This window comes from Camarhynchus parvulus, chromosome 8, assembly GCF_901933205.1.
Source record: "Camarhynchus parvulus chromosome 8, STF_HiC, whole genome shotgun sequence".
In the NCBI taxonomy this organism is placed as follows: domain Eukaryota; kingdom Metazoa; phylum Chordata; class Aves; order Passeriformes; family Thraupidae; genus Camarhynchus; species Camarhynchus parvulus.
The window spans coordinates 16,566,129-16,835,182 of record NC_044578.1 but is presented as its reverse complement, the minus strand read 5'-3'; the positions used below and the strand labels follow the sequence as shown (position 1 = coordinate 16,835,182).

Here is a 269,054-nt window from a genome sequence, read left to right as displayed (position 1 = left end):
TTTTTCTTTGAGAATTACTGCAGGAAATGTTTTTCTTTTTAAAGAGCTCAAGTATATTAATGAGATAACTTGAAAAATGCAACTGATCATGAGCTAGAAGACATTCTTCTTTCTTTTTTTTTTATAGTTTACCTGATGTTTGAGGGGCGATTGGACTGACAACAGAACTCTGCTGAGATCCCTTCTCCTCCTGTGATGTGTTCCTGACACTGCTGAGGATTACATACGTGCCATAAAGCAGTACAGAGCTGACACTGTTTTTCCTCCACCCAGTCTTCATTACGTGAGATCTTTTCTTTAAGAGCTAAGGTAATTAAATACCAACAAAATCTAACAGGCTACAAAGGAACATTGCTTTTTCACTGCCATAAATTTCTATTAGACAGAAAGATTTGTGCTATATACTGTTTGAACACCTTCTGCTATCTCCAAGTTTAACCTTCTTGCACAGATCTATAACCATCAAAGCTACTGAAATATCAAATAATAAACTTCACCAAAAGAAAAGGCCTCTACTGGAAAGCCAGAAAGCTGATCAGAAAGCCCTAACAGGACATTATTCATTATTAGTGTAAATATGGGCAAATACAGAAACATACACTGCTTCAGCAGCTAACCCTGAGACTGGAGAATTAACGTTTGGGCCAGGTTAGACTTTCTGAATTTTTATGCTAAACAACCAGAAACAAAATTATTGCTTCTCCAAATAGGCTGGCATTTCTTTCAGTACATTTAATTTCCACATGCTCTGTAACCATACAGAATCATGAAAACATTTCCCAACATGAATAATTAATCAGATCGCAAATATAAAGAACATTTAAACCTAACCTTCTGTACCAGAAAGCGATCAGGCAGTGCTTCAGGCTGACAGAAGTTATGCAAATTGGTTCCCTCTACTAGCACAATACAGCTTGAAAATCTATTAGAAACACAATTCAATTTCCCAAGCTGACTGCAAAATTAGAATTTGTGGCTCACTGTTCCGTTTAACATGAGTTACAGAAGAAAAAAGCCACCCCCCTCAATTCTCCAGTACAGAAGGATTTTGGACAGAGTGTGGTGTTCCAGAAGTCTGCTCATCTTAAAAAAGAAAATACTCCCAAATCACAATCCTTCAGGATTTACCGGGTGTGTCTTCACTAGAATCAGCTGGTGTAAAACTGGAGTGCTGCCCTGATACTGTTTCATCCAAATGCAAACACAGCCAGAAGGGACAAGCATTTGGATGCTTCTTCTGGGCCTTTTAGCTCTGTGTCTGTCAATGACTACCTGTTACTGGAACGCATCGTGAGCACAATTCAGATGGTTCCTCTCATTTACTGAGCCAGCACAGCAGCCACAGCCCGGCGCGGCCGGGCTCGGGGGGTGTTACCGAACCCGGGCCGCTACTACCGGGCAGCGCCACGTGTGCCTTGGGTACTCCGTTGGGCGCGACGCCGAGTCCGGGTCCTGCGGCCGCTGGCCCTCGGGGCCGGACCGACACACGGACCCGGGACCGACACACGGACCCGGCCCTGCCGCGGCGCGACTCGCCCCGAGCCCGGCCCCGCCCCGCCCCCGGCGGCCTGGCCCCGCCCTCTGCCCGCCCCCGGAGGCCCCGCCCGGCGTGCTGCGGCCCGGCCGCCGCCAGGGGGCGCACACCCGCGACGGCCCCGCGCCGTGAGGCAGCGCGAGGCGGGGCGCGCTCCGCTCCGTGCCGCTCCCGCGCCGGGCCCGCCCCGCCGCCCATTGTCCCCGCGCCGCCCCTCGCCCCTGTGCCGGTGCTGAGTCACGGCCGGCACGGCGCTGCCCGGGGCCGGAGGTGTCGCGGAGAGCCCCCCGGCCACCACCTAAGCAGTGCCATGGGGACCGAGGGCGCCCGTGCCCTGCTGGAGCGCGCCGGCACGCTCACCCTGCAGACCGGCAACCTGCTCAACTGGGGCTGCCTCCGCAAGAAGTGCCCGGCCACCCCCGGCGAGGAGGTGAGGGGCGGGCCGGAGCTTCCCTTCGGGGCGCTCGGCGGAGGCCCGCCCTGGGGCGAGGGGCCCGGGCCGGGCCGCGGGCGGGCTGGCGGCTGAGGGAGCGCTGGGTGCCGCTCCTCGGCGGTCCGAGCGCGTCCGGAGCGGGACCCGTTCCGGCGGCGCAAGGCTGGCCCGGTGCCCGTCACGGCGAGGAGGGGCTCTGGCTCCCGAGCGATCCGCTTGCCGGTGCCCTCGGGAGGCGCGAGATGGGAATGGCAAAACAGAGTTTTGCTTGTTTGTTTTCGTGCGTTCGTTGTGTTCTGCCCTGTGGGGAGGCCGGGGCCCCCGGAAGCACTTTGCCCTGAGAAGGAGCGAGCCCAGCCTTCCGATCCCGAGAGTGAAGGATTAAAACACTTACAAATTTAAGTGCTGTCTGTAATGGCAAAGGGGATCCCTTATACTTCTCTAGTAAGATAAAAATATGCATAGGTACGAGCTTGCATTACAGATGATGAAAATTCTCTTTTCTAACCTGAAGTTAATTTAATTTCTTCATAGAGACAGATCTTCGGAAAAGTAGCAGTTATCTTCTTTGAAGCAGAGAGCTGTCATTCTTTGTTAAAAAGTTGAAAAGAGCTTTTTAATCATCACCTTAAAAGTATTGCCTTTAGCGGTGTGTGTCAATGCTTAGAATAGTTCTCATAAAATGTCTGGAGATGCTGTGGCCATGAACTTCAGAACCACCATATTTGCTGTTTAATCACGGCACAGTAATCTCAGAATGGTCACTTAAAAATGGGTTTGGCTGATTATTGCTATGTAGTCACACTAGTGATAACCTAGAAGTTGGTTGGTTGCATATTAATCATGCACAAGTGGAAGAAAGGTGGCAGGGAGGATGATGTAACAAGAAGGAAGAATTCATCATACTCTGTTGAGCTGTCATGTGGTCGTAACGTGACCACATAACGTTTTATTTGGCCTGGTTGCTTATTAAACGTTCTGTGATCTGTGTGAAATAGGGCTGGATTCTGTAACAAAGACATAGCTGTGTTATGATGGGTACCCTTTTGTGGGTAGTTTCTGGAGGGTTGTTAAGTAAAGAGTGGCCAATGTGCATAGCTAATAGTTAAGGTACTAAAATCCACCGGCTTTCCAGAGTTGGTGTACTTCCAAAAGCAAATAACTGGGATCATTTGTGATCAGCTTTTAACTCTTCTCTTTGGTGTAGTCTAAAATTTTGGAAACTGTGAATGCCAGCGTTAGGAGATGCAGCTGTGTTTGGAAAAGCTGATCAAAGCAGTGGAATACGCTGCTCTTTCCACATGGCCTGAGGGCAGGGGAGTGGTGTGCTTGGGAGTCAGAGGCGAGTGCAGAGGAACCGCAATAGAAATATGTCCAGTGGCAGTTGCAAAGCAGCAGCATATAAAAATTTAGTACTGTCTCACTTGTCTTCAGAAAGGAAAAGATAACAATATAAATTGTATCAAAATAGGATTAAGAGTTATTTTATTAAAGTTGTTGTGCTTAGCTATTTACTGGGGTGGTCAATTCTTGCCTTTTGGGTCCAGGGGTTTTTATACTGTTTTGAATGATGGAAGGAATGTATAGTATTTCTGTTCACAAAGTATTGTTCCTGTATTGTGTCTGATATCAGGCAGGGATGTTGACTTCTAGTTTGTGCATGGTATGCATGGTATTAGAGCTCTCTGAGTTGGTTGTCATAGGAAATGGCTGCTTACTGGTACACAAAGCAGGTATGCATACAGTTGTAAAATACACTGTGGAAAGTGAAGTAAAGCAGCAGCTGGTGGAAGTGCTCCTACCTGTGGCAGGTGGCAGTTGGACAGTACCTGTGCTTAACTCCTGGGATGGATCAGAGGGAAGCTACAGCACTGCTGCAGCTGCAGCACTAGTACTGTATAAAATTAATTAGCTGGTTTAATAGTTATGTCTTACTATGTTTAAGAAAATCCATTATCAGAATCTTAGCCGAGTTTATTTTGCATCTGTGGATGAAGGAAAAACGCAAGTGTGGGGTAGGATCTGTAGGTTCCCCCTAGAGTGATGGAGGACTTAAAAGCATTAGTGGTTTTGGTTAGTGGAGTAAGTAGGCAGTAAATGGGAAGGGTTGTATGCATCTGAAAAAGAGAAGTAATTAATACAATGAATATTTAGGGGTTGATTGTCAGGTCTCATTTCTACAGTGTCATGGCACTTATGCTCTCATCTGACTGCTTTGTAACTTAGGAATTTCTGTAAAAAAACCCCAAACCACCCCATGTCTTAGTTCTTGCTTGCCTAGCATTGTACTTTCCTTTTAAGATGGCATTGGTCTGAGAAGTAACTACAGTGCTTGTATTACTGCTAAAACTCTGTGGAAGACAAGATAAAAATATGTAAGTAAACCAGTTTGAGCAAGTTTCAGCTAGAAGCTATGATGGAAGAATCTTCTGTGGGGTGGTGTTGTTAGTTCAGCTTTGCAGTCTGTCCTGCCCATCTCTGTACTGTTGTGTTTGTGTGTGGCTGGAACATACCCACGCTTCAACATGAAAAATCTTTTGTAGGTGCGGGACTGCATCCAGAAAACACTGACTGAGTGGAGCTCAAAGATCAGCCAAGACCAAAATCAGGTAGGAGAGGTGTTATGCATCTTATCCATATTCCACATGAAATCAAAGACATAGAGAGTTGGTTACCCTTCTAAAACTTACTACTGAATCTTGTTCCAATAATTCTAAGCAGTAATTTGTATTTTCTATATTAGGGTCATATAGGGCCTTTCATATACGTTCATTATTTTAACGTCCCCTCAGTGATCAAGAAGCCTTGGGTTACTTGCTTTCTGTCTTTGCATTTTTCTACTATTTTTGTTTCCAACTGCAGTAAAAACATTCTTCAGGAGCTTACTGTCTCCTCTTAACATTGCTCCTAAGTCTCATGTACTTACTACAGGAAACACTGGAGGTTCTGGAATGTTCTGTAGCTCAAGCTATAGAAAAAATAAATCCTGAAGAAAGGGATGAGTTGAAAGTATCAGGTAAGAACACAGTCAAAAATCCAGTGTCATGGAAAAGTTTCATATGAACTCATTAATAGGATATTCATAGATGGGGTTTTTTTGCTCCCTTTTATAATTGCAGAATCAAATTACACTATTGCACACTGTTGTTCTTAAACATTGGCTAAGAAAGTCTTGAATTCGTATTTCAGATTTTAAAGCAGCTCAGCATTTTTCTAGCTTAACTTACATCACCTCAAGATATTTTAAATGTATTTTGTGAATCTTTGACATTTTTGAAGCAAAATATTACAGATAATACTGGAATTAAGAAATAGCATTGGAAGCACATTTATTTGCATAATTTTTCCAGGTTGAATATGATGAACTTGAAGGAAGCAGTCCAAACTAACACTAGTACATTTTGAGTCCCAGTAAGTTGTGAAGAAGTCTGTTTGTACTATTACATTTGGGGTTCTTACACAGGTTGTTACTGTTACTGCTTCGTGTCTTGATGCTTTACAGCTTACTACATCATCTAACTGGATGATTTCTTGTTCTGAGACTGCACAACATCGAAATTTAAGAGAACAGTGTCTTTACTGGGCAGTCACCTTTCAAAAAACTGGGTTTTTTTCCAACTTTTTAAGCAATTGGTGTGTATTTTAAAAATCGTTTACCCAAAAACTCATTAATAGTGAGTATAGCAAAAGTAAATGGCTGTATATTAGTAATACCTGGCTTGTTTAGTTATTGATTCCAGTTTGTTTGAAAATAGCAAAGCTTTTCATCGTTGGATCAAATTCTTCATCCATCAGAGACGCAGTTGACCTGGGTAAGTGTGGAACTCAAACTTAAGTTAGGATTTCTTTTTTACTCTAGAACTTAGATGGAAAAAGTTCTAAAAGGCGTATTTGGTCACTGTCACAAGTATATCCTGTTTTCCTGTTAAGATAGACTTAATCAAGTCTATTTGCACAGTAGCTCAATCAGTAAACTTATTAAATGGATCACTGTGACCTTGGATCCACAAACTCAAATCTGATTCCTTCCTACAAGCAGGAGCAAGTTTCTATTCTTTCACACAAAACTTGTGAAAAAGTAAATAGCATGTGATGTTTTAATAGCAGTGATACAGCCATTCTTGCCAGTTCTTGTTAGTTGCATTTAACATCATGAACTTTGCTACTGACTGCATAGTCTTTCAGAGATTATTTAGGAAATAAAATAATGCTGCAATTAGCTGGTGAAATAGTTAGGTTTTACTGAAAATGCCATACAATGTCTCTGCATAAAGTTGTGTTGGCCTTATGTAACAGTAATTGTGAGCAGCAATGAACTTTACTGTTTTGGAGGTTCGTTGGGCTTAAGGGGTGACCAAACAAGAAGGGGCCAGATACCATTATTCTCTATTGATACCCCAGTTAATAGCTTATTTATTGTAATTTTTACCACCATTTGTCAAACATACAATAATGGACTCCTCCTCTTGAAGAAATTAATTACTTTAGCTCAGTAGTTTTACTCTGTTTGCTGTGCTTAAGAGGCCTCATGACTTGCATTTTTCCTAAAGCTCAGTGACATTCCAAGACTTGCACTTTTCTAATGCCTCACACATATCAAGTAGTTTTCCTAACCCATGTCCTGTACTTAAGTTATAGTTCAGAGTGAAAGCTACAAATTTTAAAAGAAATTGAGGGTGAAAAAATAGAGACTTGTTTATCATCAGTGTCTTCAGAGAAAAATACAGTTTTAACATTAAAAAGGAGGGAAAAGCTTCATGCTTTTGTTCATTTTCTGTTGGTTTTGTTTTTTGCTTTCCCTAGACCTGAAACTGAATCGTGGTCTTCAGCTGTATTCTTGAATCTTTGCTAAAAAGGTTGTGTTATTATTCTTGACCTCAGATACATTCAGAGTTTCAAATGGTGAATGGAGAGCTAGCAGAGTGAAGCAGGAGGTGTGGTTTTTGCTAAATTTGAAGAGTCATGCTGTTTATGTTCATATCTGATAAAAGATTTTGCAATGTCTGTTCTTTTTACGCAGCGTGTTCTGCCCTTGGAGTTGCTCAGTTAGACTCAGTCATTATTTCCCCACCTCCTGTTGAAGATGGAACTAACCTCTCCTTGGAATATTTGCAACCTTATTGGAAAGAACTTGAAAATCTAGTTCAAAACAAAAAGATTGTTGCCATAGGTGCCTCTGACCTAGATAAAACACTGTTAGAGCAGCTGTATCTGTGGGCACAGGTGAGAACCAACTTCCTACTCATAGCATTTCTTAGGACAGAGTAACTGCTTCGTTTCTTGGCTGACAAATTGTTACAAACTTCTGTTTTAAATGGTTTTATATAAAATATTAATTAGCCCTGTTGTTTTCAACATTTTGTGTATGATCATAATGTTCAAGGTGGGGGTGGCTCAAATATGACTGTTGTTTGTTCAGTGTTCTTATGTACTGACCAGCAACAGCTGGAAATCACAGGTCTGTTCAGAAGCAGGTTCTTTGAAGTACTGAAAGTTTGAGGATTGAGGAACTGAAAGTGTATACTTAGGAAGGAGTACAAACAGGACTCTTAAACCTTCAGATTTATTCCAGTGACTCTGAAAACGTGGCTGGTTTTGCTTTAAGCTGTGTTACAAAGGGAAGGATTTCCCCTTGGAGAAATGATGTTTTAACGGTAAGCGTAAATGTAGAGAGGAAGACAGGCTCTAAATGAAATGGCACAAGACTTTGCTGTCCAGAGTGACGAGTTCATAGCACCATGAAATGGGCTTAAAGGTCATTTACTTCCAAGCCTCCTGTCATGGGCAGGGACACTTCCCAGTAGGTTACGTTGCTCAAAGCCCCGTCCAACCTGGCCTTGAACACTTCCAGGGATGGGGCAGTCATCTAGCACTTCTCTGTGCCTCAGCACTGTCACATTGAAGAACTTCTTCCTGATAGCTAAGCTAAGCCTGCCTTGTCAGTCTAAAGTTATTCCCCTTGTCTTATCACCGTATGCACTTGCAAAAAATCCCTCTCCAGCTCTTTGGTAGCCCCTTTAAGGTACTGGAAGGGACTCTTAGGTCTCTCTGGAGCCATCTTTTCTCCAGGCTGCACAATCCCAACTCTCTCAGCCTGTTCCTATAGGAGAGGTGTTCCAGTCATTTGATCATCTTTGTGACCCTCAGTGTTTTATGTACACTGAGAGAGGGCAATTGCAGGATTTAATGACCACCTGCATGGTGATCATGAATGCAGTTTGTGAGGAGAAAGTCAGTGGAAGAGCATCCCTTTTAACTTGATCTGTATCAAGCACTTGCCTGAAGGCATGGAAGATTGCAAATTAATATATCCCTAACAAAAATGGGTTTGGATTTTTAAATTTGAAGTATTTTTCAAACTAACATCCTTATAATGCTTTTACTAGAGGTGAGGAGGAAATAAAGCTGCTGCTGTTTTGGGAGCACAGCAGACAGAAAGCCAGAGTGCAGTGAGTTTGCACTCATCTTGATATGGAAGCACCTGAAGTTAGATCCTACTCCTGTTTTGGGCTATGTGCTGCAGGGAATTGCAGGTGTTGCAGCTGCCTACATTAATTAGTCATGCAGAATTAATTAGCCTTGCTCAGACTTCAAAACAATGGTCAAAGACAAATTGTTCAAAGCAAAATTTCTGTTGTAATAGAAGGCATGAGGGAAACAGCTAATATAAGTGCATTAGGATTTTTTCTTATAAAAATATTTTGTTACTCAGGTGAAACCAAGTAGTAATCAGGTGAACCTAGCTTCCTGTTGTGTGATGCCACCTGATCTCACAGCATTTGCAAAAGAATTTGACATACAGCTGCTAACTCACAATGACCCCAAAGGTAAGACTTTGCTGATTAAGTTAACAGAAGACTTCTGAAAGCATTTATTCAATAGAAAATCAGGAATAATCTTTTCCTGAACTTCAAAGTTTGTTATATTTGAGGCCTGAACCAAGGATTCTAAAAGTCTCTCCTTTATGAAATATTTCTGTTAAGTTACTGCTGTTGCTTCCTCCCCTCTCCTCCACCCCTTCCTGAAACAGTCTTGCAGCCTTGGATAATTTCTTTAAATACTTCTAATCAGGGAAAATAAAATAAATAGAAGAACAACCTACTGAGCAATTTGTACTATGTTTATTTCTGCAAAATATGGAATTAAATGTATTGCTGAAGGCCAGTAAATGACAAATGAAAGTGTATTTGCCTGGAACTTGTGAAATAATTACATAAAATGTTAATGGCCAGTTGATTTTTTGAGTAGTTGGGTACTACTAGATCTGTAAAATTATTATGCTTTAAGTGGGAGTCTCTCAAAGTCTTGACTTCTTAATATAACATCATTACAAAAAGAGTTGTAAATTCTTCACTTCTTAATGCAACGATTTATTTGCTAAATGAATTAAGAAATTGGAGGCATTCCTTTGAGCTGTATAACTGAGTTATCAGTTCTCTACAATACTCTGGAATATAACATTCATTTCTCTCAAATATCATCAGTCTTCTTCACTTAAGAACGCCTTAAGAGTGTTGGACACTTCAACACCTTGTTGGAATAATAAAAAGTCTTAAACAATATTTAGTTAAGTCCTTCCCTACATTCTTGGTCATGATTAATTATACATGATGATACTTTTCCTTCCTTCTCCTTTCTTTCCCCTTGATCCTAAAGAAAAAAGTATGTGAAGCGTTTCTTATGTACTTCATAGTACCACTGTTACAACTGATGAATTTCATCAGTGCCTGAGCTGGATTTATCACTGCTCTGGCAGCATGCAAGATGAATTTCCCATTCAATCTGACAATTTCCATTCAATTTCCATGTCCTCTGAAATCCAAATGCAACTTGCATTTTAATAAATAGTATCCACTGAAAGTCATGAAATTAAGGAGAAGAGGATTTGATAGAAAACAGCACAAGTTGTGATTCCTTTATGTGTTGTTTGCTCAGCCTAACTTTTCTGTAATAGTCAGCTGAAGAGTATCAAGACTATTTTTGCTGAGCAGTCCTCACCAAAGACATTGTTCTTTTGATGAACATTCCAGAGGAAACTAGGAGGATTTGTACTTGCCTTCTTTTCTTGTTTTGTGGCATTTAAGCCCATTTTTCTTAAAGCTTTCTGGGCTTATGGTTATTATGAGCCCCCTTATGGGAGCTACTATGAATGTTGACTTTCCAGTGACTGCAGAGGTAACTGAATGCTCAGTACTTTGCTGATTTCAGCCCTATGCTTTACTCACCTCTGGTTTGTCTAGCTAGCTTCTCAAATCTGATTTTCTTTTTCTCCCACTAATGACTCCAGAGTCTCAGTTAGTTTTGTGAGAAATACTCAATGTTGCAAAAAAGTGTCCTGGAGATTTATTTTGTAATATTCAGCTGCTTTTATTCTAAATGCATTCTGGAAGAGTGGATCTGAGGGGTATATGGTACCACTTAAGATCCTGACTGTAGGAAAAGGCTTTTCTTACTAAGTGTTGCTTTTTGCAGCGGTTTACATGATATTGTTTTAAGCAAAAATATCCCTTTTTAACTTCAGAATTACTTTGTGAAGCAAGTTTCCAAGAAGTTCTCCAGGAAAGCATCCAGAACATGAAAGCCAACAACTGGATTCCTTTATGGCTTCTGCGGTATTCAGTCATTGTTAAAAGCAGAGGAATTATCAAGTCCAAAGGCTATATCATACAAGCTAAAAGAAATGCATCTTAAAACACTGGTTTTTTGTTGGGTTTTTTGTTTGGTTTTTTTTTTGTAAAGGCTGTTTAAATTCCTTTGGGATGGGGGAACATTGCATTTTTCATACAAAGATTTTTACAGCATTTATAATGAACTACCAAAAGTTGTAATTATTCAGTGCGATGCCAGTAGGAGTGTTTGTAATGTTCTAACACTATTTTTCTTAACTATTGATGGGTTCATTCAAAATATGAAATATTTTGGGGCTTTTTTATTGAAGTTATCTATAGAGTAACAGTTTAAAATAATTTTCTTTTTATGACCAGTTCACTGTAAAAATTATCATTATATTTTAGCTGCCATTAGGTAGCATGGAGAAACATATATTTTTGGTTTTTTAAAAAACAAATTTCTCTTAAATCATACTTACCTGGTGAATACCTGGTGAATACATTTCAAGCATTCAAGGACTAGCTTTTATAGAAAATTGTCATTTTTTTAATGATTCAATACCCCCAAAAATTAAGCTGTTATCTCATTACTTGATATGTATATATAGGCAAGTCAGCTATTTAATTTGTGGGCATGGGAAAATTGGTTTATTTTTAATAGAGTGGAAAAGACCCCTATGATTTAGAAGAAAATGCATCTTCCAAATTACTTTCTGATTGTTACTTGAATTGCTTCTGGCTTCTTTGTGCCTCAATACGATTCATTTAGTGTTCGCACAAGTGTGATGGCATTTTTACTGTTTGAAATAGAAAATGTATTAATAGTGAATGTTTAAAATAAGATTTGAAAACAAGCTATGAAGAAATCTGTTCATCAAAAATTGTGCCTGTCTCCTTCTCAACTGTGGCTTTTTTTTGATACTTGTGAACTACGCAAGCAATTAGCCAAGTAGAATAGACAGTAAATGCTAATGCTGTTCACTAAAAATTAATTAGTTCTAGTGAGGTTGCCTGGGAAACCTGTTGCTTGAGTGCCACTCAGGAAAGATGAAGCAAGGCTTAGCCTGAAGATAGGTATCTTTCTGATTAGCAGCAGCTTAGCACATTGGCTTTTTAATCCCAGAGAGAGATTGCTGCAGCTAAGGCAAAGCTTTTGGTTTAATGTAGTCCTTCTGTCCAAAAGGCCTTTTCCTTTCCTTGGCCTGTAAATGAGAGTAGATACCTAAAGTTCAACTTGTAGTTTAGCAGAACTTTGATACCAAGTGTCTAAAACAATTAATTACATTTTGATTTCAGACAGGGGCATGGCCTCATACTGGTAGTATCATTAACTTTGTTGTACATATTTTGAGATTTGGACTGTAAGGGAATGAATTTTCACCGTCTTTCAAATTCTTCATATAGGCAGCAAGTGGAATTTGAATGCCTGTAGGTAGTGTCTGGAGTGTCAGCTTCCTATAATCCATTCCACTACATTTAATGATTAAGGTTCTTCAAGGTAGCTTAGTCCTCAGATATCGTTTTTGTAGTGGCAAATAGCAGGCAACTTTCTTGGCTTCTTCAGTTCTCTTGAAAAATGAGAGAAACAGGGAATTGAAACTAGTAATGCAACAATAAAAGTTTGGATGTTTTTCTCTTAATAAAAATGTTTTTTTTTAATGTTGGGCCAGTGTGCATCAGAGTTCAAAATTACATTCGTTTAATTTTAAACTTCCCTACTAGCTCTGTGCTGTGTGCTTATGATTTAACCACTACCTGTAAGCTCTGTCTGTATTTGGCTGGATCTGTACCTTACCAGACTTGCATGTGTGCTCAGCTTTTTATATTGAAATGCTACAAAACAGGAACTGTGCTAAACCGATGTAAAGGCTGCTCTAATGGGATGATTTATTTCCTTTCTGTAAATTGCTAATAGTTTGCTTGCTGTAGAAAAGTACCTTTTAAGACGTGGCATTTCTAGAGTCACCAATAGCATAACACTTTATCAAATTACCTCATTCGTTTGGTTTGCATCAAGATGGGTGAGAGGGGATCTTCTACTTCCAGGAGAAACCTGAAAGTTTAAGTAAAATTTGAAACCCCCGTAGGCATTTTAGTGCGGCGTTTTACACTTGATCAAGTGCCTGCACCCCGGGGCTCCACGAGGCGGCACGCGTCGCGGGGCCGCCCGGACCCTTCTGCCCGCCGCGGGGCCGGAAGGGCGGGCGGCAGGAAGGAAGGAGGGCAGGGAGGAAGGGGCGGGCGCAGCGGCGGCAGCGGCAGCAGCATGGTGAACACCCGGCGGGCGGCGGCGCGGCGCCGGGAGCCCGGGCCGCGAGCAGGCGGCAGCAGCCCCGGCGATGGTGATGGCGATGGCGATCCGGCCGGTGCTGCGGAGGTGAGCGGAGCCGGGAGCGGGGCGGCTAGCGGGTGCGGGGGCGGGCGGGCGGAGCAGCCTCCGCTCGGAGCGCGGCGGCGGTGCGGGGCCCGGAGGGGCGGTGGCGGTGTTGGTGTGCCCGCCGTGCCCGTGCCCTGCAGCCGCCGGAGGTCATTGGGCCATTTAGCTTTGGCAGTTAAAGGTAGGCTTATTTTACTTTGCATGATAGATGTTTTAGCGTTTTTTCTGTCACTTAAAATAATATTTCGCAGATCATACCTTTTTTTTGCGATTCCTGGGAGGCCAGTTTGTTCGTAGACCTAAAATTGGTTTTGGACCCATTTTGGGGCACATTTTGATAGTTGATAGTATTTAGTGTTTTATAGTTGAGGAAGTCTTTGAATATTTCTGAATGCTTTTTCTGGATTTCCTTCCCCTGACAACTTGACAGAACTTTTTTGAATTAGAAGATACTTGTTTATATTTATTAAAGGATATGTGTGTTTCTTCTCCTGCCCTGACCAAAATACAGTAGAGATAAGCAAGGGATGGTTTGTTAAGGCTTCTTCCACATAGATAGGGCTACACAGAGACGTGTGTTGTGAGTTTAAGTAGATTTGTTTAAAAAGATCGTTAGCGATCTTTATAGCATTCTCTTTATGTAGTTATTTTATCTCTCAATACCTTATAATTTTTTACTCCTTTTCTAGGTGGGATCTGAGGAAGTTAGTACTCCTGTGGCTAGGAGGATGACCAGAAGAACTAAATCAGCTCGTAAGCCAGAGGTGATTCAGGAATGTCAGTTTGAAGAGTTGGAACATGCAGAAATGAAATCAGATGTCAGTGATAGCTCAGAGATGCAGATCACTAGGAATGAGAACACAGCTGTCCCATCAGCACGATCAGTTGCTGAACCACAAGTTGATGGTGATGTGTCAGAAGCGGAATCAAACTGCTCTTCTGTGTCTGGTCTACAGACACCTTTGTTTGTAAGAGTAACACGGAGGCGACAGATTGTAATTCCTTATCAGCCAGATTCTGCTGACAAAAAAACATGACAGTACAGCTTTTGTAAATAAGTTAAGTAGGATTCAGGATGAAGACGATGTCTCTGAAGCTGAGTCTTGTTCCTCTGCTGTTTCTGGTGTCCAGATGCTTAATGTTCCCACAAGTACAAGGAGCAGACAAAGTAAAAAGAAATTGCAGCCACACAGAGTTCCTGAAACCCAGAGTGAAAATACTTCTGATGCAGAATCATGTTGCCCGAGTTCTCTTGTGGAACCATGTGCCACTCCAAAACGAATTACTCGGAGCATGCAAATGAAATCACAAGCAGAAAATACTAAGCAGACCGAGAAAAAAAATAGATTTGTTTCAGAAGATGAGAATTTAATTGAGGACACTGTTAAATCTGATCCCATCATAATTTCTGATTCTAGGCCTACTGCAGAACTTGTTGATGACATGGAAAATGCTTCCACCCTCATTGATGGTAATAAAGAACCCAGTTCACCTAAAAGCAAATGTGCTAATGCAACCTGGAGTGAAGATGCAAAAGAAGAGATTTTAAATGATGTGGCATCCAGTCCTAGAAAAACAAAACAAAGTGACACTAAATCACCTGTGAAAAAACCAAAAAAACATACACAGTCTGTTGAGACAGACCATTCAGATGCAATATCTGGCCAAATACAAGAAGATCGCTGTAAAATACTTGCAAGGAAGGGGAAATTAGAGCATGTGTCTGTTTCTTTGACTGACTGCATGAGTCCCAAACAATTCCTAGAATCCCAAGGACAAGTAACACCAAATGAAAATAAAAAAATTACAGAATGTGAAAGAGCAGATGCTGAGGCAGGTGCACAGCAGTCTTTCTCGTGTGATGATAAATTAAGGAAGAGTAAGCAAGCAAGTGTAGTGAGCAGCCCATCAGTGGACATGGCTGTTGCCCAGACAACTGAAAGCATTGGTAAGAGCAGGATGCTTAAAATTGGTGCAGACAGTGATGACAACCAAACAGAAGAATATGAGGTATCCCACAGCAGTGAAAAACCAAGCAGTGATAATAACTCTCTTGCATTGTTTCTCAGCAACAGTGAAAGTGATGACTCTGAAAATAGTGATGTGGCAGACATAGATACAGTTGATGAGAATCTGTGTTATAAAAAGTCAGATGAGAAAACTCCTTCCTTCAAAAAATCTTTAAAAAGTGGTTCACTCCACGTTGAAGGTCTTTTTGTAATTGATACTGAGCCTGGCATGAGTTCCAGCCAAAACTACTATCTGGATGATGTAGACAAAGACAGTGATGCTAAAAGTAAGCATGAAGTAGGTGAAAAAGATAAAGAATCAGACTTGGAAGAGGATGAAGAGGAGTTGATAGATGAAGATGAAAAAGATGAAGATGATGATCTGTTGAAAAATAAGGTTGATGTGTAAGTATCTTGCTAGGAATAGCTAAAGAATCTGCATTTCCTTTAAGAATATGCACATTAAGTACAGAATAAATAAGGGACTAGTCTTATCACCTATGTCATGTTGTTGCAAAAAAATGGTGTTGCACATATTATAAAATATTAATATGGTCCATAAATTTAGGTTTTGGGATTATTTTCAGTTTTGAATATAGTAGGAACAGAAATCTGAATTTTTTTTGGCATCTGGAGGCCTTGTATGTGTTCAGCTTAGAAAACAATGTGAAACTGATCATGCTGACTGAATTGGTTATTCAGGTCACAGTTTTGATTTTTGGTTTGTTTTTTTTTGCCAGTTGGAATGTAGATAATGAAAGGTCCAGCAAATTCTTTACACATTGCCTGATTAGATAATGCTTTTAAACAGTTGCATATAATTTTATATGTCAGTTGTTGCTGTACTGTGGATGGTGACTCTTCAGGTGAAACCTAGCATGGAATCAGAATAATTTAGGTGGAGTAATACTTCTTGAATTCTTGTGGTCCAGTTGCTGCTAAAATCCCTTCTTGTGTTTAAAGCAATGAATTCTGTTTTCTTCATACTTCTTATTAAGAGTTACAGTGTTTTTACTACCAATATGTTTGGTGTTTTTTTCTTTAGCTAGCAAGCTTGTCAGAATATAGAAGGATGCTAATCATGAGTTCTTCTGGCAAGGTTAAGCAAATTTAAGAATTCAGTTATACAGAAGATAATAATATCCAAGATGAGAGTCGAGCATTAGAGTTAATATGAAAAAATTGTGAGAATGATTCCACAGTTTTTTTTAATAATAAGTCTTATTTCAAATAATGGCATGAACTCCCCCGCATCTGTTATTTCAAAACTACATAATCTAGATAACAACACTTAAAATCATTGCAGAACTGAACCTAATTGGGAAGAATAAAAAAAATATTTTTTCTGTTCATCTTCCTTAGAGGACAGTAGAAGGTTTAGCTGCATGCATGTTACAATGTTCTAATAATTAACTATTTCTTCTTTAGTTTACATCTTTCCAGTAGTATAGACCCTGGCTTGAATATCAAGAAGCTTGGAGGTTTATATATCAGTTTTGATGCAAAAAATCAGAAGCCTAAATTGAGTGCAATTGAACCACAAAAGAAGAAGAAGGACCAGGTAACATGTTTACAGTTATTCAGTTATCTGTGACTATAGTAACACAAAGATACTAATCTAAGAAGGTTGATTTGTTTGATTTTAAAGAAGTATCCTTTTCATGGTTCATTGAGAACTTACATTCTCTTTGACCAGTGTGGTTTTACATTTGGTTTTAATGGTGAAAGTTTAAATATACCTGACTTACCAGAAACTGAAAAACAGTGCAAATTCTAGCATTACCTTGTAAAATAAACTGAAGCTGATTATACCTGGAGTTTTGCCTCATGATGCACAAGCTTAGGGTTTGCTGACGAGATATTTAGTCCATAGCCAGAATGAATTTCAGTAAATAAAAGTCTATACCCTAGTATGGACTTCGCAGTTTGTTTTTTTTTTTCAAAAGCACCCTTTGAAGTAAAAAGTATGTGTTATTGAGACTTTTCTTTGGCTCATCCATGATAGTCCTCTTTACTCCAGAGGATTTACTGTCTCATGTCCTCCAGGGCAAGTCAGCTGCTTTCTGTTGTTGTCCAGTGTTCTGTTTTGAAGATCCTTACTGCTCATGTATTGCATTAGAATGCTTGCTTAGATTCTGCATGATTCCTTCAGTAGGTCCTGTAAATACAGTTAAGCTGTAAAATTTGTATCAGTGAGGTGGCTCTCTAATGTTCAAAAAAATTCTTACAGCTCTTGCAGAAGAGTGTAATAACTCCAGACTTTGAAAGAAAGGAATGTGTCCCACCCTACAGGGAGTCACTTCACCAGCTAAAAAAACAGCGCAGGGTAAGTGAAGAGCTGATAATGCCTCAAATAATGAAACAAGCTGTGGTGGAAAGCTGCATGCTGGGACCCTGTGCATATCCAGGCCTCACTGGAAATGGAGTGAGGAACTGCAGTTCAGGGTTTTCTTTGAGCTGGCCTGTGAAAAGTCATCCTTTCAGTCACAAGCATAGTGAAGTGAATGGTTATATGCTCAGTACAAATCTGCCATTGATGCAGTGCTGATAACCTCCTTTATAGTAGTCATAAAATATGTGTTTTATGGGTACATATTTACATTCTAAATGCTTTATCTGTCTTTTGTAGGGAGGAGTTCCCTTCTCTGTCCTATCCTAGTTAGTGAATGCAAATTCATTGTTCTTGGTATTGCATCCTAGGCAGAGCGAGAGAAAACAACGGGTGATGGCTGGTTTGGTATGAAAGCCCCAGAAATCACAAGTGAACTGAAAAATGATCTGAAAGTTTTGAAGATGAGAGCTTCATTGGACCCTAAGCATTTCTATAAGAAGAATGACAGAGATGGTCTCCCCAAGTACTTCCAGGTAAGGAAGCAGCAGAAGGTGTCATTGTACTGCTGAAGTTTGGAACAGCTGTTTAAGGATACCTAATAATGCCTATTTTGTAGGTAGCTTCTATGTTAATTTAATTTCATATCTTGAAGTGTTTTGATTTCTTGGCTGGAGTTTGCAACTATTTAACTTTGTGTTACATATGTATATATGCTGTTGATGTTTTTAGCTTTGGCTGATCTCAGAATTGAGCAAGTATCTTACTGAATCCATATTTTGAACCCTCAGAGGACTAGATTTTCACTGCTCTTTTGGAGTACTGGCCTTTGAAACAAGTGTGTAGAAAATAATTGGCTTTTATTTTCTTACTAGCTAACACAGTTTAAATGGAGACAGCTACCTTTGTGATAAGCTGAATTTTTTGCTGCTTGTAGCTCTCAGCTTTGAAATTGTTTGTATCAATAAAGAAATTACTGGGTAAGCTGTAGGCCTCCAGAAACTTTGAATAGTTAGCATGCTTGAGGAAATGTTTTCATTTCTCAAAATATTACCACTTCACTCTGAAGCCTCCAGAGTGTTGTATATGGTGAAATTAGAGAAACTTAGACTGAAGTGTTCCACATAATTAGATCCAGGCAGGTTGATTTTCACTGCATGAAACATGTACTGTGTGTATCTTTACTGCTGACCTGAGCCATGAGAGCTGACTGACGTGCTGGTTGGGAAAATGTGATGTGTTTCAGGATGAGGCCCTTGTATTAGGGCTGTGGAGTCCTGATACAGCCCTGATACAGCTGCTGTGCAGTCATGCAGCAAAACCACCAGGAGGAGAGACTGGAAGAGGTTTAAGGTGGTCATAAAGGTTTCTCTCCCCTTATGTTTAAAATGTTTAAAAGTTAGGAACTTTAATGAATTAAAGTGTTGATACAGCAGTCCAGCATTGAAAACTGTACAGTCTTAAAGCTCAGGCCTTCCTCTCTGCACTATGCAAGGAGACCAAAAGGGACTCTGCATACAAAACATGACTTATTTATTTTGGTTTTTTGCACTTTTATTAAGCAGCTGTCATTCTCATCTGCTCTGTAGATGTCTTCACACTTGTTGCTGGGGATTTAAAAAAAAAAAGGCAAAATAATCAACATCTTGCTGTTCATGTACAGTAAGAATGTTTTCATTTTTGTTTCCTAGGTTGGAACTGTAGTTGATTCTCCCATAGACTTTTACCACAGTCGAATCCCTAAGAAACAGAGGAAGAGAACAATTGTGGAGGAGCTGCTTGCAGATTCAGAGTTCAGAAGGTATTTAAAAGTAGTTCTGTAATTCTAATATCCCATGTAAAAGAGGAGTATTTTTAACTCTGTAGCCTTTTCTTACTTTATTCAGCTTGTAGGGTGGTTTTTAATACTTCAAAGAAAAATTTTTAGTCTTTTAGCATTTCCATAGTACTGCAGTGTAGAAGGTCTAAAGAATCTAAGGGGATAATTAGAGATAATATATATTCATTAAAGGATTTTATCCAACTTCAGCCATCACTATTGGCAGCCACTCTTAAAGATTGGTTATTTTTTCTTGGCATAATTGACAGAAAAGAGCAGCCTGTAATTCTGTGAATGTTGATATTATTTCATTTTATAAATATGTCAGTCTGCCACCTGTCATGGGAATCAAAATTGTGCTAGAAGGCTTATTGGAACATTATGATTGGATTCATTAATGTCTGCATAGCTTACAGGTTTTGAAGTAGATTATTTCATGGTCCTTTTTTTTTATTACATGATGTTAATAGTTAATATTCACTCCTCCTTTCACATGTTTTCTTTGAAGTGGTGCATGATTTGGGATTATAGAGTTAATTTTGTCAGAGTTGTAAATGTAACTATAATGTTGGGAAGGCAAGTTACTGCATCTATATCTTAAGTAGCTTTCTGGTTTGACCTGATTTATTAGATATTTATTAGCAAGGAGTTTTAAAATGAATGTATTTTAAATTTGATCAATTAATTTATGTTGTGGCTAATTAAGGGCTTTAATCACTTCAGCATTAGTGCAATTATTTGTCAGATTTTGGTGTTGCATTTAAAGCCTCAGCACTACTCAGTGTGCAGTGTCTGTGGTACTCATCAGTGCAGGTACACAAGAGTCTGTTAGAGGAGCTGACATTCAGCAATTACCCTGCTCGTTGTTGAGTATTCGCCTCATCTCAGTTGTCCATCTGCAGTAGAGTAAGGTTTATTATCCTGAGTGTGGTGAGAAGGCACTATAAAAGTGGCTGTAGTTCCTTCATGGTATTGTGGAAATGGTTGAGTCTTCCCCTTGTGAGCAGTACCAGTGTTTCAGCCAAGTGTCCAAAATGTGACTGCATATATAATGAAGACCCACCACCCCCAACCAAAATTAATTACAAAATTCAACAGAATTTACTTCCAAAACAAATTTACCTGCATTTATCATTGATCCACCTGCTGCTTCCCCTTTACTTATGCATAAATGTATAAATCAAAGAAACTGATTCAGAAAAGAGGAGAAAATTCAGTTTGGCAAATAATGTGCATAGAGTACTGTCCATGTTATCTTTTCCTGAACTTTGGTTTGCCATGCTTAAAAATAAATTATCTATTTTGTTCAGATATAATAAAAAGAAGTATCAGGAGATCATGAGTGAAAAAGCAGCTTTTGCAGCAGGGAAGAGGAATCGGAAGAAGAAGAAATTTCACAATTAAGAATTGAAGAAAAATACCAAGCTGGAACAACTTGTTTGTTATAAAACTTTCTTACAGAATGCTTTGGTTGTGGTGTTTTGTTTGGTTTCTTTTAAGATTGCAGGTGATGTGCAAATTGAGGTTTAGGGAAATTTTTGCTGTGAGAATAAAGCTAGGAAACTTTAGCAAATTATCAGGTATCTCAATTTAAATTTATTTAGATTTTTAAATTGCTATTTATTTTAATTAATATTTATGTAAAGAGATAATGATATGAAAGCATATATTAAATCTGAGTAAAAAATTCAGCTTCATAGATTGTGGTCTTCTCAGACTTCAGACTTCACAACAATTAATTAGTAAATTCAGTTTAAAGTTATATGTGTAATTCATCTGGGCACATATTGTGTGCTAGATTATATTTTTCCCTGACTTGTCAGAGGTGCTGCTGGCCAAAACTGTAATGGAAAGTATTGAAAAATGGTTTGGTTGTGAAGGTTTTATTTCAACACTGACCATAATGGTATAGAGAATGTCCTGGAATTCAGTGCCTACACAAATACTTTTCTATTTATGTGTGTATACATTATAATATATATATATTATTTAGAAGAGACAAATTACATATTATTTAATAAATAAGTAATACATATAAGTCAGTTTTAACAATCATATTTTGCTTTTATTAATTTTTACTATTTAATTATTGTCTAATTATATTTTTGGAAATAACCTTGGCATCCATTATGGTAGGGTGTGTTGTGCAGATTGTCTGTTAGCTGACCTGGAATAGCTCAAGATGAACAAGTAGAGTGAGTCTGGAAGGCCTCTGCTGCCACTGCAGAGCCCCACGTCATTGGCTCAGTTCCCCTTCCGTGACAGTTCACAACCTTTTGTGATTGTCAGAATTGCTGCAGTGTTTGGTTGGTTTTTAATGACCTGCTCATTATTGCTGTTACAATTAGTGTTACTTGGTTACTGCCCTGAGGTAGCAGAAAAGATGGATAATAGAAGAAATTAAACTGGCACTACATTGTCTTAGGTGGATTGGGTGATTAGGATGTAGAAGTCACTGTCAGAGGAGCAGTGGTTGATTGTTTCCTTACCACAAGAACACCGAATCTTAAAGGTTGCAGATCTTAAGCAAGGAGTGCTTAACTATGTTCTTGACTAATGTTCAACTGTAAAGTTTTCTACTGAGAATTAGTTTTTTAAGGATTAGTTATTTATGATGAAATGAGCATTGTGGTATGTATTAACCACCAACTGATGCTTGAAAGAAATTTTCGTCAGATCCGTTGGGATGTTTTTTATCATTCCAACATTGTCCATAATGTTTTACTACCAGAAACAGACAGGAATCTAGAGTCCTTAAAAAGTCTTCACGGCCTGGAGATGAATGGTGTCAGAGTAAAGTGAATTCATTGGGAAATATTAAACAAGTACAAGTAGAACCACCTGTCCCCAGGTCTCAGTTAATATACACAGACTATTTTAATGCGATGATATTTATGCCAATATCTCGATTCCCAGTAAATGATAAAAAAGCCAATAAAACAACTATGGTGTCTTGTTCTCTGACTGAGACATGGAAGCACAAAAAAATGTAAACTGAACACTGAGAAGAAAACAAGGCACCACAGTAGATGTCATTCTGTTGCATCCTGGGGTGTTCCAAGTGCAACTTTGGAAAAGCAGCTTGCAAGTCTGAAAGACTTAAATAGAGAAATGCAAGCTGGGGTGTTACACAGCAAGCAAGAGCTCCGTGCCTGTTGCTTGGGCTGCTCAATAGCTACAGCAGTTACTTCATGTGCAGCACAGCTAGAAAGATACTTGGCTTGTGTTCTATATCCTTTCTTTTGGTTCTTCTAATCCCTTCTGTTTTGCCCCACCCTGTGCCCAGCTTGTTTTGAGGATGTGTGTCCCAGCCTGTGCCGCTGCAAGGGGTGGGATGGCTGTGTTCCGCTCAGAGGGGTGGGATGTGCTGTGTTCCCGGGCTGCAGAGGGGTGGGATGTGCTGTGTTCCCGGGCTGCAGAGGGGTGGGATGTGCTGTGTTCCCGGGCTGCAGAGGGGTGGGATGTGCTGTGTTCCCGGGCTGCAGAGGGGTGGGATGTGCTGTGTTCCCGGGCTGCAGGGGGTGGGATGTGCTGTGTTCCCGGGCTGCAGAGGGGTGGGATGTGCTGTGTTCCCGGGCTGCAGAGGGGTGGGATGTGCTGTGTTCCCGGGCTGCAGGCTGGCACTCGTAGGTTGTGTTGCTGGCTCGGCCTGAGCTGGTGCTTCAGTCTGCCAGATGTGGCACTGACCAGAGCACCTTTCCTTAACCTCCAGTTAAGGGCTTTGAAATTGGCATAAAGGTGAAGGTGCTGGAGAGATTAAAACCCATATGATTGCCTGTGGCTATTAGATTGCTCTGGAAACACATAAAAACTTTGATGAAGCTCTGCCTATCAATAAGTAGTATTTTCTTTTAATGGCAGAAACATTTGTGCTAATTTGTCATTCCACCTTTACTGACTGATGGTTAATGTGCCTGATGGTGTGGTTCCTTTTCCAAATTTCCTTTATTGCTTTTAAATAAGCAGAATTACAGTTGGAGAAGTCACACCTGCAGGATTAAAATAATTTATCAAGAAAACGCCACAAATTTAATAACTCAGGAATAACGAATCAGATTATTTTTTTCCATTCTGAGCAAAATCAAGGTGCTTTGTTTATTGCTGCTACTGTTTTGTTTTACCACCTAATTTGATTGCTGTAATTAAAGTGGCTCTTCATCTTCTATCTGTCGGTAAGTCAGAAAATACTGTGTTAATTCTGGTTTGCACAGTTTGTGGGCTTGTTTCGTTGTTTGAAACTAACCAGAAATGTATCACGGTGACCCATCGTAGCTGAAGTGCCTCCAGGAAAGAGGAAGTCTTGGTTTTTCAAGTAAAATGACTTTCGCAGACAGTCCTGGAAGCGTAGCGGCCCCAGGGGGCTGGTTGTCGGTTCTGACCGCTCTGGCGGAGCTCGGGCCAGCGGAGCAGGAGCAGAGCCCTTCTCCCGCAGCCTGAGGGCGGCAAAGGAAGGAGAGCAGAGCCCTTCTCCCGCAGCCTGAGGGCGGCAAAGAAGGAGAGCAGAGCCCTTCTCCCGGAGCCTGAGGGCGGCAAGAGAAGGAGAGCAGAGCCCTTCTCCCGGAGCCTGAGGGCGGCAGGGGAAGGAGAGCAGAGCCCTTCTCCCACAGCCTGAGGGCGGCAAGGGAAGGAGAGCAGAGCCCTTCTCCCGCAGCCTGAGGGCGGCAAGGGAAGGAAAGCAGAGCCCTTCTCCCGCAGCCTGAGGCCAGCAGGAGAGGGAGAGCAGAGCCCTTCTCCTGCTCCGCCTCTCTGGCGGGGAGGAAGGTTCGTGTCGCCGGGCCGAGCGGACACGGCAGGTCCGGTCGATGGCGGCTGTCGCCGCCCGCTTCCAGCGTTCCCCAGGTCGCCAGGCACGGCGGGAGGCGGGCCCAGAGAGCCTCGCTGACGGGAGAAGGGCCAGGTCGGCGTAGCGGATACCTGTGGCCGTGAGGTAAGGGACAGGGGAGCGCCGGGAAAGATTTCCGCCCAAAAGGCGTGGGGGGCGGGGGAAATTTATAAAAATAAAAAAAAAAAAAAAAAAAAAAAAAGAGAAGACTCGACTCCGCCGGGACTCGAACCCGGAACCTTTGAATCCCTTCAAACCCTCTAGAAGTCCAATGCGCTATCCATTGCGCCACGGAGCCACCTGTTGGAGTCTTTTAACCCTGTCCATAGAGCCTGCGCGCGCCGTCACGCGTTAGCCCCGAATATTTTGGCTTTTTTTGTCTTTCTTTTTTTTTCAATTTTATTTTCCTTAAGCAGCATGAATAGGGTTATTCGTACACGGTGCTGCGCAAACGAGTCTCGCGGCAGCCCCTACGTGCTGCCTGAGCGCTGCCCGCAGCCCGGGTGTGGCCCACAGGTTCCTGAGTAGCGCTCGCCACCGGGCTGCGTTCTCATTTCTTACGGAAGACCGACTTCATCAGTGATCACTATAAAATATTTGTTGGCATCTCACTCTGGCGTTTCCAGTAGTGATCCTTATGCTCGAGGGATATAATTATAATCCACAATTGGCCTTACATTGAGAAACTCTTCCTCCATTTGTCTGTAAATGCTCGGTAGCACCGCCCTCCCCCATGGATTCCGAAAGAGAAGATTTTTCCATAAAAGCTGTAATTCTAGCCCGAAACAAGTCCGTGATAGTATATTTTTAATAATGAATAGGCATAATAGAAACCCAAGAGACAAGAGTAGGAGGTATTCTTTCTTTAACCTTGCAAGTGGAGCCTGTGGCCTGCTGCTCGGGGAGGGACGCGGGGCTGCCGGCACCGGCCCCGGGAGGGCCCCGGGCAGCGAGGCCTATGCAGTGAAACTTTGACATACTCGTGCTGCACTTTATCGTGATTTAAAAGTACAGGTATCCGTAAGAGTGGCGAAAAACATGTAACTAAGCACGCCCTAAAATCTGAGGAACAAGGAAGCTAATCACACCGATGTAAAATAAACTGGCTCGGATCCACAATCACCGAGGTATTGCAGCCAGGGCTGAGATAGCGAGTGTAATGAATAACCGCGGTGACTCAGGCAGTGCCTCCTGTGCTTCCTAGGGAGCCGGCTGCTGCCGTGCCTGTGGCCAGCAGTGAGCCGCAGCTCATGAGCTGCCTGGTGACCGAATAGCTCCTGCAATGCTACCCAGAAAAGGAGGTTGCTGGAAGGGTTCAGCAGTTACAGCAAGTACCAAACTGGGGGTACAGCCCCCAAGCTAAGAGAGTGTTGTTGAGCCAGAACATTTGTAAACAAACCAAGAATCACTAAGCTGTACAAGATTCAGAGCAGGTCTGGTTGAATTTGCAAGCTCTGGGTCTTGCCACAATTGTTCTATTATGGACAGAACTCTTCATAGTTCTCCTGGTAAAGGAATGCAGATCTGGAAAATTTGACTCCTTAAAGCTCTGTATTGCAGAAAAGAAACAAAAGTCTTGTTTTTAAGAACTGAGCTGATCTTCAGAATAAGCTTAAATTTATGTTTGTGCAATTCAAATGAACCTCTTGTAAGTAACTAAGAATCACTGTAAACATCTTGTAGTTTGTGGACACCTGGGCATGTTCATTGTGGGGTGCAGTGAGTGCTGGTGCCTCACCAGTGTGATCTGGTATCGTGGCACCTTTGGACAGCATGGCACCGAGTGGCTGCAGGTGGTGAAGAACCATTTTTTGTCACAAGACTGGTTCTGAGACTCTCGTATGTTCGTTGTGGATAGTTGGTTTATAAAGGTAGATAAAGGCTGGTTCCATTCATGCGGGAGGACTGACGGGGGAAACGTTTGGAATTTTTCCAGAAATTTTTCAAAATATTCAAGTAATTTTGCTTTTTTATTCTGTAAATGTAGTGCCGGTGCAAAGTCCCCCTTTGCGTTTGGACAGCAGATGGAGCTACTGCATGAGAAACAGGGCAGCTCCCGGGTCATGAACCTACGGAACGTGCTCAGAGGCAAAAACCACCGATCTCATTATCCTTTGCTGCCGTGTGTACCCACATCAGTCCTTTGGACTTTCCCTCTTCTGGGACTGTCTGAAGTCTGCTTCTGTTGCAAGCTGGCTTTCATTTCAGCTCCTCTTCAATTTCATGTTCTTTATCAAGGAGCAGAAATTATTTGGAATAGAGTTGTGCTGGGTTTAGTTACCCGCACTCAGAGAAATTTTGCTGAGCTCTTTTGCTAATTTTCAAAGGGAGGAGAAACTGAGGTAGGAATACTTTGACACAAGACAGGAAATTAATCAATGGACGCAAAAATTATTATCATCATATAGCAGTCTTCTATTGATTAAAATAAATCTAGACATTATTTATGAAATTAAAGTGATCTGTGAGAAACTTTTTACAACATAGTTTTCAACATTAACTTCTGTTAATGTACTGTAGTGCTATGTACTGTATATCCAAGTACTTTTGGTAAGATGTGAGCTTTAAAATGAATTAAAATGGCAATTTCCAAATTTGTAGGGCTTCCACAGATATTTGTTGGGAGTACCACCACCTTTCTCTAAAAACAAGTGTGATTAATATACTTTTTGAAAGAGGTCAGAGAAGGCTGTAATGTATAGATTACCTAAATGGGACCCTTACACCATCTCTACATTTCAGGGAGGGTTATTACAACCCTACTGCTCTAATGATTCATCTGTGTAGTGCAGCAAGCGAAAGCACTCTTCAGACTGGCAGGAAAAAATACTGGGATGTACAAGGTCTGAGGATACTGGAAAGAATTCTTTCAGGGAGGGTTTCTTTTGGTAATTGACAATTTGATTAATTTTTTTTAAATTTATTTTCTTAACGTGAAGATAAGATAAATGCATTGTAGATGCTTCTGCATCTCTGCCTTTTCCTCAGGGAAGGCTGTAATTGCCATGTGACTGTCAGGGTATTGGAGAATTTGTTCATCAAGCTGCCAGTAGGAAGCTGTTAACCTCTTCCAATTCTCTTATTTATGGCTGTTGTTGGCCTAATGCATGTTCTGCCCTCTTGAATATGTTTAGGTAGACAGGAGAAATTCCCAAGAGCAATGCCTTTGAGAAGCTGGGGACACATGATCAGTTATGCCAAATCATCTCTACAGGGGGCTATAATGTTAATTCTGTGTAGTTCTATTAACAGATCAGGTGCTGCAAAGCCGTTTACTTCAAGAGTGCTCCATGGGAGTGCCAAACCTGAGCAGTCATACAGCATCTCTCAGAGAACTGCAACAGGACGTTTGGAGAAGTCCTAGCTAGTGCCTCTGGCCAAAAGTGGAGTACATCTGACTTACAGAGAGATGGGAGACTGTTTCAAGACAATTTCAATGTTTTCAGTGTTTTCTGTTGTTAATTTGATCTGTTTTCTTCATCTTGGCAGAATTCTCAAATTCTAACCCTGGGTTTGTCTTGGCCCTGAAGCATGGCAAGGCAAGCAATTCACATTTTCTTGTAGGGCGATATCCAGCTCCAGGATTTTAGCTCCATAATATTTCTATGGAATTGACAACTCTTCAATCAGTATCCCTAGCCTTTTAACTGTTTGAGCACATTCTTGACCTTTCTCACTCCTATTCTTTTACCCCAAGTGTGAAGGAAGTGTGACTGAGCAGCAGACCCTGCACAGGCACAGTTGTGCAGAGAAGATGCTCAGCAGCTCTTGGTTCACACACACAATGGACAAGGAAGATCATCAACCACCACTGCTACAAAGGAGTTACCTGTGGATTCTCTGTGTCCTTTGAACAAAATGATGTCACTAGAGGGACATCACTACTGTCTTACGCCTTTTGTACCCCTGCAAGCTATCTACCAAAAGGGAAACAAATCTCTTCCAATTTCACAAATTACAGAAAGATCAGAGTGACTTCTTGTGAAAATGAGCATTCTCTTGTACACAGGTAGAAATCTGAAATTATTTTTATAGTAAGAGAAGATCGCAGGGCTTTTTTCTGATATAATTGCTACTAGAGTGTAGATCAGGGATGCACAGGAGCTAAGGAGCTAACTGAGGAAAAGGAGCTGTGACAGGAGGTCAGCAGGCTTTGTACAATCAGGAAAAAAAGGAGCGCTCAACAGAAAAAGCAGAAGGAATTTGAAGTTTGTGCACAGTTGGAAAACTAAGATGTCATGGGAAATAGAATAGCAGTTACCTGAAATGTATACTTCAGTTATTACTTTGTTAGTAATTGCTAACCTTTTAAAATTCAATTTGATGGTATCAAATGGTTTTATAAAGGAAGATTGATTTCAGAATTCCAGTTGTAGGTAGACTGACTCGTGGTTAAATGATTTGATCAAATATGTCTGCCAGTCTCTAGCAGAGCCAGCTCAGCTCTGACTTAACTATCTGGAGTTCTACTCCAATCTTCTTTTTCTTATTTTCCATCCATAAAATTGTATAATGAGTGTGATTATGTAATGCAGTTACACTACTATTTTCAGAACTGTTGGTCTGCCAAATTTATTGCTAGTTGCAATAGATTATGTTCATTATTTGACCTAGATTTACCATCATACTGGCCAAGTTAAAGTCTGGCTAATTCGTATTACAGCTGGAAGACTTAATTTACCATGTGTTGAAGATAATAGTTGTATGAAAGGAAAGTGAAAAGCAAAGTTAGTTTCTACAACAAGTACATTAAAATTTGTTCTTGAGAATCTTTGTTGAAATGACTGTGTGAATAGGCAGCTGCATCTTATACTGGTATGCTCTAATATTAGTTTGATCAGTGCTTCAAGACTCACAAATGTAAAAAAAAAATATGCTTTGTGTCTGTAAGCACAGTAAATTTGTTTTGGAAGTCATTTAGATATTGTGTAAGTGAATGCCATGTTGCAATCCTGCACTAAGGCCAAAGCAGAGCACCAAGCTCAGACTCTGCACTTTTGTAATCTATCAGCAGAACTTTTTCCCTCTTTTAACAGCCATAGTGGAAGCACACTGAACTAGCAAGTGATTTTTATAGCTAATCCTTGCATAGTCTTTGCTCCATATTCTCCTTACAATTTTTGTATCATAAAACCAGTCATTGAAGTTAATGCAACTTATCACCCAGCAGAAGTTACAGTATGAAGAAACAAAAAGCTGCACATCAAAGAGTCTTCTGTGCAGACAGAGCAGACAAAAGGCTCCTTTGTGATGAATGTGCAGCATTAGCTCTGCCACTCTAAATCAGCAGTGAATTTTCTTCAATTCTAGCATTGAAGTAAAAGAATATCCTTTGTTCTTCTAGGGGTTTACTTTCATTTCCAAACTGCTGGCAGGCATTAAGCATTGACTTAACACACAAAATTAATTTCCTGTGTTCAGAATTGTGATATACTTTTATAGAGGTGTATCCTGGTTTATTCAAATTAGTAATAGGTACCAGTCATTCCTGCAGTGAAGTGAAACAGGCAGCTTCCACAGTCAGTGATGTCTGGAAACCATAGGAATCACTGCTAACAAGACCCCTGATTTTTTACCACACCCTCCACTGAGATAATGTATTGTTGTTGTTGTTTGTTGTTGTTATTACAATATATTACTGTAGTACCTGAGTTCGCAATCACTAGGGTTTGGAATCTAGGAAAATAGTATGAAAGAGCCAAAAGAAATACCATCACAGCTTCCATCCAAAATTACAGAGATTAGGGGAGACATTTACACCCAGCTGGAGGGTCAGGGACATTTCAATCAGATTTCAATACAAGTGGCCTTTTTTTCTATAAACTTGCTACAAAATTATCAAATGCTTTTGTTAGTGCTGTGATGACACAGTGCCTAAAAAGGGGAATATGGCTTCTTAATTTACCTTTAAGGACTAATCTTATTCACAGGTAGTTTGGAAGGGAAATAGGCCCTTTTTGTATTTGGTATTAATTGCTATGTAATTGGTATTTGTCAAATAGAGGCCTGGTGCTTTTTGACTGTGCTTTTTTTTTTGTTTGACAGCAAAGCAGTTATCTACTAGACATAGTTGTATGTTTTATGTTACCAATAAGAATGAGAAAGATTGAAATAGCACTTGGTGAAAATGTGAGAAATTGTATCTCTAGGCAGGCTGGACAAGTAACTTTAACACTGGGTTAAAATGGAATCATGGAATCTGGTAGAGAAGTTACTTTAGAATCCTTAGAAAATCTGAGAGTGTAAGTGAATAAAAGAAGGGGCAAAGGGGAAACATAAAGACCTGGATTATGGAGAATGAGGTCTCACATTAGCAACCAAAATGGTTGCTAATAAAATTTAGTTAAGGGGTTGGCTTTGGGTAGAGGTTGTTTTTTCAGGGTCTTCATTTCTGCAGTGCAGAATGGGTTTAGAGTGAGTGTGCAGTTAAAACATGATAGAACATGATGAAAACAGTTCCTCAGGTGCATTAATTTCCTTCTTCATAAAATCAGAAATTCAGATTGTTTTGCTGTCTCTGTGTTGGCAAAGCTTGTGTGACATACATCTGATGTGGGAATTCGCAAGTGCAAGCCATGTACAGTTTAATATACTTACTTTAATATATACTTTATATATACTTATATACTTTAACTTATATATGTATATATATATATACTTATATACTTTAACTTTAATATAGTTGTAAATGGCAGAATCATTGGTTTTCAGCTCATGAATTTTAACACTTCTTATGTGATACCTCTCTTCCTTGTGTTTCATGTAAAAGCAAATTAGTGACCTGTTGATTTGCATACTGAGATAGGGGTTTGTTAAGGTCTCAGTAAGGAAGACAGACTATAAAATATTGCTTAAAATGACATTTGTTGTGGCTAACACTGTAAAGGAAAAGGATAGCATAGGTAGTTTTATTTCCTTCCAGATGCTGAGTTGTGTAGTATTGAACAGGTCCCAAATCAGAGCTCAGCGCACTGGGTAGATCATGTCCAGGGAAAGGGCATCTGACACTTTGGTTTTTTGAGCTCTCACAGGATTTTCTTAAAACAATTCTATTTCTCATGTCTACTGTCAAACAGAAAGTCAATTCACTTAGGGGCTGTTTGTTGCACTTTTAGATGAAGACAAGGGCACACGGCCAGTGCAATGAGCGGTGTGGAGCGAGAGCCACCTGTGGGCCCTCTCCTCCAGCTGGCTGTGTCCTGCGGCCACGGGAGATGTCCCAGCAGAGCCTGAGCGCCAGCTCTGCATCAGCACAGCCCCGGCCTGCGCCTCCTGTGGCCGTCACTGATCCCTCACCCAGGCAGCTTCTGCCCAGCATCAGTGCTCTGGGAGCAAACGACCCCTGGGGAAAGAGCCGCACAGTGATGCAGTCACACGTCTAGGTTTTGAGAGCACCAGTGTTTCTAGGGCGGATATACAGCCTGGGTGGGTGGGCAGTGATCCTAACGGGAACTTTTAGTAACTTCCATATCATCATCATCATCAATACTAATACCACTAATAATAATATATTATAAAATATAGTGTGATGCTTGGAATAGATAAGTTTACCTCTCCCTATTAGTTTGTTGAACTCTGGACTGATGGAGGATGTTTTAGAGCTTGTGCATAGTTCTACATTGACATGAATTAATTAATTTTGTTGGGAGCAGGGGAGGTGGTGATATTTGGGTTTTCTTCTTTCTTCCGTTTTATAAATAACCTTTTTTACAATAATTTTTAATAAATATTTTTTTTAATAAGTAGCCTGCAAAACTCAGCTGAAAGTAGGAACTTCTGTATTTCATAATGGCTCATTGGCAAATAGATGGCACATTTTTCACCTAGTAGAAAAGTAAAAATAATAATTAAAATTAAAGTGTGAAAAAGTTTACTCAACGCAGTATTCAACTTCTTGATTTAGGGGGAAAAAAATCCAACCTCTCTGCTCAGTTATCGTCCCAGTGATTCATCAGCTGCTGTCTCCTGGGCAGGTCTGACTGCTGATTGGGCACAGAACTTCTCAAGGTGTGTCTTTTGTCAAGAAGCTTTTGCATTTTAAGAGCTCACAGTAGACCATGATAGCCTGCTGCTATGGTAAGAACTGTTGTATGTCTGTTTGTTAACCTGTACAGTCTTACTGTTAGAAACAGTGCTTGGTGTTAGTAACAAATGATTAAGTGTGTTAGCAGATGTTTCCAAATCAACTTTTTGTGGGTTTAAAACCTGGAAAGATTTTCATTTTGGATCTTAATTGTGACAGCTATTGCTCAGTATGCTAGTAGTGTTTTTTTAAATTCTGAATTAAAGTAACTGTGAATATATAACAGTGAGGGGTATTGTCAAATCGAAAGAGAATTAGATGAAAATATTTTTTGTAATGTTGTAATACTTTGAGAGAAAAACATTTATAATATTTTAGATTGTTTATATTTTTTTCAAAAATTGTATGTGTCAACTATTTTCAAGTTAAGTAATACAAGGAAACTTTCTTCTCATGTTGTATTATCTTCAGGGCAATTTTATTTTTTCAGAGTTATGAATTGGCTTTTTTTTTCTGGTGAATTTATCAATCTAAATTATTTGGAAGATAAAATTAATCTGATTTTCACATATCTTTTCAGCTGACTTTGAAAAAATAAGGGAGAATCCTGAGGGAAAATACAGGGATATATTAGAAACATTTTTACTTTGTAATTGATAGGTTTATGTCAGCTTAACTATCAAATAAAAAGATGCAATCACAGAGACTGAAAAAATTTGAAACGTGCTACATAGAGAAGTTTGCATGTAAATGTCTGTGATCCAATACTGCTGGAGGATGGCAGAAAAGGCTGGGGAAAACAGCAGCTGTAATACCCAGCAGGGTAATGTCTGCTCTCCTCCTTCACAGCAGCACTGCTCAGAGCTCAGAACACATGACTGTACTTGTTTCAGCTCTTGGAAAAATGTTGCAGTCATGGCACAAGCACCAACTTCTTTGTGAGGGATGATATCTAATAAAAGGAGAGTTTCATTTCAATATTACCTAAGTAAAAAATTAATTTTAGGATAATAATTAATTTTAGGATAATACATAACTGAAAACAAAGAACATTTAAGGATATATGATTTAAAGAGATATTTAAGTAACTCTCTCACCAAACTATTAAAACCACAAGGGTTTTGTAGATATTCAGACAGAAGTTTCTTGCTACTGAATTACATGGATTGGGTTCTAGTTCCTTGGCATATTTCTTGGTTTTAAAAGATTTTGTGCTTTACAATTTTGTGCTTTAGAATAGTAAGATTCTTTGTTTATGTACTTGAGGACTGTCTTCACAGTTAGTAAAGTTAGAGTGAATTTTTTCTCAGAATTTTAACTCTTGAGCACCAGTCAACACAAGAGGTGCCAAAATGCTGGTAAAATAGTGTTATATACATAATATACTTTTTCTAAACATGGTTGTTTTGATCTCTCCCAGCCTTTTCTTGTTTGCATATTCACCTCTGTGATACTGTAATATCAGAATACCCCTCTTTCTAGGTGTTCTTACAATGACACCAAACACATTCTTCTCACCAGCAGCTGGCACCATCAAAGAAAGATTTTTCAGTATGCAAATACACTTAGCTACAACAGCAATTTATGTAATTTATGTCATGTTCTTCTCTTGCTTGTGCAGGCTTTAGTTCTATGTGCAGGGGTCAGAGACAGGTTTCTATTTCTACGTGCCATGCTGTCAGCAAAGGAGCAAGATAGTAAGAACTTTGAAATGCATTAATCATTTATGAGCAAGACCCTCATGGTGCAATTAATTTAACCATTCCCTTATTTAGGTGATTTTTTTTGTCTGAGCTGAAGCTTTAAGGATCACCGTGTGTCCTATACTTCAAGCTCATTTCCTTTGTCTTGCAGCCATTGTGCTGCAACGCAAGAAGAACCAAAGTGCAAGTACTATTGATAGAGGCAGGTGTGCTTCATGAGGTTAGAAATTTGATTTCAAGAAATGAGATGTTGTGCCTTTGTTGCTTGGATGGTGAAATTATAAGATACTCTGAATTACATATTTTTAGGTGGGTTTTGCTTTCAAAAGATGAAGCGTGCCATACCTTAGAGTCCCTACTGCAGAATCACCACATTGTATTTCTAGAGTTGGGTGTAGTTCATCAACCAGCTAGAGAAAGATACATGTATCTGCTAAAGAATACTCTCAGACAGTGTTTGTCCAATTGGAGTCCAGGAAAATCACTCAGCAGTTCACAATCATTGTAATGGTGGATCACATCAGTGTCTGCTGTGTGCATGTGCATTCAGTCACGTGTTCGTAAAACAACAAATACTTATTTGTGTCCTCCTCTTTGGCCACATGCAGTAATAAACTGAGTTCAAACAGCAAACTGCTCATCTAAACTTCTTGAAAACAGCCATTGATTTCATGCCTATAACTTTTTCTATGTGTCCCAGCAGCTGATTGCAATCAGCAGTGCCAGTGTTTGGACACTCACACATCTGATTTGTTGCACTGAAGTTCTACATCTCAGTGCATTATTGGTTCCTGCAGTAAATGGCACTTACAAACTGTGCAAGGATTGCAGAATCCTTTGCAATGGATTACATGATTTGAATAATAATTAGATGCCAGGCTAAGTACTCTTTTTTGTCATATAAAAGGGTTTCTGAAAAAAAGGAAAATAATCTAGTCACTGTTGGAGTCCTTTCTGTATATTTTTAATGAAAGGCCTCTCACTCTATTTGATGGAGCAGTGTCTTCAGATTAGTGCTGCTTTCTTAACTGTGTCTAATCTCATTTGATTTAAGCATTATGGAATAATAAAAAAATCAATGTAGCATAGGTTTATTTTGAAGTCAAGCAGGGGGCTAGCAAATCAGTAAATATCAGTTGATCATGTTTAATTAGCTAACAGGAATTTTCTGAAACCATTAAACAGGATCTTAACAAACAAATTGGATGTAGGCTTATTTATTTATAGTGAAGCTCTGGTGGGAAAACCGAAAACTTTAAATCTGACTCTGTTTTCGTTTACACAGAAATTACAAAACAGTTTGTCTGTATATTTTTAGTAGTAGCTCCTTCAATAATGTGAAGCATTTCTTTTAGTCCCCTTCCACCAACGTATGAAGTTTAAAAGATTAATATTTTTCTTAATCTTTGGATCATTTACAGAACTAAAAGAACATAAACAACTCAGAAATTCCTTTACATATCAATATATCAAATGCAAATATGTGAACTGTGCAGTGTTAGAGCGGTGACCTTCAACCAGACTCTAAGTCAAGAATTTCTGTTTCCAAGGCTTCTCATTCTTGCTGAGTATTTTCCTGGCATAATGTATGGATCTTTTGTGATGTGTCGTTTGCTGGAGAATGAATGGAGGCCCTCTGGCTCATTTATCCTACTGTCTCACTTGAGATTTGAATTATTTTGCTCGAAAAGAATGTCTAGTGCTCTCACTTTCAACTCTAATCCCCCATCATCAAGCTTGCTGTAGCAGTTCCCTGCTGCACAACTGTTTTCTCAGCCATAGAGCCTAATGATGGTTTTGAAGAGTAACTAAGATTTACAGGACATTGTATGCTTCTGCTTCTGAAGCTCTTCATCATGAACATTATATCTTAGAGCAAGAAAAAATACCTCTATTTTGAGTAACTTTATTTCAATTCCTCCATACACTTTTTTCAGTTTGGTTTGTCTCTTGTTGTACTGTCCTTGTCTCAAACAGTTGAAATTAGGGCCAGCTGATACCTTGTCACAACACTGACATAAAAGCTGTAGTAGACTGAAAAGCACTGTGGATTGTTTTGGTTGGGTTTATTGGGGTGTGGGGATTTTGTTGTTTAGTTTGGTTTTTACAAAAACAAAAAATACTTTGTATGCAGGCAGATACCATTTAAGAAGAAAAATACTATTATTAAATATATCTGTCTTGATATCCAAGTTAAGGAAATTATTACTTACTGTAAGATCATTTGGGTTTTTTTTCATCACAATTCCCCAATATTAGTGGCTTTTTCTTACCCTACATCACAACTTCTCTGAATATTAACATTTTTTCAAATTGCATACCTCTGCTGTTAATTTTCCCTTAAGACTTGCCAAAATAAAGCTATTAAGAAAAAATGCCTTGAGGATGGCATTACTTAAAGGAATTCAGTCAGAAGACAACATACCAACTGATACAATTCAACTGTGGAATTTTTTTTTATTAATGGAGAGAAAAATTAGGTACTTAGAAAATAGAAACCTATTATCTAGGCAACTCTTGATCTACTTCTGGAGCTATTAACATGTTTACAGACTCTTCCACAAGTGAAACTGCACTATTGCTCATGTAACAGTAAGGAAAAAAAAACAAACAAGGAAAATTTTAGTCATTCTCACGAGTCAGCTTTTTCTCTAATCACGTTTTACTGCAGGCTTTCAGCTATTTATTTTGGTCTGTGTTAGATTCCTGTTCTCTTTACTCTCCCTACTTACTTCAACTTGAAATTTTCTTGATGTCTTTTCATCTGACTGGTTTTAGCCACTGCTTTTCTTCCTCTTTAATGCACCTCATGTTTATCTGTCTGTGCCTTTCTTATTAATACTGAGTTTATTTCCTACTTTTTGAAAATACTATTAGAAGGATTCTCTAGAAATTGAGTCCATGAAACTGTAAGAGGAAAAGTGAAAAGTTAAAGGACAAGATAACTTGAGGAGCAGAATAAAATAGAGTTGTTTAGTTACACCAAGAGAAAGAACAACTTCAAAAAAACTGCAATAAAATTTTAAAATATCAGCATTAGCAAAAATGGTCTAGGAAACTAATCATATTACTTTGCTCATTAAGTTTGGGGACCATCAATAAGTGCAGTGCCCTTGACAGGTGTTCCACTGTTTTCTGTGTGCAAGTCCTGTACATCCATGCCCAGCCATGTCATTAGAACTGAGATCAGAACATTTCCATATAATGTTAAATATCATATGGATCTTTCTTCATATTGTAGCTTAAAGTACTTGAGAGACTAACAAAGTTGTCTCAACTATACACTTTAGTACAATGACTACTGTGTTACAGATTGGTGCACTTCCTTCATCAAATGTCTAGATTTATCAGTGTGACTTTTAAAATTAACATAGGTACATGTGCTAATAAACTGCAGGTTTTACTGTACAGCGCTGTCAGTCTTGAAACTCGCTTACCCTCCTGTTCCAGCAGAGATCAGACTCTCTTCCTGCAGCAAGCCTAATGCAGGCTTGCTTGGAAAGCCTGCTATTGAGCAAGCCCTCCAGGACAGGAGATGAGCTGGTTCTGGTTTAGTTCCATTTTGTGGAATACAACTGCTGATGTAAAACACAAGTCTGTGATTTTTGCATGCAGATTTAGTTCTATGCTGTAAACGCTAAGAATATCTTTGAAATAGGTGGGGTATTAAATGAAGGGAAATATATCAAGGAAGAGCTGCTGTTACCACTGCAGAGTTGTAACTAAGCCATCTTTGTGTTTTGCTCTTCTAATGTGAATACATAAAGCTTCAGGCAGAGGAAACATTTAATAAGTTAAACTCCAACGCTTTAAAGCACTGAAGCTCTCCTTTCAAGCTGCACATGATACACTATGAAATTTGTGATGAGTTTATCTGGTAATTGCAGGATTACAGCCAACACAACCAAAGGCAAAGAATACCACAGGTAGGAGCCCAGCTTCAGCTGCAATGCATTAGGATTTTAACCCACACTAAGATACACCTGTGTTACTGACCAGGTGTTCAGATATTGCTGCAAATTAACGGCTTGGCTGAAGCAATCAGCTTTGCTCTGAACCTCAGCTGAGCTCCTCTAAGTTACACTTGAGAACCAAAGCTCTGCTGGAAGGTGTCCTACACTGCAGCAGGGTGGATTATCCTGTCTCTGCACTCATGCTGTTCTTGGAGCAGATTGTTACAGAATATGGTGAGGCAAGGCTGGAGAGCTTCTGAGGAAGAGTGCACAGCACAGTGTCAGTAGGAGCTTGTTGCGAGGAACTCTGCAGAACAGAAGTCAGCAGGTAAGGAAAGCTCAGTGGGGATGACTGAGAAATCAGTAGAATCCAGCCTCCATTTAAGGATACTTCATGGTTTGGATGCAGTAACACTGCATCACAGAGTAGGAGGGAAGCAGGAAGGGACTGGAAAGAAATCCTTTGTGCTGTCTGCAGAAATACCAATAAAACTGGTATGTAGACAGATTTGGTAAGGAATTAGGCTTGCTACCACAAAATTAATCAAAAATACTCTGAACAAATTTGAATTGGCATTGCAAGTTTAGACTGGCTCAGCATTTTTTTTATCCACCTGTGGTGCTTTTTATCTGTCTCTAGTACTCCTGGCACTGCCTATACCATATCTTCAAAGGGAAAGGAAGTAGTTCTTTGTTTATGAGACTTGCCCTGCATTTAAAAAAATATGACTAGTAGCATTTTTGCGTGTAAGCTCAGATGATTCGAAGAAATTCCTGACTTGCTGCTAGTGCTTTCTCCAATTGGAACTCAAGTATTTTAATATTTAAACTTGTTAACTGTTTGGATCCCAAGGTGTGCTACAAACCAAGTTATTGCTTTTTGCATATACAGTCACATGTAAGTAAAGGATCTGTCTGACTCTTACAGACAGATTGACTTACTGAGAAAGTTAATGAGGTTATGACCATCTTTTCCTTTATGGCTGAGCTCTCCATAAAGCAGCTTCCCATGTATTACCATTTTTAGCCCAAATTTTAGTGATATTCAGCCATTTTTTATTGCTAGTTGTCTCAGTGCAAGTTACATAGTATTGTGAATTCTAGCCCTAACTGCCATGTGTACAAGGACATTCAATTTAGAGAACACAGAAAATCTGAACATCAATCTGAAAAAATTATATTAAAACTTCATTTTTTAAGCTTTGTGTCCAATATCTTACAGAATAATTCTCATTGAATACAATAGTTTATTTTAATAAACCTGTTTATTTGATCTTGATTATCTTAAAGGTCTTCTCCAATCAAATGATTCTATGATTTCTATTTCTAAGATGATATTCTATATCATCTTCAGGGAATACACTACTTTTCCTTTTAAATTATGGGTTTATTAAAAAGAAACAAATCAGCAAATTATTTTACTTTCTGAGGGTGTTGAATTTAAAACTAAATTATTTTTAATTTCAAAGTTAATTTTTTTATTGCTTATCACGCAGCTTTTTGAACCTGGGGATTGCAACTAGCATGTTATGTTCTGCTCCTAACCCCTAACAGTTCTTATCACTTTGTTGTAAAATAAAAGTCAACAAAAATGAGTGCATAAATAGATAGGAAAATGTACCAGGCATGACTTTGTGCTTGGAGTACCAGACTAATGAGGAGGAGTGAGAGGCAAAGAGTAGGAAGAAGACAAATCCTGTTGTTAACTGCACAGTTCAGGAGTTTAGAGCAGCCAAGCAGGAAGAATATTTATATACAAGACCAAAGGCAGCTTGCAGAGTAAAAGGGCTCAGGACTACTAAACTTTTGCAGAAAAGGAGAAACCAAGCTGAGATAAACTAAACTCTTTGTTCTAATCAGTTTCAATGCAAAATCAGCTTGGCTTGCTCAAATCACATTTGCCAGTATCTTAAGCCAGGAAGATTGATTTAGCACTGGGGTATGTGAGAAGTGCCACCATAGTCCTTCCTTTTGTTACACTGCAAAAACTGCCATGTGGGTGCAGAATGAAGCACAACTTGAGAGCATATTTGTCTGCTGGTCATGATTTAGCAAACACACCTGTGATGTATTTTTTTTATTTCTGCTGCCAGTTTGATTCTTATCACAAATCAGTTTTGGTAGATTAGAAAGCACTCACATCCTAGAGTTAATTAGTTATGTGAATATCTTAGCCTTTAAAGAAAAATAAACTGTGTTATTTGTAGAACACAAATGTATAGAATTTCTTGAAAGATAGACCTAAGTTAACCATAAAGTTTCAAACAGCAGAAGGCAAATAAAAAGAATATTTTTAAAAAAATGTGGATTTTTTTAGAGGTTCTGTGTCTCTGAGCAGCCTTATTAAAAAAATATGGCAGTCCTACTATTTCCTTCCTATTCTGAAGGGTAGAAGAGCTGAAGAGGAAGGTATTAAATGACAAAACATTTCAGAAACCCATTGCAGTAACTAGGAGTTATAGAACTTGAGACAGGACATGGTCCTGGATCTGCACAAAAAAACATCCACTGTGCAGGGGCACAATTTTGTTCTTTCAGTAAAATAGGACCATTTCATGGATCCAGCTTAGCATCTGACCACACAAATGGTAGATTTGGTGCACTGGAGGTGAGGAACTTCTGGGTTGATATGGCTGAGGAATTGAAAGGAGCAGGACTAGAATGTTGAAGTTGGATCAGTCCACAGTAAAATTTTAGCATAGAATCACAGGTGTAAACTCCTTTTTTCTTCATCCCTTCTCCCCACAGAGAGCTGAGCATGCTAGTTTTAATCAGATTTCTGATTATATGGCATATGTATTTACAGTCTGCTACTGTTGAGTGCATTATAGGCTCTGGCTGTTCAAGCTGAGAAGCAGCTGTGGAGTCTTTTCAACAGTGAATACTGGCTCAGTTTCAGCACTGAACTGACACACTGCTTGTGCAGGTAGGATGAACTCCCATCTAGCTACAAAAGACCACACAGACACACAGAAAGAGGAAATATTTACTAGACAGTAGTGACCAATCTTTTCTATTTAAGTGTTTGATTATCTTAGTTCTGTTTATTCATTTGAGTCTGATCACATAAATACTGTTACAATTAGCTGTAGCCTTCAAAATATCTGCCAAGTTGCTTGTACTGAATGTATTTGGAGATTTGTACTAGTCTTGTCTGGTGATGTGCTGGGTTCATTAATACTTGATCACCTGATTGCTGTCATATCACCTGCATTAAGCACAAACATTTGCCATTTCTGGGAATTTATGTTTCAAAAGACATACACAGTAGATTCATTTTAACTTTAGACCAATGGCAGGAGAATGTACAATGACTAATCTGACTGTGGAGACATAGTTAGGAGTCTGCCCATGCACTGGGCCAAGTATTGTTAAAATCTGCAAGAGCAAAGTGACACTTGCAGAATTGTTTGAACTAACTTGTACTAGTGGAGCAGCTTTGTGCCACATTTGCATTCTGTGTGCAATGCAAGAACATTTGCATGAATGGACCAAAAGTCTCTTCCTAGGACAAACTTTTGCTCATAGAAGTGTTGTAAGAATGTAAGTATACAGGGATATTTGCTACCACAGCTGCTAGTAATTCATCCTGTAAGAATTTTCAGAGACCTTGATTGTGTCTGTCTTTGTTTTAAATATTTTTTATTTGTTGTTTTATCTGCACAGACCATCTTTTAAACTCATTTATCTTTTTGCTACCCAGGACATGAGTGACATCATGTTCCCAATTGAATAAGTTTGTGTGAAAAACTGCTGCTTCTGTTTTAGAACTTTGGCTTACTAATTAAGACTTCGTTGATGTTATGAAATGGAAAAAGTTATGCTCCTGTATGTTAGGAAAATAAACGAGGTGGTTAGTCTATACCTTCCATAAGCCGTACATAAAGAATGATGAACCACTGTCTGAGTTGTTTCTTGTGAGCTACTGGTGATAATATTGACATCCCACCAAGTAAAAATACCCGATTTGAAGTCTGACAAAAAGATAAATTAGCGTGATGTCTGTGGCATTTCTTGTGAGATGTCTGGCATGAAAATCTGCTGTGTGGTTGCCGAGTTGCTGAGTCAGTATGTATTTAACTCCTGATGGGTACTTTGTAGACTATTTATCTGTACAAAAACATTGGCCAGAACAGCATATACAAGTTGAGTAATGTTTTGTATTTGTTTCTCTGTAGTCTGCAACAGATTTGCTAAATGTTGGATTGGCATAAAAATCCATGTTAGAAGTATCGCTTCAGTGCCTAGACTGCCAACAGTATTTATGCTAATAGTTTCTTTTCAAAGAATTCAGTGTCTTTACATCCTTCAAAACAACTTCTCAAAATTTCACCAAAAATATATTGGACTTAAAACAATTTGAACAAGGAAACATGAAGCAAATCAGGGACTAAAATAAATGAATTAGAGTACTGATAGCTGTTCAGCATATTACGTGATACTGCACATTCCTAATAGCTCTGTCTGCTCTGAGCTATTCTGGTAAAACCACTCCTCTAGGTTCTGGCTGAACAGCATGTGTAATGTCTGTGACAGTCTGAGCCTTGGAGATGGAATTGGGTGAACAGAGCAGTCTATTCAGATAAGTGTAGGGAACTTATTCACATGGAAATCATTCCTGGCACTGTCGAAACAAAGTATGAGTGAAAGAGGCAACAAAAAGGAGCCACGGCGAGCTGCACTCCCAGCAGCAGTAAATCAGCAGAGCTTCATTGTTCACCATAAATGTAAGTTACTTTACATCACATCAGTCTCAGCCACAGTTTTAAGAGATGGTGGTGACACATAGTCCTGCAGTAAAAGATTGCTTTAGATTAATTTGAAATCTAATTCTCAGCTATGTGTAAAAACCATGTTATACCAGTGTAACAGCAAGCTTTAAAGTGAAATTATTTTCACCTTCCTTAAAAGGCCATAGATGTTTTTTTATTGTACTGAAAAGTTGGATGAGAATTCGTTTAAGGGTAGAAAAAGTGCAGAGCTAGCTAGTACCAGCAAAAACCTAGCACGATACTTAGGAAATCTGTATGTTTCTGAATTTTGTTGTGTCAGATGTGCTTCCACTAGGAGGAGTTGTCATCATATCCTTAGTCTACAAGATTATCAGACTTGTGCTTTAATTTAACTCATTTGATGAAAATGTGATAGTTACAATGTGACTATAAATAATCTATAAAGTTCACCCATATCTACCTAGCTTGTAGTACAAAAACTTCTAATTAGTGGCAATATAAATATGAAAAAAAGCTTGCAGCTTATGGTATCCTACAAGCAAACTTATGTTTGTCATTTACATTATGGCAAAAATTAAATGGATTTCTGAAAGATTACCATTCATTTTAAATTTTAAGTTTTCCATAGAACTTTGAGAATTTCAGAGTCTTAAATTATGTTTTAATAGTCACAGTTAGGGGAAAAGCTTGAAATGAAATTCCAAGAAAGAGGAAAGAAGAGTAAAAGTTATATCTTACATGTACACAGTCTTAGTTTTTTTTTTAATCTATTTTTTTGTTCAAAACGTATGTTGTAAATACTGATTATGACTTCGAAATGTGGTGGTTTAGAAGTTTTGGTGGGATGTTCTTTCATTTGTATTTTAAATTCAATGTAATAGAGCCACTGCTTGAATTTAAGTGCTTGTTTTGATCTGTTTGCAAATGAAGTGTTGCAAGGTAGTGATCTATTTGGTGGTGCAGTTTTGCCTTGTTTCTGTTACTTTTTCCTGTACTCATCTGTTTTCAACTAATCATGAAATATGATTCTAGTAAAATGTGTGTTTAGGTCCCTTTTCAGCAATACAGCTTCTGCATAGACTCCCATGGGGTAAAGAGATAGAGACCTTCATCAAGCCTGTCCTTTCATTAAGAGAAAGGAACTCTTAAACAAGAATACATTAACTTGGTATGCTTAAAAGACTTTCAGATTGTTCTAGAGGAAGAAAGAAAACCCTCCGATTTTAAACGTCTTGGGTGTTACAAAACAGAACTGAAATTTTCTATGCAGCTTTATCATTTCTCATGTTCAAGGGCCCTGAGTTTTGCAGTGAATCAAAAAGCTACAGTGACAGAGCTGCCATCCCTAGAGAATTACCAATCTTTTTACTGGAGTTGCTCCCAGAACACAGTTGGCCAAAGCAAGGAAGTCTCTGCCTCAGTTGCTTTATTTTGCAGTCCAGGATACATCAAAGGGTTTAGGTTTGCCTGCAGACTCTGTTCTAGATTGCAGAGGTGTCCATAACCTGTAGCAGGATTTGACTGGATGCTTAACGTCTCAAATTTTCACTTTTGCTGTATAAGCAACTCCTTGCCATTGCTTGTTTTGTGGATGTATAGTGAAGGAAAGAAGACACCTGAGTTGACTTGAAATAACAGCCCCTCTTCCTGGGCAATTTTCTCTACCAGGTCAAGTCTCTCTCACATCTTATTTTGTGATTTTCTTGTATATTTTCTACATGTTATAACAGGGATTTATCAGGGGTACCACTTTGATAATTTTATTTCTTTGCTTCATTTTGTCGCACCATCATCACTGTAAGAACATAAGCCTTTTTTTACATTATATTCTTATGCTTTCTTTTTCCCTCTTCACCCTTGATGCCCTGTACATAAAGTTTCTACATAGGTCACATTCCCATCTATGAAACTTTCTTAGTTAGGTAGTTCTTCACTTGTAAGATGTCTTTTCATATAAGTCTAGAGTTGGAATATGGTTGTACTTATTATTACATAATGAGTAATTGCTTTTCATGCAGAGTTAACCAAAACACCAAGGTTTTGCATATTGTTCCTATCTGAAAAAAGAATGGAGATCATTTACTTGTGATGTCATCCAGTTTATGTGCAATGTACCAAGCTCTGTTCCTGTGAATACAGAGAGGAAGGAATTTTTGGTCCTAGTTTCCAACTCCTTTTAGCCACAGTCTTTGGCCCAATAAGTGCTTTCTCTGGACTGACCAGTGCACAGCACCAGTATTTGTTTGATCAGTGTCTGACACTTTGATTCTACTGGCAGATTGCTTTTCAGGTATTTCTGCTGCTTTTGTCTCTTTCCCCATCTTGTAGGTGCCCTTCCCTTTTTGTTAGCAGAAAAGATGGACTTGCCTTTATTACAGGCTTTAGTAAGTGCATTACCAGCCTATAGCTCTATTAGGTTAGGAGAACCTTGTTCAATTCTTAACTTCAAAATTTATTTAAGGCAGTAGGCTAGAACAAGTGTCATTGAAATTATGGCAAATTACCATTACTGTAGGAACAAATCTCAGAGAAGAAGGTTACGTTTCTCAATAAAAGTTTTAAATTTCTGCGGAGATGAGGCAAGCTTTGGGGTCATTGACTGATACCTTCTGGCTTTCCCACTCTGCCTTTAGTATTCCTTTTGTAAAACAGTTATCTTTTGAGATTTTTCCAAAATACATAGATTTACTGTCTTAAATTGTAAATCTGTATTGTATTTTCAAAAATTAACTGTACTACTTACAGTATGTCTTACGCTTGGCAAATTGTTTAAAGAAGAGAGAGAAGAAATAGAATTATGACCTGATCTTCAAAAGAAAAGTTAGGGGTTTTTTATTATGGTGGTAAGATCTCTGAGATATGACATCACAAGATTCATGACCACTTCCAATTTTTATAATTTTTAAAATTTTTTAAATTTTTCATTCTACAACATTCAGAAACTGGCACACAAATGACAGAAATTTCCTGCCACTTGAACATGCATCACAATACAACATTCCTGAATTAATTGCTTAGTTAAGCACAAATAGTTGTGATCAGCAAAGGGGACAGACCTTTGCTCAGTGTTATTACTGAGTGCCACAACACAGGAACTGAGGTGTGCATGATGTTGCATGGAAAGGTCAGATTTATTGAGGCTGTAATTTAGAGGGTTTGTTGATTTCATTAATGACAGAGGAAGATAAAGGTACATCTGAAGTGGAAGTACATCAGAATCTATCTGAAAACAAAACTGATGGGCCTTTCATTCAAGTGAGGAAAGCATGCCAAGTTCAAGTGATTAAAAACCTTAAGCATACTTACTTGGGCAAGTGTCCAGTAAATCAATTTATACTAATAAATTATTTTGTCACAGCAGGAGGATAGTTTTAATTTGGAAATACAATCCAAGTCAATTTTGCTGAAAGAGAAAAGGCACAATAAGGGAAATTACTTTCCAGATGAGATGAAATTGCTGGCTCTGCTGACTCACATGAGTAATTTTACTGGGGACAGGATTATACCATGATATGTGGCTTGAGTCATAGTACTGCCTGAATCCCAAAGGGATACTGAAAAAGGAGCATGAATTACTGTGCCTGGAATACTTACTTATAATCACATTGTGATTTGGAGTTACTCAATTGTGGTACCTATGTCATACACACTTTTTAAAAATTAATGATGTTAATTTGACAAAACCATAGCTGAAGTAAGAAGTGAGAATCTGATATTACATATTACTTACCTTGTGTCTGCAGTATTACAAGGCAACATCAGTAGCAGCATCTTTTTAATGGGATAGTGTGATAGAGGAAAGAACCAATGACTTATCAGTCTAGTAAAGCATTGTAGTGTGAACAACTGGATCTAAAAGCTACATATAAAACACCTTTCTCTGAGGATTTGCATCATGTGTGCCCCAGTATGCATGACTGCACCTGTGAGAGAGAATGCAGGAAAGCACTCTGAAAGCAGAAGTTCAGCTCAGTAGATCAGAGAGCTGTGCTAGGAATATCCCATTATTGCTCATTTCATAACCTTTTAGCAGTAACTTGATTTCATAAAAGCCTCTGAACAGGTGGTGTTCAGAAATAGAATGATACAAACCTAGGTAAGATTTAAATTGTTTCTTTTTATGTGAAAACCCCAGAAATGATATAAATTATGTGGATAGTTCTGCAAGACCTTCCATATAAGGAGTCCAGAATAACTTCAGTCTTGAACAGAAGTCTAACTGATAAATAGAAGCAAGTCATGTAGCCTTAGTGGTTCTATCCCAAAAATCTGGTGACCTGACAAAACCTGTGATGATCTCTTTTTGCAGGTCCTTAGATGTACAGGAACTGACACTTTTTTTAGAACAGATAAATAGAAGAGAGATTTTGTATTTCTCTGCAATACATGCTGTCATTTTTATTTTTCTTCCCTTCTTTTCCCTGGAAAGGAAGGATATTAATTTCTTATTGGGGAAAAAATATGCACCCAAAATCTGCCACACACTTTGCCAGTGTGTTCATAATCATATTTTGCATCTTGAAAAATGTTGTCATTACCTGCCTTAAGGAAAAGTTAATCCTATTTTCAGAGATAAAAATAAATAATGTAAAAGTAGAGTAATAGGAAACTCCCTCTGCCTACAGCCACATCTCATAATGATATATTTAGTGGGTTTTACAATTTGTTTTGCAATTCCATTTTACTCTTAACCTTGATAAGGCTATGAATAGATCTTGAGTCCTGACCACTAGGCTGTACCCTGCATCCAATGAACTGTGTACTGTTGGTTAAATAAGAGTTATTTGAGTTTATTCACCAAAACTACCATTAGCAGAAAGACCAGAAAGGCAATTAGTTGCCTTTTGAGAGCAAGGGAACTTTTTTCTCCTTCAGCTGTAGGAACAAATTTTTCATTAAAACAAAAAGGATAAGTCTACCAAGGTGTTAGCAAAGACTTAATGGCATGTAAAAGCGTGCCATAATAATACAAAAATAATCCCATTCAAAGGTGTAATTGCAGTGTATTTGAAAGCAATGCATCTTGTATTTCTCAGTATCTTATCATACAAGGGTATGAATTTTGTTTTGTATGGGGGTTTGGACAACAGGGGTATTGGTATTTTGGTTTGCATTTATTTGTTGGTTTGGGGGTTGTTTTTTGGTATAAATTAATAACAGCAAATGCAGCTGGCCAAGTAAGATTAGATAGCCACAGTTTATCACTGTATTGTTAAAGAGAATGCTGCTCTGTGGAAATTCTAGGATTCCTTTCATGCTTAGTGCAAAATTTTTCTTTGTTCTGGGATGATAAGTGTGATGACTTCTACCAATTACTGTAGATTTAAAAATTGTTATGTACTTATATGGAATCCTAAGAGTCACAATTAAATATAAAATATGTAGTCTTAAAAATATATATTCTTACTGAAGTTGCTAAACAGTTTTGAAAAAGGGTCTTTTATGACAACAAATTTGAAGTATCTTACTTTAAAATGTATGAACCAGAAAAGAGGTATTTGTCCATGGTTTTATTTATGTTTTAGCCAACCAGCTGTGGTTTTCCTTTTATCTCTCTGAGAATCATATGCCCTTTGTGCAATCTGAAAGTACCTGTTTAAAGCAAGCCATAAATGAAAGATGTCAGTGGCTGAGCTTGTCCTCGCCTCACATAAGAATGTTCTCTGTGGCTTTCACATTCCTCAAGGAAATTCTTTTGTGGTGTGTCAATTAAATGTGTAGATCTTCTGGTCAATGTTACTCCAGAAAATACTCTTAGTTACTGGAATGCCACAGTTCTTTAGATTACCCATCACCCATAATCTTTAGATTAGACTCATTACCCATAGCCTACAATACTTTCACGATAATGAAAAATCTACAATAAAGCAAATAATATAACACAGTATTCCAATGGATGATTAAGGGATTTAATAATGTGACTTGCAAATTAGCATTTTTGTTCTTTAACGGTCTATGAAGTGACAAATTCCAGAATTACAGCTTCCACAGTGTAACTGTGTATGTGTCTCTGAAGCGCAACCACTTTGACTTTTTTCCAAAGTTGAGTACTGAGGTAAAATTCACAGACATCCAAAACATTTTGTATATTGCAAACTGTTGCTGTTCTAACTGAAATGCTTTTAAAACATTTCTAGGAATGTATTGTCCACTGATACAATTAATACTGCTACTGTGGCCTACCTTTCTGCAAAACAGTATTTTTACATTTGCAATTTTTATTTAAAAAAAGAAGAAAGACATCAAAGCTTTTCTAGTGTTCCAAGAATTATGAAAATGCTAAATGGCTTTCCCCATCTCACAGAAAGCAGCACTGGCTCTTTGCTGACCATAACATGTCAGCCTTTGGGGCAGCTTCTTGTGTGTTGAGAGTAAGCAGATATCTTAGAATGTGTGGTTTGTAGCTGAAAATCATAATTACAGACAGTTTATCCAGAGCTAATGAGCAACTACTTCTTCTCAAGTATAGATGAGAGAAAGATCTTCAACTAAAAATAAAATGAAATAACATAACAAAAATATACAATTCAACGCACTAGGTGTCTGAACATGAGCATTTCCTGCTTCTGGCATCAGTGTTTGGACAAAAAATGTTCAGCCCGCCAGTTACAGATTTAGAATTGGGCATTCTTGAATTGATTTAGGCTATGCTCAAACTTGCACAGACATGTCTTCAGAAATGCAGCAATTCTTGGAAGCTTAAGTATTTGTCTGTGCAGATCTTGCATAACTGCTTGCATGGAGCAGTGATAGCAAGAGAGTGTTTTATGTCTTTTATCTTCTGATGTCCATCATATGCCCGTCTTAATGTCTATCTTTTATTTCATCTTAGCAACTGGGGAAAAAAATAATGAAAAATACTTTAATTTACAGATAACTCAAATTCAAATGGCATAATGAGAACAAACTATAAAAGTCTTTCAGTTGCTTTTTTCCTTAGAAACATTCTGTAACAGGTTGACTTTAGCTATGTTCCTGCCTTGGACAAACACCCACCACAGAATCTTAGTCATTTTGACTGTCCTACAGAGAACGCACTTTCATTCACAACCTTCATATTCTTACAGAAAATATTGTTCCTTTTGCCATTCCTCTTCATTTAATGTCTTCTTCATGTGTCACACATGTAAGAAGAATGACATTATCACTGAATGAGTACTGAGAAACATTCTTTGAATACGAAGGCTGAGTGTATTTTAATTGATACTGCAGTATCAAGTGACTCTGTTGATTCATCTTCTAAAAGATTATTTCAGCTGCAAGAGCTAAACGAAATATAGTATTCAACATTCCCTGTTTGTATGAGGATTACAATGAAACAGTGAATTAAAGGTAAAAATCTTAATGCACAGATAATTACCTCTTACCATGCAGCTAAAAAAAGGTCGTAATAGTGGAACTTGCATTTGTGAAGTGCTTTCTGAGTTCAGTTTAACATTCCTAAGCAATGTTATTTGTAATTTAGTTTTGTTTTTCAGAGTCATAGGCATTGGGAAGGAATAGATAATGAAGTATCTACCCATTTCTAACTGGCTGGCCCAGCTTGGACTTGCAGAATATTGCACGCTCTTTGAACAATATGATGGTATAGAGGTGAGAATTGTCCTTTTTCAATAAAATTCTTGAGAAAATGTTAAGATCTTTAAAGCTACTAAAAAAAACCCCCAACCAAAATGTGCCTATAAAAGTTTCTATTGTGTTACCCTAAGCATCTGCTGTTTAGTACTGGAGTTCTCAACAATCTTAGTTGTGTTCCTTCTAACAAACTTTTTGCTGAAGTCTGAAGAGCAAGCATATTGCATTTGTAGTCCTTTGTTGTCTTTATTGGAGGATGATTTTGGGATTTGGAAGATATTGAGTCTTTGAGAAAAGCAGTGGGACCCTTTGTCACTGTTGCCAAAACTGAAAAATCATTTCTACTGACATGTGAATTCAACATTAGTACCAGCTTTTGCATTTGGGCAAACCTAGAAAGGAATAAATTAGAAGTAAGAATTATGCAACTCTCTACTTTCGTGTTATTAGTTACATATGAGTTATCATTTGAGAAAGAATATTACATTCTCAGGCATGACTGAAGGTCTCCAACAGTGAGAACTTTTTTTTTCTTTTAAAACAGTGTTAGCTAGTGGCCTAAGAGATTGAGGCATTCAGTAATTTGACCTTTACTCAGTCTAAAGCAAATAATGTCAGGCTTTTGAAGCAGTTTTAGTTTGAAAGAAAGATTTTTAAATTACAGTTTCAGAAATAGTGGTTCACGCTAGAAATTCTGTGTCAACTGTCTTATTATTTACACAGTGAATTAATCTCATTTTGTGTTTTGGGATTTGAATTGCAAATCTCCATTAGAAAAAGTCACTTCCAGTAACATGACTTGCTAGTAACAGAATACTGTACATTCTATCTACCTCTCTTTATCTGATTTGCAGTGAAAACACAGAACAGTAAAAATATAAAGAAATGTATTTTGATATATTTTTTATTTGCTCTGAAAGTTTTCATCATCGAGTTAAGTTTTGTACCCACTTATAAATCAACATCAAATTGAAATTCTGTACTGCCTTATAAATAATGTCTGGAGTTATTCAGCAGCTTATTTTGAAAGAAAAATAGTAATGAGTTTTAGGAGAGAAAGTAGATTAGAAAGAACAGTTCAGATTTGATTACTCAGATGCATTATATGGAAATTATTGTTCTTCAAAACAGTGTCACAACTTATGTTATCTATTATTACAATTAATATCCTCTCCATTATACAAAACCTTCCTTTCTAAAATCATTATTCCTATCAGTCCATGCTGAGATTTATCTTCCTTCATTAATTAATGCAACTGGAACACTAGCACTTTTGGGGATTTTTTTTTTTTTACTCAAAGGAATCATAATTTTCAGGAATTCTGCAGCTAAGCTGACCAGAGTTGTTTTGAGAAAAAACTGAGAGACAAAGAATTAATGTTTTAAAAGAAAAATGCCTTATTCCTACAATGATGCACTGTATCGTGACAAGGGGCCTTCATATAAAATATGAATACACTTACATTTGCTGTTAGGTAACTTACGATACCAGAAGCAGCAAATATACCTGAAAACACTCAAATTCTCCTGTATTAATAGTATAATATTTTCCTTACTCTGGTGTTTACTACAGGACTTACTCCATCTTACAGAAGTCGATCTTAGAAAACTGGGAATTGAAAATCAAGGCCACCGAACACACCTCATTTCCAATATCCTGCTGCTTCAGGAGGTAAAACAAAAGAGAGGTAAGAGTTCTATGCTGTCTCCTAAAGACTAAGGAATGAGCTAAGGCAACCCGTCCCAAAGGATGATAAACAAATACCCTGATTCAGCCTGGGATACTGCTCTGAATGCAGATCACTGGGGGTCTTTACACAGACAATAAGAAGAATTGTTAAGCATTAGTTTAACAAAAATCAAACATCCACATTTTGGCATGGATTTACAAAATAATATACTCTGTATTTTTTATATAAGTTGTCAGTTAGAAAAGGTTTCATTTTTACTTCCATTTCTATTGCTCTCACAATCTTCACCTTAACAAAACACAGTAATGGTAACATACCATAATTGACGGAAGTCTGTGTCACAGATATCTTCCTCATTTGGAAAGATCACATCAGAAGGTCTAAACCAAGCTAATTTGTGTACATCCCACCTCATCCCTGCTGAGGAGAGGATGAGTGCTTGCACAGTTCTGACCCTTCTTTTCCATTAGGGACTTTGCCATGAATTAAGACTTGATCACTGCATCATTTGTTGTTTTTATCAGCTGAGTGTCAAAATTCAACTCAAATTCATGAGAGTTGGAACAAGCCCTGTAAGACATTCTAGACTGAGTGGAAGGGTACAGTGAGAACTTATTCAGCTATGACTTGTTGTACTGGGTATTTTGAGAATTGTTCACAGGATAATGAGATACAAGTATGATGCATTCTGTCCAATAATTCTTCAGATCACTGCCAAAGGCTTTTGCAAATTTAATGTGAAGCACTTAGTTATTTGGCTAACAGTCCTGCTGTTACATTCTCTTGGTCAAGATAAGACTTTTGGACCGTGTGTAGTAATTTATTATTCATATAATGTCTTTAGCTACTGAAGTTCTCAGAAGGAACTAGAAATGATTGTGTACAAGTAGGTCACTGTATTTCCTCAATGTTTTCTGACAAGTTCAATATTGTTTTAACAGTTACACAACTTCTACAGCTCATAAGTTTGACTGTCTTAAAATATGGATGTAAATATGACATTTTTGTAACTGCTACTGTGAACAGATTAGGAAATTATTTCAGTTGATGATTGCAGTGAAACTGGATGTGTTTCAATTGGTATCTGGTTTTGTGTGCATTAGGACTGTGTTTCGTAATCTTTTCAGGTATTGAAATGTGGAATGTATTACAGTTGTCAATGTAGCACTGTTTTTCAGGGGGAAACTACACTTTTCAAACTGTCATTGACATGGTAAATTGATTTGTAGATAGTCATGCAACATTTCATTCAACTCACCAGAATGTTCCAACTCGTTATTGTTCAGCTTCAGATATGTTAAGCCTACATCAAATCTTGATGTATTGCTGATGACTTCAGTGAATATGAATTTGAGTCAAAAATTTTTGTTTGAAAACGATGTGTGTATATTTTTTTTCCCCTCCAGACACAGATTTTTCAAAGTGACAGCATGATGCCATTTTGGTTTTGGTGGTTTTTTTGGCAGTTAATTGCTAGAACTCTTTAAGCTAAATTCTAGGAAAATTAGTGCTGGTTCATATTTTTATGAGCATTTATCTTGAGCAATGTCTCCATTCACTGTTGGGTTTTGGCTAATGATAATTAAATTTATAATTGAATTACATGCTTGAAAAAAATACAGACACATTAATCTCCAAGTTCTGTTTACACTAGGATGTTTGCATCCTCAATTTCTTTGCCTATTGTATTAAGGATTTCTGGGAAGGTTGAAAACAGATCAGATCAGTCAGTCATACATGAGTGCAGACTGGTTTGTTTTCATAGTAGGGACTAATGGTTGTTGTCTGGTCTCCAGCCTATTATGACACGGTTTTGTTTTGTGTCTGTCTTTGACAGAATGCTGTGTCTAGGAGCAAAGTGTCTAATCAGTTACACTGAAATGCTTGTTTTCCAACACTGAACTTTGCTGTAGTCAGACATTAGAGAAAACTTCTAAAATTTTCAATTCTAGTAAATAAATGCTAATGTCCTACTGATGTACTTACTGGATCAGAGCAAAGGCTATCTTCTCTGTTTGCTGTTATTTTGAGCTCTAAACAACAACATTGTATTTGATGCTGGAAGTCAACAGTTTCCAGGGAGTGCTTCAAGTGGTAAGTCACTTTAATAAGGAAGCATTTTCACTGGGTTAAAAGTGACATTAAATTTTGGGAGTATTTGTGAAAACATTTTCTGTTTTTTAAAATATCTTGATTCTCAAACTACTTTGAACAGGACATGTCTCAGTACATTTGGATTCCATTTGGATTCATCCTGTCTAACTCTAGCTACTTGGGCTGTGTTTCCACAGTAATTAATACCAAGATCTGTGCATTGACATAATGCCCAGCAACACATTAGAGCTGGATGAAACATGTGCACATGATCACATATCTGTTGAATTAGGCAGAGTACACAATACAAAGTTCACTGGCTTGATGCTTTTATGCCATCTTTATGGCAGTCAGTGATAGGGAAGTGAGTGGGGCAACTGATTTTTGACTGGCATTAGCTAATCAGTAGGAAAATAAATATTCAAAATTGTTACAGCACTTCAGCCTAGCAGAATAAATTTTATAGTGGATAAGTGATTTGAATAATGGGGCTCTGATATTTTTGATCTGTACCAGAAAACTTAAATGCTGCTGTACTCTTGACTCTTGACTGTAATTGAAGCTACACATTCTGGTGCTTTTGCTCTTCAAAACATTACAAATGCAGCCAGAGTGCTTTGGGGCAGTGCTATGTAGTGTCAACCTGTCAGATTCCAACCTCATGCTAAAGCATGCTGGTAACTTTGCCAACAGAAGGAGAGGAAGCTTTGAACAGTTTCATCTGCGTGACAGAGGTGGCATTGCTACCTGTGTGGTCTGTTTTGCTCCTACTGAGAGACAAAAGGATTTGGAGTGTTTTGCTTTCTCTGTTTGAGAAAGTCAGCAATGTAAATGCTGTTACAGAGTTGTTAACAAACACCTCTGACAGTACCATTTCATCTACTGAAAGTTCCAAATTTGCTTACTGGTGCTTTCTCACACTCTGTTTATCCTTTCCTCTACATCAGTTATGCTTGAAATGAAAAACATCTGTCACAGGCAAAGAGAGGCTGGTAATTCCCCTGTATCTGAGACTTTTTACAGAAACATGGAGAAACAGAAACCTGCAGTAAGTCTTAGATCCCCAGTAAGAGTTCCACCACTGCTAAAAACAGAGGAAAACAGACCCTCTGGTGAAAAGGAACCCAAAAGATCTTGTCCAGCTTCTTTCCAGTTTAAGATATCATTTACCAAAACTAGTCAATAAAAGAAAACTGGATTTAGTGCCATTTTACCAGTGTATTTTGAACTGTTGAAACAGCTCTGTCTAATAAATGCCAGCACAAGTTGCTTCACATGATTTTCAATACCAAATTTAAAGAGGGGGAAAGGGACACAACATATTATTCCCACAGAATCTGCGTGGTTTGTTTTTAATAATTTTTAAAATTACTAATAATTTTTTGTTCAAGATGATAGTTTTATTGTATTATAACTGACAATGAGTTGATGTAACTCTTGAAACTCTCTTGCTGTACTACAACGTTGTTTGCAGAATGATCAACTATGGGGCATATCTGCTTGCAAGCTTTTCTGAGGCTGGGGATTGCAAGGTAACTGAACACCAGCTCCTAACAGGTAACTCCAAGTTACTGAAGGACCTTGTGTCTCCAGACCCAAGACAGATCAAATAGCAAGAGATCATGTTGGTAGATTTATTATGGAGGTCTGGATGGGTGCTGACTATACTTGCCTGTTTCAGCTGGCAGCCAGGGAGGACATTAGAAAGCATAGTTGCCATAGCTCTTAGTTTTCAAAATAAATATTGTCAGATTCCTAGTGCTGAAGCATTTTTCAATTCATATGGTCATTTGTATTTGCCCTGATGTCTTTGACTAACTTGAAAATTACCAGCAAATAAACTTAATTTCCTAGCCAACAGCTATGATCATTACTTTTGATATGTAGTATCTGTGGTAGTCAAGGCTTGAGTGTATTACTTTGTTTATTTGGGTCCTTTTTATTCTAGGACAAGTCTATAGTAGCAACTTGCTTTGACTTTTGTTTATCAGGGCATCTACATGAACTGCTGTGTGAGCAATCCACACATGCCATGTCCTCATTGTGTGTAGTTACTTCTGCATTTTATCACTGCAGCTGCAGAGCAGTGCTTTTGGAGTAAATGGGTTTTCTCCTGGCTATTTGAAGAAGACTGGAATTCTGATATTTAAGGACAAATTTAAATTTTCCAGTGAATCCACTTCTTGTGTCCCATTGTTTCCTTTGTTTCTGTAAGCCAAGCACATTTGAAAATGGTCTCAAGAACTGGCAAGTACTCTTATGCCAACTCTTGGCATAATTAAAGCATGCAAGCTATAGCAGCACTGGTCTTGGGACCTGTGTCCCAGTTGTGTTCCTCCTCACTTATCTGCTCAGTTAGCTGCTTTTTTGGGTGTCTTTGCAGGTGAAAAGATGCACCTGTACATACTCCGCTCCTTCAGAAAGCAGAAGTTAAGGGTAGCCATGGAAAGCCCCTGCAATGTGTGATGTGTGGCCAGCACTGGCCAGCACACTGCTGCTTTCTCAGCCTCCCCCAGGTTGGTGTCACCAAGGACAATGCTCCAGTGCTCCTGTCTGTGGCAAGGTGATTTACAGACAGCTATAGATAAACAGATGGCACAGGGTATGGCAGGTTAAAATGAATGCTGATGGGGAGGACTTGACAGAGGTGCTGTGCTCCTTTCAGGACATTGATGCTTCCAGACTTCATCCCACAGCTCAGTGAACTCATTTCCAAAGTAGATAGAAAGTATGAAAACAACAAAAGCCTTGCAATGAGGAATCTAATCTAGTTTAATCTGGAGTAACTCGCAACCAGTGGAGCTATTGTAGGCAGTCCTGTGAATTTTTCCCTCTTGCATCCTGTAGGCAAATTCTCTTTAACAGCTTTGCATCAAGTATGTGCAAGGATGGGTTGTGTAAATTGTTAAATGTGAAGACAAAGACCAATTTTCAATTTCACCTGAAGACAAAATAAAACTTTAGGAAAAGAATGTAATGACTCATGCAAGTAAGAGTAATCACAGTTTAGGCAGGGCTGCCCAGCTACAATCCCATTACTTAGCACGTAGTCATGCTCCAGAGGAAGTTACTGCCCCTTTTCTGGTTCTTAGTCATAAAAAAATGACAAGCATGACACTACTTCCTATGTAACTACAGTGCCTAAAAATTTCGTGAGTGATTAGAATCAGCCAGTAGGGACCATGTTATGTGCTAACAGATCAGAGGTTTTGGCATGGTTTGAAATGTCTTTCACCTGAACTGTGGAACATTTGGTTTAGATAGAGGAGCAAGACATTTTCCTTTATTCAATGAGGAAAATAATAGTTTGCACTTCTGTGCCATGTCCCACTTGATAAGCTGATAGAGTACTAAACAGTCTTCCCTGTGAAAAATAACTACCAGTGTGATGTATGTTACAAGAATGTTACTATATGTCATACAGGAAGTAGGTGGGTCAGAATACTAGAACTGAATGTGGAATCCACGTATCTCAACTCCTCTTTCTGTATTCTCACCCTAATGCCATTTTTCTTGCACTGGACATATTGGTGAGGCATTTTGGTGTCTAACATGAGATCACAGTCTGGTGTTCTTTGTTCCAAATTTTCCATTTGGGGAAAAACAATTGACAAAAGAACAGAGTGAGGTTTTGGTGTCCAGTTAAGCCTTGTTTTATATGAAATTAGTTTCAATTTAAGACCTTAACTTCAAGGCTCTGTTCAGTGTCAATAGGATGACATAATTTTTTGTAATTTGTGGAGAGAAAAATATAGAAGTCTGTCTGTCAGCATGCCACAAGTAGTGATTTATGTTCCAGCACCAGTGAATGGATCTTTTTGAAAGCTGTTGTGTTTCAGATTTACCTCAACTTTTCTGTTTTGGAAGTTGTTGTAAAAAGTGTGTGGCAACACCAGCACTGATAATGCTTCCCTAGTGCTCATGCCTGCCTTAAGGAACTGATGTTGCTTTGGGAAGGGGAACACCAGTCAGAAGTGCTACTGAGCCTCCTTTACCTTAGTGTACTCAATAAATTTAATTTTCTAATCTTCTATCTCTGTCCCTTACTGAATATTGGAGCACTACTTTCTGCCTTTATTTTCCTTTCTCTTATTTTACACTAAACTTCATTTTATTTGAGCTTTCTTATGCAAACATTCTACTCATATCTATGAAAATTCCTGGACTTTCACAAGAATTTTTATCTCCCAACACTGACTTCAGCAACTTATGTGATGGCTAAAGAATCCTGTCTTGATCAGCTAAATGTTTCTTAAACTCTAGCTATACTTCAAATGATGGTCCACTGTTTTTTCTGGTTTTAATTGCTTCATTAAAAATAAAGAAAACAGTTGCTGTGGGATATTTCAGATAGCTGAGATTGAAAAATTCAGTTTTATGGACAGTGCATAAAATGTCAAACTCTAGAGAGGTAGATGTCCTAATTCTACCCAGTACCCAGAGACATCACTGTGCTAAGACATCACGTGGAATTTTAATCCTGCTGCTGTCATTACTGGATGTTTAACTTATGTCAAAATGTCATTTGTTTTTGATTATTGGCTTGGTAATACTCAGAGGTCCTGGAACATAAATAATCTGATCCTTAATTGCATTTATCATTTAGATATCTTAGGAACACAACTTCAGCAACATTATGTAGTCAGGCTCTGAAGTAGATACATCAGAAGCAATTTATTAAAGCTAGTGCTGGTAAAAATGGAGAAAGAGAATGAAAGGATTGAACATTAGAGGGAAATGAATATAGTGCATGAAGAGGATCTCCCAAAACAGAATCACCATACAACAAGTAGGGATCAAATATTTAGTGTCAAAATCAATTTAATATTTGGTTAGGTGGAAATTCTATTTGCATTAGCTTTCCAGCGGCAAATGCTTAACAGTGAATATGCTTGAAAAATGAAATTTTATTAATTCCGATACACTGGAAATTGAAACTGAAAGAACTGGAACAACTGTGGTAAAACCAGAGAAGTGTTGGCCAGGCAGCCTGAAGGACTCTTTCCCAATGGGAAAAGAGGCAAATACTGTGTTAAACTGATCAAGACAGTGTTTTAAAAGTCAACTGAGTGTGGCTTGGTTTGTACTAAAGCAAAATCCCTGTGGCTGAGGCAATGGTACAGCTGACGGTGCTGGAGATAATTAGTTGAAAATGAAGGTTGTATCTATATCATTGTTTTGAAGGTATATTTTACAAAAGGAGGGTAGGTGACCATCTGTTCTGGCAGTAGCTCCAGAATCTGTACAGCTATTTGACCCTTTGTTGTAAAGATGCCGTTTTATCCCACCAACCTGTTGCACAAATAACTTCACGCGGCTTGGTAGGATGAGGGGGGCGCCTACCAACGTGTGTGTAAAGTACGTAATAGGCTCTGAATCGCCCGTGAGCAGGGTGGGTTTAGCGAACTGTTAATTTCTGCTGAAGTGCTAATTTGAGAGACGAAGTTGTGGAGGCCAAGTTGTTAAATCCATGGAAAAGGGCATGGGGAGGTCAGGGCCCGCGGGGGGCTGGCGCGCCGGGGGCTCAGCGCGAGCGGCCCGGAGGGTGTGGCCGGAGCCGAAACGCAGCGCCCGGGGCTGCGCAGCGCCCGGGGCCGCCGGAGCCGCCCCCGCCCCAGGTGAGGGGCGCGCCTGTGGGGCTCGTGGGGCGCGCGAGGCACGGAACCGGGCCCGGCCTGTCGCGGACCGGGCAGCGGGCGATAAAGCGCTCGGGAAGGCGCCGGTTGAGTCACTCTTAAGTAATCGCGAACTGCGCTTCTTTGGGGCGGGCTGGTGCTGGCTGCGCGCCGGCTCCTGCCGCGGCACGGCCAGACCTGGGGCTCTCCCACAACGTCCCGGCTCGTTTTCTGGCAGCTCCGCACCACTGTTGTGGCGGGTCCGGCCTCCGGCCGCCCCTGGCGGCTGCCCGGCTGCCCGCTCCGGTTCCGTGCCCCGAGGGAGGGGCCCAGGCGGGACTCGCTGCCCGCAGGGCGCTCGGCCGGGACGGACGCTCCCGCCGATCCGCAGGAAGCCTGGAGAGGAGCAGCCGTGATCAGAGCTGGTAACTGCGGGGACAGCGCTGAGCTGTCGGGCAGAGGATGCAGAGCTGGTTTGGTGTGTGAGTGTGTGCGGGTGTCCCCGCACTGCTGTCGGGGCAGGGGGCGCGGGAGCAGGGCAGGGCTGCCAGAAATGCCACAGCTGTGACAGTGATTACCGAGACGTTGGATCCAAGTGCTTAGGTTCTGTGGGCATTGATCCCATGGAAAGCTGTTAAATCAGTATAAAACACCGGTGTGTACTCGCGATACCGAGATACTTCTCTGAGTAGAGGGAAAAGAAACGCTGTGTCCTTTTTCCCCTCCTGTCTTTTGAAGAGGAGAGGGCGCAAAAGCACTTCTTTCCGTCCGAATTTGTGATTTCTGAAAGGCGGTGTTAGTTCGAAATAGTCATGCTGGAAAGGTTTTTCATTTAAAGGGTTTGGTTTTTTGGTTTTTTTTTTTTTTTTTTTTTTTGTTGTTAGAACAGAGAAGCAGTCAAAAAAAATTGCTTCCTTTCTTCCTTTACCAGAGAAGGAACAAAAGGTTGTATTTTTGAAGCATTGGCTAAAAAAACCCTTTGATTTGACTGTAACCTTGGTAAAGTTCTCTGTTTCTGCCAGCAAAATGGGGAGAGAAGGTTTATTTCAAGTCAAGGTTTCATATTGTTCAGGATTACTGAGCTAACTGATTGGACACTTGCATTTCAGAGATAATTTCATGGCCAAATGAAGAAAGCTGTACTTATTATTGAAAAATCTTCAATTCAACTTTTTCTTGGCATTTTTAATGGATATGAAGTCATTCTATATGTGAAAATTCACAAAGAGAAGTATGGGGTTGATCTGTTTCTCTCATCATGGAAAAAAAGACATTTCAAAAACAATTTATCCTGGGCTGTGTGTTTGCTGTTGCACGAGAATAATAGTTAAAAATAACATATTTATATTTAAATATACAGCTCAAGGATGTATGGGGGAGGGTGGAAATTGTGTGGCATATATAAAGAGAGAGAAGGATAGCATGAGCATTGTGGTAGCACTTCAAGACCCTTTGGAAGCAGTGACCTGACTAATCTTGTGGGGATGTTTGATGTTTGACAGACTCATGTTTTTTTCTGATAGTAGCTTAAAGCCTTTGAACTACTGCATGTGCTTTCTCAATTTATGCCTCTGTATCATAACAGGCTGTAGGTTCTTGGACCTTAATATTTTTCTCAAAGTCTTGTGACATGTTTGCTAGACAAGCTACTGAATCAGTTTATCTTTTTATCTTTTTCATTACAAAAGCAGAAAATACAGGTTGCAGAAAGCTGCTTCTAAGCCGTTTTGGGGAGCAGAAATCCTTTCTTTTTTGTTACAATAATGAAGAATGCTACATTGCTTCTAGGGAGACAACATGAAATCCATGTTCCATTTATAATGGCTACAGTTTTGATTGTATTTATTCCTATGGTATGTTAACTTTAAAGTCTTTTAAGTCATGCTTTTTCTTTTTCCCTTATTTTCTTATTGCACACACAAAATAAAAAAAATCTGGAGAAATTCATCTGCCTTTTTGTCCTGGCCTTGACCTTCTTCACCATTGAGAATATTCCCTTCCTTTTTTTTTTCTGTGCACATCTGCATAGTGCATGCAAATATGCCAAGTAACTTAGCAGGGAGAAAAGAGTAATGGGTCTTCCACTTGTTGAAATTTATTGTTGCTTATTTCAAGGGAGGAATGGGAGATGGGTGGGAGGAATTTGTGAGGAGATTTGATGTGGCAAAAGTACATAGAGTTTTCACAAAAGTTGACTCCATCTTTTAAATACCTGAGAACACACAGGTGAATATTTTAAACCATGTTCAAGCCCTCTTAGCTTCATAGCATTTATAATGGTAAAGATTGGTGATATGATAACACCAGGTATAAACTCCAGTGATTCTGATCTATGAAAGAGAATCACCCAAATGCCAGGTCAATAAGACTGTGAGGAAAATGTGAGTCTTTTAATGTCCAAAACTGATTTAGATCTTACTCTGAGTTTTGAAATAGCTTGAGAGTTTGATTTGGAATTCTGAACGTGTTTTTCTGTTTCCTTTTCTGAGGTTTCCACTAGCATGAGTATAGACAGCCTTGGAATGTTTATGATGCCATTCAAGCATCTCTAAGGCTGAACTGAAGATTTCCCTTTCCTTCTCTTCTCTTCCTCCAATATATTGAAACAGAAAAGTAGAAGCCACTGCCATTATGTACTATGTTGTGCTGTGGAAGGGGCACTTAATGCTATACCTGAGTCACTTTGAATGAGCCATCAGAACACTTCCTCAGACTGTGTGAACATCAGAAAGATTTCATGAGGACAAGCTGAGCCAGAAAATTTGGATTTGCATCCCAAAGATGGCACAGGCAGAAGGATATTTAGTGTGTTGTTTTAGGGAACTGAAAGTTATTTGTTTCATTGTTCATGTTTATTTTTGTTTTGAGTAATGATGTGAAGAAACCAAATCCCATCTGTTTGGACTTGTCCACCAGATATGTATTTTATTTTATGTCCAATCTCCTACTGTTATCCTAAATGCCATGTTGATTTGAGAGGCCTCTTCATTTGTATTTGCTCACCCTCATTCATAACAAAAAGCTAGAACCTGTCAGAAGTTACCTGGAAACCTTTCATGCTTTCAACTTCTTTGAATTCACAATGTGACTCCTAACAATTCTGTTCCCATATATTCTTCCAAATTACAAACTGAAGAAAGAAGTGCCACTTTATGTATAAATACAAATTCATTTGCTATTTTTAACATTATATTGGCACAAGTCCATCTTGTTTCCACCTAGTTAGGAGAAATTTACATGACTTCCAAAGTGTTCTGTTTTGTTAGTTGCTGCATTTTGACAAACAGGAATGTGTACAGTTAAATTTCAGTTCCTTTTGAACCATTTTTCTGTTACAATTTATACCACTTCTCTTGTTGATTGCATAGTGGCCAATGTTCAAGGCACACAGTCTCTTAGGGAGTAAAATTTTCAGGGTTTTTAGATCTGGTAAAGTCAAACATTCTTTGAATCATATACTGAAGTATTTAAGACATTCCAGAGTCTTCAGCTGAAGAGGCTTCCACTTTCTAGTGTTTATATTCAATACAAGAAAATTGGATGGATGGTTTGGCAGGAGCTTTTGTTGCCAAGATGATTGCTGTAGTTGTCTGTTAATATTTATGAAGAATATATAATACAGTAGCACATGGGCAAGCAGATAAATGTGTGGTAGAAGCTAGCAGACCTGTTGTTCTCAGTTTTGTTTGGGTTTTTTTGTTTGGGTTGTTTGTTTTTATTTGTTTGGGTTTTGTTTTATGAGGTTTTTTCTTTGTTTGGGATTTTTGAGGGGTTTTTAAAGAGGTTTTTGTAGGGAGGATTGTTAGAAATATCAAAGCTGCACACATACTTGTGGCTACATGTGTTGCAAGTTCTTGAATGTAGATATTTTTGTACTTACTGTAGAACTCTACCTTGATTCCTCAAAACAGTACTCAGGTATGAATTTGAGGATTAGATATTGAATTTGTAAGTCATGTGAGTACTACTGAAAAGAAGCAACTATTAGGTCAATTCTGGTTTTGGTTCTTAAGGGTTTCTTAGGAGTAGGGGTCAAATAGAAAATGCTATACATCAGGGGGTCCTTAATTTGTTGAAAACTCTCAGACTGTTGGGTTGAAACCTGGGTTGCTGTAAGAATTACCTTGTGACTGGGTTAGAAGAGTGAATTCTCAGCTTTCTTTGTGGATCCTCAAACATGAAGTGGTTGACAGTTTCATGTCACAGTAAGCCTATTGTGGACTCATCATTAAACCAAAGGTTTCTAGGCTTACATTAATTACAGCTTGGGTCTGACACCTGCTTGCAGGTAATGTGTTCCATTTCAGCATAGCCATGGGAACCTTGCAGGAAAGGCTAAGGAGAACTCTCTCACTGGATAACCTGAACTAAACCAGTTGGAATTCACAGGTTTGGGGGTGGTTTTTATATAAACCAATAAGAAAGTACAATAATTAAAAACAGACTCCCAGCAGGCCCTGAAAGGAGAACAAGATTTGTGCAGTATGAGCCAGCTGGCTTCCAGTTTTTCAGAGTCCATAAACAGGGTTTCTTGCTTTTCTACAGTGAATACACAAAGCTGAGTTTCCAATGATTGTGTGAATTGTAAGAAGCCTTTTTTCCCCCCCAATTGTTAGAGGTAATTTATATCATTCTGTTCTAATAATGAAGCTGAATTTACAAGAAACAAGCTCAGTGAGTTTGCTTTAGCTAGAGAAGGTTGCAGGTTTGTAGTAAGCATTTGCATTTTAGATCTTCATATCTTTATGCCAGTTTTTTTGTTTAGAACAGTTGTCATGCAAAACTAACTTTACTGCAATTATTGTGAAAATAATTATGTGATGTTTTTAGTACTTGCCAAAACTAGCAGAAGCTGTGTCCTTCAACCACATTATAAATGGAGAGATGATTTAGTCTTTCACATCACATCATTGTGATAATTTATGGCAGAATTTTTGTGAGAATGTATTTTGGTTTCTTTAGGATTTTGTGGATCTGCTTGACAAAAAATGTCAGTTCTTTGCCAGCACCTCAAATCTTTTCTACTCTTTTCATCAAGAAATGTGACCAGAGTCAAACAGATTCTCCCTAGGCAAAAGTGCTATTTCCAGAGACTTTTCTACTATAGTGCATAGTACCTGTGCTATGACAAAGGCTTGGCAAATTGAAGAGTAAAAAAAAAAAAAAAAAATTAATTACTAAGTATTTGTTGTAGAACTTTCAATACAGGAGAATTGGGAAGGGATTTGTTGTTGAAGTCTGAAACCTTGTCCAGCTGGTGAATCTTTGCACTGCAAGTGACAGGAAAAAGCAGAATTTTCACATACTTTGATATCAGCTTTAGCATTACTGTAAAAGTTAAGCCTGTTACTATAACCTCTGAGTAGAAGTAACAGTAGCTGCAGTGCAGAAACATTTTGGTGGTAGCTGGGATGCTAAGGCTGGAGCGGGAGGACTATAGAGGCACCTCTGTTTTCCTTGCAACACCTGTGCACTCCCCAAAGAGGAGGAATTCTTGTGCAGCTTTGAGCTGCTGACTTCCAGGCTGCTGGGCCTTCAGGGTGCTCATCTTATTTTTCAGTATGGAACTCGACTGAGGTCAAAACAGATTCCCCCTGTCCATAACTCTTATTTCCAGAAGCACTTCTGCTTTTTGAGTTCATATCAATCTCTGCAGCGTCTGTGGCTGTTCCAGGTTCTATGGGAAGCACCTGGCTGATGAACACCTAGGGTAAATAATACAGGGCTGGTTGCCCTTTAGGTTTGGTGGTGTGCTCCAGAGTGGCTTTTGCAGGCTAATACAACCACATAGGATAAGGCAGCAGTCTGTCTTCTGCGATACAACACTATAAACTGAGCACAGGGCAGCATTTTCTGAGGAACAGAACTGTAATTTGTTAATGAGCCTGGAGTGTTTGTCTCACAAAGCTTTTTGCTCACACTAACAGAAAAACCTGTACTATATGGCAGACTGCAATTGATTGTACCAGAGACTGACAGCTATGCAAATCTCTGTGTCAACAACCGTTTGAGCCAGCAGACTGGGCATGCTGAAGAAGAGAATTCCAGTAATCTGCTCCTGCCCTTATCTCTTGGGTAGAGCCGTTTAGTTTACAGCCTGTTAGAAATATGTGACCAGTTATCTGCTAGATTTATTACTTGAGCAAGACTCCTTAGCAACAGGTTTTTCCTCACAGTGTGCCAACTACCAGGTTAAAAACATATGCTTCCAAACCAAGCTGTAGTGTCCTTTATTTTTTGACAAATATTCTTAAAACTTTGCTTGTTGTCAGTGATTCAAGTTGATGTCTGAGTCTACAGAGGATGTGAAAAAACAAAAAAGAGGAACTTGGTGGATAAAAATGGGGAATTGTTCACGGTCTGCTCTTGCATGTTTGTCCAGACTGGTTGTTTTTGGTTGTGACTTTAAACATGTATAAAGTTACATACATGTGTGCTTGATGTGCATTGGCAGCAGCATGACTGGGTCTTGAGGTATCTGACTGCCTCAATGCAAAGCAAAAGTTCAGTTTCAGATACCTTTGTTAGTCATGCTACATAACTTTCTTTAAGGGCTTTGATGATTGATATACAGTAAGAAATCTTGGTTTTGTTTTTCCAGAACCAAAAATGATAGCTGCAGGAAAATTTTCAAGTCTTCCCAGAAATGGCCCAGTGAACCACCAGTTCTCATTAGCTTCTTCCATGGATCTTTTGACCACAAAACCTTCATCAATTGAGCATCGCTCAAACTCCTTCCAAGGGCATCTCTATCCATGGCACTCTGCCCAGGAAGAAGAGGGGAACAGTTCCCCCTAGGTCTTGTGATACATTCAGCCACGTGGGAATGTTGCCTTACACCAGAGCATGGCAGCAGCCACCTTTTGTGCAGGATGTTATAGAAGAGTACCCTCCAGAAAATGGAAAGAGCAGCAAACTCCATGCCAGGTATGTTGTAAAACCTTCATTTACATATGTTAGTTGTGGTGGGATTACTACATATTCTTCTAGGCCTCTAAAAGCCCAGTCATAGGTACAGCTGTTAACTATAACTAAGTTAGGTTTTCTCCCTAGTATTCAATTTCAGTCTCGATGGAAGACCTAAATAATTTTTAATGACTGTGTCTTGCCTTTGCATGTTTAAAAGATATAATATTGTGTGTACTATTCCCATGTAGGAAATTTTTTAAGTTACTGAATTGCTTTGATATGACCCTTTGCATTGTAACAGAGCAATTTTAAACAAGAAGTCATAACTGTTCAAATTTGGTTTTGATTTGTCTTCAGTGCAATGGATGGAGGGCTGAGGAAAAGGAGAGTGGTGTTCCAGGTGCCTCAAATCTTGAGTTACCTTTAGGCCTTTTTCATGAAAACTTAGTGGAACCCAATGTACACTGAGCTAATGACAAATTATCCCTGTTTATTATTCCTGCCTGACATTGTGGTTAACATATGCAAAGCTCTTGAGAAAGACCCATTCTCTTTTAGCTATCCTTTCTTTTGGGAACCTGTTATCACCATTGATATTTCATTGCTTACAAAAAGTAATTAATTTTGTAAATGTCCTTTTTGTTTTGTTTTGATATTGAGTTCTATAAAATGGGAAAAAATGACCTGCTAACACTGGAAAAATTCAGTGTAATGCAATGGATCAGTTAAAGACATAGAAATGAGAGAATGTTTGGTTGCTTGACTGGTGGAGTTAAAGGCTGAGAAAAGATACCCAAATGATAAGTTCTGAATTAGGATTTACAGCTTTGCTGTGTCCATCACTACAGTTTTTTCAGTTTTCAAGTCTTGTGAGTGAAGAAGAGTTCTAATTAGGTGAGGCTGTGTGTGTAGAGTGGTTTTCATACCCTTTTTCCTTGTGCTTTATGGGATCAAGCTTTCTTCTCACCTAAAAAGAAGTCTTTCTTCTCTATACCCTATTCATTTTAAAAGAAGAAAGTACCTAAGTGGGTGTAGTACTCCTCTGTCACTCTGTCGCTGATCTGTGAGCTTTTTTTTTTTAATGAACTAGCTTTTAAACATAATTTGCTTCTTTTATTTACAAAAAATAAGCCAAACTGGTGAGAATAGGGAAATAATAATGAACTGTGTCATACCCAATGGAATTCTTCTGATTCTGAAATTTTTCTGATAACTTGGAGAAATTATCTTGTCAATTTTCAATGCAATAAGAATATGTTCTCTTCTTCATTTGTGAATGTACATCTCTGCTAGTTAGTTCAAGGGGGAAAAAAGTTTCCTTTGTTGAGTAAGCTGACATCTGAGTTTTAGAGTCTCTTGGAAATAATTAAATGCCCAGAGTTAGAATCAGCTGAGCTCTTGAAAGGTAGTTTTGTTACTAAAGAAGAATTCACTCTTGAAAGTGAAAAATTTCACTTTTAAAAGAGAATTCTCATTTTAGCATGTAAAACAAAAGCTGCTTGTGTGTAATGTTCTTTATTATCTGACATTGATAATTAAACCTAAATAAAGCTTAATTGTAATTTCCCTTTGGCCTAGTCCATGGGTTATCTTTATTTAGCTCTGCCTTGTATTATGGTACCTTTAATTAAAGGAAAATTGTTCAAATTCCCATCTGTTGCTAGAACCAGTAGCTTTTTTTTGGCCTGCGTCATGTAGCTGCCATCAGAAAAAGACAAAATTTCCACTGCATTCAGGTGATTATGGTCCTTCATGAGTGACATTACAGTTTAGCAAACTTGTGGCATTTTCATGCTTTTTCATTAATGCAGCCAAATGTCCCTAAAATAAACAAGACCTAAAAGCAATGCAGAATTATCACAGTAAGTTTGAGTGTGGTGATAAAGCAGCTCTCAAAGGCCTGTTTTGACACTGTTTTGACAATGCCATTTCAGTTGGATGTCAACAGTACTCAGGTAGTCTTGGGTTAACCAGTAGTTATCTCTGTGGGTCTGGTACTGACTCTGATACAAACATACTTGAATGTTATCTCATTGTAGAGATGCAAGGAATTTCTGAGACATTATAAAGAAGATGGAATAGGGCAAAGACATGCAAACATCCCAGAGCAAAACTAGATTCCAGTATTGATACCATAGTGTCTGTTTCGTGAGGCAGTGTGATTGCAAGAGAGAACAGAACAAGGGATTGCTTCTTGGACTGTCTGTCAGCTGGCAGCTATAGTATTTTCTGTTCCTAAACTCATCACCTCCACATCACCACTAAGTGATGTTCTCAAGTGCCATATCCAAATGTTTTTTGAATGCTTTCAGGAATGGCAACTCTACCACTTCTCTGGGTAGTCTTTTCCAATGCTTTACAACCCTTTTGGTGGAAAAAAAAATTCCTAATAAATGTATTACTAATAATCTAAAGCTCTCTTGGTGCAACTTGAGGCCATCTCCTCTTGTCCTCTCATGCTGACAGTTGTTGCTTTCTTGATAAGCCAAACTACACACCAGGGAAAGAAGAGGAGAGAGGGGCACGAGGCAAATTCTGAAGATTTTTTTTTCTCCAGTTGAGGTTTGAGTTGAAGTTAGTACTGTTGCAAGATACAAGACTCACAGAATGCTGTGAGAAAGAAATGTATCTTTGATACCCCACTGTCAAACCGGTTCTAAGATTGTTTTGTGGGGAGAGAAGTAATGCAAGTGGTGTGATGGGTTCAACATTATGTTGTCAGTGAGTCAGGCTAATAAAGATGTGATCTTCACAATCAGTTAAAAGACAGTGAAGAAAAGATACTCCTTTCTCAGTACTGGTAATTCCTCTATTGCCTACCAATAGCCTGCATTCCTGTTGAAATAAACAGGGTTTGTGACAAAATTAAGTCACAAAAAATTAGTTTAGTCACAAGAAATTCAGTTTAGTAAGAGCTCCAGTGTGAAATTGTAAATTGTTAAGAGGTCAGAAATAGGATCTGAATTTGCACAAAGTTGGTGCTGTTGATGGCCATGATGCTTTGAAAGAATTTAATGTCAGTTTTAGGATGGACAGTTTAGCACGGCAATAAAATCAAAGCTAGACACAATATCTTAGAAATAAGTTTATTAATTTTTTTGTGCAGTTTGTAGAGTTACATGCGGTTTTTTAAAGCCCTTAGTATTTCAATAGCCATAGTGTCCACTTAGAAATTTAATATTTGAAAGAAAGAAAAATGAGTTAATTTTGACTTTGCCCTGTATGTGTAGTGTAGGACTCTTTAGAATAGAATTTTGGATATTTTGGGAGAAACTGTGTGGCCACACATTTGCATTTAATCACTATCTTCCCTCTGCTGAGCCTACTCCTAGGAAGTGTTGAAGCACACCATCTGCCAGAAATTATTCCTCTAAGTTTTCATGCTAATTAAAGCTTTAAAACAAAGTTGACATTAATTCACACTGGCTGTTTCACATTATAGAGGACATTTGTGAGTATGTGCTGATTTAATTTCTGTTTACTAGCTCTCTTTGCAGTAGCCATTTCATTTGCTGGGAATTGTAAAGACAATTTTTTGTTCAAATTCCATTCTTTGTCTATACAGACATTTAAAAAATTGAGTCACTGATAAACAGTAGGGTTGTATTGTTCAAACTAGCTTGGAATCAAAATACTTCATGCATTTCTCTAAATAATGTAAAATGCCCTGGGTGCTTTGTTTTATCACTATTCATGAGAGGGCCTGACCTACCAACTGGTGAGAATTCAATTTTTTCCCCTGTTTTTGAAGCTTTAGTTTTAACTGTGTATGATTTTGAAGTGTTGAGTTGTAACTACAGAGCTATAGTTTTAATATTTTCTTCCTTGCTTTTGTTTTAATTTTCTATTCTCAAGTCCAGTAAATTCCTGGCTATGCTGTAAGTCCTGATTGTGATTATACTTACAACACTACTGTTTTTATTGTTGTGGCTACAAACAGTACATTTTTGTAGATAGACAAGGCATGGCAGCTTTTTTTTTGTTTTGCAGCACCAAGATATCAAGCATAAATTGTCCATATCAGTTTTTTTGACATGGTTCAAGCATGTTAAAAAAGAAAAAGTTAAATCTGGCGGGTGTGAGGAGCCATGGAAAAAAAGATTTTTATTAGCTTGTTTCTTTCACTAAAGAAATGGGCAGACCAGTAGCTCTTAATGTCTTCCAATGCTCATTGAACCTTATTGCAAAAGATCAAAATGTGATAAATAGCCTGTAAGCTAAAGTGCATTTTATAGATTGGCCCTAATTATCTACACACAGGCGCGAAGAATACACTTATTTTCTGTAGTTCTGAAAGTATGGTAAGTGTGTGTGACTGCACATTTAGCTCGACTTCAGTCTCTTATTTTGAGTACTGGTCAGCAGACTTTTTTTCCTCTTGTTTTTCTACGTCAGCTGTTTCAGATGAAGTGCTCTCATCTAGCACTGGACTTTGTACTGCTGTAGCAGAGAGTAGAGTAGATTAGTTTATCTGGTTGTTTAGGATGTTCTGTTCTCTCCTGAATTTCTGATCTTCAAGGCTCTGCATGTTTGGCTGGATGATCCTCACATACTTGTCCCATCTAACTCTCAAGGAAAAAATAAAAATATGTTCAATTCTAACCTTGACTAGTACCACTGACATTTACAGGGTAACTTCATCAGCATAAAGCTAAGCAGGCTCACTGTTCTACAGTGCTTGCCCTTGTCCTTGGAGGGCAGAACATTTGGAAGTTGGCAAGGTGTTAGTCTTGTAGTATAAAGCTATGAATGACTGAATTCTGCATTCCCAAAACTGTTCCTGTTCTCTTAGTGGTATTACCACAATAGATCAGGCCTGCTGAAGCCCTTGAACTGACAGTTGAATTGTAAAGGAAAAGAGTTGGCAAGGCTGTGCTTGGTGAGGAGAACCCTATTCAGGAATTTGCTTTATCCTTGTCAGAATTTGCAGCCTGTTTTGCTTCCCCAGATGCTGCAAATTCTGCTTTTCTTTGGATTTGGAGAATGGGGTGGATCAGGCATTTGGACAGCATTTATTTTTTTTCTAACTAGTGATTTTGAAACATGATTTGTTGGAAACATGATTTGCTTTAACACACATTTTAATTTGAATTTGTGCTACTTTTTTATATTAATACTGTATGTACACTTGAATGATTCAGTGCACTTTGAAAATGAAAAATAATTTTTATCAATGTTTTAATATATCAAGTAAAATAAGTATTTTGTATGTTTCCTATGGGGAGTAAAGTGAGTAATACTGGTGTTCTTTTGTTTATAAAATGCAATGTAGTTCTTCAAGTATGAAAATATTTGCAAGATTACCAGGAAGAAGACCAGTATCTTGGTTCCCTTTTAAATTTTAGGATAAGAGGGAAAGGAATTTTTATAAATACACAGAATTTTGAAAGTAAAAATAGTTACGGTTTTGGTGTAATGCCTGAAACTACCTATTAGTATGAGTTTTGTTTGTAAAAAAACCTGAACTAAAATATTTGTATGTGGTTGTGTTTCTTTAATAAGAGTAACACAAGTGTGTTGAATTTGGGGCCAGTGAATATCTCATTGACTTCTTCCATGCACAGGTTTTTCCAATGGAAGAATTCCTTCTATGTTGCCAATACTTCATGCTTTTTTTCACAGATTTTCCCATTCTCTCTCTTGTTTGTCCTGTTCACATGAGCACCTGCAGATCTCTGCTGTCCCAGAGGTGGAGCAGAGCTACCCACTAAAGCTGGGAGATGTTTGTGGTAGAAGGAACGCTGTGTTGGATAAGCAGAGAATAGCTAATGTTATCTGCTTACATTCAGTATCAAATCCTCTTATCCTTTAACTCCAGGGCTTTGTTCTGTTTTGGCTTGTCTACCTTTTCTTTTTAGCCCTCCTGTCCATTGTTGGGTTCAGATTATTCTTTGTGAAGTTCTGCTTTGCCCCTTTGTTCCCATTTGATGCTCACATCCTCTTTCTTTGCTTGGTGGACACAGACCTGCAGAACCAAAGCTTCACTTCTAGATTTTTATGGGCATTTTGGAAATCTGCCCATGTGGGATCGTCAGAGAGGGAAATGAGGAAAACAGGATGAAATGTTTCAAAAAGAGAGACCATCTCTCCAGGATTAAAGATGAATTAAACCACAGTCCTTCAGCTTCTGAGCAGAGGAACTGAAGTTCCTTATGGGATGAACACAGTTGTATCATCATTTGAAATTAATTTGGGGACCATGACCTTATTGTTAATGAACAACTTGCCAGGTAAACTTGAGCCCAAATCCCTCAAAGCCCCTATCAAAACTGGTCAGTGTTGTTTTTCAAAAACTTCCTAAAAACTTTTATTTTTTCTGGCTGTTTCTTCTTTGAGCAGAGGACACTATATGTAGTAGAAAGTTTCTTCTGTCACACCCAAAGTTCCTTCCCTGGCTCTGCTGTTTTCTGGTCTCTCGTGTAAGTGTTATGGAATGCCCTATTCAGTTGTACCAAGTGCTATATTGCTTCCTCATCCTGCCTCCTGTTCATATGTGAGCATTTGGTTTCATTTCTGTCCCTTTTGTGCTCTAAATAGTAGTTAAATGTTACATAGGGAAGTGTATTCCTAATGCTTACTTGCCATATCCAATGCAGAAAGGCATCTGATGTGATGAGCTTTCTTAAGTGGGCTAAGGGAACAGACAGGGAGGACAATTCTTCCTCCCACTATTGTTTTCTTCAGTGCTAAAGCCTTGTATTAGCATTCCTGTGCTTCAGTCCAAAAACACATTCCTGAAAGATTTATTAGCCAGGTGAACAACCATACTTTGTGAAAAAGTGTACCTAGAATTAGATGCATTTCAGGTTAATTAATGGAGACTGATTCTACTGAACATTGGTCAGTGGGGGCTTTTCTTTTTTTTTTTTGAATATGCATATTTATTTTCTAAGGTTCTATTGATTTTGAACACTTAAAATTTTGTGGCACTGGATTCAGGATAACTGCACAGCAACTGAAACACTCACTGTAAAGAATTGCCAGCTGAAGATATAACTCAACAGGCAACAGCACATATATAAACCAATTTGTAGTTACAGTGTCTGTTTTGGATAAGCAATAGTCTTGCTGCCCAACCATTACTTTCCTAGAATAGGTCTTGGGATAAAAGATTTAAGAAGGGCTTTGAAGGACAGAGTTGTATCTTTGGTGGGCCTAAATGTTAAGGAAAATAGAGGAAAAAGAATGGAGGTGGCTAGTCTGAGCTTTTGACCAGGTTGTAGAGACTGGTACTGTGTGTGGTGCAGAAACAGAAATTCTTCTGGAAAAGGTAGAAAAAATGGTGTCGATTTTTCTGCTGCAATAGGTAAACTGGAGCAAGTTGGAGGGATCAGATTGAAGTGGTAAAAGTGAATTGCTACAACAGTATCACTGCTGGGGCATTCTGAACAAATAGGATTGAGATTTTATTTAATCCAAGGAAAAGTACATTGCATCTCTTCTAGAGTTTTAATTACTGGAGTCCCTTCCGTTCCTGTGTGAGCTGCAGGACATCACACAGTTAGTCATAGCAGTTTGCACTTGTTTCCACTGGTGTTGGAATGAGTCATGTCCATGGCGCTGTGCAGCTGGAGGCAGAAGGGCGGAATGCCCTCAGGAATGCAGCAGAGGTGCGTGTGTGAAGCAGAAGCTGCTGGGGGATAAAATCGGTGGATCTTTTGCTCTAGTTTGCAGTACAAATAAAATCAGTCTGTGCTACATATACTGAAACACGCCATGTCCAGCATGCTCTGACTTGCACCTTCATACTTAAGTAGTGTGTATTTCAAAAATCTACAGAGATGGAGAGATTTCAAAGACATAGACTGAAGAAGGCATGTGATCCATCTGGTCATTTTACAGCAATTCTGTCTCTGTTAGCAGCCATGCAACAGTTAGGTGTATTTTCAGGGTCTCAGGCTCCCTTTGAGCCTCTATTGTCTTCACTCAGATTTGGCATTATTGGTGTTGGAACTATTGAGAAGATAGTTCTCATGATTTCTCTTTCAATGGGGTAGAAAGAAAATGTCCCCAGGAAAAGTCCCTTTAAAATAAATGGACAAATATATTTTCATATATCAAATACTGGCAATGTGTCACAATGTTTTTCCCACAGGTACAGCTATAAAAATGTGAAGTAGCACAAAAACTGACTCAGGGCTAATCAGTTTCTAACACTGTAAGAATATTTATATGGGAGTTGAATGATAGAGAAGATTTGGGCAACTTGATGATACTGTTGTGTCTGCACTGACTGCGCTGCACTGAAATTCTGTTAAAGTTATCACAGCTAATTTATAATTGTAGCTGATTTTTCTGTGAGGATGCCAAGGGCCTGGAAAATGCCGATGCTTCATAGGGCTTAGTGTGTAAAGGTCTGCAGGATTTTTTATAGCATCAAGAATGAGAGGAGGTAATGTACGATGTTAGAAAGGTGGAGGTTTTCATAGAACCAAACAGCTAAAGATTACAGCATATCTGCTTAAAGATTTTTTTATTGAAGTAGTCCTATAGAGAACTATTGGACAAACTGCAGAGTGAAAAACAGATGATGTCTGAGTTACTGAGATTCTGGCTATTCTCTAGCACTCACTGTACTGAATAATGGATGTTGGGATTGAACACCAGGATTCAGCTTTTCAATTCCAGCATTGATTGTGAGTATGTAAGAATTTTATCAAATATTTCAGAGTGACTAGTTACCAGGATGTTAAGGTTTTCTTTACCCCATTTTCGTGTTTGGTTGCTCATTGTCTTCAAATCCATGCAGGATTTGAAACTGGCAGTATGACAGTGTTTAGTTTGCCATACCAGAAGTATGATTCAAGTTGCTTACAGTGATTTTTTTTCCTTCATTTTAGCTAGTGACTGTTCATGGTGACAACTTCAAAAGGGCTTTTTTTAAAATCTTTTAATTCTCCCCACACATTTGGCCATTGTTCAGATGTGTTGGGAAGTAGAGAAATAGCACAATAACATCTGAATTCTGTCCCCCTTTCTCATCTCAGTCAGCTCTAGTTATATTTTGAAGGGGTCCTCATACAATGATTATTCCTATTTTCTGGGAAGTTATGTTGTTTCTCATAGTGGTCAAATGTATCACTACTTGCTCATAGATAGTCAGTGCCAACTAGTATGACACCAGACTCTTCATTGTTGCAGCAAATGTTGCTATGGGGAGGAGAAGAGGGAAGCAAAAGAGCAACTTCATGTTTTTTGTTTTCTTGCCTTCATCTCTTTCTGGGCTTGCTGAAGCACCACACTTGTTTGCAAGCTCTGTGTATTTTCTTGGCCGTAACAGCAAGAAACCCATACATGAAAAAAAAGCACATAAGAATCTTGATAAGAATCTTGAAACTGGAGTGAAAAGAAATTGATATCATTTCCAAGGACAACCAGGGACAGATTAAAGGGTTGTATGTCTGCAAGATCAGCCAGCATTGAAAAAGGGGTTGTCAGGTGTCAGTCTCTAGAGAGAATGTGTTTCTGGGTAGGAAAAGCCTCAGAATCATGAGGGCTAAGATTCTGGTCAGATATTACTGGAGGAGTGTTTTTGCTTCCACAGATTCCACACAGACCTTGTGTGTGTGGAGGAGGCAACAGAGGATTTACACTACTCAGGAGAATGCTTTAATTGCATGTAGCAAGTCAGGTGCTTTTTTTCTTCTTTTTTGTTCCTATGATTAAAAATATGCTGGAAAGGGATTGTGTTTTGTCACGAAATGAGGTGATAGCAAGAGGTGGCAGCAATAGCAATACCCAAAATAGATGTGGCAGTCTGCTTGCATCCCTCTCTTAAATTCCTTTCTGTAGCAGAATGGGTAAAGAGCATGAAGCCAGTACTGTGTGTCCTACTGCATACTTACCTCAGCTTGAGGTCTTCTGAAGACTTCTCTGTTCCAGGGACATCATTCTGTTATAAATAGGCTTTTTATCTGAGTGGAAGTAGGTCTTATCTGATTATTAGAAAACCAAAATGCATAATAAAATCCTATAATAATAAAACTGTGAGCCCACAATTTACACAGGACTGATTGACTTATGTGCAGACTCTAATACATCATAAATGTTGTAGGTAAACAGGTGCAAATGAATACAGCTGTAAAGTCAAGTTTTTATGAAGACAAACATTAGGATTATTTGAAAGGTAATAAAATCTGATGAAAGATAAGAAAATATTATTGAAACCAACCTTCAGTTAAATCGATTCTAAGAGATGGCAGAACCTGCTACTCTCTTTCATCTGATCTGTTAGTCATCTGAAAGTATTATTTTTTTCTACAGATCTTCTAATATAATAAATGAGAATGTGGGTTCATAATTTTTTAAGATTCTTTGAGAGGGAAAATTAAAAGAAAAAACATACCTTGTATTTTTCTTACCTTCATGACAACATAGATGTCCTTCACTGGTAGCCCATGGCATAAAGAAACATCATTGCTAACAGAGAGCTCAGATTCAGGAGTTAGTTTTATTTGGCTACCTTCTAGTTATTTGGGCTAACTGCTTCATCTGGTTTTTTGTATGTAATGTGGTAGTATTGAGATGGAGTCAGATGACAGGAAAATGCAGTAGTTAATCTTTACTATTAGTTACTACACATCAATGAAAGTTACCATTCCTTGAAAATAACTTCAAAAAATTTGCACAAAGATGAACACGGGAAGATGGAGGAGAGAGAGTAGATCAGCTTGGAGACCGGTATCTGAGATGAACAGTGCTCCAACATCTTTCTGTATGACTCAGGATGAATGGCAGGGTTTTGTACATTTTGTTGTGGGTCTGCTTACCAGATAAATACTACAGTTCTTGTGCAGATACTTCTTACACCATCCTTTTCCAAAGCCAAACATTTTCAAAGCACTTCTGTCACATGGATGCTGAAAGGAATGCAGGTCACTGTTTTCTCTGCGCTCTTCTGGATGTCCTGCTTTATATACCAGTAAATAAACTGTTTCATCTTGGAGTTTTTCTACCTCTTTCCTTTTGCTTTGGCTTGATCTGTCCTAGAGAACATTTGCCTGGTAGCAGAAGGTGGAAGGGAACAGTGGAGGCAGTAGGAAAGCTGTTCTGCAGGAGTGCAGACCATAACAGGACAGGTTTGCTGCCAGAATAAGCGGGTTTGTTCTTTCAGAGTGTGTTGTATATGCTGTGCTGGTAGACCCTTTGTCCTGAAAGATTCCACAGGCAAGTGAAGAACTAAACTGAAAAGTGTTTCAGTAGCATTTGGTACTGGAACAACTTCCCACAGATCATTTGAATGTGAGAAGAAATCAGGCATGCTTAATGACTTTGCTGAACTGATTAAAAATGGGATTTTTTCCCCAGTCAAATTGAGAAGTTTTGAGATGGAAAACATCTATTTCAAAGCTTTGTTTTCTTTTTCCTCTGTGCTTCACCCTTGTGTTCTCTGCTATGCTTGTACATGCTTTATGCTCATACAGTTATCAAGCTGATCCTTCTTCGTATATAGCATAGGAAAAAGTTTCAAATGCTCCAAATTTTATTTCCATTGAGTCTAGCTTTTTATTCTTTAAAACATCAGTTGAGAATGCAATTTGATCCGTGATAAATATTGAGATAATATGAAACAGCAACACATGATACAGCCTGAACAGTTGAGCACCATCATTTTATGGGGAAGGCTCAGTATTCTGGTATTATTCTGGATTTAAAGCTGTTAGGCAACCAGACTAAAACTTGAGTATCAAATAATAACACAGTTTCAGATCGTATGCAGTTACATTCCAAACAACATGGGGAATTCAGAGACTGTTTTCTGGATTGATTCATTCCAGTGTAACCCGAATTCTACATTTTTGAAGCTGCTTATTGGGTTTCTAGTGTTACATCTTTGCAACAGCTACCACCAAAAAGGATCCTGTTTCTAAATTTATAGAGATCTGTTGTCCATGTGGCAAACTTGACTGCTGTAACAAGTGTCCGATCCCTCTCTAAGTTTGCACGGTTTTCATTGTGTCTGTTTCATGTTTGTAGTTAAGGGCAGTACCACGTGTGTCATCCCAGCTTCTTAGAAAATATCCAGTCATGTCCTGCAAACTCTGTTAATCTGCTAGTTCTCAAATAAAAACAAATATACAAAATGCTTTGAAATAGAAATAAAAATAAACATATATTTTATGGAAAGAGTTGTAACAGTGCAAGGTTCTTCAGTTAGGCTTCTGTGCTCTTTGCCATCTATCTGTGTAGAAAACCAATGATGAGATTTTTATTTTTAGATTAGGGCAATGACTTGATTATCTGGTGTTCAAATAATAGTGATGCTGAAATTATGATTATTTTGAGAACTTATTCTTTGTATGTATAGAAAGTGAATGTAGTACTTTCTACTTCCTCTAAGCAGTGCCCTCCCAGTGCTATCAGAGGCAGTAGCTTAAATGGGAAAACATAAAATTCAAAAGCCATTGGGAGAACACTCTTTTAAATTTATTTCAGATATTTTGGGTGGCAAGTAAGTATTCCAGCCATCTGTTGAAATGTCAAGATTTTTTTTTTCCTTAAAATGGTATAATTAACTTTATTTCTCAAATTAAGTACTATTGGCTCCACTACATGTCCTTCTAGAAGAAACCAGTGATTTATTTGTTATAAATGAGATAGTGTAGGATATAAAGCTTTAACACCCAAGTTTTAGCAAGGATTTTAATGTGACCTAGTAGCATATTACTCATACTAATGCATCTCTTCAGTATGACGTTATATTTGGACTTACCATTTTTTTGTTTGTTTTTCTGTCTGTCCTCCTCTCCTGGCACCATTTCCTTACAGAGATCAGAATATTCTGGATCCTACGTTGGAATATGTCAAGGTAAGGTACTGTTTCTTATCCCCAAAATATTTTATTTGGTCTATACCCAGCACTGATAGAGCATTTCCAGTTATTTGTAGGTAAATAGTGCAGCTTGTCTGTCTTTTGGTACAGAAAAGCTAAATATGAATGTCAGACTGTTTTCTTACAACTTCACTGAAATACTTGTGGGCATTGTACTTTGGGCGTAGGTTGCATTTTTATATGGAGCTTCTTTACAGTTACATGTGACTGACTAAATTCTTGCTTTGGTTAGCAGATTAAAAGAAGTTGTATTTTTTGCTTACAGATTTCTGGGGAAGTAAAGAAACACATCTGAATATATCATAAAAATGTCAATTTTACATTTTACAGTTTTAGCTCTATAGTTACTAAAATTACAGGTAAAAATTCGCTTCTGGTCCAAGAAGTGACTGCCACAGGAGACTCTCAGAACAGCTGCTGGATTTCTGCTCTGAACAGGTAGTTCAGTGTTGGGAGGTCCCTGACGTCAATCCCAGCCTGAAGTTGGGATATGGTAGGGAAGAGAAGGTCAAAAGCCTTCTCAAGAGCACTGTGGAAGAGGGGATGCCAGAGGCAATGAAGTGGTGGACGTGTTAATTGCTGTATTTAATTTGCTGTCTCGCACTGTGCTGTACTGAGTATGCTGTTACAGTTTTAATAATGTGACTGAGTGGAAGGCAGAGGTATCATGTGCCAGTTCATCAATATGTGTCTTGTCTTGTTTCAGCAAGTTCTGTATTATAAATGTGGTTTCTGGGCTTTTCAACTTTCCTGGTAAAGGCTTGTCTTGGACTCTTGTCAATAGCAGTGATGCTAAGCTTAGTTATTAAAACTTTGATGTTGAGGAGGAAAGCCTGGGGAAAAGAGACTTATAAGGGAGAACACAAGGGTTACCAATGCCTTCTCTTCCCCTTCCTTTTTCAGTTTTTCCTGGCTATATCCCTACCTTTAGTGAACTTTGAGTTTGGATCCTAGTTGAGTGTTTTTACAACAGGAATTCTAGACAAGAAATCTCAAACTACAACTTTGAAAAATATGCAGATATTGCTTTCTTATAACTCCCCAAAACATTTTTTGTCTGTAAAAATCTGGGTTGCTAATAAAACTGCTTCTTAAAATGTGTTCTTACACAGAAATCAGTCATTCTTAAATAAAGGAGGGCTTTCATCAGTTACCTCTAACTTCTTTTTATCAGTTAACCTTAACTGTAAAAATTGTGGGTGAATTCATACCAACAGGATTTTGGATTCCCTTTGCTGGCTTTGGTTTTAGCAAGTATGTGTTCACTGTTTTCTGTAAGTTACGGTATGGTAATGGTTATAAATTTTCCAGATCCTCAAATACATTATGGTGGCAGGTATAGACTTAAACTGCTGAGCCCTAACCTTCTCAAGCAAAAAAAACAGATTTCTGCAGCAATGTTTATACCACCATTACTATTTGCACAAGTCTCTTTGGTGTGTAATCCGTACTTACGTAGTTTGAGCTAGCAGGTAGGCTTTGACAGATGTTGCTTAAGTGGTAAAAAAATACCTTAAAATGAAAAAGAGATAGTAAGAGAAGAGGGAGAAAACAGAAAATTTGTATTTTCTAATGCATAAGAAAATATAGTTAGTGTTGTCTCTCAACAGAGAAGTGTTGATTTACTGAATGAAAACACATATAAACTTGAGTATGAAGCATGTGTGATGTATCGCTCATACAAAAAAACTCACACTGGAACTAATTGTACGTGGTAATTGTGACGTCTTGATACTGATTCTTGTTTCTGTCATGTTGCTATTCAGGCTGGAAAGAGAAGAGAGATTTTGGATTAATTTGCCTTGAAAGACTTACATTATCATGAAAGCAATTCGTGGCATAAATTTGTGTTAGGGTAGTTTGGCTGCTGGCACTTCTACCCAAGAGTTACAGTCCCAAGCAAATTGTACCGTGTCAGAGCCCTGAGGGCACTGATTGTTCTCAGGTGTCCTGGCCAGCCTCACTTGGGATTTCACACACACCCACTTTATCGGGCTGCACAGTCATACCTACTCTTCTTCAAGACAAACAGCTAGTTTTAAACTAGCTAGATTTAAAAAGCGGTTTTACAGAAAGACCTGGGCTCAGACCAGTGTGCTGGTTTTAGTTGTGTGCTGGTTCACAGTGAGAACATCATCATGTCTGTTGTGGCCATAGTGACTACAAGCAGATAGACTGATGGTAAACTTCAGAGCTGAGTGTAGCACTTTGCTTTTTAACAGACCTTTCCTTGCTGAAATCAGGTGACTGAAAGTAGAAGAAATAAATCCTTGTATTCAGAAATACTCTGAACAGAGGAAAGGCAAAATAAGTTGTTTTTTCCTGCTGTTTTATTCTGTTCAAGATGCAAGACAGAAAATACTGATCATATTTTTTTAAGAGAATGTTCTCTATAGATGAACTGTGGTTTCTAATTCTTTAAATTACATTGCTCACAAGGTGCAGTTTACTACGTCTTGAATATTGATGTATTAGTTCATTCAGTATATAAAGAGAGCTAATTATGCAAAAGCAGGTTGTAAGGGAGGATGAAAAATGTACTGATTTGCTGGAGTCTGAGTATACTGAAGTGTCCATATGGCTTCAACTCTTCCTTTGTATTCACAGTGCTGCTGAAACCATGGTCACAGTTAAATGGCTCTTTCAAAAAAACCCTTTTATGGTAGAAGTGAAAACAGGCCAGACTGCTTTGAGTCAGGCTGCTACCCAATTCATGAAAGAGATTCAGGGACACAATAGCACGTTGTACATTCTGTGAGATTTTTACAAGTTTTATGAACCAAATAATAGATCCATTGGTAGCCTCTGCAGGTTCTTCCCACACCCTGAGTCTACACATCCACAGAACAGATTCCTGCAGTAAGGGAGAAAGAATCAAGTGCTGGCAGATTAGAGTGTGTCAGAGAGCTTTTTGTGAGTCATTTTGATGAAATTCATGTGAACCAAAGATAGCTTTCTGTCCCATTCCTAATCACTAGAAATACTTCAGGATCTTTTTATAGAAATCTGTGCTGTAATCATTGAAGCTGTATCAGGGTGAAAAGAAAAAAAAAGAGAGATTTCTCTCATCCTATCAGGGAAACCTTTCAAGCATTTCCTCTGGAAATAGTGCTTGATAATTACAGAAATACATATCAGCAGTGAGTTGATAAATATTATTATGGCCTGAAGTACTGGAGTTATATTTTATTCCATTAGTGGAAAATGTGCAAAATTTATGTCTGCTCAGCATGGTCATGAGGGAAGTTTATATTTAGATTCAGACTGGAAAAAACTGTTGCTACTTTAAGGAAGTTCCAGCTGCAGAAAAAGAGTTTCTTGTGGAATTCCGTTGAAGGATTCCTATTTGTCTCAGCCCCACAGTATTAATTTTTTTCCCTATTTTTACTCTTCCTTGATTTTGTTAGAAAGCAAACTGTGATAGAAATTACTGTCATTCATCACGGATTTGGTTAGTGCAACTGAAAATAAAATTCTGATGACATTCCAGTGTGTTATCATTATCTCTAGCTTTGCAAAATAGGACAGTATTTTGTGGATTTAATTCAGCTTCAAGGGACTTAGATCAAGTTATGAGATATATTGATGCAGTTTGTATTGTTAACTGCACAAATTCATAATATTGTGGATGCCAATCCAATATAGGCATGGGTGTTTGACTCACAATTCTACTGCTGAAGATACTATGGTAAGAGGGTGGTCAAAAGAAAAGTTTATATGTGTGTATGTAAGTTTAGGGAAGTTTAGGAAAAAATGTGTGTCAGCATGACAAGTAGCCACAGTTTGGGAAATAATTTTTCCTGATGACAGTGAAATTTCCTTGCAAGCAGCCTTTTTTTAGACATGGAAATATATCAGAGAAATCCCCACCTCAGTGGAACCCTTGCCAAGTGCAGTTCATTGCTCTCTGCTGTGTGTCACATCCTGCAGAGACTTGCCTGCTGAGATACGAGCTGGGGCTTGTGAGCAGAGCGTTTGTTGGGTTTCTGCCTTGGCTGACAGCCTTAAGTAACAGAGCTGGAGGAATGCCTGCACGAAGGCACCACATGATCAGGAGGTTGTTTTTGAGTCTCTAGGGTGGTTTGAGGACTTCTTTTCCACACATTTTGCGACTTCAGCAAGGACAACAGTATCCCAGCAGGTGTAGCTATCGGATGGAATGTGGCTTTTTGAGAGAGAAGCAGTATGCCCATGTGGCCAACTTGGACTTTACACATCTCTGTCACTATGGATTTGTCATCTGACTCAGAGATCATCAGTGATGTCAGTAAGGCTTCAGACAGACACATTTCCTCTTTTTTTATGTTTCTCTGCATAGCAGGAACAGAAGCTTCACCAACACTCCATAGCAGTTGCTTCTTGTATGTAAGCTGCGTGATTAAGAAATAAAATATTGTCTTCAAGCCAACCCAATGTTAAATGCATGTAATTTTTGGTCTCAATGAAACCTTCAGTTTGGTTTTTGAAGGGTGGTCGCTGGTTGTGCACTGCCCTCTGCTGGAAAAGAAACACTTGACAGGATATTTTTAATCGAGTCATGGTTATTCAAATCACATTTTGTAATAATTTCTTGGTAACTCTCATAGGAACCTGACTGTTGGAAATTGGTTGCTTTTTCTCAAGAGGCACAGAATCGGAGGGGGGGTGTGGGGTTGTGTAGATTTTTCCCCTCCTCCCTGTCATTATGTAATAGAAGTAGGTCCTAGAGGGAAGTTGACAATCTTTTTTTTTTGTCAGAGTGTCCCTGAGATTGTCAGAATAGATGTTCTGAGGGCAGCTATTTCTTTAAGTATGTATGATAATTGTTCCTAAAACAATTTAATCAGCCCAGGAAAAAAAAAATTTAACTCCAAATGAACAGGAAATCTTGCCCTGTTCATTTGGAGTTAAAGAAAACGTATCTTATTTGATATAATGCAGTTATTCATTAATTGGTGGTGTAATATAACGCCCAAGTTTCAGTATTTTCTCATGTTGAATTTTGTTTGACCAACAGGCTGGTCTCTGAAAATAAGACTGAGTCAGCAGTTCTGTAATGTGTTGGCTGCAAAGTGATGAATAAAATGTAAGCTGTGCTTGCAGTAAATTATGCAGGAAGTATGATTCTGTAGCTCTGCAAGACAGTGTACTTTCAGTCTACTGTCCTAGTTCATGTTTCCCTAGAGCATGAAACCCCAAGTTAGCCTGTTCCTGTTAGGAGCTATTTGCTCTTTCCCAGCCCCCAATTCCTGAACGGCCTGGCTAGCTCTAAGAGCTGGGGTTTTCTGTGGTTGGTGGGGTTTGTGGGTTCTCTTGGTTGGTTGAGGTGTTGGGGTTTTGTGGATGAGGGGTGAGGGAAGTTAGTGTACTGTGAGAAGGAATATTTTCTTTCTGAATGATAATCCTTATATTAATTGAGTCAAGTGGATGGTGGCTTTCTAATTATTCTGGCCTTCATTATGAAATCTTTTAGCAGTACATTCCCCTCTTCTGATGCTGAAATGGAGTTTAAGGTATTTTGCTTATGGAAGCATCTTCTGTAATGCTGAGGGTGCTTTAGTAAATATAAAATGTTGATAATTCTTAGAGCAGCGAGCATCCTCTCTGTGTATGTTAATGGTTAATCTTACATGTTATCTTACCATGGATTTGACCCAGTTCATGTCTGTATTCTACTTCTGTTATTACTCATTAACTCTCAAGTGATGTCTGGTCTAGAGTCCTCAAAAACCACTACATGCACTGATATTTGAGCTGAAAACTATAAAATTACTTTGCTCTAATTTCCTTGGCACCAATAGTAACACTGGTGGGAGTAGCTACTTAGTTGAACTTGTCAATGCCTTTGTTAGAGGATCAGTGACTACTATCAGATCTTACTTACAGATGAGAAACATAAGCGGGAAAGTTCTGAATCTGAAACATGGGATAGAAGTCCTGGGGTACAAAAAATGGGTCTTATTTTATCTCTAGTGATCTTGGGAAACTTGTTTTTAAACTAATTACCTGTTTTCTCCACAATATTAATCCCAGTGGCTCTCAAATGCTGTTATCACAGAATGGTTTGGGTTAGCAGGGACCTCAGAAGAAATCTAGTTACAATCCCCTGCCTTGTGCAGGGGCACCTCTCACTAGACCAGATTTCTCAGGGCCCCATCCCCCCTGGCCTTTTGATAATATTCCCAACTCAAAATGTCCATGTCAGTGAAAGCAAATGTGGGTACGTGGTGATGTGCATTTATTTTCCAAAGAAATAGGGGATAAAAGTGGGCTGGTTTATAGCTTTCATCTTTTTGAAGATGGACTAATAGCAAAAGCTCTCAGCTGTTTATATTTAACTCCATGCAACACCTTACTGTTGATTTTTCAGTGTCTGTAAGCTCATGAGCCACAAGGGGGAGTGAGAATATAATGTGTGGAGAGCAGATGATGACGATGATGAATTTTTTTCATTAAGCCTTTTGGGTCTCTTAGTGATAAAGCCTAGAGAGGTAAAGCTCCTCATCTCTCAGAGCTGTGTTTACAGATAATAATTAGAATAAGACTGGTCCATTGTGTGTGTCTGTCTTGCCTGTTTTTGGAGATGCACTGAGATACAGTTTAGCCTGCAGAGAGGGCAGCAGGAGGAGCATTGTGGGGTTTCAGTTGGGATGTCATCTACTGCTGTGTGCTGGCAAAGGACCAGGCTGGCCTGACATTTTTGTATGTCGGATATTTGTAGAAAATAAACATCTGCACAAATAATGGAGCATAATGTTATGTTGCTTGTCTAGAATACCTAGAGGTCATTTGCCTCCATGTCCTCAAATCCTTTTGTTAGTAAAACACTGAAAGATTTTTGAAAAGCCAAGCTCTGACAGAGCCCAAGTGACTTGTAAGTTTTCTTTCTGAGTGCTGCACATCCAAAATATACATCCTCTGTATAAAAGGGCTATTTTAGGCTATTCAGGAGTTTTAGATAATTAGCTGATATTTTAAAGGTGTCTGCTTACCCTGGAGAAGTAACACATTTTTTTCATCTTTCCATTATACTTAGAATTGGTTTAAATCTCACACAAACAAGCACTTTACTCTGACAGGACTGGGGAGACTTTCAAATACAGAAGTCTGAAGTTAACAATTGTCTTAATGCCTTATTTTTATATGCAAGACAGCTCTGGTATGCTGGCCAGCAAAGCTAGTTAGACTAATGGCAGCTAAGTCAGCAGGAAAGAGAAGAAGGTATTACCCATATTAAACTGTGAACTAATTCTGAAAGAAAAGGAAATTCATGCCTTTTCATAATTTTTTTTTCCCAGTCCAAGGAACAAATTGAAGGAATAATAGGTGGGATGTTACAAAATTATTTCATGTTTGTACGTGGGTTGGCAGACAGTAGGTGGAGCTCAAGAATACTTATGCTAGTTTTTGGTAGGCTCAATTAAACCTGCTGGTGGATTCATAGGGAAGTGTCTAGCAGGAAAGACAGACTTACTGCCAGATTACTTTGAAAAAAATTTGATCTTTTATTACTAAAACATATGAATCTCAAAGGCATTTGGATGTCTTAAAGTGCAAATTAAGACCTAGTAGGAAGCTCATAAGCAGGTTGGGCATTTATTTCTTGTACCTGCAGACCTGAGTTTTTATACAAGGCAGATTTTCAAAGAGATTTATTCAAGCAGCAGTGTAAACTAAATAGATGCAAATTCTGTTTTCTCACTATTCCTGTACAACTGCAGCTTATTTCTGAGACTGCCTCACGGAACTGCAATAGAAAGGAGGAAGAAATTAAGCTGACCTCTCCCACACCACACCTCGCAATGCAAACAGGGGTAATTACAGCTGCAGCTCTATCTGTTGGTTTATGACCAGAAGCTGCACCAACAGCAGCATGCAGGAAGTGAGGTTATCTCAGAGAACATGGAAGAGTCAGTTTGGTTAAGAATTGAGACAGGAATGGTAGGACATGAGCTGGTAGATGGGACTTTATGTGCCTGTAGACCTTTGAGTTAGGAACAGATAAAAAGCCTTCTGACAGTGTTGTCATCCCCTTTCTTCCACTTATTCTACACTTTAATAAGTGTTCAGCTGTAAAGTTGGGCACTACCTGTATATGGAGGCATCTGCCCCCAGAGCTTTGTTAGAGGCAACATGCCATATCTGCAGGACTTACTGCTAAAACCAACTGGGAGTGGGCATTGTGAAGATGCTTGCATGGACAAATTATTTATCAGTTGTCCTGTTTCCTGACTTTTTCTTGCATTAAAAAGAACAACTAATTATGGCAAAAACTCTTACGTATTAAATGAAAAATGTTTCAACTGGGGATTTAAGTTACTTTATTTTCTTTGGTTTTTTCCTTTCAAATTTCTGTACAAATTGTGTACTCCTGTTGTACTTTCCTACAAGCCCAGAGCTGCCATTTTGTAGCCATAGGCACTCTGACCATAGGTCATGCCCTGTGTAATGGGGACGTGTCCGTGGGACGTCACTCATTCAGCAGCAGTGCTCAGGGCTGGATCTAATCAGATTTGTGCTCTTGACCCTTGTACAGTGCTTCTTTCATTTACAGCTGGCTTCCTGCCTGCATTGTTTACTTCCATTTAGTGCAGTGAAATGTAAAGCATTACATGTGTTTCACTGAATATTGTTAGGCTGATTTGAATGCTTAAATGAATAGAGCATTGCAAAGCAAAGTGGCTAGCCAACAATTCCCTCATCTAATTTAGTCTGAAATGATTTCTCTTTCTCTAATATGAAATCACAAATCATGATCATTCTGTGTGTGAATTCTAAGCACTCTCATGACCATGACTGATATTTGGTTCAAAATAACCTCTTGCAGCTCTGGAGATTGTTTTGGTAACTTTAGACTGCTTGTGAGTTTTCTAGCATTTATATTCTCAAGGAGTGTGGTTACTTTACTTGAACCACTTAAAATCTTGAAGCCACTTTGGTTTTTTTTCTTGTTTGACCAGTAGGATTAAAGCAGCTTAAGAAGGTTCCCCCTGAGCAGGTTCACACTATCCTGGGTGAGCACCTCAAACTCCTGCATATGCAATGTGCTGTGAGCAAGCTGGACACAGTTTAGGTGTGTCAAGGGAACACTGGGTAATTTAAACTAGACCATGAAACTATCCTAAATAACTTCAGAGGCTTTGTAATAACAGATGGGGTTAGCAGAGACTCCTTAATTTCTCTTCCTAATGGGCTATTAGGAGCTCAACACAGAATACATGTTCAAGTGTCCTTGAACTGGCCATGGATTTTCTGAACTTAAAAATCCTTTCTTTTTAAGCTTGGTTATCAAAGTTATGAAACATAATCTAACCAACCATCCACAGAAACGATGAAGGGATTATTAGATAATTTAAGAGTCTAGAAAGAATCTTTGAAAACTAAGAAATAAAGCTGATTGTTGACCTCTGACCATCAATAGATGACTTAGCAAAAGGATTGTATTTGATGTTTCTAAGGTACAATAAACAGGTTTGTTTCTCATGTGCAGAGTCCAAGAACCCAAAGTACCAGCAAAAAATTGAAGGCCAGGGGAGTGAATATATGACTAAGCCATTCTTTGTTTCTCTGAGTCAATATTTTAAAATGTAAATCCTTAGCTATGTATGAAGCATGATTGGAGCAGCCTGAAGACTATCCTCAGTCATGATAGCCATCAGTGCAGGACATACCATACTGTCACTCAGAGATTTCTCACATACTCTTTGAGATTCCTTCCTGTAATATTAATTTTCGTACTTCTGTATCACAGTGTCTTGCAAAGGTTGTCATCCATTCATTGAGCTATCTAGGCAGAAGTCATACTAACCTTAATAAATAGAAAAATCCCTTTAGTTTAATTTTTAAACCATTTAAAATTTACTGTTTAAATAAAGTATTCTTTTTCCTATCAGTTACACTGTTGATAAAAAGCATCAGCAGCTGCTGTATGGAATTGTACAGTATTTGCTTTTCATTATTTCTGGCATTCTCTCAACATACATAATTTTTGATTCTTTATTTCATTGCAGACAGGAAATAAGGAACTGGCAGTTCCAATCCTCCTTTTTTTGAAAAATTGGGGGCTTTTATTCTTGATGATGGATGAGAACCTTTGTTCAAATTTCAGTGTACGGTTTACACACTGATAGGACATAGTATTGCTGTCCTTTTTTTTCCCAACCCCATAGAGGATTTGTTTTTGGAACTTCTAATTCTTTTCAGAGCAGAAGTGATCCACCTTATTTGCACTGCTAAGTCAGCTGTTTCTGCTGCCATAATAGCTAAGTCATCCTCATAGCCCTTCTTGTCGCCTACTGTTCACATTGCTTGTCTTGATAATTTCTGTTCTTGGTCTTGCAAGTGAAACCTTAGTGTGTGATATTAATACTGTCTTGCCAGCATTGTGAAGCAAAAACACCTTGACTCATGCAGTCTTCAATTTAATTTACCTTTTTATCATCCCTCCCTCCTGCCCTTCCAGTTTTAAAATTGGATTAGGGTGTTACTATGAGAACACTTGATTAATATTTTTAAAAATACAGTCCTTTATGAGATGTCCTGCCACAGTACCAGAAGATTTCAGTCAAGAAACAGGCATCACAGTTGAGGCTTTTTTGTTTGAAGTTTTGCAGGGTATCTTTTAATCTTTTTTCTCTGGCTGCTTACTAAAGCAATCCTGTGGAGTTCCTCGAAGTGGAAAAATAACTCAAAGTAAATTAAAATACGCTGCAGCACAGTGCGAAAAGAAAAGGACGGTACTTTCACATTCCTGTTATATTATCTACTCATTCATTGTTTGAGTTGGTCATAAAGTACTCTTTAGCAGGATTTCATCTTCAAAGTCAGTATTTTCAGCTTCTTTTCTGGCCACTCTTTTTTCTTGCCAGCTTTATTACTTTGCAGTCCATTTAATGTTCTGTTCTTTTACTCCTACCTTGTTTTCCTTTTCTCAGAAGAGTCTCTGGCATAACATCTCCTACACGTGGCCAAGTAGTCTGGCTGCCTTTCTGAGCATTCTGGGCATGGTGCTGCACCTGGTGGTAGGTACCTGCAAACCTTCCATGATCAGATAGGTGAGAGAACTTTACACATCACACTTCCATTTCCTTGTTATCAACACTGAGGTTTCCTCTTCTTTTTAGATAGGCATTCCATCATATTTTCCTTGAAAGGCAGTGCACGTTTTATGTCTTTTCTCAGTGCTGCTGCTTGGTTTGTGCACCAGTTCCTGTTGCTGGATGCAGGCACTGAGGGCACTTCCCATTGTTCAGTCAGTGTGGGAAGGAAGTACTCTGTTATTAGGTGAGAGCTACCTTGCAAGTAATACCTGAGGCTATCAATAAGTATTTAATATGTGTCCTCCTAATTATGTCATATACTTGTTGCTGATGAAAAATACAAGTAACTATTCATTTTAACCACTCCTTGGGATTAATTTATTCCTAATCCAAGATCTAGAATATCTGTGACTTCCATAATTTTTGGTACCACCCCAGTAATAATTGGTTTATCTCTTCAAAGTTTCTAGTTCTTAAGTGTTACAGGCTGTCTTGTACTCCTCAATCCAGTCCATTGGTTTCCTTTCACCAGATCTGTTAACTAGGCTGCTATGGAGGTCATGTCTCGTCTCTTACAGTTGTAATTACCCGAGTTGTTTGCCTCTTTTTTGCCCTGGTGCTTGAGAGAGCCTTGAGGTATGTCAGGCAGATTCTTTGCTGATGAGTAGTTTGCTGACTGGTCAGTAGGCTATGGACTGTGCTGTCCAGGAGAATGGAATCACAGGCATAAATAAAACTGCTGCTTTTTATTTTGTTGTAGTGCTTACTTCTACTTTGCCACGTCAGACATGTTTGTGAATTCAGTTCTTTCTTTCTCAAGCAGTTTGCATAATGCCATGGGACTATCACCAAAATAAAGCTGTCCACTGAGAGTTTTAAATACTGAAGGTACCTTGGTTACCTGACAGTGATACTGACAATGTTTACAGGGTTGGTTTCTTGCAACGTTTTTCAAGGACTCTATGCCAGAAGCTTCCTAATTAAAAATAAACAGATTTACCATTTTCCCTGGTTACCGAGGCTCAGTTCTTACAGTTGTCAAACAGTAATCAACTGCTTTTCCTCTTTTTTTTTTTTTTCTTTTATATGTGTATAAATGATGATGCAGGCAGAAATGTTGCATGATTGAGCTGGAGCAACTGATTAAGCCTTTCTCAGCACTGGGAGACAGTCAGGTACTGTAACTCATCAAGAAGGGAAGTTTGGCTTGTCTGATGCCTTAAACGCATCTCTGAGGCAGGGGGTTGCCAAGCTAGAGGAGTAGGATTTCACTGGTGAGTGGAACAGATCACATGAGGATTCTGGCACTCTCTGTATGGCATGCTGGAAGCCAGCAGTCCCTGAATTGATGGGATCAGCTTCAGCTGTGGGAAGTGTCCCAGACTGATACCTGAGTAGGGGGTGTAGCAGCACCGGTAGGCAGTGGTGACACTGAAGAGCTGAACCTCAGAGCACTGCTAGTAGTGACTGTTTATCTTCAGTCTGGAGGAACCACAGGCAGCAGAACTGAAAATGCCAAAGGATTATAATGTTTTTCAAATGCTGATTGCAGCACTTTGCTGCTTTTATCATCGTAAGTCTATTATCAGAGTCAAGGTAGGTGCTCTTTTCCAACTGCAGTGTGCTAGTCAGTAACCTTTCCGTTTTTGTTTACAAGTGGTTTTTTTATACCACGGTTGGGTACAGAGTGTTTCTCTTTTAAGGAACACCTTTACAATTCACTGTTGTCTCAGAGAGAAGCTTGAACAACTTGCAGTTTTGTGAGTCTGAAGCTGGCTGTCTTTATGTTTAGGGACTAATTAAAAATGCCCTATAAGGAACTTGCTGGGGAGGATTTTAGCAAATTTTCAAGTTTTCAGAGTTTAACTGATCAGACCATTTGGTTCCCTAACTTTTTTCACCTATATAAGGAAAACACAGGCAATTGTGTTCAGGATTGCAGGTGTTTCTTAAATGCTTCAGACAATTTTAGATTTGTCCTTATATTTTTTAATTGCAAGATACACAAAGTCATAAACTCCTAGGAAGGTTTGGGTTGGAATGAGTCTTTGAAGGTCATCTAGTCCAATCCTCCTGCCATGGGCAGGGATATAATTTACTTTATGCAAAAATGCTCCATATGCGCTGTAAGTACAGAAAAGCCTTTATAATAATTTTGAGTCACAATAACAGAAGTGTCTAAGGGACTTGGGAATTGTTGTCATGTGGGGCATCTGACTACTTTTGATGACCTGTTACACTTTTAAATCTTTTAATTTAAGATTAACATGTGAATTATTCTTTAACACCATGGAGCACTTGCAGTGAGGAAGGATATGAAGGTTGCTGTCTTCTGGCCATGGCTTTCAGACTTTGATGGAAGCACTCAAAAGTTGGGAACAGCTGTCCCCTTCTCTTACCTTCAGTGATTTGGCCTTATAACTGTCCATTTCTGAAAGTGGGGTGTGGGGCTCAGTCTTTTGGGCATTCTGAAAAAATTATTCTGGTCAGATTGACTTCTTCTCACTGAGACAGATGTCAGCAATTATCATCACAATAGAATGCTAAAGATGCTCTATTGTGCTGTAATTGATTTTCATTCTTGTTTTAAGGCTTAATTCTCCAGTTCTAGAACTTCTAAAATGACGTTAGGGTTTATTGTTGGCTGTCACAGCAGTTAGAAAACTTGTTCTTGACCATGCAGATGCCCTTTATTTAACTTGGCATGAACTTCTAATACCTAAAATAACGGTGCTGTTGTCATGGCAACTTTCCATTTAGTCTAATCCATATAGTCTCTAGAGAAACTGAAATATTAATAGTGTTTGCTGTATGGAGGGTGAAAAATAAAACCTTTTATGTAGAAACAAATTACAGTTGGGATCTTTCAAAAATAATGTTCTATTTAAAGAGATTTGCAGCATTTAAAATAGATTTGAATGCATGTGTTCCAGTATGCAGATTTAGCAATAGTTAAATTCGATGAACTGCTATTTGAAGAAGTTTGGATGGTAGGGAACTGGGGTGCATTTGCTGAAGAGAAAGTGGCTGTAGGTATAGAAACAGCCGGTGGTCAAATCAAGTAAGGTCTAAAACTTGGGGCCCAGTGGTATGGATTCTGTGAAATGCTAAAGAGCCTAGGATGATGTGAACAATAAAATAGTAGAAAATAAAGTCATCAGTTTTTAAATTTTTTATTATTTTCTTTTAATCTTTTAAGAAATCAAGCAAAATCAGTTTGTGTAATTAGATGAAGTTAATACTTGGTTTTAATAGTAATTACAAGTGTCATGAAATACCAAATTGATCCATAAATAAACATGCTGAAGTTGTCAACTACCCCTGAGAGATTCAGACAATTTTCTGCATTGTGCTAAATTTATTGTGTTACCCAATTTAATTGAAAGCAGTATGTGGCCAATCTCAGAGATGCCTTGTTGTGTCCCACCAAAGCACAGGAAGCAGTACAGCACTTGAGCACTCAGTGTGTGAAACTGAGGTCTCAACAGCAGATATTTGGTTTATTTTCCCATGCATTAATAGAAAAGATAATGATCAGTACAGAACATCTGAACTTGGATCAACTCATTATTGAGTCATGACGTGCCAGTACCTTTAATGATCCCATTTGGTTTTTTATAGCTTCTACATTGAGGGAAAATAGAGAAACTTCAAGGCAAGGGGGCTCCTGTTTGTGTTTAAAAAAGAAGTGAAGAGAAAATACTAAATTGTGACTTGTGCCACTTTCATACCAAAATATTTTTCTTTAAATTTGGATTTTTTGGAAGAGGAGAAATAAATTAGGACTAAATCAGTGATAACTGGTGACTTAAAAATGTGGAGGTCTAAATGAAATCAACTTTGCCACAAGACAGGGTTTTTTTAGTACTAGTCAGTATGGTTGTCATGATCAGAGGGGGAAGGGCCTTGAAATTCAAGTCTTTTCATTCTTAATTCCCTGCTATGATTCACCCTCAGCTGAAGCTGCACAAAAGGGGAAAGCCACTCCAGTTCTCAGAACTGCCAAGTGCTAGAACTTGCAGCAGGCTGATGTAGCACATCAGTGAGTAATGCACTAAGGCTGTGAATGTGACATGAGTAAGAAGCCTTTTATAAGCAGCTCCTTACTCTAGTGCCATGTTTTATCTTGGGTGAATTGCAAACGTTTTTTATAGATAGTAGATCTTAATTAATATTTTTTCAGTGTGCAGTGATCTAAATCTGTTCACTGGCATCCTCAGGCTTCATATATCCAGTTTCAGCATGTGTGTGGAGGCAGTTGGGTTTGATAACACGTGAGTTACATGGAATCGCCACTCAGCATTATCAGTCTGCCTTTCAGTGTTAGATTTGTTATTGTTGGAGAGGGGCAGATGTGAAAAGACTGCTCAAAATTATGTGAAATTTTGTATAGCTCCCCAAGCTTTGATTTCCCATTGTCTTGTTGCTGAGTTTGAGTTTTGATGAATCTTACATTATAAAATTCTTTTCAATTTCCCATGGTAATTTTATAATTTCACTGCAGTAGAAGTTTGATTATCTTCTAGCATAAATATGTAGATAGCACAGGGTCCACTGGTGCTCTGTTAGTGACTTCTGTTTGATGGGAATGGGCATATTTTTCAGTAGATATTTATGCATTTAATTTCTTGGTGCTACCTATTATTTAGGTATGTCTATAATTTACATTTGGAAATGCAAATCTCAAGGGTCACTGAGTGGGGAATTGTGATTTGACTAACACCAAACTCAAGATTTCTCAGGGTCTGCATTCCAGAAATGAAGCTCTCCTAGCTCTGAATGTGGTTACATAGAAATGTGAAGATTTGTTATAAGTGTGGTGGTGTACTGGAAAATGGTTGTTGAATCCACTAGAATGAAGTTTTCCCATTACCTTCACTTAACATTAAACTGATCTTTGCACAAAAGGGCTTTTTTTAGTTCCCTCATTCTAAATAAGTATCTTCCTTATTAGTTGTCATGGTTTGAGCCCAGCTGGCAGCTGTGCACCAAGCAGCCAGTCACTTGCCCCACCCTGGCAGAATGGAGAGGAGAATCAAAACTAAACCTTCTAGGTTGACAAAAGAACAGTTTTTTAATCGAAATGAAGTAAAACATCATAATACTAGTAAATAATAATAATGAAAGAAGAAAAAGACCCAAATGATGCACAATACAGTTGTTCACCACCCGCTGACTGATGTCAGACCCTGTCCCTGGACTCCTATCAGCCCTGCTTCCAGGTAATTCCTCATTTTATATACTGGGCATGATGTTCTGTGGTGTGCAATATCCCTTCGGCCAGTCCAGGTCAGCTGTCATGTCTGTGCTCCCTCCCCTGTGCTCCCTCCCAGCTTTTTGTGCACCTCCTCACTGGCGCAGTGTGAGACACAAAGTCAGTCCTTAGCTTAGGATAAACATGACTTAGCAACAATCAAAACATCAGTGTGTTATCAACATTGTTCTCATACTGAATCCAAAACACTGCACTGTACCAGCTACTGAGGAGAAATTAACTCTGTAACAGCCAAAACCAGAAAAAATTAGCTGCCTTCCTGTGAACACAGGCAACTTCTGTTGCTCATAGCAGCAGAGTGACAGCATGCACATGATGGAGTTTATTTGATTTTTAAAGAGCCATTGCAGTCCTGGGGAAAGTTTTCATGATAATTTATCTTTTCATCAGTAACTCAGAAGCTGTCACCAGTTACCTGAAGAAGTATGCAGGAATCTGGTGGCTTCAAAATTGCTATTCTCCTGTATTAATTCATCTCTCTGAGTAAATCACGCATTCTGTACCTCGTCTTACTTAACACAGCACTTGCTGTAGTCCTGTGTAAACTTTGTGCCCCCTGGAAGGTTACAGAAAGCTGCCTCTGTGAAGAATGTTCCAGCAGCTATGGTTCAATTTCCAGTCAGAAAATGGATTCCTGTGTTTAGAAATTCCCTTTTTCCAGTTAGTTCTGTCTCAAACAAAAGCTATTCAGAAATCACTGTCTGTTTTTGTTTTGTGAGGCCTTGGCCAATGATGCTGCTTTTCTGTACAGGAGGAAATAAGACTGACAAGAATGTTTTTGAGCAATATTGGAGCATTTGGTTCTACATGTAAATGCTCAGTGCAAGTGTGTTGTGTTTGGTGGCCAGTTAGTAGAGTTATAAGTGAAATTATACACATTGTACTCATTATAAATTCGTGTAATTGTATATTTTTAAATGCTTGTATTTGTAGTGGCAGATAGGCAGTCTGGTTAGGATCACAAGGGCGCAGGATTAAAGACTGAAAGGATCTCTGCAGCCAGTGAATTATATATTGATCCAGAATTGGAACTTCGACAATAAAATATGAATTTTCTGTATTAACAAGCTGACAGCTCTCTAGTGGCTTGGAATTAGAGAAATTTCATTCTTTTTCACTTTTCCAGATGTTCTTGGTATCCAGTATATGTGTGTCCTCTCCTTTCCTGTTTCATATGTTTGTCTTCCCTCTTAGTGTTTCCTGTTCTTGCCCCAGCGTCCCCTTCATATTTTCTGTTGATTGGTCTTTCTGTTAAATCATCCACTTGGCTAAAAGCTATGTAAATCTCACAAAATTTAAGTTGTTCATTAATCACAAAAGTTTCTCCCATCTCCTCATTTGTTTGGAAGCTCTGTAGGACCTAGTGATTTTATCCAGTCAGAAAGTCACAGTTCAGCATTTAAGGTGTACTTAAGCAAACATAGCAGGCCTCCAGTGTTGGAGAAAAGAGGGATTGATGAGAAATTTTAAATATGTCTGGTTTAGATGGATTCAGTACATTTATTAAAACTTTAAACCAAGTACTACAATTTTGGGAAAGGCATGGACTTGACTTTCTTCGTCAGACCACACTTTAGTTTTCACAAAGCTGTTCTCATTTATCCCTAATAACCATTTCTTTTTCTTTTTTTCCTGAAACTTTCAAGGCAACAGGAAATCAGGTGGTTCCAAGGCTGCCTGTTGGGCTCATTTAACTGTCACCTGGCAGAGCTGTGTAAAGCACCAGGAAGTAATGGAGATTGGATGGGAATGTGGCCCCCTCTAGTCTTGTACCTGTAACAGACCTTGGCTGTGCTTTGCGTAAATAATGCTTTGCCAGAGGGATACAGAGAGAGATGATGTGAATTTTGGCTTCATCTGAGCTGAATGAGGGGCTCTAGCATGACAGATTTTGGACCACTTCCAAACAATGTCTAAAATTAAAAGCCTCTCCCTCATAATTCAAATTGGTTTAGGAAAAAAAAAAAAGAAGAAGAAGAAAAAGAAAAAAAATCCACAACTAAGCAAAAACCCTTAAACACGTAAATTATAAATAAATTAATTAACCAAATACATCATCACCTTAGAGAGGAATTAATTAATATCAATTAATATCAATACAGAAATAATTGTGGGACTACTCTTTGTTTACTACCAACCTCATACAGTAGATTATTCAGCACAATCTAATCTGAAAGATCCCACTGGGATGGTTCACACAGAAGCTTGGTATAGTGAGTTGCCTTCAAAGAGTGCCAAACACTCACAAGAAAGTAACCCCTTGGATGCATAAGCAGCAGATTATTGTGAGAAATTCCCATTAAAATACATTGACAAATTTCAGAGGCACAGCATATTGTGGTAAGTAAATAAAGTCCTCTTCAAATTTACCCTAAATGAGTTCATAGTTTGATGTTTTATTTCCTTAAACTTTGATATTTTCTAGGTTTTGGTATGCTAGATTAACATTTACCTGGGGAAAAAAAAGTGAAATAATATGTAACATTAAGGATAGCTTGTTACATCCATAAGCACAGTCTGCTATTAGATTAGTGGCTCTGAAGTAGAAATCCTTTGTGAAATATAATAAACTACCAAGGAGTTTCTTAGTTTATAACTTTTGACTGAAATTTTTTCCCTTTTTCTAACGTCTTGGCTCTCTATGTTTTCCACAGTGTATGTAAGTAGGCTTGAGGGCTTTAGCCAGAGCGTGATAATATTGTATTACTAGGTAGTTATGTATTTTTATTTCAAGGACCTGTTCACAAAACAGGTCTGGTCACAAAAGCTCAGCATGGCAGAAATATCTTAAAATAGCACCAGGACTGGAAACAATGCAACTAAAATGTGAACAAACAGTTCTGGAAAGCACACACGGGGTGTTCTTTGTAGGCCAGCAAAAGCATCTGTATTTGAAAACAGTGGCTGCTGACTTGATTTGCTTTTTTATTCCAGGGATATCTGACAGGGTTTTTACTATTAAAGATCTCAAAGTATTTAAACTGGAAGCTTCCCTGTGTTCTTCAACTATGTTTTGTTGCAAAATACATGGAAGTCTTTCGTTTTCCCCTAGATTATTTTTAGATTTCTTTTTACCATCCACTTCCCTACCTAGTTATAGATATAAATTCAGCTTTCTTTCTGTCATTGAATAGGAGCCAACCAAGTGTCTTAGGCAAGCAATTAAAACAAGGAGATAGTACTAAGTGAAGTTTGTCACTGTGAAGTTAGTGCAAATTTACAGCCTACCATTGCTGCCCATTAACTCTTGGGTGCTGTTGGGAAATGAGGCTGAAGCATCTGCATCATGCTGTGCAGAATAAGTCACCTTTTCTTTTGAAAGAAAGCCCACTGGCATAGCTAATAATTGCTGTAAGCCTACCCTCTTCTTTATTTCCAGGCTCACATGCTTGCACAGACTGTGCCTGGAGTGATTTTTGAGTCTTGCATGATGTGGAGTTCGGTGTCTGCAGAGATTCTTGCAGAGCAGAGGCCTTGGGTGTAGAGTGTAGCATAGGAAGGTGTTGGCTGCTGAGACTACAGGCAGTTCATCAGTCACCATTGTCCTTTAGTAGGTTCTGTAAGAAATCACTCTCAGTGAACAAAAAACTGTCCAGGAAGACATGCTGTTACTGAACTTGCTTACCTAGGCAGTTTTCCCCTTGTGTATGCTGGGATTTGTGCTAGCCACTGGAGTTCTGTCACTAAGTTCTGAGTTTCACAAAGATTATTTAATCATGTTTTCTTCATCTCAGGAGATGTCTGACCTCTCTGGCAATCAGAGTATATTCCATGTGGTAGGTGATGGTGGAGAGGGTTTTTAACGAACCAATAATTATGAATGTTAACAATTCAGTTCGTTTGGATTCCTTAAATGTTTTTCTTGATGTGTTGTTAGATGTAGTTCAAGTTCAATATATGTTTCATTAACTTCATTTGAGTAGTGAAAAATCCATTCAACCACCAGAAGAAACGTTAGGTTTCTGTGTTGTATTTGTAATTAATGTATATCTCTAAGTGGATCATCCTGATGTTTTCAAGATAGTTCATGTCAATACCATGGATGAAACTAGTCCATTTCATCCTATGTAGGTCTTTGGTTCTTCATCCTATAGGTCTTTTTGTTGGCTAACAGTATAACTCTCCTAAAGCTAATTCAGTTATTGCCTTTGTATCCCATAGTCTGTTCTATTTTCAGTAGCTCTGCCTACCACTGAGATACAGTGAGATGCTTTTGGAAAGATGGTAACAATTTCTGTAGTAACTTTGGGTTCTTTAACATCTCTATTGAGTCAAAAGCATCTTTTGAAACCTTAAATACAATTCACATTAAAGTAGTAGCTCCTGTCAGAAGATCAGCAAAATGCGCGGCTCTGACTTTAAGATCTTGTTACACCATTGCAGCTGGATGTTTTTGTTTACCCTGGAGGGGGTATTTTAAAACTTCCCCAGCCACTTCCTTGTGCAGTCAGGGGAAAAGGTGCTTTTGAAAAGCCTCAGCTCAGTTTGTGTGCTCTTCACTCTACCTACAGCTTGTGTAGATGCTACAGTACTTGCTATCATTCTCTAAGATGTGGTAGTGAAAGGGCTGTTAATTTTAGAATCATTGCCAGTCAGCTTTAAATGGGCTCCCAGCCATTTGAGTTGGGAAATACAAGTGATAGGTGTGTGCCAGAGGTCCTTCACCTGTGCTGGTCTGATAGGTCACAAGGGTTTGGAGTGGAGGAGGCATTTTTGGCCTTCCCTGGCTATGTTTTGACACTTGAATATGCTTTTGGACGTCAGTCCTCACCAAGCCTCTTCTGTGGCTCCTTGTACATCCAGTAACTTCACCTCTTCATGTTGTACATGGGTTTATGAATGAGCCCTTTCAGTGATGGTCTTCTTTCTCTAGTGGCATGGTTTCTTTCTGCACAGTCAGAAGCTTGGAAGAAGTTGATGCAAAACCTTAATGTACAAAAGCACAAAGAATTTGCTCCTTGATGAAAGTGCTTGTCCGTTTTGAACCAGATGTGTAGGGACAAATAACACCCTATTCTGGTTCACAGAAGGGAAGCTAAAGTGAAAAGTGATTCTTTACCAGCTTGTTTTTATCTTCTGCCTTTCTATGTTAGCTACTAGTGTTTGCCTTAGAGAAGCCTTAGTTTTCTCTGAGAAAAGTAGAGAGAAGAGGACAATTCATCTCAGAATTTCTCTGGGCTCCCAGCATGTTTAAATTATCTTGACAGCAGGATGCCTCCTCTGGCATTATTCCACTGAAAATCTGCTGTCTGGTAATCTGTTGTAATTCAGTCTGCCTGAAATTGCAGAGAAGGTCGTTGAAAGAAGTGTTAAATGTGTGCCACCTGCTCCCACAGTTAGGTGCTGTGAGTATTCACTGTGAAGAAGGAATTCGTGGGCAAGCCTTCCCAGCTCTTTTTTAAATAATGCATGTGTTCCTCATTTGAATCAGTGTGTCAGTTAAAGGAACCCATGAGCTTTGGCTCATATCCAGACCTAAGAAAAAAATCCATAATGCATGGGAGCAAAATGCTGCATTTTTCTGGAGGGCCTCTCTCTCTCTCTTTATCCCTCTCTCTTTTTTTTTAATGGTCTTTCTCTGAAGAGAGGGTATACTCTGATTCTTTGATCAGTGTTGAACATGTTCTCAGGCTTTTGAAATTTTCAGCACAACAAAGATGGGCTGGAGTCCCAGCCCTTGGAGAATGAAAGGAAGTTCAAAGTACTTCCCTCCTCTGAGTGCTTATGAAAGAGAATGTGGCTACTCCAGAGAAGATCCTGCACCTCACTGTTAGCAACACTGCATCCATAAGGATTAGCCAGCCAGAGTGGGCCAGCATGAAAGCTGCGCTCCAAAAAGAGAAGACAGAAATTTTCCAGAAAATGCATAGTAGCTGTATAGTGGTGATGTAGATACCTTCAAGCAAAACTCATGCCTTTTGTGCTAAGGGGCAACAAGAGCTTTTGTCCTTCAGGAAGGGAACATCTTGGATGTGCAGATTTAATGACCATTAGGAGTAAGCCTTTTAAGATTGAAATTTTACTTTGGCAAATTGGTTCTTTGGCAACAGAAATATTGAACAACTAAATGTGTCCAGCTTAGCCTGTCTTGATGCATTTGGAATGTTCTTAACTAGATGGGTTCAAAGGGGGGTGCTAGAAAAGAATCTGAATTTAAAATGGAAGTTTAGACAGGAGGAAGAATAGTGGAGCAGGGCATTTGGGTCCAGCTCCATTTTTTTGGAATTAGTTAGAGTTCTTATTGAAAAGAGGAAGTAAGAGAAGTGACTTTGTAGGTGTGTCACTATGAGTTTGGTGCACAGGCAGAACACTGTGCTCCGTTCCGCGCGGTGTAGAACAATCACACGTTATCTCACACAATGCTGGGCTTTGCAAACACAGCCTGGAGAGCCAAGCCAGCCTGCTGAAAAGCAGCACCTGCATTCCAGTGCAGGTCATATGATGGAAGTCATAACCCAGGTAAAATGTTAATCACTAAACTTGGCACAGTTGAAGCTTTTAATCTTTTATTGCAGTTTTCTAGGGAGAGGCAAGTTATGGACAACAGCCCGGAAAAGCTGAAGAAGGAGTTGGAGGAAGAGCTGCAGCTGAGCAGTGAAGACTTGCGCAGCCATGCCTGGTACCATGGACGCATTCCCCGGCAGGTACGTGCTCTTTGCTCTGCCAAGTGTGCTCTGAGCTTCTGCAGACTAGCAGAATCTCACTGATGTGCTCTACACATCCCTGAATTAATTTAGTAGGAACATAAAGCCTATTAGTATGAAAGCTATGGTATTTAACACAGCTTGGATAAAATGAGGCAGAGGAAGGATTTAGGGCGCAGAAATTGGTGGGAAATAGATACATATCAGGATTTTTGTGCACTGAATAAATCTGGAAATGGAATTTTAGCTTTGTATAAGAAAACTATGAGCACATATTGTTTAGAGAACACTGACATTAATTTGTTCCAGTATTCTTAATGAAAGGTAAAATGTTTATTTTCTTTCTTGTGCTTGGAACTTGGGGGAGAGGAAGAAAGAACTGCAGCAAAATCAGTTCAATCACTTACATTTTGATCCTTACAAACGCAGTTACAGACACGGTGAGGCTGAGGTTGGGTCGGAGCTTCCAGAGCCGCTGGAGCTCCCCCTGCGGGCCTCCCTCAGCACCGAGGCAGGGCCGGCTCGGCTGCCACACCTGCACTTGGCTCTTGGCGTCCTTTTTATCACATGAGAGGAATAACTCAGAAAAACAAGGTGTCTTTGACTCTTCCTGGTCAGTAGTATTTACATGCAGTGTTCACAAAGAATAAAAAAGAATTAAAGCTTCTGTCACATAAGGTAACAATGAAAGGGCAGAATCCAAGATCTTGTATTAATGGCTTCTAACTTTCAGTGTGACTATATTCAGATGCTTTAATCTTAAAATCCTGGGTCACTGCTTTCCCTCCATGCCTTATTTTCTATTACCAAACTAAAAGAAATACACATACAAAAGTGGATCAGCTTCTGTCTGCTGGCTCCCTCCAAGAAGCCCTTTCAGATCTCTGTTGTGGGGTGAGCTTTTAATTAAGAATTGGAGACATAGTTCTTCTACCACACTTCATGCTTTGCTTTGTATTTGTGACTTTATGTATTCTTGCAGAGTAGCCAAATTAATTCCTGTGTTTAAGAATATTTTGTTGTAATGTATTGTTTTCTGATTCTGGAAGTAATTTTTTATGTAATTCTTTTTCCTCAAAGGTGGCAGAAGGCCTAGTTCAGAGAGATGGAGATTTTCTGATTAGGGATTCTCTCTCCAGTCCTGGAAACTTTGTTCTTACCTGTCAGTGGAAAAATACCCCTCAGCATTTTAAAATCAACAAAACAGTTCTAAGGCTCAATGAAGCCTACTGTCGTGTTCAGTATCAGTTTGAACTGGAAAGTTTTGACACTCTCCCTGGCTTAGTCAGATACTATGTTGGGAACCGTACACCAATATCAAAGCAGAGTGGAGCAATTATTTTTCAGCCTATCAACAGGACTGTGCCTCTCAGGTGTCTTGAAGAAAAATATGGTGTAACTCCAGTCCAGCAAAAAGAGCCAAGCACCCCTGGAGGAAAAACGGAAAGTGCAAAAAGGCTGAGTCTTGGTATATCCAGCATGCAGTCCCCGGAGCAGAGCATACCCAGAGGAAATCTTCTGAGGTACCTTAATTTTGCTGTCCTTGTGGAAGGAAATGGAGTAAGTGCATCAGCTCCTGGTGGAGGTGATGTGAGTTTTCACTCTGACTTGAGATGGAATACTGGGCATGAGGGTTTGCTGATTTTTAGCAAAGGATTGGCAAATGTAGGCTCTGGAGGCACAACAGCACTGCAGTGACTTAGCAAATCCAGACCATGTAAGACAAAGGATTAAAATAACATCTTGCTGCTGCTCCAGAGCAGTCTGTTTTTCCATAGTTGACTCCTGAAATAAAAACTCCAAGTGTGGGATAATGGATCCTAATTTCAGTGTCTGAATCAAATGTTCCATTAGAAAGGAAATACCTTCATAAATGCTGCAGGGTGACACATAGTATAGCCCATTTCACTGCCACTACAACAGCAGTTTAGGAATAAATGAAGTACTTTTTATTATCATAAGCTGCCCAAGTGGAAAGCTAATGATCCTTGCACTGGTTATGATATATTCTGGCAGTTAGATATGTATTTTAAGTGCTGCATATATTGATATGTTTTTGTTTGCATTTTTGTTTACCCTAGAAACAAAGAAAAAAGTGGTAGCCAGCCAGCTAGTTTGGACCATGTTCTGGAGAAAAGATTCCCCTTAAAGGCTCACCAGTCAGAGAGCTATCTGCTAATAGGTACGTTTTGTAATTAGAAGTTTTGTACTTAGAATCGGTGTGTGTCCAGGTGGTCTGTTACTCTTCAGCCCAAAGTGAGACTGCTGAATGTTCTGAGTACTGTAAATACTTTATATTAATGGCCACTGTAAACTGTGTTAACACATTGCTTCGCTTCAAGTCACTGGAACAGGATTTTTATTTACTATGCACCAGGTAGTTGAGAACCTTAGCACCCAACTCAGCAGGCTTCCACACCAAAGAAATGACAGCTGTGGTTGGCATTAATACCTTTTTTAATGGTATTACCTTTCCTCACTTCTGCTTGACAAGAACTGACTTGTTTCACTCATGTCTTTCTGACAAAACATTTTTAAGTAGAAGTGGTGGTTCATGGAAATTCTGGTAACCACTTTTTCTCAGGGTAAGCTATGCAGATGAGGTAATGTTCCTCACTAGGAGAAAAACACTGCCATGGCTTTTGTACTCAGTTCTGTTCTTCCATCTCACTCAATCTCTCTATCCTCCATCCCTTTTGCTTTTTGTTCCTTTTGCTGCTGTCTGGTTCTGTGGCCACTGTCGTCCTAAGCAAGGGATCCAGGCTGTGATAACACCTGGGGCATTTCATTTCTCAGATTGTTCAAAGGTTTAAGCAGTTGTTTCCATACTAAAACACTTGTGTATAGAAGCTTGCAATAATGCATCTCTTCCCATGTGGACAAACTAGTATTGACTTCCAGGGCTGCTTGTTTTGAATGTGGTACTGTTAAAATTCTTCATGCCTACTGTAGGTAGTTCTCATGACAAAGAGAACATTAAGTATTTGTACAGTGAGACTGTATTTTGATAGAAAGAGTGTGCTCCTGTGTTTTAACAGTGGGATGGACATTTATTAGGCAAGTTTCTGTCCCTCTATTTGAATTGATTGTTCCAATCCATGGCTGCAGATACTTTTATTTTGGTACTACAACAGCCTGAAGAGTTCTGCTATGCATTTTGTCATAGGATCCTTTGAGCAGGTCCTGTTATCATATTGCTTAAGGGTGGTGACAGCCTGTGATTTGGAGTTTTTGTTTTCTATCTGTAATCAAGCAGCAACACCCACACAGTGCAACTGGCCACTTTGCTTAGATACCAGCAAATGCACCGAGAATTGCAGGTTGGGAATGTCTGACACAGGACTCAATCCTGTGTTGGATGCCAAGGGTACAAGATGAGGCATAAATACACAGAGGTACATGGATGCAGCTCTTCAAACTAGCTCTGTTTCACAAAAAGATTAACATTTCTGAAGTTCATTCCTTCCATACCTTAGTTCAGGTTCAGGCTTGACTTTGGGAAGTTTTGCTTTCATCTCAAACTTGTCATTCTCAGAAATGACTCATCTTGTATGTGATACAGCTGGAAGTTGCTGTTTTTATAGCATAGATCAGGTTACAAAGAAACCTCCTGTTCCAAGCCATGGAGGCCATCTAGCTCTGACAGGATAGCCTATGTATGCAGCAGGGACTGGAAGTGTTGTCAGCATTACCACAGAATAATACTATGGTGCAGCTGTTGCATGTATTTGGGATTTTGGGAGTATCAGCAAGTGAATGGAATTTGCTGGCTAGGTCATTCCCCAAAATACACAATTTTGCCAGCAAATAATTGACATGATCTGTCAATATTATCCTTAGAGGAGATAACCCTGGCACAGGCACCAGGAATTGTACATATTTTGGCTTCTAAAACACTGTTTTCCCCTGCAGGTTCAAGACATCCATCTCGATTACCTGAAGCAGATGCAAACTCCTGTCCAAGCTCACCTGCATTTAGAACAGGCAGCGAACCATCTCTAAGCCCCACAATTGTTCAGAAAGTCATCTCAGAGTCACAGCTAGGAGAAGCTCTTAGAGGATCAGACAGTCAGCTCTGTCCAAAGCCTCCCCCTAAACCCAGCAAAGCCCCCATGATGAAGCCCCCAGATTCTCCTTTGGCTTCCCACAGCTCTGAAGGACACTACTGTGAACTAAACATGCCAGATGCCAGACATCCTACAGCAGCAAAACAACCCCTGTGTCAGAAAAACAGCTATGTGGAACATCTGGCACAAAAGGAGAGGGCAACATTCAGGAACTCTGAAACAAGCTATTTGATCCTTGATGATGATCCTGCAATGAACCCTGCAGATCCTTCAGAAGCTCCAGCTGAGATGGCTGAAGAAGACAGCATCTTTTCTGCACCTGTTTATGAGACAGAGTCTAGTTTTAAACCAAATGATTTTGAATCCAAACTACTTCCTCCTGAAAACAAGCCATTGGAAACATCCATGTTAAGAAGAGTTAAGGAGCTCTTCACCAACAATAACCCAAAGATTATTGCACAGCACATTCTTAGAATGGACTGCAAGGTAAAAAAATCATGTGTTTTATTTTATACTGTGCCAGTTTAGACTTTTTAAAGAACTGATTTGAAAATAATAATGGGTAGATTGGCAGCTAATGTAATGTTTGTATTGTTTGCAGGAATATTTAGGGTGTTTGTTTTCCGTTTGAAGAATAAGAATATTCACAAACTCTTTGGACTAAAGCTCTCTCATCATGCTTGACTTAAGAACCAAGTTATTGAAGTTCCATATGTCTTTTAAATCTCCTATCAGTTGCTGCATACCTGTGATTCAGCCTTTCTCCTGTATTGGAGGAAGAGCTCTATATGCTGTAAAGCACTGTGGGGAGAACTGCTCACAACAGGAAATTGCTGGTTAGGGCAAAGAGCAGGCAGACATTACCTGGTTGCCACATGGTCATGATATACAATGTTCAGTGGAATCAAATATTTAAACTTCTAAAACCAGCTGCTCTTCTAATCTTCGTCTGAGTTCCTCTCTTACAGCTGGGTAGGTGATGTGGGAAAATAGCTATCAGGACTTGTGCTCTTCTCTCCTGTGAGAGAACTGTGCTAGTGGAATTGCTCAGAAAGATGTAAAAAGCCACAAAGATCTGTTTTTCACATTGTAGACTTTGGTCAGCTGCCAGGAGATGAGCTAATGGATCAGAATGACAGGAGAATCATCTCCTAATGAGATGATGATTTTGTGTAATTAAAGGAATGTAACTGCATTAAAATCTGCATTACTTTGCTGGCGTGACTGAGTGCTGTACGTGCTGCAGAGCAGCCACAGGAAACAAATGCTATGGTGGGTTTCTAACCTCCAAGCTTTGTTGGGCTTGGCCAGTTTTATTCTTTTTAAGAAGAGTTTGAGAAGCAGCAAAATATGTAGCTACTTACTGGGCATTGCAGACAGGAAGGGAAGTGGGAGTGGTGATGCTCCAGAAGCAGCCCATCAGTAGCACTCTGCTGGTGCTGCTGCACGGATGAAGGTCTGAGGAGGGGGCAGTTCCCTGGAGCAGCCGAGTGTGTGAGTCCTGCCAGCTGCTGGGGGCCTGCCAACAGCACACACAGCTTTTGCCTTCCTCAGTAGCACTGCTGGCTGCTGCTAAGTGAGGCTTCATGCAGACAAGGTGACTCAGAAAAACTCAGCTCCACAATGCCTAACTCTTGTCAGAAGTGGTAGATTGAGGTTTCTTTACTATGGTTCCAAGAGTATGAACAGCATTCTCTAACTTTTTCCTTCTGCCTTTCTGCCCTAATTTATCTTTAATATATGGTTAAAGAGTATGTTGCTTAAAGGCATAGGATGTGCATGCCTTAGAGAAGTAGTGAGTTTACATGTATGTATATAATATTCAATTAGCTCATTATTAGACTCCTTATTTTAAATACTGTAAACTTTGCAATGGAGGTAAGGCACCAAGTAGCCTGCTGGAATTAAGAGTCATTGGAGGGCTTTGCATAAACAGATTTTTGCATTTTGGAGCAGGAACAGTAACTAGCTGGGACAGGTAGAGAAGTCTGTTTGATGTTCACCTCCAAGTGCTGAGCCAATGCCTGTCATTTACTGGCAACTTGTTGCATAGACTGCTCTGATAAGAACTGCATGATGCAATGGGATTGGCCTGTGAATTGGGCCAGAATGAATGCTTTGTACTGAGATCCCAGGCTAAAGTTCATGTATCCTGTGTGTCATCAGTAGTTCAGTTTGCCTTTTAAATAATGACATTTCAAATAAAGAATCCCCCATATGGTAAGTGATGAGGTGAGTGTTTGCCACTTGCATACCTGTGATGGACTAGCAACCAGTGTCTTCAGGGGCTTCACATCACTCCTGCTTCTCTAGAAGTGAAACAGGTTTTTCTACAGGGCTGTTTTGTCCTGGTGAGGCTTGTTGTGCAGCCCAGATCACTTTCATAATTTCACAGCCAAAAAAGCCTGCTGGTGGGTGATAGCCAGAATATTGCAGGCAAATTGGTTAGTAAATATGTTAACATACAGGCCTTAAACCAGCAGATAACCCTACACCATCATGTGGTTTTGCTTATTATAAGCAGTTATAATTGCTATTGAGACAACCAGTAGCTAATACAATTTGTTTAAAAGGCAAAGACAAATTGGTAAGGGTGTCAGCTTTCACACACTGACTTCCTTAGCCACTCAACATTGTGTCCTCCTTAGTCCTTTTTCTAATTAATCTTTGCAAACCTTTGTGAACCTAATTCTTCTTTAGGACCCTGTGGTGTAACCAAAAATATTCTGAGCAGTAGTTTTTTTAGAAAGGAAAAAGGCAAAGCAAGCATGTATGTCCTTAAGGCAAAGAGTAGTGCCTCTCTGACAAGGATCAGGCTGAGATTGCATTGCCTTTCCTGGAACCTGCACAGTAATCCCTTTCTGGAAGCAGAGGATGGAGTTTGATAAAGCATTGTGGTTACACCTTCTATGTTTTCTGATGGCTGTATCATTTAAAAAAATATTTCCTTGGCTTTTTTGTGTAAGGCACTGAACATGCATAGGTTACAGCTTTTCTCTGATGCCTGCATTACACTGTTGCATGCTGTACTCTTAGCTCTGTATGCCATGCACTTACATGGAGAACTGCTCTATGGCTAGAGTTTTTTGGGTGTTTTTAAATGTTAGTTTTAAAATTCATGCAGAGTTTTTTGCACTTCACAGGTGGCAAGGATAGTAGAAGTTTCTGAAGAGATGAGGAGGAATATGGGAGGGAACTCTGGTCTTGAACTGATCACCTTGCCTTACGGACATCAGCTGCGCCTTGACCTGATTGAGAGGTAAATGTTCCTGTTCCTCATTGCCAGGGCAGGTGACCAGAAGCTCAAAGCATGGCTGCACTGTCCTCATTTCCTTCAAGAATGCTCTCCTGCATGTTTCCTGAATTCACATGTACAGATTATTTCTGGAATGGTATGTACATTTGCTTTGATTAGGAAAGGATTCCTTAAGGTCGTAAGGCAACTCTCCCATGTAGTACAGGGAAAGGGGAAAGGTGTTGAAAGCAGGAACAGCTGAATGCCATTAGCTCTCCTTTACAAGCTCAAGGAAACTAAAATTCAGGGGATCTATAATCTGAGCACGTAAGTGGTGTGTGGAGGAGACTGAAAGGTAGTATCCTTCTGCATGTGGCAAGAGGCTAGAGGATCTAATAAAGTAAAAAAGTATTAGCAAAGATTTCTGAAAAACCTCTGCACAAGTAAGGGGGAACATTTAGGGTGTTCTGATACACATTTTCTGCTTCATATTTTAGTAGTTTGATTGCTGAGATATTGGGGGGGGGTCACAGGATTGGAATGTGGAGGACAAAGGGAACTGGGGCAATTTTCTGAAGTGTTCATTCAGTGCTTGAGCAGAATTTCGTGTAGTTAGTAGCATCTCAGGAGATTTAATTAAAACATTAATTGAAAGCCTGTGTGTATTTATTCCGTAAGTCATTATTGGTTTTGGTGCAAATATGTTGGTAAGACTAAGTTGCTGGGCATGCCAAGATAAAAACTGATCTTTGAACACATGTAAATTTAATAATTTGTAACTGGTTGCATGAATTGTTTCACTTACAGGCACAATACCATGGCAATAGGAATAGCTGTTGACATCTTGGGTTGCACAGGAAATGTAGAAGATCGAGCAGCAACATTAAACAGGATAATCCAAGTTGCTGTGGAGTTGAAGGAGTCACTAGGGGATTTATATGGATTTTCTGCTATTATGAAAGCGCTGGAAATGCCACAGGTAAAAATCTGTTTTGCTTTATGTTCCAAAATGTGGAGTTGTTTGATGGCTTATTTAATTTAATTTGAGCAATTTCTTCAAGACTAGAAAGAACATCAGAATAGTCTTCATGACTATTCTGTGACTTTGTGGCTAGTAGTGTACTTTCCCTGCTGTGGACCCAGTAATAAGTATCCTCTATTTTGCATGAACAGGTCAGTAGATTAGAACAAACCTGGACGGCTCTAAGACACTGTTATACCCAGACTGCCATCATGTATGAAAAACAGCTGAAACCATCTTGCAAAGCTTTGCATGAAGGACAAGATGAGTGGACTAGTGAGTATGAGTGACATGGGTTTTATTTGGCATTTTAACCCTCTCCTTACTGATTTCCTGTGTGGGGAGATAAGGCAGCTGCTCTTTCCATTGCTGTGCATTGTACCTTAAAATTATGTAAACTTGTATAATGCCACATGATTATGAACAGAAGCAGCGTCTTCCAGCCAAACATCAGTATGTGTTTGTGTTGCCTGTACCTCTGCAGAATATAACATTTTTCCCACATCCCTACTTCCTCTGTGTTGAGCAGAAACTGACACATTGCGTCATCTTGCCAAAAAAACAGGGGAAAAAAGACTCTCTCCTCTCCTCTGGCAGATTTTGCTTCTTATTAGCTTTGTCTTTAGATCAGAGGATGAATCCTCAAACAAAAAGGATGGGTTAGGTAATTCTGGTCAGAGTAGGTGCCCCTGTGCCAGATTCACTGTAGCTCTAGTTTCTAGAGGGACAGAAGGCAGAGAAAATAATTTCTCAGACTATTTCTTCAAGAGAACAGGTAGACAGTGAAAACTTTTTAGCTGCTTGGATATCTTTTATTGGAATGACCAATTTTGAAAATGTTTAAAATCTGTGCCACTGTCTAGTAATTCAGCAGGACTTTCCCCTCTAGCAAATGCAGCTTTCCAACACCAATTGATGTTGGTCTTCTTCCCCAACCAGTTCACTGGAACTTGGTATGACAGGTATATTTAAGGTAAGGTTTTTGAAGGCTATCTGTCCTCCATTTGAAAGATGGAAGACAAATAGTAGTTTCCAACATAAAAAAGGACACTGCAGTTACAGTACCTTCTTCAATTAACAATAATGTCTGATGATATGAGATGTATTATTGTTACTGTATTCCAGAAACTCTCAGTGCTCCACAGAACATAACAGTGCCACTGCTGATGCCTCTTGTTACCCTGCTGGAGCGCCAAGCTGTTGTTTTTGAAGGCATGGAGCTGTGGGAAAGCAGTGACCAGAGTGGTGAAATAATGCTCAGGCACCTGGGCATGGCGCGCCTGATGGCACAGCACGCCGAGACCTTCCGGCTGAGGGCACAGCAGCTGCTGCAAGGTAGGAGAGAGAGACAGAGAGGCTGCTGCACTGCCACCCCAGCTGGGGCTGGGGCCTGCCCACGGGCCCCTGGAGGTCAGAGAAATTCTGCTCTTTGGCAGGAGCTGAGAGAGCAGTAAGTGTCCTGCAGGAAATTCAGTCTCAGGACAACGTTAATATTGTTTAAAAGCAGACAGTAAATTACTCATCACTACAGTAAGTCTTTTTGCTAAACATACTCAAAGTTCTCATGACTCAATACGCTGACCCTTCTGGCAACTGTGTGCAGACTAAGGATAACTTCCTGTCTTCTGTACAATATAAAATTCCTACTCTGATTATTACAGTTAAAACACCGCCCTAAGAGTCTTTGCAGCAGTGCAAGTTGCAGCACTGAGACTGTGACCACTTGTGGCCAGAAAGCAGCAGCATCATAACAATATGACTTTATTGTTCAAACTTGCAGTGGATAAGTTAAGGGAGTGGGGAGAAATACAGTAATTTCTGCAGGCAGCATGTATACATCAGTAATTATATTTAAGGTCTGACTACAATGACAGTTCTAGACATTAGAACTGAGCAAGGCTAGCCTATCCCAATGTCCTTAAAGCCATCAGTGTTACTAGAATGTCAAAGCTGGAAAGGTTTTTTCACTGTTTTATGAGCTAGTTAAAATCATTGTGCAAACAGAACCCAGTGCACTACAGCTTATCTGGAGAGAAGACAGTTTAAAAGCCATTTCTACAGAATAAAAAAATTTGCCTGTTGGTGATACTGTGGCATTCTTTTTACCTACTAGATTTCCAGCCAGATGAAGAGCTGAGTGAAATCTTCAAGACAGAATTTCAAATGAGATTGCTGTGGGGCAGCAAAGGAGCACAAGTTAATCAAAGTGAGAGATACGAGAAATTCAGCCGGATCTTAACTGCACTTTCCCGAAAACTGGAACCTCCTCCAGTGAAGCTGGTGGAACAATTAAGTATATAAGACTCTGGAAACACTATTTAAGTGATATACTTGAAATAACCTTAGCATTCTTACGGCAATTTGATACTGCACAAACTTCTTGCATTTCACAAGATGTTTAGAACTTTTAACTGCACAATGCACACTTGTTTTAAAACTACTGATTTCTAAACAAATTATTTATTTACTGTGTCACCAAGTCATTTACTGATTCCTCTAAACAGGAAATAAAGGTTATCCCTTTATTTCCCCAAAGTTGCAATGTTTTAATGATGCCAAGGAGTAATGGCATTGGCATCTTAGTATTAAGATGAAGCAAATAGTGTAAATAAAATGATAGATTAATTATCTGACATGACAGGAAATTTGTTGTATAATAGTCCTTTAATGAATATAAAACCACTGTAGATAGAATTGTGAAGTGTATCTTTATGGAAAATAATTTGCATATTTACAAATCACAAACACTGCAAGTTGCAGAAATGATCCTTTATCTGTGACCAGAAGGCTCAGACTTCACTGTGCCTATGAAAGCAGTCTGTGTCTGTGTTGGGACAACTTCCCCTTTTTTGAGAGCCTCTGTAGTACTTCAGCTTTTGCTGGGGCCTGAACAACAGCTACGCTGCCAGGAACGAATGATGAAATGGCAAGAACAAACAATGCAGATAATTAAAATGCTTTCAGACATGAGTAAATGTGGGTGTATGTATGCATTAAACTTGCTTCATTTACTGAGGTGAATCACTTTGGTAAGTACTTTTTCCTTGGATGAAGACAAAGCATAAGGTGTTACCACTTTTTAATAGGAAATCACCATGCACACAATTCGTTATACAAAAGAGTCTTAGCAGCAAATCCCACTTTGTTATATACAGAACTGGTGACAAAGGGTTGTCCTGAGATGTTGTACAAATATTTGTCAGGGCTGCATGTGCTTGTTGTCAGTAAGCCTATTTCTTACAGCACTGGAGTACTGGAGTAGGATGACAACAAAACCAACACCGGATCTGTTCCTCCTAGCTACAATCACAGCAGAGGCTTTACCTCCAGAACAAGACTTTACAGACCTCATAGTGAACATGTGCCTGTCAATCTTAACAGAAGACAAATGGGGAAGCTAATTACTTAGACCATGAAAAGATTTTTTTATTCCATGAAAATATTCTCAACAGAGAACACTATTTTTAAACAAAGCATTTAACATTTAGGAAATGAACATGTGCACAGAAAAGGATTAAAAAATTACTGGAAAATGTCTGATTCTTTAAGACAACTCACGTTCAGAATTTTAGAGTAAGTGATTTATAAGCTGTGCAAGTACAAATGCTTTTTCCTATGTTTAATAACCCTCATACAAGTTGCACTATCCCTCTTGAAAGCAACCTGCCTCCAAAGGAAGCAAATCCTGGTTTCAGAAAAACAAACAGTAGTGTGAAAAGAACATTTAATCTTTTACCAGGAAGTGTTATTACTGACCTCCGAGGCTGTTAGCCAAGCAGACCACAGGCCCTTAACCAGAAAATACACAGATCACATTTCTTCCTCTTCACAGAACTACAGAATCACAGAATATGCTGGGTTGGAAGGGACCCCACAAGGATCACTGAGTTTTCTCCAAAATAAAAAAGTACTAAATTTTAAAAAAGAAAAAAAAAAGAAAAAAAGAAAAAAAAAGGAAAAAACCCCAATCCCAACAACCCCCCCCCCAAGAAGCCCAAACCCAAAAACTACCTAAGTAGTTTTGTCAGTATTGAGTAATGTCACATTATATAAATAACCCTGTATACAAGATCCAAAAATCTAAACTTTAGAGTTTAATAGGCCCCATAATACACTAGGTCAAGCTGTGTAATAGTGGTATACATAACAAAATGAATAAACCTCTACACAAGTCACTCAAATTCAGTTTTACTGGTAGTACAGTTCCTAATAACACTGAAATGAAAAAGAATCCAGCACTGCTGCTTCCACATATTGCTTCAGACTCCAGAAAAACAGGATGTTTTAATCATTATTCCATAATACACTGCCAAACAGCAGGTGGCTGGGTTGACAAGCTTGTGTTGATGTAAGTGTCCCTCCCCCCAACATCTCTAGTCTAATTCTTATCACCCTAATCAATCATATATGATGTATTTTTTAATAGAACCACAAATGGGAGGCAAGACAACATAAGCAATAGGGGCACTGCAGACAACTATATTTACACGTATAAACATATCCAAATTTCAATTGTTTACAAGTAAAAGTGCACAAAGATCATTACGAAGTATCACTCAAATGTCACCTGGTCCATACAATGAAGCATCACCTGGAAATGGACTAGCACTGCAGTAATTGAAATTGGAACATCATAGTGAAAAACTAAAAGACAGTTTCCATAAAAATCTTTTAAAAAAATATTAAAGTCAAATGAAGAGATACACGTTTCAATGTATAAAATTCATGGATGCACCATGTATCCAGTAAAGTAGAGCTCTAGAAAACACCTACCGTGGCTACCTCAGCAGCTGCAGCACTGTGAAAGAGCTGAGACACAAAGCCCTTTGTGGGATACTGTAAGTGGTAGTGTTGGCAAACAACAGATTTAGGCACTCTAGTTTAAGGCAGCAGTTGAATGGCAAGTGGTTGACTTCTGAAAACAGTCATTAACTTGCAGTGGTGAATCCTCTGGTTGTGCTCCAGGCTGTCAGTGCTCACAACAGGTTACTGAAGGGCTGAAGGTGGACCACAGTTCTAGGAGTTTCTCTTGATTGCATTGTAGGCTAGAGCTGAGATGCATTATTCCCCCAAATTAACAAAATACCTTACAGTCGCTTATCAGTTATGCCAAACATCTGGAATGTAATGATGGTTGCAGTGGTATTGTTATAGCAGCATACATGGATACTGGGATGAAACTCTAGTGCTGAAGATATTTAAAGAAAATGATTTGTTACAAAACAAGATGAGCAATGATGGCAAAGTGTTACTCAGAACATGCCTGACTGTCCTAGGCATGCAGGAGGAGGTTAACGGCGAGCATGGAGGTGGCACAGGCAGACTGATAACTGACACAGGGCTCTAAATGACTGCCAATAAAAGTGAGTTGGAAATGAGCATCATTGAGAAAATTAAAATGTTGCACAAGCTAAAATATAGTTTGTGCACCTGGGACAACCTAGGACAATGAAAATAAAGCAATTTTAGGAGCAGTAGCCTTTTTGCTCTGGTTATGGAACTCTATTTTCCTGCACAAATTGAAGATTTTGTAGTACATCCTTACCTATATATGGAGATGCTAAGATGTTAGTGACTACTAAATGTATGTCTGCATGCATTCATGCAACTAGCTTGTCTCTTGGGCCTCCCAGTCTAGTACCCCTCCCCTCCCCACCCCCACCCCCCCAGCAGCTGCATGTAACCTCCTTCAAGATCTCGCCCATTTTCTCAGATACCCGCTTCAGGAACCTGCAGTCCAAGAGGAAAAAGAAAAGAACAAAGTTACTGAAGGCCTTTAGAAGACAGAGAAGCGTGCTCAGTTCTAACAGGCCATTCTCAGTGGCTAAACATTAGCCTTCTACTTAATGCCACAAATTCTCATTAGAAATACAAAATCAGCTTTTTTTTTCCCAGTAATCAAGTTGTGCAATGCAGCTTCCAATCCTCAGTGATTTAACAATGAGGATAACTACTGTACATTTAAGACACGTCTTCACACTAAACACAATACAATTCAAAGACTTAGTTTACAGGCACAGATTAAGACTATAAAATCATTCCCTCATCAGGAGCAGAGAGTTTCCAGTAAGACATCAAGCACTACATGTGATCTTTTTTTGTTTGTTCAAGGTATCTAGAGTTAAAACAATGACATCATGTCCAATACAGAACATTCTACATTACAAGTACTGAAAAGGAAGGAGATAGGTCAGTGGACTTTCTGTCCTTCTTAATCATAATGTTTTTTCCTGAGTATTTTTGTTGAACTTTCAGAATCAGAAAACATTTTCCTGTTTAAGAAGTGAAAGCTGCCAAGTATTTGCTAAGGAAGGAAATTAATAATTTTCAGTAACTGAGTTCAGTTAGTTATTAGAGGAAAAAGATCTCTTTTTTAAGAATAGAGTTTAAGTCATAAAAGTGGGAACAGTAAATCTTAGAGATCTTTAAAACTTAAGTATTTTTTCAGTTCTCTATAAAAACTAAGAATTCCACAGAACAAGCAGGAATCTTGGTCTTTTGCATTTCAATAGCTGAATTGGATTTAGTGCTTTGTAAAGCCGGAAAGCAGAAGACATTGGTCAAAATTACAGATGTAAGATGCATAATTTAATGTGGTCATCTCTGAAAGAACTACAGCTAACTCCCCATGGAAATAACAGATCATTGCTGACTTCTGATTCTGTAATTCTTTCCATGAGTCTGTATAACTTACAATTTTTCCACTATTTTCCCTGGGGAATGTACAACTGAGAGCTGTCAGTTTTACTGTTAGATATAGGTTACTGCACCTTTGCTGTTTTTCTCTAGCGTTACATCTATATATGATGTTGGCACATAGCCTTCCTCTCCATTATGTCTTCGAGCTCTTGTCCACCCATCTCCTTTGTCCTCCTCAATAATGTACAAAATTTCCCCTTCTTTCATTGCTAGGGTGCCTTCATTATGACCTGGAAGAACAAGAGGCAAGGAATTCTTACTGTTCAGACAGAATTTCACGTCATCTTTTTCCCAAGGCATAGTTTCCAAATTATATATAAACAGGAAGCATGAAAAATCTGTGCAAGAGAACATATGGCCAAACAGACTTAGAAAAAAACCCAGTCCCAATTTGTAAAGCTGAGTATTTTCCAATAGCTGTGCTAATATTTATCTTAAAACAGCACAAGTACTGCTCATGAATTATAGTCATTTATAAAGTATCTTCACTGATCTTTTCAGCAATTAGTTACTCACACATGTAATTTCCTTTAAATCATTTTACCTGTCTTCTTTATAACAAATCATCCATGCCTTACAGTCAAAGAATCTCAGTGCACGTGGTTAACCTTACCATCAAATGGATATATTGCCTTGCAATGTCCTATAGCTGGTAATGGATCATCATCTTCAAACTCATCATCAAACTCATTGGGATGAGCGTGCTGCTGTGGTGGGCCACGAACCTCCTGGTTGGCATCATCCGTGTAACTCCCTTCAGGGCTACAATGCAATGATGGGAGCATGAGGACTCTGAGCAGTTCTTACCTCCATCCAAAACTCACAACATCCATGCATCACAGAAAGGGCAGGTCATGGATATTGTACTGCAATTCCTGTTAGCAGCTGTTATATTACTGTCAGAGGTGATTTACTGAAAAAACTCTAGCAAAAGCTTAGACTGAATTCTGCTTGAGAAACAAACATAAATTTGACAAACCTGTCTCCACAGAACGTGGAAAACTAGTGAGCCTTATGCAATGGAATAACACAGGTTGAAAAGACACTGCTATTTTATGAGCAGGTGTTTCAATTAGATAATTTTATATGTTATCAGAATGGCAGGAAGAGACCTTTACAAGTCAGAACCAGTTAAGATTTTCCTTTAGAAGGAAAGGAAATTTATCCACTCGGGGAGGATAAGTAACCCATCACTCCTGTAATCTGCAGAGAGCTGCACAGACTCTAGCACAGGATCTAAAGCAGTGTAGACAGAATAGTGACCTCTCTCGGCCCTGGGTGACAAGGTGGTTGATGTCGCTGCTGTGCCGCCTGTCGCTTCTGGCTGCTACTTTACCTTCGACTTCAGAGAGCCAGGCCTTGGGGAAAAAAGGCAAATATTGGTGTCAAAGAAAAATTGATTCTAAACCAGCACATTGAACAAATGCATTGAATTGCAGACAGTTCACAGCCATACAGAGATTGTGGTCAGATGTCAAGTCTCATAATTACCTCACGCAAAGCATGAACCTATCATTTGTGCTTAGCCTATGCTCCACACTAACCTAAGGAAAAAATCTTTAATGACATGTGAATTTCAGAATAAGTGAATAATAATATATTCTTCTGAACAGTTTACATCTTTAATCATGTACATCTTTAACTGGCTAGATGAACATACTTGAAAATACAGCACCCCACAAAAAATTGTATCAGGACATCTACTCTTCAATCAAGTAGTTTTTCTGGGTGCTGTATTTAAAATCTGTAAGGCAAAGTACAATTGTACCAATCATTTACATTTTCCAAGAAACTGTTTTAGAATCTAACCTCATTCTTGTGTATTTCCATCCGAAGACGGTCCATATTGCTCATAGTCTCAGTTAATTTTGGTTGCAAACTGCTTGGATCACCCATCTGTGGATTTTTTTCATAAACATCCTTCATCTTAATGAGGGCATCTCTAAAAACATACAAACCATTACAATAATTAATATACCAGTATTGATTCATTAAAGCTAAAATAATGTGTATGAGATCCTGAACTGTGATTAGATATCAAGCACAGCAATGAGGAACTGCTGGTCTTCATACCATGCCTAAATCCTTTTCCCATTCTGTAATCTCAGCCTTCTGCTTTCCTTTCTTGTGCTGTGCCCAGGCACACAAGGACTCCAACTGTTGACTCTTACCTGTCCAGTCTCAGTACTGTTTCCATACTGTTTGTTATATACAATTTCCTAAATATTGGTCATGTTCTGTTCTTAAAGCACAAAGTTGCAGCTATCTTGCTCAACAGACAAACACATCTTTTAACACACCATTTTAGAGCCAATGCTCCCTATGCAGTATTAGAATCAAAATGAGTATAACAGTAAGGCAGAAGGAAGCAATATTAACAGAACCTACATACAACAAACTATGAACTTAAAAACGTTTATTAATAGCCTGTCTCCTAGCTTTTAAGTGCTGTTGGCTTAGATAGAGGACATCAAAAAAAAGCAGAGAGAGAGAATCATGACAGAACCCCCCAAAAAATGCACTCACTTTTGGTCTGTTTCCTTCTGTAGCTCTCTGTTAAGTTCATCAATTCTCTGCTGCAGTTTCTTGCGTCTTTGTTCTGGAGGGAGATGGCTGAAATCTTCTAGTGCAGGGCCCTGCAAGCAGAAACCCCATGAAACAAGCTACCACATGCACAGGTCTGGGCAGCTGAACTGACATACCCACACATGGACAGTGCTCACTGGAAGCAGATGGACCTTCTTAAAAACTCTACTTGACAGACAGCTCTACAAAAGACTGCACAGAATAAATGCATGTTCTTGCTGCCAGAGTGGAGTCACTCAGTCAAGGTGCTTTCTGCCTTCTGTAGCAGTTGGCTCACAGAGGTAACTCAAAATTTCTAGACTTTATTTTTCTGAAGTCATATACCTCCTCTTACATCCACTGCACTTAAAGAAGATTAAGAAAGGACAGAATAATTCGAGTCAGAACAAAAATCTAAGATGTGTATATAATAATTATATACATATATATAAATTGTTTCTTTCTCTGGAAAGTGTTCTGTGGTCATTTGGATGGTATGAAAAGAAAAATACTGTATTTTGGATCTTCACTCCAAAGCACGATTATAGTTCTCTCCCAGAACTTTAGCAATCCTGGAAAACATACTAAAATTTACAAAGTTCTGATGAATTTTACCTCAAGTAAAACTGGTTCACAAAGCACAGAAAAAACCTTTGTAATATCAAAATTATTACTTAAATTTGTTTACTTGACTCAAAACTTACTCAAATATTCCTAGTCACCTTTCTTACAGGAGAAGAAAACAAAAAAACCGACAACCAAAAAACTTCAGGGAGTGAAAACACCCTCTTACTTCCCAGACTTTAAAAAAAAATTGTAAACCAGCCAATTTAAGACCACCTATTGTTATGAACCCAAACCTGCAAACTGGATTGCAAACTTGTGCCAGATTATAATAAGCAGGATAGAAGGGTCTGGGTATGAAATGCATGGGAAGGGATTTTTATGTATCTTGCAAGTTTGTTGTGAAAACTCTTCCCCTCAGGGTGACAGACATGGACAGTGTTAAGAAGGAAATATGGTACATGTCTTACTCACCACAGAGTTGGTTTGCTGGGTTTTTTTTTTGGTTTGTTTGGGTTTTGTGATCCCATTTGCCTAAGGAAGTTTGTTTTAACCCAAGAAACCCACTTGCCATTCCAGTAACCCTCCATGGAGGCAAAGCAAACTGGCCAGCATTTCTTTTGTCAAGAAGAAAGTTTACAGAAACTTGACTGTTCAGATTTTGACACAAACCTTAGCCTCAGATGCCAAGTTTCCAATACCCCCCTTTAAGAACTTCTCACCCCCTCAACTTTTCTGCACTTGTAAAATCAATCTCATTACTTTTTAAGAAGGGAATATAAGGCATCATAAAAGAAAGAAAATCAAGATATGATGTTTTCAAAATAAAACAAGGGTTTTCTTTCTGGAGGAAGAAGAATACACCCTGTGTATAGTCTCAAAGTCCAGAGATGAAAAATGACATAAACTCCCTATTCCCTTCAGAAAGTCTCCCAAGAAAACACTGCTAAGTGGAATATACTACAAAGAAACAAAAATACTATCATGTCCTCTCTATCATTCTTGCTTACAGGTTGGTTTAAACCAGAGTATCCTAAAGATGAATCAGAAGAACACAGGGGTTTTTTGTGACTTTTTACTGATTTACCCTGCAATACAATATTGATTAAGGCATGATTTTATTTAATGTAAGTTTCCTCTATTTCTAAGCATAAAGGTCCTCCCCTGCAAATTTTTCTTCCAAATTCAAAGGAGTGTAGTATTCAGTATTTCTTCTTTACACAAATTTTATAATCTTTTCATATACATATTTTATGCTGCTCAAACAATTTTCCTAACAAAGAAAAGTCACCAAGTATTTCCACCATGACCAACTTGTGAATACTGGTCAACTCTGAAGTCCCAAAATTGCAGATTTAGTTGCAGCCAGATCACAAGTCTAATGGCCTTACATTAAGCATGGATGATTAAGAAGACTGTGCATATGAGTGGAAAATCTGAAGATGTATTTCAGCATCTGACTTAAAGCAGTTATGATATGGAAACACTTTCAGAAGATTATTTTCATGCTATCTCAGCAGAAGTACAGCAGACAGATCAGCACACGGGCTTACCATCTTCACCGACCACTGCACAGTTCATTTGAAAACAGAAAGAAACGGGAAATTATTCACATGCAATGACCAGTTACCAAAGTGACTAATGCCTAAAAATGTATTTTTAAAAATCACTTAAGGATTGAAGTTTTCATTTATAAAAAATATATTTTACTGTAAGCACAATAAAATAATTGCTTTAAGAATTACTGATTAAAAAATACTAGGTGATAATGGGTACTTTTAAATTACAAAATTTTAACACACAACTTCATTGAACTACTTTTGAATTTTAGTGTTCTGAATAAAGGGCTGAGCCTTCTGTTGTAGGAAAAGAAATACACACACAGCCAACATTACACAAAATAGCAGAATTTGATGATGATGGACTGATCAGCCATATACAAAAAAAATTTTAATGATAGCTCAAAATCCAGTGCATTCACTCTTATAAATGTAGTTTTTGCAATATATTTAGTTTATTATCACAGGAGATCTAGACTAAACAAAGACATTTTTAAAGTCAAGAAGTAATTAATTTTACTTTCTGAAAACAGCATTTGGGTCATCGTTGTTATCTAAAATTGTTTTAGTCCAGATAAAAATAAAGACATTTAAAGAGTAAAGACTTTATCCTTAGAAGAAGCAAATAAAACGGGTGCCAGGAGCTGAACCTTGGCTTTAACATTCACAGCATTTTGAAGCTCTACCATGCTTTTAATGATTTGAACAACCCCTTCCAGAGAAACACCAAGCAATTTAGAAGACAGATATGTCAACTTCACTTTTGACCCTGAGCAATTTTTAAGGCTGCTGCTTGGGACACATACGCATTAGAATTTCTAGCAATGAGGGACATAAAGCACCTTCACAAACAGTATTTTGGCAGGAAGCTTGAAGTCCAGAGATGCAAAATGACATCAACAAACTTTCTGTTCCCTTCAGAAAGAGTCTTCCAATAAAACTCTGTTAAGGTTTAAAGATCACTGCTGATACTGCAGATATTTTATGTACCAAGTGGCATCAAGCACAGACCTCTCTAAGCACTAACACTGTCTGGAATTGTTAAGATTTCAAATGAGAAGCAGCAGGAGGTACCAGCAGCACTAACACTGGCTTACACCTTCTTTCAATAACCTACTACGCAGCTACTGTTTGCTGCTCCTGCTCTGGAAAATGACAGGAAAATGAACTGCGTGAAACACAGAGTGGAGGGACACTGGGTCTGTGACCTCCAGCACCTTGACTGAGATCCTGTACAGGGCCTGTTAAAACAAAATGACCAGGATGCTTCACTGGCTGATGGATGCCAACTCACAGATAAAGCTCAGCAGAAGCAAACTGAGCACCATCTTACATGGGCAGATGGTCATAGGACAAAGGGGAACATTTTTTAACTGAAAGAAGATAGATTTAGATTAGATGTTAGGAAGAAATTCTATATTCAGAGGGTGGGGAAACACTGGCACAGGTTGCTCAGAGCAGCTGTGGATGCCCCATCCCTGGTAGGTTCACGGCCAGGTTGGATGGGGCTCTGAGCAGCCTGGTCTAGTGGAAGGGGTCCCTGCCCACGGCAGGGGTTGATCTTTGAGGTTCCTTCCAAACCAAACCTTTCTATGATTCTATATGGTTTAGTATTTCTGCATTCTTTCTGGTTCTATATGGTTTCTATTTCTGCATTTCCAAGTACCACTTGGAAATAATTTTCCAGGGACAAAACACATGGGAAACAGCATCACATACTATTAAGCATTTAATCATTGTATATTATAAAGATAAGACTGATCAATGAGATTCAAGAAAAATCTATTACTAGTCCAATATACATTTAAGTTCAAAAGACTTTAAAATATGCAATAATGTGGTCTTTGTTAAAATGCTTGCAAGGAAATTCAGAATATATGTAAATTAAATGCTCATTTTTGAAGATTTTACAGAGATGAAGCCTTTAATATATGGTACACTGGAGTGAGTCTAGATCTGCAGGACCCTAGTAATGTTTCCTAATGTTAAAGAATTATTAAATTTAAATTATTTAAAGAGTGTATTAATTAAATTTTACAACATGAAGAATGTATTTAAAAATCAGTAAAGATATGGTTTCATGTTCCATTAGCACTCTGTAGTAGTTAGATGATCTTTCCCTTCAAAAGAGATTCCAGAACTACTGGTAGCATTGACTCCTGAGGCAGGAGTCAATACTTGTAGTGATCCACAAAATTGAAGTGTAATCAAGGCCTGTGCCATTCCACCAACTCCCTAATCCAGGCAGCTCCTCCCTGAGCACTGAAGAAGAGGCATTACCTCCCCAACCAGACCCAGTTAGGAACTAATGACTCGGAAGGGAAAGGAGACTCTGCCTGCCACACAGACTTAGAGGAACACAAGGATTTTCTACAAAATGGCAGTGATAGAAAGGCCCTCTCTGGGCGCCTGAAATTAGATGCCACAACATAACTTAAAGATAAATAAAGTAAGTTTTAACTGTAACTCACTCTGCTTCACATTGACAACAAGGGAGCCTCTAAATTGTAACTTTACTGCAATAGAGCATTGTTGTACCTTGATCTCCACATTATGACAACAACAGTCAATCATTCTTTTTGCACATGAGATAGCAAGTCCATATTGTCTTGAAATACCAAAAAATTATTAATTATATACAACCAAATTGATCCAATTACCTTTTTATTTGAATGGATAAACACCACTAAACAACATAAACTGGGCAGCCTGTGCTTTTCTGACATAACAGGAAAGTGCCAGTACACTTATCACTAGCACCATAAATGTTGCTAGGAAACCACTTCATATTTCCCTTCTACTGGCTTCCAGACAAGTTCTATTTGCAGAATAAGCCACTGTATTAGTAAATTAATTGATAAGTCTCTGTGGCATTTGGTAGTAATTTTTTCAATAATCCTACCCAAAAGAAACTAGGACAAACAAGAGCAACTAATTAATCAGAAAACACATTAATGCTGTAATGTTTTTTAAAAAAAACAGTATTTTAAAATCTGCCATCACTATAAGCTATAGCATTTGATGTATAAAAGGAATTAAGTTCTCCCTTCTTACTCCAGTGTCTCGTAATCAACTTCTACTATTTTCAAAGTCAGCAAATAAGACATTGGATGTCTCAGATGATTTTTGTGGTAACTGTACATCCAATGATTAATTACTGAAAAATATGTTACATGATGGTAGGAAAACATTTGTGAATGTGAACAACAATGAAAAAAGGTATCAAACACATGCTGAGCACCCTCTTTATAACACCTTTTTTAGGCATGAGCATTTCAAATGTGATAAAGAATATTTCTATTTTAATTTCTTTTTAATCTGTTGGTAACTTCTGAATAGTATGAAACAAAGTATGCTAAAAGTGACCTTATGGCTGATGTGTTACTTTTAACTAAGTAAGCCTTATAATGAGGGTGAAGAGCATTAGAAAAGCCACATCACAAACACACTGCTCATAGCCCATCATGCATTTCAACTTGTTATCAAACTTACCCCTCTTTTGAGGCTTCTGAAAGAAGGAATTCTGGGCTTCCCTGTTTTTATGTCACTCATGCAATAATGCACTGGTTCAATGGAGAATATGGGATACTGGGACCCATTAGGAGTACTGGATGTGTATAAACTAGTAGGGGTTAGGGGTGGGGATTGTGGCTAATGTGGAAATAAAGAAAGCAATAAATAAGCCAAATGTTCAAAGTGATTTTAAAATGAAAATTCTGTCTTACAAAAATAAAATTTCCATCCAACACAGAAACAGGTTGTAACATTCCAGACACATTTATACTATAACTGTATTGAGTTTAAAAGGTTTCTGTCATGAATTAATCTTCAAAGTTATGGGTTGCTGCAGAGAAGGAAGGAAGCTTTAGCCTCAACACTGGCACAAGATCCTACCAAGATCCCAAAACTCCCTGTCTCTTTTCTTAAAACAGCTCTGCTATTGCCAGTTTAGTTACAATCATCCTGGAAGCTCAAGCATTCCTGCTCACTACTTCCTCCTGCATACTGAGGTACCCTACCAGGTTAGCCAAACCAGAAATATTTGGTACATCTATAGAGAATGACTAAAACAAAAAGTATTCTCAAACTCTGCAGTCAAGCTGGACTGACACAATGGCTGCATGGCATTCTTAATACCATCCCAAGAACCTCCTCCCCTTTTTTTAAATCGCTTCTCTCATTTTTTGTCTCTTATAGCTCTGCTATTCTTGCCCAGTTCAATTTTCCTCTATTTTCACTGCTGCACAACTCATTCCCTTTACAAAAGGCTTTTATGTCTTTGACAACATATTAAAAATGGGTAAAGGAATACCTGGAAGTCAAGACCAGACACAGTTTCAGCTAAATGAAGATCCAAAGACCTCCACGAATACCCTAGCTGTAGTAAACTAACTGATTTTATAATACATAATTTTAAAATATATTTTAAAACCTGTGAATAGTATCTGGAATTAAATATGTATCTTTCAGTAAATATTTTGCTTCCAGCTGCTGTTTTGTAGAGCACTCCTTCATCCTCCCAAAAACCAGGTGAAAATCAGGGACAAAATCTTTCATTTCATCCAAGTCCTTAGGGAAGAGATGCATGTGTGTAGTATGTACACACACATGTCACACCTGTGACTCCATAGAGAAAACAGTAAGGCTGACTCCCTGAATGCTGCACACAGTGAGTGAGCTGGGGAGAAGAAAGAGTAGGGCAAGTCTTGTCAGCTTATTTCAGCTGTCATCAGACTAAGGGACTTCTTATAAACTACAGAAAATGCCAGGGTCCAGGCTGAAACCAGCATACATCTACATAATTCTCCAAACTCTCAGAAAGATGTCCTGTGGTCAAACTGGCAATTGTCATCTAATTTCAGAACAGGCTGAATCTCATCCACCTCTGCAGACAAATGCAATATATATGTCCATGTATTAATGCATGTGAACTGCTATGAATCATTAATTACATTGCATGAAAAGGAAACAATCAGTTTTAACACACAGCTGGAGTTACATAACATACTGAGGATGGAATAAAAATCAGCTGTATTCTTCCTTTCTGTAAATACCTACTCTCTCAGAATACTATCAACTGGAAAATAAATTCTACGATTAAGAAGCCCTAAGAAGAGTTTCCTGTAATAAATGACAGAAACTGGCTTGGAGCATTAAAATAACCTCACAAAAATTAGTGGGAATCATTAAAACAGCTCACTGATATGCTCCAATATTAAATAAAGATAAATAAATATGTACATGCTCCCTTCATTTATATAGTTAATGCATGTACTGACAACCTTCTGTTGATCCATGAAGGCATCTTGCACAGAAAGTGTTAATTTTAACTCATAAGAAAGCAAAGTAGTAATTTCAATGCTTTCATTTTTTTCTTGAGCATTGGAATATTTTTACCTAGTTCCTAGCAATATTTCTTCTAGTACATTTACCTTTATGGAGCTTCCACAGTATGTTTCACCAGCGACAGATTATAAATTTTAATGTTTTCAGAAAAACCTCAGGAGTTTTCAAAACTTGCAACAGGTGTAATAAAAATCTATACCTCTACATATAAATGTGATATTTAGAGGGGCATTGCTTTTTGTGCCATAACAGACAGATCTGAAGTCTGCCCCATTCCAAAGGATACTCTCCCCTCTCCTTATTTTTACACTCACAATTAATACCTTTGCTATGCAACTACAGAAAGTCTTTACAGAATCTTAGAAACATTACAGTAATGGGAGGCTATTTTTATCAAATAACTATTAAAAATGCTCCCAGACATAAATTACTAGAAGAAAAACTGAAAAACTTCCCCAGTGACAACTTGATTTTTACCATGGTAAGTACCCAAACCTACTCAACCCTTCTGATCTCCTTACACATACTTTAAAGACATGGGCAGGCAAGGGGAAGATTTTTAAAACTACATTAATTGCTGCTTCCATGCACTCTCAACGTTCAAATTTTAATTTTACAAATAGTAATTTCTTAATTGTTACCTTTGGTTTCTTTCCAAATAGCCACAGCTTTCCTTTAGCCTTGCCAACTGTAGTTTTTGTATCAATTCTCATTCCCTCTTGCTTTGGCGTACTGATGGTTCCATCAGAGATAGTTCTGTAAATATTCTGACTGTAGTCTTCAAATGGAAAATCTCCAGGAGGCTCAAAACCAGATTTGAAGCAGTCTATCACTAGTTGAGAGTCCTAAACACAGGACATTAAGGAGTTTAAAAAGACAACCCATCAAGAACCAGAGAGAAAAAATGGAGACAGATTTTCCATTTAATTGCAGAGATGCACAGAAAGGAAGAGTGAGCTCAAAACACACACTTTTGGATAGAGCAAGTGAAGATAACATTCTTTTATCTCAGCATGGTTCATGAGTGTATAGCAAAGCATACTCTGCTATTCAGAATATTCCAGTAAACACTTCCTAAGGGTTACCACAAATTTAAAACAGGGCCAAACTACTTTCTACCTTTTAATCTTACAACATTGGCACAGAAACGAAGACAGAACTAAGAAACAAGATGTAATAAGATAAAATAGGACAGAACCTGCTGCAGACAAGCAGGACACAGAATGGATACCTTGTTAACTGAACACCCTTTATATGGTTTAATGTCTTGTGCAGGGGAAAATACTGACCATGGTATTGCAGCATATTTCAGAATAACCAAAATGTGTCCAAAATCACACCCAATGAGAATGTATCAGAGATATTCAGATTACACTAAATCAAAAGAAAAGGAGAGCAGACAACAAAAGCAGAAGTTGTCCCTTCTGCTGCAATGGAAGTCACAACACTTTTGAAGCAAATACTTGACAAAAGAAAGATAACGGTACACAGTAAGTCAGTCCCTTCCCCCTTCACAGCTTCTGCAGCAGTTCAATTGCTCACACATTTAAAAAGTTACTCAGTTCTACTTACTCTATGTTCATCAACTGATTTTGCTGCAAGGATCATCCCCTCCAAGCATTTTGAGATAATTGGAATAACCTTGCGCTCAGAGTCAGCAAAGCCTTTGTAACATTCACTAAGTTTGATAGTCCTTCTTTCATCCATTTCTTGAAGTTGCTGCAAGTGCAAAGAAAGATAAAATAAAGCTGTCATTTGCTGATTTTTTTCCTCCTCGATCCTGACGTATGCAGTTACTGTGGTCACCACAGTGTGGGACAGAATTTCTACACTTTCCCAGTATTTTTATTTGCTTAAAAAAACCAGAACTCAGAAGTCCTTTCAGACACAGTCTTAGGATGCCCAGTACAACAGTTATGAAGACTTCATGCTCTTTGACTTCTAAAAATCATGTAATGGTTTTTATGTAATGAGACTTTCTTTTCCTTTTTCTTTTATAAAGCACATGTACAGTATTTACAGGCAACTGTTTGAAGTATTTGTTTTACGCAAAAATGAAAACCACAGTGAAGAAATTTTACTGATTTCTATATCTCCTCACTCTCTCCTTCTAGTTCCAAGCAATTCCTCTCTGGTGATAAATATATCCATGTTGCTTTTATTATTATACCTTCCAAGGAATACTTATTATTTAAAATATAGGAAAAATAAGAAAAATTAAAATTATTGGCACTTTAGACACTCTGATTTGAAATACAAACCATTTCCTTTAGCAGTGTGCAAGAAAATAAAGAGAAGAATACCATTACATAAGATTTGCAATCAAAGTTCACTGGAACAGAACAAAAAAGAATAAATTCAAGAGAAATACAACTAAGATTACAGCTCTGGACTTTTCACCTGAATGTGGAAAAGAGCCCAAACAAAACCCAAAATCAGTAAAACATATACCAATAGGTTGTCAAAATCTGGATAAGAAGTTGGATCTTTCCTTTATCTACACTGAGGCAGATGTCTCAAACAATATTCAATTTTGTCTTTCTAAAACAAAACAACCACCTAGACATGCTAAACCCTTCTCCAATGGTGACATTTCCCATAGAATGTCACCAAATACTTGTAATGAAGTAATAAAAGTGTAGTCCCAAGAGAAAGCAGGACTAGGCCTTTCTGCTCTTACTGTAGACTTAAAAAATATGAGTAATATCTTAAAATGATAATGGATCTTAACCCTGGAGAAATAAAGGCAGTAAAGCACAAGTCTGGTGCAAGCTACAAAGATGATCAACCTGTTTCTGCTGGGAGCTGACTGCAGTGCTTGGATCAGCATGTGAAGTCAGACCCACTGTGGTGCTGCTTAACAGTTAAAATATTAGAAAATTCTTTAATAAGCCAAGGTTATTTTCTCCTGTGAATCCCAGACCTTCTAGTAAGGATTTAAAAAAAAATGAACTGACCTGTGCTGCTGGAAAATATCAAGCATATTGAAGTTGAATTCCTCCAAATAAACCCAGTGTTTCACCTTGCATTTCCTCACTCCCCATCTCAGTACCAGTTCCCACTCATATTTCCCAATTGGCTGAAGGTACATGCCAACACACTTCTGAACTCTCCTCACCTGATACCCCAACTACTTTAAACTGGTTTTCCAGTTTGTTTTTGAAAGAATGTTAAAAAAAATCTTATTAGTTACATGAAGCATCTCAAGAAATCCCCACTTTAGATGCAAAGTATTGATCTTTAACTTTTTTACTTGGTTTAGAGAGACCTGTGGATTGCTGGTAACACTGATGGAGCAAGGACTATCTGGGGGCTGGGAGGGTGCTGGAACTGCTGCTTCCAATGCAGCCTTTTTAACCCATGCATGAGATCCATGAAACCACAGCCACCGTCAGCTCTGGGCTGTCCTTCACCTCAGCACAAGCAGAGCATTCACACACACTCACGAGGATCCTGAGAACCACTGACCAACCCTTATTAGAATGACTGTTTTAAATGTCTTCTGCCACCCAGACATCTCAAGTGTTTATTTTGCCAGATCCTTTCAAAAAAATTTAAACGAAGAATCTACAAAGTATAAAATCTTAGAGAAAATGCAACCAAGCATTTTAGTTAGAAATCTAAGCATTAGTATGGTAAGCAGTCTCATGTAAAAACACAAGTTGTCTCAAGATTATGGTAATTTCTTGATAAAATGATCCACTAACATCCAAAAAACCAGAGTTCTTAATTTTAAAGTCTACTTCATTAGAAAAGGATTAGACATACTTTATCGTTAATTCTTTTACCTTGTAAATCTGAGGAATGACAATGTAGTAGTGTTTGTGCTGTTCTCCATTGAAATTCTGTAGTTGTGCAGCATACTCATTTTTGTTTTCATCAGCCATGTGTGTGCGCAGGTTTAACTGCTGCTTAGCCTAGCAGGGAAGCGTTACCAGGTTAAACATGTCTTGTACTTTTCAGTGACACATAGCACTATTTTATTTTATCAACTGTGCAGGACCAGTAGTCACAAGTCATCAAAACCAACATCCTTATAACTGAAATATAAAGAATGCGAGACATGACATATACTGACACTCCCAAACCTCATTTGTTATACACAGAGAAAGCAATGACCACTGTAGCTCCCTTAGCCAGACTGCTAAATGTGTAACCTAAAACCCACAGAAGTGACTGATCCCACAAACCATGAGGTACCAAACAGCAGACAGCTGCCAGTTAAAGGAAGACACTCAGCACAGCCATCCAGAGGGGCTCCCATGAACTTTAACAAGGCCAAGTGCCAGGTCCTGCACATGAGTTGGAGTGATCCCAAGCACTAACACAGGCTGGGACAGAATGGGGTGAGAGTAGCCCTGAGGAGAAGGACCTGGGGGCCCTTCCAATGTGCACTCACAGCCCACAAAGCCAACCCTATCCTGGGCTCCACCAAAAGCAGCGTGGCCAGCAGGTCAAGGGAGCTGCCTCTGCCCCTCTGCTCAGCCCTCCTGAGACCCCTCCTGGAGTGCCCTCAGCAGGAAGGAAACAGACCTGCTGGGAAAAGTCCAAAGGAGGACAAAGATCATCAGAGGACTGGAGCATCTCTCCTATAAAGACAGGCTGAGATTTGGAGATTTTCAGCCTGGAGAAGCAAAGGCTTTGGAGACACGTCAGAGCCCCTTCCAGCACCTAAAGAGTGTCTACAAGAGAGCTGGAGAGGGATTTTTCACAAGGGCAGGTAGTGATTGGGCAAGGGGGAATGATTTTTAACTCAGAGGGCAGGTTTAGATTTAACATTAGGAAAAAAATTCTTCCCTATGAAGTTGGTGAGGCACTGGAACAGGTTGCCCAGAGCAGCTGCGGATGCCACATCCCTGGCAGTGTTCAAGGCCAGGTTGGACAGGGCTTTGAGCAACTTGGTCTAGTGGAAGCTGTCCCTGTCCATGGCAAGGGAGTCCTCAAGGTCCATTCCAACCCAAACCATTCTGATTCTGAAGCACATTCCTTTCCTGTGCTGTCTTACATGTCACTGGAACTTCGATTTTGCACATAACAAGCAAGCATGTTTTACACACAATGTTACACAGTCAATGAATATTGTTTCAGTACTGATGAGTAATATGTAAATGAAATACAACTGATAATAAAGGAAAGCCACCACACCCTTACCTTCTCAACATCAGCCTTTGTCGCATTAGTGTCATTGTCCAGTCGTTCATAGCTTTGCTGTGCCTTCTCTGCCTCTCTGCATTCTCTCTCAAATTTCTTTTTGCTCTACAAAAGGCACAAACTTACTGCTTCAACAGCCACTATTCCAACATTAATTCTGAATTCTAAATATCAAAGCTTCCATTTAAATATCTTAAATTCACTAAGTCCCTTTAAAGGAGCACATTGTTAGCAGAGCAACTAGGTCAACGGAATGATTTTGAAGGCAGTGTGAAGGACGTATCTACACTACAATCATCATCAGTATTCACGTCAAGTGGCACAGCTGCAGGTAGCACAGACAACAGTATTCAATATACTTGATGTTCTCTATATGCAGCTGTTGTCAAGACAACTGCTGTAGGAAAAATTGTTGCAGAATTTCACATCTCTAGAGAGAAACTGCAAGTGAGACACTGAGCTCTTGCCTCACAGCAAAATCAGGCAACTGAGGTGAGTGTGTCCCTTAAAGGCATCTAAATGTATTTAAAAGACTGACTTTGCACTCAGGTAAATATAAGGCACTGTATTGTTTCAGCTGAACTGTGGGGAACTATCTTGGTGAAGAGATAACATCTAAACCTACCACATATGCTTCTATTCTGATCCTCTGATGATGAATTGAATTCTTTGACATGATAGGGAAGCAAGACCCTGCTCATCTGGGACCACAACAAAAAAACAGAAATTCACTTCTCCAGTACTGCTTCACAATAATCTGAATCAAAGGTATAATACTTTTTTAAAACAGACAACCAGAATATCAGAATGCATCTTGAACAGACTTGGTTGAATTTTATATTTTTTTATCTTTAAAAGCATTTGTTTCAAGAAAAAGAAGCTTATTGTCTGTCCTAGAGACATTCACTTGCTGCACTTATCTGTTAAACAGTAATTCTATCTCCCAAAAATACAATAGTCTATAGTGGTATTCTTGAATATACCTTGGAACAAGCCCTCAAGCTCAAGTCAAATTCAGTGACTTAAGATTTCATCTTCATATAAATAAACTATCATTTTTAGTAGCCCAAGGAGAAGCAACAAAAGTCTGTACCCATGCTAAAACCAGATTCCTTTATGCTGGTTATGCTGGATAAAAGCCAAGGCTTCTCTCAAACACAAACAAACACAGAAGCTGTTTACAGGAGATTTTTTTAATCTGGGAACTATAAATACATTGAATTGTATTATGCTACTAAATTATTTGTATATTTAGTAATATACCTCAGTATTAAATCTAAGCAAGAGAGATGAAAACAATTCCACTTACAGCCAGAATATCTTATTTAAGTTCAACAGGAATAAAATCCAAACACAAACTCACATTATCCATCTGTTTCCAGCACATGTCCAGATACTGCTGAGCCTTTCGCCCTTCCTGAAGATGCTAAAAACACCACAAATAAATTAAATTTGCCTGTATTTTTAGTATTATTACCAATAATTAGTCCCTGCTCTAGTTGACAGCCTATGATGTGCAGTATCTTCCACAAGCTACCCATACTCTTTGGCAGATATTACTTAACATGCAAGAATTGTATCACAGATACTGTGGTACACTCTCAAAAACAAAAAAAGAGCTCTAGCAAACACTGTCTTCCCAAGAAAATAATTTTTAGGTTTAATAACTGTATTATAGTATATAACATTATATATTATAGAAAAACCTTAAATGTGTTTTATAAGTGTATCCAAAACCTATGTACTGCTGTGTTCATCAAAATGGGTAAACAAATACATCAGTTCATTAAGACATGCATCTTGATATGCTATTTTCAACTTTAAAACCACAGAAATTACCATTTTTCTCTCAGTTTTCAGATCATGAGAATATCTCATCAATTCTCCATACACTCTGTGTCCCATTTCTTCTGCAACTACTTCTCGCTGTCCTGCATAGTCATTCAGCTCATTGAGGATGTTAAAAAAGGCAATACACGAAGTAAACCTGACAGAAAGCACACACACACAAAAAGTTAGGTAGCTTTTAAAAATGTACTTATTTTAGTATAGTCTGTACTCCTGATTAAATAAAAAAACACAGACATTTTAAAATAAGCCTTATCTTAATGCTAATTGAGTTAGAGTAAAACACAAGCTGGGAAAGCCTATGTTAAGCCTAGCATGTACTATATGTTGCAACGTCTCTTCAAACACGTTTTACAAGAACAGGGGGTTTGTGGATGGAAAAGAAAGAAGAAGAATACTACCTGGCAAGCCCTGTAGTATAGTGGTATCTCCTAAGCTGGCCCGGGAGGGGCCTGAGCCTGGGAAGAGATACCCCCGTCCCTAGGCTGGGAGCTGAGCCTGCTGCAGATGATGTGCTTGGTGCTCTCCAGGGTGGAACATGCCAATCATGCCACTGCTATGCATGCCGATGGATTTACTGAACAAGTTTGCTATCAGCTCTGGAGACAGCTGCCTGTTTGCCTGCCCACCTCTTGGCTGGAAGTAAGGTGCCACTATGGCTGGCACTGAAAAGGGGGGAAGAGGAGGGGCAAAGGGTAGAAAGTGTGTGTGGAAGGGAAGAAAGGGAAAAAAAACAGGCACCACATTAAAATATACATCTTTCTCTCTTTTAATTGTGGAATACTGCCATCTCCATAGGCTTGGCTTTTGGGAATTTCAAATGCCACTCTAGCACTGGAAAGCCTATTCCCTCAGGTCCAGGATCTTTACATAGTTAAAAGAGCTAGAGGATTCCTACTGTGAATTCTCAGGCACTCTGCACAGTATGTGCTCTGGCTGCAACCTGAAACTTGTCCACTTGTTTTATTTCCTAAGACTTAGCTCTAAAGAAAAAAAGTACTGTGCTTTTTCAAATAATTTTTTTAAATGGCTATGGAACGTACAGCAAAACAAGCCCATTTTTGATAAATAAATCAGCACAAATTGTTCCTCCACCAGTAGACATCCATTTGTTTTGTCTCCGGAGTCAAAGCAAGTCAGCATTTTAAGAGCTCCTGTTGCCCATACCATGACAATTTGTGTACACTCATGTCTCACTATAGAGATGCATAGCTACATTTGTATTGCCATAAAAATGCACTGAAAATCTCTTTTACTAAGCAAAAAACTAAAGCCTAAGGACACACACTTGCTTTTCTTTAAAAAACAATACTAGTTTGTACATAGTAAGCTAAACTTCTGCTTTCAAAATTTAAGCTAACTTAGGATTATTTTGGAAGGGAGCAAGTACAACCTGCCATGTCTACTACATTAAAATACCAATGGAAGGAAACATGCTTGAGAATTGTAGCAGAACTGTAAGAAGCCAAGCACAATTCTTTTGTTGTAATCACCAATTAAATATTTTATCTTAAAAAAAATCCATAAAAGGACAGCATATGCAGTTAGTTTTCCCTTTTTACACACAGAACTTGAAATGGACATTTTTACCTGGGTTCCTCATCTTTTGGTGAGCGCTTAGGACAGTACTTCTTAACCAGATTTCTATTAAAGAAGAACAAAAAAGATCCTATTTTAGAATCTCTTTTGAGAAGACACATAGAAAACTCCATGAACAAATTATTTCTGTTTAATGTTCTATAAACAAATCTATTCCCTCTGTCAACTTATAAGGGTCCTTTAGATAACGCAAGGCTGAAATCTACAGTATTATCAAAGTTTTACACCACTCTGACCTAGAGCAATTTGCAAATATTTTAAAACTTCTACTGCAGTGAGCAGACACGAAATGCAGAGTTTGTTATTTAACATCCTATTCCCACATGCAGAAGGCAGCGGCACATGAGGACAAGGCCAATGTATGATCACTGTGCCACACAGACAGTGCACACTGTGCTGTGCCACCAGCACACAGCTCCATTCCTGAAGGAAGCTCTGAGCAGAGATTCAGGTCAAAGATTTTAACCACACTATTTCCAAATCTTTAATAAGGACATGCCCAGAACAGGAGAGGTAACATGACTTTTCTGAAAAGAGATTTTACACTTTGTCCTACCACCAGCATTGCAAATACCCAGATTTTAGAAACCAAGCAAATCTCTAGAATCCACAGAACCAGCACTTCGCACTGTATCACAGTTCAATTTTTGAAAACATTGATATGAAATGACCTGCTTATCATAGAATGCAGGAAAAAAAAGGAATGGAGGAGTTAAGAAAAGATTCTAGGAGAAAAAAAATCTGGCATGCATGTTGTGTATTTCACCTCACTGTCTCTCTGTAACTTCAGTTGTTACAATTATGAACTACTTTACCATTAAAACAAAGGGGCTAATTCTACTTTCATCTAAAATAACCTTGTACAATTTCTCAAATCCTTTTATCTGGAAGTCATCTTTATGGCACAAAAGCCCACATAGTGAGATAATGTCCAGTCACAAAGCATACACCAGAATATGAGCAGGGAGCTGGAGAGGAAATAGTAAACTTGGATCTTTTGCCTGTTTCTATACCTCTGAGATTACAACCAAAAATAGCCAACTCTGATAAGAAAGTCAGGTCCTTTTTATACCAACACATACTAAGAAAGAGAATAAGCACTGACTTTTTAAAAATTATCTACACATTTTATACTAACCTGCTTATTGAAGTTCAAGTAAGAATCTCTTCTCTCTATCCCCAGAACCCACTGCCTATTGTAACATTCTACTTGGTAGGGATTAAATGCAGACATTTTTAGGAAAATGCATGAACAAAATAGGAAAAAAAAAATTCACTAAGTAAAGTTCCTGTGTTCCATTTTGTCTTACATTTCTGCTTTGTTCCTCAGTGCTTATTAATCAATAGGAAATTCCTAAAATTCATGTTATTTTTATTCAGAAGGTGAAATGCATAACACACATACAATGCTGTAGCTAAGCAACCATGCAGGAGCCTTTTCAAGGGAAGATTTTCAGAGTTGTTAAAAAGAAGAAATTACTTACTAAAGCCATACAGTCTAAAAACGGCAGGAGGGAAGCGTCATAAATACAGATTATTTACTACTGCGCTGATTTTTGTTCTGGTTTCATTTTTTAATGCAATTGTTTACTATTTCTAGAAAGACAAATATTATATAATCATTTTTCCTAATAACTGCCAGGTTCATTAGTCAATCCCATGTACCTTTGGATCAAAGGAACACATTGGTTTGAGACACTGTGAGCAGGATTTAACAGCACAGGGGACAGTAATCAGTGGCAGTAAATATAAAATGACAAGCAAATGCAGGTTTTAAAGGTCAAAGAAAAAGACTGTGTTCATGTGAATAATTATGCATAGATAGTTTTTCCAATAAGTGAATACCAACCCCTAATCAAAAGACAGATATTAAATTTGAATTGTTGAAAAGCACAGGTTGACAAGCAGCCAGTATGAGCAGGGATTTGAAGAGTGAAGCATTCTTTCAAAGAGGAGCCAGCTGACACTTATAGGGGAGCATAACATCCTCTGACATTTCAGTCTAAATCCATGCCTAATTCTCAGAATTCAGATATGGACCTGGACTAGTTTATAAGAAAATTGCACAACTAATTGCTGATCATCAGAACAGAAACAAATCTATAAGATTAATGCCTTTGCTTCCTACAAAAAGTACAGCTGATGACACTTTAATCCTCTTTGGTAGTAAAGTTTTGATGGCTTCTATCACAGTCTGTCTTACAGCCAGCCATTTGGAAGCAGATTTTATACAGGAATAACCACATCCAATTGTGCTGCTCTTGTAATTTTATTAACCTCACTTCTTGGTATAAATTGGTCTCAGGTCAACACCAGTGAGACAGGAACCTGATTTTTAAGAGAAGTACCAACTCAGTCACCTAGGCAGAAGTTTCAAAAAGCACTTCAGCTGAAAAAAATTACTTACAGTCAGGTACATAGAACATCTACACAAAATTTTACAGATGTGTTAAAAATTGTGTTTATCAACTCAAAACTAAGTTTTCTTCAGTCAATTAATACAGCACATAAAGAACAGAAGCAGCAGCATCAACATGGTACAATTTCTATGAAGGCAGCAGCTCAGGTACCGCGGTATCTGCTTATACTAAATCACTACAGCCTCTATATCATATTAACAATAACAGTTAACTGTGTTTAGTAACATCTCATCAGAAACACTGGAGCAATCAATCTTAAAAAAGTGTAACCTGGACTTTGAGTTTACAAAGCTGAATATCCTTGGAACCATTAAGAAATCACATGTTTAAATTCATAGCAACAGGACTATAAAAAAAACCTGCCACAACCATATTTGAATAGTAACGAACAGCGAAAAATCCCAGCTCCAATCAAAGGAAGAGTTTTGAGAAATGATCACATGTGGTGATAATCTGTGGACCCAGCTTTACGTTTGAGCTTACACCCATTTTCAAAAATCTTTGAAAATCTTTATAAGGAAAAGATTACGCATATAAAAATGTGGAAACTGTCTCAGTTTGACACGACATATGCACATATTCATACTGTATTTACACAAATAGCACTTAAACACAACAGTATGCAGAAGGAACATGAAAAATAGATTTGATCAGAGTAACCAGGTATCTCCAGAGATCACAATGCACAATTTTAATGGGCAACAAACAGCTTAGGAGCAATCATAGCTATTTGTTTTAAACCAACAATAGAGAAGCTGACCATATTCAGGAATTTTATTCCATGGCAGTTTCATCTCCAGCTGCAGGTATAACTTGTAGTACTGCCTAACATCACAGAAAGTGGAACTCCTCTGTCTGCTCGAGTGTCATAATGCTTTAGACAGGATGAAAAGGGAGTGAACCTCCAGAATTATTTTGTGTGTAATGATATGGAACAAAACAGACCTTTACATTGCCCCTTTTAAGAAACAGTACTGGTCAAAAACAGCATCTGAGAATTCAATTTAAATATTCAGTCTAGAGCCCAGCAGTTTGGCACATACTAAATCTCATTTTTTCCAATTACAAAATAAAAACTAATTAAACAGTCATATCATTAAAATGCAATGTGTTAATGTACCCTGCAATATCTTTGTCCTGATTCACATCCCTGTAACTCAGTAACAGCCTCTAAAAACCTTTGCAACCTTGTGGTAACACAATACATTAGTTGAGACCTACACCACATAAAAGTTGAGATCTTCCTTTAAGTTAGCTCAAACAAAATCAAATTACACACCCTTTTTTGTTTCAGAACACATTATGTTGCAGGCAAAAACAAGACAAGCTGTCTAGAGTGTTTTTTTCCTCCCACAGACAATTGAGGATTCCCCAATTTTTCTTGTAATTTTTTCGTATCAAAGAAGAATAGTAAGGAATTAAACCTAAAACCAGCATTTGGAAAAGTTATCACTTCTGGAATTACTTGGCAACCATGAGATGCAACACCTGCATACAGTAAGAATAAATGAGGAGCTCAAACAGCCCCTCATATGCTGTACATGCATCACCTGCCCTTTTCTAGAAGACCTGGAAGGGCTGTTGCACCTGGGAAAGGCTCATCACTAAGTTGTGACAGTATAAAGAAAAATAAAGGTTTCAAAATGCAAGGGTATACACAAAGTGAATGTGAATTTCTGCCAGGAGACCGACTCTAATAAGTGAAAACAGTTATGAAAAGTTCACTCAAGCTTTCATCCTTGGGTTGAAGTCTATGAGAATAAGATCCATCAATGATCTCAACAGGATGTTCATGGTCCACACTGAAACCAAGACAGTAAAAAAATACCACCATACATCACTAGCTGTATCTCCTGACTAAACTTGGCTTTCCTTGGTCTTCCATCCCAGTACTAAGAGAGCCACAGAACTACCAAGAAATGACCACTTCCTGTACTGTTTATACTCTACTAACCAAGGGCAGTATTAATCTTAGTTATAAAGTTCAATATCAAAAGAGTCTCAAACACTCTTTTTCAGATTGTTTTCCATTACAAAAGGAAGAAACAGTGACATACTGGAAATTTCCATTAGGGATATTAATATCTATCTCACAGGCCATATGCTGCCAATATTAAAATTACCAGAACCACAGTCCATCCCACAAGATCTTCTCAGAACTTCCCAGGACCAAGATGCAGGCTGGCTAACTCTGCTGAAGGTGACAATTTTGCTTGATCTCAATCCCCCCTGGGCCTCACAACTATGTTACATAATTAAAAACAGTGAGTGTCCTCAGGAACAATGATGGCTGAAATCAAGTTGTTATCATGAGACAGTTCATTACTAAAGAGTCAAGTCTGCCCCAAAGAATATATATGCAAGAATATCAAAGAGTAACGCATGAACTGGTCTACTGGCAGAAAATCAGTCACCCTGTGATGTGTGTGCTGTCCAGCCCCTGGTGGGAAGCAGGCAGGAAGTGCACATGCACTGTATAATGTGTGTGCAACAAGACCTGTGCTTCCCAGAGCTGTCATACTTACTGCACAGGGACAGTCACTCCAGTCATCTGACAGAACGGGTACTCGACAAAACTCTTTCATTTTTGAAAGACACTTCGAGAAAAATCAATCGTTTTACCCAGAGTAAAATGCTGAACAGAGAAAATTTCCTATTTTTAGTCAAATCCTGAAGCAATAATGTGGTGTCTCATCTTGCTAGCTGTGGAACGAACCTTTAAATACAATTAAGCAAAATGGTATTCGTTAATACTATTTAAGGAAAAGATCTTGATAGACATCTGTGGAAATAAAATATATGTCTATTTTTTAATAGACAACTGAAAATAAATTAAAACAGGGCTGCCAATTGTGCTGTGCATGCTTCCAACTTTACCTCCTCAAGTTCTTCTATACCAGCTTTGGAAAAGTGGTACTTATTTTCTTCCTTCCAAGAAAAAAATTCCTTCAGTAAAACAATGGATTATTATGATAGGTGAATATATACAACTGGATGAAAATAAACTGATCAAGAAATCAAAGAGGAAATGAGCAGCTCAGATACAGAACATCCATGTCCTCCACTGGGAACCTCATTACTGTATTAACGAGGAAGGATTTCTCAGCTCTCTATCTAGTGACAATCTGATTTGCAAATGATGGAAGAAACCACAGGAGAGAAGTTGCTATCAGTTTCAGTCTGACAAGGGTAGGCTTGCAGCTTCAGTCGAATCCCCAAAGGAATTCAGGACAATAAAGATGAGGTGAAGGCAAAGATGGCAGTGAAGGCCAAGTTCACAAGATTACTCGTCTTACTTTCAATTTTATTCTTCAAGCACTGTGTGCACTGTTGGTAAAAATTAACCTACTTTATGCTGAAGAAATAACTTTATTCTGAAGCAGCCATTTCATGGCTGCTACTCTCCTTGTATGATCCCTGAAGGGAAATTCCTATTGGACCTAAAAGATGTTTCACTTGGCAGCTACAGAACAGAGCTAAGACAAAGGGTGGCTGGGTTACAGTCTCACCCAAAGGGACAAGACCTGCTATGGAAAGGGTGTGCTTTAAGGACAGGAAGGTCTTGTTGTTTTCTCAAGTTCAACTCAATTATTTCCATCAGATTTCTTAACACAATGTAGTGTAGCTCTTGCCAATTCAACATGAGAAATTAATTAGTAGCAGAGGCACACACACACTCTCAAGTGTAGATACAGAAAATGCACTTTACAGCAAACATGCTGATAGTCAGTGCAAAAAATCACTATGGTTTTCCTTGTTTTGAATCTTTAATTTTAAGCCTTAAACATTTTTAGTTCAAAGATCTGAAGGGTGAGTGGGAGAGAAGGGTGGGAGAGAAGGCAAAAACAAGCAAGCAAGTGCACACCCAAAGATAATTTTGTTTTGGACTGGTCTGTTGTGAAAAAAGCTAGTGATCTAATTCACTCTGTAAATGAAAAACAGTCATTAATCATGACATTTCATATTTGCCCACCAAGTGATACAGTGATTTTAAGTAACTTTTAAGATCCACTAGCAGAGAAAAAAAGCCTTACCTCAGTTGTTTTGCATAGTTTTGCTCAATTTCTATCCTTTCTTTTACAAATTTTGCATATTTCTCCAAGAAGTCAATGCCCCACTGTGTATGCTTGTCCAAGTTATCAAACTGATCCTTTAAAAAAAAAAAGGAAACAAAATTACCCAGAATTAGTTAAGAATCACAGCAGCACCAGATTTACACATCATTTATTTGTAAGCTGTGCTCTGAGGGAATGCTTGCTACTGGCAAATACTGCCTAGCAAATACTTTTAGTCTAACACAAACTTGCATTTTATGTTACAATAATCCACCACAGTGAAAAAATCAAGGATTTTCAGCTTACAACAGCATCTCAAATTAGCAGTTATTTAGTAATCCCAAAAGGCAAGTAACTGAAACATCAAAGTTTGCATCTTGTAGAGGCTGAATCCAAACACACTTCACAGTTAACTTAAAAAAAAAAAAAAAAAAAAAAGCTAAGGAAGTAATTAAGTTCAAAGTTTAATTAACTTGCAAAAAAAAAGCTCTGAAGGCTGTTTATCAGAGGCTATCTCTTGCACACTCAGTGGCTTGCCTGAATGAATGATGTAGACTTCTAGCACTACCACCTTAAGTTCAATTTCAACATGCAGTAGGATGATCTACAGCTAAATCAAAAAATGCCTAAAATGCTGTAAGACTCAGGGAACACATATTCACTTAAAGAGATACCAGGTGAACACAGCTATATAACCAACAAAAATAAATGTAACATAACAAGATTAAGGTTGCTCTCCAATGCTGCCCTGCAGGCGCCAGGATCCTACACCACAGACTCTGAACCACAGCCATTCGTGCCTTAACACTTCAGTCCAATGGCACGCAAGTACTGCCACCAAAAGCATCCATCCTGTTCTACCACCAGCCTCTGCACCACTCTCTCCACCAAAATCACAACCACTTTCCCTGATGTTTCACCACAGAGCCACAGAAACAGCCAAGAGATGGGAGAGGGACTGAAGACAAGACCTCGATGTATTTGGGAAACCATGGCCTGGATCTCACATTATTCTGATATGTGCACTTTGCACCAACTGGACATTTCCACTCGAAATAGCTTATGTCAAATAAAGTGACATTTCTGCTACTGCTTTTAGAGAAGCTGCACATGCATGGTTTGAGTGTGGGAATAGGCAGACAGAGACCAGGCTGTGGCATCAAACCACATTTGCAAATATGCGTAAAAATACAACAATCTCAAGAAGCCTTTCTTTTTTACACTTCACTCATTTGTGTAATTACTCTTACAAAATTAACCTAGCATCCAAAAGTAGTTTGTAAAAGATGCTTCTGGCATGAAGTCAATACCTAATACCATTAAAAAGAACTGACTTCCTTCAGCACACAGCAGAACAAAGCCTTTGCTGTCCTACTTAAGCTCTTTAGACCACAAAGCTCTCATTTGCTGCTAAGGTTTCATTAGCATTAGGGAACGCCACATTACTTATGTTTCCAAACATGCAACCAGAGACAGTGGCTTTCCAAATATTCCGTTGAAACAAAAAAGGACTCCGCTGCTCAAACTTCCTACAAGGTCTGCTGTTAATATGAAAATTACATTTTACAAGTAATCATGCTTTACTACAAAGATTTCATCACTGATCATATAACAAAAACTCTTTTTTCCTCTCAATTCCTCTTCTTCATGTGATTCTAGAAACAGTATGTTCTGTGCAAAGACAGCTTTGTTGGATTATCCCGCAAGCTTCACAATTTTTCAAATTCTCTATAAACAATAAACCTGTCAATGAAAGTCTGTGGCCATAAGAACCACCTTACACTGCTCTGTAAAGCCACTGAGATAAATGAGCAAAAGATAAAGGCAACATCAGAGAATAAGCAAAAAGGCCTGGCCTTTTCAGAAAGGCTTCCAGAGGAGAGTCACAAATTCACTTATTTACTTTCAATCTCTCTCCAGAAGCTCACACTTGAGCTCTGGGCCTCGATAAAACAAAAAGCTTCCTTTTTGAACAAACAGCAAATCTTCCAGACTGCTACAAAGGAAATCAAACTAATGCACTGAGATACAAGTGATGTCTACAATGGAAAAAATAAAGGTCAAAAATCAGGCAATGCAGGGCAGACAAGACAACAGACCAAACAGTTTCAATAAAATATAGGTCTGTAATTTCAAAATAAATACATCAGTGTAGCAATTTGGCTACCTCCTTTATAAAAAATATGAAAACTGCATTAACTAGAGATCACCAAAATGTTATAAAAAAAAAATTCACATCCTACAACATCTGGCTATCTACATCTTGATAATGAAGTATGTTCTCAACAATAATTCCGAGCACATATATTGCTGTTTGTCTAGTAACTACCCACACTCCTTGCCAGCTGAGCAGAAAATTTTTGTAAAAAAATTTATTACAACTGCATCTGACTATTATTAAAGTGATTAAGGTCAGCTAATGGATGGTGGCCTTATGTAGAAACTGCCCACTCAAAAGTGGAATGTAGTCCAAAGCCTCTCCATTACAAACAAACAAATCTGACACTTGACAAGAAGTTTGCAGGAGGTTAAAACAGACTATTCCAAAACAAATGTCACCTACCTAAATTCTACTTCCAGATTATTTACTGGAACCACACATCAATGTTATAAACACTCCAGGTTTGCAGCTCTAAACTTTTCATGTGTTTGCAGATACCAGGAAGCTTTACAAAAACAGCAGCTGAAGCATCAAAGCCAAGAGTGAACCTGACTCAACCTGCACCCAAGACAAAACAGACTCTCCTGGGTTAAAGTCGAGATTTGCTCTCCTCCTCTTACTGACACTTGTTTTTTCTCCAAACAAGCCTTAAGAACTCATAAAAAGAAAAACATGGGAGATCTCCAGAGGGATGAGCACACTACAGCATAAATACTGGACGTTTAGTCTTCCCAAAGCTACCAGTCCAGACACTGACTAGTGTGGGAGTTTCAAATAAAAGGCATTCAACAAGATTGAGATTTTTACAGGGTTAATGTTCCCAGCTTTCATGAACTTCAGAAAGCAATTCTACTTGCATTTAAAGCTAGGATTGTGGTATCATTCTGTAAAAAAATCCTTCTGTTTCACTAATTTATTCCTTTACAGTATGTAAACTAGCTAACTGCATTAACATTGAATTGCTTTCAAATTAGTCTCCCATTTCACTGACCTCCACACAATACAGCTGAAAGTTTTAAGAATCACATTAAACATTGAAGTACATTGACTTACAATTTCAGAAACCTATCTCAATTAATTACATCTGCAATATCTACTTAATAAAACATTTTATTTGAAATGAGGATACTTTGCATTAATTATTCTACCATCATTTTATTCTCTATTGACTCAACTGTTCATCATTACTTCCATATTTTTATCTGACCACAATTTTTAGTCTGCAGTTACTCAAGTGATCTTATTTGCACTTCTGAAACACTGGCTCAAGATGAGATTTTTTTGCCAATTCTTTGTTCTCCAGGCTGCACAGCCAGTCTAAACTTCCAAGTCAACGAGTGGGAGATTAAAAACTCAATCCTTTCTTTTGCTCTCTAAATTCTTAACCCTTATGCAGGTTGGTATAACAAAATATGTACTATGACAGTGTTCAGAGCATGGAAAAGTAGCAAGCAGGTCTTGGTTCAGAGAAAAAAAAAATCAAAACACTTGGCATCAAAAAAGCCCCAGTGCATTTGTGGACATAAATACTGTATTTTATTATCACCTTACGAAAAGCCATGACTTAACCGCAAAACCAGAAATCCACAGAAAGCCAAGTGAGAAAATGTGGGTGATTAGGTAACTTAATACACATCTTAGCAGTTCTTGTTTACTCAATTTATGCCCATGAGGCTTTATCAAATGAACCTGAATTATGGACAAATTTAAATAATAGGTTAAATCTGCATAATGGGTTTTTTTGCCTGCATGAGCAGCACTGCAGAAGAAAAACAGGCTGCCTCTTAACACTCAACTCTATTCAAGAAGTTAAATATTTTAAGTTACAAAGCATTATTAAGTGACTATTTAACATATTGAGATTTTATAAAACTCTTATGAAATGGCTGAATTATGAAACATTATGCAGCTTGGGTTTTATTTTTTTTTATTTCTAGATAATGATCAAGGTCCTCAAATTATTCCCCGTTTGACTTGGAGGTATCTCCAAGTAAATTTCTTTACTTCAAAAAATGAAACAAAACAAAATAAATCTCTTGCAGTGTTTGTACAAAGAACTACCTGATGCGCTACATTAAAAGTTATGGGAACCATAATCATCAAGAAGTATATTAATGAGAACTGACCAGTATAATATACTATACCTTTCCCTATTTGTCTTCAGGACCAGTTAATTAGAAAACTGTATTTTAATTAGAGCATGTCACACTAATCTACTTCTGACAATACATTTCAGTTTGTCTTCGTGGATATGTCTTCACTGTCTGTTTTGGGTTTCTACTTTTGTCTCTATCTTTATGCATTCCTGCTTCCTTTTCTATCTTTGGATAATGGCTCTTTTATTTTACTGTCTGAACTGATTATCATTCCTCTGTATTCCTGCCTGTTTGTTTTCATAATTATCAATTTGGTCTGGTCTTCCTTTTTTCCTTGCAACTGCAATGTGCTTCTTCTAACCAGGCAGACAAAAGCTGCTTCCAGCTAAACAGTACTTTATCTTTTCAAAACACCCTGTTAGCTTCACGTCTGAAAACTAACAAAGAGTTGTTTCTATATCAAGAACAAAAAAGAAAGTGTTTAGCTTTTCTGCTTTCTACGAGTTCTGGATTGTAGCTCCAGACTAATCTGCAAATTGTACCTCATTCCTCTCTGAAAACAATCTAGGTATTACAGTTGAGAGAGGAAAAATGTGCTGTGAGCAAACTTAAAGGCTAAGTATTTTATAGACTAAAAGATTAATATCAATTAGAAGGTTTGGGGCAGCAACATCAAAAGCCACAGCGACACTGGAAATAAAGCAGAGGCACTCACATTAAGATGGGGAAAAAGTTACACATTCATATACAAAAACAGTACTTCACATTTTAATTTCATATTAAAACAGAAGTTCACTATAGATTGTACAGGCATATGTACAGGATTCTATGAAGAAAATCTGCTAGTCTTTTTGAGTCATGAAAAGAGGACTAATTCCTAAAAAGAATTTCAGAAAACAGTTTGTAGGTTGACCTTCAGGACATGGAGCTACTTTGCTAGCAAAAATTAACACACTGGTATTAACAGTACACTATGTTGTAGCTTGAAAATATTTGAAAGAGAAACTCTGCTAGAAATGCACAGTGCTTAATATGCAAAAGGAAAACAACAGGAATTTCAAGATCACTTTTAGCTGGACAAAAGACTACTTTGCTCTGATTAATAAAGGATTAATAAATTCATAGTATCAACACAGTAAGAAAAGTCTATTTGCCTGTTAAGCTTTAGTATATATTTTTGAAAAGCAGTATGACTGTCAACTTTTATTTTAAAAAGTCAATTTCTATGATGAGAGAAACATTTGCATGATAAAGTGAGCAAAAAGCTCAAAAAAGTACTGAACCACTGGAGATGCAGCCACACTGTAAGATAATGCATACAGCAAGTCAGCTTTCTAAAGCAAAGCTAAAAAAGGAGAGCTGCAATTGAGGAAGAGAAAGACAAAAGACTGTTTTTCTCCATAAAGATGTCCCCAGACCAGCAGCAAAGGAACTGCTTTGGAAACTCTACATGAAAGTCAAGTCTGGCAGGAGGGGATGCCCTGTTTGAGATCTACCAGCTTCACAGGTGTGACACATTTAGTTTCCAGGAAAGAGCAGGAATCTGCCACAGACAGAATATGTGTGCAAACATTTTAGACTGCTTTTGAAATGAGCAGCCATAATTACAAAAGAATCAAGTTCTGCTTCTAGAGATTAACAGATCAGCTGAAAAACATTACAGATTACAGTGGTGCACCCAGTTCACCCATGCCACTGAATGGATCAGAGGTGGACTAATCATTAGATTTTACCAGCAAGTTTCCTACCAGCAGAGCAAAATGACTGAAAAAGTTCACAACTGGGACAAGGAACAGCTCCATTAAGAGAGAAAAGGAACACGCTGCCACAGAGAGTATCTCAACAACTACTCCTATTTGCCCTGTTAATGAATAATCTCCAGAATTCTTCAGATTCTTAACAGATGGTCACATTCATAAGAACTAGAACAGCAGATCTGCCTCACTGCACCATGATGCAAACTGAAGTAAGGGAAATATCACTTCTGTGTAGTACCTGCAAGTGTGCTCCCTGCTTCACTCAATGACCCCGCTCTGCAGTCCCACAGCCTGCCACACCCTGCCGGGAGGGCTACTCCCTAAACACACCACATCTCCCTCCCTAGCATGTTTTACCAACACAGTGTGCAGTAGCCAGAACACATTTCCAGGCCTCCTTCCTCTCTGCTACCCATCATAGCCTGGTCACATTGTGCTTGTCAATGAACAAGCTCTCCCCTGTCGGTGTGTATCTTTACCTACAAGCTAGGAAGGAGGTAAGTACTGTGTCCCAAGCAGTCAGAATGGACTCCCATACCACCACCACTTGAGAAAATACACACACACTCATATGAAGTAAGTATCACTAGAATACAAGCATATATAAAATATAGATCAGGAAATTCTACTTTGTAAACTGGATCAGAACCCACTCACTTAGCTTTCAATCATCCCCTTAATTTCATTCCACTTTTAATTGGGAAGATTTTTTTTTAAAGAAACTTAGCCAGATTTTTTTCACATATGTTCTTAATAGGGATTGTTAGAATACGTGAGTTTTATCTGTATTTGAACCAAAGCTTAATTCTGAAACATGTTCTATTTTATGTTTAATTCCCACACTAACTTAAAACAGGCCATTTTCAAACACTCTATCCAAGACAATAGCAGATCACAAACCATGTATTTTCCAGCATTATTGGATTAAAATAGTTGCCATCTTAACACAGGGGCAACATTACACTTGCCTTGTATATACAAAGGATATAATTATGTCCATTCCCCTAAACACCAAGAAATCTTATTTTCACCATAGCCAAGCCAAAAAACAGGCACCACCTGAGTCTTCTGGGAATGGCTGAAAGTTGTTAATAAACAGGCTGAAGAATAAGTACGTTTTAGTCCTAGTTATGTCACTTGAAATAGGAGACGGGAAGACTACGTTTAACCCTAAATGAAGTAAGTGCGATATCATGCATCACAGTAAAAAAATGCTACTACTGTTTGTACAATGCTTAGAGATGCTGTTGCTCATTATAAGAAATATCTGGAGAAAATCCTATCTTTCCAGTAACACTAGAATAACAGATTATAAAGCAGTAAGGCTATAAATCAATGAAGTAGCAGAATACTGAATTTGCTGTATGACCAACAGCCACGTGAGGCCTCATGTGAAGCAGAAGTTCCGTGCAAAACCAGCACATTTACTGCATGATTAATGGTAGCCTATAGAAAGCCTGCAAGAACAAATTATCTGCCTTGGAAAACACTGATGCAAGACTTTTATTTTTCAAAAACTGTGTAAACAATCATTTAGTTCTTCAGTTACAAAATATTATTACATGACCTGACACTCTATGTACAGGGTGAATGTTTTAGTGTATGACTAAAGAACCCTTGATGAAAGTACCGAAACCTTTCAAAACTTTTAAATGCCTCTCCACTAACTACAGATACGTCCACAATATTACTAAAAATGCATCCACAGGAGACTGACTGAGCAAGCAACTCTGACACTCCCCAGCTCTTGCACATGTGACTTAATCTGTTTTTGCATTCTGGAGGATCTGTTTTTTCAAAACTTGTACAAAGAAGAAAGGAATCTCACCTCCTGACAACTTCTTCAGTGAAGGGTTAAATTCCTGCTCTGGCCAGTCTGGCATAGCACGTAACAAGCAGAGTCTGCACTGTTTTTTTCCTCTCCATACACTAAGGGAGTGAACAGTGCACTCAAGACAAGAAGGGAGTAGTCTGGATGTTACAAAGCGAGGCAATAGGGGAAAGATAGAAGGTTTGCACATGGTATATCACAGAGCACCGAGATGTCCTACATCACAAATTCAGAAAACAAGATCTGCATGTGCACACAAAACTCTCTACCAACTGTATTACAACATGCCCAGCTGCAATACCATGAGACCCAGCTTACACTGGACTATTTAGTGAGTTTTACTGAACTGAAATGTGACATTCAAAATAACTTTGTTTGCATATTAGAGGCTATTCTAAGGTGCTTTGCTACAGTTTAAAACTACTACAGTGTCACAGCTCTGAACTCATCAAAAAGCCAAGATGCCTGATACAAATTTAAAACAGGGAAGTACTTTCTGCCAGATGGGGGAGGTGAAAAAGAAGGGAGAAAGGCAACTTCCCTCTCGTCCAAATATCACTTCCCTGTATTTATCTGCTCAGCTATTAAGTAGACTGGAGGATACCATTTTCAACTGACTTAAAAGTTATAAATTGTTTAACAAATATGATGGAGAAATCCCAGACAGACAAGTGAATTTAGTGTGTTTCACACTTAAAAGATGCATCTTTAGGCTTTGTCTCAATAGAATAGTGAGAAAGAAAAGAACCTATGGGCTGAATGACATTGCTTGTGATTCTGACAATTAGGGCAAATATAGTGTAAAAATATCTATACACAATCCAGACACTGAGTATCACCGGTAGAACTTCATTTTAACACAGAAAGTGAGGTATATGTCCATGGTATAGTCCTGATAACTTTCCTCATATGTATTTAATGAAGGTGCACATTATTTAGAATCTTAAACTCTTGTCAACAGCTCCCTAAAAAACACATTTCATTACACTATTTCTACACAGCAACTGGAGTGAGCAATGAACTCATAAAAAAAACTTACAGCACAAGAATATAACATATCCTGCTCTTAACTTTAAGTTCATTTCTCACAATAGTTGCAATTAAAATACCCAGTAAACCTACAACAACTTGGTACAGGAGTAATATATAGTGGTTCTTCTTGTAACATGAATCTTTTAGCTCCAAGCACAGAGACCCAGACAAAACTCCTCATTCAGCATAGCTCTGATAAACTGTCTCAACTACTCTTTCCTCCTACATGCAGAAGCTATAGTGAATGCTGCTGGAATATGAGAAGGTATTTCCTAGCGTTAGTACCAGCTCCCATCAGACAGACTTAAGACAAAGGCATAAACCTTACATTTGTTGCTATTGATATTCAAAAGACAAAACTATAACTTCATAGCTTGTAAACAAATATTTGCTCTTCTAAACCACTCAGAGTAAGATACCTATACATAGGTATTTTGATCAGCCCTTCAATTTTATTGAATTAAATCATTAGCCTTTTATGGTGTAGGAAGGGCTGCAAATATTAACAAAGTTAATCACCAGGGACTGTTCTGAGCACACTCCCCATGAAAAGGGAGCAGACACTGCTCAGTACTTCAGAAAACCAGAGATCACGGGACCAGTTACGTAAACAGTTACAGAACTGGAAGGCTGTTGACTGATTTGCCATATGCTGTTTGTTTTGTCAACCCAATGAACAAGATTTTTCTGTAACAAATCCTACCGAAAAGTGAACTTCCCTTTCCAGTGTCACCTGTAAATACTCTTCAGTGTTCAAGAGAAAGACTATAGTAGCCACATCTTCTTCCCTTCACAGATATCTTGCTAACAACAGTAAATACTTCTCAAACTTGATTATAAAACCAGATCCATACACTTAAGAAGAAATTAATATGGCAGTAAATTGGAGCCTTCCTCTACTCTTTGGAACATTATTTCAGACACAGATAAATATCCTGACAGAAAACAAACTAAACACACACACAAACCCCAGAAGCAACAAAACAACACCCAAATCCAAAGACCCAAAAGAAAATGAAAACTACCACCACCCCCCACATCCTTTATTTGCAATGGAATCTACTGTACTCATTGGTTTTGAGGCAAAATTCATAGTAACATTAACATAACTGAATAAAGAATTTAACCTAAACCAGATGTTATTACTGGCACCTCCAAAACAGTGGAATTTTTCAAGATTTTGTGATTCAGATAACACTAAAATGTAACACAATTGTGCCGTGTATCAATTTCTCTCAAGAGTTTTTAAGATATGAGCCTAGAAATACACAGTAAAGTCCTCCTATATTTCACCACAGTCTTTGGAATCATAATCTGGATTGTAGGAATACCATTATTCATAAAACCTTTATTTCTTGTAGAAATGTACTTCCCTCTGATACATCAAATAGTACAAAAACACACACTGTTTCCCTTGGTTAACAAGGCATTTTTCCTTAAATTACAAAGAAAACAAGAAGAGTGATGTAATTTAACCGTAAGTGCACTTCCATTAAAAAAGTTACAATTCTAAAAAGGTAAAACAACCCTATTACAGCATATTTGAACACTGAAGTTGCATACACAAAAGCTGAGTACAAACTTCAGTTCTGAGAAGAAAACCCACACTTTGGAACCATCATAGCTAGGCTCCTCATTCTTTACAAACGGGTCCCAAGTCCAAACTCTTAACAGCTCATTTTTCACACTGCTTCTGCAATCCAGCATATTAAAAAGACAGTGAAGTCCATAAATATATTCTGCACTACTTCAGGAGCTCCATACTGAAAGTCAGCAAATCTATAGCATAATCAGTGTCCATACTTCTGAAGCAATTCAGCACTCACATTCAGGACAGAAATAAACATGAACCACAGGGTCACACTGGCAATAGTGAGAGCAGACCACATCAATTTCTTGTTTGAGAGCCAGTTTCTTTTTGAGAGTCAAATGAATAGTCAATGTAGAAATCAAAAGGTACTTCAGCAGCAGCAGTTATTTCCTTCATGACTAAACTGATAGAAGGGTATTCACAATAAAATCCACTGGAGATCTGAACAATATAGATATAGATGAACAAGCACCAAATCTCAGTACTTTATCTGTGACTGGACCTCAACATTCAAAACTGGGCCCAGTATTTTCATTTATATTTATATTTATTTATCAATGAGCTGCATGAAGGGGCAGATATGATATAATGAGAAAATCAAAATCCATTTCTTTCATATTACATAAAACTGTTATATATTTTATTACACTGAGCATAAAACAAACCATCTAATTGCACATGGGAATTTCAACTTTGTTTTTAACATTACTAGCTTGATTTTAAAAAAACACTGAAAATTGATGTTTCATATCTGGGGAGCCTTAACATGTAATATCTTAGCAAAAACATTTAAAAATCAGTGATTAAAGCATGCCAACTTGTAATCAAAAAACCACCATGATTTTGTGGTAGAGAAAATTATAGCAAGTGCCTTTTCCCCAGGTATCTCTTTTTTTAGTTTTTATGTCATTACATATCATTGTGTAAAAACCATCCATATCTTTTAGAAAGAAAATTAATGAAACCAAAATTAAATGTAACTAATTAACTTGTAACAGCATTCTGAATTCAGTGCATCTTTAGCATATATGGAAAATTAAAGACACTCACCAGTCAACTACTTTTTTTCTAAAGAGAATGATTTGGAAAGGAAACTATTTGATACTATTGCTCCCATCAGCCTCAAAGAAATACTAAATATTTAAAACATTCAAAAGATAATTTATAAAAATATATTTGACTAAATTTTGAGTGTTCTTCTTATGGTATCATATACCATATCACAAAACAGTCACAAGGAGTATTAATTTCCCAGATGTCCTAAAATGCTTTATAAGAATATGCAAAATTATTATTCTCTTATGGGAGCAGAATGCACCATTTGCATTTAAAAAATTGCAAGGTTAATTGTGAAAACAACATTTGTTTTCATATCATAAAAAAACCAAGGATAACCAAAAAAAAGGCAACATCCAAGCAACTGTCAGATTAACTACGGAGATATGGGAGCATGATCCTCTTCCCACAAACGAACACAAGTCAGCAAAAAAATCAAACCTCTTTCCCAATGACATAATGAGGAAAAGCAGTCAGGGAAGCCACAAGTTTCAGGTTTGACTAACAGTCTGATTATGCCTGCATGATTAGAAGTTGAAATGCTAAGTACAAAGTACTACAAATAGTCTATCAAGAGCATAAGAAACACTTACATATAAGGTCTTAAAACTCACATTTCCCAGCACCAAGTATATATAAACTAAAAGCAGTATTCCCACCTAATTTGTGCATAAAGGTCTATAGAAGCTCTCCTTTCAGAATTCAAACTCAAGGTTGAAATTTGAGTTTGGAGCACTGATATGGTTACCTCATTATTGTAAAAAGCATGAATCCTGGCCGTTCAGCACAACCACCTTAAGACAATTATATGTTTTCTCAAAAACTGCAAGGGATTTTCTACAAATGATGTCAAAATGTATTCTTTACACAGCCCACAATTACAGCCTTGAAGTATAAAGCAGACAGAACATGGAAAAACATTTCATCTAAGAATCACTAAGCTTAAATACCACCAGCATCTCATATTTAAGACTATTTTACTCTTTTAAGAAAATTATTTCAGTTCAACTATTGAGATTTCAGTGAAACTGAACGACAACCCTGCAGAACCAAAATAATTGGAAGTCACGGGGGGCGAAGAGATCCAAGCAGGAAAAGCAGGCAGCACGCTCTGCCTAACCCCACGTTTGTTTGCACCTACTGCAGTTGAATACACAGAGCCAATCCTTGGTTTTACAAAACTCTAATTCCAATCCACTACGTGGATGTTTCTTCCAGTAAAAACTTCTTATTGCACTCAGCTACTCCTACCTCACTGCTTCTGTCTCAGAATGCAGAACATAAAGCTGAACTTGGGGAAATCCACTCGGATCTCTCAAGTGCCAGGCTAGCACAGGAGGAACTGCAATGCTGTTCCTGGAAAGATGATAATTATTCTCCCTAGCACCAGTACCAAAGTGAACATGTTTCTTAAAAAGCTGTTTTGGAAAGAAGTTACCCTTGTTATTAAAGAGAGGCCTTAATACTAACAGGGTATCAAACTTGGGGAGATAAGTTAAAAGATCTAGTTTATGTGATTGCAAAACTCCAGCAGAAATAACACAAAAGACCTCACAGCTTTTACAAAACAAAGAAGCAATCAAGATAAACCAAAACAAATAACCCACAACCTTGTCTCCTCAATCTCAACCTAAACACTTAATCAGACCACCACACCTCTTGCTGCAGGAGTAAATATTTGAGTATCATGCAGAGCCAGGATACTTCACACAACTGCTCAGCTTGCCTCACATGGTGACATTTCTAGTTAAGTTTCATGGAACTGTACAGTCTACATTCCCCTCACATTACTACAATGTAGAAAAATCCCAAACATTTGGATTTTCCTGATAAGTTACTATTTATTTTCAAGAAATTAATTTTTCCTCTTACATGCCATCTTCTCAGACATGAAACCTAACCGGATATTCCAGTCTCGTTTTTACCATTTTATTACAACATGCTGGAGAATTTTTCAAGACAAGTTCATCCTTTTCTTGCCTTCCTCCAAACAAATTTGTAACACCTTGACCATATTGCACAGATCTCGAATGTCATCATCTGTTGTTTAGCCAATTTTCCAGATAATAAAAACCACATTTACTGAGATAAAGCTTTTCATTAATTATAAATAGTCTGAAAATAAAATTTTCACCATTCATAAATCCAAGTACATATCCTCATTCTTCTAACTCACAGTTCACAGCAGTCAAACTCATGAAAAAGATCCATTAATTAAAGAAAATAACATCAGTAATTGTTGCTGATTTAAATAATGCTGTGCATCAACTACAAGATACAGGTAGAGCTAGTTTGCAAATATTCCCTTTCTCAAAAACAAAACACAGCTTGGAAAATGTCCTGATAATACAGTATTTAGTCTCACACACATTAATGAGTTTCACTGATTCTGTGAGATCTTTGCTCATAAAATGAACAAGCATTGGTAAAATTAAATGTGTAAATGAGTACCTGCATTATTAGGGTCCAAATAAAATAGGTATTAGGGGCATGAGGGAACCTACATTTGACTCTACAGAACAAAAATTGTTTCATCAGTCATCCATAGCCGACCTTCAAACAGTTTTCCATTTACTAATCACAAATTTGATGTTGTTTTCAGGGAAAAACTAAGATGAAACATTTCATTTGAAAGCATATAATGCACGTCATATCTTTGCAGCTACTGCACTTTACTGGTTTGTGCCTTTTACACTAAAATCTCAAATTTTAACCTTTCTTTCACCTGATTATTTGACTTCTTTCCTGAATCTCAAATCTATGTCCATCCTAAAACTTGTTAACAATTTCTCTTTTTTTTTTTAATCAGTCTCTTTCTAGCCATTCCAGTATCTGCAATCTTTAGGCATTCTCTACCCATCTCATTTCTCAACCACACCACATCCTGTTCTCTGTACTGAGAGATTATCCTTTCACCCACATGTTTTTCACCCAGCACTATCTGGGTGCATTATCTCTCTCACATCAAACATCAGCTTCTTAACCTCACTTTCAAGGGCACTGCTGGCTGATTCCCGCTTATTACCTCATCATACCAAAGGATTATTGTTGCTTCACTTGAGACACCAACACTCCCTTGTACTTTTCAACAAGTATTTCCTGCATTCTCTTAGGCTGTTTGGGTGCTCATCCCCGTGCAAACATGACAAAGGTCTGCCCGCTGGTACCCTTTGCTTGCCAGGCTCAGCCAAAGGAACAGCTCGGGGGCTGCAGCTGAGAGCACTGCCCACTGTGCTGAACAACACTGGGCTTTGCACAGCTCTCATCTGGCATCAGCACTGCCTGACCCAGCCCCTGCTGGAACTCCGAGTTAACTGGACTGAGGATGCTCCTTATTTGTGCAGAATGCTGCACAAGGACACTGTGTGACTAATAGTAGTATTTTCTACATAAATACGAACATAAAATACACTCCCGTGATTGATTACAAATGTCAAATACCCTAAATATTCCTCTAATTGTGACTGCCATCAGACAAATACAGGGAAAAAATGCAGGACAATTAGATACCATAACAGATAGCTGAAGAACACTTCAACCATTAATCATAAGGATTAAAAAGTATTGGATATTATAAATATGGCAATTTCCTCTTCCAGAGTATTCCCCTGCTGTAGACAGCCAACTGCATTGGAGCACAGGTGTTGTCTGGGGTTCACACACATCAATTATTTTCCCACTCACAGCCACAAAAAAACCCCATGCCACCTAGACCAAATGCTTATTTGAAGACATTATTAGAAATTATTATTATTATTGACTTCCTCTGAAACAAATGAGGCATCTGGTGTAAAGATAAAGTGTACAAGAAGCATACCCATATTCAAAGAAAATACCCTCCAATTACTCTAGCAACCAGAATATACAAAGTGAGGTTTTCACACCCACTCAAATCGGGCATCCACCATGAGAAAGAATCCAGCAATCAAACGCTCTCTTTACAAAGGATTTACAATGCAGATGGAGATCCAAAAGGCACACCCATCTTCATCACCTGCATTCACATCTGGTTACCTCAAGTATGCCAAAAGTTAAGGCTTCCTCTCAACTCTCCAGTGCAATTGCTGTCATATTTCAGTTCTTTAGTACTTAAATAACTCCAAACTCAAATCCAGTGGATGTAATTTCGTTGTACAATGCTGAAAAAGTATCTTACACTTAATATGGAACTACAAAAAAGCATGCTGTACTATTTCTTGTGTGCCAGCCAGGGAGAAGCGATTCTCATGGCACTTGCCTCTGGAATAAACATTTGTGAGTATCCAAATCACAGCAACCATACCAGCTATTACTTAGTAAATTAACTCTAGCCCCTCCAAAACCAAGATAAAAGTGCACGGGTTACTTTCATCATTTTAAAACACCATATTACCCTTACACATATGTGCCCTTACACATAAAGAATATTAAAATATTCTACAAATATTGATACAATATTAATTTGATTAAAACAAATGAATTATAATCCAATTGTACAACCCAACTAACAGGGACAAAAATGTTTATTTGCCCAAGATGACACAAGAGTTCCACATTAAAGCCCAAGAAAAACTCAGGTCCTGCAATATTAGCTTTTTAGCTCACAGTAAGACTGCATTTCTCCTTCAAAAGATGTAAACAGCAATAAAACTACAGGAAAGTGTACAAAGCACAATGCCAGAAAACAGTTTAATCAGTCCAATGCCCTGTTCATTGCAAATGACAAAGCAGAAGCAGAGTTCTGACTAATTAAAAAAAAAGGTATTCATGAATCTTACATGTAACTATTTCAAATTTCCACACAGTAGAAATTTTCAGAAAATTCAGTACACCTACAATTCAGCCCATTATGAAATGTAATACTCCTTCCACTTTCCTCTTAGACTAGAACTTGTAGCTGAAAAAAACTCCAGCAACGCAAAAACTTATTGCAGATAATTCCATAAACAAAGTCAGTGCAGAGGGTCTGCATTTTAATGAAAACCAGAAGGTTTTTATTAGTATAATACTTTTTTCCCCTTCTTTTCCCATCCAGCTGAAGCACTGACATCCATCTGAAGACAAACCTCTAAACCTTCTGCCAAGAGAGCACTGGGACTGGGGTACGTAAACTCACTAGGGGCAAAATGAAACAATCTGACTGGAATTTCAGCTTTCACTGAACAGTTTGTTCACCATTACAAGGAAAAAGCTGAACATATCTGGACTTCAGGGAATTCTTTTCTCTACCAAAATGAACTCAAGTTCTTTAAAAAGTATGCACACGTGTTGCATGAACAATGAAAATTTAATCTGAATTGTGTCAAGTAACTTCCCCTCCACAAAAAAAATAGAACACCCTATGTCACTCAACTACTAGCTTTACCAAGAACACTAAAAAGTGCTCTGCAAATGTAAGGACTGAAGTATTTAAAGATACTATATTACCAAATGAGTGTCTCACCCAGATCAATCCAGAGTAAGAACTAATATAAATACAACACTAATTAACTTTTTGATACCAGTACATCTACAGCATCAGAGATTAATCTACACAAGCAATAACAACAAACCTTCTGTCTTCCAACATTTACCTGCAAACAGCTGAAAGCAACAATCATACCTACTGGGGCAACCCTCAGCTCATGAGCATATTGCTAACAGACTTTTATCTTCCCATGATTTTTTCCATCACAAATTCTGAGGGATTTGCCACTCCAGAGATCATTATTTTGACAGATACACATTTTAAAGAACTCCTCAGCATGGCTGAGACAAAGATCCTACAATCTCCGGCAACCTTTTTACTATTCTCATCCAGGAAATCAAACGAGAGCTGCAGTTTTTAAAATTTTGATCCAGGCAACTCTCAGATTTTGTACTACCAACAAGGATACTGCATACATCCTTTACAAGACAGCAATACTTTTCCAGTGTTCAGAATTTCCAGATTAGTAAAGTCCCATGTATGTTTGTACAAGCTTCACTGAAAAGCATATACACTTCCAAGTCTGTAAACAAGTGGGGCCATAAATAAAAACACATGCCTTTTTAATAGATATCAGATGATAAAGCTTTCAAAACTCAAAAAAACACACTTTCTAAACAGACAGTCAAAGACACATGTATGCATTCTTAAATTATGTTCAACATCAAATCCAAACTGATAAAGTCTCATGACAATGACACACCCCTTCCTGGAAAAAACAGTAAAAAGGTCAGATGTTTATGAACCAGACAATTGCTGGAAAAATATGGACAAACATTTCCAACTAAAACTCAGTACAATTGTTTTCACACCAAAGCCAACAGTAACTACACTTTCAATAACCAAGTATTTGATCCTTACGTAACTTTCTAGTTGGAAATCTCAGGACTTCCCAAGGCTGAGGTAGGCCACACAACACAGCCTGTGAAAGACTGGAACGTCCCAGCGATCAGGCATTTTACCCAGCATGTCACCCAAGACAGGGGAAACGTGTAACCATCCCATGCATCTGGAAAACACTGTAACCTTATACTGCAGCCACAAGACACATTCCTTGCACACATTTCCAGCCCACAGCAGCAAGGGTACCCATTGAAGAGACAATCTATACAGACTGTTGCTACAATCTTTGGGTTAGCTTGATGGAGAAATCTAGGGACAAAAAAAAAAAATCCATGTATTGTCTTTAACAGAGTATATGTTAGCACATTGAGAAGTAGGTTTATAAAATATTAAGATTCAAAAACACATAAGAATTTCCATATGGGATACGGCTTGATATTTAGAATTATTTACAGTGGTTTTTTATGTGTATTAACAATGCTAGTAACTACATAACCACATCCACATTAACAGTCAAGAACGGTTTCTCAGTTTCAAGAGAAAAACTTTTTTTGCCTTGAAAAAATACTTTTATTTAGCTAAAAATAAATTTTCTAATCTAGTGAACAAAAATACAGTAAATGACTACAACAGAAGTATGCTACATAATAGTTAGCTACTTTTTGAAGCTAACTCTTTCATATTTACATTCAGTGGATGCTTTTCATATATAATTACACTTGACAACTTTTAAGATTAGACAACATCACCACATGATTTATCTTCTACAAAAAAGACTAAGATTTTAGAGCAAGAAGGGAACAGTGTCTGAAAACAGGACTGAAAGCATAAGAAAAATTTTAACAGCTTTTGAAAAACTACTGACGCAACCAAGTTATTTAATATTTTTAATAACAGAACTTGGGTTTATGCACAGAATGAATTTTGTTTAAGGAAAGATTAAAAAGAGCACATCACCAAATATACTTTGATCTTTCTTTGGTCCAACATAACTAATTTCTAAAATACTACTCTACAGTGCCAGTGGTTTCTTAATTATAAAAGATGGTGTGCTTCTGGCCCCGAGGAGCTCACAACAATAGTATCATTAAATCTTCTATAGCCATTTCTTTTTAATCATGAAATCTCAGCACAAAAAGCCCTCAGCAAAATTTCTGTTTTAAATATTTATCAAGAGGTGAGAAACAGATGGCTAGACTGGTTCTACAGACTGAAAATGTTCTGACATGGTATTCAAACTCTTTTTCTGCCAACTGCTATTAAGGAGTTCACAGGGGTTGGAACAACAGAACGTGCATCCGAAGTTAAAAAATATCCTTCCTGGTTGTTTTTTTTTTTTTAAGAGACAACACAAACTCTTTAATTAATTTCCAAAGAAGCCACTTCAGAGTGCCAATCACACTGTCTCCTCTCATTACACCAAGAACTTCATTATCAGCTACACTCCAGTCTCCAAAGCTTAGTAAGCCTTTAGCATCAAAACAAATGCACTACATATTCGATTTAACAGCACAATACCCCAAGATGGCAATAACCAGATGTATCTTTCAAATATTCTGTTAATGCCATTTGTACATTTCACGCCCACCACAAAAAGAACTCCAGATGTACAGAAACATACACACTGAACAGATGCTCATGCTGAGAAGATTCTTAAACATATCATAATCTATCATTTTTATTTCCAAATATTTAAAGTTACTAAACCCCACCCCAATTTTAGTCCCATCTATCTATTCTTGCCTTAGATATTGCAGCATAGTGTGACAGAAGTCACTTTATAAAGCAAAAATGCAAATCTAACCACAACCTCAATGTATAAACCCTTCTACTGCTCATGAGGTGAACATAACTGTGCAGTATTTGAAAAAAGCATGACAAACTCTGAAAAGTTAATTCTGAAAAGTATCTGTATCTAAATAAACAGCAGCAATTTTCTATTACTAATGAAGTGCAGCAATGCTACTTTGCAATTACGTGCCACCTTTCTTCAGATGATTACTGCTTTACAAATGTTATCTACGAAGAAATTATATATCAGAGATAGGAAAATTTGGCACCAAATATTAAATTACATCTCAACTGAATTAGACAAGACTTGCCTGTGCTCTCTACTCTGTTCTAACCCTTAAGAGAACATTATGCAAAGCAGTTCACCAAATATCTTGGGTCCTGTGTGGTCATACCATAAGGAACATGCTACAGAAGGATCACAAAGATACACACACCAATTAGAATAAAACTATTTGTTGAATACTACTTTCAAAGCATAATCACAATTTTCTATTGTAGTAAGAAAGCAGAAAAGGAGAGCATATTTCCCACAGCACAGAAAATGTTGTGGAATGAAACAGTTCTAATCACAGGATGGCTTAAATGATTTGACATTTATTTTGTTATTATTAATTTACATTATTTCATACAATGCTATCAAAAGAAACACAACAAAGATTATGCTTTTTGGCCAAGACTGAAAAGTGCCACATGCTTTAGTCTAATCAAGACATACACATTTGCTACAATGCACACTCACTTCAGAGAATGGTGGTGTACTCATTAAAAAAAAAAATCTTGCTTGAAAAACAAACAGCTATCTAATTTAAAGAATTAGAAAATACTGGCCAATCAAAGAAAATCTTTCCTTTGTCCTGTCCCTGATGTAACCATTTAATTAGCATATGTATCATTTCAATAACAGAATCGCTATATTTAATAATTACCACATAAATACCAGACATGAGTTGCTTTCCTTATCTCCTAAATTTTCTTCTGGCTCCTTATTCGTTTCTATAATCATCTATGCTCAGTTTTTTACTGTATCCAAAACAGTATACACTATAAAACTCCACAACAATTTTTAAAAATCCTCAGAACTGTGCATCAGCATAAAATATCAAAAAACAGCATGAAGAGATATAACTTAAGAAGGCAGAGTTAAGGAGATATTTAAAAAGCCTGATACAGAATCATCAAATTTGCTTCAATGAATTAGCAAAGCATATATACGTAAGTGCAAATGTTTTTAAAAATTGTGATCTAGAGACCAGACTTAACCCTTTATGAGCTGAAAGCACTAATGAAGGAGAGCTTTAGGCCCAATGAGGTGCCCAGAAAAGCTGAGCAGAAGAGGTTCTCTTTTCTCTGCAGCTGGGGACTGAACACCTCATGCCCTGCTGCCATCAGCAAACACAGAGCAGCTCAGGCTGCCTCCTGAAGCTCCACTGATGCTGACAACAGGGAATGATGGAGGAATTGATACACCAGAACACAAATATGTCTAAGAATTTATTTTTATCGTGCTCAGAGCTCTCTTTGAAGACTCGCAATACTGCTTTTCCTTGTGTTTTTTAACCTAGATTTAAGATAATTCTTAATGAATTTGGTTCTGTGCCAGATGTCCAAAAAGCAATCTTTACTTGCCCAGCACAAGTTGTTACAACAATTAAAGTTTCGGGCTTTTTACAGCAAGTGAAGCACTGAATATCCTTCCAGCTAAGAAACTGGTTTGATTCATAACATAGTAGATTTTTTAAAGTACGGTTAAATTCAATTTTAAAAAAATTTAAAGGTATCCCATAATGCAAAAATTTGAATTGTCAAAGTCTAGTTACATAATTACAGACCGTTTTATGCAGGAAGTTACCTCAGTGCAGAGTTGCAGGTCACCTCCAGGTATCAAGCAAAAAATACATTAAACTCTGCTAAAAGAAAAGTATTGCAGTAAAACTTTTAGCTTAAAATTCTGGCATTATTTCTTCCAACTAATGCATAAAGAAATATAGGTCAAAATAAACTTCAACTAGTTTCACAACACCGTGAGTTAAATGCCTGTCATTAAAAGGAAGTCTGGGGTCAAAATCCATCTTTTTCAATATGTTTCTTTAACCCAGGACAAAGACAAGCATTTTCATACAAAACTGACCACAAGACAGAACATAAAACCTTCAATTGTCATTTACAAGCTGAACAAAAAAAACCAAACAATTAAGAGGCTGCAAAAATGAGCAGATCTGAGTAACTAAAACCCTCTTTTTTAAAGCAATACATATCTGAGTGCTTACAGTCAGTGCTCACCCAAATGCCAAACCCACTCCTCTCAAGTGGCACTCACCCCTCACCTGAAATTCATACAGGCATGAGCTGCACACACTCTTGTGTGGCCAATACAAATCCCAGCTTTTACTTACTCCTCACTGCCAATGTCTCAACAGTTTTAGATTTCAGGCCTGCTACAGCAGTGTCATCAGTACTTAAAAAGCGTATTTTGTCTGAATTCTCATTGTGCCTACAAATCCTAGTAAAGTACAAGGTACCATGCAAAACACTAAAGTAACCCCTAAATACCTTTAAATCAGGCTTCTCCGCGTAGTACACGTGATGCTATTACATCTTCATTTTGCATAATCAGACACAACTCAATTCAGGTGGCTTCAGGAGCTCCGCGGGCGCTCCCAGTCCCGCGCCCCACCCAGGCACCCCGCCCGCAGCGCCCCGGCCGCCCCGGCTCCTCGGGCAACCACTTGTCTGCGTGTGGAGCAGATCTTTGCTCCTCTAGAGACTGGTGGCCCTGCACTACTAAACATTGATAAAGGTATTTAATTCAATGCTAAAAAAAAAAAAAACAAAAAAAAAAACCCACAAATAAAAACCCCGAAAAAACAAAAACCACCTGTAATGCTAGGTCCTGATTAAGAGCTCCTGGACCAGACTTTAAGCTGCAACGTTTATCTCTCTGTAATTTTATTTTCTTAGCACAAGTCTCTGCTTCACAGTCTTTCAAAGCAAATAAATGCAGGGCAGGCGGCATTTAAAGCGGGGACGTTAAACACTCCTTGGTACTATTCTTTTTTATGCCTAAGCATTCCCAGGACCAGCGTTAGCTCCAGCAGCAGGAAGCCTGGCAGAGGAGATACACCACCCCGCCACCGCGAGCAGACACCGCCGTGCCCCGCTCCGGCACTCCCCCGGGACAAGCCCCTCTGCCGTCCTCGGCACGGCCAAAGAGCCTTCGGAGGGAAGAGGGGAGCTCTAAGGAAAGAGCTAACGCGAGACAGAAACTGCCTGTCTCGTTGCTGCCAATTTTCGTATTTAAAACAAACACAACGCAGTGTTAGCCAATATTCTGCGGTACTTTTAGAGACAAAGCTATACAGTAGCTGCGTCTAGTTAGGGCCGGCAGCTGAAAACGCTTCGCTGCTCTGAGCAGCCCGGCGCTTCACGGGGGAGCAGCAGTTCTGCCGCCGCCCCGAGGCTGCCCGGTGCGGGCCGCTGCCCGAGGCGCCCCCCCCCGAGCCGCGCCGGGAGCGCGGTGAGGGCCGCGCCGCCGGGCCCCGTGCGCGGCGGTCCCCCGGCCGCACACAAAGCGCCCGTCCCGCCGTGACCGCGCCGGCGGGCGGGCGGAGGGCGAGGGGCCGCCCCGGGGAACGCCATGGCCGCGCAGGCGGCGCGCGCACCGCACCCCGGACGCGGCGCTCCCGCCCAGCCGCGGCCCCCCGGCCCAGCGCCGCCGCCCTCCGCCAGCGCCGGACCCCCGCCCCGCCCCAGCCCCTGCCCGCCGCCCCTCCGCCGAACAAAGCACGGCGCCTCGGCTCCGGCCGCTCCGCGCCTCCCCGGGGCAGCCGCCCGGAGCAGACAAGGGAAGGCGGCGAATCTCAGACACAATGAGAGGCGAGCCGGGACTCACCCACAGCTCCGTGCCCCAGCTCATGGCTGCTCCGCGGGCAGTGCCGGCTCCGGCAGAGGCGGGGATGAGGCGTCGGGCGGCGGCCGGAGAACGGGGCCCCCTCAGGCAGCGCCGGTGCCCTCGGTCACTGGGGAGAGGCGGCGGCGGCGAGGAACGACGTCGCTCCCAGCTCCAGCTCCGCCTGGCTCGGGAGTGGGAGCCGCGGAGGAGACTGGGAGAGGGGCGGGTCCGGCTGGAGCGGCGGGGCCGGGACGGGAGCGGCCGGCGCTGCCCCGGAGCCCCGGGCGGCCGCGGGGCGAAGGTGTCGCGCTCGGAGCGGCCCCGCGTTGTTACTCATTAACGAGGCGACGGCGAGGCCCCGGGGCTTTGTCCCGGCCGGCTGCGAGGCCTCCCCGCCTCCCCAAAGAGCTGAGTCACGGCCGGCAGCGGCCCGGCCCCGGCTCGCCCCCTCCTCACCGGGCACCGCGCTGACACAGAGATGCAAACAACGATTTTTGTATTGTTTACATCACAGGTCTATATGTAAATCACAAATTGAGATGGTAGGAAAGGTGAGGTGCAAATTTCTGCAAATAGGAGTAAATACTCAGAATTTGTTTTCTATTTAGAGCAATGTAACAAAGTCAAATGTTTTCTGGTGATTTGTAGACATTTTAGGAGAAGGAAACTGCAGCCTGTATCATGGGTACATTAATACAATATTTAGCTACTCAGTAATGCTGGGTAGCTAAATAAAAAACCTAATTTTTGCAATGAGAGGTTTCCCCAGGACAAACAGGATTCCTTCTTTCCAGGCAGCTCTCCCTGAAAAACACCTTTACAAACCCAAAGGGAAAGCAAGCATCAGGGGCTGCAGGATGTTCCAGAGATGTGAGTAACTTCACAACCTCCAGAAATTATTGAGAGGCTGCTCTGAAATACTCTAAAATAGGACAGGTGTTAGCACAGCAGCTCTGGGCTGTTCCTGCCTTTTAAGAGCACATGTCCACCATAAAGAGAAGCAACCAAAAGATATTCCTGAGCAGGCTTTGAACAAGCTAGCACCAGAATAGGAGACTGTCACTGCACCAGAGCACTGCTGCAGTCTGGCTAATTATTCATCTTTGGAGGTTAACAGTTAGACTTGGGAAGTCAGGCTGATTAGAAACTGTACACAGTAACATACTCTTTCTGGGACCCAACCTAGTGTTTCTGCAGGCATTGTGATTCTCATTTTGTAGAGAATTAGTACAAAATCTGCCTCAAAGGATGAAGAAGATTCCAAAAAGTCAAGTGCAAGGCCTATTTCTTCCCAACATATTTCAGTAGTTTTATTAGTGTTTGAATTTAAATATGGGCACAACTATTTTCAAGATTGCTTTCTGATTTTTAGTTGGCTTTTAACCCATACTTCCTCCAAAAACACATATATGTATCAGGTACATACATAGAGATGTGCATTTCACCTTAACTAAAAGTCAATCAGTAAAGATTATAGATCACAACAAACTACACAGATAATGGATTTGAAGTTAAGAGACAAAAAGCATTTAGACAAATTATTGCAAGATTTGGAATTCATGAACAGTATATTAAGACCATGTGACTGAAACAAATTTTTAATTCATTGAAAATAAAGCAGAAGTCTTAGCAGCATAATACTTACCACTTCAGCTTAGTGAGAAATCTGACACCAGTCACTGTTACCCCCTTTTCCTGCTTAAGCACACTCTTGCTTTAGGAGATTCCCATATAAATCCTGAGCTCTCCTCCAGTTTAGCAGCTGAGGATGTGAAATGAGCAAGCTGTAAGACAAGGGGAAGAGTCTACCACATCTCTGTGGGACATTACCAGAAACAGTAAAATGAATCACTGAGAATTGTGACATTGTTTCCATTATCAGAGAATGCAACTGACCCTAAGCCCAGAAATAATTAAACAAATATTACCCTAAAAAATTTTACTCTTCTAGTCACATCCTTAAAATCATCATTTGGAGGAGGGGATGCAACCAAAGGGACTCAAGAACATATTAAAGGCATATTCAAGTAATGTTAAATGCAGCAAAGGCTTCATGATAAATTGAATAGTTCTAGTAGCCTTGTAAACCACTACCTTCTTCTGACAGATGATGACAACTTGTTTTTAGCTTAGAAAATTTACTTTTATATTTAGATGTTTCCCCCAACATTGATTCATTAATGCAGGCTTTAATGAAAACTGCCCAATTCTGCATTTGGACTGAATCCACATAATTCTAATTATTACAGTAGTTGTGTATTTTGTTAATTCTGTTCCCTTTTCAACAGAATCTACTTGAGTTTCCAAGTGTACCTAAGGATATTATCTTGGCAGAAAAACAATCTGAATCATTAATTTGGAGTGGCAGAAAAGCTGTCTGGCACTCCCTGTGGGCGCACTTTCTAAAGACAGAAGCAGCTTAGATTTCCACTGCCACAAAACTCAGCAGGACCAAACAAATTACTTCCAAATATCTCTGTCTCAGTGTGAGGTGCCATTAATCCTTTTCTCTGCTAGCCAGCAGTCTCTTTGTCATATTAAAATTGGATTTTTACTCCACAAAAAGTAAGAAGGATTGCAAAAACTGTATTATCTCTTTCTGCTTCAAAAGGAAAAGAATTTAGCTTCCTCCTTCCTTTACACATGTATTTCCCCCATCACCAGCACTCTGAGTGCTCTAATTTTAAAAAATATTGATGTTCATAACACTTCCATGTGGTGAGTGGGTAATCATTACTTCACAGCTCAGGAAATACTTTGAGACAAAAGAATAGGTGTCCTGACACTTCAGCTTGTGCCCAGCTCCCCACAGACTTCCTGTGTCTCCCAGAGCCTGGTTAACCATAACCAGCAGAATGCAGTGTTGGGAGCTCGGCATCTGCCTAGAGACTTACTGCTACTCAGCTCCTATTTCAACTATTAGGCAAAATAAACTTATGGTTTGACTCAGAGTACTGATTTGTTTTTTTTAAACCAGAAAATTACCAGGAAACTGTATTAGTGAGACCACATTAGTTAGACCTTCTGCTTCAAGGCAGAAGGAAAATTTCATTTATTAGTGCAAACTCAGCCGCTGCTTGGAATGCCCTAATTCTAATTTTTCTCCTATCTCTGAATTTTTGTGGGAAGAATTGCACCCCTCCATCTTTTTCCATCCAGTTCCTGTACTGTAATTTTACATAGCAAAAGAAAGGCTTGTTTCTTTCTTTTCCCTCTCAGCAAACAGAAATACATCAACAGTGACTGGATAACAGAACTGAAAGGACACTACAAACACCAGCTATAAATAGGAGGGAAAATGAGAACTTCCATCTGCTTTTACAAAACATCCTGTGCTCACTTTTTTCTGCCTGCACTATAACCAAGAGCACATCTTTCCTTGCCATATGTAGCAGAGAATATGTGTTGTCAATCAGCATCAACTAGCAATATTATAAGTACAAACAGCCTTATTTCACAGCCATTTATTTTTTTTCCCAGTGAAACAAGACTATCACATGATAATTCGGCATTTCCTTTTGATAATATAATCCTTTGATAATAGTATCTCAACCCAGAGGCTGGACAAACACAAAGTGTCAGGGAACACACAAAAGTCATTACTTTAAAATATGATTTTCAACTCTCTAATGCTTTCATTGCCTGCTTGAATACTATAAATCCATTTGCTTCCACTGTACATCCCTTTAGAATTATATCAAAACATAACCATAAATGGCTTTGCTACCCTAATTTCAGTTTCCTGCAGTCCATCTCACCCATGTCTTCTCCATTCTCCCACCAACCCCTTCCATGCACATTACTTTAAATTAAAAGAACACCAAGCTGTATCTGATGTGCAGAGTTAAGTATGGCCACAGTGAATTCTATATTCAATTTTTTTTCATTACCATATTATCTACAGGCATAAAGATTATAGCTTTTAGATAATAACCAAAAACTTGAACAGTCACTGCTCTCAGCATCAATAGCAGCTTTGAAGCAGAGTGTATGGATTGACATACATATCATTAAGGAAAGATGGAGACCGTCTGGGTACCAATTCAAGCTGTAGAAAAATGAATAGTGGATGAATGTGTAGCAAAGGATCAGCACCACCCATTTTAAGATTTGCTAAGCAATATTTCACTGTCATCTGACTTTGAATTACAATCAGAAACAAATTTATGTGCAGTTGTACAAAATCTGCCTTATGGTCGGCATCCCAGGTTACTGTTTAATCTCCCTAGCGAGTTTTAGTTTCGAACTGGTTCACGCATTCTCAGCACAGAGCGGCTCCGGTCACCCTCAGCGGTTTGGGCGCGCACAGCCCAAAGCCATGTCCTGGGCTCGACAGCCGCCTGCCGGCAGCGCCAGCCCCGGCAGCGAGCGGCACGGACACGGCACCGCTGCTGCTGCTGCCGCTCCCGTCCCACTGAACGCCTGCGAGTTACAGTAATGGGAAACCGAGAGCGCCAGCGACCCCTTGATTGTCCTACCTTCCACGCAACTGCAGATCGTCACTTCTCTCCCTTAGAGGATTTAATTTCTGTGGCCAGGGGTTTAATTTCATGCGTACTTCCCTTATTTTATGTCTGAGGTGGTTCCTCCTTCTTTCATGAGAAAGTTGATGTCCATTGCGTAATACCACATTTAATTGATGCGTGAAAAAAATTCCAAAAGATTACAATCTGTAGGGAAACTCAAAAGTTATTCACATGTCAAAGAAAACTCTTTCCTTCCCACTACTAATCACATTAAAAGAATAGGAATCAGGAAATAAATCAACAATGGGAATGAGAACAATGTGCTGTGCACAGAATAGATATCCCACTAAGCAAATCATTATTTACATTTCCATCTCTCCTTATCACTTTAGTAAAGATAGCTACAACTCAGTTTATCATTTTTATTTGTTCCAAGTGAGATTCTGATCAGAGACTAACTGCAGGAATTTTCAAATAATCCCAAAGGAACAAAACAAAAAATAAATAAATCACTGAACGATGAAAGAATTTTGGTTTTGTGACATTACACTTTTGAAGGTCTATTTAACAGAATTTGAAGTGCAATGCTTGCTCTTTCAATTTCAAAGGTAGATCAAATCCAACAGCCAATTGCATCCTAGTAAGAGGCTTTTCCTCCACATCCCTTTGTACATTTTCCCCTTTGAGACAAGGTTACATGAAAGGGAAGAATATACAAAACTTATTGAGACTGTTATTTTCCCTCCCTAAAACACTCATTTTCTCATAGTCAAGGCTTTCCCCTTTGGATTTACCACTATCTTGGTAAAGATAGAACTCTCCTTATGTTCAGATCTCATCAGCTGATAAATTTCAAACAATTAAAGACACAGAACTTAAGGGTTGAGTTGTGCTGCTAGTTTGTGTCCTTAATACCTAATCCACAAAAAGAAGTCATCATGTCACTATTCCCTATGTCCTTTTTTCACATTAAAAAATGCACTATTTTCAGCTCCAAATAAAAAATTTGATTCAATTTGAAGAATAAATTGCCCCTCTGGCTTGGAATATAGAGATCACTGAAGCAGGTTACAGAAATACATCCCAACACAGATGTGTTTGAAGACACTCAGCATTCAGAAGCTTTATCGTGGGTCCATGAAGGAGAAAATTTTAATTATGCTACTGTAACACAGTCAATACTAGAGATTTCATTTTAGGGAAAGGGGCAATTCTCAATCCCTTTTGCACATAAGTAAACCAAAACCACAGCTACAGCAATCAGTGCAATGTCCCCCTCCAGCCCTGCCTGCTCCTACAGTTCTTCCCACAGCATCGTGTGGTTCATGGCCCAGACCCTCCCATTGGGAAGGGATCCCTGCCAGCCCACTGCCTTCCTGAGAGCAAAGTCTGAGCAGTGAGTTTTGCCTTGGAACATCCACTAGCACTTCTGAAAAAAGGTAAAATAGTCCTTATTATTTTTTTAAACATTTTGGAAAAGATAACTCATTAACAGAAGTAACGTTGAGTTTAGACCCATTTTCACATCCTGCAGACAGGATAAATAACTTTTCCTATTCATTCAAAAACTGACCCTTCATTTAAATTATATAATGTACCAAGATAAACTGATTTTTTGTCCATAACATTTTATTTTGCTTACAATTTTAGAATATATTTTAAGCAAAGGCATCTCAAAAACTGTAAATTTTTTGTAGAAATGAAAATATGATTGTTTCCAACATTAGAACACATTGAAAACAAAAACAAGTAATTAATGATTTAATGAGTTTAGTTGCATGCAACTTGCCGAACAATCTCAGACAACTAAATTACCACAGGTATAGAATAGCTAATCCATCAGATAATATGGAAGATATATGTAAGTACATACTTAAGATGCAACTGAATTTAAATTCTGATTTTTACCGGCTTGAATATTAATTATCCGTGTGTGGAAAAGGTGCCAGTTAGGTGTTTACATTACAGTAGAATTTTAAAATTATATCTATTGTTCACATGACTCCTTCATACGTATTTTCTAAGATTTTTACAGAGTGATGTCTCCTTTAGTGCAGGCTGGGATGGTGAAGACTGTTGGATTTTGCTTTAGTAACACTGCCACTGCCCTGACAAATTTACTTCTCTTCTATGGATTACACTGCTACCTAACTGAGAAAACAAACTACTTGAAACTAAAACAACATTGAATTTGATTTCTAATTCAGCTGTGGTTTTTCACTCTGAGCTGACAGAATGAAACTTGAACACAACATTAATGAAACCAAGTCCCGGTCCATAACCATCAATCCCAAGCATTATGCTATTACAAATAAATGTTTTCATCTCTGACAATGACTTTCACAAGTTTGTTTTCCCAATTATTTGCTCTCTAGATGATTCACCCTACCCTGAAGATAACATCTTTTTCCTCTACAAAGTGCACCACCTTTTAGTTCTGTAGCATGTGAAAGTGTTAACTTCAAAGCACAGTGTAACATTGCCCACACCTGATTAATACTTGTATCATGCTTTGAAGAGGTAAAAGTTTATGATTACTGACTAGTAAGTTTGGAACTAATACCAAAACTAGACTAATTACTACTGAAATGCATGTGGAGATCATTCAAAGTTACACCATGCAATATTACTGCTCCAATGTTAGTCACCCTGGGTGGGGGCTGAGGGAGAAACCAATTATTTCCTTTGAAACAAGACAAAGAAAAATCTCTTAAGTATTTCACAAATTAACCATATGAACATTCAGCCTTAAAATTAAGTGTAATCTTTACATAGTTTAATATGCCTCTTATAAATCTTCACCCCAGATATGTAAAGCATAGTAGCTGTTCACATTTAAAATGCAGAAAAAACCCAAACTGGTTGTAACAAGTATGGTCCATCCTTACCTGAACTTTTGGTTCAAGCTGTGAGATAGAAGTCTTCATGTATTCCTGCAGTTGATGCAACAAGAAATCATGGCCGTGACAAATTAAAATCAAACTCTCTTTCCCCAACATACGCAGGAGCATCATCTATTACAGATTTCCAGATTACTGAAGTTTCTGCTAGGTTCACCCACACAGCAAAACCTGTCTTTATTGGATTTATCCATGACTGATGTATGGGATTAGGTGTATCCAACTGGATTCACTGTCTAATTATTTTGTTGCAAAACCTCCACTCCCCAGGTATTGGCTTCAGTTGTATTACAGTACAGTACACACACCGAACAGAACACCACCGAACATTACACCACAGAACAGAACATTTTCACTCTGCTTCTTTCCAGAAATGCACAGCTCTAGCATGTTTGTTGCCTCACATACCCAACAACTGTAGCAAGTACTTCCAAAGCATTAATAAATTCTCAGTTACTGATTGGTGTAGCAATGGTGGCATGGAATCCAAACAAAAAGCACTCATTTAAATCAGGAAAAAAATTCAAACTAAGCGCAAACGTATTTTGAAAAGGAACCTATTGGTCCTGATTGTCAGCAACCTTAATGGGCCAACAGCAAGGCTCACAGACACTCCTTTGCATCACTGAGTTGCATCCATCCAGCATCCTTTAGTCCCAGATGGCACATGTATTGAGGGTCCTTTTAACAAGTCTGAGGGCTGCAAGAGCCAGTACTGACTGTGAGTAAAATCCATCAGAACACTGGCCAGCATCCCACTGACGTGCTCTCACTGTAAAGCTGCAGAGTACAACTTTTCCATATTAGACAGGTAAACAGTAGAATACCAAAAGTAAATTTCACCATAGCATGCTTTATCTTTCACATTACACTTCCCCTCCTCCTCTTTCCACATTGTTGGGTGCATGGCTTACAGAAAATCACAATCCAACCCTAGGAAACGAAAATGAGGTACACATTTCAGAGTAAGGGTTTGGCTGTTTCACAGTGATCATGAAGTCACTTTACTTGGCATTGTTTCAAATGCCAAGTCACCTTTACTCAGCTTTGTTTCAACTGAAAACAATCTTCCCATACAAAATGATCAACCAAGCATTATTATTCAGAGTCTTTTGTGGAGGTACTTTTACAAAATCTGAGGAACAGAATTTATATTTGTGGTTTTCAGGGACATTTTCCATTGTGGAAGAAATTCCAATGTTTCAAAATGCAGCTCAATTAGCCACATGCAAATGCTGAAATTCAAATACCATTTAAGGCATTTGATGTTTAGAATCCCTAAGATACTCCTTAGAAGTACCTCAGTGTAGTAAATACAACTATATCCATTATCCACAATGTCATGCAAATGTGCACTTTATTAAAGTAACAGAATAGAATTAATGAGTAAGTCACTTAAGCACTTTGAAAGTAATTATGGAAAACCCACAGATAATCTCATCAACTCAATATTTAAGAAACAGACACATCCTTATACATGTTTCTTGTGAGACAAAGCAACAATACAGTTCACTAACCAAACTTTATGCTCTATGTACCTGGTGTACCAAAATCATCAGGGGTACCATAAATTCAGAAATCTGTCTTCACTGAGCAGCTCCTGCATGGAAGCACAACAGCAAAGTAATACAAAATTTGTTTGTTGAAAGACCAGTGAAGATTCTCCCTGAAAGTGCCAGAGTTTATTTTCATAATTGGGGAAGAATGGCTGAATAAGTAATCTCTAATCATGACTACACGAAATTAAATTCTTACTACCTCAGCCTCTGCCTGTAGCCTTTCACTTTATGAAAGCATTTCAGCAGCTGGTACACAATCTACAGGGCTTTTGTGCAGCTTCTCAGGTGCAGAATGTCAAGTTATAAAAATACATACACACTAAATGCAATTCCCAGAGGAAAGAGAGCAGGTCAAGCCCAGAAATGTTGTTTGCAAGCAATAACAACCCCAGTGCACAGCAATCCAATCCAACAGCACTCCGGTGTAAAGACTTCAGGTCACAAAAAGTGTCCAGTAAGCCAAAATAAAAACAGGGCTTTGGTAGTCTTTTGCTTGTTTATAAAGGAAATGAAGAAGACAGACTGTTCATTAAATATAAAAGCAATTTTATAAAAACACATCAGAATTTTATTGCTTGAAGAATACAGCATATGAAAAAGCACAAGAATGTCCAAAAAGAAAGATCACAAAAATTCAAACATTACACCATACATACCAGATGCAGTAAAATGTTAACCTGATTTCTGCATCAGAAAAGAAAGGTGTGAAAATATACCTAGTATTATTTAGAAGGAAAAGACTCATTTAAAATAGAAAGTGTGAAGGTGTTACAGTACAAATTAGAAAAGCCAACACTGCACATTAACATTGTATCACTAGACTAGATTTTCTACCTTTGGTACTTAAACCTTTACAGAAAACCACTTCCTCAGTCAAACCTTGCCTAACATTTTATCTGGTATCCAGGAAAGTTGTTTTTTTTTTCTTTTTTAAACTTAAACATTCAAACAAATACTCTTCTGAGTTTTCACTGCATTACTGTTTTTAAAGACATGTTCACATTTATTCAATATGCAACTTAAAACATCCCAAATTTAAATCAAAAGTCACTATGTGACTGAGATCTGAATGCATGCCAATTGTATCTTGTTCAGATCTTTCTGTAAAAATGGGCCCACCATTTGATGTTTTCATCCTGATGTAAACAGACTGCTGCAGCCCTCCTCAAGAGCTCCAACTAGAGCAACTCATGAGGACATCAGTTGGTAAAACCATCCCCATTGTTAGAGAGCTATGAGGTCAACTACAGCAGCGTGCAAGTGGCTTCTCTAGTCTGCTCAGATTAGTGTACCAGAAGATATGCCAGTATTACTTCAAGTAACACATTAAAACTCAGCAATGGACACTACTGTGCTTTATTTCAACACAAAGGACAGCTGCTCATCCATTAAATCAACAGAACTATCAAAAGGACAAGTACATCATTTCTGTTTCATGTATTGCTGCTGATCACTCTTGGGGAACAATTTATCAGAAACCTGGACTTACCTACAAACCAATTTGAGTGAAGAAAATGTTGTCTCTCAACAAGGTATCTTAGTAATCCAGAGGCAATCTAGTCTGGAGAATGTTAGCATTATGCTGACAATGACTAATCAAGGTTAAATAAATTCTCTCTTTTTTGACAAACATGCTGTTAGGGTCAGCTTTTGCCCTCTTGGTCTTAAATACCTAATCACTCCCTGTCACATCAGCAGAACAAACAACTTTGTTTCTTTAAGTTCCAGCTTTATATTTCAACAATATGAATAAATCTGGACTACAAAATATCATCAACAACAGTTAACATTAAACTGGAGTGAAGTCAAACAAGAGTTAGTTCTTCAAACCAGGCAGTCTTTGAAGTGAAATACTCAGTTAGGACTGTCAAAAGGATGTCATAATAAAACCATGGGTTTATTTTTTTTCACCCCTATACAAAAAAAAAGGACTGAATTTGTACAACTCCTATTAAACATACCTTTTCCTAGCTTGGTGAAAATGTGTAATTTTCAAATTTTAACAAGTGTGGTATTCGAGCACATATAATATTTATTGCCATATACATCCTCATTTTAAAAAGAGCTAAGAATTCAGACTCTTCTATGCTGAACTCTAATTTTTTTCACGTTAACAGATTATGTCTATTGTACCACTCCCCCAAAAAACAATTAAAAATTCTAAGTAAGATTTTATAGTTTAGTTAAAAGGGAAGAAATGCAAATGTGGATTTAGAGCTTTTTGTATAAATCTCACTATATTTTATAAACATGTTGTTTATTGTAACACTGTTTATTGATCAAATAAATGACGCACTGCTATCTAAAATTTCCATATACACCATTAAAAATCCAAAGTTGATATGATACTGAACCTTAAATCTTCAAGAGTTCAAAAAAGACAGTTTATACATGTACAGCACACAACAGCAGACACCCCTAGAATACCAACTGCCAGTCCACGATGCATACAAACTTACAGGTAAGCATTCATTTCACTGTTTCATTGTGCAGGAAAAGTATTTCTTAGTAAGACAACTCAGCTGGTGATTTTCAGATATCATCTTCATCATCTTCATCCTGAGAAGATCCTGCCTGATTGGATGCACTGGCTGAGGCAGCAGCGAGCTGTGCCTGTTGAGCTGCTTGTTGCATCTGTAGCCATTCCTGCTGTGCCAGTTCTGCTTGCTGTTGTCTAGCCTAGAGACACGAATTTAATTGTTAAGGCCATACACAGCTCGTGAAGAATCTCTAGAATAGATTCTCTTTAAACACATTTTTATCTGTACCTGCAGACTCCTTTTTTAATATATTTTTTTTATTTTTTTATTAACTGCATATGCAAAACCACATTGAGAAGTACCTTTATAATTTGTACCAAGAAGTTTAGCTATATTCTCTCTCCCTCTGAAGACACCACTGTTTTGAGGCCTTACACTTACAAAAACAACAGATAGAAACTAGTGTACTTAAGGTCCACTATGACAACTATGCTGAACTAGTCATGAATGAAAAATTTAACTGAGGCTAAGCAAAGGAGACTTTAGACATCAGTTTCAAGGGATCTTAACATTTCATCACAGCTCAGAGATGAGAACAGCATTGCTTTGTTGATTACAAATACCAAAACTTCCAATTATGAAATCATCCAACTGAACCATAGAGGCACACATTATCACAGAAACAAAGCAAGCCATTATCTCACTTTGCTAAGCAATCTTTGCAAAACAGAGCAAGGCATGGTCTTCTCAAATTCAGGTATAACAACTGAGGATGGCTTTGCTACAGAAAATGGCTTTGGTACAGACTTCTACTGAAAAGTATAAAAGATTGTACCACATTTCAAATAGTTCAGCTGATGAATCTTTTTTTTTGTCCAGGGTTTTCACTTGTTTTTTGGTAAGCTCTGTTGATTTTAGCAATATACTAATTGATTGTGTTACAGTTACAACTTCAATTTCTATTTTGAGTGAACATTAAGAAAAAGTTCTCAAAATGAAAAATTTCCAGTCTATTTTACTCTTCTACTTTTACAAGTCATCACTAAGACTATTACAATTTCCTTTATAATCCTACTGCACTCACTGAATTTTCCTATTTTTTTCCAAAGCATCAAAATTTTTTTCAGTTTTGCAAACTATAAGATAGCAAAAGATAATGTCTGGAAAACAATCAAACCCTGTTTGTCAATTTAGCAATGTGAAAAAAAAGGGGAGTGTTCCCTTATTATTACAAAGTGTCACATTTTCCTCTGTTCTGGCAGGAAAAAATACAGAGGTAGAAATCTCAACGAAAACTTTTCAGTATTTCAAACTTCAAGTGGTAGCACAGTTACAAGGGTGGAACACAATTTAAGAGTTGTAAAGTTTCAAAGGAAAGGCAGCAGCATCTGTCCACGTAGGAAGGCACAAATATTTATCAGCCAGGAGATAACACCAGGGCTCCCCACTGAGCCTGTGCAGTGAGGTTTACTGTACACTCAGAGAGCTGATACACGTGCATGCTCCAGGAAACAGAGCTCAGTACCTCACACTGGATGCATCACTGTCAGTGCCCACCCTCACAGCCACATCTGTAATGACAACACTTCACCATTCCAGAAATGGGAACAGAGAAAAAAACCCATATACCGAGAATTCCATTGAGCTGGATTGACCAAAAAGCTCTATAAGCATCTGGTAAATTTAACTCATTTACTGCACAACTCCAGTGAGGAAGCCCCAAAAAAACCCCAAATCTATGAAGACCCTTGTCTTGCACAAAAACTTAGACATGAACATTGGGATAAGACATTCCCTGACTTCAAATATTTACAATCATCCAAGCCAGAGGGGTCAAATATTCATAACAATAACAGGCAGGTATTGTCAAAATAGAGCAAGAAATCAGCATTAGTATCATGCTCTAGAATATTAAGAAGATTAACACAAATAAATAAGCATGCATGCATGTAACTATTTTTAAGACTAATTACGGTACCTCCAACAGCACATTACAGCTACTATTTTTGAAAAATGAGACTGTCATCCTTGAATCTAAGCAAACATTTTCCATATTACCAAACACTATTTTTAAAAAGCATTCATACAATCTTGTCAAACTGGCATGCACTGTCTTAAATTAGAAGTTAAAGGCACAGTAACAGAATTTTAAAAGAATGTTCTTCAAGTTGTCATTCCTTAGACAAAGTGTGGCTTGCATAAGGAGGTTTCAGCAATTTTTTTTCTTTTTTTCAGTGATACTCTGGAGCTAGTACTCCCTTAATACACCTTGCTGCTTTTTTATTTTGTGTATCACGCTGAGTTACTTGCACAAAATAGTAAGTAAAAAACAAGTATCAAACTGCATATTTGTAAATCTTACCCCAAATCCAGAAGAAGCCATAATGGGCCTTCTAATTTAGTACAGTCAAACAAGAGTTAGGTACATGTGACTTGATCATAACTAGTTCTGCAATAGCTACATGCTATGCTGAAATTAATTTAAATGCCTTAAAATTCATCATGCAATAAAGATTAAAGTAGCTGGCATGTCATGAGATGAAAAACAACAGTCTCAGCAAGATAAAAGTATTGCAAAGGGGAGAGAAGGTCACAGTAATCAGACATTAACTGAATAAGCATTTTCCTCAGAGGAAATCAGAGTAAGCAAAGTGAGAAAATAAGACTATGGCCTTGGTTAAGAGAAAAGAGCAATACCAGATAACTTTCCAAGCTCTTAGATTAGACAAGGGTCTTGTCAAACTAACAGAGCAGTCGAGAGAAAGATGGTAGAGAAAAAGAAATAAATAAAATCGTATTTTAGTCAAACTGGGAGATGATAAATTATCTGGGAAAGCTGGAAGGGGATAAGGCTGGGATGAAGTAGAATGTGTGTGTGTGTGTGTGTGTACACTATTTGCAGGCAAATGCTTTTCCCATGCCTCAATGGCCTCTTTAAAAATTTATGCATGAATTCACACAATTATAGTCTTGCCAAGAATAAAGTTTCTTTCCAAGTATAAGAAAGAACATTTGTGCACTGATGGTCAGAAACAGAAAAGCTATTTTCACTTTTTAATGCTTCAAAACGGGTAATTTCCTAGAAATCAGCTGTGATTCTTTCACTTCATCAACTAATTCTTATTCTCCATGAGAGACTGGAAATACTCAAGTAGCAGCAAACCCCCATGCTTTGTAAAGCTAGAATATGAAATATGTTCACATATGAAGTCCTGTATGTCAAATCACAGAAGTATCAAGTAGCAGCCTCTTATTTGTTAACTTCACATTGCCCAATTCAAGCAGGTCAATAGCATCTTAGATGCCACATCAATTCACAAGGAAGGGGATATTTCTTGAGGTGTGCACACGTTTGTGTGGCCCTAGACCTGCAGCATGAATTATTCCAACCCCATCAGGACAAGTATTGCTTTACTTACTTGTGCAAATAATTCCTGTTGCTGCCTTAGTAGCTCTTCTTCCGGAATGCCGAGGTTCTCCAAGCGTGAACTGGCCTTTCTTCTCTTTAGTGCTACTGTTTTGCATTCTTGTAAGACTTCTTTGACTTCACTGATATAGGAGCCAAACCCCAAACTTTCTAGCGCTAGAAAGAAACAAAAAAAGGAGAAAATACATTGTTTACCTTTTATAAAGTTTCTGATAATAGATAGTGATTTGTTTAGTTAAAACAAAACAAAAAAAAAGGCAAAACATTTGGTAACTTTCATCTGGCGACAAAAATCTCTATTCTGAAAAAGATCTGACAGCTATTTTACCTCTCTCTTCTGCTATGTCCTGTAGGAATACATGGTTTTAGGCTAAAAAAATTAAGGTTCCTCAAGTACAACCCAATCTTCTGCACTTGCAAGGGATTCAGGGCTTTCAGATCCACTGTGCTAGAGATAGGCATTAGTCTCCAAAAGACCTCTTTTTCCCATCTTTTCTATATCAGAATCAACAGCATTTATACAGTTAAGAAGTCCTTCCTAACTGAATTTCTATCTGAATTTTCTGTCAGAGATTCTACCTTTCCAAGTCTTTGCAAGTCTTCAGTAGAAGGTAAATTAGCGACCTATAACAGAGCAGAAGTGATGCATGTAAAATGATCACAGATCCTTCAAAAAGGCAGAAATAAATAATATTATGTTAGGTTGCTGAATTTTAACTTTTGTCTTTTAGTATCTAAATTCCTCTATATAAAATGCATAGTTCACACATATAAGGCTATATAAAGTTATGTATAAGCTCTTTATTGTTTTATTTCTCAACAGAACCCCCTCTATTTATCTCCACATTAAAATGTATTCAGAAGCTAAAATCTTACACATTTATCTGCCCAAAGAAATCAGTAAAGCAGCTATATCCTGCAACAACAGTTTTTTTAAAGAATGCAAAGGTAATAGAAAGGATTATAAAAACCCAGGTAATACATGTGACAAAAGGCAGTTTCCTCATGCACCATTTACTATGACATGCCTCCACACACACACAAAGTGAACCTATTACAGAATATACTGGAAATATTACATAAACACCAATTCTACTAGAAACAAGTATCAGTTTAATAAAAAACATGGTTAATTTCCAGCATTTACACAATTCAGAGTTTACAATACGAGAGTTGCTTTAACCTTTATCTTAATTTCAAACTTTTGTGACAAGCTATTTAAGAAATAGGGCTAAACTGCACAACAGCAACGAACAACTTGTTACAAACAAGATCTTTCTTACAGTAACTCAGACAGTATTCTAACACCAGTTTTGTAAGCAACATCTTCCTAGCCATAACTACAGCAGCACGTCATGGTACCATAATCCAAACAATAACCCAAAGGCAACTCTAAGTTTTCAGCTTCCAACTTGGACTAAGGGAGACAACTCACACACTGTGTTCTTCAACAGGGCTGTGGGTGCTGCCTTCTAGTCATACAGCACTGCCTTCCCTTTAACAGAGAACACCTGGCAAAGAAATTCACATCATACTTATTTCTTAAAAAAAAAAACAAGTTAAAAGACAAACTGATTTAACTGATTTAGAGATAATCAAATTACTTCAGAGACAGTATGCCAGTTCAGCCTCAGCCCACACACAGACACTGGAAACACTTCTTCCAATTAGCCCATAGTTTCTAGGAGAATTACCAAAAAACTTCAGAAACTTGTTTCATCCAGCCTCAGCAGAGAGGAGGCAAATCCATGTCTCATAGTCCAGAATCGGTTATCTTAATACTCTACAGATATTTAAGAACTCATTCAATTTTAAAATGTAAACAGTATATACAGTAAACTTCTTTAAGTCATACTTTTTTAACCAAACTGAAGAAATCTACAAGTCTAACATCACTAAGACAAACCATCATGGCAAAACCAGAGGTGTTTGTCAAAAGACCAGGCTTGGCAATCTGCTGCATCAGAGTATGAGCAACTGCTGAGTCTGAAGTTAACAGCAAGATGTGTTTTTACAGAAATTTTACATGGTCTTTAAAAGAAAATAAATTAATGGCAAGATCTTACAACTGTGAATTGAATATAGCACAGACACAAAAATAAAATTCAAACCCCCATGTGATACAATCAAGACAGATTTTTACAACTATTCAATATAACAAAGCTATGAAGAACCATAAATGATTATGATTTATGCATCATAAATCTACTGCATCAAAATCCTAATGCCTGTGAAACAACTTACAAAGTTTACCATCTTCCGGAAGCACATCAAGGCTTACAGAACATATATGAATCATATGAATGGAAGGAATATGAATCCCTTTATACCAGCATGGTGCTAAAATGTGGGACAAGTGATTACTACTCTATCAGAGCTGCTATTTCATCAAAACTCAAAGCCTTTCTATTTTTTTAGTCTTAAACATACCATCCTACCCAGACTGCTGAAAATTCAGTATCTTCCTGAGACTAGAATTATCCCACCAAATGTAAACAGCTGAATTCCAAAACATAGCATTTGGGGGGGATAACACAACTCATATTTACGAGCACCAGATCACAATTATCCTTTCCCCACTTTCCTCCTACTCTTAATGACTGCATGAAGGTGCAGGTCTCTGAGTAATCAGTGACACATAGTTAGTACTACTTTTATTTTATAAAATCAAGTCATTAATATCTGAGACTTTTAAATTTTTTGCTCCTTTCAAAGAGAAAAAGAACTTTCAAAATAAAATCCCAAATATGAACAGTTGTGGGGGACTCTTAAAATTAAGTGCTAATATACACACTGTCAGTATCCTAACAGCCCATGAAAAGAAGAGACAAGATTTGACATCAATCCACAGCGTACCCTACTGCACAACAATTCCATGTAGACCAAGTAATCAAAGTAACTGACTTCATAAAAAAGGTGATTTTACAAGTCATCATTTTCATAATTCAACAAAAATTGCATCTCTCATAAAAAGTCTGCTTTGTCACAAGTCATATAACACTCAAATGATTCCATTTTCTGTTCCAGGATGGAAGAACATTCATTTGCTTACTAGAGCTGCAGATTCACAGCTGGGTTCCTGATGGTAGAATTCAACAATAAACGTGGAGATCTCCACTTACAACTATTACATAGTCTTGATGCTTTGGGGTACTCTCCAAGAAAGCAGTCTTGCATTTTGTTACCACCAGTGAGTGTTGGTATAGTCTGAGAACATCTATCAAATCAGGTCTCTAATGGGATGCAAGAAGCCTCTGCCCTCCCTTCCCTGTGCTGTTGACAGCACTGTGCCAGTGCCACCACACAATAACAAGCAAGGACCTCATCTATCTGAGGTATAACCCAAGGGTGGAGAGAGCTCTTGCTCAGCACAGGGCCACACAAGCACTTGAACAGTGCAGCAAAGGAAGGGGTGTCTCAAGCACCACTGTGCCAAACACCTCAGCACAGAGACCAAGGGCAGCTTCCCCTCACCTCCACACAGTCCAAGGGCAGAGTGTCACCAACTGCAGAGTGCCTCTTCCTCTCCTTCTGGCCCAGCAAAACACCCTTTCTGCTTCTTGCTCCCAATCTAGGAACTTCTTGTTTACAGTCCCAGTCAGCCAACAAACTCACCTGCTCTGCCCTAAATTCTCAAAAGCCACAGGGTCAGCTGTATCTGCAATTGCCAGATCCAGCTCTCAGAAAGTACCAAAAGACTCCTCTGGGCAGCACCTTGTGCTTAGGCTGGACCAGGTGTGATGTGATGGCCATTAGCCTCATTAACTTCTAAGCATTCAGAAGGAAAAAGATACACGGGTGACCACAACAAAGAAATTTCAATTGCCTCATTTGTTACATCATTGTCGTGAGGCTGCTGCATTAAGAGGCATTCAAAATAGCAAGTATCTAGAATGTATGAAGATGGATGAAAATGCTGAAATACTCTACCTATACACACAATCACCGTTGCCAAAACTGACAGCCAAAGCCCTCAAACCTCACAGAGGGATCATCTGCCAGCGGACCAGCATCTGAAAGCAGCTAATAGCAATTACAGCTTCCTTACACATAAACACAGCAGAAAATCCATTCCATCTCTAGAACATTACAAAAATTGATACATTGCAATATTTTACTACAAAGTATAGATTTTATTTGAAAATAACTTTTTCTAACCCTAAGATGTGATAACACAAGGACACAGAACCCTGCAAAATACTTGGCATGGGACCATCTGCTGATGTTATGCACACCCACTTTAGTTTCAATTTGTTTTCCAAAAAACCCAGACTAAGCCTAGGACAGCAATAGGTGAATTTTTTTCTACGGACCACCACTACTGGGTACAAAATACCTTCATACACAAACCCTTTACTGCCCTCAATCTTACAGATCACCTCGATTCCCGTGTTAAGAACTAACTTCAAGCATTTTTTTAGCGACTTGAAAAAACTATCCATGTATTAAAGAGCATCACACCTAAAGTATGCTTCCATGTGCAAGCACAGGTTGTACTTTACATCCTAGGCTTCTGTGACGGAGCTACTAAACTTGTAAGCTTATATGTATTTCATTTAACATTAAAGCTCATACATGCTACGTATTTGCTTTTGCAGTTCGTGACCCAGTCAAGTACTTGAACCTCTTCTGGTGAGCAAGTTAGTAAAATTCAAGGGAACCATTTTTTCTTTCGCTTAAACAGCAAACATGCTTTAAAAAAATCATACAACCACAACATTTTTCATATTAACTTGATACCATCACAACCCTGAGAATAGCTGTACTACAAATGCTGCTGTTAATATCTCTACTAGGCAGCCGAGTAAAGTACTCTTCCACTACTGCTGCTATTAATTTGCTTGCAGCAAACACCGGTACCAACAACCCCGGCTTAAGAAGCAAAGCAAATGAGTTCTGACTAAAAACTATGCCTAACGCAGACTTCAGGATGAGGCAAGAAAAGTCCTTATTTGCGACAGAATTTAAAGAAAAACAAACGAGACAGAGAACTCGCCTTTTATTCAGGCAAGCAGAAGTGCAAGTCAACAGCAGAGAAAGATACAAAGGCATAGGTCACGTTTAAATGCTTTCTGCCACAGATACGAAGATCCAACATTAAACAATGAGACTGTAAGGACAGCCCTAAAGAAATATACTCTTTAGAGATTACAGACAACACTACCAGGGAATAAAGCCTGGGCCCCACATAACCAATCTCCGACTATAAAGACATTTACTACATTCAGATTCTTAAAACACGCTGCATATGCATTCGAAAAAGCAGACCTCGTTTCCCAGGTACGAGGAAGAGATTTGGTGACTTCACTCACAGCATCACAGGCTTCTCTGGAGCACAAAATCGGAGCTGGTCCTGAGCAGAGCCAGCAGCCTCTCTAACCACACAAAGACAACCTCTCCTACAGGGCGCCTGGCAAGCCGGACAGCACACGCTTCTCCTCCACACCCTCACCAGCCCCTGCCTTTGTGTCCTACGTAGCTACAGGCAAGCGGAGAGCAAAGGAGAGCAGAAAGCGGTGCGGGACAGGAGCGGCTCACAGGTGCCCGACCGGCACAGCGGCCGCGGAAGCTCACCTTGTATGACGTGTTCCGGGGAGATAGTTTTCTTCTCCGATTTGTTGCAGATCTCGTTGGCCTCGGAGGAGATGAGGTGGATGAACTCAGTGCAGCAGTTGACCACCAGCTCCCGGGCGTCGTTCGCCACGCGGACGTTGGGAAGCGTCTCTTTGATCATCTTGTTGATGGCAGCCCTGGGGATGGTGAGGTCGTCGTCGTTGCCGGACGACGAGGCCATCCTGGCTGCGCTCGGCTCACGGGCTGCGCTCAGCGCCCGCGCGGGGCTCCAGGGCGCGGGGACCCGGCGGGGGCGGGCGGGGCCGCGGAGGGCGACGTCGCCGAGGGGCGGGGGACGGCGGGGGCCGTGCCGGGGGGTCGCTGCCGGGCCGGGGGGTCGCGGGACCGGGAAGCGCTGCTCCGGCTCAGGGCTCTCTCGGCCGCGGCGCCTGCCACTGCCGCCTCCGCCACATCCTTCGGCCGCCGGCGCCGCTGCCTTAAGACCAGTGTGAGGAGAGGCGAGCGGCGGAACGGCCCGCGCGCGCGCGGCTCGGCTGGCCCCGGCCGTGCGGCGGCCGCGAGGCGGAAACGCTCCGACTCCGGCTCAACCTGCGAGGGACGGCGCTTCCGCCGGAAGCCGGAACAGCTTCCGCCGCCGGGAGCGCCGGAAAGGCCGCGGTGCCACGTGCGGGCGGCGGCGGCAGCGAGGGGTCCTTCAGCCGACCCCCTGCGCCGGGAGCGGCGCTCAGGCCCCACCCAGCCCCCCCGCCCTTCCCCTCGGCTCCGGCAGTGGCAGGGGATCTGACAGCCCCGCCAAGCTTCTCCCCGAAGCAGAAAGGCTCGGTGCTTCAGTTAATTCACGATTTGCAGGCAGGGCTGGTTCTCCTCGGCAGCCGTCTATTACTCTGTATTTTCTGCTTGCACTGCATAACCAGTAGCGTGAGGGTTGTATGAGACAGAATTAGCCAGACCACGATAGTGTTTGTGGAAGGCTCGTTAAACCCACGGTCCTGGTCTTGCCTTGCAAAGGAAAAGAACCCCGGGAATGCAGCCCAGCCCGAGCTGCAGGCCAGAGACAGCCACAGCTGAGCGACACCGAGGGACTCCCGGCAGGCCCAGCCCTTCTGTGGATGCTTCTGCCTGGTACCCCTGTGCTGGCCCTCAGCAGGTGCCGAGGCGATCTCGGGCTGCAGAGTGGGGATTTGCCAGGCTCCCTTCAGCCCCAGCGGCGCTCTGCTGTCATTTAATTCCCGCGTTCTCCTTTCAGCCTCGCTGCTGTTCCCCCTCTCTGCTGGGCTCCAGGCACCCGGTGTTTTGCAAGAGGTGTGAGTTAGGAATTGCCTGGGACCTTCCAGCTGTGCACAGCGGCTGCTGCGGACGCTCTCGTTCCCTCAGTCCCCGGCCTGCTGCCCCAGGGAGGTCCCTGCATGTCCCTGCACCCCACCAAAAGGGTCACAGCTGCACAGCAAGCCCTGCACTAGAGCCCTGCATTAGCTGCAGCGCTTGGTACCCGCAGGAGCTTTGAGCTCCAGCGGGGAGAGGCAGGGCGGGGCCGCTGCAAGTTCCAGCACGGAATTCCATTCTGGCTCTGTGAGACAGTATTGAAGGAAAGAGAAGGACTGCGCTGGGCTCTGTGGGTGAGACAGGGACAGCTGCTGGAAGGTGCCGAGGAGCCGCAGGCCCGAGGGGCACCCGGCCTGTGCCTCAGCGGGCAGAGAGGCGGGCCCAGGTCAGGGAGCGCCCCGGGCGGGAACGGGAACGGCCCTGCAGCCACGGTCCCTGCTCGGCCTCGGCCGCTGGGAGGACTCGGCTGAGAACAAGCAAGGGAAAAGACCTGATTGATCTACATGATAGAATTCTGGTTTAACACATACTTATTGGGATAGCTTGGAACAAGAGGGTTCTGTGTCAGACACTGAAGGCATTAAGTGGATTGAGATTGCTTATTACTGACAATACTTTGTTTTCAAAAAGTAGCACTCAGACAGTAAGAAGATATTTTATTTTAAGATGCTATAAAAAACCATTTTATTGCTCACTAAGTGCAATATGCTAGTAACCATTGCATATAAAGGAAGCATTCAGAATATTATATATGAATAATAAATATTCTACTAGTTACACTTTAAGATTGATAAGACTTTCTCTTACGTTGCTGATAAATAGATCTGACTTTGGAAATGAGAATGCCAGTGTGATTGAGTGATTACTGTACCAATTCTATCCTAATAAGTAAAAACATACTTTTATGATATTAAGAATCTAAATCATTTGCATACTGTGCAGCTCTCAGTGTGTATTATATACAAGTAAGTGAAGGAGAGCAGGTTAATATTGAATACACAAATACCAGTCAGTGTTCCTGTTCCTAAGAAAACATCTCTGGAAAAAGCAAACACTAAACAGAATAACTACAGTTAGAGGACTTTAATTGCAAGGTTATGTAAACAGTAACACTCAAGAGATACAGATTGAAATTAATATCTTAGCTAAGCCAAACAAATATCTTGCATGCCTTTTCATAATTACAGAGCAAAGGCATTTGAATAACACTGTGTCATCAGTAGCTACAACAAGTAATTCGAATTTGCAGTATATAATCTCATAATTATTGCGAAGGTTTTCCCAGGTCAAAGCTCTTTCTGCTTCTCCACCTTAGCAATTTGATGAAGTTGAGACTTGCACTGAAGATTTTGTCATGCTGGAAAACCATTTTGTAGAATATGTCAATGGGTAGATCTCCATTTGGATCTGCATACTTCAAAGTTGTCATTGGAGTATACAAGGTGTTGGTCTGATGGCGAAAAGGTGGATTTTCTGCAAGAATTATCTTTACTGTGTGCTGTAGAGAAGGAGAAATAAAATTTTGTAAGAACCTTTGTCAAGATAGTAAAGTAAAAACCCAATTTTCAGTAGAAAAATAGAAGAAAAAAGTGCTAGAATTATGTAAAACCCTGTGTATAGTTTTATTAAAACATCATAAGAAATTCTTCTTGAATATTCAAAGACCATAAGAAGTATTTTTTATTTATTCTTTTATTTCTGTTTCTCTGTACCATGGTGGTAGCAGCTGACAACTTAGTATCCTGAGTAGTCTTCCAAATGATTGCAGGTTGATATGCCCACAGTAGGTAGATCCTCTCTTTTGCAGGTCACTGGTAAATGATCAGGACAGTGCCTTTTGCAGCAAGATCTGGAAATCTTCAGTTGACACTGAAGCTATTCCTTAGCAGCAAACTCCTGAAATCATCATCCCTTCCCAGAGCTTGCCTAAACTTGTCTTCCTGCAGGAAGCTCCAAGCACCAGAAACATCCATGATTCTTTTATTGTGCCTTGTTGCCCTGGGGTGGCTGTGTGAACTTCCCTCAGTGGAGGGATCCTGAGTGAGATGGGAAGGACAGAGCTTAACCAGTGTTGGGAACCCTGCGTGGATGTATGGGAACAATGCAGAATATTCAGACTTCACCAGAAGATGTAAAGGGCATCTAATATCTCAGTGGTATTGAAATTACAATTCATAGTTATCTTCAATACTTCAAAATGAACATTCTTTTAGTATTTTGTAGGCTTTTGTTTAAAGACTGAAAATTCTTTTGATTTTTTAAAAAAACATTTTAATTGTGTACATTACATTTAATTAAATTGAATGCTTCTATCAGTAAAACCCACCAACCACCCACTGCATTCATAAATTACAAAGAAAAAAACAAACAAACAAAAAGATGATTTTTTGATGAGTTACCTCTGCAACATCTTCAGCACTTTGTCCCAGGCTCTGGAAAATTTGTTTGTAATTTTTAAGGTAAATATTAGTAAACATCTCAGCTGTTTCTTCATCTGCAGCTGAAAGATCCATTTTCATTCCATCTTCAAAAACTTTTCTTTCAAACTCTGTAACCACTGGGCCTGGTTCAATCAAACTTAACCTGTTAAAAAAAAAAAAAGGTTAACTGGTTGTGACTATCATCCATGGAAAATACACCCCTCAATCCTGCTCCAGAAGGAACATTGAGGAGTTGCACTAGCAAACAGTATATAACAGTACTTTCTGTAAAGGCAATCCTTACTGCATCACTGCTGTCCTGCTCCTCCTACCCACCCACATACAGGAGCAGAAACCTGCATAGTTTAATTTTCAGAGAAGTGCTGTAACTTAATTCATGACATAAGTAAGTGCAGTTGTTACCTGCTGTCTCACAGCTGTGGAATCTAAGGGTGACATAATTTAAGATCCCACCACTATATAATAATAAAATACAATACTTAAATCTTTACTGTGGGTTGACAGATTCTGGCTGCTGCCAAATCTGAAAGTTTTTATTTTGCCCAGTAGTGTATTATAGCAAATCACTAAAATACAAGTTACTGTTCACATTTTTCCTGGTTCTTTTCTCAGGCAGTAATAATATCCACCTCTGTGTTTATCAAAATACTCTATGGGATTGGGTCTCTTACTGGACTTGAGTTCTTCCGGGGATGTTCTGAAGGCTCTTCTTTAGAACTAAATCAAGCTGTTGACCTTCACAGCAGAATTCCAGCTACTGCTGGAATTAAAGCCCTTTCTCTTCCATCACTCTCCCCATTAGACCTTGAATTTATCTTATTATACTTCCTTTTATAACCTCCTTTTTGCTGTGCCTTATACTCTTGAAATTTCATTATGAATTGTGGTATATCCCATGTATTATTACATTTATTTTAAATCCCTCCCAACTTTGCAAAGCAATATGCAGAATCACAGTTCTGTCTCTGAAATGCCACAACAGCAGCTGTCTTTTGTTCCACAAGGCCTAAATGCTCAGACACACACAGAGATGCAATGGACATTTACCAGTTATTGGAATTTGCACAAACAATAGTAGCAGAATTACCTGAGTGTGAATATACATGTGACAAATCAAACTTGAAGTCCCACAGATGAAGAACAGGACTGGCCTCCTAAATACTATCTAAAATGTTAGAATAGTACATCACACTTCTCCCTTCATTACAGGTATCTCACCCTGAAACATTCTGATGGATTTGCACTTGCTCACTCTCTCTGATGAGCCCTTGAAATCTTTTATCTGTGAATTGCCTGAGAAGGCCATTATCCTCTCTAAGGGGGAAGATCACAGTGATCTTATTTCTGTGATACTGTGTGTAAGAATCTGTTTTCATAAGTGTTGCATGAACTGTATTTTAGCCAAAGCTAAATAGCCTGTAGCTATTTAGCCTCAAGAGAACATGTTTATTCTAACATCTAGTTCTTTTTGTTTGCTTATATATTGTGAAGAGTGTGGGCATTTCTATGCCTTCTGTGATGTACAGTTTTCAAGGGCTTCTCAGTCTGTTTAGCAGCAAGCTTTAAAGATTTTTTTCCTACCTGTGAATGTATTTTAAACTATCTAAAATACAATTGACACAAGTGGATCAATACCATTTACACCAGTGGATCAATACTTACTGCAGTTTGAATTTGAGTGCTTGTATAGCTAAACTTTCACAGAATCCTTCCACAGCAAACTTAGATGCAGCATAAACATCATTAAATAAGATACCTGATGGTACAAACAGAACATAACTGAGAAGGTGATTTTATCCAACATACTGTAGTTTGATTTTAAGAACTCATCCCAAAATTTCTACAGTCATGCTGGAAAAACATTAGAAAAATCCTTGTGCACATTGAAGCTAAATACTAATTTTTGCATATGTTCTCAAAATTGCTTAGTCTAGCAAAGATGCTTGACTAATGCTTTTCCTCCCCTTAGCTGATGCTGTGGTCTCCTTGAATGATATTATTTTGTAGGCTAAGATATGAAAGTGTCTGTAAATATAATACCATCTGAATTATTTATCAGTGAGACTTTAATAGGCTCTAGATGAAAACAGAGGCTGAGTGTAATGCAGGAGATACAATTATGCAAGAAATCCAGCTTGCATGTGAGTGATTTAGAAAAAGCACTACATCAGTCCATTGAGGTGGAGGGTAAATGTTATATTAAAATACCAATTCTTGGAGATTGATGGAGGACTCAGCGGAATAATCCATGTAAGATCAATGTCACAGTTGTAATAAAAAAAAAAAACAGCTAGACAGGATGGGACACAAGAGTAGGAATATCATTATCTGTCACTAAAATTTGACTCTCGAGTGTTGTGAGATAAGAAACTTTACAAAAAGGTGGAACAGTTGTCCAGGATTGGCTTTTATTCTATTACTACTGTGCAGAGCATAGTAAGCATGTTTGCCTGTTCCACTAATTTTTTCTAAGAGGAAAGAGAAAAGCCCTATTCTCCAGATAATAAAAATACAACAATAAATTTTTTAAAAATTATAGAGTTTAAGTTAAAACTCTAAAAAAATAATAACCCTGCAGGTTTTGTTGTTAAAATGCTGTGAGAGTAGCTATGTAGTAACAAACTACCTGGATGCATAAAACTCACCAGGTGCTTTTTATAGTTGGATCTTCAGCATTACAAAGCACAAGAGTCAGATATGCCAGCTCCTACTTTTTTTTTTTCCTAAAAGGAGGAACGCTTTGGATTTTGAACACTGAACTCTTAGTTCAAGTAAAGAGGAAAACCAACTTTACCTTGTATTCCCATAACACTGCTTATTATAACTATATGCCCACTCTTTCTCCTCTTCATGTCAGGCAGGATCTCCTTCAGGAGCCGAACCAGGCCAAAGAAGTTGGTGTCCATCACAGTTTTCATTTCCTCAATGCTCTGACATTCAATAGGCCCAATGAGCCCCATTCCAGCATTGCTCACTGCACAAAATGGGAGACAACAGCAAGCAAAAACATCCATAAACATAAACTTGTAATCATTATTGGAAAGCATTTGAAAAGAATGTGAGGATTAAGGGTTAGATAATCCTAAATAATCCTTAAAGAAAGGACTAAAAGATGTTAGTCACTTGAGCATTCCAAGTACATTTGACATTTCTATATGTCTTTACTTTTAATTGTGCTTTCAATCAAATTTAAATTATCTGCTATTTTTCATTTTAACTAATTTATTTCTCAATAGTCTTTCTTTAAAAAAATATAAAGAGATTACAGAAAAATGAGTCAAGAATTACTAGTATTTTTTTCATAATTCAGTATTGAGAATTGGAAGGTACAGTCAATACTCATAGGAATTAATAGAAATCTTCAAAAAGTGGCAGATCAAGCCATATTTTGGTCTGTTTTTTGTTTTACTAACATTCATGTATCTTCAAGATGAAGTAACCCCCCAACAAAATAAACAAACACACTATGCCATTGATTTTTATTTGCCTCCTGGATATTTATAAGTGGGGAATGATGATAGGACTGGCATTCTGCTCTAGAAGTAGTACATCAAATTAGAGTATAATAAATTTTGCAGAAATACTTGTTAAGCACTGCTTTAATAATTAATCAGAAAAAAGGCAGATCCATAATTTCCTAGTAGACAAGATTTAATAGCTGATGGTGTAAGCATTTCCACTAAGATACTCATATTTATTTTTAGCAAAATGATATGGAAACACTTGTTGCTGAATGATTTGTAAAGTACAATTTCAATTCTTAATACAAAATGGAAATATCCCTTTTTTTTTGCATTTGTTCATTTACTTGCTAATTCCCAGTGCTGTTGTTTTCTTAGTACAGACAGGTGGTACCTTCATTGTAAAAAGGGCTATGCTTCATCAATAGGGTGGAAAGTCTTGCTCATGAAGGTGCCAGTTTAGGCAAAATTTCTCACGTTTATTAAAAAATGTATGGTTTTATCCAATTCACCTCCCTGTGATCAAGTTTCTCCTTTGTAAACAGGGAAAACCAGCTTCCCTACTTCACGGGAGCAGGGTGAGATTTAATCCACTTATGTCTGCTTGAAATCTTAAGAATCTTGAACCAAATATACTATGTAATTATTACTACTTTGATAATTTAAAAAATACACTAATGAAGATTCTCCAGGGTATTTGAGACAATGTTTTACAGAACTCTGGTATCTGTTGATAGCACACACATCCTGTACTTGCCCAGGACATCGATCCTTCTGTCAGGGATGCTGTTCACACAGGTTTTAATAGACTGTTCATCACAGACATCCAGTTGTTTAATCTCGAGGGTTTTGCCCAGCCTGTGACCTGCAGCTGCCTCCAGTGGCTCCTTCTTGGCCAGGTTCCGCATTGTGGCGAACACTGCAACACACCCCAAATAAAATCTTCACTGTGCCACTCCTACTGAGAAGTGTTAAAGAGCAGTGCTTTTACATCCAGGTCTTAATGTCAGTGATAGAAACCAGATAAAAACTAAAAGTTCAAAGATTCTATTTTCAACATATATTGTCACTAATTTCCCAGTCTGGTTCTGAAATCCTCGAGAAATTAAAAAGAAGAAGCTATGCATAATGAAGAACATGGAGTGTATAAAGGATAATACTGTCAGCAAAATATTAAAAAATGGGTATCAAATTATGCCACTAAATTGTTTTTAGGTACCCAAAACCTAATTCTGGATTCTAGATTTCCTTCTTTTTTTTTAATCACACAATATTTAGTAGGACAACCATCATTTTATTAAAAAGTGATAGACATAATTCCTTAGGTTGAAAAAATATTTGATTTTGTAAGCTACTTCTCAAAATATAAATTAGTTATTATTGTAGCCTAATTGCTCAGAAAGCTCTAGATCTGTATCCAGTCAGTTAGCAGTAAAATACTGTAAGTAAGAGACTGAATTGCCACAGATTGCTGTGTTCACCTTGCCATCCATTTTCAATCACAGCAAATACCCTGCTTTGCAGCAACAAGACAAATCCCAGCCCTTTTGTTCACCTGCCGACACAGGCTTGAAATAATGAAATGTGCTTTAAGGAAAAAATTGCAAATTTATAAACTGTTTACCTAAATTCATTGCTATGGTCTTCAAATGGGCATGGGCCTGTATATGTACAGATTTTAGTAGCCAGAAGCAAAGCTAACCACAGCTGTGAATGTATACACAGAGCAGCATTAATATTAAAAACATTTTCAGATATTTGTTTTTTACTACTGTCCTTTTTCATTGCATGTGTGTGTACACTATTCAGTTCCAACAGTTGTTCAATAAAGGTACAGAAATATCAACTGCTTACAGAAATCAGTATATTTTCACTGCATTTTCTTGACAGTAGAAGAGGAAACGAACCAGAAACAAGTCACCAAACTGAATACAACCACCTGTTAAATCACAGAGAAAAAAACCAGCATCATCTCAAGTAGTATGTTTTTGTAAACATAAAGAACAGATAGATTATTACCTTTAAATCTTTTCTGTTCATCTTTTGCCATTTTTACAGCTATTGCCAGCCCAATTCCTGAGGAGCAACCTGTAATGAGGACATTTCTTCTTGCCATTCTCTTCACTGAGTGGTTCAATTCTTCACAGGAGCAACAACATTAATGTAACTACAGCATAATGTGACTGGTCTTTAATACTATCTCCACCTTCCCTGAGTCAACAAATCTGAAAATGCACACCTGGACCTTGCATGATTAAGGGATAATCTCCAAATAAACAAAATAGAAGCAGGTGCTCCTACATGTGCTTATAATCTGCATTATCAAAACTGATGAATACAGAATTTGATCAATCTATAAACTGAGGCACTTGTAAACTACATGGATTGTTTTTAATAGAATAACAGGTGCAAGAAAAGCCTTTTCCACAATTACAATTGGCCTATAGTGCTAAGTCCTCCACTCACAGCCATAGAAAGTAAACTGCACCCAGAGTGGGAGCCCTCTGCTAAAGCTCTTCAGAATTCCTGCACCTACAGCACCCTCCTGGTTCTTTTACAACACATTGAGGAACAGATTTCTTCCCTGATGCCTTACTATTGTAAGAGTCTTAATAGGCATTACAGAAAAAAACCTCCAAATTGCAAAATGGGATGCGGACTCTGAAAGAGACAAATTGTTGGACAGACTCCTGACATTTCCTTTTGGCAGAGTTCCCAACCAAGAAAGTTAGCAAGCATGCTGCAGTGGAGAACTGACAGGAAATGTTGAACAGACAGCTTCACTACATTCCTGCTAAGACTGAAATCTCAACACTTCTGATTCTGCAATTGACATGTCAGAAATTCTAAAAAATAAGAACTAGCCTGATGTCTAGGTTTTTGAGAAAATATTTTACACAAACTGTGGATTAAAGAGGGGTATTTGGGCTGGCACTTCGGTGCAATTCATGTTTAACATACAATAACTGTAGGTATGTTGCATTCAGGAAGAAAATCAGTCCCTTGTTTCTGTCCCTGAGTGATAGGAGAAAGAAAGACCTTAATAAGCAATTAGCCTTATGAACAGCATTCAGCTAATTGCAATGCCATTATACACAATAAAATGTTTTTCAAGACTCAACAACCCCATGTAAATGCAACACACTTCAGAAGAATGAACATAGTTTTCCAGGATTTACATAGATGTAAACTGGTTAGTAACTCAAGAAAAGTAGGACCCTACAGAAATATTTAACTGAAATTATGTTTAAAAAAAGTCTATCTTTTCCAAAAGAAATAAATTGGCTTTAACAGTATAAGTGGAATCCTTAACTTCTCAGGCAAGCAACAAAATAGCAAAATATCTAAAGATAAAACATAATTATTATTCTCCTTAATTATCAGGTTTGACCCAGAGTTTAGATAAGTTAGTATACAGACAAAATTTCAGTGCAAATGCTATTTAGCTGATTCAGAGATTAGGCAAATTGCTTTTGCTGCTCATGCACATTTATATTTAGTGCATGTAGGAGGAGCCAATGAGGCTTTATACAATGCTAGTTAGTGGAATTCCATTAGTGTTGTGATGCAGCTGTAATTAAGGATTGGTTATATTTTCCACTTGAAATCCTGGTTTGAAGGGTTTATGTATTCCACTGCTTTAAAAAAATCTGTCTGAAATTTGATGCATACACTTCTAGGCTGAAGGCAAAGTGATGTGCATGAAGAGAGTTAAAAATAAAAGTAGTTTAATCTGCGATTATTGCACCACTCAACCAAATTCTAAGATTTTCCCTTTACAGTTATGTAGAGAAAGAAATAGCTCAATTTAAAAGACACAGTGTATTTATTTCTGTAAGTAACAGTGGTTTTTGTCACATCATATTTTTCTCAATAGCAGAATAAATAATCTGAAACTGCAGAAATACTTTAGATGAGTGTATCTTGGCTTGTCAATGGTAGCAGAATGTGTGGCTGGTTTTGTAGAACCATTTAATGTGGAAAATGTGGCATTTGTGGAACGTGTTTACATGAAGGGAAAGAGCCAGTACTGCCCAAGGAGTTTAGCAAACTGCCACTTGCAGAGTTTCTGGATGCCTCAGATAGGTTTGTTGGCTAAGACACACTTTTAATATACAAAACACTGAACTGAGGCCTGGTATTCAAACTGAAATACATTCAGTTCTTTTCCTCTTCTTTACATCAAATAACTTTAGTAACTTGATTTCTGAAGTGTGAATTGCATGTCTTAATGCATATAAATCCTGTGTGCATTAATCAGACTTAGACTGCTGCCTCAAAAGCATATTTGCAGTTTCTGATGCTTATGTAAATATAAAAGTGGGGCCACTAGCCATTCATACCAGCTTAATTGTGTAATACTTTTGGAAACCTGGAAATAAATATGTTTTAGAAATGCATAGTTATGACGTGAATTTAATCAATGGGAATTTTTGTATGGGTTTTTGTTTGATTAAAAATATCAAAAGAAACAACCTCAAGCTTTATGGCCCTGTCCCACAACCCTGTGCATCTTAAAGATACTGCTTGGAGTAAAGCAAGCAGGTTTTGCCAGTGTCTATGATCAAATCAGTGTCCCAAAACATCTTACAAACAGGTAAATTTTAACAATATGTTGTGTCTGCATCACTGCATTTGTACAAAAAAAGATAAAACAGTCCCAAACAAAATTGCTAATAAGGTAGTACCATTGTGCTTTTAGTTAGAAGTGAGATATTAAACAAATACATCATATAAAAACCTTGGAAAAATATGACAGCTGAAATTAATCCCTACAACTTAAAAAAACCAAATTTTATTTAGAAGTATAAAAGATAAATTAATATGATATTCAATTAAAGCAATAATCTCAATAACAGCTGGAAAAATAAAAAGGTTGTCATCTGCTTCAGTACAAATAATTACATGCCTTATTTAGAAATACAACTTTAAAATGTCCTCTTTGAATTCACAGTGACAATGCCAGCAACAGCATCCCTGGGCTGCTGCTTGTCCCATGGGCAGCAGCACTCATTCTTTCGCAGTTCTTGCACCTGAAACAAAATATGTGATGACCATAGCTAAATCCATTTGTACCAACATGTTACTTTTCATTATTAAACCTTATCTTACAAATTCAAGAAAACTAACAGCAGCTCTCAAGTCCATGGCTGTCATCTCAAATTCTAATTTATGTTATGTTATTAATGCATTTTTGTTCACTGTTCTTGTAACTGAAGTGCATTTGCTTTCTCCAAGAGCACAACTTACAAATTTTGCAATGCCACATTAAGTTCCAGCAGATAAGAAGGAAAACGTTATGTAGAATATTTTTGAGAAGAAATCTTCATATGCAAATCCCTGTAAGAATTTTGTACAGTTTAAATGAACACTGCCTTTTGAAATAACTCCTCTGCATGGGCTTACGGTTTCATGTTGGATTGCAATGTTGTTCTTAAGCTGCTAACAGTTCAGGAAGTGTCTGCAGAAACCCCATCAACAGTATCAAGGTATTAAGAGGAAAACACCCTATGATGTCCACTAACACTGAGCAAGAAAAATAGCAAAGCAAATGTAAGCTGTGTACAGAAGTAAATGCAGCCAAACACGGCATGTTTGAGGTTCGGGGTTTTTTGTTAGTTTCTAGAGCTTCACTACCCCTACCCCTCCTTTTAAAAAACAAGTGAATATGCTGGATCTAATTATTCATTTATAGAAAAAAATAGAGTTTTAGGTGTCTTTGGGATATACACAGCAGCCATGTTTACATTAGTTACTGCTGCAGCAGAACAAGAGACAATCAGCCACTACTATTTCACATCATATTATACTAAGGTTCTTGTTAATTATAAATTTTAAAAGAGGTTATGTTGGTCCTCTGTTTATCTATCCATGCTTAGTTAGGTGTTTATTCTTTGTGAGGAATGCTGTACATACTGTACAGAAACACTTGTAAGTAGCATATAAGCAGCTTACAGATAACAAATGAAAGATTACAGTAATTCTTGTTTTTTTAATGCTATGCAGTTTTTCAAAAATGTTGTAAAAATCACTTTTTAGAAAAGTCAATCATTGTAAGCACTAATTTTTTCTTATATAATTTTAATACAATTTTACTTCTCATTTCAGAAGGAACTATGGTCACAAAAAATTAGCTTGCTGTAAATCCAATCTGCCTTTTTTTTTAATAAAGAAAATTACTTCAATTTCCCAGAAAAATGAAAAAAGCCATTCTTAATGTTCAGCAAGATATTTTTGGTTCCTTTATTTGGAATATTTACAGCTTCTAAGGGTAGCCAAGTGCTGTATTGTTACAAAATCTTCACTGCAGATTGAAGCACAGTAAGAACAAAGAATAATTCAGCTGAAAACTCTGTGACCTGGTTATTTTATGAGTCCCAAAGGGACAGAGTGGACCAGAACACAAATCAACCCTCCCAGCAATTCCTTCCCTGAACTAATATATTTTCAGTAATAAGCAAGGAAGGCAATGTATTAAGAAGAAAAAGAATGAGACAGACTGTACCCCTGGGCAAGACATACACACTGCCTCTCCACCCCTTTTCCCTAAATAGATTAAGCAATTTATTTTTTAGAACTAGGACAGAAAATTTCTGTGGAAGTGTGGTCAATCAGTCTGCAATGTGTTACTAATGGAGGAAGTGTTTTCTTACATTATGTTAATGTACTTAATTTTTAAACAAAGAAGGAACCATATAATATTCTAAATGGAGCCAGAAGCCCTCTGCAACATATTTCATGGTTCACACAGAATGCTTCCAAAATCCAGTGGTTTTTTGTCTACTTCACTACAACGAAAATAAAATTTCATTCCCTTATTCAAAGTCTTGGGAGGAACATGACCAGAGCAGGTCTATTTTTAAAGCCTTTCTTATATCATTCTTAGGCCTCTTCTTATCTGGTATTTCTTAGCAAAAACAAGACAATTTGTCTGGAAAGAAATTCTAGTCAGTAATTGTACAGAGGCTAGCTAGGAAATTCTTTCTTTCAGAATCACCCCTTAGGAAAAGTTAGAAATTGTTAATGGTATGTGTGAAAGGTAGCAGCAGTCACTGTTCTGTTCTTGAGCATCATCAATAACCTAACAGAATTCAAGATGGAAGAGCTGACATTGCTTTAATCTGCAGTGAAGCAAATATATAAACTTCATATTCAGCTGTGACACAGCCAAGCCCTCATGATCTGGAATACCAAAGGCCTTTGGTGCTCACACAGAAATGAGGCTTCTCTGATCCCTCACCCTAGAAAACAAACACATAAATGCAGCATAACCAAAGTGGCAGAGGCCATCTTGGCTTTGTGTTTAGCTCTAGCTTGGAATCATCCTTGACTGAACTTATTTCTGCAAAAGCCTGTTTATCCCAGACCCCATTTGTGCTTGTAGAGACTGATTCATGCACCAAAGCCAAGATTTGTGTAATTCACAAAGTTAGCTGTCTTCTCAAGTCCCTCCACACACTCCCATTCCCTAGGCCAACACATTCTCACTTCTCCTTCCTACCAGCTTGCTGGAGCTCAGTGGCCTTTGATGCAATAATTTTCACAAGATAGGTACCTAAGTCGTAAGAAGCTCTCATCATACAGCATATTGCTTTGTTTCATTTCAAGGAAGACCATATCATCCATAGCCAGAAAATCAGGTCCCTAAAGATAATCAGTAACCAAATTTCTCCACAGAAAGCAGACAATTAAGAGTTTGCCATAAAATCTGTAATTTGAAAATAATTAAATTTAGGGGATTCTGGGAGAAGTAATGACACACTAAAGAGACATCATATAACTTCTCCTAGGCAGTACAGTAATGGCATTAAAAATTGATCATTTGTTGTCTATCCAAGGTATGTTTTACCTTTCCAAGTGCTTCTAGGCTATGTTGGTTTTTTTCATTATTTTTTTCTTCAGCTGATTTATTTCCTGATCTCTCTGGAGCAATTCAAACTCTTTTTCACGAAGTTCATCTTTAGAATGCTGGAGTTTCTTCTCTAAGCTCTCAATCTGAACAGAAAATGCAATTAAATCAGAACAAATTTTTCACCAAAGTCAGAACAATTTTATTTAAAAAAAACCCAAACCCACAAAACAAACAAAACTCCCAAATATTGTCAGCATTGACCCTGACTTTGGATTCCTCTGTCAATTTTTTATTTTGCCGACATTTTCCTTTACTAAAAGAGCAGTTTGGGAGCCGTATCATATCAAGTGAAAAATCATTTTTCATTTTTGCACTGTTATAGCCTTACAAAATTTATACTTTTAATTGACAAACATCCATTTTTACTGGTACAGTCCTTCCGTCTCCTTTCCATAAAAAAGAGGTTTTATCTTCTAGATGAAATCTGGCCAGCTATTGTGTCCCTGGTTCAGACCTTCTCATAGAATTAGCTGCCCTTTGTTAGGGAAACTGTGGTTTTGATTAAGAAGCAGTACCTGTTTATTGCATTCCTTAATTTCCAACTCTGACTTCTCTAAATTACACTGTAATTGAATTATTTGTTGCTCCATTTCTCCCTTATGCTCACGAACTGTCATATCCAATTGTGCAATCTAGAGGTAAAAAAGAAAAGGAAATATTTTATTTTGAACTAATATGCAGATTTTAAGAAGCCATATTACAAACTATGAGAGCAAAGTGAATGAAATTAATCCATTGTAGCCTCATGAGTATTCTCTTGAGTCGTCAATATAAAGCTACACCCCAGCTACTTCATTTAAATAGTGGCTAAACATAAAACGAAAAGGGCAAAATTGGGAAAAAGTCCATAACTGAATATGTTAGGTCCTCACATGCACATAATGCAAGTTATCCTTTTCAAAGAAATATCTGTAGTTTATTATACTAATCCACCTTGTTAGGAAGTGCCAATTTTGCCAAACTAAAAAAATCAGTTGATCAAGTGCTTTGATGACTTCCTGGGGCAGTTCACAGGGTACTGTGGCAAAAATACATGGCAAGATCTGGCCTCCTGACAGAGTCAGTTCTTTGAACAGACTTACTCAAATCCCACTCCTTCTCTCTGAACCTCAAATATTCTTGAAGACAAAGGCTGGTAACTCCTTTAGGAAAAGGTTTATAATAAAAGTGACAGAAGCAAAATTTTCCTATGATGAGTATCAAATCCTGAAGCCAGACCAAAAGTCTGAAAATATTTAAAGTGAGCTACAGAAATTTATTCATAACAAAGATACCATTTCATATTTAGAGGCTGCTTTAATGTGAATCAGACAAGCTCCAGTGCAAACAAGGAAAGAAATCTGTCATCTCCAAGCACCCTTCAGCACAGACCTCTCCTTCCTCTTATCAAACATCAAGATGAGAGCAGTTGCCCCATAACTTTATCACTAATGAAGAATCTTGGGACAGGTTATGGCATAAGATTTCTGATTTTCCTGGTACATAAGGCTTCAACAACATGCAGCTGGTTTGAGGTTGGCACTGTGCCTGTAGGAACCAGCAGAGTTTGAGACAATACATCAAAGCAACCAAACCTAGCAGGCCTAACCTAACTTTTCCAAAACTATCTGCTGTATAACAGGAATAATTGTCAGTAACATGCTTAAAAATTATCTCACCTGAGCTACTCTTTGTTTTAGTTCCCAATTCCTTTCTTTCAGTGCTTGGTCCATGTCAAGGAGTTCCTGCTTTTTGTCTTCAATTTCATCCTTGCAATACCTGAAATTCTCATACATTTAATTGCTTAATGCATATTCAGTTGCTTAGTTTTAAATATCCAGCTTGAAAATCATGAGATCTATTACTTACTTACAGCATATTACCCTAAAGGTGAGTTGATTGCAAGGAAACAAACGCAAATAGAATAATTCTGTTAATTATATTCCAGGTGGGGAATTCTAAGTAACTTCATTATTCAATTTATTTAATTGACTATATAGGATTCTTTAAAAAATAAAGTGTCATTTGTGGTCAGAAAGTAGACTGGACAATTTGACTATTCTTATAATTACTTCACAGCTTTAAGATTCCTAAAATAATTTCAGCAGATTTTAAAACAGAACTCCCCAAAAAGAATTCAGCACCACTTTTAGAAATTAAAAATGAGCCAAGGATCTCAAGTATCAAGCTATGTGATGGCCCCAAACCACCTAAAAATTATGGAGAGCTGCTAAGAACATTAAAAACCCCATCCAAACTACTTGCTATTCTTAAGGAATAACCAACATAACTGAGTTTTCATGACAGAAAAGACAGCAGCTCACCTGAGCTCAGTTGTCAGATCCATTATAGCAATGTTCTTCTCCTCCAGAGAGGACTGTGCATTCTGCAATGCATTTTGCAACTCCTGGAGCTGTGTTAAAGTGATCTTTAACTCTCCACAGACATTCTGTAATGTAGATTCCAGTTCTGCTATTTTCTGTAAGGCTTTCCTGTGGCAAGTCTCATTTTGAAGCAGCTTATCTTCAAAATCATTCACTATTTTATACACACCACAAAAGAGAATGTTTAATCATCAGTACATCAGGGTCTTCATGCAACACCACTACCTGGTAGCACTTGTGGTCATAATAAATTTCCAGTATCACTATTTTTTAGGACAATCTAGAAAAACAGTGACTACTTATACAAAAATATGTTTATGGTACCTAAGTATTTGCTGGCTTTATTCAGTTCATAATCAACAATTGACCCGAAACAAGGATATATCTAAAAACATCTGGCCAAGGAGGCAGTACAGACAGTATAGTAACTGACCATGCAGTGCCAGGAATAGTGCAAGCAAAATTGCTGCTGTTTCTCTGGCCTGAAACAATGGTCCAATTAAACTAAATGGAAGATGATGGATTGGAATGTTTGTTATTTCCACAGACTTGTGGGGTTTTCTGTTTGTTTTAAAGAGCTGCATTTTTTGAATAGCATATGCCTTTATTAAAGTTAAGTGTCTCATTTGACTGTTACATTAAGAATCTGCATTACCAATTTACAGGGAAACCACTTAGTATTTCACCTGGGGTGAAGGTATATACCACAAAATTGAGAATTTGCAAAAGTATGTGAAAAATCTTTGTGATATTTTTGGGTTGTGGAGGTGTTGTTCATTTGGATTTGGTTTCGTTTTGGTTTAAGAAGATTATCAGTTTTTGACCCTCACATACTTGATTATGAAAGGGGGTGGGGGGGAGAAGGAAAAATGTCTGATACATACAGAGGAATAGTTTAATGAAAGGAAGCCTGAGAAACAAAATAGCCAAATTACCCTCATTTGCCTTTCTGTTGAGCTCTGATCTTGCTTCTTCCAGAGTGATATCCAACTGATTTATCTGCAGTGCTTTGTTTGCACCATCTCGTTTTAATTGTTCTACTTCTTTTTCCATGCCAGTAAGTTCATTCTTGCACTGATCCATCTCCAATTTCATCTGTCTAAGAGAAGCAACCAGAACAAAATGAACCAAGGAATAACAAGAGCAACATTCTCTAAGACAAGTGTTTGTGAATAAAATAGAAAGAAAAGTCATGTTAAGTAGGCTTTTCTTGTAATCAAAGCTATATTTTTTAAGACTAGCAAGCTCCTGCAGAATGTACTCTCTACAATTACAAGCAGGCTGATATGGTTATGATTTGAACTGCTTTATGAAGTGCTATCTTAAGGCTAAGTAGGTTGCCAGGACATGCATTAATTCCATTGGAAAACTGTTCCAGAAAGTCATGCCTCAGCTAGTCAGAAGCTTCCCTTCTGATTTCCAGTCTGCTGCCAGAGACTGAAGTGTGAGGCCAGAGCTGAACAGCATTTCAGACAGCAAGGGTTCTCATCCATACGCCCATTTGCAGAATTCACCTCTCATTTATCCTAAACATACCTGATTGTACAATTCAGTCCATCCACCTTCTGCCTGTTTAAATCTGCTTCCTGAGCAGCTAGGTGCAGTTTCTCCTCCACCTTTCTCAACTCATCTTCTGCACATGCTTTCTGCTTCTGGAGCTCTTTTTCCAAAGTGGATACCTATTGGAAAAGGCATTTAAAGAGTAGTTTCAAACTGCATACCAAAGAAATACACATTCTTGTCTTGCAACTCACATAGGGAGAGTTTTTACACAACAGATTTCTTTATAGTCTGTATGTAATTTACAACTAAAACTCTGCACATCTGAAAGAAATTTAGTTTCTAGTAAATGCAACAAGATGCAATTCTCTGAATTTAAATGCACCTCTACTTAACTGCAGTCTAGGGCTTGATTTTCCAAGTACCTAGCCACTATAATGCTAACTAGAATGTTTGATAGGTCAAAACCTGGATTAAGATAAAACAAGCCACTAAACTCTTTATTTTACATATATCAAATAACAATTATCAACTCAAAGAAATATTCAGATTTTATAGGTATTATGAAAACATATATAAGGCAATTAATTTTCTCCATATATGTAGACAATTCTTACCACACTGTACCTGTTTTTCAAGTTTAATTTGATTATCTTCCAACTCTCCATTTCTAATAGTTTCTTGCTGTAACATTTGCTGCTGATGATGCAAAGTTTGTTGCAGGAGAATATTTTGTTCACTCATGTCCTGAATAGTCTGACCTTTAATTTTTATTTCTTTCTGCAAATAATGAAGCTGAAAAGACATTTATTTTCCCTTACAATAAAACATTTTTATTTGCAGTTGCTTCAGCTATTCTCTCTTAATGAACACAGAATCACACTTGTGATGCAATAAAACTTTTCTATCTGAATTTAGTTGCATTACAGTTTCAACAGTACATAACAGACCTCATAATTGATCATTGTATTATGGTCTATACAGTGAAGAAAGTAGCAACTTCGCAGTCAGCCCCAGGTTTTGATTCTTGCTTTCTAGATATAACTTGTCAATATTTTAAAAATATACATAGCAGCTTTTCAGTTAGAACTACTTTTCTTTCTGCTAGTCTTATTTCTCAGGAAGTCCCTGTTTTCCCCTTGAGATTTTGAGATTTTGTTCTCAGTCCTCCCCTTTATTTCTTTTTGCCTGTATGACAACAGTCATTTCAATTAAAAAAAGGAATTTTGAGTGCCTAACTTGTTTTATGTTGACTAATCTGGTTTCTCAGCGGTGAATGCCAGAGGGAACTGTTCTGGGGAAAAAAAAAAAAAGGAGCGTTCTTGGAAAAAAAAAATAAACCCTCACTTGCTACACTTGATGTTTCACACAGGATCCAGTCCCTTCATGGGCAGTATAGGAACCGCAGGGTTTAGGGCTCGGGAAGCAGCAGTAAATATCACAGGTTTATGTGTGACAGACTCCACAACCTCCATCAAGCTAATCCTGTACAAAGTCCAGCAACATCCACCTGACTGAAGCTTCTCTCAGCTGGGAGGCCAGCACTGACATGATCAGCCTGCTATATAATTAGTTCATCCACAAATAAAAATTCCTTCTAAAATTTAAAGTTAACTCTTTCTTGCTTTCAAGTAATAGTGGAAAGCATGATAAAACTCAGGGTCTAGAAGTAAACTTTTTTTATGCCCAGGACTTCTTCCCCATTAAGACAGCTGAAAAACAGATCAATTTTGTGCCCTTAAATTTATATTACAATAGTGCTCTCTCCATGTTTTGCTTCACGTTATTCTGATTTTGTTACCTCTTTCAACAATTCATTTTCCTTTTTCCTTAAATTATCCATGGTTTTGAGTTCTGATTTGATTTTCCCCTTTACCCTCACAAAATGTGTCACTTTTCCCAGCTTACTTCCCATTCACAGGTCCTGCTGCACATTTTGGCTGTCATTTCACAAACTTTTAGATTAAATCAATCATAACAAGAGCTCTCTGCGATACAGAAGAATTATAAAACAACCTGTTACCTCTTCAGACCTTTCTTTCAGCTGATTTTCAAATAGCTCCTTATTTTCTTGTGACTGACTCAAATACAGTGCAACTTCTTCCTTACACACATTTAGTGCTGACTCAAGTTGTTGTACCTAGGTGAATGCAATAGATTATTTAAAATTGCATGGCATGGTTTGTATTAACTGGTCTAAAAATTGTATTAAAAGACAGCTTTGTGTAAAATATCAGAAAAGTTACATTTTATCATACGAGTATTAAAACAGTCATGGAAGATTATAGTAAACTTTAAAGCTGAAATAATCTTCAAAAATTGAAACTATTTGTGAAATTCAACATGATAATACTTTAGACTGTGTTTATACCAGATGAGACCATCAGTTATGAGAAGATATGCCAGCACTTGTTAGTAACTAGAATTTAAAAGCAAACATAGGGTCAATAACAAATCATTAATCCATCGTGTTTCATTACGTATAGAACTACATAAATAAATTTGGAATTATCATCATTGGTGAGTTGGCACACATATTTTTAAAAAAACCCACTCAGATCTTACTACAACTCTTTTCAAAAAGTTCCCAAGCAGCATGATTTCCCTTTCTGCACTGGGGGACAGTGCCTGAGTTTCACCAAATGGGAAAGGAAGAGCTTTGAGCAGTGTCAACACTGTCAATCTATTTTACACTTTTAATGCTCATTTGGGTTTGAGTAACCACTAACAAACACCTTATAACCTTGAACTGATAAAAATTATATCAAACAAACCCTGAGATCTTAAGGCATAGTAATTAAGCTTTTCTTAAACTTCTGGTTTCAATGCTAGGATTTCTCATCAATGAGAATTGTGTTGAATTTAGCTGCAGAATGCAAAATTGAAAGAATTAGACAATCAGACTGGCAGTTTTCTAAACTATACTGGACTTCGTATCTCTGTCCCCAGCTGATTCAAGAATTTTTGGAAGAGAATTAATTTTAAGTCTCTGTAAAACATCCCAAGTACTGCAAAGCCACTTGGATAGCAAATTGGTCCTACACAAGCTCAGAATGAGCATGGAAACAGCAAAGTCCCCAGTATCTTAAATCCTGAAGATTTAATACTTGCCTGGGGTAAATCTGCACATGGCACTGGTTTATTAAAAGCCTGTTACAAGTGTTGCATGGAAAATATTTATCAGGCAAAAACTAGGAAGAGCTAAAGATGGCTAAAAGCATGACCAACATTACAGTATCACATATGTCTAAAAGACATGCCATACATAGACCAAAAGCACATATAACATTAGCTCTGTGGGACAACATTGGACTTTAAGAGTACAATAAGTATAAGTTTGCCCTATTTGTAACTACAGTAATTGCATTAAGCAATTCTGCATTGCATAATATCATACTGTAGGTTTCATCATACTTCTTTTAATTAAAAAAAACAAAAAAAAAATTAAACAATAGATAAAAACTAAATACTTCAGACAAATAACTTCTGGAATATTTACTTTAGAGAAATTTATATAAAACAGATTCTCTATAAAAAATAAAAGGAAATCCACTGTTACTGCAAACTTTAAAACTATTACTTGAACATTACAGAGAGCTTACACTTTGATTTTTTCTTCTGTTAACTGACTTTCCAGCATCTTCAATCCTTGATCTTTCTTGATATTTTGATTTTCCATTTCCTGTTTTTACAGACATTTTTATTCAAGAGAACAAAATATAAACATTACATTACATTAATTTAATGTTATAAAGTGATAAGTAATTTAATAAAAACTGATAATCAGGAAAAAACACAGATCAGTGTATCTAAAACACAATTGCTTGTATCATGTATTTGTGTGCATGATACTCTGAAGTGAAATTGGTTGCTGAGAGATGTCTCTTCATACTCTGCAGCAACAGGCATTATTAAAAGGAATAAAACATTATCATACTAGAACATTATTGGTTTTCCACCTAGTGCAGGATTGATGCAATCATGCTTTATCCAGATCTCTTCCCTTTCATTAGAGAGAGAAGCCCAAGGGGCAATCCAGAGGCATAAAGAGAATGCTAAGACAGAAAAGACTGAAAGGTCATTAAAATTTGACCAGTATATAGTAGTAGTAGTAGTAGTAGTAGTAGCAGCAGTAATTGGTGACTACACTAGATTCAGTCAATTACTCAAACAAAAGTTAAGAAGCATAAACATAAACATCTTTCATTTCCCCAATTTTTCCATGTATTTATGGATATGCTTTCCATTATTTTTAGTCACTTGCTTGATTTGCATTTAAAGAAACCTCACCTCTCTGTTTCCTATCAGCAGCCCATCCAATGATTCAATGTGATGCTGTTTATGTATAACCTCTTGTTGTAAAATAGATATTATTTTCTCTTGTTCAGTGACTTGTTGATGTTTCTTCTCCAGCTGTGTCTGAAGCTGTCAGTAAGTAAACAGTAATTTATTCTTTTAATAAAAATGTATTCATCTAAATATGTGATTCATATTTATTCACCCATCATTTTTATAATGAAAATTAAATACATTACTGCCATCAGCAGTATTGCAGTCTTAAAATTATCAAGAAATCCCAAGCACTTCATATCTTAATTCCAGAGGAGAATGAGGGCAGACAGAGTGTAATTGTCACCAGCCAACACAATAAGACATGCATCCATTCTTTACTAAAAGATGAGAAGCTTCCTAAGTAGCTAGAAATAGTCACACTTACATTTCTAATCACAGCGAGCAACATTTCTTCTCTAGAGACTGAAAACCCCCTGACTGCAGATGCTCCCAAGGCGCAGTATGGCAGAGGCTCAGGCAACAAGAACATTTTTAGAAGTTGTCATGCTTTAAACCCAGTAGGCACTGAAGCTATACTTTTTTTTTTCTGTGTGTTTGGAGCAAAAAGCAACAGAACTCTTCCTAAGTCCTTATTTCTCTTCAGTTGAGCAGGATATTAATATTTCAGTGGGAAAGTTGTATAGCTAGTTAGATGGAAGATGTAGTAAAATCAGGGAATGTAGGGAGAAGAAAGAGGTTTTTAACATTTTTATGATGTGTGTTGAAATTACAAGACAAATCAATATAGGAAAAAGTTACCAAGTATAACACTCAAACATAATACCACACCATAAAGGTCTTACTAGAGCAATCTGTTTCTCCATTTCTTTGTGCTGCTTGAGGTGAAACAACTTTTCATCTTCAAAAGCAGAAGTTATTTTCTCATGTTCTTCACTGATAGTTGTTTCCAGCTCATGAATGCATCTGTTTTTTCCCTGGAAGTGGCAGCAATAAAAGGACTGAATAAAAACATTTAGCTGTGATATTAAGTTATTTGATCATCTGGTTTCTAGATTTCATAAAGGAACAACAAACAAAATTCTGAATTTACACAGAGCATGTGTCATCTCAAAGGATGTCACACTTAAACCACAGGTACAAAATGTCAGTAAATGTAGAGACAAGGTGTCTGCCAAGTTGGATTATGGCACAGGGAACTCCTGACAACGACAAAAAGAAATTCTATGTTCATATAGATAGATGGAATCTTTAAAATACCATTTTGAAGACTTTTTAATTATAAATCTACATGTATATCACTGAAACAAATGGCAATTCAACAGGGCCAGATCTTCATTGCATATGTGACCACAAGGAAAACGTAACATGTTCATTAATAACTTACCACATTCAAGGGCAGGGAAAAAAGGGATGTCTTATTTCAAACAAGATTCTGTTTTTAAAACCTGTGTTCCTAAAATCTGCACAGATTATTTAGCAGATCTGAAAGTCCCCACATTTTGAATACAGGGAATACTACTGTCAAGCTAAACTTTTATGTATTTTTAAATAAATGTGGTTTCTCACTGAGAACATTTTACCATGAGTTCCAGTTCCAACTCAACATTTCTTTCTGCAGCAGTGGAATAAGCAATAGTCTTTTCTTCCAACTGTTTCTCAAGTGCAGAAAGCTGAGAAGACTTCTTTCTTATCTGAAATTAAATATGCACAAAACAGCATGTAGACAACTGTTGCAGTTTTATTCAAATATTTGTATGTACTTTCTTATCACCAATTCCATTTTAGCTACTACTATAGTCTTTTTAATAAATTGTTTGGTTGATTTTGTTGAACTATTATATTTTATTACTTACAGAGAAAAATTCAGGACAATTTACCTACAATTTATCCAATTAATTACCAGTGAAATGGCTTTACATATTTATAACATTTATATTCATTATTAGGAAATAACTGCAAAGTCCATTATGCTGAACTCTGTAAACACTTTAGCACCAGAATGGAAACATTAGCAAATTAATTTATTCACCCTGAGAAAAGCTGAAGCTTAAATTTTTTTCTTTTGTGACTCCCTGGTAATGATGTTCATCTCTGGCAACTACAGTAACATTTAATGAGGAAAAATACAACTGTTCTTTCAACCTGTTTCCTAGGATTACCCATTAATTCAACCACATCAAAGCAACAAGACTGTGCATATTTTCCACATAACAAATCAAAGTAGTAGCAGAAAAGCCTACTGACTTTAAAACAGTATTTCTGACAACTAACAAATCAAGGTTGCTAAGCCTTTCTGCTTGCTGAAAAGTTTCGTTTGAATTTTTCTCAAATAAATCAGATTTTAAAATTATTATGACAATTGCAGTTTTTTCATAACTATTGCCTTAACTATCTTTGATTACTGAACTGAAGAAAAAAGGGTATATTCTTTTCAGTGCTATTTAAAACTTACTTCTCTCTCTAAGCTGTTAGTTTTTGAAGCCTTCTTCAACAGGTCTTCCTGTATGGTTTGAAACTGACTGGTTCTTTGAGCCATGCTGGTCCTCAAGGCAGAATTCTCATCCTCTGCTTTTATTAGTTTAGTGCGTAGCTCTTCTATCTCTTTCTGGAATTTCTGCCTCACCTTTTCAAATTGTTTGCTTATAAGTTCCAACTGTTGACATTTTCTTCTCTCTCAAAGTAGAAAAAATAAATTTAAGATTAATTTATAAAAGAACATGCAAACCAATAATGTAACTCAATGCAGTGACTCATGAAAACAAATAAAAACCTCAAGAAACAAACAAACAAAATAAAGACAGCATCATACAGGTGCCCTGACATAATTTCATGGAGCAGTCCTAACAATAATGACAGAAGCAATCAGAGAAACACTAACAGCAGGATACAGAGAAAAGAGTCAACAAAAATACAGAGATTTTAGAACAATCTGCCTAAAGAAAAAAATACACGGCTCCATTTTAACACAGCTCCTAGCTCAGCTATTGCTGAACAAGTAATTTAAGCAGCCAAAGAAAGAAACATATTGTGTCTGGAGAACATGACAGTTTCCAAGGTGGCAAAATGCTCCCTGTTCAAACAAAGCATACATGCTGTAAAACCAACTTGAACCCTTGCAGAACATTTCTGTTCTGTGGATTAATTAGACAGAACTGCACAGCTATTTCAGCAAGCTTACCTCCTGGATTTCTGATCAATTTGACAGGCTCTGTTTCCAGGTCACATAACCTGCTGTTTCCTTGTCCTTCATTACTCTTAGAAAGATGCTCAGCTTCAGTACAGGTAGTTAAGTTTGCACCAGGCTTTTGAACTTCTGCTTCTTTCATTGCCAGTTTAATGCTATTATAAAGAAGGGGACAGCTATTTAACATTCTTTCTGCATGTTAATTCTAATAGCACCTGATTATCTGCCTAATCTTGCCATAGCTCAGTAACCAAAAAGTTATACCTTAGGTCTGCAATCAGAGGTTTACTTGATTCACCACAAGATTCAGAGGTAGTTTCTTTTGCTGAGGAACTCAAGAGCTGATGTTTGAAATGGTGCCATTTAAACTAAGTTAACAGAAAACAAAGATCAATGAAAAATCAGCCTTTTATTACTTCACAGCATCCTTAATTCATGTGTTATACTGGCATATAAATTTTCAAGATACATATACCAGGATATTAAAAGTTTGGATAACTCAATCCTTAAAATTACTCAAAACATAATACACCGCTAAGACTATTTCAGTTACTCTACCTCTTCAGGTGTACTTAAAGACAACTGAGAAATAATGGTTTCCAGTATATTGAGCTCTTCCCTTGAATCGTCTATTTCTTGATGACATAATTTCAAGTGGTTCTGTTGCTCTGCAGTAAGTGCTCTCAGCTCTTCATTTTCACTTTTTAGAGCGTTTTTCTCTTTAAGTACTATTTCTTTTTCAGAAAGTTCACTCTCAAGCTTGATGATCTTCTGATCAGACTGACTCAGCATTGATGTCATTTCAGTGTTCTTTGCCTCTAAAGCTTTAATTTCTTGTTTTGTGTTGTGATTCTCTTCCTTTAATTGTCTAAAAACACATTTAAAAGGTATTTTCATTACGAGAAGCAGAGACTTACTGAGGAGACTCAAGCTAATGTAAAGGTGTTCATACACTGCCCACTCTTGCCAAAATGGCCTAAAGACAGGAATGTGAGTGTGGACAAAGCATGTAAATTGAATAACCCCAAAATGTCTGTGCAGGTGTTTGTCCAAACCTAACAATTCTAAAGACAATCAGCTGATGGTTGTCTACCCTCATTAAAGCAATGAGGGAATTACCAAAGAACTTCTGAAAAGAGTTGGGACAGAGAGCAGTCCAAAGCAGGTCTGTTCCATGAGCTGCAGTCAGCATCACAACCTCACTGAGGCCTGAGTGCAGCCCATGGCCTCAGCAGCAGCCAGCGAGCCCGGGAACAGTGCCCCAGAAAGTCTGGGGGGTTCTTCCTGGGAATGGGGGACAGAACGTGGGATTAAAGTGTTTAAAAATCACTTACAGAAAGTGAGTAGAAATGTATTGAATTATATGAATTGAGCAAAACATTCACAGTGACAGCTGCAACATGCAAGTTCTTGTAAAAACACTGTGCAGAGAATTTTTAAAAGCCTTTGTGTTACCTTAGTTGCTCTTCTAGGATGTCTAGATCCTTCCTGTAGCTGATACACTTTTCATTCAACTTCTCTTTTTCATTTTCACAATTAATTAAACGTTCTCCCAAGACTACGTCTTCAGCTTTAGCCTTAAAAAGCAAATTTTTTTCATTACTGTACAGCAATAAACCAAGCTTTTGTGTCAAGACACTATTTTTAAAATAATATTATGCTCTTTCTGGTAAGTCAATAGATAATATTATTGCTCACTATTGTGAAGAGAAGGCAAGAGGCAAAGAAATTTTCTTTTTCTGTCATTTAGGAAAAAATTAACTTAATATTTTAGGGTATATTTGTGGTTGGCAGCCTTGTTCCACAAGGAAAGAAGTCTAACAAACAAAAATCTCTGTAAAAGCTAACTTAGGGAGATTACTTCATTTTCATCTTAGCTCTTCTTCAGCACATGTTCCATTGAACAGCTTATACATATGGAGGAAAAAGAGCTTTTAAAGGATCTTGTATTTTTAAAATGTAAACTTCCCAGCTGGCAAGCAGGAGACATAAGAAACAGCAGCAGTATTAGAATGCTGCAAAGATGCAGACTCCAAAGATCCAGACTGTGCAAAGACAGTGTAAAATTATATAACTGAATTTATCACTACAAACAGTTGCTTACCCTGTCCCACCTCTCTAGGGCTTTGCCACCAAGTGGAAACAACTGACTCACTGGTGAACCTCTTGCTATTGGCTGCCTGGCCTATTGGAAGAAACATCTTCACACCACAGCAAAAACAAGTGAAGAAAAAACTCTCACCTTTTCTAATTTTTCAGTTACTTCTGCTTTATACTTTGTAAAAGCCCTTGTCAGCTCTTCCACATTCAACAAAGCTTCATTTCTTTGCTGTTGTGCTCTGTCAAGCAAAAGATGCAAACCAGTTTTAAAACCCACAAACTTCAGCCATTACTGTAACTATCTTCTCCAGTTACCAAAAACAACTCCTGTAGTGATTGCTCCAGGTACTTCCTTTCTTCTCCCAACTTTCCAAGCCCCAGATATCACACTGTGAGACTGTGCTCCAAGAAAGAACCCAGAGTCCCCCTGGTCCCCCCTGTCACTCCCCAGCACTGGCCCTTCCCCTGTCATGGCTCATCAGGGAAGGAGCTGCAGAGTGAGATCAGCACAGCTCAGAGGTGCAGTCTGTTCAGGACAGCCAACAGCGCCACACAGGGATTCCTGCTGCTCAATAACATGCCTCTCTTCCACTCAGAGGCTGGGGATGGGGCAGTACAGCCAACCCTCACATTGGGGTCTCAGTCTGGGGAGCAGTGCCCATTTGGAGCTGGCAAAAGTATCCAGAGAAGGGGATAAGAGCATTTCAGAACAACAAAACAGCATTAGCCTAAAGCACTTCAGGTTGCCTGCAAGTAAATTGTTGCAATTAATAATTAAAGGTAAACCATAATAATTGTTGATACTAACCATAACATCATACTTAACACCTGGCAGAAGCTCAGCTTTCCTGAAGTACAAAAACATTTACATTTACAACTAGTAACCAAGTACAGCTAGTTCCAGCCCCACATGCTCTGAAGGAGCAGCAATCATAAAGCAAAACATTTCTTCAACCAGCAGTGCAAGCCCCACGGTATTTCAGGGTTTTTTGCCTTAAGAAGGTTTGAGGTAACTTCATGGGTAGAGGCACAAGTCAAACAAAGAGTTGGCACTTAAAAGGTTCAAGAAATGGTTTCCCAATCCATAAATTCAGGTAATTTTTTTGCCCCAGGTAATGCAGTTAAATTAATAGGGAAGGTAGGGATCTTTTTATTTATTCCACTCACTTCTTTAAAATTACATTTTGGAGGTGATAGGAGTGTTCATAGCAACTTGCAACAGTCAAATTCCCTACCCTCCCAGTAGTGACAGAGCCACTAGGCTAAAAGAGGCAAAAGGAAAAGGAAATGGGGACTGAGATGGAATTACAGCACCCTTTCCAACAGTATCACATAGACAAATAAGATTAAGGATCACATAAAAATGTTCTCTTGATTAAGTTGTTCTTTTATCATTTTCCTCACACCAAGGAATGCTGCTGAATACCAGATGCTGGGTATGCACTGCAGGTTCTTGCAAGACAAATACAAAAATAATTCAGAAAAAATATATTCTGGACATTGAAGCCTTCCACTGCAGTACCTCCATTCTGAAGGAAAAAGCAGCTGACAAACTGGGCACTAATGTGTGCTATCAGCCTGCAGCTAACAGCTGATCTCAAGATTTTAAATGTGCCCACTTAAATAATCAGTACCTTATCACAGAATTTCCCCTTTTTAAAAAAATAACATCCTTAAAACAGAAAAGTAATTTGATTCCACAAAGCAAGCCACTGCCAATGGAAATAAACACTTATGCTCTATTATTCTATGCCTCATTTATTAAAATTAGTTAATTACCTCTTTCCTTGCTTGCTTTGTTCAATTAACTCAATTTTCAGAATTTTATAGCCCTTTTGATATCTTTCCAACACGTGTTCTCTTTCCATTGCTGTTTTCTGATTTTGATCTAGTCTATCTTCTGCATCTCTAGCAAATAAAGCATAATAAAAATAAGAACTTTTTGTAAAGAAAATAGATTTCTGTTGTTCTTTAGCACATAGAATGTTCCAGAAGTGCTAGACAAACATGCTAGAACTCTCAAAGCTAGGCCAGGAGCACCCACAGTCTGCAGACTCCCCAGGAGTATGTCTGCAATCTGGAATGGTATCTAAGATTTATCAATAGGTGTCACAACTGCCAAGGACCCAGAGAGCTGACTTTGTGTCATGAGCTCTGATCATAGAAATCATATTTTTCCTCCCAAGAGGTGTGACTAGGAAAGAACACTAAAATATAAATTTAACATAAGTATTTTTACTTTGGTTTTTTTTGTGAAAACAGACTACTGAAATATCAATTGAATATTCCATAACGTGAGGTTGTAAGGCAAGTTGGCAACCAGGCATGTCTTCCTGACACCTCTGAACAGCAATTACATCAGTTTTATTTGGCCCTTTGCCTTGATTAATGTATTCATGGAGAAAGAATCCTTACAAAAAAAAAAAAACACACAAAGGTCATGTTCAGAAGTATGTATGCTTGTTAGAAGAGAACATATGTGGCCATGTAGCAAACAATCACCCTACCCAGTTGTAAGGGCACATTCCTATTCAGCACACATTACAAACTGGTTTATTTCACCAGTCTTTATTATTTTTTCTCAGTTTCTTGAAGTTCATTCAGTACAAACTAAACCACATCCCTCCTCCTAGAAATGGCTCTGAAATGAAAGTTTCAGACCCCAGGTTACATGACCCACAGAGTACCAGAAATTATGTCATCCCTAAAAAGAGACTGGACTAGCAGGAAGACAACAATAAAATATTGATTTGAAAGCACACATTACTTCAGAATTTTATCTTGAGCTGAAATTTCTGCTTCCAAATTTACAATCTGTTCTTTCAACTTCGGAATGCTGATTAAATGTGTAGCCAAAGTAGCCTCAAGATATGAAATCTGAAATACAAACATATTTGGGGTTTCATTAACATTTGCATATATACAGGTGATAAACACAAGAACAATCTGCTTACTGAATGACAGTGCTCTTAACCCTACTGTAAATTATGTTTGTTCATCTACACCACCTTAACTCCAATTTTCTGCTCATTTAACATTCCTTCCAGTTCCACTGTGATATTCTAGCAAAATAATTTCTTTATAGGTTGATCTTGTCTCTTGCTTTTCCCCACAAGTTTATATCCAACAACTTCTTCTTTCAGTGCCAGGCAGTCAAACATTTTGTTTATCTATTTATTTGTACTGTTTTGGAGATAACAATTCTCAAACAAAATTCACTAAGCATAGCTATGTTTTATTAATATTATATCTAAACCAAATAAAACAACATAGTTGTCCTGAAATAAACTTGTACAGACAAGTGTAAACTAAATCAGCAATGATTTATTAGATACAATATTCCCTTCTAACTCATCTTCACTTTTTTCAAAATAGCAATATTAATACAACCTGAGAGATCAACTACTTCCATTTCCTAGACAAATGACTGCTGTGCCATTATTATTCCCATTAATGTCTCAGACACATGAATGTACAGTACTAAATGCATTATTGAACTATTTTCTTTCATAGTGAGTTTTTCATTCTGTGGCTTACTGTCTTTAGACTAAACTTTGGAACATAAGTAGATGGAAATTAATAATGAATATAGTTGTTTTGCCCATGGAGAAATAGATTCCAAACTATTCTGTCCAAGATTAATATTGATTATGAAATATATACTGAATATTAAACTTACACAGATTAAAATAAGACAAAACCCAGCACATTCTGCTTGGAATTCTAAACTCAAAAATCATGGTCACTGAGTGTCTTGGGGCACAATAAAGATACATACTTTTGTTTTTGACTGCATCAATTCAAAGTTCATTGTTTCCACTCTGTTCTTCAGGTAGTGATTCTGAGAAGTCAAAGATGCATTTTGCTCATGAAGGGCATCCAACTTCTCCTGAAGTTGTTCATTTTCTTTCACTGGTTTATCCAAAGTTGTGGATACAGAGTAAGACTAGACATAGACATAAAAATATGTTTGTTTGTTTATATATATATATACACACCCTCTTACATAAAAACACATCATAGAATCAAAACCAGTGTAGGCTGAAAGGGAACTTTAAAGGTCATTTACTCCAACCACCTTGCAATGAGCAAGGACAACCTAAAGCAGATCAACTTGCTCAGAGCCCTGACCAACCTGACCTGGAATGTTTCCTGGGATGGGGGTCCTGTGGCTGTGCTGCACCACCCTCATGAGTAAAACACCTGCTACATCTCATCTAAATCAGTTGAAATCATTACCCCTTGTCCTATCCCAACAGGACCTGCTAAAAGCTTTGTCCCCATCTTTCCTACAAGCCTCGAGCACTGAGAGGGGGAGCGGAAACTTCCCCACAGCAATGTACTCAAGGGATACTATGTTTAATGTGCTCCCTTGACATCAGTGCCCGATTCTACAGTGTATCTACTCCAAGCCCAGCAGCCAAAAATGTTCAAAAACATAGCAAAGGATAGAAAGCCAAAGTAATAAAAAGGAGTAACGAAGAGAAATATTTACTTTGCATTTTCTTTGAAAATCCTGGCGAGATGTTCTCCCAGAATTCTTCTTACCGCTGGAAAAGCCTTGACAATCATAGTTGGGCTGTACAAAGTCCTGCAGAAGGACATCTGTAAGCTCATCGAAGCAGTGGCTGTAATATTCCCTTGTACTAGTGTTGGAGGGAGAGTAAAAAGTCAATACTGCTTTTTTTCTTTATTAGGTTGCTTATAAAGACTATTCAAACATAAAGCAGAAAAGGAGTTAATCACAGTGATCCATCACACAGAATACATCAGAGCTATGCTACAAGAGACAGGAGGCTCTCATTCCCAGACGCACTCATACCTGGACAGCTCTTTCTCTACAGTTTGTAGGTGTTTTTCAGTTCTCCTCAGCTGATTCTGTAATGACTGCACATTTGCAAGCAGGTCCTCATCAGCATCACTCTTAGAGCAAATCCACATGCTACCTTCCATTGGTAACATGCATAAGGCTAAAGTAATATTTAATATTAAAACACTGTTAAATGGGCACCAAAACTACTTGCAAAAATAAAAAAAAAAGGAGAAAAAAATAAACTCAATTTCCAAATATACACATTCCACACACTCCTCCTTCCTACGTTTATTAGATAAAAGTAACAAATTATCTCTTTTGTGAGGAGTTCTGTATGCATTCATGAAATACAAAAAGCTCCATGACTTGTCATATATGGAAACTGGAAAAACCTGCTATACATTATTTACCAAAAATCTGTCACGCAGCGCATCGCAGAGCTCCGGCAGTCCGGTGCACCTGCCGGGGATCTGGGAAGCGAACGGTGCACACGCGAACGCGCTAAACTTGCCCCGCTGCCCGTGACCAGCGCAACGAGAGACGAAAGCGAATCGGCCCCGGGCGGGCGGGCAGCTGCAAGCCAGGGCGGGGAGCGCCGCAGGGGCCCGGGCTGGCGGAGAGCTGTGGCACGGGGCGCTGCCGGCCGTCCCTAGGCTCCGAGCGGGCCGGTGCTGGTGCCGGTGTCGGTGCTGGTACCGCAGCCGCTCCGTCCCCGCCACAGCAGCGCCCGGCGCCGCTCCCGCCGCGCTCGAACCGCGCGGGGCCCTCACGGCGCAGGCGCGGCCCCGCCGCCGGCGCGCTTGGGGCGGGAGCAGCGCGCGCCGCCGCGGTGCACTGTGGGCGAGCGGGGCGCGGCGATGCCGGGGCGGCGATTGGTGCGGCGGGGCGGAGGGGGCGGAGCGATGCCGGGCCCGCCCCGCCCCTCGGTGCGTGCGCGCGGGGGCTGCGCGCTGCGGGCGCTGCCGCGATGGGGCCGCGGCTGCTGCTGCTGGTGCCGCTCGGGTGCCTCGCGCTGCTGCTGCCGCCGCCCGGCGCCGCCGAGTTCAGCCCCTCCCTGGACAGCGACTTCACGTTCACCCTGCCCGCCGGCCGCAAGGAGTGCTTCTACCAGCCCATGCGCAAGGAGGCCTCGCTGGAGCTCGAGTACCAGGTCCGGCAGGGCGGGAGGGGGCGTTTCCCCGCGGCGTGTCCCGAGGGGAGCCTGGGTGCCGCGTCCCGCTGTGACGGCGGCGCTGCCCCTGCCCGTGCCCCTGTGCAGCGGCCCTGCTGCCCGCAGCTCGGTCCTGCCTTCCCGCGGCCCCGGCGGGCAGTGCCTGCCCAGGGACGCGGTGCCTGCCCCGAGCAGCGGCTGCGGGGCTCCCCCGCCCTGCCCCGGGCAGCCCAGCCCGCAAAGCCGCGCTGAAATTGTACACTGTTGGAAGTTCAGCCTTGTGGAGTTAAAAATTAACTTACCCGCCTTTTCAATTGTTCTAATAGATTCTTTTGGTGGTTTGGGGGGAATTTTTTGTTTCTACTTTAGAGGAGCTCAAGGCGCCATCCTTTAAAAGGGCAGAATGCAGAAAGTTCAGGGTTGTGACCTTGTGTTGTAGCCCTAAAGCGTAAGGAACTTGTGCTGATGCACAGAGCCCGTACTTGCCTATCTTTGTGCTGATATGAGGCACCTTTCATCTCGACGATAAAAGTTTTACAGACACAGCCCAGTTTAACAAGCTATCGTTAAGATTTTGCTGTCCTTCTTGAGAAGAGTGGAGTTTCCCAGACATGTCTGGGCTAGATCTCGATCTGTGACATTTTCCTCCCTCACAACAATGACTTTTTTCCAGTAAAATAGCTACAGTGAGGGAAGCTGCACTGAATATTCTCCCACCCTGTTACTGTGCCTAGAAATGGGCCAAGATCTCTCTCTTCCCCTCCACCTATTTTTTCCCTCTGTTTCCCAACTGAAAGACAAAGCTGAAATTCGTGTTTTTTCTAATTTCTAATACTGTTACATGCAGAACTGAACAAGAATGAAAGAGAGGTGTTCAAGCTTTGTTTAGAGTCCTGTCTAAGCCACACAGAAGTTTATTTTGCACAGAGTAGGATTTTAGTTTGACCATAAGCTAAATAAAGACCTTATTTTAGAAAGGATTAGTGTGTATAACATATACTTACCTTATTTCTACTCAGGCATAAATTTCTTAGCACTACTGTTAACAGTAATGATTTGGTTTATTTGAATGTGTAGAAAAGGAGCTCTGTATATTACTACAAATAGATTTATTTTGTACTTAATTACATTCGTGGCTAAAGCATAAGAGTATTTAACACAGGATGCAGGTAATTCTCCAAAGACATAAGGTAAACACTATGCTAATACAAAGCAATCAGTGACAGCAGCCATAGAAATGCCCGGTTTAGCCACCTCTTGTTGGTATTTTTACAGGTTGTCTGACCCTGCCTGTTGATAAAACTGCATGCATTCTTAAAAGTAATTAGGGAATGGTTCAATATAAGCCCAGCCTGGCAGGTTTAGATTACATGTAGTTTTAAGATTCTGAAATTGCTAAAATGCTTTTAGGTTGAGCTGGTTTTCCATCTGTTTCCAGTTAATTTGGTGTCAGCTCATCCAGACAGATTAATCTTTCAGATTATTTTATTTGTCTGTTCCCTTGCCTAAAAACATTTGCCTTCCCAATAAATGTTGTTGTCAGCAATGCAAACAGGAGTTCAGCTGGTCGGAGGTTGGTTATTTTTGTTTGTTTCACAGGTTCTAGATGGAGCAGGATTAGATGTTGATTTTCATCTGCTCTCCCCAAAAGGTGAAACTCTAGTTTTTGATGAAAGAAAATCAGATGGAGTTCATACGTAAGTTTAAAATCTTCAAACTCAGAAGTGTTGCATAAAGAATTTTTCTGGTTTCTTTAGCAAATATAACTAAAATGAAGGTTGAGTACTTTTTATTCCTTGATATTACAAAAGACTTTCTAATAGGACAGTTTGAGAATACCAATTTTCTTTTTATAAACACTGAATGCTTTTTACATGAATTGTACTATGAAGTGAAGGGTATTTTTAGTTTAGTGATAGTTGTTCATGTTCAGTGGATAAAAATTGTTATTGTGGAGTTGAAAAAGGTCTCCATATCTAATATCAAAAGATCATGTGAGTCATACAAATAAGAAGCTAGAAAGTCCCCTATTTTTCCAGTCCTTTTCTCAAATGATGTAATATTTGCTGTAATTTTACTATACAGTATAAGAATGACACTTATTGTGTATTTTTTTGTAATGATTAGCAAAGATTCAAAAGCCCCAAAAAGAAATGAAAGCAAGTTGCTGTTGCCATAATTTTGAGCCTTTGGAGTCAGTAGGATTGTTTTGCTGTGACTGTGTAATCTGTAAAGTGTCTTTAGAGTTCCTATTTTTATACAAAAACAAGATTTGGTTATTTCTAAGTGCACAATTATCAGTCTTAAAGGGAAGGGTATGCTTACAAAAACTGACTTTTTGAGAACCAGCACAGAAAGTGTAGTTAATCATGTTTTGCTTATATACACAGTGTGGAAACAGAAGATGGGGATTACATGTTCTGCTTTGACAACACATTCAGTACCATTTCTGAAAAGGTAATTTTCTTTGAATTGATCCTGGACAATATGGGAGAAGATGGTCAAGATGAAGAAGATTGGAAGAAGTATGTTACAGGCACAGATCTCCTAGACATGAAGTTGGAAGATATTCTGGTTAGTATTTAATCTTTCTTTCCATTCAATGTTAGAGCATTTGGAAAAAATCTCAATGTCATGTGGCCATTCTGCCTTGGTCTGTTGCATCATCCTGGGATGTATTCCAGGTCCATATATTGCTTTTACTAATACAGGAAGTCTAGCACCATGGATCTCTTGTTTACACACAGAAACTTGAAGATTTTTCAGAATAGGCCCTTCATCAGCAAGAAGACACTGCCTAGCTCTCGGTCACTTGGTTTCCAATTCAGCTTCCCTTCTTCCTACTGCTAGAATGGGACATTCTTCCCTAGCAGCAATGAAATGAATACCTGGAGCATTAAAGTATTATTTAGTCCCAATGGTATAGTTGGAATTACTGCATCATTTTTATCAGTGTTTCAAGATAAAGTACTGTGTTAGCCTCTCCATCACATCTTTGCAGAAGTATGGATGACTGTTTCTATCTTCAGTAAATTAGACATTTCTATATTAGGTTTTTTGCCCCCAAATTTTATTACATCTTTTCAAACTAATAAACAGAATGAGAGTTAATTTGCATAAAATACAGGTTCATCTTTGCTTAAATTGTATGGTGAGCCTGTTTGATGTAGGATTCAGACTACTGCTGAGTCAAAGCTCTTATTCCCTTTATGATCATTAAATATTGAGATTACTCTAGAAACAAAGAATTGCTTGGTGCTCCAGTACCACTGTTCTTAATGCTTGGTAGGATGCAGTAAAGCTATTGTTTGTTTTATCATAGCTACAGACATTAGGTATCTTAAAAAAAAAACAACCCAAAACCTCAACATTTGCACACCCCTACTGAATACATCATGTAGAAAATCACAGTGTATTATTTATTGTCATAAACACAATGCAGATTTTTTAAATAACAAAACAATGTTTAAAATATTTTATAGGTGTATGATACACTTTTAAATAATAATAACACCAAATACAGAATCTGAAGATCTGACCAGATCTTTAAGAGTAGCAGTCAAGACACTGCGAAAAAAGGAAAATTTCTATGTGAAGTTGTGAAGAAAGTCCCACTCACACTATTTACAGAAAATACTTGAATTAATTTGATAGATACTTGTTTACATACTGGTATCTCTTCCAAAAGAAAAAGAAATGCAGAACCTATCTTTGACTGTCTTGAAAATCTTATAAAGTAGGTAATTTTTATAAAATCAAGATTAGTATCTAATCCCATTGTTTACTTAGCCAAGTATTACTTTCCCTGCAAGCTCTATGAGGACTAAGATAAGCACTTAGTAGTTTAATTCCTTAATGAGAACACATTTTCTGGCAAAAATGGGGAATTACATCTTTAAGTTTAAAGCTCTTGTGTGGTGTTCATTTTCCTTGTTGTGTAACAATGAACTTTATCATCATAACATTATTTGGCTACCCAGAATAGCTATTTTGAAATATTTTTGTTAAATATGAAAGAGAGAAAATGTTACTGCTGGCTTTAGCCTTATGGTTTTGGGGATTTTTAAAAATTATTAGCCTCTTCTCACTAAAAGTTACTTCAGGATCCATAATTATATCCAGAACATAATCAGCACTGCATGAGATCAGCTTTTGTCAGTATCTGTTACGTGGTGGATAAAACTTCAGCAGATCATAGGACCAGATGTTTACTTACTAAGTGCAGAATAATGTGCAAATCTTGAGCTGCTGTTGTCATGGCTGGAGTGTTCATGTACTTCCTCTAGTTCCAGGGTCACACTTTATGTCCTTTCTAGGACCTCCAGTTGTCCTGTTCAAGATTTATTGTCAAAATTCTGCTTTTTTATCAAGGCTGAAGCAGCAGTTTATAACCACTACAGTGGAAACACCAGAAGCAGACAGGAAAGTAACATTATTGTAGTTTTCTTTTGCTACAGATATAGCCCTGATGGTAGTTATCATTAAAAAAACTCCTTAATTTCATTATGCAGCAGAAAAAACGCTACATTTGCTTGCCATTACATAATTTGTTTTGAGACTAGTTCTGCAGATTCACTACTTTTTATTAGTCCAAATAGGTTTGATTTCTCTCTCACCTCCCTACCTATAAAAGAGAAAAAACAAAATTACTACAGAACACTAATGCTACATTAATTAAGTCTTTTTAGCCAATCCACAATAAACAGGCTAGACAAATTAATGAAAACTGTGATGATGTGTATATTTTAAAATGAAATTAACTCTTCACTTGTCAAGACATTAATTTACAGATGATAGCACGGTGTTAATAATTTTGTATTTGCTGCAAGATATACACTTAATTCAGGTGGGGTTTTTCCTAAAAATACTCTTTTGTCACTTACCAGGAATCCATCAACAGTGTGAAAGCCAGATTAAGCAAAAGCGTCCAGATTCAGACCCTGCTCAGAGCATTTGAGGCTCGTGACCGAAACATACAAGAAAGCAACTTTGACAGAGTGAATTTCTGGTCCATGGTCAACTTGGGAGTAATGGTGGTGGTATCAGCTGTTCAGGTTTACATGTTGAAAAGTCTCTTTGAAGATAAGAGGAAAAGTAGAACTTAATATTCATTAATGTTCATATTATGATCATAACTATAACAGCTATGGGGGAGAAGGGAGCAATAAACTACAGTAAAGACTATAAAGACCTTTCAGATTCTTTTGAAGAGAGCAAAAATCAGGTTTTCAATTCATATTGGGCTTTTTGGATGTGATAGTGCTGGTCTTGTTCGTGTTTGGGGGTTTTCTGTTGTTTTTTGTGGTGGTTGGTTGGCTTTTTTTAAAACATGAACATCATGCCTCTTCCCAAGCTCTCCCATTTTTCCAAATGCTACTAACTATTTTTTGTACTTGTAGGATTTGTTAGTGATTGTTAATTCCTATCTTATGCATAGCACACTTGGTGCATATGCAAAGTAATGTTAATATAACTGTCATTATCTTCATTTTCACATAAAAGTTTAAGTAGTAACTTAGACATTGGTTTAGTTGCTGTTAAATACTGAGTGAATTTACATATGTGCCTAAGTTTACAGGATTGGTAGTTACTGTCATTTTTCTTCAAAGTTATATGTTTTTTTAAATCCTTAGTTTTTGTTCTTTGGCATCATGGAGAAACACTGGGCTAACTATGTAAGAACATGAGATCTCTTTTTATAACAGAGGACTAATATCAGCACTTTAAAAAAAGCACCATCAATGTGAAATTGAGGCAGTTTTTGTTGAAAAACAATTGGAGAAAATAGATACAATTCCTGTTCAAAAATCCTTCTGTCCTGTAGTTGCAAAATCTTGTTTTCCTTTGTGGCTGTTACATGAGACAAGTGACTACATGGTATACAAACAAATACAGGCACACTTTGAAGTATGACTTGCAAATTCTTAGTTACTGTAACCTCATGTAATTGATAATTATTTAAAAAGTAATTTCTCATGGGTTTTTTCCTTTTAATAAAGGCAGGGGTTGTTCATGGTATGCCAAAACAAACATTGATTGTTGTAGTCTCAAAATCCCTCTTCTTTTCCACTTTATTACAACTATGACTAATGTTAGTCAGGTGGCTTACATAGGCATATAAAACCAAAGCTGTTCACCTAAACTTTCCCTTTTTACTCACCCTCCCAAGTCTTTCAGCTGTGTAAGTACATTCTTCATATAACCCATGTTTCTGTACCTAGCTGTTCATCTGAATAAGGCACAAATCACGGGAGCAGTAAGCACAAGCCACAAGTTTTATGATCAACTGAATATGTAGTATCGCTATCACTAAGACAAAGCTAATACCAAACCAGAAATTTATAATATCTCGGTAAGTGGCTTTTAACAGTGCAGTGAGGGTATAGAGTTTTTGCCAAAAGCCCTGGTGCGTGAGAATTAACTTTTTTTAAGTAGTTTCAAGTTAATAATTTTTACAATGTGCCAAGTCATTGGAATTTCTTGTATAAATGTGTTAACTGCATTTCATCATGAGAGTTTTTAAAAAACTTTATTAAAAACACTTTTTTAAAAAGTGTTCTAAAAACAGTATATGTAGTAGTGTTGTGCCTGTTGTGGGGTCATCTGTATGAATGGCAGAGTTGCAACTTTGAGACTTTCTGTGATTAAATAGTGTTTTATGAATAAATACAGGGTCAATAGGTGCATTCAAAAAATACATTGTTCAAATGAAACAGATGCTAGCAAGGGCTACAGAACATAGAAACAACACTTCAGGTTCAACTTCAGAGAAGAGGACCTAGCAATATTTCTAAATAGTTTTTATAAGCAAAATAATAATTATTATTATTACAGAACTTGTTATAGAGGGCTCCAAAGGCTGTTGAGCTACTTCATCTTTCTGCAGAACTGTCCCCAAAATAAGACTGTACCCCTTTAAGGTTTTGTGTATCTTACTTCCATATGATGCTTTCTATTCTAAACTGCCCAGAAGTAGAAAGCTCATTTCTGTGATAAGAACAATATCTAGGAAAAATAATTCTTTCAGCTAAAGTAGCAAATAATGTTTCCCTGTCCCTCTCCCAGTAGCACTATACCATGTTGTTATCTGTGCTTGCATCACCATGTGTGATGCTCCAAACCATCTGCAAAATGCTGAACCAGCTCTGGGAAGCTGCGACTAAGACATCTACCTCTGCTCTCCAAGCTACCAGAGTCAAGATTTCAGCTCAGAACTCCAGTAGATAAGCTCTGCCAAGTTTGCCAAGGGCACCTTAAGGGATTGGGTTCCCCAGCTACTCTGCTGTGCCTCTCTGTAGCTTCACATCAGTGGCAAAGCCGTGTGGTGTCCCAGCTGAACCTGCTGCTGGCTGCAGTTCAGTGTCTCCTGTTACAAACAGCCAGCTCTGGGAGAAGGAAAATGCAACAATCGGCAGCAGAGTTCATCTGGAAGAAATTATTGTTCTGCAGCCAAGAGCTCTGACTGTATTTGCTCTTCATTCAAGGTCCATTATAGAAAATGAAAGAGGGAATAACTAGAAAGGTTCATTGACTTTGGCAGCTGGAATATGTTTATGACAGGTGAAGGATTTGGCATTCTAACTTGCAGTTAAGTAACATTGTACTTGGATTTTGAAGAGTAGATTACTTTCGACTGTATAAAATTTACAGAGGAGAATATAAATTACATTTTTTCTTAACAGATTTTTCTTCCGAGTTAAATGTTTTAAGACTTGCAGATGTTGAATAATTATGCAAAACTGAGATTTTCAATAAATCAAGTTTAAACCTGTGTTTGTGTTGTTTTGTAATGAAGGAAGAATGCTATGAATACCTATGAATGCTGCAAAAGATCAAGGATGCTAACAGGACATTTGGTTTTAGTAACGCAGCTTTTTAATTTCTTCCTTGTGCAGTTTTCAAATTCTGTTCTTATTCACTGCAAATATCAACTTTATCAGTGCAAATAATTTAAGATTTACATAGGCATCAGATCAGAAAGACACCAACCTCTGGACTTTGTAAGAGAAAGTATTTAACATACTTAACTGTACTTCAGCAGCAAACATCAACAGGAAATAGCATCACAGTCTCAAGCTCACAATTAAGAATCTCATAATATAAATTATTACTAGTTATTAATATATCATATATTTGTATTATTCATAAAATAATACCCAAGATTCCAAGAATAAAGCTCAAAATACTGGAGCATTTTTTTGGCTAATGGAGTAAAACACAACAAATCCAAGCTTGTTTACCATTGCATAAGACTCCTGAGACAGCCAGGCCTGTCCGGAAGACTGCAAACCAAATTGTGAAAGCATTGAAACAGGAACTTCCTTTATGCTGTGTTTTGAATCAATGAAATAGATCATGAAATGCTAAAGTACAATCTTATGTTGTCAGATTGGGCAATTAGTGGTAGAAGCAACAGTGATTTGGCTTGAAAAAGTACATGAGCAGTAAAAACTCTCAAGAGATATTTTTGGACACAGACATGAGAAATACCTGCAGAAGTTCCCTTTCCTGATCTCTCCAAACATGCACCATGAGAAATGCCACCTTCTGCCTTCACTTCTGCACACACAACACAGGCTTGTGCCTCAGCCTGGCACATTGTTTCTCGTGCTCAGCAGTGCAGCACGGCCTTGTTTAACTCCACTTGTTTGTCAGGCTGCAGCACCAGCCTCACTCCATGACCACGTGGTGCAGTGTTAAGACCACATTTTTAAAGATTCTACTCAATTAGTCACAGCAATTACTTTTTTTTTTTATGGAGCTTTTTTTAATATTTATATGGCAATCTCTTCTAAAGACTCATTATCCCGAAAATTTTATTAAGACAGCCTGAAACTAAGAAGGCTGAGCTGTATCTGATGTCTTTAAAAACTAGCAGTTCCTTTCCTGTGTTTCAAAGACCAACCAATTCTCCTCAAGACTTTCATTTGAGAACTTAGCAACTTGTGGTATAGACAGGAAACACATATCTTGGTTACTGCTGAGAAATGGCTTTTGCTAAGCCCCTCCTTTTCCATGCTTTCCCCCTGGCTCCAGTAGTATTCTCACAGAAATTCACTATTCATACAGCAGGAATGCTGTATGAGTAACACAGTACAGCGGTGAGTAAGCACAATTTACACAAATCACTACAGAAATTAAAAATTCAATCAAAAGCTACATAACTTACTGTTTTCAAAACCAACAATTTACATAACTGTTGATTTTTATCAAAGATAATAAAATAATGAAAAACAACTTAGAAGTAGTAGTAAGCCCACCTACACCGCTGAAGTTTCACCAGAAGCATTTGAATTACATCTCTCATGCTATCAAGTGCTATAGCTGACAACAGTTAATGAGACTTGGAACCCATACTGTTCACAAACTCCTTTCTTCATACCAAGTTTCTGGAAACAATATCCATCCTCATTCTCCATCTGCCACCTGCTAAATTGGAACACAGGTACATAAGGAAAGCATAGATTTGCCAAAAGAAAAGTTCTAGAAGCATATATCCATACATTTCAACCTTACGTAAAGGGACCTGAGATCAAACATCTAATAAAAGTCCCTTTCTTTTATGCTTAAGGATTTAATGGAGTTAAACCCTCTCTAGTTGTTCATTAATTCCCTTTCCCACAATTTCCAACTATTGTTGATGATATTTAGAATTTTACCCTTAGTACTTTCTAGTTCTGCTATTATGCAACCAATTTGTGAAGTTATGAATACCAGATTAGAGCAACCAAATAACACAAAGCAGGCAACCAGTAATGATCATGAATGAGAAAAACAGGTACATAGCAAAGCAGTAATTAAACCACTGGATGGTGACACAAGCAAATGCAACAATAGCCAAGTTTTGTGAGTATTCATTAGAGAATAGCAAAGCACAAATGAAGGACTTGGAAGTGGTGCTTACAGAAGAAACTTTATTTAGAGCAAGGTATAACTATTAATTAGCTTCCTGCTTTAAAAGTGGTTTTGAAATAAATGAGCTTGTTAGGAGTAAAACTGCAGATGTCAGGCTTGGAAGGTACTGTGGTGAACATTAAATAAGCAGAAGACTAGGAAACCAAAACCAGATGGAAGTCAATCAGTGCCAAACACTAAGTAGCTAACAATGGGAAGTAATCTGAATATTGTCAAGTTGAGAAGCTGGAAACATAAATTAGAACAAGAAAATCACACACTAGTGAAATAGTATCAGTAAACAGATTAGATGATTATATGAAAAGAATGGTATGAACTACAGCTGTATTTGAAAAATTACTATCTGCTAGCAAAATATTTTGGTACTAATGAAAACCAGAACAATTGTTGATATTATGGTATATGGATCTCAATACTGAAATATGTACAAACCTGATTTTAAAAATAGCAGAGATGGGCTAGCTGAGAACATGAAGGGATTCAAAAATGCAGAACATCAAAACACCAAGACAATACAAAAATCTTGTTTCATTGTTGCTGAGTGACAAAATTGAAAGACAGCAAAAGCATCAAATTTCAAGCTCATTCTCAGACTGTGCACAGCTTGTACTGGTATAGGTCTTTTGTTTTCCTTTCTATTGTCCTGCACTACCTTTGCTAAAAGACAGTTGTTTCCCCCTCCAACTTCCTTCAGGGACTCCAAAGGAGACTTTTTTCCCCTGTCTTTCATTTCACCACACCTCACCTATAGATGATCCAATTTAGAAAAAAAACCCAAACAAAACACCAGCAAGCTTTTCTACAAACATTGACAACTCCAAAGTTTAACTCATGCATTAATGTTTTTCTAACTAAACTAGGATATCAATAGATCTGACACCTCAATATGGGTATTTAAGTTCAACATTGACCAAACAATGTTTCAATGTTTCCTAAACCCTTTTCTCCATTTCTACAAATGTAATTTTCTTCCATCATGCCCTTATTTTTCATTCAGACAGATATGATCCAACTAGAGATGTGCCTGAACACATTACCAGCACAGCATTTGCAAGACCCCTTCTCTTCCCTTTGTGCACAGAACTGATGCTTCTGTCCAGTTTATCCTTATCACTCTGTTCTATTGCTCCATCATCAGCCTTGGTATGTTCCATCTCCATTCACCAATTTCCTTTTAAAATATAACACTAAAGATCACTTTAGTAGGATGTTCTAAAGACAAACTATTTTTCTGTTTATTAAATTATTTCCCTGCCTTCTAGACAATAAAGTGCTTGTCTTCACCTTTAAAGGCCTTTTTTAATGTATTTGTCTTCATCATGTTAAATTAAAATATTGACCTTCATTTCATGTACCATGCTTAGAGATTTTTCAAAATTCCTTTGTAATCTCACTCAAAATGCGTTATGCATAGAAAAACCATAGTTTTATTCAAAATTCCTGTTGAAGTATTGTTAAGAACAATGATTTGACAAATAGTTTGCTATGATGCATATCTTACAATTCTGACCAGCATTGTGCCATTATTTCTTTGCTGTCTTGTTCATGCGATACCAATATTTTTAGAACTGTCACAAGAGACTTCTCCTATCTAAATACTACTGTAATACAAATAAAACATAATGGAAAAATATTAAATATACACATAGAAATGGTTGTAAATCAGTGACCACAACAAAGTTGAATTACATATATTTACACACATGCATACATACAATGATCGAGTTATACCAAAATGAAATCATTACATACAGCAACATTTGTCTTTTTCCTTTAGACACACCACTACTACATACAATGAAATTCACATAAAATGAGAAAGGCATTTGTAGGTGTGCTTTAATTACTACTCTAGCTCTATCTTCAGCAGCACTATTGCAGCATTTTCCAGTACATGACACCTTGTAACAAAGCATCCCTCAACCATAGCTGGAACACCAGTTAGTGTCTATGTGCAGGGCAAGTGTGTCCAGGACAGGAACAGGAAAGCTAGAGATTGGGAAGTGATGGATGGGAGGATGCCACCAAGTATGTGCTTCACAAGAGTACAGAATCAAAACTCATTCTTCTCTCTCAAAAAATACACACATTTAATGTTGGTCTTTTAATTCTAAGAGAAAAGCAATTCCAAAAATACAAACTGAACATCAGAGTTAAGTCAACCACCGTAATAAAATGAAAACAACATTCACAATAGTTAGGCCTATGGACAGCTGAAGTTTGACAAGTATTTTCTCCCCACACCTCCCCCACTTAAGTCCCCAAGTACATTCCAATATTTATCTTTAAATGAATATTTATGAAAAATACTGCTGGTGTTCAGTTAGAATTAAAGGACTTGGATAAAGTGAAACAATAAAGACAAATACAGATGGTGTGAGTAAGGTTACAAAGGCTTTACATTTTGCATTATCTCAAGATATAAACATTCAAAAATTAACATGAAGTTGCTGTGTTATCAAAATATTGCAGCTATAGGCAAGGCAACATTAAATTAATAGCTGAGGGTGTGAGAAAAAACCCACACATTTTAGTGAAGGTAAACAGAAGTGGGAGTTTTTAATTAGCATTTTTATAAAGCTAATATAACCCATCCAGCCATAAGCCAAACACAGGATAAAAAGCTTTCTCTGCTTCCTTTGGCTATAAGGTGACAAAAAAAATTCAGAAAAAAAGTCACCTTTTCAAGATGTTCAAGACGAGCAGAGAAAGTCAAATAACCAAGTAATGGAATAAATAAGTACTAACTCAGGCAGTACACTTTAAACCACACTGTCATTTGCTAATGTTACATAATTTTATTTTGGTGGCAAACTGTAAGCATGTAAGAAAACTAACCTTATACAGTACAGTGAATAACCACCAAAGTAAAAATATTCTTCTGTTTACTCTTTGGCTAAAACCCCCTCAAAAGTAGCAGACAAAGAAAAAATATCTAATACTGGCAAGAGACTTTTTGACTTTTTTTTAACAAGTAAAATAATCTTACCAATTTAAAACTTGGTACATTTTATAAACACAAAAGAGGTAATGTTGTAATAAAATCAGTAACGTTACTTCAAATGGCAACATTTGTTGACCCTGTGCAATAATACACTTAATTCATATTACATTTATCAAAATATGACTGTTCTACGGGTATGTAGAAATCCTGCATGACTCCTGTCAACTTACTTTATAACTGGGACATGAAATTTACAATCAGAGTGCCACAAGAGCTTCCAAATTGTTATATCCAGTAGAATTAATTTCAAAATCTTTAGATCCTGCATTATTTTTTATTGGTTAATTCAAATGGAAAATAATGGAATGTAGAGCACATGACCATCATCGACTGCACCCACTGCCAGAACACGCTGCACTGGTTGGACACTTTTCCTTAGTACATAAAAAGCAACAGCACCCAATAAGCCTGAGAAGAAATGCTGCTGTGTAAATACTGACAACTATTCCTGAAAAAAGAATTATGGGATGTGTTCTCAGAAGCTGACCGATCCCATAATTTGTATTGCATAGGTCACAATCACACATCTATATACACGCCAGGGCTGTGTGTGCATATACACCTCAGTATACAGCACACACACACGCACACACACTGAATATATTAAGACGACAATGAAGTCTGGTCACAGAGCAATTTACAGGCTCAATATATTTTTTTTTTTTTTTTTTACACTTTGTTTGAAAGAAACTTCAGTATTTTACAGTCTTCAGTAGGCATTATATACACTGCACTTATGAAATCTAGAAAGTATTGAAATAGAAATACATTTCTGCAAACATTTGGGTAAGAAAACAAACCAAGATTTTTCAAATATTTGTGCTATCTACATAATATTTTCTCTAAATCACAATAACTGTATCCATGGAATGTTCTCTAGAAAATGTCATCTTTTTTAAAACACCATGCACATTTTTAAGCAATTGTAACCCAAAATATCCCGACCTAAAACAATCTAACAATGTTCAGATTAAAAAATTTAAGTCTCAGATCAGATTTTAAAAAGATAAGTCTTTATCACAAGAGCTGTAATGATAACAATTACATGTTAAGGCTAAACTGGTTTTGTTTTTGTTTTTTTTTTTTTAGAAACACATTTAAAGACCATTTCTCTCGTGGCTCTGCATTATGAACTGTACTTACAGATGACAGTGCAGTGAACATAATGTTCAGTCCTACAGTCAGGATGCAGTTGCTCCTTCCCACTCCACCAGATACTGCACCTTTCCATCAAGTGTCACCCGACGAGCCAACACACGGTACTTTTCCCCACAAGCTATTCTACCTGCTGCACCAAAGTAACTAGTGATGGAGTTCTTCAGATGATTGAGCTGTAACTCCTGATCTGCTAAGTTGTTAAGTATCTCTGTATTGAGTTCATCATACTGGTAATCTTCCTTGCTCTCATCATCTTTGACAATTTCTGAATTTTGAGTCTGGAGTGCTTTTCGTGGAAAGCGGCCTCTCCTCCTCAAATGTGGTATTGCAGCAGGCCAAGTTCTTCCTGTTCGAGTCCTTTTTCTCGAGTCAGATAAACTATTGAAAATAAAACCCCACAGCATTAACTCCAAGGGAATGCAGACAAACTATTGAAAATAAAACCCCACAGCATTAACTCCAAGGGAATTCAACATGTATGCTGTACCATCAGTTATTTCCATGCCACTCACGTAATAATTTGTGTTGTTTTTCACTCAAAAAATACTTATTGCCTACAGATAGGTAACTGTAAGTATGACACTTACAGCTGGTAATAATTTCAGAACTCTAAATTAAACATGAGCTATTTGAAAATTTTATCAATAATGCACACAAAATGACTCATGAAGGCATTCAACAGCATGAACCAGAAAGGGGAGACAAAATAGTAAAATCCACGTATGTCAATAAAAGAGAAATTTCTATTTGCTGAGCTTGAGAAGGGGAAAACTTTTTGCTTGCAGGAGAGTTGACTGCAGTTAATAATTTATTTATAAACTCTGTGCCAGAATTTTCTCATGCTCTATTGACTGTAGAAAATCACAGCATACTTAGTATTTTATAACATGAACACACAAACCTACAAAAACAAAAGCTGCTAAAATTAATTCAGAGTACATCAGTTGTTTTGTGACCACGAGTAGAAAACTAAGCTCAGCAAACATTTGCAGTTTAATTTTTTTCAGTAAATGTCACTTAGCCACATATTTTATATCAAAATAACATATTTTGGTTAGCAAGTACCAAAAAATCCTCACTCTCTGAGTTGTAAACAGAACTATTAAAGACAAATTTTGATTCATCCTATTTCTTTGTGTTTCCCCATGCTATTTAGAGCTCTACTCTGAGAAGATTTTAGTAAAATTAATACACTGCAAATCTTGATCTTTATAGCAGATAGAGTAAATGAGCAATTACCTATAATGTCTGGAAATGTTAGATGAGGTAGTTTCTTTCATACTGGCAGCACCTGTGGATTCCACATCTGAGGTATTGGATGAATGTGCAGTTCCATCAGATTTCCTGTTTTGCAAGATAACAGGTTTGCCAGGCAAAAAAATAATCTTACATTAAAAACTGAGCTGACATTTCAGAAGCAAACAGATAAATTACATGGTGTTACAATGTTTCGTGGGAGGGATTTTTTTATTTTATTTACCCAACAGTGCAGGGTAATTCCAAGGCTGGGTTCTCTATCACTGGAACTGGTTCATTATCCTAAGGGGGGAACGAAAAAGGTACTTCAACTTAAATTTTTTAAATTTATTTTATTTGCAAACAAGGGGGGGAATATAAATTCGTGTTAACTTGTTATGTTTTTCTTCAACATTTATGATGCAGTTAGAAGGAAGGGAGGAAGGGGGAAGAAATATCCTTACCAGAGGAGATGACTCTGGAGTTTTGTGAATCATTTTTCTTGTATAGGGACCGGGTGGACGACCTACTGATTTTTTTTTCCCCTTTCTTTCTATACCATTACTTAATTCCCTAGAAGAAAATTTGTATTTTATTCTGTATTACTGATGCTAGTTTTCATTGAATACATGTTTTCCTTTGGCAATGAATAACAATCAGATGCTTGTTTCTAAAACATTGTATTAAATGAGGTGATTCTGGCAAATCAAAATTCGCAGGTACAAAAGCTGGTTTTGCCTTTATAGTAACATAACAGATTCAATGTATTTCTAGGGACATTACTGATCCCCAAATGTTGAAGAGGAATGAACAAGTATTAAATATCATTTATTCATATGACAATTCTTGGTGAAAAAGACGGCACATTTACCAATACAAGTTACTATTTCACAACATACCTCCTATGAATTCTAGTTAGATTATTGCTTGAGAGATCCAGTAAGGCAAAAGGTTTTGTTTCCCAAATGACAGCAAAGTTGGGATATTTTCTATTGCTCTTACTGCTAAATTCCATGTTGATTTTTTAGAAGAATCCTAATAGAAAGTTAACTACATTTGTTCTAAGACCTTGTTCTCACAAATAATCTGCCTTTACAATTAATTTTTTAAAAAAACATTCTACAAAGAAAAGGCCTTTTTTTAGCACCAAAAATACCCAAAGTAGCCCCAATTAACCACAACACAGCTAGAATGACTGGGTTACTTTACCTCACATCAGGGATTGGTTTAGATGACTTTCTGCCTTTAATTTTGAACTCATGTGAAGTTCCTTCTGGCTCTTTATCAGCCTTTAAAGCAGCATTCGGTGGCACAGGAGGAACTCGAATTCTCAAGCCAAACAAATGCTTCTTTTTCTTTATTTCTTTTCCAGACATAAACCTAGATGGATGTTAAATTAATTGTTAAAATTCTGATCCCAGGGAACACAACTTTTACAATAGCAGGGTACATGCAAAACAAAATTACGCAAAGAGAATATTCATTTAAATGCTACTTTATTCCCTTCTTCACCCCATTGCAATCCTCCTTCTCAAAAACAAAATGTGAAGTGGAAGTTAAAACAGTTCTTTCTCTTGGTCTGGGTCACAATCAAAATAGCTATGTAATGTTATAGTTTGAAATAGAAACATTATTTAAAACTTAAAACGCTATCTACAGCCAGAGTGATTATCACAGACTAAAGACTGTAACCTCAGTCAGATTAAACAGGCAAACAACATTTAAAACAACAAGTACCAATAACTTACATAGTCTTGTAATCATTTAATGCCTCCAGGACATGCTCATATCTTTCAGATTTTGGTGTGTCTGCCAGCTGTAAAGTATTAAGAAATTATTTAACCTCTCAAATTCTTTAGTAACAGAAAGATTCCAGATACTCTTAGTCACTGTAACTATAGATTTGGATGTGAAATACATTAAGGAAATATTAGCTGGCATATTAACCATAATCCCATATATTTTGTGATTTACATCCACAGAATTAATGCCAGAATCAAGCCCAGGACATGGAATGAGTTTCACTTTTAAGAAGTACAAGAAAAATATCTCCAAAACATTTCATATAACGAGGGAACATAACACTAGATTGTTAGGATCTTGGGAGTCTTGCTAGGATTGCTTGGGAGAGCAATCTCCCAGGACTCCTAACAAAAAATCTTCTGTATATACTCCTAAATTAATTGAGATTGCAAAACAGAGGATAACTATATAGACAAAACAACCTAATTATTTATTATAATTATGGCAAAATCCTGCCACAGGACCCAATTCATATGTTTTAATACTATTCAACTTGTACAAAAAAGAAAGGAAAACACACTGAAAAATTATTAGAATTAAACCCCTAACAAGTAGATGTATTTTCATGACCCTTTAGCCAAGACCCAATCTAACCTCCCTCCTTTCACCAAAGCCTGGAGTAACTAGTCCCTATCAAGCTTTCAAAACATGAAATCATCTCTCTGAAAAATTGCACAAATTGATTACAGAGAGAAGTATAACAAGTATGGTAGTGACTATCACATGGACACAACATTTATATACCAGAATGTAAAATTAGATGGTTTACATTTATATTTATCTATCAACTTTTCAATTCCAGCAGAACTACCTTTATTTCCAGTTGCTATGCCAAAATTTGTAAATTTATCTTTAATTATAGAGCTGACAGCATTTTATAAGCTTCACTGTAATATGAATACTAAAGACCACACTGTACAACATTTACAGCTCAAAGAAACCCAACAAAAAACTCAGGATTAGATAATTTTTAAAGAATACAATCCTCAGCAAAGAAGACAGAGAGAAAAGGTCAAAGAATGCAACGTGCTAACAGCTAAAAGTAAGTGAATAAATATACTCATAAACCCCAACCTTTTAACATGGGCAAGACTGATAGTTTACCTGACTACCAAGACTAATGGAGTTGTTCAAGAGGTTTTAGCCAAAGAAAGTAACAACTTGTTTTCCATCTTCACCATATGCATTCTGTTCAATCCATTGCTACCTAGAGGTCTTGCAACACTAAACTACAGGAAATTGCCACATATTTATTGCTTTCTAAATAATGACAAGTTAAAAATTACTGGCTTAGGAGTTCTGATAACTCCACCATTTACTACTGTCTTACAGCTAAAAGCCTTTTCCTCTTACTCAAGTACAAATAGGTGGAGAAGGAAACTAAAATGTCATTTTTAACAGTGGCAATTTAAGGAGATCACAAAACCCCTAAAATCATTATATTGTACATGTCAATTATTTCTGTGACTAATTTCTGTTTCCCTCATTTCCCTAATTAACTGAATTTAATCAGATTTTTCAAGCCAATTTTTGCCAACTTCATGAAAGACATTTAAAATCTGTTCAGAATAAGGTATTTAAATTTCCTCAATACAGCTTGTATGAATTTATTCAAAATCTAGACCTTTAAAAGTGGAGCATTCAGACTTCAAATTAATAGTTCCCTTGAAGGTGTAGAAATACTAAAGAATTGAAAATACTAATTAAAGAAGTGAGTTTAGTTATTTTGGATCTGCCCTTTCCTTCCTCCCCCTTAGTTACATGTTTTTCACAGACTGAGCATGGATGGATTGGAAGCAGAAAGGGGAAGAGCACAGAGAGGAGTGCAGCCCTTCAACTTCTTCAAAATGACTTATGTGCTCCAAGTCAATGACAGCTCCACTCTCCCCATCCACTGCTCTGACCAGCCATCCACATGACCTCATATAAATATAAGGAATATTATGTTAAATGAACAAACAATTTTCTTCTACATTTCCCTCAATACTAAGAAAAACCAACTTCAAAATTCAATACAGCTTACATACTTCTTAAGCTGTACAGTAAGATCGCTAAAAAATTTATTCTATTGGAAAAATGGTGTGAAAATTACATTCTTTGTAGCCCTTTTTTAATTCAAAGCTCAATACTTGATATGACACATTTATTGATTCTATGTGACTAGGTAAAAGATGCCATACATAGCAAAGTAAATCAGATATGTATTGATGACTAATTTTTAGTAATGCTTTAGTGTTTGCTTAACTTTCTATCAAACAATTGACACTGATAGTTTAAAACACATACGTTTAGACTATTTTCCATTATTTATGAAAAATAGTTATTTATTTAAACCAAGAACATACACTTGCTTCTCAAATTGTGAGTGCTAATAAGAAATGGACTACAGTTGTATGAATTTACTGAAGAGAAGTATAAAAGTAGAATGTACTGATAAAAAATTTCAACACATCATATGCCATATATTTAAAAAACCTTCAAAACACTAAACAATTTTCATGCACAAAAAAGAGTACTTACTCTACTAGCAGTATGCCACTTTGAACTTAAGTCATAAATTTTTGCATCTAACCTCATATGCAGAAACCAAGATCAACACTGGTCCTCTTAGTTAAATATGAAGTCAATCAACTTGAGTAAATGGATTTTCTTTAATGCTAAGATAAATTCTCAGTAATCAAATAGCTGGGAAAATAACTAGTATAGTAATGAACTAAAATAAAAATGTCTTGACAAGTAGCTGAATCCAACTGCAAAAGGATCAAAAACGAACTGGACACAAACTGACCACCCCCACTGTAAGAATTAGGAAGGAAAGAAGAAATTTTTGAGTAGAATATTTAACACAAACAATGTGTTACGCCTTAGAGACACTGAATGTGGTCTTCACATGCAATATACTCTTGCCTTCAATTCTACATTTAGATTTTCAGGTCAGAGCACATGAAAATATCAAAGTAACCAAAGAATCATGAAACTAAAATAGAATGTAGATATGCAACAGAATAAACAGCTAAGTAATGGAAAGTCACCATGCAAGTAATTAGTTGCATAGATGACTTGAAGAAATTTTACAGTTTAAAAAAATATGCACCACTTAAAAAGCATTCTATTTCTGCAAGGAAATAAAAAAATATGTCATTACTTGGGATTATCAGATTTTAAAGCACTAAAGGATTTATCCAGCGTAAAACAGTTCACAGTTTGTCAACTTTCAGGACATATGTATGCACTGTGATTTAGAAACAAGAAAGGGTATTCTACTTACTTACCTCACCAGGATGCAATCTATCCCAGTTTTCATTAATGTAGGCCATAAGTTCAAGCTCCGAATCAAAATATTTCTTTTTATGAATAACACTTAGGTTGTAAAGGCATAGATGTGCTATATCTACCCTAGAATATTTGAATAAAAAAACCAGAGAAAACAAGTATTTTTCTTCCAATTGCTTTCCTTTGAAACAATTTAGTAGAAAAGATATTAGCATTATACAGGTGGAGGAACACAAAGCCCAACTTAAGACACTCAATCCAGACAACACTGTGAAGTCTCCTGCAATTTCTTTTCAAGTGATTCCTTCTGTTTTGCACCTCACTTTCGTTTCTGCCTCATCTCATTGTCATGGTATTTTTTTAAACTCCAAAACTGGTCTGGACCATGCGATATGTAAGTAAGTCTGAATTCCTACTTGAATGTATCAGTTCTGAATTCATACAAGTATTTTGGTGAATTAACATTTAACAAGGTAATTTCCACCATGTATCTGTTAGCACTAGGTATATATCCACAAAATTGGATATAATTTCTATTACAGACTAGTTCCATTAAGTCTATTCAAGGAAACTATTATAAAATCTATCAGAATGTGCGCTCTGGTACTCACTATGTTTGGCTTAGATAATACAGCAGGATCCTAAACCTGCAAGAAACATTTAATTTAGATATCACAATCTTCACATACACAACAAGTGAGTAGCTGCTTGTTACTCCACTGAATGATCCCAGGATTGAATCCCAAGAGCATGCAATCACAATATATCTCTACCCTTACAGATAAACTTTGAAAGAGATTTATCCCTTATCATACACACAGCAAGAATGACTCAGGAAACTGACTCAGGAAACAGCTCAAGCTAACAAGCAGATCTCCTTTTTAGCAAGGAGAACCAGAACATCAAAAAGAAAAGCAGAACATGTATCCAACTCATCCTTTTTTTAAAAATTCATACTTACCATCTCAAGGGTAAACGTTTGAGGTATTCTGGTCCAGAACTGCAAACTGAGCAAATGAACGTATAAAACCTAAAAACACATACAAACATATATGTACAGGTGTCTGGGTGATGGGTGCTCATACACACAGTGTTTTAACACCCTGATCATGAAAAAAAAGGAAGTTAAGCAAGCTAGAAACACAGCCATATAGAATTTGTGAGTGCCTTTATTCTTTACTTCAGCAACTTCTATAATCTGCGCTGATACCTACTGGGCCAGATACAAAGTACTTTGATTTCATCCTGCTACCACTGCTTCATTCTGCCTGAGAAAGTCCTTCAACCTGTGACTGTATCAGTTAAGATGCTCTGTAATGTCCCCAGCACAAAAGCATAAATATGCATTTTAACTCAGTTCCTTCATACAAACATTCCAGAAAAATTGCCACATAAAATTATAATAAATAATGAATTAAATGCTCTTTGATTCTATTCTCCAGTTTTCCTCTTTGATCTGCTGCAAGTCCTCCAAGTTCCTCTTAAAATAAAAGCACAGACCAGCACTCTTATGTTTCTTTTTGTCCTAACTCCTCACACATGAACAGAAGGTGTAAAGTTGCACCTATTGTATAAAGGATTCCCATACAAAGTAAAGGCAGTACCAGCTGCAATCCCGCTGTCTATTGGTGACCTCTCCACCACCCACCACTGCATCCTGCTCAACTGAGATGAAAATGATGCATTTTCCTGGCACCCAAGCACAGGATGTCCTGTGTATAAGCTTCTACTCAAAACTCAAGCCCTTTTTGAAAAACACTGTTGTGTTACGGATGCCCTAATAAAAGCTCATATGTGAGATTTCCCTCACATTTTAAATAAACACAACCAACAAAATACAGCTTAATTTTCTTACCTGTCACCAAAAAGCATTGGCTTTTGGAGGCACTGCACACAAGCCTCATGAAACCACTGTTTACATTTGCAGCACTGCAACATCTTTAGATACCAGCTTCAACAACAGAAAGAGACACAAGATGTGTTTAAAAAGTTACTGACAAATGTTTCTTCATTATATTTAAATTAAATAAAAAGGGATCTTTTGACCCAAACTGATTTGCAGTTTACAAAACAGTCATCTCTTTGGATATTTCAGTAACATTTAATTCCATAATAAATTACTAGGAAAGACAGTGAGGAATAACAAAAGATAGCCTAGTAAAAGAATTAATTAAATTATTAAATTAAGAAAAAAACAATTTAATTTACTCTGACATCCACCTTTTAATTCAGTAAAAATTAAGGAACTCCACAGAAACTCCTTCTCACATACTAGATTTAGCTTCCTTGTTACTTTCTAAAGCACAACACAACTGCATTAAGTCACAAACATTTGTTCTGGGGATCCAACTACTTGAATCCTCAAAAGAAACCTCATAGTTTACACCTTTTCCTTTTTCAGCTTCTCCCTTCAGAAAGGGAACCATGCAAAGCTGACAGCCATGTTTGTTCAAGTCTCACACCAGAGCTCTGTCCTATGTGTATACCCTCAAAAACTTTGCTTTTTGTGGGACTCTTTACTTGCCTTGACCTCAGATCTACAATGCTGTCTTATTCTTTCACTCATGCATGCAGACACCAGAGTACTCATCTCTACCTGCTTAAGAAGTCCTGGTTTTGCCTTTCTTGTAAAAAAGAACCAGCAGAGGACTCTGTAATGCCATAAGAGGGGAAATAAAATCGTTTCCCTGCCAGTCACTGAAAACCAGGATATGAGAGCGGTCTATTCCAACAAAATTTAATAAACTAATCTCTAGGTACATTTATTTTTGTGACTTATGACAGAGCTGAGTTAACATCAGAAAAATTCTGCCTAGAATTGCAAGATCATCAACAAACAACCTCATCCAGACTCAACACATCAAAAGTAGCAAGACAAAAAAATTTCTTGCTCATTACAGACTGTAGTGTGATGTGAATGTAGTGTGATGGCCACATGACAAAATTAAAACAAACCAAAATATTTCATGGGACAAGAAAAGAAATTAATATATTTCCCACTGTGAGGTACTTCACAAACGTACAGAGAATTCAAAATCCCACTTTGCATCCAGTTTCTGATATGCACACACAACAGAAACAAAAACTAGCGAGTTCAAAAGGAAGTCTAGAAGAAGAGAGTCCAAGTTTGGAGCTGCAGTAGAGAAAAGTTCTTACATATTATCCATTTACTTACTCTCCAGGTCCTCCACAATAGCAGTAACACTGCTGGACGTTGGTTTTATGACCTGCATCCCACTCAAGGTCTGTTGCATTATATGGTAACGTTTGTTTCATGACTTGCAGTGCTTTGGCATTTGGTCCTTTCTTAAGCGCACCACCTCTCTGGGCCAGAACAGATACAGTAGTTTACAAAAACCAGTCATGCATTTCTGAAACTTTCAAAGCTTTTCATTTGATTTTAGAAAAGTTTTAATTTTTTTCATAACTTGCAAGTCAAATATTATCAGGTGTATTTATGTTTTTATACTAGCATGTTTGTTTAAAAGTGTAATATGGTCAATTTCTAAAGAAAATAGTATTACTTCTCAACACACAAAATTTGAGTTCAGATCAAAGATAAAAAAGAAATCACTGAAAAAAATGATATATCTTTTTATTGTTTCAATTTCAAAAACAAAGATGCATGCAATATGAAATGTATTAACATTTTTTTCCAGAAACATACCTTTGTTGTTGTTGCAAATACACACTGTCGACAGAGCCATTTATCATCTGAATCAATCACGCTGGAATCAATATTTGGTGTGTGACACAGCTGATGGTAACCTGGATGAAAAATGATCAGCCACACTGTTATTAAAATGACAAAAACTTACACAGAATTAACTATGTTGCCAAAAGCACATAACTTAATGTAACAATAAGGCATTATCCATAATTAAGTGCCAAAACCTGAACAAAAAGATTGGTAACACATTCAAAATGGTCTTTTAAATTTCCTTAGTAGAAAAAAATAATCTTGACTTACAGAACAGGTGTTAGTCACTTTAACATGGATTATCATCTTTCACTGAGCTGTTAATAGCCACTAAGGGCTACAAAATTTAAGATCAGTTGAGCAGTCAGTCATAGCCGGGCAAATATCCTCCTTTGTGAAACAAATCAAAACACCTTTTAAAATGCAGTAAATAGAAAAAAAAATCTAGTTACCTTGCCCACATTTATCACATATAACCATTTCATTTGGTGCTTCTGAATACTCTTCCTGACATATTGTACAGACCATTTCCCCACTCTCAGTGGCTCCTAGACAAAAATGAGATTGTGATTTTTTTCAGATTATATCTGCAGTTGAAACACAGTTACCACATGTACAGCCTTCTTCATAATTTCACTTACAGCTGCATGCATTGTAGAAACACATTGTTACAGTGACAAACTTCTTAATAAAAATATATTCAGACATTTTGTACAGACTGTGTTATAAATATTTATATCACTTATGATAAGCTATCAGATATTTATAGGCTTTGTATTGCCTATTGACTATGCAGTCTATGGTTCTTCAACATCAACAATAAAAATCCAGTAACTGAATAAAGAATGCAAATTTAGGCTAAAAATACCTAAAAATAAATACTGAGTTGGAAGAGACTCATAAGGGTCATCAACTTGAAATTTTCCTCATACTCATTTATTAAATTTTGATAATTAGGATAAATGAATCAGATTATAAACTAGTACTACACAGTAGAACAGCATTTTTTGCAAGCTTAAATAAATAAAGCAGTTGATTTTTTGCTATAACAAATACAAAGCTTTTCCTTTAAGTAGACATCAAGAATCTTAAACATCAAGAATCAACAAGAGCCAGAGCAGATTTCCATTGTGTTTGTACAACGAGGAAACTGTACCTGACTTTCAGAAGAAATTATCATCTGTGCTTCATTAGCATTAGGCTATAAAAAGATTAACTACTATTGAAATGTCTGAAAACCAGTAAGGTATTATATGATGGGTGCCTCACTTGATAACTACACATTTCTTTATATCACATGAGTACTCCAAAACCTGTAATGGTTTCTTATGTGCAACAGTTATGGTGTTCCTTTTAAGTGTCCAAACTCTGTTCAAACATAAGATTCACCAAGCTTTCGTTTCTTTCCATATTACGTCGTTTCAACTGAAAACAGTACAAAGAATATAAATTGGTGTAAATTAGGGCCTGGAATTTTCTGTAAAGGTAGAGAACTAATCCACCCTCACCCAAACAAACTCAAATGTGATTATTTTTAGAAGTCTTCTCCACCTCACACATGTGAAAACAGACAAATAAACAAAAGCCCAAAACAAAACAGTAACTTCAATGACAGTTGTTTGAAAATATTTTCTTATTTGTTTAATTTTTGTTCCTGGTTCACATTAAATTATATCACTCTTCAGAATAAAAGAATATAATAATCTTTTTAATAGGTAACAGTAATCTAAACAAAGAGAATACCAAACAATGACTACTTCATGGAAGTTCTTGCCTGTTTGTATGTCCTTCCAGAGAACCCAGGATTTGGAACTGTCTTCAAATATGACGAAGCAGTTCTGTTTCAGTTTGTTTATCTGAAAGACAGGAATACAGTGGAAGCCATGAGTAAAAGCACCAAACAGAGGAATGTATTTAATACTACATAAGTGAGCCAATAATACCGCAATTTTCAACAGTATGCGACACTTTAAGACTCCAGTGAAGTTAAAAAATGTGATTACCTTTTTGATAGTTCCAAGATAAAACAAGCCATCTGACCATCTAGCTAGGACATCCTGACCTTCCTCAAATTTACAAAGTGGCTTTTTGGCTTTCTGTCCATCATGGACCGACAGCTTGGCCAGAGACGCTGAGCTCTTGTGGCTGCGACGAGAAGGAGAGCGCTTCTGGACCAGTGAATTTCCCACCGCTGCGGAGTCTCTAAGGGGGGCAAGCAGGAGAGGAGGTAACCAGGACTGGCTTAAAGGAACCACTGGAAATACCAACAAAACAACTCCAGGGAGCAAGAAACCTGCTTGTCTTTTGTAACTTTACACATCTTTAGTAGCAGTGCCTCTGCTACTATGCAAGTGTACACTTTTTGAAAGAAACAAGTTTACAGAAGAGAAGTGTTCTAGGAAATCAACTAATGTAAATGAGGATGGGGATGCTCATCCCCAGCTCAGAGAATCTTCATAAAATCACCAGAAGCATTGAAAAACACATCAAAAACATTCAATACAGGATTACTTATGCAAAACTCAAATCACTGCCAGTTTTCTAAAATTGCAAGGAAGCTAAAAAGATCCCAAGCCAATTCTAACTGCATTAGCCTGGTTGGGAGAGTACAGCTTGAGCATTATGCTGGCTCAAGGTACACACTGAGGTACCACCAACACAGAACCATGCAATGCCACTAAGCATAGCTGTAGAGCTTTCCAGCACAGGAAGAATTTCTACATGTGGAAATTCTCATGTAAAATCAATTTTCCTTGTTATTTTCCACCCTTACTGTAACAGAGAGGAAAGAAAAACAACAGATCTTGCAACCTTTCCTCATATATGAAACCCAAAATTGTAAGTTATTTGTATCAATAAGCATTTTTCCTCATACATTCCACAACATATAGTCTATCTATATGTAAGTGTGGATATGCTTTTATGTCAGACTAGCTGTGAAACACTACACTTCAATTAAAGCAGTAAAATAGAGAAAATTATAAAACAGGACCACAGAATGCACAAGGAAGAATTTCACAAGTAATACCCAGAATTTGAGACTATGTAATACAGTTACTATTTGTGTATCCAAATGTATTTTCTCTAGAAACTGCAGGTATGTGTAACTAGAATGCAAACACAGTTAAGGAGCAGGGAATTAAACAGGATACAATAATTGAAGAGCAGTTTCACCTCACTCAAGCTATCTTAGGTACATGATCAGCACCAAAAATATTTGAATTAATCTCAAAGCATGGACAAAAGCAGTAAACTAATTAGTGCCCCACACAGTTTGAAAATTGCTATACAGATATTTGAGAAGTTGCTCTACAGCTTCAAAGAGAAAGGAATCGTCCCTCTAAAGAATTTACTACTCACAATATGACAATAAAACTAGAAAGGTAATGGCTTCAAATACCACATTAAACAGTTTAAACCAAGGTTACACACAAGAAAATCAGCAGCTTTAAATATATTTAGAATCTATGTGACATTTAACAATGACATCACAGTAAGAGCAGCTATAACGGGCCTCTGGCATCCTCAGGCACAACTGGGTCACCAATTTAAGTCCTGCTTGATCCCAAACACAAAAATATTCAGATGGGTGACCAGGGAAGACCAAAGGAACAAAAAAATCCTTTGGCTTGTTTCACAGCTGACAACCTATCACTTCATCTGACATCCTTCATCACTGCATCAGAAAATTAAACTGTCATTTTCCATCTTCTCTTTTCATGGTGCAAGTAACAATGTTCAGACCCAACACCCAGCCAGATTTCCCAGATAAAGAATCTTACAAATTCTGCTGCTTCTTACACAAAAGCTGATTCAAGTTACTGCTACTTTTCCTCAGCTCTACTCTAAACCTCTGACAAATGAGACAGGATACATGCAGCATTCAAAATAGGTTTACCATAGCAGAGTGGCAGCCCAGGACATTTCTTGCTTTCTTGGCACTAACATCTGGTTGACAACTGGTTTGACAGAACTACCCTCAGAGTGGTTTAAAGATTTTCTTTCAAAATTTTTTCTGGGGTTTAAGACCGTAGGAAAAGCTAGGTTAGCCTAGCTAGGCTAGCCTAGAAATAGGTAGCTATTCCTGCTACAAGGCAGGAAAGTTTATTTTTCTTTTCCAGTACCTGAAGAAATGTGCGAAAGATCTTGTACCAAATACACAAAAAGACACAAATTCATTTATCATAACCAGTACAGATTGCCACTTTAAAAACAACAGTGAGCTTTATTTTAAAAAAGTCTTCAAAAAGTATTCTTTTAAGTACAAAGCTTTGGCTCACAACACCACTGAAGCACAACAAAAAAAAAAACGAGTGCATCATTTTCTGGCACAAAACACTTAAATGAATCTATACATTCACTTATACAACATAAATACACAATAGCAGCTTCAGCCCCTGAAGAACCTTGATACCCAGCAAAGATGTGAGCCAATAAAGCAGGCACTTCTCCATTGTCCACACTGCTCTCTTTGTGAGTGATGGCAGTGCTGAAGTGACAACTAAACAGTTCATAAAGCAGCTCCTGCTGTGGCAGTTCATGGTTTATCTCAGACACTGAAAATAGGGTTACTTATTACAATAGGCTGACAGTAACTTAACAGTTGCTTGCCACATGGATAGGAAGTTTCTCTCCAGGGAAACACTCCCTCAGTGATTTTGATTGCGATTAAGTAGGAAGTCAACTGTTTTAACAAGTTGACTTTAATGAACATGACATAAGTTACTTAAAGTAGGTGTCTCTGAAGTATCTTCTGGAACCACTGCACAAGAAATGCAGCACAGACCAGTGTAAAAGCCACATGCATAAAATGTCACTAACTTGCCTGTCTGTCTTGTCAGAGCTCTACTTGCTGTAGTGGAATGCCAAAAAGTCCCACCTACCATTAAAATAAAAACTTTTGTTGGAAGTTCAAATGCAAACTGAATTTTAAAATTGGCAAGTAAGAAGGTTAAAGTTCCACATTTTCCAGCAACTTGCTTTCTAGTCTTCCTTAAAGCTGGCTTCATAGCACCTTCCTAACATATACTATGGTTACCAACAAAATTAGTAATCATGAAATAATTTCCCCATCATCTTAAACACTTCTCTCCAAGAACTTACAATTGCATTATATCCATCAGATGCACTGTTTTTCAAAAAATCTTATGCAATACAAATCTACATTATCTCATTTAACTTTCACAACCAAGCTACACTGTATGTCATACAGTATGTATGGTTTTACATCTAATACTCAATGTTAAGTACATTGTGCTGGATTCTTATTCTAGCACTTAAAATGCAAAATCAAAAAAAAAGTATTTATATACCCATACAATCTTTCAGAAGTTAGTGGTGGCAGTCAGTAAAATGTGTCTGCACACTGATATAAGTTTGAAAATAGAAATGCACTTCCACCTTTTCTTGAGAAGTTGATGTCAAAGTACTGAAAATGCTCACTGATTTTCACCTTGGAGTCTAGACCATAGTCACAGATATTCTCAAGCAAGACAGGCAGATGGATACCTTCAATTTATCTACTTAATGAATTCGTTTATAATACATTGCAGAAGCAGGAGATTAATCATCATTGTCAACTGGAATGGCAAATTTCCTCCCGAAGTCAACTATCTAGATCAGTCTGATTTACGAACCATAAGCAGTAACTGCACCTAGCATTGTATTTATCAAAATTAGATTGGTTAGTTTTGACTCACTTGTAACTGTAACCTCTTTATCAGCAGTTAGAAAACTTTGGTGTTCATTTGGTACCTCTACAGCTATCCTACAGAAGGAAGAAGTGGAAAAGCCGGGGGAAAAAGATGTGAAGAGGCTGGAGGAGTAAAAAGACTGACCATTCTTGTTTCCAAGTGTCTTTTTCTTAAAATCACTCATATTCCTGTACTCCTTCAGTCTCAACAACTGCTGTGAAAAAACTTCTGTTAAGAAAAACTCCCTTGACGGGTGGTTGGTTTTTTTGTTGGGTTTTTTTTTTTCCCAGCCATCTCAGTTCACTGATCTGTTTAACAGAACTGTTCGTAAGCACAACTGAATAAATGCAAACAAGCAACTTGGGACACAAACTCCCTCAGCTGGCACTGCTAGACTGCATGACTGAACTAGTCAGGTTCACTAACAATCCATACAATTTCAGGAAACTTTTCAAGAAGAGCTGCTTGATTCATAAATGCTGCAACAGCAGCAGATGATAGCTACCCTATGAGCACAGATAGTTTTTGGAAGCATTAGAGATACTAAGTTTTAACAACAAAGTGCCCAAAGAACATTAAGAGAAATTTTTAATCCACTGAGAAAACACAAAGTGGGACAAATAGCTCATTTATTCCTAGTAAATACAAACCACAGCGAACGGATGATTACTTTAACGACTTATCAGAAGAGAATTCAGATAGAAATCACACACAGAGCATTGTACTAAGATAGATCCTAAACCTCCTCAAAACTGGAAATGTGGTATCCCACAGGAAAGGAAAATATAGAAAGACCTTATGACAACTAGATATAATCAGATTCTGGAAGTATGATGTAACTGCTGATTAATTGCAATTTTTTTGGTCTGAAGTTGCAAACTAGCCCTTTATTACAGAAAAATGAACTATGAAAAAGTTGTAAGATGCTGTAAAATACCAGCAGTCTTCTCTTCTTAAAACAGGAGAGTTAACATTCACATGGAATGAGGGGAGTGGAGGTGTAGCAAGGGCTCAGAACACACAAAACTCATGGCAGTTTCACACGAGGCTCATCCAATACAGCAGCTTGCTCCCTTCCCAGCAGCTCTGGAATAACAAGCTGGCTTCTCCATCAAGTGAACTTCCTGTTCAGTTTTCTTTCCCTTAATATGAATTCACTAAATCTCTTTGATATAAATAGTGAAAGGATTAGAGTTTAAAAGGTCATTACCAAATAACACATTTAGTACACAGGGAAGAAAGACAGAGCAGTCACGTACTGCAAGAGCCATTTGTTTGGGGTTGATCATGTGTTTGCACATGAAGGTACAGGGAGAAAACAATGTTACCGGGTCACAAGACACCTTTTCCAACCATAATTCCCTTTAACTGTATCCTCAGCACCTCTGTGAATGCAGCAACTGCCTTTTGGGTTTCTACACTATCCAAATCCAGTATACACAGCAACAGACCTAAGGGAGCGTGAGCATGCACCACCACAATGAAAGAAATAACAGACAACGTGCTACCTTGCTCTGGGAAAAATGGGGAAGGAAAAGGGTTTCAGAGCTGATCAAAATCCCATAATAAGTTTTCTTCTTTAAGGTTATTCTGCAAGAACAGCAACCTCTGTAAGCATTCCACAGAATTTAAACAATAAATAGATCTAAAACGTAAGCAAAGTAGTGATATCCTGGAAGATATTTAGTTAATGAAGTATGTCCAGACTCATCAGGAGTGCCCTCATCATTAGCTCTCCTTCTCTCAAGGAAAGTTAAGCATCTTGATTTCACTCCTCCATGGAGATTATCTCTCCAGCCATACCTGTGGTTTCATAATTCTTCTCCTGTTGTGTTTTGCTCAGACACACTTCCCCTCCATTTCCGGCAAGGAAGGCCTGTGAAAAGGTGAAACCAACTCTGCAGCAGGGCCAGTGGCCGCTCGCACAAAAATGCAGCCAAATCACAACCTAATCCAAGATCCATGCTGGCCTCTAATCACATCTCCGAGCTTCCTTCCCCACAACTCACATGAGGAGCACAAAATGTGCTTCAGTGCCTCTACATTAATTCACATCCATCTCCAGAGAATACTGAAGTCCACTGTCTACTAGGAAATTAACTGGAACTTATTTGTTACAGCTGCCCTTCTCATAAATTTTACCTGATCTCCTGGTGCAGGGAAGGACAAACACAACTTCATGCTAGCTATCAATACATGTCTCTTTCACCTATTAAAAAAATATATACACCCTGCTGACTAGCCATATTAAGTCATATGAGAAGCATCTACATCTGATTTTAAATTCTTTCCAGAACAGAAAAGGCAAGTTGTTGGGAAGCCACACACCTTTATTTGACAAAAGAAGGGTTAACTATGGAAAACATTACTACATTATACTCTCAGCACAGATCCACAGTTCACAGCTTGCAGCTCCTTGCAAAGACTCTTCTCATTTTCACTACATTATGCATTTCCTTTCATATGTTCAATCTTTGTTTTCCCTTAGTCTCCTTTAAATGAAAAGCTATGAAGTCATTAACCTGTATTCTAATAAGACGCAAATTAAATATTTTCACCTCCTCTCTTAATTTCAAATGTTTTCAAATTAAATGCAATTTGAGCTCTCAAAAAAGGGGGCAAACGTTACCAGGTTAACTTTTACCAACCTGATTACAGATCAAAAGAAAAAGAAACAAGAGGGAAACTTTTTTGTTACTATCCCACAGTTTTGGCAGTTTGAGTGTATATCACTGATCACATTCCCTTACACTAAGTCAGGGGAAAACCATGTCATTATCCATTGCTACGCTTGACCTTTTAAAGTTATGATAAGCTGGGCCTATCACAAATTCCAGAAACAACCATAATGTTACACTGCTTTCCTGGCAGAGCCTTTCATTTAATTATGCAGGCCCTCTACTTCTAATAGCACCCTGATCCTTTATGGATGAACAGCAAGCCCTCGTATTTCAACACCAATATCAGCGTCCAGAGCATCCAGCACAGAACCATATTGTTCTCTTCCACTAAAAGAGGTATCAGCCCATTCTTTCCACAGAATTCAATACCAAAAAAAGGAAAATGCATTACTGCATATCCTTTCAGCCAGCAACAGTTATCACATTTAAGTGGACTAAAAGCCTGCTGCGCATATTCAAATCGTCAAGTCTGACAGAAATTAAGAGATGAGGCGCTTAAAACAAAAAAAAGAAAAAAGAAAAAAGAAAATAAAACAAAGCCACACAAAAAAATCCCGAACAAACAAAAAGAAACAAAAAAAATTCCCCAAACACAAAGTTACCGACGAAAACCACTACCTCTTTGTGCTGTTCCCTTCGCACTCGAGCAAACGCAGCCTACTCGGACAATATCCTTGAAGGAGAAGATGGAAATACAGCTGGCGCGAGGCTGCTGGCACCTCACCGCTGCAGCCCCCGGCCCCGCCGACCGGCCCGCTGCCTCCCTCCCTTTGTTTTGGTCACCGAGGAGCACCGCTGACCCCTCACACTCGCCTGCCAGCGGCCGCTCGCAGGGAGCTCCCTCCCTCCCCCTCTTCCCTCCCTCCCAGGCCTCGGGCTCCCCGCGCCGGAGCGGGCCCCTGGCCGCGCTCCCCGCCGCGCCGCCGGGATGCGGCACCGGCGGCCGGGGCTGCGGGGATCGCGCTCCCCCCACCGCGCGGGCCCGGCCGGCCCTCCCTCCCCCCCCCCACCCTCACCTCATTCGGTCTCTCCAGTGGTGCCAACCGCCTCATACAGGGAAATCGGCGAGCTCGGGTGCCTCCCCCGGCGGCGCGGCGCGGTACGGCCAGGCGCTCGGTGCGCAGCGGGCCCCCGGGCGCGGAGCCGAGGCGGAAGGCGGCGAGGGACGGTCAGACCCGCCTCACGGGCAGCCCGGCCCCAGCACAGCCCCTCGCCATTTTTGTTTCCCGCGGAGGAGGCGCTGGTGCATTCTGGGAGCACAAAGGGCCGCGGCCCCGCCCCGGCGGCCCCGCCTGCGCCGGCAGCGCCGGGGGCGGGCGCGGGGGGCGCCGCGGCGGAGGGACACGGGCGCAGCTGAGCCTCTGCCGCCGGTGAACAAAGAGGGACTACTTTAGGCGTGCGCGCCCGGCGCGGATCTGTGCGCGCCGCCGGGGCTGGCTGTGGCTGGGCTGCTCATTGTTCCCGCCGCACCTGAGGGGATGCGGCAAGCCCGGGCCCCGCCGCTGCGAAGAGCCCCCGGCCGGGCTCGGGAAAAAGCTCCTCGCGTTGGTGGTGTTGGCCCTGCCGTGTGGAATGACCCTGGGTCCGCCTTCCTGCCGCGGTGGTTGGCGAGGTCAGGCCCGGGCCAGGTAGCGGAGGCTGCCACGGCCGGCCCGTGGGCAGCGGACTGGACAGTGTGCTCCTCTGCGCTGACATCGGCGTGCTGCCATTTTAGGAGATGAGCTGAACCTCGGTTCCAGTTTTTAGCAGCAGCTGTATTAGCTAAGCTAATGGAATAGGCTAAAAAGGGAGGTCATGGAGTCTCCCTCTGGATTCATTCAAAACCCACCTGAACACATTTCTGTGTTATCTGCTCTAGGTGACCCTGCCTTAGCAGGGGGGTTGGACTAGATGATCTCCAGAAGTCCCTTCCAACACTAACGATTCTCCGATTCCGGAGATACCTTTTGTTTTCCATCATTGTGTTTTGTGTTGTTCAGACTCCGGTACTGGGCCCATTTCTATGGCCCACATGGTTAAGCAGAGCAATTGGCCCAATACCGTGTTTATAAACACTGTAAAGCTTGTCCTAGCCATGTCTTTGCTGTGTGCAGCTCTGCCCTGTGCAACACTGGAGTGCGACTGCTCCCTGGAGCAGATTTCACCAGCTGGTGCCACTCTCAGCAATGGCTGAGCTCAGAAGGCTGGATGGTGAATTTAGGATTCCAATCTCTCTCTGCTCAAACTGCCCAAGTTGTCCAAGCCATCTTCTCTCAGTGGGATAAGCCACCGAAACTAAGGTACTGGAGCAGTTTGCCATCCCTAGAAAAGGGCACAGGGAGGGAAGCCTGGGCAGAGCACAGGCTTAGTCTGGCCAGTTCCTAGTTACATCAGAATAAAGTAGTATTTATAATCAAAATCCCTTTTTCAGAGTTGTTTTAAATACAAATTTGAGGGGGTAGTTCTCCGTTGGATGCACTCACTAGACACTGTTCTGGAGTCGTGATGGTCTGCTAAAAACACACTTGGACAACACAAAGGGCCCTGTTTGCTCTTTACAGATTTTCATGTGCGGTGAGCAGCAGTCAGGTACTGTTGGTGCTGAAGGCAAAGGGTTGCCAGCTGGAGAAAAAAAAAAGACTCAATCTGAAGTATATCCACATACAAATTCTTGTTTTTAAATCACAATGGTTGTGTGAGAACCAGTGTTAAGCTAAGTTAAAAGCAAACTTTCTAGTCAGCTACAGAATAAACATCAATAATTGGCTACATCACAGCTTCCTTTTTCAGTGTCAATTCCCCAGTACCCAGCAGAGATGGGTAAATTTGAAGAGTCAGAACAATGGCATTTCCCTTAGTCCTTCTCTCAAACGTTAATGTATTTTTTGCAAGTTAGTATTTTTTATATTTTTGTTGCCTCAGTGTTGACATAAATATTAAACAAGCAAACCAAAACACACAAAAACCAAAAGTGTAAGTCGGCAGCGTATGTAGATGAGAGCACCAACTGCTGCACAGTATTATTTGCCATTACCTTATTGTATCACACCACATAACATCAAAATGATACCCTTGAACAAGACAATACTGTGAAGCTTATCCTTGTACAGATGGTTGTCATGACCACAATTCAGCAAGGAGGGAAAATTAGATCCCAGGACATTTTCTCTGCATTGTTTAAGCACAGAAACAGCAAGGAAGCTCATCTGGGATATTCCTATCTTAAATCAAGATAAATACGGTACATCCACTTTTACATAAGCATACTAATTAGTAAGACAATGCACATATGCTGCATTTGTTAGAGCTCAACTAAGAAAATAATCTTCAATTTCAAAATTTAAAAAATAGGCAACTGGTAAGATACAAAGAATTTTGTATTAATTGTCTTACAACTAGCTAACAATTGTAGTAATTATTCTCTCTTTATGCTACAGATATAATAATAGCACTGAAAACATTTAAAAATAAACATCTCTAAATATTTTTCTAGATAGACAAGAATATTAATAATTTTTCATCCTCACATAACATCAATAGAGAGGGACCTTTACGTTGGTCTTCACACAAACCCATGTTTTTCCTAGTACAAGCACTTTGCCATTTCTTCCTTTTTTTACCTTCTCAAGGATCAGGGAATCCTAAAAAAGCCTGCCCTGTACTCCATCATATTCTTGTGAATGTCATGATCTCGCCCAATAAATTTTAAACTATAAATACCCTCTTAAATGTGTTCACTGTCATTGTTGACCCCATTTGACTATTTAGCCAGTCAAATACTAGTTTTTTCTGTATAATTCAATGTATAGAAAAACAACATATTTGCCCCACTAATCCTAAGCAATTATTTTTTTATTCTTAATATTTAAAACTCTGCTAACTTTTAAGATAGAGAATTATGAGTATTGCAGTCCCATTTTTTTATTAAGTCTCTAAAGCCCTTCTGCAATACATATATTAAACAGCAATTCCTGTGTGGGTTAGTATGTGATCTCTTTGTATCACAATCTGTATTAGCCTTTGATCTAAGCTACATCTAGACTTGAAAATCATTAGAGAGTTGTTTGCCTTCGAAAAATTAACATTTAGCAATGTTATAATTAATCTTTAAATCTCTCTCTGTCACTATTTCTCAAAGCACCACAGACACTTTAAGAAGAAACCAAAACAACCAACTCTGCCTATTAGCTCTGCATCTAATGGCAGACATTTCAGATGCTTGAAAAAATGTCAAAGCTGACACTTAAAAAGTCCTTAATGCTTCATTCACTTTAAATTTTATTCCAGGTGTGTAACCTTGCTGAAATTCCTTGTAAAACATAAGCCAAGATTTTGTATGACTGAGTAATCTTTGGTAGGTGGATAGATAGTTCTTCAAATGCTCTAGAGTTCATCGTTCAAGGCACTTACAAGCTATTAAATGCTCACATCATTCTGCTATAAGCCCTTAGTTGCTCCTGTGTTGTAGCTCATACCCTGCCATGGCTGAATTCTGATTGCTGGAAGTGGCTGAACAAGAAGCAATCCCTCAGTTCTCATTTGTGTAACAGTGCAGAAAAAAAAACAAACAGCAAAACCCAAAAACTTGTTGGAGACTGAGATGCTCAAGGACGGGAATAGTAAGAGGATGAGACACAGTGTTTCTGCATTATTTACATCATCTTTGGGGATGCTAGTTAAGAGCAGGAAAGGCTTTTATTGTAAGAGATTGTGTCTCCCATCTATCTTAGTTGTACTAACACTGTTTTGTACCTGAAGACAGTGAGTGAGTCTGAAGGAGAAAAAAACGTGTGTCGGACTGGGTTTGGCCTTGCCGAGAGTGCTTATGTGTGAGTTACTGTGTTTTTACTGCTAATACTGGGGTTTTTTCTGAGTTGAAGACTTAGGAGCAAATGTAGCAGTATTTTAGCTCCACAAAATAACTGTGAGAGAACTGCAACTTGTTACAATTCAAGCTAGTGGGAATTTTGTGACAGCAGGCAAGTGTGGCCCTAAGTAATCTTTTTCTCTTTTTTCTTGTGAGACCAGTTCATAAAAATCTGAGCTCATTATTCAGAAGTGGAATTTAAGAAAGGCTTACTCTGCTCTCTGCCTGCACTGTCATTCTGCTGCTGTGGTCATATAATTGCTTCTTTTCAGAAAACAAACAGCTGCCAAGTCTTGAAATTTTGGTTAATTTCTTGGATCAGAGATTCCAGTTCTCAAACTCCCTGAGAATTCAGTCATGCACCAGTGTGATGCATTCCTTCCCCTCCTCTCTACACACAGATTTCAAAGCAGTTACTGAAGCTCTAGCTAGTGACTAAAGTGCAGAGTCAGCATTTCAGAGCTAAAGCCTAAGCAAGCATTTTATTCTTCCACTTTAGCTCTGCACTGCAGATTTGCAAAGTAATTGCAGTCTCAAATATTTTACATTGTGATGGGCTGTATCATAACTTCTTGAGGACTGGAGCATTATAGTGTTTTATAGTAAGGTTTTGTCTGTCAGCGTCTGTGCTCCTTTGTGGACTGTAAAAATGTCTGCTAGAGCAGAATTTCCAGCCCTTTTGTGGTTAAATTTTGTAGCCTTACAGGCCAGACTTACCTCTTAACCCTAAGATGAAGTTAAAGAATGCTTTAGGGCCCCTCAGGAGATAGTTACACGGCAGAATATTGCCATTTCATCTGCAGTGAAAAATCTGTTCTGGACATGAGTCTGGCTGGAGGGAGAATTAGTACAGCATTCCTTCTGCTCTCCCACCACCTGGTATGTGGTATGGGCCTTCAGACAAGCTTTCAGCATGTCTGCCAAGTCCCACTCAGATGGAAAATCCCTCCTTTCCTTTCCTTTCCTTTCCTTTCCTTTCCTTTCCTTTCCTTTCCTTTCCTTTCCTTTCCTTTCCTTTCCTTTCCTTTCCTTTCCTTTCCTTTCCTTTCCTTTCCTTTCCTTTCCTTTCCTTTCCTTTCCTTTTTTCCCTTTTCCCTTTCCTTTCCTTTCCCCTTTCCCTTTCCCTTTTTCCCTTTCCCTTTCCCTTTCCCTTTCCCTTTCCCTTTCCCTTTCCCTTTCCCTTTCCCCTTTCCCTTTCCCTTTCCCTTTCCCTTTCCCTTTCCCTTTCCCTTTCCCTTTCCCTTTCCCTTTCCCTACCTGATAGCATGTCTGTATTTATGAAGATGGAGACAAAGTAGTTTTGAAGAGTACAGAATGACAGGACCCTGCTAACACTTAGCAGAGGCTGAAGAGCTGTTTGCAGCCCAGAGAATTCAGCTGTGGAGGTAGAAATTAAGGCCGTAGCCCCTTCTGCTGCCAGCCCCAGGGGGCTGCACAGAAAGAACCATAAGCGGTCCCAGACTGACACACCAGCTAAGTCACCAGTTGCATGCTTCATTCTTGCAATGCTTATGAAATAATGCTACTGTTACACTTGTTAACTTTGATATGCTTACTTAAAAGGTGCAATCTAAGTGTCATTGTTTTAGCTAATCCAAATGTAATAGCTATTGTCACACACATATTTTGATTGCTCCACACTGATGTCATGTTCTTTCAGCCTGAAAGCCCAGATTTTGTTCCAACACAGCATTCCTTATCTGCATTCAGCTAAAGAAAAAAGTGTACAGAAACAGGATCAATCAGTTCTTATTACATCAGTCACTTATTTTCTATTTTGGCTTGTTTCATACCAGCACTGAGGCAGATCCATATCTATACAGTCCTGACTCAATCCCTAAAATTTGGGGCTGCTGCAAGAGACAGGTTTTTCCTTTTTTTCCCTTGTGCTATGTTCTTTTGTGATGAATCTCTAAATATTAGTTAAATATCCAGTCATCCCCTCTGCCAGCTTTTGCAGTGAGATGGAATGTGAATTTTACAAAGCACATCAAGAACTGGCAGCCCTGCTGCTTCCCTCTCAGTATGCTGCCATGGCTCCCACCGAGCCCACGTGGGTGCTCCTCTGACTGGCTCAGCAGCATAAGCTAAGCCTACAGCACTGGTTAAAATGTTTTCTGATGTTCAGTCCCCTGAGCCCACTCCTCCCAGAGGCAGGGGAGGCCTGGGCTGAAGAAGGGGGTGGGGAACAGAACACCAGCAAGAGGCTTTAAATCCATCTCTTCTCTGCAGTTGTATCTGAGGGTACAGTTACCTAACTCAGCCACTTGTCCAACAGCTGCTGCCATCTAAGGTTGCAGTCACTTCTGCTCAGGGACATGCTGGCTCTCCCCGGTGCCAGGAGCCATGCAGAGGTGGCAGCTCAGTGAACTGCTCCTGCTGAAAAACATTAATGTATATATGTATATATAACACATATATGTATGTGTAAAAATAGGTTTATTTGCAGACAGGTCAGCTTGAAGACTTCAGGGCCCTGGGAGCTGAGAGCGTGTACATATTGAAAAGGGAGTACAGAACTGAGGTAGCAGAAGAGGTGATAAAAATATTAACGTCAAAATGGAAATACAGAGAGAAAAGGCTTATTTCCTCCTGTGTTTAAGTTACAGGATGAAACACTACAACAAGCCAAAAGGGAAACATAAGCTGACCTTCAGTTTGAACCCATGGGCTGCCATCTCTTTCAGATACCCAATACATTTCCATGGTCACGGGCCGCTTATGAAGTGAACAATTGAAGTATTTCTGTTATGAGACAAATGAGCTGCTGCTTGTGTGAGGGGAGCAGAAGTTTCCAGGCAGGACTGCCAAGTAGACACAGTGGCCCTGTGAGTTCAGTGCTGCTGAGAAATGCCATGGGCTGAGCCTGGCTGGGCTGAGGGCCACGTGCCACCCTCACTGGGCAGCACCACTGGCCACAGAGGGTACTGATGGCTCTGCTGTGCCCCATTGCATCCAGGCAAGGTCCATCCACCTGCCCATGAGAGATGCAAAAGAGAATGCCCTGAGCTGCCATAAGCAGATGTGAAGAAAACTTTGGGACATGAAAGACTGCATTCAAAGGGCTTGTCAAAATGAAAACACCCTAAAAAGCTGAGATAAATTAAAGACAATGCACAAAAGGGAAGGCCTAATAAGCATGTGTGAGGATTATCTAAGTCAGAAGTCAGTTTGCTATAGATTAATTCTCCTTCAACGTACAACACACTGTTGTCAGTTTGCCTCTCCCAGGAACTTTACCAGCTGTCTCAAATTTCTCAGGTAGGATCAATTCTAGAGCTGTATTTGCCAAAGATAGAAGGAAATGTAGGCAAGCATTGATAAGACACTGCACTAATGTGCAGGAGGTTGCTAAAAGTAGAGCTGATTTTTTCTGCCTTGCCTGGAATTCAGCAGACCAAAAGGTCAAGTAGTGATGGTCTCCAAGGACTTTTTAATTTACTGCAGGTTCTAGGATGTAAAATGCCTGTGACAGTGCTATCATGCTACTAAAGATCTAATGCGGTATCAGATTACTGGAGTGATTTAATTACCAACGGATAGCCTGTGGTGAAAAGGGCACCCTTACTTGCTAGACCTGTAAATCCAGGTCTTATTTTAAAACTTTTTTTTAAATCAGAAACAGCAAATTTATTGAAAATATATTTTTCTTCTGTTTGGAATGAACTTTGAATCTCACATGATGGCTGGGAAGTGGATAGGGGAAAAAAAAGAGATGGAAAAGTTGAATAGTTACCACTCCACTCTGGTTTTAAATTAAAACAATTTGTAACCATTGATTCCTGATGGGAAATTATATTTGTAGTTAGAGTTTGACTGGAAGTAAAACTAGATATAAACCTATATCCTCAGTTGTGTAAATGAGTCCAGGTTCAAACAATGCTGTGCAGAAGGGTTTTTTATGTGGACAACTGCACAATGAGAACAAGAAGCAGGGATAAAACAGGTAAAACCTGAGATGTCAATACCCAGTAAGTCTGTTTGTGTAAAAAGAGGAAGTCACAAAATAAGTTGATTGAAAACTCTGCAAATCTCACATCAAGGTCAGTCTAAACTATAACAAATTATTTAATAAAAATCTAGACGAACAGAAGATAAGTATGTGTAGTAATTTGAAATATTTTCACAGAAATCGCACTATTTGTGTCAATGACAATGACTGCATTGACCAGCTACCACTTAACCCTTCTTAAAGGTGCAAAGGTCTAACAAAGACTCTCTGTGTCTTCAGTTTACCTAACCCACTACTTCTTTTTCTTTTCAGATATACTCCCAAATCCCATCCAAAATTAGTGTTGTGGGTTGGAAATGTAGGTTTGTGAATTGTTTCCTTTTGTTCAGCTGCACTGTAATACAAAAGATCTAGAAAGGGTCTGATTGACTGCTCAATTAAAAGAAAATGTTTGATCTGCTGTAGCTGCTGTCTGAGAGTGATGGTGGTGCCATTTGAGTGCTGTGTTTGGAAAGAGGGCTCTGAACACACGTACAATGAGAACTCAGGGCAGGCACAACAGTTGCACTGTTCACGTAATGACACTGAATATATTCCCTTTGGCACAAAAGATATGTGTTCAATGTGTTTCCTCTGAGATAATAAAAGATTTAATTAACTGCAAGAGCTTATTTCTTATATATTTAGGCATTTTAGCAATTTTTAATACACTTGCTTATATAAATATATAAATTTATATATTATATAAAATGCAGCTTTGGTTTCTTTTAAACAAAAGACAAGGAATCAGCATGATTTCTGATGTAGATTCATACAGGGCAATCTTAAAATACATCTTTAAGGCCTATGTTCTTACAGATACCACACTGTCAAATAACAAAGTTACTTTAGTTGTAGTTCCCTGGTGCATTTTCTTTAGCAGCTGGGCTGCTTTAATAAGTTCTGACTGCAGTCTGCTTCTTGGGTGCTCGGCACACATCCTTAGTGCAGGCAAAAACTTTGTTCAGCTGTGCTGCAAATCTCATAATAGATATAATCCAGGTTAAAAATAACCTCTAATTGAAAACAATTAAATAATATTGATGGGTGGAGGGGTGGAATGGTGTGTCTGTGATACAGAAATAAAATGAGCTGTGAGGGGGGCAATACAAAAATAAGTTCTGTTGCGAACCTCAGTGTTGCTGTTAAAGCATGTAGCAGAACTGATCAATGAGAACTGCAACACCAGACTTTTGGAGCCTTGTAAGAACTGGGCATAAGCCTAATTTGACAAGGTATTTTTTAGCATATTGGTATGGCATAGTCAGTCTATGACTGTATTGATACTTACCTCGAAGTTTAATGAAGCACAGAGTTAAAAATAATACTGCTACTATATTAGCATGAGCTTGGTTATTTTTTAAATCTTATTTTATAGCATTTTAAACTGTTACTGCTCCAAATTTCCTTCTGTCATTCATTTAGGGAAAAGAAAACACCTTTAGAAATGCTATAACGGCATTTATTGTGTTGTCATTTTTGCTGTGTTGTATGGATGGATAAAGAAGTCAGTTGTTCGGAAATATGTACTATTACACAGAAAAGAACCCAAAGAATGTATTTTAGACTACTGAATTTATTCTGCCTGGGTGTTTTTAATGATGTAAAGAAAATATGTGTGTAAAAGCAGCTCCCTACTTTGCTTAAAACAGCATTTTTCCTTCTAAAAAATCAGTCTAAGAATAAAATAGTTTTACTTAATTCTAGCAATTCTATTTACAGTGGGAATTCCTGCTAAGTACTGTGGAAATTTAGATGTTGACAAATTTAAAATAATTCAATTACTACTTAATGCCTACTGGCATTTTCGATCTACAATCCCACAGCACTTTCCATGAAGTAGGCTCCAGGAATTAATTAATATATAATCAATACATTGCCTACTCTAGGGATTGAAAAGGCATCTGCTCTGTGCCAGGAATATACCTGACTGTCTGTTTGTTGTTTTGTTTATTTAAAAGGAAGCAAAAACTATTTTATCTAGAAAAAAACCCAATGATAAATACTTAAGTAGATTAACTGTACATATATTTATTAAGAGTTTGGAATTTTAGTAATATAGATGCAGCCTTCATAAGTGGTGATAAGCTTTTTAAGGAAGTTTGTGTATTACAAATTACCTCAAAATTGCCAACTTCAATAAGCTACTACTAAAAATACATTAAATTTTTTTTTGCCTAAAATATGATACCTTACAATTAGAGGTTTTCTAAAAGGAGATATTTATTTCCTAGAGATTTCTTCTAATCATTACTGCTTTTTCAAGGGTGTTGCCAGAATCCTCTAACAATTCAGTTCAAAATTTCTGGATTTCATGTATAGAGGTTTTGAATGTAGCCAGAAAAATGCAAGACAAAATGTTATGTTTTGATTAATTTTTATCAATATTATGAAGACTGTTTGATAAGCAATGCCACTACACTGTACTTATTCTTGCTTATGGGACCAGATTTCCAGCTTCATTAAAGCCTGTGAACTGAAGCAGATTTACTTGTGTATGATTTAAGGCCTGACACAAAGATTAGCAGTTCAAATTCCTCCATAACACAAGGTTTCATTCATTCTGCCCAACAAATCACTAGGTTGGAGTATGTGTTATAAGGAGACATCAGTTTGAGGGCAGACTTGAAGTGCTTTTCATCATATCCCATTTTAAGTAGTTCCTGTTTCTGCCACTTCTTCCAAATGTCAAGGTATTCCTGCATTTCTGAACATGGCACTCTGCAGTGGCATGTAAAATCAAAATGGGGAACTGATATGGCTTTTTTCTTTTTCTGTGTTATTTTTAATTTGATTGAGCAGACAGTTCACCATTCAGCTACACAAAGAGCTGCATGGCAGAAGTGAGAGAACAGCATGGGAGTGGGTGTAAGTAGTAGAGGATGGGCAAGGAAAGGGCTTCACACAGCAGCTCTGCTGTCTGTAGTTGCTCTCCTGCCCATTTTTCTCCTCTATACCAGAGCTGGCAGAAGGCAGGGCAGAGCTGTTTCTCACTATCTGAGGTTCCCAGTCTAGCATTTTAGCAGGAACTGGCTTCTCAGGCAATTACAACAAATGTGCTTGACTGTGAACTGAAAGAGTTCTGTTGTGGAAATGTCCTCGGGCACAGGGGATGGCAGGACAAATGGGGGTAGCAATGCATTAAACCATTGCAGCTGTTTTCTGCTCTGTGCTTAGGTCAGAGCTCTCCTAATGCACCACGTGTATTACCCTGCTTGGTGATTTGTTCCAATACTGTACTTCCTTGGGAGTTAAAAATTAGCATCTTCTTTCTGGGCTGAATTCTGCTCATCTCCTCATCTTCACCTTCTCGTATCACTGTGCACCAGCTTCAGTACTGGAATCTACTATTTAGAACCTAAGAGGATTTTTAAAAGAGTGTGGGCTAGGACTTGGATATTTTCTAGCTCTCTCTTTTACCTTATAAAGTAAGCAGGAAGGTGCAAGTGTTAATTCAGGGGAAGGAATTTTGGGGATAGGGCATGAAGAAAATGCCAGCTAGCCTGTTTATTAGAAAGTCCATAAATAGGAATTAAGACAAACATTTCTGTTATAAAAGGTTTGTGGTTTTTAACAGATGACCACCACAAGCATAAAATAACAGAAAAAGGAAAACTTCAAGTAAAATATGTTCAGAGTGGATTATGACTTTATTTCACTTCTAATTCAAAGAAGGAAACATCTGGGATAATTAAGTAAAATCTCCATGTTGAAAATAAGTTATCTGAAAATTATAAAAGGCTTTCCAAACTAGAAATAGATTAATGCTAGGAAGTGTACTCTGACCATGCATTTTAACATATAACCTCAATTAATCTTGAGTAAAATTCTTGAACCTCACAACTCCAGCAATTAATAGAGGAAGTAGACTTGAAAGCACAAATATGTACAAAGGAAACCTAATTTTATTGGTTGATTGAATTGAACTGTGTTGTCTTTGTAGACTTTGAAATACAGACATGCAACATAAATGCAAACTGTTCTTTTGCATTTGCTTGCAATTGATCACCTTGAAATCTTTTCTTCTGAGTACAATATTTATGGAGTTTTCTTATTCCTCTAAGGTATACAGGATTGTAAAGCTTTCTATTCTGGATTTTGAAGACCTATTTACTCTAGATATGTTATTTTATTAAGACCTATTTACCATAATGTTTTTGGTACATTTTGAATTTTAAAAAATATACCAGAATAAAAGAGTAAACATTGTGTCCCTCAAAGCAAATACTTGTATGTCAAATTAATCCGTATCTCTGAATGTTTAATAATAATGATTGTCAAGAGCTACAAATGAGTCACATACACTTATACAATTTATCTGATGGTAAAACATGATCTTTTACAAGGAGATGTGTTTAAATAAGGTAAAGGTTTCAGTGGTTATAAACAGCCTTTTTGCTCCAAGTCCAGGTCATTGATGAAAGGAATTGGAGTGCCTCTAACCTATCTCAGAGGAAAAAATAATCAAGATTAGTTTTTAGTTCAGATCATTGATTTAGTTCTTTATACAACAACAGAAATGTTTGTGCCAGCCCAAGGGAGAAGGTAGGCACCAACAGCCAGAGAAGGTGACACCATCTGCCTCAGCAGCCAGGTGGATTTATATGAGATTAAAGTGACCATGTAAATAGAGACTTACAAATGAAACCTGTTGGCTGTTTCCTCAAATAGATTAATGATTTGTATATACAAAGTTAAGGGACAGGGAATCCTTAACAGGCTGTGTCTGCTTTCTGGGTAAGAGGTGGCTCCACCTACTCATGCAGTAGAAGCATTAGCATTTGTAAGAATGTGAATAGGAAATAATAGGAAATCATCTATTACGATAAAATTAAATCTAATTAAGTCAAAATTCACAGAAATTTGTAAAGGAGAAGTAAACCGTGTCTCTCTCTGAAGGGAACATGAGGGAAAATTTAGATATAAAGGCCGGATGGATCTTTGTTCTCATCCACAAAGACAGGCCTAAGAAAGTAGAGTCTGTATAAAAACAGACTCCTAGACAGATATGCGAGCAAGTAGATAGCTGAGTAGCACAAAAGAGAAACCTCTACATTTTTCTAGACTTTATTTTAGGAAGTGCGGATAATTTTATTTTAAATCATTACCATATTATCTATTGTGTAAATACACTTATTAAATGGAGCTACAAAGCTGGGCAATGGCCAATGCTAGAGCATTACACTCTACTGGTTCTGTAATACTTTAAGGCTGTGGTAGCTGCTCAGGATCATAGAATATTTTTTAGTACTTCCAGAGCAAAAGAGCATTAATCTAGGAAGCCATGCTAGGCAGACTGGAAGTTAGTAAAGCTGCTGTGAGAAAGAGAAATCTTGTGATTATTACATTAGCCAGGGCTCCCTGCATATAATATAATGGTGAGGAGAGTGAGTGAACCCTGAGGATTTCCTATGGAGTCTCTTATGACAGCTTTTGAGTTAAATCAGTATGTGGGTGCAGCTGCTTCAAATAACTGAAAGAAGTAAGTCCAGCACAACTGCAATAAGTTAATGTTTAGCTTTCATGTGATGTTAAAACCTGTATTACTTGCTCAAGTTACAGAGACTTGCCTTCAAAAGAAATTGGATAAAATTATTTATTATATTTTAAAGGTGCACATTACACTGATTATCTTGAAGTATTCAGATTCTTCTCTGTAGCTATTCAGTATTTTCATTTGTCTCATATATTCATTCCTTGTATTTCTATAATTCCTGGATGCTTCAATCTTTGTAACCATTTTTTGGTTTTTCTGAGATGTGTTAATATGTAATATACTCTAAGTTGTCATGGAATTTCAGGTGAATGTAAGATGGTACTATAAAACCACATTTACCTTTTGACATTGTGAGTGACAAACACTGCATTGTACAGTCGATTTCTACCTTATGCAAAAACCCTGAATCACTAGAATAACATTTAGTGTTGTTATAGCTGGATAGGAAACTTAAGAATTAATAGGTAGCAATAAATCAGCATAGTTTCTACTGCTTGGACATTAAGATATACCAAAGCTTTGGTGTGGGCCTACAGAAATGGACAATGTGTGAACTGCAGAATGGAAAATGTGAATGGAAAGGCTGTACAGTAGATAATGTATCAATATGACTTATGTTCTACTTGTGTGGTTTTTCTGCATCTGCCCCCCAGTCTTTAGAATATTCCTTTGTGTTTCCACATCCTGTGAGCACCAAGTCAGTGCATGTTACATGGTTCCTGTTGTTGTCATGGCTTATGTGGCCTAGCTTTTCATGAGAGTTGCCTCTACTGAAGCTTAACCAGGAATTTAACAGGTAACTGAAAAAGGCTGAAACAGCCTTATTTTTTAGCATTTAGCAAAGCCTGGGCACAAAGAGTACTTGAAGAAGAACTAAACATTACAGTGCTGGAATAAAGCACCTGCTCTCATAGATGATGAAAATCTCATGTACTAAGTGAAAAATATATCCCCTAATGAACATATGCCAGGAGCTGTTTGGATCTAGATGAACAGGAATGAAACATTTAGATCCTTGCCCGCCATATGGGACACCGACATTTCACAATTACTCCCAGCCTGTCATTCCAAGGCTTGGCATACAGCACTGGATGAAGTAAGGGCTTGAGATTATTCAGCAAAATGTTAAAATGTTTTGCTCTGTGGCCTCCTCTTGCATTGCTGCTCTGTTGCATGCCCACAACCCAGCTAAACTTGTGCAAACCACTGAACTGCAGAGGGAGGTGATGCACAAAGCACAGCCATCTGGGCCTGCTGAAAAGGAAGGGAAGAAAACCCTGTGAGAGTCACTGGCTGTTACTAAAGCCAGGATTGCTTTTGCAGGAGTGCCAAATCTTACTAATTAATTTTCAGATTTATACTTCAGGGTGATTCTGGCAGTGATGATTATATTATTCAAAAAACAGTCACAGACTGTTCTTGAATCTTCAAGCACAAATCTCTGAATTCTTTGTGAGCTCCTAACATTTGGTTTCCACGTACTCATCTTTCCTTAGGAGTAAGCCCTGCCAAAAAGAGTTAGCTTATCCTTACAGTAGTATTTTGTGACTCGTCTTTTCATCAAAGCAGCGTTCTTTGATGAGTGCACTGAACACCCAAAGCCATAACATGCTATGTTTGTCTCCTTTTTATCCCAATACCTTGGCATAATCTTTGTGCCTGAAGTCTCAGAGACAAAGAGCATCAGGA

At 38.3% G+C, this 269,054-nt stretch overlaps 9 protein-coding genes and 1 non-coding gene across 19 annotated transcripts; 4 read left to right on the top strand and 6 right to left on the bottom strand.

Annotated features, from left to right (window-relative positions):
- The first annotated feature begins 1,690 nt into the window (after window positions 1–1,690).
- Window positions 1,691–12,723, top strand: GCLM (glutamate-cysteine ligase modifier subunit). Its single transcript, XM_030953775.1, has 7 exons — window positions 1,691–1,964; window positions 4,511–4,576; window positions 4,899–4,983; window positions 5,723–5,779; window positions 6,988–7,190; window positions 8,680–8,794; window positions 10,489–12,723. Exons 1-7 carry the CDS (start codon window positions 1,845–1,847, stop codon window positions 10,656–10,658), a joined length of 816 nt encoding a protein of 271 aa, XP_030809635.1. The 5' UTR covers window positions 1,691–1,844; the 3' UTR covers window positions 10,659–12,723.
- Window positions 12,724–12,831: 108 nt separating this feature from the next.
- DNTTIP2 (deoxynucleotidyltransferase terminal interacting protein 2) lies at window positions 12,832–21,060 on the top strand. The gene is given in 8 exon segments (XM_030953916.1): window positions 12,832–12,953; window positions 13,643–13,978; window positions 13,980–15,367; window positions 16,391–16,523; window positions 17,193–17,288; window positions 17,663–17,827; window positions 18,983–19,092; window positions 20,421–21,060. Coding segments are annotated over 8 exon segments (2,433 nt in total). The 5' UTR covers window positions 12,832–12,842; the 3' UTR covers window positions 20,515–21,060.
- Window positions 21,061–24,143: 3,083 nt separating this feature from the next.
- Window positions 24,144–24,230, bottom strand: TRNAR-UCU. Its single transcript is given in 2 exon segments — window positions 24,144–24,179; window positions 24,194–24,230. It is a non-coding gene; the product is annotated as a tRNA-Arg (tRNA).
- A 25,479-nt stretch (window positions 24,231–49,709) lies between these two features.
- BCAR3 (BCAR3 adaptor protein, NSP family member) lies at window positions 49,710–112,816 on the top strand. The gene is given in 14 exon segments (XM_030953498.1): window positions 49,710–49,937; window positions 51,493–51,607; window positions 65,921–66,057; window positions 66,059–66,246; window positions 78,997–79,036; window positions 101,869–101,997; window positions 103,078–103,520; window positions 104,079–104,179; window positions 105,910–106,550; window positions 109,208–109,323; window positions 110,107–110,278; window positions 110,473–110,596; window positions 111,446–111,655; window positions 112,434–112,816. Coding segments are annotated over 14 exon segments (2,691 nt in total). The 5' UTR covers window positions 49,710–49,850; the 3' UTR covers window positions 112,622–112,816.
- Window positions 112,817–113,721: 905 nt separating this feature from the next.
- On the bottom strand, window positions 113,722–165,918 carry FNBP1L (formin binding protein 1 like). 3 transcript variants are annotated; one of them, XM_030953501.1, is made up of 16 exons: window positions 165,623–165,918; window positions 142,106–142,221; window positions 135,643–135,696; window positions 134,044–134,191; window positions 133,568–133,630; window positions 132,205–132,309; window positions 130,842–130,970; window positions 128,626–128,772; window positions 127,695–127,898; window positions 125,200–125,358; window positions 121,702–121,716; window positions 119,546–119,655; window positions 118,829–118,961; window positions 118,283–118,377; window positions 117,633–117,781; window positions 117,071–117,249 (listed from the first exon to the last, which is right to left on the bottom strand). In XM_030953501.1, exons 1-16 carry the CDS (start codon window positions 165,644–165,646, stop codon window positions 117,071–117,073), a joined length of 1,830 nt encoding a protein of 609 aa, XP_030809361.1. In that variant the 5' UTR covers window positions 165,647–165,918. The 3 variants fall into 3 exon arrangements, with proteins under 3 accessions (XP_030809360.1, XP_030809361.1, XP_030809359.1); XM_030953500.1 differs by lacking the exons at window positions 121,702–121,716; window positions 125,200–125,358 and adding an exon at window positions 113,722–116,050 and having other exon boundaries at window positions 117,091–117,249; XM_030953499.1 differs by lacking the exons at window positions 121,702–121,716; window positions 125,200–125,358.
- Window positions 165,919–175,092: 9,174 nt separating this feature from the next.
- Window positions 175,093–186,617, bottom strand: DR1 (down-regulator of transcription 1). The gene is made up of 3 exons (XM_030953697.1): window positions 186,029–186,617; window positions 180,447–180,610; window positions 175,093–177,226 (listed from the first exon to the last, which is right to left on the bottom strand). The coding sequence occupies exons 1-3, from the start codon at window positions 186,246–186,248 to the stop codon at window positions 177,080–177,082; spliced, it is 531 nt and encodes a 176-aa protein (XP_030809557.1). The 5' UTR covers window positions 186,249–186,617; the 3' UTR covers window positions 175,093–177,079.
- A 1,829-nt stretch (window positions 186,618–188,446) lies between these two features.
- LOC115906584 (retinol dehydrogenase 8-like) lies at window positions 188,447–195,628 on the bottom strand. Its single transcript, XM_030953884.1, has 6 exons — window positions 195,273–195,628; window positions 194,011–194,172; window positions 192,587–192,766; window positions 191,455–191,548; window positions 189,751–189,934; window positions 188,447–188,849 (listed from the first exon to the last, which is right to left on the bottom strand). The coding sequence occupies exons 1-6, from the start codon at window positions 195,367–195,369 to the stop codon at window positions 188,616–188,618; spliced, it is 951 nt and encodes a 316-aa protein (XP_030809744.1). The 5' UTR covers window positions 195,370–195,628; the 3' UTR covers window positions 188,447–188,615.
- Window positions 195,629–195,637: 9 nt separating this feature from the next.
- CCDC18 (coiled-coil domain containing 18) lies at window positions 195,638–220,174 on the bottom strand. Of its 3 annotated transcripts, XM_030953881.1 has the most exons (25): window positions 219,829–220,174; window positions 219,428–219,575; window positions 219,101–219,251; window positions 218,384–218,551; window positions 217,373–217,482; window positions 216,385–216,513; window positions 214,748–214,844; window positions 213,961–214,082; window positions 213,064–213,373; window positions 212,770–212,873; window positions 212,500–212,660; window positions 211,774–211,994; window positions 210,902–211,012; window positions 210,164–210,295; window positions 209,319–209,453; window positions 208,633–208,710; window positions 207,052–207,168; window positions 205,656–205,823; window positions 205,065–205,207; window positions 204,464–204,627; window positions 203,469–203,682; window positions 202,824–202,923; window positions 201,681–201,797; window positions 201,103–201,248; window positions 195,638–198,286 (listed from the first exon to the last, which is right to left on the bottom strand). In XM_030953881.1, exons 2-24 carry the CDS (start codon window positions 219,565–219,567, stop codon window positions 201,117–201,119), a joined length of 3,324 nt encoding a protein of 1,107 aa, XP_030809741.1. In that variant the 5' UTR covers window positions 219,568–219,575; window positions 219,829–220,174; the 3' UTR covers window positions 195,638–198,286; window positions 201,103–201,116. The 3 variants fall into 3 exon arrangements, with proteins under 3 accessions (XP_030809741.1, XP_030809742.1, XP_030809743.1); XM_030953882.1 differs by lacking the exon at window positions 216,385–216,513; XM_030953883.1 differs by lacking the exons at window positions 212,770–212,873; window positions 213,064–213,373.
- Window positions 220,175–220,343: 169 nt separating this feature from the next.
- On the top strand, window positions 220,344–228,356 carry TMED5 (transmembrane p24 trafficking protein 5). Its single transcript, XM_030953018.1, has 4 exons — window positions 220,344–220,568; window positions 222,168–222,265; window positions 222,959–223,142; window positions 225,455–228,356. The coding sequence occupies exons 1-4, from the start codon at window positions 220,386–220,388 to the stop codon at window positions 225,671–225,673; spliced, it is 684 nt and encodes a 227-aa protein (XP_030808878.1). The 5' UTR covers window positions 220,344–220,385; the 3' UTR covers window positions 225,674–228,356.
- Window positions 228,357–232,556: 4,200 nt separating this feature from the next.
- MTF2 (metal response element binding transcription factor 2) lies at window positions 232,557–254,269 on the bottom strand. Of its 6 annotated transcripts, XM_030953012.1 has the most exons (17): window positions 254,048–254,269; window positions 253,650–253,704; window positions 252,154–252,226; window positions 246,661–246,859; window positions 246,432–246,513; window positions 245,110–245,205; window positions 244,625–244,725; window positions 244,133–244,281; window positions 242,813–242,908; window positions 241,919–241,987; window positions 240,957–241,080; window positions 237,630–237,697; window positions 237,091–237,261; window positions 236,346–236,454; window positions 236,126–236,184; window positions 235,885–235,989; window positions 232,557–235,023 (listed from the first exon to the last, which is right to left on the bottom strand). In XM_030953012.1, the coding sequence occupies exons 6-17, from the start codon at window positions 245,183–245,185 to the stop codon at window positions 234,669–234,671; spliced, it is 1,482 nt and encodes a 493-aa protein (XP_030808872.1). In that variant the 5' UTR covers window positions 245,186–245,205; window positions 246,432–246,513; window positions 246,661–246,859; window positions 252,154–252,226; window positions 253,650–253,704; window positions 254,048–254,269; the 3' UTR covers window positions 232,557–234,668. The 6 variants fall into 6 exon arrangements, with proteins under 6 accessions (XP_030808872.1, XP_030808873.1, XP_030808870.1 ...); XM_030953013.1 differs by lacking the exon at window positions 253,650–253,704; XM_030953010.1 differs by lacking the exons at window positions 252,154–252,226; window positions 253,650–253,704.
- Window positions 254,270–269,054: the final 14,785 nt, after the last annotated feature.

What these genes read in the sequence shown, in the direction of transcription:
- LOC115906584 (XM_030953884.1), bottom strand. Translation starts at nt 195,369, where the DNA reads ATGGCAAGAAGAAATGTCCTCATTACAGGTTGCTCCTCAGGAATTGGG. An exon ending in CAGAAGGATCGATGTCCTGG is followed by an intron (nt 192,767 to 194,010) that starts GCAAGTACAGGA and finishes CATTTTGTGCAG; the next exon opens with TGAGCAATGCTGGAATGGGG. An exon ending in CAGTGTTATGGGAATACAAG is followed by an intron (nt 191,549 to 192,586) that starts GTAAAGTTGGTT and finishes TTGTACCATCAG; the next exon opens with GTATCTTATTTAATGATGTT.
- DR1 (XM_030953697.1), bottom strand. Translation starts at nt 186,248, where the DNA reads ATGGCCTCGTCGTCCGGCAACGACGACGACCTCACCATCCCCAGGGCT. An exon ending in CCCGGAACACGTCATACAAG is followed by an intron (nt 180,611 to 186,028) that starts GTGAGCTTCCGC and finishes GTTTCTTTCTAG; the next exon opens with CGCTAGAAAGTTTGGGGTTT. An exon ending in AACAGGAATTATTTGCACAA is followed by an intron (nt 177,227 to 180,446) that starts GTAAGTAAAGCA and finishes TCGTGTCTCTAG; the next exon opens with GCTAGACAACAGCAAGCAGA.
- GCLM (XM_030953775.1), top strand. Translation starts at nt 1,845, where the DNA reads ATGGGGACCGAGGGCGCCCGTGCCCTGCTGGAGCGCGCCGGCACGCTC. An exon ending in CGGCCACCCCCGGCGAGGAG is followed by an intron (nt 1,965 to 4,510) that starts GTGAGGGGCGGG and finishes AATCTTTTGTAG; the next exon opens with GTGCGGGACTGCATCCAGAA. An exon ending in AGCTGTATCTGTGGGCACAG is followed by an intron (nt 7,191 to 8,679) that starts GTGAGAACCAAC and finishes TTTGTTACTCAG; the next exon opens with GTGAAACCAAGTAGTAATCA.
- TMED5 (XM_030953018.1), top strand. Translation starts at nt 220,386, where the DNA reads ATGGGGCCGCGGCTGCTGCTGCTGGTGCCGCTCGGGTGCCTCGCGCTG. An exon ending in CGCTGGAGCTCGAGTACCAG is followed by an intron (nt 220,569 to 222,167) that starts GTCCGGCAGGGC and finishes TTTGTTTCACAG; the next exon opens with GTTCTAGATGGAGCAGGATT. An exon ending in TGAAGTTGGAAGATATTCTG is followed by an intron (nt 223,143 to 225,454) that starts GTTAGTATTTAA and finishes GTCACTTACCAG; the next exon opens with GAATCCATCAACAGTGTGAA.
- MTF2 (XM_030953010.1), bottom strand. An exon ending in TATTTGCAACAACAACAAAG is followed by an intron (nt 244,282 to 244,624) that starts GTATGTTTCTGG and finishes GTTCTGGCCCAG; the next exon opens with AGAGGTGGTGCGCTTAAGAA. An exon ending in ATAGATTGCATCCTGGTGAG is followed by an intron (nt 237,698 to 240,956) that starts GTAAGTAAGTAG and finishes AATACTTTACAG; the next exon opens with CTGGCAGACACACCAAAATC.
- FNBP1L (XM_030953501.1), bottom strand. Translation starts at nt 165,646, where the DNA reads ATGAGCTGGGGCACGGAGCTGTGG. An exon ending in CAAAGGCTGATGTTGAGAAG is followed by an intron (nt 130,971 to 132,204) that starts GTAAGGGTGTGG and finishes CTTCCCTGCTAG; the next exon opens with GCTAAGCAGCAGTTAAACCT. An exon ending in GTCACCCAGGGCCGAGAGAG is followed by an intron (nt 117,782 to 118,282) that starts GTCACTATTCTG and finishes ATTGCATTGTAG; the next exon opens with CCCTGAAGGGAGTTACACGG.
- CCDC18 (XM_030953881.1), bottom strand. Translation starts at nt 219,567, where the DNA reads ATGTTACCAATGGAAGGTAGCATGTGGATTTGCTCTAAGAGTGATGCT. An exon ending in CCTCTGATTGCAGACCTAAG is followed by an intron (nt 212,661 to 212,769) that starts GTATAACTTTTT and finishes TCTTTATAATAG; the next exon opens with CATTAAACTGGCAATGAAAG. An exon ending in CTAACAGCTTAGAGAGAGAA is followed by an intron (nt 211,013 to 211,773) that starts GTAAGTTTTAAA and finishes ATTTAATTTCAG; the next exon opens with ATAAGAAAGAAGTCTTCTCA.